Raw genomic sequence first — 288,358 nt, 5'->3', positions numbered from 1 at the left:
AACAATTCACCTGATATGAAATAGGTAATTTTAATAGTCCTGTAACTCTTAAAGAAATTAAATGCATAATTTAAAAACTCTCAATAAAGAAATCTCCAGACCCATATTATTTCACTGGAGCAATCTACGCCAATTCTGAAATAACACCAATTCTGTAATATCTACACAATCTCTTCCAGAAAATAAAATGAGAGGAAACACTATGATTTCTTAAAAAACAGAAACTACCTTATAACTTAGCAGTTGTACTCTTGGGCATACTTTTAAGATTAATGAAAACTTACGCTGACAAAATTCCTGTGCCTGAATGTTCATATCAGCTTTATTTGAAATAGCTCCAAACTGGAAACAATCTAAATGTACTTCAGTGATACATGGTTAAATTAACTACAGTAAATCTATTTCATGGAATACTGCTCAGCGACATAAAAGTACAAACTATTGATGCATATGACATTTAGATGAATCTCCAGATAATTATGCTATGTGCAAAAAGCCAATCAGAAAATGTTATATACTGTATAATTTATTCTTAAAGTGATGGCATTATATAAATGGAAAACAGATTAGTGGCTTCCAGGGATTAAGCAGGGTATATATGGGGTGAGGGTGGAAGTGGAAAGGAAATGTATGTGGCTATAAAAAGAAATCATGAGGGATCCTGTGGTGATAGAAATGTACAGTATCTTGATTATATCAATATCCTGGTTGTGATAGTGTACTGTAGTTCTGCAAGATATTATATTTGGGGACACTGGGCAAAAGGCACACAAAATATCCTTTGATTATTCCTTATAACTGTCTGTGAATCTACAATTATCACAAAATAGAAAGTTTAATAAAAAAGGAAGTATCTCTTTATTACTGCACAATTTATAATAGAGAAAATTGAAGTAATCCAAATGCCCAAAAATGAGGAATGTTAAAGTAAATTAAACTATAATAATAACACAGAACATTATGTAACTTCTTAAAATGATTTCAATATTTTACAGAATATTTCTGCTATAATGTGAAGTGAAAAAGCAGTATACAAAATTGCTTATATCTTATGATCTCAATCATGTTTAACAATTGCATTAGTAAAACTGGAAGACATAGTACTAGTGTATGAATAGAAAAAATAGATTAGTATAATAAAATAGAAAGTAAAAGATCTGTCCCATATACAAAAGGAAATTTAGAATATGATAAAGATGTGATCTCAAATTACTGGGGCAAAGATGAACTTTTAAATAAATGATGCTAGGACTACCTGTAGCCACTGTGAAAAAGATAACGTTAGGCCCATACCTCACAATGTACATAAGAACAAACTCCAAATGGATTAGGGATTTGTGATGATCAATTTTGGGTGTCAATTTGACTAGATTAAAGGATATTTACATAGCTGGTAAAGCACTGATTATTCTCAATGCTTCAGTAGGCACTGAACTCATCCCTCTCCTGCTGGATGGAAACCCAGGTGATTTGGCACTTGACAGAAAGATTGGTCTGCTCTATATGTGTGTTTATGAGGGTGTTTCTGAAGGAGATTGGCATTTGTGCCAGTGGAGTGAATGGGGGAAAATCTAACCTCAGTGTGGACAGTAACCATCCAATCAGCTGTGGACCCAGATGGAAAAACAAGGAGAAAGGACTAATTCTTGCTCTCTGTTCCAGAGCCAGGACGCCCGCTCCTCCTGCCCTTTTACATGTCAACTCCACATTCTCTGACTTATGGACTCTGGGGCTTGCACCAGGCCTTTGACATCAGACTCAGAATTATACTAGTGGCTTCCCTGGTTCCAATGCTTTTGAACATGGACTAAGCCACACTACTGGCTTCCCTGGTTCTCCAGCTTGCAGATGACATGTTATGGACTTCTCAGCCTCCGTAATCAAATGATCCAATTCCCCTAATAAATCCCTTCTCATATGTATCTCTTTCTCTAAATGTATCCTATCAGTTCTGCCTCTCTGGGGAACTCTGACTAAAACAGAATCTAAACACATGCACAAAAAAACCATGCAAGTATTAGAAGAAAATATAGACAAATTCCTTTATAATCTTAGTGTGCAAAAGGGATTTCTAATTATCTCTCAAAATCCAGAGGCAAGAAAATAAGACTGATCAATTTGACTACATAAAAATGTAAAAATGCATGGCAAAACACTATAAACAAAGCTCAAAGACACATGGCATGCCTGTATCAAAACATCTCATGTATCTCGTAAATACACACGTCTACTACGTACCCACAAAAATTAGAAATGATAAAAGTGGAACAATCAAAGTTAAAAGACAACTGATTGGGTAAAAACTTTTACAACACAAACCACGGACATAAGCTAATATTCCCAGTGTATGAAGATCTTTTAAAACTTGACAGACAAAGGGGAAAAAACAGAAAAATGGGAAAATGCATAAACAGATAATTCACCAAAAAGTATATATATCTCCTAATCATATAAATATAAATATGTTCAAACTCATTAATAGAGAAATGCAAATTAAAACAATAGAGATTTATTATTCTTGGATATGTATGTCTATATACACATACATATACACATATACACATGCATATATCTATGTGTGTGGGTGTATGTATGTGTATCTATCTATCTATCTACACACACACATAATAAAATCCTTTGTCTCTAATCTATGGGCCTCATGTCCTCTATCAGCAGCCATTAAACTGTGGTACCTAAATGCCTATATATAGGATAATGGTTAAATAAATTATGATACATCTGTCAAGAACTGTGAAGAGTCTGAAATTTTACCCTATCTGCAAGTCAAAACACTGCCACAGTTTTGTAGAATCTAACAGAAGGCATGAGACTCCTAGATCAGAGATGAAGGATAGTTTATTACCTAGAGTAAATGTAGCCAAAGTATGCCATTTTTGGCACCAGTTTTATGAGCCCCAATTCCCACAGGATAAAGCAAAAAGTGGCAGATAACGCCTTCATATATTCTGTCTGTACAATGATTGACTTCCTGTACGATTGAGGAATTCTGAGATTAGAGAGTGTGTATCTTTGATATTAGACGGTAAACATGCCTGCCCTTTGTTCTGAGGAAGATGCTCTCTCTATATTTCAAGATTGTTGGCTATACAGACATGCCTGAAAAGATAGTCTGGAACAAAGGGCAGTCAGTGTCTTACTCAAAAGATGTGAAGAAATGCAAGCATCCCCAACAGTATCCATACAATGAAGCACTATATAGCAGTTTAAAAAAGGTAAATTATCTATACATTGATTTTGTAGAACATACCACTAGTTGAACACAGCAAAGTGAAAAAAACCCCAAAGTAACAATAACATCCAAACAAAACAAAACAAATCAATACAAATACACATAAGAAACAAAAACACAAAAACAAAAACCAGCCAGATTGCTACTTTTAATATTAAGAAGAAGAAGACTTAACAAAATACTAAGATACCTGTGCATTTGCGCACACACACACACACACACACCCCTACACACACACTCTGAAACAAACAAACAAAACCATTGGAAAGTGGAGGTAGAAATTATTAATAGTTACCTACAGGGAGTGGGTTGGAAAAGGGTTATAAAGAAAGGACTAATGGAAATGAGACAGTAGGGATAAAGAGCGAAAAGCACTTTCCTGAATATACCTTTTTGTTTAGCTTTGACGCACCATAGTAATATTTCACATTTCCACTCACCCTCCCTCCCAAATAATTAAAATCAACCAGGATGTGGGAAAATTACAAAATAAATACATTGACAAATGAACTTAGCTGTATTACAAACAAATAATATAACCACAATGGGTAGGATGGGAAGGAAAATAAGTAACTTTGGAAAGTAATATTTTGACTGGATACTATAAGGCTAAAGACAAAAAATTGTACACAGATACTACACTCTAGTTAGTAAATCTGTTTTTCATGTGGAGGAGGAGATATATGTTAGCAATTTCGTAACTATGTCATATGTGTCCTAAGACTGAACAAATTAGTGACTATATTGTAGTTAATGAGAGCAGGTATCATCTTACTATTGGAGAAAGAAGTAACAAATAAGGAAGGGGCAGGAGCCTGAAGCTAGAACAGAATGAACATTATGGTGTTACATTAGAGTATGTAGCTCACACATATGGTATGCTTAACATATGTGGAGACAGATATAAAAATAAATATTCATAGGTGGGTATATACAAGTTATTACACATTCATGCATTTCCAAGCTCTGTCTGCTGAGAGGGTCTCAGATTAATCTGCTCTATACCCACTGCAAACTTTCATAGGCACAGCACAACCAACACTGTAATGCTACTTTTCTAAATGCCATTTTTCAATAACAGAAGCCAGAGTTCAGTAAATGAGCATTTGATTCCAGGGAAGGGTCCGGGAAAATCGATGAGCATTATAGTACCAGAACTGTTTGAAAAGTGATGGAAAGCATGTCTGAAGAACACAGGTGCCAACCTCAAGGAACTCCCACTGGCCAAAGCTGAAAAAATTTGGCTGATAAAATAAATAATGATAATATGGAATTATAACTCACAGAATAAAATAGGGCATCATATTGATATAAATCTATAATTCAATACATAAATAAATGTGAGATAAGTGGCAGCCCTTCCTTACAGAAGAATTCCAATTAATAAATACAGAAGGTATGAGGAAATTTTAAAATGAAGTGACCATTAGGCACATATCACAGTAATAATTGTTAAAAACGAAATCTACTGATAGTTGTCAACATCAGTGGGTGAGGTTTGAGAGGAAACATGATGTTAGTAGAGTCTTAAAGTATCTTATCCAAGATATTTACCAATTGTAAAGATGGGGATATTAATTTTACAGGGAAAACGGGTATCACCTGAACCTAAGTGATCAAGGTTGCCATTACCAGTAATAAGATTATTAATATCATGTATCCCTTGAAATGATGCACTGAGCAGGATCTAGCATCTTTTCTGTGGTATTATCATCAAAAAAGGCATAATTTCAATCTAATCATTAGAAAAGGCTAGAGAATCAAATTGAGAAGCCTTCTGATGAAACGTATAAGGCCAAGAAAGTTAAATAAAGACTGAAGGACTGTCACAGAATGGATGAGACTAAGGAGATACAATAACTAAATGAAGCGTAGCATCCTGGAATAGTAAAACAGCAATAGAGAAAAAACTGGACAAATTCAAATAAGGTCTACAGTTGTATTGATGATATTGTTCCAATGTTAACTTCCTGATTTTGATAATTGCACTAAGGTTATGTAAATTTTTGACATTAGGGAAAACTGGGTGAAGGGTATACATAAACACTACTATTTTTGCAGCTCTTATGTAAGATGATAGTTATTTCAAAACAAAATGTAAAAAAAACTGGATCAAAATAAAACAATGTTGACAATATTATCCTTTATATAATAATTCATTTATTTATTACACTTTTAAACTAGTTTCCAAATTTTACATTGAGCAATTTATAGTTTATCTGTTTGAAAATGTGAAATATTTTTAAAGAATCTAAAAGTTAAGACTACAACAGACAACCATACCATCCAAATTCAATGATATTAATATTTTGCCATGTTTACATCAGTAGTTTTTATGGGTATAAAATGTTACAGAGACATTAGAATACTTTTTTCTTGATCTTGTTCATCTTCCTCCTCCTCCTTTCTAGAGGCAAAGATTACTCTAAAATAGGGTGTATACAGATATATATCCTACATAGACACACATTTGACTGCAAGTAATGCTTAAAATTGTTTAGTGTGTTTCAAAATATATAAATATTATAGTATACATATTCATCTACAACTTTTTTCACTCAATATTATGTTTTCGGGATTTATTCATGTTCTGTTCATTTTAAATGCTACATAGGATTTCTCTGCATAGGTATAACAATGCATTTAACCCTTTGCCATTGAAAGAACTTTCCTGTCTCCCCTTTTTGCAATTACAATGTTGTAATTACATCATGGGCATAACTTCCTGTGAGCATGTGTGAGTTTCTGTAATAAACTTTGTAGAAGTATAAATTCTGGATTTTAGGGTGTGTGCATCTTCAATATTATATGTTGCCAAATTTCTTTCCAAAGTGGTTAAACCAATTTGTACTTCTACTGGCAGTATATGCATTCCTATTTTTCCACATGCTTGCCAATACTTCTATCATTAGACTTTTAAAATTTGCCAATCTGATGAGTGTGAAATGATATTTCATTTTTGTTTTAATTTGCATTTTCCTGCTTAGTAATGAGGTTGAACATCTAATTTTGTGTGATTCATGGTCATTGGTGTTTCTCATTCTGAAAATTACTTTTTTGTTACCAACTAACTTTTTATGATAACTTTATATGTACTTGTTAAAAAAGAAATGGAGCTAAGCATAGAAAATTCACTGTATCACAAATGATACAGTGTTTGATTGTATTGACTGACATATAATGTCTATGGTCTTGGAGTACTGTATTTTATTCCAGATATCTGTCTAAAGAATACTAAATGGAATAATGAAGAATCTTGAAATAATGAAATATGAGAAATGATTGCAGCACTAGGGGATGATTTTCCAAAAGTGTCTTATAAGGGATGTGACATCTGTTTTTTTAAGATTTGACAAGCTCTCTGGAGTCAGAGGATATGTATGTATTAATTTTGTTTCAGAAGTGCCAAGGCCCGTGGTAGAAATTTTGAGGAAAAATATTTGAACTCAAGATCACAGAGATTTTTATTTTTGATCATTAAATTTATTCTGGGATGGAATTAGTTACCTGATCCCTGAACTTGTTCAAGCTGAGGTTTACAGGCCTGTGTATCGGGAATGTAGTTAGAGAGATTCATCTGTAGGTGAGGACCCTAAATGAAATAATCTCTGTTCTGATTCCAAAGTCTATGTTTTTTATGTAGTAAACAATTCATAGAATGAAGTTCTAGGAAATCCAGAAATGAGTCATTTTTAATATTCATAATTACGGTGGCTCAGTTAAAACATTGCTTGAGGTAATGGTGAGTCAGTCTTTGATTTTTCTAAAATTTCTCAGCAAAACAAATACGCCTTAATTGGCTAAACCAAACTGGAATGTTAACTCTAAATTCAAACTTGATTTTCATCATGGCACTTTAACTTCATCCCACCCTCACTCCTACTCCAAGTGGCCCTCTGCCTTTCTGGTCCTGTGATTCCTGTAGCAAGATAATGTCTGTATGATTATGGGCATACCCACTAATACCATTATATCTTTTGCACCAAGAAATGTGCAAAAGGATATAGTTGTGCCCAGGATATAGTTGGTAAATAAAAGACCCTTTAGGGAAAGAAGAACATTTCTATCATCAGGCAGACTGTAATGGAGTTGTTTTTGAGCAACCAAGGGGCCCTTTATACATGGATTTGGGGGCAACAGAAGGAATTTTAATTAGTTAGAGGGAGAATTTACTGTTAGATTTTCAGAAGATCTTAATGAGTGTTAAGGGGAGTTGAGGAATCTTTTATGAAGACATTTAGTGGGAGAAACTTACTCTGTGTGATGGTGATGGCTTAGATATTGTTCTCCCTGAAATCTGCTCTTTGGTGAAATGATCTCTGAGATGTCTCATCAAGGCCTCATCATTCTAAGTGGCCTCTAACACTTGAAGCTCCTAATTTTCTAAGGATCACAAGTGCTTTCCCTCTAGGCCACCCCATTTGGAATTTTAACTAAAAGGCCCAAGTTCAGTGCACTGACTCTTTGTGTATTTATTGTTTATGAAGTTGACCATGAAGTCCCATATGCCCCCAAATGTCCTGCTGCACTACTAGATCATGTCTTCTCCTGTTATTTTCTCTTCCGGACCAGATGGAGGCTGGTGCAAGTTGTTTATTGGACTGCTAGAATTATCTTATGCACTGCGCTTTGGCAATGATGCCTGGTACCCTTGTCTCAGATAGATATTTGAAAGCCACTTCTTATTCATTTTTCCTCTCTGGCCAGGATCCTGAGAAGAAAAGCCAGGTCAGAAGAAAGTGCCAAGCAATTTCTATCCCTTTCCCAATTGTGACTCACAAAATTGCTCCACCCTTCATATTTCTATGTCTCTGAGAAAGCAGTGCACTTGTTTACAAAACACACAAGTCTAGTCCAACCTCTTTATTTTATGGCTGAGGAAATGAAAGCCCAAAGAGGCTGAGTGACTTGCCCAAGACCACACAGTACAACAGCAGTGCAGCCAAAACTAGAATTTAGTTTGGATGCCACTCTTCCATTAGAAAAATCTTTCCCAAAGATTCCTGAGGGGAAACTCTCTCCTTAGCCTTTTAGATAGGCCTAGATAAATTAGGATGCTGCTGTGAGCAAGGTTTAGCCTAATGAGGTCAGTGCCCACTGCCAGGGGGCTCCTGAAAATGAGTAGATGTTAAGGATTTTGTAGACATATTCTGGGTTTAGGGCACATAGTAGTTGAAGGGAAAATCCCAGAAAAAAGAAAAGAAATATGAACCAGCTGGTAAGAAATGTGGATGATCAGGAATGCCATCATCACCAGGAGGACTGGTAAATTAAAAGGACTGAGTGAGGAAAACAATAACTTGAAAATTTATGTAAATACAGTGAATCAAAAGATGGCTTTGAGAAAAAACATTAACATAATTATGATTCTGAGAGTGTAAGATTTTGGCTAGATCATTCATTTGGTTTCACTGGCGGCAGTAATTGAAGAAGCTAGGAGGAAGTTTGCTGAATAAATGTGCCTGGAGTTGATTGGAAAGTAGGTATATGCTATGCCTTGTGCTGTAGCACACATATGCTCTCTTTCTTTCTTTCCTGTAAGGGGACACTTGTCATGTCAGGCACTGTGAGCTCAGAAAGACCTAGAGGGCACCAAAACTTGAGGATCTGCCTGTTTTCTCCTGAAAAACCCAGAAGACATTTTTTTTTCTTTTGCCACTTATAATGATTGCAAATGTTTGAAGAAAGCAGTTAATAAACATGAAAGAATCTTCAGAAAGGAGACTAGGAAACAGAAGAGTCAGAGAGATAACTGCAGAGAATAAAGTTAAGCAGTGGTAGTGGTGGCTATCTGGAAAAGGATTACCTTCTGGATTTCTGAGATGATTGTGTCCTGGATATATATTGGACCAGAGTCTGATTTTAAATATTCTGTCTTGATTTTAGACCATAGCAAACAATAGAAAACCTTGCCTTTTGGATGCCACCTGATAAGATTGGGAGGAGTATAAGAAAGACACTGCTAAGGCCGGGCGCGGTGGCTCAAGCCTGTAATCCCAGCACTTTGGGAGGCCGAGACGGGTGGATCACAAGGTCAGGAGATCGAGACCATCCTGGCTAGCATGGTGAAACCCCGTCTCTACTAAAAAAATACAAAAAACTAGCCGGGCGCTGTGGTGGGCGCCTGTAGTCCCAGCTACTCGGGAGGCTGAGGCAGGAGAATGGCGTGAACCCGGGAGGCGGAGCTTGCAGTGAGCTGAGATCCGGCCACTGTACTCCAGCCTGGGCGACAGAGCGAGACTCCGTCTCAAAAAAAAAAAAAAAAAAAAAAAAAAAAAAAAAAAAAAAAAAAAAAAGAAAGACACTGCTATCCAACAGTCCTTCCCAAGGTGGATCAAAGAATATCAGAACACAGAGGGAATTAAAGAGGATCCTGACCTGTGTTCCTCAACAGGGGTCATGTGCATTTGAGGCAGGGCAGTTTTTCCCTACTTATCGTAACGACCCAAAATTGTTCCACCCTTCATATTTCTATATGTCCCTGAGAGAGCAGTGAACCTGTTTACAAAACACACAATTCTAGTCCAAACTTTTTCTTTTATGGCTGAGGAAATGAATGCCCAGAGAGGCTGAGTGACTTGCCCAAGACCACACAGTACAACAGCAACACAGCCAAAACTAGAATTTATGTCCACTGCTTCTCCTACATGTGGAGCTGTACCCACAAGTATGCTCATCGTTTCACTAACAGAGATTCATTCTTTTGGGATTAGTTTTTTTAATTTCTAGCAATCTTCACCAATGTCAAATCGTTCTAGGAAGTATGAAACTTGAAAAGATCAGGACAAAGAAATGTTGGAAGGAAAGGAGAGAATGGAACAAAAGGTGAGTTGAGTTCTTCTCAGGTAGGACAACAGAGAATGGAAGGCCTGGAATGGGTGCTGGGGTGACTGGGGGTATTCAGATGCAGGCTGCATTCATAAGTGATGTACCATAGCCTGGTGAACATGTGGCTATAATACATTGAACCTGGCTATCAGACGCAGCTCGTGAAGTCAGTCTCTTGACTTCAGTTTATAGTCATACCTCACAGAATTTATATCACGAATTCATCTTTGAGGCAGCATTTTTCTAGTACTCTTGTTCAGTCTGAATGTATTTCTAGCTTCTCAAACTCAGCCCACTTACGTTCAGGATTCCAGCCTGACTCTTCAATAAATCCCTTCTCCACAGTTTGACAGTTTGGAGCAAGCACTTGGAGGAGCAAGGCTTGACATTCAGCCAGAGCTGTGACTGAGTTTCAGCCCTGCTGCTTCCTAAGTTGCTATGACTTTGGGCATATCTTAACCTTTCTGGGGTCTGTTTCCTTCTCTGTAGAACGAGGTGGTGGGAGGGTTTCCAAAAGTGAATGTGGAGTGTAGTTGGCACCTGGTCAGCCCCAAATGTTGTCATGTACTCCTCCCTGCCTAATCAATGATCTTCTTGAATAAAATTCATTTTCCATTTTAAAAATCCTATAGCTTTTCCAGCCTTCTCCTCAGCCAGTTTTCCTGTTGTTCTTTAAGTGCATGCAAAGAGCCATTTTGTTTCATATTACAGAATCTTCAGCAGCTTACATACATATTCAAGTACATTCAAAGGAGCTCAGTTTGTCACTGAGCATCATGGTTTCTCAATTGCCACTAATTCTACAAGATACATTTGCACAGGGTGCTCCGAGACCATTAAAGCTCCTTAAAGCCCTGCAATCACATGTAGTAACTGTTTGGTTATACCTTCCCAAAGTTAAGGACACTGCAACCAAATTACTCAGCCCGTCCTTTCTTTATGCCCCTTTCCTCACAGAAGTCATAGTCCATTATGGGGCAGCCAGGAGGGATCTATTACTTTCAGTGAAAGGGTGTTTTCCACAAGGTTTTCCATAAGGCCTTGAGTTTTCGATATACACCTCTGCTTGTGAGACGGGCCGCTGATGAGCGTCTGTGTTGTGACAGCATGATTATGCATGTTGTGAATAAACATGCTTGTGTACGTGTGTGCTGTCACAGCAATGAACAGCATCCAATAAATACCGGGTTAAGAGTATGCCAGCATCTTCCTAACAGCTGGCACTGCTGAAAAACGCGCCTGCCTTATTAACACTCCACTTATCTGGAATCTGCTCACTGAGCAGAAACAACTTTATAAATTTTTGCAATTTGCATTCCACCTTGCTGTTGCTCATTACCGTTGACCTCATCCCTTCTCTGCTAGAAAGGACCGACCTCTCATGGCCCCGCCTGCTAGAAGTCCCTTACCTCTGCCTGTCGACATCAAAGGCAGAATCAGGGTTAAGGCTTGTTGATGCTTCCAGGGCTGTGAAAGAACAATGCCATTTCCCCCACTTCTTTCGGGAGAAAGTGGCATTTCCAGAGTCCCTTCTTCCTCTTGTGCATTTGTAACCTCTCCTTTCTGAGAAGGATTAAAATGGAGAAGTCCAAACCTTCCAAATGGGAGGAAAAGAAAAAGGCAGGCAGCAATTTGGTTGTCCAAGAAAATATTCTAATCCCCTCTCAGTGTCTTTCAGAGATTAGTCTATTGTGTTCACAATGCATGCCATTTTCTCACTTAATCATTCTAATCTAGTTCCCCAGCCTTTTAACCTTTCTCTCCTTTGCCCTGGCTCTTTTATTCCATGTGGCGTTTTCAGCTGTTTCATTAGCCACAGTTCACAACTCATAGCATCCAGTTAAATATATTTTCAGGCCAGGTACCTTTTCTTATTGGCCTGTGTAGTAGCGGGAAGCTGATTCCTTTTCCCTGCTTCCATCCGCTCCTCCCTTCTCAGTAAAACGTCCTTATTATCCTTGATTGAAAACGGTGGTTTGCCTGCTATCTCAGGTCTCTCTGAAACAGCCCCCATCCCAGGGTGCCAGATCCTGAACCCCCATGGACTACAGAGGCAACTCCTGAATGCAGTAGAATCTCTGAGCAATGGCTTCATTAAAAATCGTATCACGGGCTCAGTTTTATATTTTCCCCTCCCTGACTTGATGAAAACAAAACAAGAAGAGGTGGGGAGGGAGGAAGGAGGAGAGGTAGAAGTGAATTGCTTAATAGAGACAGTCTGAATATTTAATATGCTGATTTTATTGACTAAAAGGTGAAAAAGTGGTTCTTGTTTGTTGCTTGCCTGTCAAACCATGGCAAACAAGCATTCTTTTCCCTGACTGGAGCTTTTTATTACTGTATGGATTCTGGAGTGTAATTATGCCCTATATCTGAGCTGCATTATACACACAATTACAATTCCCCAGCTGAACTATTTATTTATTACCATTTATTATCAGAGGAGATATTTGTTTAGTTTCCTTGGAGGCTTTTTCTTGGGTGATGACTCTCATTGTCTTACTCTTCATCGAGATGGAATGTCCAGGAACAGCCCCTTGCTTTAAGCTCCTAACTCATCTGTTGATAGCTTGGATGAACTTCCTAGCCACATTTATTCATGCTGTTGAAGAAAAATGTCGGGCAAAAGAAATTTTGGGGCTATAAATGTTTAAGAATGTTTGCACTGTTTTCAGAGCTTTCATGGGAAGGACTTTTTATTCTAGCTATTATCATCTTATGAAATCTGATTTGAAATCATTTAAGAAAATAGTTTTCCCTAGATACAGCCTGCCTGCCTAGCAGTTCATAAAGAAAGAGCCTACAGCTAAATAGAACTCACGTCAATAAACATTTGTTGAAAACCTTACCATAAGCCAGGCACTGTATGGACAAGAGGGCACAGAGATGAAGAAGACTCAGTCTTTATCCAGGAAGATCTTATAGTTCATCCTGAGAAACAGGTCTGTAATTAATTCTGAGAAATGTAATAAGTGCTGCAATATTGGTTCATTCATTCATTTTAATTTTTGCTGATATCATATAATGTCCAAACACTAAGTGGGGGATATAGACATATTGGGGAAAACAGGTAAGGTCTTCACCTCTCAAGTGTGGTGTCATTATAGAAGGGTGTTGGAGGGCCAGACAGATAATATTGAAGTAAGCAGAAAATATTTAAGACAGTTTTTGGTACTTATGATTGCCATGAAAAACAAAACAGGAAAATGTGACTGAATGTGTGGAGGTGGAAAAGGAAGAGATGGGGGTGCTTACCTCAGAATAAGTGTACAGTAAATGTTAGCTCTTTTCTCTCTGAGCAGGTGTCATTTGAGCTGAGACCTAAGTAATGAGAGAGAGTTTGTCATGGGATAAACTAGAGAATGTCTTGAGGAAAGAGCTCTCTGGATAGACAGAACAGTATGTGCAAGAGCTCTGAGACAGACACTGCAAGAAGAATATGTGGTGGGCCAATAGTGAGGGAGAGAGCAGAGGGAGATGAGGATGAGGAGGTAGCTGGGACTGGGTCAGTTACATCCTGCCCGCTGTGGAAAAGAGTTTTGGGTTTTTTTTTAATTTGAGAGAGAAGTCACTGGATACATCTGGTGGGATTGTGGTAAAGAGCTCCATGCTTCCTTAGCCTACACTCAGACAACTTTCCAAACCAGACCAGTCAGATATTTTCTTCCTGGAGCAAAAGGAGGAGAAAGTGAATAAAAATGCCTGCGATCCCTCACTTTTCCTAGCACAATTCTTATGAGAGTCTCTGCTTAGCATCAGGTGTCTTCTCTATCATCTTGCACTATCTTGGGTCCTACCCATTTTCAAGGCTGATTTTCCAGTCTTCTGTTGATTCTGTGAACCTCAGAATTACTTCTAACAAATTCTGTTTGGATTGAGTTAACCAGGTTTTGTTGAAACTAAGGGACTCAAACTGAGACAAGGAGATGTGTAGTGCCTTCCTACCTCTTATGTGGGCTGGCAAGGCAAGACACGTAGATCCCTCTCAAGCTCACTCCATCAGCCTTGAAAGTGATCACAAAGCATCCCAGATTCTGGCTCTAGCATATCCAAAGGCATTGTTTTCCAGTGTTTCATGCTTTAGTCTTTTTCTGTGTCTTTATTATTATTTTAGTGGAGATTTGGGAAAAGCTAGATGAAGAATTTTAAACTTGGGTCAAATTTAGCTGCATGTAGGGATCAAATTAGCCAGGAAATTATTTAATTTCACTTATTTCTGCACTATTTGGGATCAAGTTGTCTCAGGTAAAATTTTGGTCTACCTCCCAAAACTTGCTTTACCCAATAGAGTTGGGCTACAAAATTGAATCTTTGAGACATTTTAGAGAATCCTGACTGAAGACAATTCTGATGTGGCTAGAAAAGAAAAGAAACATCTTCAAAGATCAAATTTTCTTTTTCTGTGTCTTGTCTCTAAACAACTTTTATCTCCACCCCGTTCCTTTGTTAGGTTTCTGGATTCAAACATTGATGGCTGCTTCCTAATGATTTTCTAATTCTTTTATATATTTTTCATTTTTGTAAAAATATGTCCAGATGGTTCCAGAATGTTTTTATTGCTCTATCTTTAAAGCTCAATACTTATTTGTAAAGAATTTAATTTACTCTTTCTATGTCTGGATACCCACTCTTCTCTTTCTTGGAGTCTCTCAAATATTCCTTTCTTTCTTCTTAGTCTCAAATTGATAACAACCTTTTTGAAATATGATTACTTTAAAAATCATTAAATTAGGATTTGAGTACATTTTTCCACTTGAATATTATCCCTAATATTTTTCTTTAATTAAGATGACATGACATACATTTGCAAATAGGTTCTTATTATTTGTCTTATTAATTTTCATATTTAGTTTGTCAATAAATGCACACCGTGGAGTCCAAAGACAAATACTCCATGAATCTTTGATGCTCTAAGTGTCTTTTTTCTTGGAGATTATTTTTAGTCAAATTTGTATCAAAATAATAGGCAAGAAGGAAAAAATGAATATAATTAGCTGTGGGAGTATGTCTACTATGAAGGTCATGACATTAATGAGAATTTTAGAAGTGTTGTAGAGACAGGTAAGGGCTTTTGGGGGTGTTTTTTTTTTTTCTTCCACTCCTTTAAAACCTTTATTTTGAAGGCTGAATTTTTATTTATTTATTTTTTAACCAAAGGTAATTAACTTGTTCAAAAATCGTAAACCACAAAGAAATAATCTAAAGCCATGCAAATGATGTTTAGACCAGCAACAAAAAACTATGTCAATGGGTGGGGCTAGGTAAGAAGACAGGAGTTAGAATACAGGTTGATAAGTGATATTATAATGGGTTAAGCACAAGATGCATTGGTATAGAAGGAATTTCTACTCCAGTCTTGTACAGGGAGTGGTTCTCAAAGAAAGGGGATTTAAAGGAGAGCTGAAGGAAAAGTAAGAGCCAAGCAGAAGCAGAGTGGAAATTTCTAGGCAGAGGTAACTGTTTACCTATGAAGGCCTGCAGAAGAGTTCATGATGCTTTTCAGTACCCCTGGTATGGCTGGAGTAGGGCCCAGTGAGGCATGGTGATGGGGAGGGAACTGGTGCTATGATATGCATAAGGCTATCATCATGTGAAATGTAGATTTCTTGCTTTCTCTCCCCCAGCCATCATTCTGGCTGTAATTCCTGGTTTCTCATCATTCTAGAGTAAATGCTCGTTTCTTGACAAAGCTGGCGACAAGACTAAATGAGAGAGCAGATATGTGGTACAGAGGACAGTATGGGTGTGGTAGGGAAAATTACATGATTCTTTCTTTCACCCAAGATTTTTTCTCCTGTTCTCCTGAACTGTAAATAGGATGAACTATCACACCTATGATTATGTCACATTATACCACAAGGGAATTTTGCAGATGTAATTAAGGCTACCACCAGTTAACTTTGAGTTAATCAAAAGGAAAATTTTTTGAGTGAGCCATGTATAATCATAGCAATCATTTAAAAGCAGAATATTTTCACTGGCTAGTAGCAGAGGAAGTCACAAAGAGTCTGGGAGAAAGAGTCAGTGTACCATTGGTGGCTTGATGATGGAGGTCCCCAAGTGCCAAGGAATGGAGGGAGGTCTCTAGAAGCTGAGAACAGACTGTGACTGATGGCTAGAGAAGAAATGGAGACCTTCATCTCCCAATCTCTAAGAATGGAATTCTGTCAACAACCTGAATTAGCTTAGAAGTGGATTCTTCCCCAAGGTCTCCAGATAAAAACCCAGCGTGGCCAACGTCTTGATTTTAGTAGAGGACTTAAGCAGAAAACCAAGGTGAGCCCACCTAGATTTCTGACCTACAGAACTGTAAGACAATAAATGAGTGTGTGTTTGTGGTAATTTTTTAAGTAAACTAATATAATGGAATTAAATTTTTGGCCCACTTTGGGATTAGGCCCAAATTCAAGTCTTTAGTTTTCCACTCACCATTTCTATGATTTTGGGAAAGTTCCTTAACTTCTCTGAGTTTCAGATTCCTCATCCATAAAAAGAAATATAATAGCAATAGTATTTGCCTTATAGAAGTAGTAGGAAGACTAACTGAGGAAATATACAGAAAGTACTTACCTCAGAATAAGTGTACAGTAAATGTTAGCTCTTTTAATTATAGTTTTTATTACTACCATTTCTATTGTGTAAAATACTTAGCAGAGTGTTGGGCACATAGTAGGTACTTAAGCAGTGCTTTAGTAGCCTTTCAGCTTTGCCTCATCGTCCCTCAGTTTCTTGGCAGCCTCCAGTTCTAACTGACTTCTTCCTGCCTATCTCCTCCACTTTGTGAGTATTGATTTTGAGACTGGAAGGGAAACATTTATCATTCTTAATTGCAATAAAATCATTACAATGGTGTTAAACATTCAAAGAGAAATTAAGTTCCACCACGTAATGCAAAGACAACTATTAATCTGTGCCGGTAGCCAAACCCAGGAAAAGTGATATGGATAAAATGGATGTGATGTATTAATAACATCATGATGCTAGGGAAGGAACTTCGATCTGAGCAAAATAGTTATACTTTATAGGCAAGTCTTTCTGTTTCTAAATGGAGAATCAGCAGATAAATTCCTGAAGCAAAATAGTAGAGTAAAAAGAAAACTTAAAAAAAAATAAAGAAGTCATTTAATTCCCAAGTAATTATCAACATTGCCTGTGGAAGATACAATTGCAACACTGTTATATAAAGATTTATGTTCATTCTCATACAAATTAGCAAGGAAACTGATTAGTTGACATCTTCTCTGCTCCTCTATTCCTGATCGAATATGATCTTAGCCCTCAGGACTGGCAGGCCAGGCTTTCAACCAGGGTCAGATGTAAGTTTTGTGGGGCCTGCAGCTGAGACCATTTTTGGAGCCCTCCTTAAAAAGAAGACAAAATTACAAATTCAAAAGTTAGATAGAAAAGTAAAGACTTACTCATCCAAAACAAGAATAGAAAACACACTGATGGTAAATTGTTTAAAAGATAATAAGTATCACAATCATCACAAAGTTCACAAAATGCCTTATTATAAATACTACTACATCCCTATAATATTCCATCCCTACATATTTGGTTACATGCTCTTTGATCATCTCTTTATATGATAATAATTTTGTAATAAAGTTTTCTATAGAGAAAATTCCATTTTTCTCCAGCATGATTGACAGAAATCCATTTCTAATTGCTTAAAAAAGAGTTTTCTGCTTCAGAACTTTTGTTGGGAAGGCAACATCTATAACTGCCTCTGCAGGAACTCACTTGGAAAGAGCTCCTTGCCCTAGGGCGAGCCTTAGAGAATCCCATTCTTTTAATCTCTCTTGGCATAGCTTCCAGGGCTGCTGATAGAGCAGCTGGTTTGCTTCTAAGGTACTCAGTGTCCCATCCTTTTGCCAACACCTCTCTTCTAGGTTTCAAAGAGCAGCACCTCTTTTATTTATTATTATTATTTTATTTTCCATAAGTTATGGAAAAACTTATGGAAAAATACCATCTGTATGGGGTACAGGTGGTATTTGGTATTTCTTTAGTGGTAATTTGTGGGATTTTGGTGCACCCATCACCTGAGCAGTATGCAGTATACCCTGCACCATATTTGTAGTCTTTTATCCCTTGCCCCCTTCCTACTCTTCCCCACAAGTCCCCAAAGTTTATTGGATTGTTCTTATGCCTTTGCCTCCTCATAGCTTAGCTCCCACATGTCGGTGAGAACATACAATATTTGGTTTTCCATTTCTGAGTTATATCACTTAGAATAATAGTCTCCAATCTCATCTAGGTCACTGCAAATGCTGTTAATTCATTCCTTTTTATGGCTGCACAGTATTCTATCATATATACACCACAGTTTCTTTATCTACTCATTGATTGATAGACATTTGGGTTGGTTCCACGATTTTGCAATTGCGAATTGTGCTGCTATAAACATGTGTATGCAAGTATCTTTTTAGTATAATGACTTATTTTCCTCTGGGTAGATACCCAGTAGTGGAATTGCTGGATCAAATGGTAGTTCTACTTTTAGTTCTTTAAGGACTCTCCACACTGTTTTCCACAGTGGCTGTACTAGCTTACGTTCCCACCAGCAGTGTAGAAGTGTTCCCTGTTCACCGCATCTATGCCAAAATCTACTGTTTTTTTTTTGTTTGTTTTTGTTTTTTTTTTAAAATTTTTTGATTATGGCTATTGTTGCAGGAGGAAGGCGGTATCACACTGTGGTTTTGATTTGTATTTCCCTGATCATTAATGACGCTGAGCATTTTTTCATATGTTTATTGGCCATGTGTATATCTTCTTTTGAGAACTATCTATTCATGTCCTTAGCCCACTTTTGGATGGAATTGTTTGTTTTTCTGTTACCGATTAGTTTGAGTTCATTGTAGATTCTGGATATTAGTCTATTGTCAGATGTATAGATTGTGAAGACTTTCTCCCACTCTGTGGATTGTCTTTATACTCTGCTGACTGTTCCTTTTGCCATGCAAAAGCTCTTTAGTTTAATTAGGTCCCAGATATTTTCTTTGTTTTTATTGCATTTGCTTTTGGGTTCATGGTCATGAAATCCTTGCCAACCCAATGTCTAGAAGGGTTTTTTCCAATGTTATTTCAAGAATTTTTATAGTTTCAGGTCTTAGGTTTAAGTCCTTAATCCATCTTGAGTTGATTTTTGTATAAGGTGAGAGATGAGGATCCAGTTTCGTTCTCTTACATGTGGCTAGCCAATTATCCTCGCACCATTTGTTGAAAAGGGTGTCCTTTCCCCACTTTATGTTTTTGTTTACTTTGCTGAAGATCAGTTGGCTGTAACTATTTGGCTTTATTTCTGGGTTCTCTATTCTGTTCCACTGGTCTATGTACCAACTTTTATACCAGTACCACACTGTTTTGGTGACTAAGACCTTATAGTATAGTTTGAAATCAGGTAGTGGGATGCCTACAGATTTATTCCTTTTGCTTAGTCTTTCTTTGGCTATGCAGGCTCCTTTAGGGTTCCATATGAATTTTCAAATTGTGTTTTCTAATTCTGTGAAGAATGATGGTAGTATTCTCATGGGGATTTCATTGAATTTGTACATTGCTCTTGGCAGTATGGTCATTTTCACAATATTGATTCTACCCATCAATGAACGTGGGATGTGTTTCCATTTGTTTGTTTCATCTATGATGTGTTTCAGCAGTGTTTTGTAGTTTACCTTGTGGAGGTATTTTGACTCCTTTGTTAAGTATATTCCTAAGTATTTTATTTTATTGCAACTATTGTATAAGGGGTTGAGTTCTTGATTTGATTCTGTGCTTGATTGCTGTTGGTGGATAGAAGAGCTATTGATTTGTGTACATTAGTCTTGTATCCGGAAACTGTGCTGAATTCTCTTATTAGTTCTAGGAGCTTTCTGAAGGAGTCTTTAGGATTTTTGAGGTAAAGGATCATATTGTCAGCAAACAGTGACAGTTCGACTTCCTCTTTACTGATTTGGGTGCCCTTTATTTCTTTCTCTTGTCTGGTTGCTCTGGCTGGGACTTCCAGTCCTGTGTTGAAGAAGAGTGGTGAGAGTGGGCATCCTTATCTTGTTCCAGTTCTTAGAGGGAATACTTTCAACTTTTCCCCATTCAGTATTATGTTGGCTATGGGTTTGTCATAGATGGCTTTTATTACATTAAGGTATGTCCCTTGTATGCCAATTTTGCTAAGAGTTTTAATCACAAAGCAATGCTGAGTTTTGTCAAATGCTTCTTCTGCATCTATTGAGATAATCCTGTGAATTTCTTTTTAATTCCGTTTATGTGGTGCATCACATTTATTGACTTGTGTATGTTAAACCATCCCTGCATCCCTGGTATGAAACCCACTTGGTCATGGTGGATTATCTTTTTGATATGTTGTTGGATTTGGTTAGCTAGTATTTTGTTAAGGATTTTAGCATCTATTTTTATCAGGGATATCTATCTGGATTTTTTCTTTCTTGGTTACGTCCTTTCCTGGTCTTGGTAATGGCTGATGCTAGTTTCATAGAATGAATTAGGGTGGGTTCCTTCTTTCTCTATCTTGTGCAATAGTACCAATAGCATTTGTCCTAATTCTTCTTTGAATGTCTGGTAGAATTCTGCTGTGAATCCGCCTGGTCCTGCACTTTTTTGTTGTTGTTGATAATTTTCAAATTACCATTTCAATCTCGCTGCTTGTTATTGGTCTGTTCAGGGTATCTAATTCTTCCTGATTTAAGCTAGGAGGGTTGTATTTTTCCAGGAATTTATGCATCTCTTCTAGGTTTTCTAGTTTATGTGCATAAAAGTGTTCATAGTAGCCTTGAATGACCTTTTGTATTTCTGTGGTGTCAGTTGTAATATTTCCTGTTTCGTTTCTTAGTGAGGTTATTTGGATTTTCTCTCTTCTTTTCTTAATCTTGCTAATGTTCTATCACTTTTATTTATCTTTTCAATGAACCGGTTTTTTTGTTTCATTTATCTTTTGTATTTTTTTTTCGTTCGTTTCAATTTCATTTAGTTCTGCTCTGATCTTGGTTATTTCCTTTCTTCTGCTGGGTTTGGGTTTGGTTTGTTCTTGTTTCTCTAGTTCCTTGAGATGTGACCTTAGATTGTCAGTTTGTGCTCCTTCAGTCTTTTTGATGTAGGCATTTAGGGCTATGAACTTTCCTCTTTCCACTCCTGATGGATCCCTGTGGTGCCAGGCAGGGGGATGCTGCTTGGGGACCCAGCGAGTTCCCAGGGTCTTTCTGCTGCTTCCTCTACCCCTGTATTTTGCTTGGCTCTCTAACTTGCCTCAGCTCCAGGTAAAGTCAGGAACGTCTCCTGCAAACAGACCTTCACCTTCTCCAGTCAGGGTGTGAGTTTGCAGTTGGGGAACTCACAGTATTTGGGGTGTCTCACCAGTCCTGCTTCCACAGTTGGGGCACTCACAGTATTTGGGGTGTCTCACCAGTCCTGCAGGAACGGTCTGCTTCCTTCAGAGGGTCTGTGGGTCCTCTCAGGATTGCTGACTTGTTCTTGCAGTAGATCTGGAGCTAAAGTTCACAATGCAAGCCTCTGCATGGAGCTCTGTCTAGAGCTGCAGTGTAATTCTGCCTCCTGTCTGCCATGATCCTCTGAATCAGTTCCACCAGAGGAGGAGCTCGAACTCAGTAGGGCTTCCAGCATCTCTTTTAGATCCTTCTTCTTGGAAGCAATTTTTGCTGAGGGCTTGGTGGATATGGAGGTACCGCTGGAAGTGAGCCCCAGGTGACCATAAGAGGTGGCCTTGAGGCTGGAGCAGGGCTGCTAAGGCTCCTACTTCTTCCTTGTGTCTCTAGAGCAGAACCTCAACAGCCTTGGAAGGGACCAGGCAAACTAAGGGTCTTAAGCATTATTAATTTGATGGTAAATTCATCTCTTATCTCAGTCTATCCTCAATCGCCCTTTCCAACTTACCAAACTTTACTAACAGCTGTTCCCCAAAGATTCCTGTATCTTTTCCACTTCTGGCCCTGAACCATTCCAGTATCTCTACCTGGATTTTCTTTCCTCAGCATTTATCTACTGAGATCCTGCAAAGTCTAGCTCAAATGTTACTTCTCCATGAAACCTTTTCTGATTCTCCTTACCAGGTAAAATCTTACCTATGTCTGAGCCCCTTTAGCACCTATTGTCCTCAGAGTTTACAGGGACTTTTCCAAAATTGCTTGTATATAGCTAACATATATATTTATGGAAAATATGTGAGAAATTTCTCCAGCTAAATGAAAAGACACCCCCCCCCAAAAAAAAATAAACAACATCAGTTTCAGCTATAGTGAGAATAAGAGTTTCGAGAGAAAAGAGCTGTGTTTGGTAGAAACTGCCAACCGGCTCCTGTGTGGGTCCCTATGGAAATTAGATCAAAGCAGTTGAATGATGAGTAGCACTTAGCCAGATAAAGCAGAGGAAGCATCCCTGGCAGAGGAATAGCATATACAAAGGTCCTGAGGTAGAAAAGATCTTGCTGCATTCCAGAACCTTAAAGAAAGCTTATTAGATCATGAGCATCTTTATGGCAGTTATTTGTTTCTATGACTGTCTCCTCTATTTCTGTAAATTCTTAGAAGACAAGGATGATTTCCTAAGCATTTCTGCATCTCATACGCCTATTACAGTGCCTATCACATACTCATGAAATGTTTGCTTAACTGCCTCAAACCTCATTTGTTTAATGAAAGAAAGTAGAGGGCCTATGTTGAAACACACAGAATGATCAAACTAATTTTTTATATCTCATTGATTCTAAGGTGCTCATATCTTCACAATTTAACACCTTGGAAATTGTTACACTTGGTAACACCTTACATCTGGATTTGGCATTTTTTTCTTTCTTAGTAGTACATAAAACAACGGTGTGTTTTATAATCAATGGTGTGTTACATTCAATGAAATGTGGTAGATGTCTTCATATGGCTAAATCATTGTTTATTTGAAGAAATAAGTGAGTGATTTTTATAAGTTTTAATGTTTCAGACTGATTTTTCAAATCATTAATTTGAAAAAATCTTACTCTGGGCTAATAGAATTGTAAGAGTAGAAGAAAGTTACAGGAAGCTGGCTCCACTTTCCATCCACTCTAGGGTGTAGTGGAGACTTATTATTTTGTCTGTCCTGAAGTACCTCATGTCCTTCCCACTTCTGAGAACTTCTGCCTTCTCTGTGGCACTGTCTCTCCACCCTCTATTGCCTTCAGTAGTTACTGTGGGAGGCGGTGTTAATACAGTGGGACCCTGCTCCCTGGCCTTATATGATTGGTCCAGATTGTAGCTAACACAAGCATAATTTCTTCCAAAGGAATCTGAATTTTTGACAACTCCAAAAACATTGCACCAGTTAACATATTGGGTACCTGTCATGTAAGGTATACAATCTGTAAAGCTTTGGTGTTCACATTCTGCCATGGAAACCGAGAAGCACAGGAGGCCCCTCTGTGGCCAAACAGAGAAGAGAGGCAGACATGCAGTAATGGGAGAAACACACACAGGAAGGCACTGGGGTCCTGTCTGTATTCCTATCACTGGACTTCATAAGACAGCAAGTAACCTTAAGGTATAATAAATTATCACTTGGCTTAAGTGCCTTGTAATTGCAACCATGTGGCAACAAACTACCACCAAATGAGGCTCAACTGGTATATACAGCATTCCCAGAAAGTGATCACTCAGTACCTGCTTGAATGTCTCCAGTGGCAGATAACTTATTGTCTCCCAAGGACTCTATTCCAGTGTGGGAAAGTGATGAATTCTTGGCAATTCTATTCATATTGAGATGAAATAGCTTCATATGAACTCTACAAATTGTTACAAGTCATTCAATTGCCTGTACAAATTGAATGACTCTATTCTGCCTCCTACTTTATAGCTCCTCAACCTTAATAATGACTATCCCATCCTCTAACCTTCTTTATCTAGGACAGACATCCCAGGTTTATCAAATTAGGTCTGTTTTGCTGTTGTTGTTGCTCATTTATAAGAGCAGAAGAATGAAACTGTTAAAACAAGAAAAATAACAATAACAACAAAAAATATAACTGTCAAAAAGCATTTACTTTGTGCCAGGCACTGTGCAAAACTCCATGCTTTATGTATATTAGTTCACGGAATCCTCACAACAAACTTATGAGATAAAAATAGTTACTTTTCCAAATATGCGGATAAAGAAACAGAGGCTTAGGAAGATTAATTTACCCAATGTCACCCAGTTAGTAAGCAGCACAGCTTGCATTTGAACTTGAGATTTATCATGTCATAAGGGACATAGCATTGCCTAGGTCTGCTTTGGTAAAAGAAAAAAAATCTTCAAAGAGCTCAGTAGTGTTTCTTTGAAATTCTGTAACATGAGACTGAAAAGTGGTCTCAGCAAAACGGCACATTATATAATGAATTTACCCCTTCGAATCACCCATTCCCTGGGGGAAAATGTCCTCAAGATGTGACAGAATCTGCCAGTCCCAGAATAGACCCATCTGTTATCTTGGGTCCCCCGGACAAGATTTTCATGGAAGACATCCTTCTCATCTCTGTGAGACATTGCTGAACAGAATTTTTACATTTGTTAATCACCCTCAAGATGCTAAGCGTTGAGCAAAGCAACTATAAAGAGGCAGCTACTAAGTTAACAACATGAACACACATATGTTTTGTCAAAAGAAAAAAATGTTATGCTGATTCTCCTTTCTTATTTTAGTCCATTTAGTGTTGCTATAAAGGAATACCTGAGCCTGGGTAATTTATAGAGAAAATAAAGCTTATTGACTAATTATTTGATTTTTAGAAAGTCTATGGACTTGAGACTGGGTGTCTGAATCTGGTGAGGGCCTCAGGCTGCTTCTACTCATGGTGGAAGTTGACGGGGAGCTGGTGTGTACAGAGGTCCTGATCATATGGTGGTGGTAGGAGGGGTTGGTGGTGAGTGTGGAGAGGTGCCAATTGAATTTTCACTTCAATTCAGTTGCCAGCTCTTTCAGGAACTAAGAATGAGAGAACTCACTCAACACCAAAGGAGGGCACTAATCTATTAATGAGGGATCCACCCCCATGACCCAAACACCTCCCATTGGGTCTCACATCCAACACTTGGGAGCACATTTCAACATACAATCTGGAAGGGGCAAGCATCCAAACCACAGCACCTAGGATAAAGGTGTTTAGGAGGTAAAGTATAGTGAAGATCAGACAGAAAAATATATGGAGAGGATTACCACAGAGAAAGGGCATCACAATTTTTTATTCATTTATATATATATATATATATATATAGTATTTTACATATATAGTATTTTTTATATATATATATATGTATATTTTTTTTTTCCCAGACAGAGTTTCACTCTTGTTGCCCAGGCTGGAGTGCAATGGTGCAATCTTGGCTCACTGCAACCTCTGCCTCTGGGTTCAAGCAATTCTCCTGCCTCAGCCTCACAAGTAGCTGGGATTACAGGCACCTGCCACCACACCTGGCTAATTTTTTATATTTTTAGTAGACATGGGGTTTCAACATGTTTGCCAGGCCGGTCTCGAACTCCTGACCTCAGGTGATCTGCCTCGGTTTCCCAAAGTGCTGGGATTACAGACGTGAACCACCACGCCCAGCCGGCAATTTTTAACATTTATCTTTATGTCACTCTGGGTTATAACAACAGTTGCAGTTTTGGGAGTGTTCATATCCTAGGTCAGGTTTACAAAAGCAAACCCTAAGATAAGGATTCATGTCAAATATGTTATTAAGTCAGCAATCTCAGGAAAAGACAGAAGAGAGTAGGGGAAGAGTGCAGGGAGCTCAGGAGCACGCATTCCCCTTAGGAGTTAGTCTTACCCATAGGCAAAGGGAGCTGGGCTTGCACTCTTCCAGTCAGGCATTGACTACAGCCATCTCTATGAGGACTTACATCTCTGGACTGTCTATGCTTAGGCCAATGCAACTCCAGTAGCCCAAAGGCGGTTCTCAGAGAGAGATTGTTGGTGTCAGCCTTTAAGGCTGAAGCACACAGAAGGTGGGAGACAGGTGTGCAGAACAAGTAAGAGGTGTCCAACGGCATCTGGGTGGAGTAACTACCATGGTCACGGCAACTCATCATGTATCATACCCTGTCCAGTCTTCTTAGTTAATTTATACTACAATCTAGTGAGGTGGGGTAATTGTCTCCATTTAATAGGTACAAACAGTTTTTAAGCAGTTAGGTAACATTGTCTAAGCTTGTATAGTTAGTAAGTGGCAGAGTTGAGATGTGACCTTGGGTTTCTCCTATGCCAAAGCTCTTTCCCTTCCCACTGTATCCCACATTCTCTCTCTGTAGGTAGCTTTCTGCTATTCTCAGTGCTGACCCTCAACTAACTTTCAATTCAGTCAGCAACACTCCTTGAGCACTTACTATGTGTCTGATGATCTGTCTGGCATCATAGATGTAAAGATGAACCAGATTTAATCCTGCCCTTCGGAGATTACTCTCTTGCAGAGAACAGAACTAAACAGTATAACTTGTAAAAATGCTACTATTAGTTTATGAATTAAGTACTTTAAGATTGTGGAAGGAGGAATAATTAATATTGCTACAGGCAGATGCAGGAGACAAAGAATCCTTCCAAGAGAAACTGGTGTTTGAGTCATGCTTTTCCATGTAAGAAGGATTTAAGCAAGTCAAATTGCCATTCTGAGGACCTGTTAGGAAGCAACTTACAACCTGGATATGGAGGGTAACAACTTGGAGTGATGATGCCACTTTTACGTAAGTTCTAAGGTACCTAAAATTTGACTCTGACCTCGTTCAAATTTATATCTTAACTCGTCTTCATCAAACACTCAGCAAGCAGGTTTTTTTCACCTTGAGTCATAGTCTTACCTGTTTATTGCAATTCACGGTGGTGCCTTTTCTGATGAGGACGTCTACAAGCACTGAATATGAGGCCTGAAAAAATTGAATGAGTAATTAAGCAAGATCAGAGTCAAGTTCAAGGATCAACGTCGAGAGCAATGGTGGTATACGAAGCTAACTGTAAGTGGGATTGGGATTGATCAAAGGATAAATGAAGGAGGTACTTCAAGAAAGAGGAAAAGATGGTAAATATCTTTTCTGAGCCCTCTTTCTCCTATTTCGAGGAGAATAGAGTATCTTTAGGACACACATTCCAGTTTATCTCTTTCTTTAATCAATTGGTCAATCAGCCAACTCTGTTACCTGTCCTCTCCTTAGTCAACACTTATGGAAGGAAATACGATGTATCATTGAAGCTTAGAATTAATTAAAATTGTGTAGTGTTAAAGGCTATTTTCTGGGATTCTAAGAATAGGGAGAAAGGCTCAGCTCTCTGGAATTCCTAGGTGCCTTTATTATAATAATTCCAGTGGCTGAGAGAAGGGGTTCTGTTGGGTAGTAGAAAAGATGAAAAAAAAAAAAAAAAAAGAATTACAAGGATAAAGGGACATTAAGAACACTTTTATTTCTTCCTCCTGTCTCCAGGTAATATCATGCTGAAATGGCATGATAAATGTTGTTTTTGAGAACTTCAACTTGAAGCCATTTACGGGAAATCCTTGTCTGAGGGCTGTTGCTTCCTCTCAGCGGTAGTTAAGCAGATCCACGATACATTCTGTCCTTCACACTAGGAGGATGGGGCACATACACACAAGTGTTTCTGATTAGATTTATAACAACGTAAGTGGCATACATTTCATTATCTTTACCAAGCAAATTAAAGCTCACATCATGGAAAAATAATTAGCAAATTTCTTACTGATGCTTCTGTTGTCAAATCTATGCTTTCTATTCTAAAGTTAAGTACTGGGGCTAAGGAGGCATTTGTCCTTATTAAAAGCATTATTGCAGAGTAGTGTTTAAAGATCTGCCTGCTTGGTAGGAAATGGAAAATGTGTAAAATTCACATATGCAGATGTCCCACCCAACCTCATTCAGACTCTTAAGTATGATGTTAGTTTTTGCAATAGAAATACAAGAAAAAACAAAGTAATTAATTTGATTGTTGCTCCTTCCCATTAAGGACTTTAGCAGACAACCTGAATACTAAAATATCATGAATATACACAGTCACAGTTGAAATTTAAGATATCCTTATATAAGGGATGCTGCTGACTACAAAACAGTAAAATACTGGCTACCTTATGCCAATAGTTATTTATAAAAAATATCTGGAGGTTTTTTATTTGAGATTTTACAAAGCAATTTTATTCCAGAAACACTGGCATACAGAGTCAAAATTACACAATTTACTATATACAGTTACCTTGAAGATACTGTTGTAGATTACATGACTCATATTCAGAGACTCCTTTGCGGGGAGGTATACATTCCCACTGTGCTGAACACAGGTGTGGTCATGTGACTTGCCAGGACTGTCAAGATGAATGATGTATGTCACTTCTGAGTAGAAGCTTTACAAGCTGGAAAATGTGGTTTACCATATTTTTTTTTTCCTCGATATGACTCCCAGCAATGTTGCAGATGGAGTCTACTCTGTTGGCCTGAGACTGGGAGCAGCACGATGGTCAATCTGTGATGGACAGTTAACATAAACAATAGATAAACCTTCGTCGTGAGATTTGCGATAACTTGTTATCATAGCATAAAGTAGCCTATCTTGACTAACACCTTAGTCAATTAGACAAAGTACAAATACTTCTATCATGTCATAGGGCAATCTGAATTGTTCAAAGCTTTCACACCCAGGAAATGGGAATGGGAACCCCCTTAGCCCAGGAGTATACAGGGAGAATCTCTACTAAACTGATTATGGCTAAGATAACTGTCGTGGGCTTAACATATTTTTTCTTTGTTTTTAATTTATTGATCCTCTTCTTCTGTGTCCTCTGCTTTTTTTTTTCTCTAGTGGTCTGACCACTCTTGAGTGATCACTCAAGACACTTGATATTAATTGCGTTGAACACTAATATAACATTTCATTGTTATAGCTCTCAGCTTATATTTTAAGTGGGGTCTTTTTCAAGTCTTCCTATAGCCCTGGCTAACTCTTTTTATACGCATAACGTTTCTTTGCACAAGTTTTTGTCTTTCTTGCCTCTAAAGACACTATAAAATGGCCAGCTTCAATCATGTAATTATTCCTCCAGAAATAATTTTCCTCTTTATTTGTATGGATATGCAACTTTCTTCTTTATCTTTCTGTATTTTGTCACAGAGAGGTAGTATAATATTCTTCTCTTTTTGACTAGAACAAAGGGTACTAGGTTAAGGTTGACCTACAGAAGGATTTTTGAACTGGTCAGAGGGTGCTATATTGCACCCCGAATAAGCTTTCTCTCAGGTTTGGTCTTTTAGTCCTGTTACTATTTAAATGTTTTATGCTCAGACTCTGATGAATTGCACTTAAAGCACTAAATGACATGTGTAATTGAGATATTTCTTAAGTCAGTTAAAGAAAACATAGTCACTTAGCAAATACTACAGCAGCTGCTACTTCTCAGATCTTTCTATCTTCAACTTTGTTTTTTTCTTCAAAGTTTAAATTTTATTAAGATTTTATAAAATTAGTGTGTCCAGTTTTTCAAAACATCAGCTCAGAAAAGTGTGGTTTGTGAAACAAAGACTTTGAAAGTTCAAAATCCAGTTCTTTCACTTTATTTAGCAAGAATATTTGGAACTAGGGTATACAGGGTGACTGCAGGAGAATCTCTACTGAACCGACTTTTGATTAAGTGTTGAATGGTGCTGAGTCAAGAATATTATTATTCACCAAAAGGCATTCTAGAAAACATCAAAGGCAGGCATAAACTTCAGGTTTTAATACTAATTAGAGGCATCTGTTTCCCAGGTGTGAGGTGTCTATCTGTGAAAAGAGGGAGATAGTAAAGCAGAGAAAAAAATGCGCTAGAGCACCGATGAGCCAATAAATGATTGAGTGGATTTGAGGAGGAGAACAAAACAAGCGAGATAAAATAAGATGTTGTGGTGAATATGAAGAGCTTGGAGAACAGCTCTAGCTTGCCTCTGTGTATGGGGCTGAAAATAATACAGATGTGCCTGCTGTGCTGCCTAATTTTTTATTCAAATTCTTTTTTTTTCTTGTTTTTTTTTTGGTTAGGTCTATAAAATGATCTTTAGTTTGAAAAATGTACTTTTCTCTGAAATTTATGCACCTCAGGAGGGCTGATGAATCTATGCACTTATCTGTGCTTTGCTAAGTCTATGTCTTCATTATTCATTCAGCACTTATGAAGAACCTTAAAAACAGGAAGCACACATCTCATACTTTTCCTTCCCAAAAGTTGAAGCAGATCAAAGTGGCTTTTGACATACTGCAAAATAGCACTTGATTTGGGAGAGAACTCAAGCATCTGAATATTTTCCCAGGTTTACTGAAGTGTTTTGTTCTAGTGTGCATAGACATAATAAGGTGGCATAATAAGCAGGTGATTTGGGATCTACAGACCTGGGTTCTAGTCTTCATCCTGCCTCTTCTAGCTGTGTGACTTTAGGAAATTCACCTCGTCTCTCCAGTCCTTGATATCATTATAATATGAAAAATAAAGCTTTACTAATATTACCTTTAAGGTTTTTCCCATGTCAGTGGTTTTATTACAAAACTCATAATTCAATTCAATTCTCTAAAGCTTTTTTTTTTTTTTTGGCACTATGTATTAGGCACTAGAGATAAGACAAGTATAAAATATCATGTTCTCAAATAGCTCACAGTGGGAAAAGTACAAGAGATAAATGTCCCAGATACTGTGTTACTGTGGCAGAGGGGCTGATTAATCCTATCCAGGAGGGTTAGGGAAGATCTGTCAATAAAGGTGACACTAGAGCACAATTCTGAAGGATAGATAAGAGTCACTATGCAGACCAGGACAAGGACATGTGATATCATTATGCGGCTCAGCAGTCTTCAGCTTGGATGTTTCTAAGTCTTTCATACTCTGGCATTCTGGTATTACCTTTCCTATAACACTGAGCCCCTACTTCCATTTTCTGTAGAGGTCCATCAGGCTTTGGACAGAAATCAATCTCTCTCTCTCTCTCTCTCTCTCTCTCTCTCTCTCTCTCTCTCATGCTCTCTCTCTCTCTCTCTCTCTCTCTCTCTCTCTCTCTGTGTGTGTGTGTGTGTGTGTGTTAGGTAGGGGGCATTTATTCTTTTCTGAGTTATTCCACACTGAGGGATGCTTAGACGTTTTTGCAAAAGCGATAATCTTAGCTCTCAGCTACTGAAGTTACTACCTTTGCCTACTTAACCTCATCTTTCCCCTTCTTCCATTTACCTGAACATCACTAATACAAGGTCATTACACAGAGACAACTGTTACCGAAGGCTTAGGAAAAGTAGAAGACAATTATAGATCGAGAGAGAAGGCAACTTTAGAGTCATTGTCTTCATAGAAATACGCGTCGCGAGGAATTTTTCACTGGCCTTTGCTTCCAATTACAAGAACTTCTCTAATCTCTCTTTATGTCTCCACCATTCTCCGTTATAAATCCCCAAATTTCTAACACTTGTTTTGGCAGAGCCATTCAGCCTCTTTTTGCATTCTCACCTGCGTGCTATGTTCAGATAGCCTGACTTTCCTTACTAAAGCACCCACTTTTAAGACTTGCTAGGTGCTTTCTTTAACTAACTGGCAAAACAAAAACCAGTTTGGAAGGGCACATGTACCTCTGCAAGTCATTAGTTAAAACTAAAATCTAAAATAAGATTTACTTAAGCCAAACAGATATTTTCCCTCTTATGTTAAAGAGTTGTAGTGAGATAGTTCACAGCTCTGTGGTGGTCCTGTCCCACAAAGCCTTCAGAGACCCAGGCTATTTCTGTCTTATTGCTTCATTGAAAATGACCTATATTCTCAGGGTCAATCCAGGGTCCAATGCAGCACCTGAATTCCAGCTGTTACATCTGAATTCCAACATGAAAATGAAAGAAGGGGCAATAAGTAAGACACAGCTTTCTCTGAAGGAAGGTTCACAGAAGTTGCCAAGCCATTGGGTGGAATTCCCTACTTATATCTCCTTTGCCAGAATTTAGTCCCATGTTACACAATCACACATAGCCATAAAGGAGGCTGGGAAATGGAGCCTTTATTTGGCTCACTTGCCCAGCTAAAACAAGAGTATTCTACTGATACAGAAGAGGGGAGGAATGCATATTAAGACACATTCAGACATCTCAGTCACAATTTATTTTCTAGTAGAGACGGGGTTTTGCCATGTTGGCCAGGCTGGTCTCAAACTCCTGACCTCAAGTGACCCACCTGCCTTGGTCTCCCAAAGTGCTGGCATTACAGGCATGAGCCACCGTGCCCGACCCAGATTCCTTTCAAAAGATGGATATCAAAAGTAGGCATAGAGTTGTAAAAAGGGCCTCACCAAAGCTTTAGTCTGTATTTATTCACTTGTCAAATATGAGCCTTCTCTGTTGCCATCATTGGGATTAGAATCCAGTTTTGTAAAGAACATGAATGAATCATCTTTTTTTTGTGTCATTTTGACAGTCTAATTTTTTTCTGCTGTTATTTTTGTGTTGTGTGACTCTAATAATCTATTCTTTCTTTAAAAATCTTTGTTTTGTACTGTTTCCCTTCAAGCTCTTTTTAATGAGAGCATTGAATCTGAACAAGAGCTTAATTGTAAGGAGTTTAACAGAGTATGTATCATAACAGCATTAATAAGGCCATTCTATGAGAACCTGCTGTATGTATTTGGTATTTGCTTAGATATAATCGTTCATTCATTCTTTTATTCATTCAGGAGATGTATACTGAGTACCTACATTTTGTCTTACTGATTACAGTATCTGTCAGGGCTTGAAAACTTAAAAGTGCCAAGAGAGACATGGCTTCTGAGCTCGTGGAGCTTACTTTCTAGTGAAAGAGAGATAACCACAAACAAAAATAAATTATTTACCTGTTTGAAAAGAACCTCTGAAGAAATGAAAAAAGGATTCTGAAATAGAAAGCAATGGAGGTGGAGGCCTGCCCTAGTGTGGGTGATCTTGGGATAGGGCTCTCTGAAAAGGTGACATTGAGACAAGCTCAAAGGATGACACAAAGCCAAGCCCATGAGGAACTTGAGGAAGAGGGCAATCCAGGCAGAGGGAACAGCAAATACAAAGGCCTTGAGGTGTGGCAGAAATTGACATGGTGGAGATGCTGAAGAGAGGATAGTAATGATAGTTTGCTGACTTGGTCAGTAGGCTCTCCTATAAAGCTTGCTTTTAAAATGCAAATTAGTTCTAACAGGATTGATGGGCAACAGTTTGAGTATAACACGATTTTGTTTATGTGTGATTTTTTCTGAGAAGAGCACCAGGTGGATGAAAAATACTGCACCCAGCTGAACTGAGTAGGAATATACCAAATGCACATATGCATGCCTCCGACATCCACCAGCTACCTCGGTTCACTGCGTGCATGAGTCACACCCACCCATCCACCTAGCATCATGACTTTCCTTCTGATTTCAGATAATCCTCTTTCCATAACTTGATAATGCACAAACTGCAAATCTTCTGGTACTCACTTCTGCTAGCAAACTTGAAGTCTTTCCGAGGTAAAGTGCCATATTTATTGTAGTATCTTTACATTTCTTAACCATTTAAAACAGTGCCACCATTTCTATTAGGTTATTACTTCTTTTGAAACATGCCACTGATGAAGTTTTTGAGTGCTGCTCCCCTAATCCCATTCTTCCCATAGTGCTGTGGTTTTAATTACATGATTTTGCATAGTGCAGTGATTTTTAGGAATGCACATGTTGCATTATAGCAGAACTGACTGTACTGGTGAGGTTATCTGTACACGTAGCCTTATCATCTATGTAAAAACTTAGATTTTTTTTTTTTTCCCTAGCTGTCATGGGAAGCCCCCAAACAATTTTAAGCAGGGAACTAACCTGACCTGATCTGTGTGGTGCTGTGGTTTATAGTAAGGGCTAGGGGTTGAAGCAGTGAGACTAGTTGAGAGATTATTATAATAGCCGGGGTGAAAGGCTATATTGATTTGGATTAGGATGGAAGCATTGAAGTTGGAGAGGGATGTTTAGAATTAAGCTACATACAGTTTGGCTTGCTGTCTGGATGTTTACCAACTCTTACTTAAAGACCAACAAAAATTTCTAACAGCTGGACAATCTCTGGCTCAAACCGCTAAAATCTCTGGCTCAAACCACCCAAATCCCTGGTTAATGTGGCCCCATATAAAAAAGAGACCGTCTCTATTTATGAGGGAATCTAGGCCTTTAGCCTTTTTCTGCTTCAGCACTACTATACAATGCAAGATCACTTTCAAGAAATGAGAGTGCCCTTGAAGGTATCTTTTGTAATCAAAAATGCTAATTTATTTTCATTAATTTCTATTCCTTTCTTTTAAGATACACTCAGGATTAATAAAATAAATTACAAGATACAATGACTTGAATCCTAGGATGCTTAAGGAATTAACTGAAACAAAACCCTCTGAAAACTCTGTGAGGCTTGCTGAGGGGCCCATCATACCCAGATGCCATAAACCACGCGGCATATGTTTCTATCTAGAAATACAGGAATAATAGGAAGATTAATTTTCAAAGTCTGAGAGGGATTACAGGGTAATGGGGGAAAATCAAAATGACTCTTAAAAGAACTAATCTTGTCAAACCAATCTAACTTTTTTCAACAACAGCATGAAAGTTATAATGTGGCTTGGTGCTATAGTGCTTTTGATTAGACATTTGAATGGCATTTTCCTCAACAGTCTGGGCAAAGTGATTTTGAACATTTTCTCCCTCAGGGGTACCTGGATCAGAAGGAGGCCTAGACGCCTAGAGTTACTGATGAGTGCAATCACCAGATGGGAGGGTTTGGTCCTGAATAAATAGAGAGCAAAATGTAGGTATTGAGGATCCATTTCGTGAGTGAGAGTGGGGCAAGCCAGTCTGAACTGTGAACATCCACGATTGTTGAATATTATTAAGTCAATGAGGAACAGAGATAGAGGTCACCACTGGGTCCTACAGCACACCAGTCACTCCACTTACTTTACTGAAAGTCGAAGGCTCGTCTGGGTTGTGAGGAGAGTGGGGAACAGGAAGTCAAGGCTGGAAGACTCAGTGCTCCTTGGGATTGGCATGTTACCCTCTGTCCAAAGGAGCAGAGAACATGTCCTGGAGAATCAGAGGAATAGGAGGTAGGCTAGAACTTGTAGTGATCTTGACAGACATATAAGCTTTCTTAGTCTGTTCAGGCTGTGTTTTAGTCGGTTTGTGTTACTAATATAGGAGTTAAGAAGAAATTACTTAGAGAGATAGTAAGGGCATGGGAGTCCTTGGTAAGGCTTTACTTTTAAACAAAAAGCAGTCCCAAATCATTTTCTCAAAAAAAGCAGCCTGTAAAGTTGAGCTGTAGACATAGATGAGCAAGCTGGGAGCTCACACAGGTGAATGCTGGCAGAAACTAGAGACTAGACATATTCAAGATGGTGGCTAAGCCTTCCCTTCCCTGCTAGCCATGTGTACAGTAAGAAGCAGACAAGATGGCGCTGGCCAAGGGTAAAGTTCATCTGCATAATAAGATTAGGGTGGGGCAACCAGCATTCCCCACATGCTATGTAAACCTCATACCTGATTGAACCAATCTGTGAGCCCTATGTAAATCAGACACCACCTCCTGAAGCTGGACTATAAAATCTGGTGCATCCAACACCCGCCAGTCTTTTCTACTCAGAAGACCCCCCTCTCTCTCTAGAGAGAGCTGTTTTTCTTTCCCTTTTTTCTGTCTATTAATCCTCCACTCCTAAACTCCTTGTAGGTGTCCATGTCCTAAATTTTTCTATTGTGAGATGACAAACCCCAGGTATTTACCCCAGACAACATAGCTGCTTCATTACTACAAAGGAATGCTTGAGACTAGGTAATTTATAAAGAAAAAGAGATTTATTTGGCTTGTAGTTCTGTAGACTGTACAAGAAGCATGGTGCCAGCATCTACATCTGTTGAGGGCCTCAGGCTGCTTCCACTCATGGGAGAAGGGGAAGGGGAGCAGGCATCGCATGTGAGAGAAGAAGGGAGGTGCCAGGCATTTTAACAAATAGTTCCCCAGAAACTAAGGATGAGGACTCCCTCCCTCCCATGAGAATGGCCCCAAGTCATACAGGAGGGACCCACTTCCGTGATCCAAATACCTCTTACCAGGTGAACCTCCAACACTCTGGATCAAATTTCAACATGAGACTTGGTGGGGCCAAAAAAACCATATCTAAACCACAGCAGACTACTATAACAAAGTACCTTGGACTGAACAAGTTTTAAACAACAGAAATGCATTGCTCATAGTTCTGGGGGCTGGAAAGTGCCAGATTTAGGGTGCTGGAAGATTCCAAGTCTAGTGATGATGTGTTCCTAATGAAGAGCATCTTCTACATGTCCTCACACTGTGGAAGGGCAAGACAGCTCTCTGGAACCTCTTTTATAAGGGGATTAGTCACATTCATGAAGGTGGAGCTGTCCATCAAATACCATCCAAAGCTCCACCATCTAATACCATCCCCTTGATGATTAGGTTTTAACATATGAATTTTAGAGAGACACAAACCATTCAGACCATAGCATATGGTAAAATCCTTCTGCCAACTCCCACAATGTAGTAGAAATTAATCAATCACAAACAAAGTCAGAAAGGATAATCAGCTACCCTAATGCATAATTAATTTTTGTACAAATTTAGATATTGTTAATTTAATTTCATGTGACTCTTAATGAACAAAAGATGTTTAAAAGTTTGCAATATCCCAGTTGAACATCAATGCAAATATTCTCAATAAAATACTGGCAAACCGAATCTAGCAGTACATCAAAAAACTTATCCACCATAATCACGTCAGCTTCATCCCTGGGATGCAAGGCTGGTTCAACATATGCAAATCAACAAATGTAATCCATCATATAGACAGAACCAAAGACAAAAACCACATCATTATCTCAATAGATGCAGAAAAGGCCTTTGATAAAATTCAATATCCCTTCATGTTAAAAACTCTCAATAAACTACGTATTGATGGAACTTATTTCAAATTAATAAGAGCTATTTATGACAAACCCACAGCCAATATCATATAGAATGGGTAAAAGCTGGAATCTTTCCCTTTGAAAACCGGTACACAACAAGGATGCCCTCTCTCACCACTCCTATTTAACATAGTATTGGAAGTTCTGGCCAGGGCAATCAGGCAAGGGAGAGAAATAAAGCGTATTCAAATAGGAAGAGAGGAAGTCAAGCTGTTTCTGTTTGCAGATGACATGATTTTATATTTAGAAAACCCCATCATCTTAGTCCAAAAACTCCTTAAACTGATAAGCAACTTCAGCAAAGTCTCAGGATACAAAATCAATGTGCAAAAATCACAAGCATTCCTATGCACCAACAATAGGCAAGCAGAGAGCCAAATCATGAATGAATTCCCATTCACAATTGCTACAAAGAGAATAAAATAGCCAGGAATACAGCTAACAAAAGATGTGAAGGACCTCTTCAAGGAGAACTACCAACCACTGCTCAAGGAAATAAGAGAGGACACAAACAAATGGAAAAACATTCAATCCTCAGAGACAGGAAGAATCAATATTGTGACAATGGCCATACTGCTCAAAGTAATTTATAGATTCAATGCTATTTCCATCAAACTACCATTGCCATTGTTCACAGATTTAGAAAAAATATTTTAAACTTCATATGGAATCAAAGAAGACCCCATATAGCCAAGACAATCTAAAGCAAAAGAACACACCTGGAGGCATCATGCTACCTGGCTTCAAACTATACTACAAGGCTACAGTAACCAAAACAGCATAGTACCGGTACCAAAACAGACATATAGACCAACGGAGCAGAACAGAGACCTCAGAAATAACACCACTCATCTACAACCATCTGATCTTTGGCAAACCTGACAGAAACAAGCAATGGGGAAAAGATCTCCTATTCAGTAAATGGTGCTGGGGAAACTGGGTAGCCATATGCAGAAAACTGAAACTGGACCCCTTCCTTATACCTTATTAAAAAATTAAGATGGATTAACGACCTAGATGTAAAACCCCAAACCATAAAAACCTTAGAAGAAAACCTAGGCAATACCATCAGGACATAGACATGGGCAAAGATTTCATGACAAAAAAGCGAAAAGCAATTGCAACAACAGCCAAAATTGACAAATGGGATCTAACTAAATGAAAGAGCTTCTGCACAGCAAAGCAACTAGCATCAGAGTGAACAGAAGAAAATTTCTGCAACCTACCCATCTGACAAAGATCTAATATCCAGAATTTAGAAGGAGCTTAAACATATTCACAAGAAAAAAGAACCCCATCAAAAAGTGGGCAAAGGATATGAACAGAAACTTCTCAAAAGAAGACATACTGTGGCCAAAAAGCATATGAAAAACAGCTCAACATCACAGATCATCAAAGAAATGCAAATCAAAACCACCATGAGATACCATCTCATGCCAGTCAGAATGGCAATGAAAATTCAGGAAACAGTAATTGCTGGTGAGGCTGTGGAGAAATATGAATACTTTTATACTTTTGGTGGGAATGTAAATTAGTTCAACCATTGTGGAAGATAGTATGGTGATTCCTCAAGGATCTAGAAACAGAAATATCATTTGACCCAGCAATCCCATTACTGAGTATATACCCAAAGGAATAGAAAATACATGCGTTTGTATTTTACAAATATTTATGCACATAAATATTTATTATTTATGTATTATTTACAATAGCAAAGACATGGAACCAGCCCAAATGCCCATCAATGATAGAGTGCATAAAGAAAATATGGTACATATACACCATGGAATACTATGCAGTCATAAAAAGGAACAAGATCATGTCCTTTGCAGGGACAAGGATGAAGCTGGAAGCCATCACCCTCGGCAAACAAATACAGGAACAGAAAACCAAACACCACATGTTCTCACTTATAAGTGGGAGTTGAACATTGAGAACACATGGACACAGAGCAGGAATATGCCAGGGCCTTTTGGCATTTGGAGGGTGAAGGGAGGGTACTTAGAGGACAGGTCAATAGGTGCAGCCAACCACCATGGCACACGTATACCTGTGTAATAAACCTGCACGTTCTGCGCATGTATCCCGTTTTTGTTTTTGTTTTTGAAGAAATAAAGTTAAAAAAAAAAAAAAGAAAAAAGATTAAAAAGAAGAGTTTGTATTCTCTAGCAGGGTAAAATAAGGAAAACACCTTCATTTGTTCATCTCATCTTCTTTATGGTTTAAGTTTAAGTTTGTAATTTTGATTATAATACCTGGTTTAAATCATCCTTAGCAACAATATTATATCATCTGCAAGATAAATATGCTTTTCATAAAAAAGTCTTTGGTTGAGTAAATTTAGTAATAAGGACTACAATTTATTGAACACTTACTAGGTCCTGGGCTCTATATCAAGTCTGTTTTATTCATTATCTAATTTAATATTCTTTTTTTGATTAAGAACATGGAAACTGAGGCTCAGAGAGGGTCTGTTTCATACCTAAATTCCCAGAGTTAGAAAATGCCTATTGTTGAGTGATTCTTCCACTAGTTTACACAAGCACTAAAAGAAAAAAAAGAAAAGACCATCCGTCTAAATACTGAGAACAGTTTTGAAAGTGGTACTATTCAAATGCTACAGGTACTCTCTACCATTTTTTCAAGGAAAGGATACATTCAGTGTCAGAGTTTGTGGGGGTTTTTTTTTCCTTCTTTTTCTTGAGGACAGATGTAGCTTCGGGTAGATGTGATATTGTCAGCGCTTTTTGAAATATTGTTTGGCTATTCTCATTCTAAATTTTTCAGGGGAATCAGAGGCTTGCTGGTTTGGTCTCAGGAGTGGTCTGAACTGTGAAAATGTGTAAGGACACTCCTGCAGGACAGTGCTCAAGGTGACCTTGAAACAACCCAGTTCTCTCCCTTCTCACTTGTAGTTCTCAAGAATAACTGTTGAATGTGCTGGAAATGTCACATCCTGCGATAAGGAGGGGCCAGCTGGGACAGCCTGATCCCTCATAGAAACGAGATGGCTTTCTGTGCTCTAACTCAGTGAATTATGATGTCCCTGGATATAAAACCTAGAGCAGACTGTTTTCTGGAGGTCCTCAGCTATAATGCAATTGGGGTACTTGTAGGCAAACTTTTATCCACTCTGGGTAGCTTTTCTGAGGCATGGGGAACTGGTTTTCCCTGAATCCTAAGTTTCTGTTGTCACTCTCATGCTTATCTGTAAGTGATAAACTCACTTCACGTAACTTGTGTGTGGGTGTTCTATCTCATTAGATTTAGATTTAGACACATTAGTAACCAGCAAACAGTGAGCCTGTTTCATAAATCCCTGTAGCCTGTGTCTCTAATCAGGTTCAGATCAGTCTTAGTAGGCACCACACTTGCATCTCCATCACTGCACTCACCAGCTCCTGTCTATTCCACCAGAGCAGCCCTCGTTTGTCCATCCCCAGCAAGGCTGTTAAGAGAAAGCATTGACAGATTACTTGTATCCCTATTTCATGCTAAGATGCAGTAGAAAAAAATGGGAACAATTATTATTTGCTTGACTCTTTTACCTTTTTGATAGAGACAAGGTTTGTTACCCCTTAGGAAACCAAATAGTCCTTCAAGCAGGTCTTGATGAATAATGCAGAATTGTTTTTCATTTTAAAGCTATCAACTATCTTTTACCTTAAAAACCGTTTATTTTAAAGCAATTTATTCTTAGTTTAAAAATATATCAAAACCAGATATTAGCTCTAAATATGGTCCCTGTGATCTTAGTTCCTGCAATACATGATCAACCACTTCCTGCCGTCAAACATGGAGAGATGATCCTAACAAATTTTTCCAAAACAGGAACCCCTCTGCTTTCATTTTTCACCATTCTATCCTTATTAAGTGGTTATAGTTACAAAGAGCTCCAAGAATTCTCTTTCAAGCAGCAGAGCTGGGGTTTGAACTTGGGTGTGGCCAATGTCAAATCCTATGTTCTCAACTATTATCCTCTTCTGCCTGTCAGGGTGATGCCTATTTTCTAGGCTCCTTAGATTTTAAATTTTAGAACTAAAAGTTAAAGCTTTTACTCCTTAATAAAAGTAGAAAAAATTTTTTTAAACATTATATGGATGTCTACTTCTATAAAACCTTTATGTAAATTTATGATAATATTTGCACACACACACATATATATGTATCTATATTCAAATGTAGAGGTTCTTTCCCACTGCCCCCAGGAAAGGAAAAAATTATATATATGTGCGAGTGTGTATGTGTGTGTGTAAGTTAATTAATAAACTCTTTACCTGGCAGGACTTTGAAAAACAACATTTTTTTATTTTGTAAAAGAGCGGTTAGAAAGATTTGTTTAATGAATCAGAGATTTGTTCAAAGTTGACAATATCTTTTAAGAATTTTTTTTCTAAATATCCTTGATGTGAAAGCAAGGGAATCTCAAGATTTGGGTTCTTGCCTGGCTATGCCAGCAACTAGCTGGAAGACTTTAGGTGAATCACTTTACCTTTAAATAGGACAGGAAATTTTGAGAGTTACATTACAATACTTTGAAGGTAACTTTGATCTCTAAGCATCCACAGATTTGTGAAAATAATTATCCCTACCCTAAAACATATAAAGAAAGTCTTCTCTTTAAAGAAACCTGTTATGATAGAAGCAAACTGAAATTCATTGACGTACTGTAACAAAAGAGAGTACCGCATGGAACAACTTTGAAATGGTGAAATGTTAGGGAAGTAATGTTTTTTGTGGTTTATGGGTTGAGGGCTGAAAGTTCTTAGGGTAGAATATGAGAAGTGAGTGAGTCTTTGAATTGATTTCTAAAGCCAAGTGTCTATGTCAGCGAGGTAAGGTTCTGGACAAACAAATAAGTATTATGTGAATTACAAGATGTTCTGTGGTGGCAACTATAAAACCCATGGGTGCCTTTGTTCCCATTTTCACCTATCATACAGTATTAGTGCGACTTCTCCAGAGAAACAGAAACAGTAACATATTATACATTTCTATATATAAAGAGACTGATTGTAGGGAATTGTCTTACATGATTATGGAGGCTGAGAAGTCCCAAGATTTGCAGTTGGCAAACTGGGGACCCAGGAGAGAGTCCGAAGACAGGAGAAGACTGATGTCTCTGCTTGAAGACAGTCAGGCAGAGAAAGAGAATTCTCTCTTACTCTACCTTTTTGTTCCATTTGGGCCTTCAACAGACTGGATGAAGCCCACTCACACGGGAAGTGGAGCGGCAGGGCAATCTGTTTTACTCATTTTATGGATTCAAATGTTAATCTCATCCAGAAACACTCTCATAGAGGCACCCAGAATGCTTACTTAGATGTCTGGGGATTTTGTGACCCAGTCAAGTTGACACATAAAATTAACCACCATATATACCATTTTGTAATTAACTGCACTTTTCTCTGTGACTTCTTGAAGACATAAATTGTGACTTGCTAATTACTAGGATTCTAAAACAGAGCAAAGGACCCGGCCTATGTGTACTGTGTGTTTAATGCATGTTTAGAAAAGAGTTAATGAGCGCATGAATGGAAGAAATGGGAAAAAGTGGTCTGGTATAGATTAGGTTGGGGATAGGTGAGTATGGGAGTTGGGTGGTTTTCCACCTCATAGCAATTTGATTTTATTATCTTTTAAGAGAGAGAAAACCTTTCAAAACGGCTTCATTTACTGTTGCTTATTTGAATAGATGTGACATTCCAAAGCTGATATTTCTTAATAGCTGTGATTAACATACCTAAATACCTCTCCAATGACTTCTGAAGCATTTTTCCTTTGTTTGAAGTTTTATTACAATTTAGACTGGTACTTTGGAAGAGCCAGGCTGGTAGTTTTATTCTTATTCTTCTTTCTGATTGAAATATCATTTGTAAATGGATATCCCAGGAATGGGGGTACCCTCTCCCTCAAGGATGAGAATCTGCTCAATATTCCTCCAATTGAGAAAACACATTTTGAAATACAATTATAATTTTAAAAATCTTTGTATGTCCTATTAGAAAAAATCAAAGTCTGCTCAGGGTCTACTATTAAGCATAAATTAACTTTAATTTGCTTGCCCAAACTTTTACTCATGCATCCAGCTGAGGAAAACTTCAGATCAGCCCAGACCTTGTCACAAGAGCTCAATTAAAACTCTGAGTTAATAAAGCTGTCTTAATTGGCCTGACAGAAGTAGCAAGATGACCTTTTCACCCAGCTACACCTCTCTGATCCTGGATTTAAATTCCCGTGAAGGACAGACAGTAACTAGCAAATTTTTGTTTTCTTAAAAACATACCACATGCACGGTTATAACATTCAACGCCTCAGCTCACAACTTTGTCCACCAATCTAGATATGTTCTGGAGCTAGTTAAATTAACTTAGCTATCAAAATGCTAAGTTTGATAGCTCATTTATCTTTCTGTCTCACAACTCGACATTCCAATACAGTGGTGATTGATCTTGCATCTTCTAGGTACCATATAGTATAAAAACTAAGAGAAGATTAATTAAAAGCTGTCTTACCCAGACAGGTTTTTAAATAAGTTTTAGATTTACACTATATATCAGCTGAAGCAGAAAGAGATTCTAAGACCAGGAGCTCTGTAACACCAATTGGATTTTTCTTTTATGTAGAATATGTATGCAGTGATCCTGATGACCATTATTATTCTTTCACATGCGTTGAATACCAACATGAGACGGAAAGGCCCTGCGACAAGTGTCCTCACGTTGTCTCTAGTCTCACGCAGCATAACATACAGCGCACAGAAAGCATGTTGTTCCATTTATGCGCAACCATCACTACTGATGATTTCTTTGAATTAAGAAGTTTGAGGCGGGGCGCGGTGGCTCACGCCTGTAATCCCAACACTTTGGGAGACCAAGACGGGCGGATCACGAGGTCAGGAGATCGAGACCACCCTGGCTAACACGGTGAAACCCCGTCTCTACTAAAAACACAAAAACGTAATTAACCGGGCGTGGTGGCAGGCGCCTGTAGTCCCAGCTACTCGGGAGGTTGAGGCAGGAGAATGGCGTGAACCCGGGAGGCGGAGCTTGCAGTGAGCCGAGATGGCGCCACTGCACTCCAGCCTGGGGGACAGAGCAAGACTCTGCCTCAAAAAAAAAAAAAAAAAGAAATAAAAAAGGAGTTTGAGGGATTTTAAGTGGATGTGGAGGAAAATGATGTCTAAACCCAGGACTTGGAAAGAGAAAACTCACAAATATTTGTATTTAACATTTATGGAGCATTATTTTATGAATTGGGGAGAGGTATCTGACTTTGCAAATAAAAATTGCAGCTACTATTTAGTGAAGTACTGTGTCACATGACTTATTTTCATTATCTTTAAATTTTACAATTTTAAAGCATTAGGTGTTATTATACCCATTTTGTAGCTGATGAAACCAATGTCCTCAAGTCTTAAGTTCCATGGCTAAAGCCTGCTGGCTAGTAATCAGCAGAGTGGGGATTTATGTGCTAGGCTGGCTTACTTGGTTCCGAGGCCACTGCACCATGTTGCTTTCCAGCTCCCTGCAGAACAGCAAGTACACTCTCATACACACTACAGAGAATTTTTGAAAGCCTAATAAACTATTCAACTTACGACAGGATGCTAGAGTTTGCATTTATGAGACTTTAGTCACAAGAAATTGTTGCTCCCATGAGATTTGCCACATCTCCAATCAGTTTTCATCTCTAATATCCAGGGGGTTCTTTGTGGATGTTAGACCCCCAAATTATTGAATAGGCTTAATGGGTAGAATTTTGTGGTTTTCATCTAAATGATTTAAGTTCCTTGACAAGAAAATTGCTAAGTTCTATTTTTTCTGCATTTAAGACAAATAATTGAGCTGTCCTTTCAAAGCTTTAAACTTATAATCCTAAAGATTGTTATAGATTAACTGTAAAGAAAACACTATTATATGGCCATCTCTTTCCTTTACAGTTACAAAGCACTCATCATATGCCATAAATGACTGTACTTACAATATCTATATGTTTTGATTTTTTAGAAGGGAAGACATTTCTTTTTTAAAGAAGGATGTAAAGGATGTAAATGAAAGGAAAATAAAATGTATTGAACTCCTAATGAGTAGTAAGCAATGTTGCTGACAATCTAATTAATGTCAAATAACTAACTCAATTTATCAAGCATGTACCGAATATCTTCTGAATTTCAGGAATTGTGCTAGGCACTTTTGTGAACACAAAGTTGTTTAAGATACAGCTCTTTTCATGAAGGATCTCCCCATGTAGTATGAGATAAGATTATATCCACACACAAAGCAAGTAGGTAAAATGGACACTCAGGAAATGATCTATGAGAAAATAATTTTCTTCAATAGCCTGAACATTTGCTTTATTGGCTGATTCTGAAGTTAGAATCTGGATAGAGTCCATGAGAGATAGTGAATCCTGGGCTCTCCTCAGACAAAGATTTTCCTCAGGAGCAACACTTGCCAAGGGCTGAGATGCACGGAGGGAGCAGGGACACCTCAAGATGTTCTCTGAGATGGGAAAACCGTCCTTGAGTTCCTGTTTAGATAGGAGGGTGTGCCTATATGTATAGCAGTTCCTCCCTATGAGATTCCTCTCCCCAATTATTCAATCAAATATTAATGTAATCAAGCACTAACCTAGGTACTGCTATAAAGGAACTTTGCACATGTGATTAGCGTCCCAAGTCAGTTGACCTTAGGGTACAGAGATTATCTGGGTGGGCCTGACCCGAACAAGTAACACCTGTAAAAGGAGAGGGTGTTTTCTGGCTAGGAGCAAAACAGCAAGTCAGAGAGATATAAGCACAAGAAGGATTTGATGCACTGTTGCTGGGTGGAAGATGGAGGGAGCCATGTGACAAGAAACGGAGATGGCCCCAGAAGCTGTGAATGGCCTCCAGCTGACAACCAGCAAGGAAATGGGGAGCTCAATACTGCAATCCCAAGGAACTTGGATTCTGCCCACAGCATAAATGAGCTTGAAAGCAATTGTTTCTGAGTGTCCAGACAGCCCAGTCCAGCCGATACTTTGATTTTAGTCCTGTGATACCTAGAGCAGAGGACCCAGTAGATCCTGCCTGGATTTCTGGTGTATAGAACTGTGAGCTAATAAATGAGTATTGCTTTAATCTCTAGGTTTACTGTAATTTGTTATGCAGCAATAGAAAACTGATGCACCATCAAAACCCGTGGAGAGGTGAACAACAAAGAGACCACTTTAGTCTGCACTCAGGAACTATTTATTCTCCAATAAATGGGAAAACTGAAGCCTTATTTTATATGCTGGTTAACATGGAGTGAAAAAAGATCCTATGCTCTAGGGTCTCACAACCTGGATTTAAATCCTGGCCCTGCCATTTATGAACTGTGCTACCTGGGATAACTCTATTCAGTCTTTTTGGTTGCATTTGCAAAATAGACTTAATCCTATTTATGGAGCAGGGGTATCATGCAGATGAAGTGAGATAATATATGAAATATAGTAAGTACTCAATAAACATGACACTTGTTTGGTTTAATAATAGATTTACAGCATTTCTTTTTCAATTGTATAGCTTTGTGGAAATTCTCCTCATTAGAGTACTGATAGCTAAAGTAGTGACCTCAATATCTTAACGCTCTTAAACTTAATGGGAATAGGTTGCCCAATGTAACCACTTTAAAATTTCCGAAAACAACAGGAAAAGCTACTCATTTCCCTGGTATCGAGGATACTTCTTGTAACTATTTTAATCTTCATATTTACTAGGTGCTAGTAGTCCAGCTTTGCTATTGTTCCTGAATTCATGTCTGAGTTGATCTCCTGTTGGGTGGTGATAAGGGCTTATCAAGTATGTATTTGTAGAAAGAACTGTGTCTTGAATCATCATAATCAGCAGGTATCAGTAGAATATATCTTAACACAGCTTGAAAATTGAGGAGGACTCTTGCAGAAAAATGTTTGTTCATGTCTACCCTGGAACTTCCTTAAATAGTGGTCCTAAAAGTGAGATCCATCACACTCATTCATAATATAAAATCTTGGGTCCACCCCAGACCTACTGAATTAGAAATCCTGGGGGTATGGCACAGCAATCTGTGTTTAAAAAATTCCTTTCTGTGATACATTTTAGTCTTCAGAACCCTGCCCTAAGAGATTGCGGTGACTCTTAGCATCTCCTGGAAATTTGAAGTGGAATTTTCATTTTTGCAAAATGACAAACATAACCACAGAGAATTAATGAGAAAGATTATGAATGATCCAATTCTTTAAAAGACTGAACACAATTTTAGTTGATATGCCTCCTAAATTTTTCAGGTATATTAAAATTTTGTGAAATGAATCACTGTGCAAATGTATCAAGAGACTAGTTTTTTGAAGGAAAAAAATTAGGTGGCAAATTCTTTTGTAGAGTTAAAACTCTGATTTATCTGTTATGTAAGCAGGTTTTTATATATTGAATTTTCTTAGGAGAAGGCAGATTGTATCTGGTAGTTTTATGCATTGGAAATACTTCTGAAGAAATATTTGATTAGTTGATATGGGAGTCAAAATATGCTAGGTTGTAGAAAGCTGAGAAAAATTGCCATTTTTACTACAAATGCTTTTAAAATGGAATTTGATACTCTTTCCATAGTGTAATTTTCAAGGCCTTGTTTTTTCTAATGGTGGTATACAGAAGGGTGAAGCGGCATGGTGTACTGGGAAGAATGGGTCAGTGCACTCGGCTCTCCCACTTTTCACCTCTCTGACCTTGGACAAGTTCCTTACTCGTGGAGATTAGGAATCAGGTTGTGGTCTAGCTTCTGTGGGTCAGTGTCTCTTAAACTCAAGTGTGTGGAAAAATCACTTGGAGGACTGATCCAAATACAGATTGTCTGGGAACAGGGCCTGGTAACAGATGCAGCAGCCCTTTGCTAGTGACCCTGCTTTAGCTAATAGTCCAGTTTTAAGTTGGGCTGGAAAAAATGGCTGGTTCCTGTGTTTCATGACCCACCTATAGGAATATTGCGGAAGGCTAACTCACAGACTGGTTAAAAAAGCCACTTAAGGAGGTCATCCCTATGTTTAAGGAAGAGACTGCCTTCCTTCTGAATGAAAGCAGGTGATGCTAGGAAGACATCCTTTGTAATACTTTGTTTTTCAAGATCCACTGACTAAATGCACCCACTGTAACATTTAAAACAAATTTTAGTGCAAAAGATTTGTGTCTTTAAAATAGATATGTAATTGTTTCAAAAATAAATCGATAATACTGCATATATTTTCTAAAGCTTGACTTATACATTGAAATTTAACATTCAGAAATTATTTTGAATTGAGAGATCCTAGTTTATTAAAATAAAATTCCCAAGAAAAAGGTGGAGAAGTAGAATATCTGCTCCAAGACAGAAAGCAAGAAAAGGGTTTTAGCCATTGTAATATAAAAGAGTAGCTTCTGTGGATAGGAGCTTCTTCTTTTCTATCTTTCACAAAATAGTATCAAGTATATTAATAAGCAATTATAATAGCTAATATTGATTGCTCACTATGTACTAGGCACTATTCTAAGTACTTTACATTTACTAACTAATTTAATATTTTTGGTATAATTCTGCTTTACTTATTTTAATTGACAAATAAAAATTGCATATATATATACGGTATACAACATGATGTTTTAAAAATGTATAAATTGTAGAATGACTAAATCAAGTTAATTAAAATATTCGTTACCTTATATATTATCATTTATTTGTGCAATTCATTTAATCTTCACAAGAACCCATCTATGTAAGGATTACTATTATCACTTGGACAAGGAGACTTGAGTTACTTACCCAAGATCACAGAGCTGCAAATGTCAGATCCAGGTTTCAAATGCAAACGTCTTTCCTGAGAGCGGGGGTTGTAAGCCCCTGTGCAACACTGGCTCCGGTGTGGCTTCTGCTCTGGTGTTCAGTGCTGAGTCTCTCTGTAGCTTGGCCAGGTGGGAGATCCTCTATCTCCTGACGACCAGGACAACTCACACAGAGCCCAATCTTCCTGGCCTGTACTCTCACATCAGACCTTTCCCACTGCACTCCCACCCACCTACTAATAATACCTAACTTCTGCACTGTGCTTACCACATCATCTTATTTAACTGACTTCTTTCTCCTTGGGACATTCTTCCCTGCTGGGAAACTTTACCCCAAATCTGTGTGTACGCCAGGCCGCCTGCCCCATGGGGTCCAGGTCAAATGAAAAGGAACCTTTACACCTGTCCTTGTTCTGCTACTCCTGAGCCTTCTCACGTGACTCCTGCTGTTACCCACTCCACCATTCCAGTGTTCGCCAGCTTCTCTTTCTGGATCTTATCTGTTTCCAACTTTCAGGTGGGCCTTCTGGACACGAAGATACAAGTCAGTATTCCTCATTTGCCTATTGATCCTTGGTAAAGCCTTTGGATTTATCTACTGACTCCTTTTATTCTGGGCCATTTCAGGTAAATATACACACTGGACACAATTCTGGCCTATTATGGTGCCAAGCAGTGGTGGCAGAAGGGGTCAGGTGGGGAGATGAGATGGAAAGTTAGAGTCTCATGCAAACAAAGTTGTTAATAATTTCACATCACCTCTTTACTGCCCAAGTACTTGAGCATTTTATTGGTGGCTTTGCCGTGGTCTATGGGTATATTTTACACAGAACATGAACTTTAGAAAGATCAAGTTAGAAACATGTTTCCCAGTGCCCTTCAATTCACATGTATTCTAGCATGCATACGGTGTGGCTGAGGCTGCCTCTTATTTTATATATATATATTTTAATTAATATATATTTTTTAATTAGTGGAAAGTAAAACCAATCTAACATCACAATGGAAATCATGTTTTATTGAATAAATTTTTCCTGTAGGCATTCTCTGGCGATGGAACAAAGCTGGCCTAGCAGAGACACGGCAGCATTTTCTAAAACCCTTTAATTCAGGAGCTCACGAAATGTGGAAGAGGAAATGATCGACAAATTACTTCCAAAGTCCCAGTCTCCTTTGTTTGTTCAGGTCATTCAGAATATCATTATCACATTAATGGAATTTTCTTATTTCTATTTGCAGGTCCTTTTGTATGCACGTTGTTATCTGATTTGAAAGGAAGAAGGAAGAAACTCTTCTTCATTTTCATGTTTTCTGAAAGCCTAGTTCACTTGCCAGATGTGTTGAGTGAACAGTTTTATAGGCTATCATGACAGAGATGTCCTTCACACTTTCATTTATCTTGTCCCTGATTTTCTGACTTCTATTTCTTTAATTCTTATGTTATCATTTAGCTGTTACTTATCCATGTTATGATTTAAGCTTAGGCTGGAAAAATCTATAGGTCCCTGTAGTCATAGCGGAGTAGGAAGTAAAAGCTAAACCCCAGTTGCTGAGTATTTGCAGATAACTCAGGCAAAAGATAGCTTTAATTTTAACTGTATTTAAGTGTGTGCCTTCTCACTCCATCCAGGTAGTTAAATTGACTGGAAGGATAGTCCCAGGTTCACTGCAAAAGAACTTAATTCTTCATTTGATTTTACCCAGAGAGAACATTTTTATAGCGTTGTGATTCAGGGATGATAATTTCATTCGCAAATGGTGTGTTTTAAGCAGTAAACAAATATTACTTTTCAGACCCCAAAGATAAGTTTAGTCAAGGCTCAAATCATATAGTGCTAAATCTAGAGCCTGATTTCAAACAGGTTGACTGTGTTTCTTTATGGTGCAATATGACCGTGTATTTCGTGCTAGCAATGATAAGAAGGTGCAACAACCTTAACAAGAGTTGAGCAAGGGTCCCATCAAATCCTGTGTCTGCAGTTTCAGAGAATTACCGTTCATATAACAGATCTTATAGAAAATCTTTTCATTTCTATGAATTTCACTGAATCAGAGAATTTCTTTGCTACTTTATTTGGTTTCCTTCCTCCCATAAGTAATTACTCTTTATTTTAAGTGACAGAATTCCTTTAATTTTGCATTTTTTCATCTTTATGTAGACCTCGGCCAAGATTAATCTGTCCAGAATATTCTGGGTACTTGGCTCTTCTGTTTCAGGATTGTAAATGGTATACAGCAGGCAGCTTGCCCTTCTCCTGCCTTCTAGGTTTATTTGAATGTAAATGTTATGTATATTTAAAAAAAGGTATCTCCTAGCACCTTTTCAATCTTTACCGAAGACGATGTTCAGGATTGCTACCTATACACAAACTCATATTGCCCTGTTGGAGCTTGGGAAATCTTTGATGCTGTGATTTTAAAAGTGCAATAAAAAATTCTTTCATCGTTAATTCCTCTTCTTGTCCATTTTCTCCATTTTCCACATCCCTCCTCTCATAATTTGTAATCTCTTCCCTCTTCTCATTAGTTTCTTATTTGACCACCTCTTTGCTCTTTCTTATTAAGAACCACTTTCTTTTCTGTATACTTTCCCTTTCTCTCAGGTTAGTGTTTCTTCTCTTTGGGCCCCAACTTCTAATTCCCACCTTCCCTCCAGTTTGTTTCTCTCTTTTGCTAAAAAAGAAACTGAGCTGGTTTTACTTTTATGGTTTAGAGTGAACTGATTTTAAGCCTTCACTTAAAATCAGTGCCCTGCCCCTACCCAGCAAGCAGACAAATTTGCCATTTGACCAGACTGTTGTTGTTTGTATGCATATCACATGTGAACTAAGGGTGTGTGTGTGTGTGTGTGTGTTGGGGGAATAGAAAGTAAGGAGAGAAAGTAGCATGAGGTTGATCACATCATATTCTCAGGGCACCAAGTAAAAGGGTCCGTGTTCTTGAGGTAGTTACTAGCCCTAGTCTTACATGTTTATTTTGCTTTTGGTGGTAAAATAACATTAAAAGAAAAACTTCAGATGACTTAAATTTAACAGTTTAATTGAGTAAAGAACAATTTGCAAATCAGTCAGCTCCCAGAACCATAAAAGGTTTTGAGTGACTCCAGGGTTGGATAACATTTATGGACAAAAACAAAACAAAACAAAACAAACAAAAAAACCCCAGAAACAGCTAGATTGGTTGGGGCAGGTGTTTGCCTTATTTGAACAAGATTTTAACGGTTGGCAGCCTGTGATTGGCTGAAACTTGGCTGCTGTGATGGGCTGAGGCTTGGTTACTTGTTATGAGAGTAGGTTACAGTCTATTTACATATCACATGATGTTATAGTTCATTATATACTGAGAAACCTTTAGGCCATACTGAAATATGCAGAGGTGCTGCTTTAGGCCAAATGTAATTCAATTTAATAATGGCAAAAGAAGGCACTTTAGCCTTTTCTTTGTATGTTCTCTGCTTTTCTTTTTTTTTTTTTTTTTTAATTTATTTATTATTATTAAACTTCAAGTTGTAGGGTACATGTGCACAACGTGCAGGTTTGCTACATATGTATACTTGTGCCATGTTGGTGTGCTGCACCCATCAACTCGTCATTTACATCAGGTATAACTCCCAATGCAATCCCTCCCCCCTCCCCCCTCCCCATGATAGGCCCCGGTGTGTGATGTTCCCCTTCCCGAGTCCAAGTGATCTCATTGTTCAGTTCCCACCTACGAGTGAGAACATGCGGTGTTTGGTTTTCTGTTCTTGTGATAGTTTGCTAAGAATGATGGTTTCCAGCTGCATCCATGTCCCTACAAAGGACACAAACTCATCCTTTTTTATGGCTGCATAGTATTCCATGGTGTATATGTGCCACATTTTCTTAATCCAATCTGTCACTGATGGACATTTGGGTTGATTCCAAGTCTTTGCTATTGTGAATAGTGCTGCAATAAACATACGTGTGCATGTGTCCTTATAGCAGCATAATTTATAATCCTTTGGGTATATACCCAGTAATGGGATGGCTGGGTCATATGGTACATCTAGTTCTAGATCCTTGAGGAATCGCCATACTGTTTTCCATAATGGTTGAACTAGTTTACAATCCCACCAACAGTGTAAAAGTGTTCCTATTTCTCCACATCCTCTCCAGCACCTGTTCTTTCCTGACTTTTTAATGATCGCCATTCTAACTGGTGTGAGATGGTATCTCATTGTGGTTTTGATTTGCATTTCTCTGATGGCCAGTGATGATGAGCATTTTTTCATGTGTCTGTTGGCTGTATGAATGTCTTCTTTTGAGAAATGTCTGTTCATATCCTTTGCCCACTTTTGGATGGGGTTGTTTGTTTTTTTCTTGTAAATTTGTTTGAGTTCTTTGTAGGTTCTGGATATTAGCCCTTTGTCAGATGAGTAGATTGCAAAAATTTTCTCCCATTCTGTAGGTTGCCTGCTCACTCTGATGGTAGTTTCTTTTGCTGTGCAGAAGCTCTTTAGTTTGATGAGATCCCATTTGTCAATTTTGGCTTTTGCTGCCGTTGCTTTTGGTGTTTTAGACATGAAGTCTTTGCCCATGCCTATGTCCTGAATGGTACTACCTAGGTTTTCCTCTAGGATTTTTATGGTATTAGGTCTAACATTTAAGTCTCTAATCCATCTTGAATTAATTTTCGTATAAGGAGTAAGGAAAGGATCCAGTTCCAGCTTTCTACTTATGGCTAGCCAGTTTTCCCAGCACCATTTATTAAATAGGGAATCCTTTCCCCATTTCTTGTTTCTCTCAGGTTTGTCAAAGATCAGATGGCTGTAGATGTGTGGTATTATTTCTGAGGACTCTGTTCTGTTCCATTGGTCTATATCTCTGTTTTGGTACCAGTACCATGCTGTTTTGGTTACTGTAGCCTTGTAGTATAGCTTGAAGTCAGGTAGCGTGATGCCTCCAGCTTTGTTCTTTTGACTTAGGATTGTCTTGGAGATGCGGGCTCTTTTTTGGTTCCATATGAACTTTAAAGCAGTTTTTTCCAATTCTGTGAAGAAGCTCATTGGTAGCTTGATGGGGATGGCATTGAATCTATAAATTACCTTGGGCAGTATGGCCATTTTCACGATATTGATTCTTCCTATCCATGAGCATGGTATGTTCTTCCATTTGTTTGTGTCCTCTTTGATTTCACTGAGCAGTGGTTTGTAGTTCTCCTTGAAGAGGTCCTTTACATCCCTTGTAAGTTGGATTCCTAGGTATTTTATTCTCTTTGAAGCAATTGTGAATGGAAGTTCATTCCTGATTTGGCTCTCTGTTTGACTGTCACTGGTGTATAAGAATGCTTGTGATTTTTGCACATTAATTTTGTATCCTGAGACTTTGCTGAAGTTGCTGATCAGCTTAAGGAGATTTTGGGCTGAGACAATGGGGTTTTCTAAATATACAATCATGTCGTCTGCAAACAGGGACAATTTGACTTCTTCTTTTCCTAACTGAATCCCCTTGATTTCTTTCTCTTGCCTGATTGCCCTAGCCAGAACTTCCAACACTATGTTGAATAGGAGTGGTGAGAGAGGGCATCCCTGTCTTGTGCCAGTTTTCAAAGGGAATTTTTCCAGTTTTTGCCCATTCAGTATGATATTGGCTGTGGGTTTGTCATAAATAGCTCTTATGATTTTGAGGTACGTTCCATCAATACCGAATTTATTGAGCGTTTTTAGCATGAAGGGCTGTTGAATTTTGTCAAAAGCCTTTTCTGCATCTATTGAGATAATGATGTGGTTCTTGTCTTTGGTTCTGTTTATATGCTGGATTATGTTTATTGATTTGCGAATGTTGAACCAGCCTTGCATCCCAGGGATGAAGCCCACTTGATCATGGTGGATAAGCTTTTTGATGTGCTGCTGAATCCGGTTTGCCAGTATTTTATTGAGGATTTTTGCATCGATGTTCATCAGGGATATTGGTCTAAAATTCTCTTTTTTTGTTGTGTCTCTGCCAGGCTTTGGTATCAGGATGATGTTGGCCTCATAAAATGAGTTAGGGAGGATTCCCTCTTTTTCTATTGATTGGAATAGTTTCAGAAGGAATGGTACCAGCTCCTCCTTGTACCTCTGGTAGAATTCAGCTGTGAATCCATCTGGTCCTGGACTTTTTTTGGTTGGTAGGCTATTAATTATTGCCTCAATTTCAGAGCCTACTATTGGTCTATTCAGGGATTCAACTTCTTCCTGGTTTAGTCTTGGAAGAGTGTAAGTGTCCAGGAAATTATCCATTTCTTCTAGATTTTCCAGTTTATTTGCGTAGAGGTGTTTATAGTATTCTCTGATGGTAGTTTGTATTTCTGTGGGGTCGGTGGTGATATCCCCTTTATCATTTTTAATTGCGTCGATTTGATTCTTCTCTCTTTTCTTCTTTATTAGTCTTGCTAGTGTTCTGTCAATTTTGTTGATCTTTTCAAAAAACCAACTCCTGGATTCATTGATTTTTTGGAGGGTTTTTTGTGTCTCTATCTCCTTCAGTTCTGCTCTGATCTTAGTTATTTCTTGCCTTCTGCTAGCTTTCGAATGTGTTTGCTCTTGCTTCTCTAGTTCTTTTAATTGCGATGTTAGAGTGTCAATTTTAGATCTTTCCTGCTTTCTCTTGTGGGCATTTAGTGCTATAAATTTCCCTCTACACACTGCTTTAAATGTGTCCCAGAGATTCTGGTATGTTGTATCTTTGTTCTCATTGGTTTCAAAGAACATCTTTATTTCTGCCTTCATTTCGTTATGTACCCAGTAGTCATTCAGGAGCAGGTTGTTCAGTTTCCATGTAGTTGAGCGGTTTTGATTGAGTTTCTTAGTCCTGAGTTCTAATTTGATTGCACTGTGGTCTGAGAGACAGTTTGTTATAATTTCTGTTCTTGTACATTTGCTGAGGAGTGCTTTACTTCCGATTACGTGGTCAATTTTGGAGTAAGTACGATGTGGTGCTGAGAAGAATGTATATTCTGTTGATTTGGGGTGGAGAGTTCTATAGATGTCTATTAGGTCTGCTTGCTGCAGAGATGAGTTCAATTCCTGGATATCCTTGTTAACTTTCTGTCTCGTTGATCTGTCTAATGTTGACAGTGGAGTGTTGAAGTCTCCCATTATTATTGTATGGGAGTCTAAGTCTCTTTGTAAGTCTCTAAGGACTTGCTTTATGAATCTGGGTGCTCCTGTATTGGGTGCATATATATTTAGGATAGTTAGCTCTTCCTGTTGAATTGATCCCTTTACCATTATGTAATGGCCTTCTTTGTCTCTTTTGATCTTTGATGGTTTAAAGTGTGTTTTATCAGAGACTAGTATTGCAACCCCCGCTTTTTTTTGTTCTCCATTTGCTTGGTAAATCTTCCTCCATCCCTTTATTTTGAGCCTATGTATGTCTCTGCGTGTGAGATGGGTCTCCTGAATACAGCAGACTGATGGGTCTTGACTCTTTATCCAGTTTGCCAGTCTGTGTCTTTTAATTGGAGCATTTAGTCCATTTACATTTAAGGTTAAGATTGTTATGTGTGAACTTGATCCTGCCATTATGATATTAACTGGTTATTTTGCTCGTTAGTTGATGCAGTTTCTTCCTAGCCTTGATGGTCTTTACATTTTGGCATGTTTTTGCAATGGCTGGTACCGGTTGTTCCTTTCCATGTTTAGTGCTTCCTTCAGGGTCTCTTGTAAGGCAGGCCTAGTGGTGACAAAATCTCTAAGCATTTGCTTATCTGTAAAGGATTTTATTTCTCCTTCACTTATGAAACTTAGTTTGGCTGGATATAAAATTCTGGGTTTAAAATTCTTTTCTTTAAGAATGTTGAATATTGGCCCCCACTCTCTTCTGGCTTGAAGAGTTTCTGCCGAGAGATCTGCTGTTAGTCTGATGGGCTTCCCTTTGTGGGTAACCCGACCTTTCTCTCTGGCTGCCCTTAAGATTTTTTCCTTCATTTCAACTTTGGTGAATCTGGCAATTATGTGTCTTGGAGTTGCTCTTCTCGAGGAGTATCTTTGTGGCGTTCTCTGTATTTCCTGGATTTGAATGTTGGCCTGCCCTACTAGGTTGGGGAAGTTCTCCTGGATGATATCCTGAAGAGTGTTTTCCAACTTGGTTCCATTTTCCCCCTCACTTTCAGGCACCCCAATCAGACGTAGATTTGGTCTTTTTACATAATCCCATACTTCTTGCAGGCTTTGTTCATTTCTTTTTCTTCTTTTTTCTTTTGGTTTCTCTTCTCGCTTCATTTCATTCATTTGATCCTCAATCGCTGACATTCTTTCTTCCAGTTGATCGAGATGGTTACTGAAGCTTGTGCATTTGTCACGTATTTCTCGTGCCATGGTTTTCGTCTCTTTCATTTCGTTTGTGAGCTTCTCTGCATTAATTACTCTAGCCATCAATTCTTCCACTTTTTTTTCAAGATTTTTAGTTTCTTTGCGCTGGGTACGTAATTCCTCCTTTAGCTCTGAGAAATTTGATGGACTGAAGCCTTCTTCTCTCATCTCGTCGAAGTCATTCTCCGTCCAGCTTTGATCCATTGCTGGCGATGAGCTGCGCTCCTTTGCCGGGGGAGATGCGCTCTTATTTTTTGAATTTCCAGCTTTTCTGCCCTGCTTTTTCCCCATCTTTGTGGTTTTATCTGCCTCTGGTCTTTGATGATGGTGATGTACTGATGGGGTTTTGGTGTAGGTGTCCTTCCTGTTTGATAGCTTTCCTTCTAACAGTCAGGATCCTCAGCTGTAGGTTGTAGCTGTAGGAGATTGCTTGAGGTCCACTCCAGACCCTGTTTGCCTGGGTATCAGCAGCAGAGGCTGCAGAAGATAGAATATTTCTGAACAGCGAGTGTACCTGTCTGATTCTTGCTTTGGAATCTTCCTCTCAGGGGTGTACTCCACCCTGTGAGGTGTGGGGTGTCAGACTGCCCCTAGTGGGGGATGTCTCCCAGTTAGGCTACTCAGGGGTCAGGGACCCACTTGAGCAGGGAGTCTGTCCCTTCTCAGATCTCAACCTCCGTGTTGGGAGATCCACTGCTCTCTTCAAAGCTGTCAGACGAGTCGTTTGCGTCTGCAGAGCTGCTGCGTTTGTTATTATTTACTGTGCCCTGTCCCCAGAGGTGGAGTCTACAGAGACAGGCAGGTTTCCTTGAGCTGCTGTGAGCTCCACCCAGTTCGAGCTTCCCAGCAGCTTTGTTTACCTACTTAAGCCTCAGCAATGGCGGGTGCCCCTCCCCCAGCCTCGCTGCTGCCTTGCCGGTAGATCACAGACTGCTGTGCTAGCAATGAGGGAGGCTCCGTGGGTGTGGGACACTCCCGGCCAGGTGTGGGATATGATCTCCTGGTGTGCCTGTCTGCTTAAAGCGCAGTATTGGGGTGGGAGTTACCCAATTTTCCAGGTGTTGTGTGTCTCAGTTCCCCTGGCTAGGAAAAGGGATTCCCTTCCCCCTTGCGCTTTCCAGGTGAGGCAATGCCTCGCCCTTCTTCAGCTCTCGCTGGTCGGGCTGCAGCAGCTGACCAGCACCGATCGTCTGGCACACCCCAGTGAGATGAACCCAGTACCTCAGTTGAAAATGCAGAAATCGCCGGTCTTCTGTGTCGCTCGCGCTGGGAGTTGGAGACTGGAGCTGTTCCTATTCGGCCATCTTGCTCCGCCCCCCTGTTCTCTGCTTTTCATTTCAACCTATTTTCTTTCTCCTAATGAAGCCATTGAGATACTCCATTAAAAGCAGGGGCTGAGGTCTGGCATAATGGCTCATGCCTGTAATCCCAGCACTTTGGGAGGCTAAGGTGGGAGGATAGTTTGAGGCTAGGAGTTTGAGACCAGTGAGACGTCATCTCTACAAAAATTAAAAAATTAGCCGGGTGCGGTTGCCCATGCATCTGTGGTCTCAGCTACTTGGGAGGCAGAGGAGGGAGAATTGCTTGAGTCTGGGTGGTCCAGGTTGCAGTGAGCCATGATCACGCCACTGCCCTCCAGCCTGGGTAGCAACAGAGTAAGACCTTGTCTCAAAAAGAAAGAAAGAAAGAAAAAAAAAATGGCCTGGGCTGAACTTTTGCATAAGGCTGTAGTTTGTGTACTTCTGAAGGTACTCGAGGCAGAGGCATTTTTGGACATCACCCTGGACGGCTTTACTTCCTGAGGGTTTGATTTTAGAGGTGGGTTGACCCTGCCATTTTCCCTCCCTTTTCCTCTGGACCCAAATCTGTCTCTCACATAGCTTCACTCTTATGTCTTCATAGGATTTGAAGGAAAAACACTATAGCGACTTTCCTTAGAACTTCATTTTAGAGTTGAGGATATTGACTTACACAAAAATCAGGTAATTTATTTAAGGTTATTCAGGAAATTGATAATAATTATGGGGACTGTATTTTTCAATCCCAAACTGAGACCCATAATCTGACAATAATACTCATCATAACAGCAGTAATGACAACAACAAACACAACAACAATCACTGCTGTTAGTTGAACATACACATTGCCAGGCATTATGTAAGGTACATATCATCTTATTTGATCCTCTCAACAACATTCTATGTGGTCATTTTTTATTCTAACTCTACATATAATGGAGGCACAGACAGAAATCCACTTTATGCGTAATAATGGAGCAAAGGTAAGTTGTAAACCGGAGTTTTACTATAACTTGTGCCTTACATAGTGGTGTGCTGGAGCCATCTTGTCCTGGCTCATGAGCGATGATTGTTAGCATCTCTTCCAAACTCAGTGTTCAGTGACATCAGGTTAGTTGCTTGAAATCTGCCACAATAGAAGTATTTATACCATGGAAATTGGCCAAGGCTAAATATTAGGGCATGGCTTTCTTTGCCAGAGAGCTGCTTGTTAAACATTTACTGACACATAACTGCTTACATGTGTTTTTACAATATTGTTCTTTTATCAATGAAAGAGATTTTTAAGTATCATGATTCTCCTAGAAAAGCTGGATCATATGATTACTATAGTGGTGTTAGGGGAAAAAGCTAAACTAAAATTTAGATGTCTGCACACTCCTGATTTAATGCTCTTTTTGACTTTTCTTGCTGGAATTTATTGTCTTTTATAATCTTAAGTCCACAGGTTATGTTTTAGACAAGGGCTATTTGGTAAAGGAACAGAAACTTACTCAATCCAATGTAAAGTGAAAAGAGAAAATACGTTGAGAAGGTCCAGTGGCACTGTGGATCTCATTCCCACAGAGTCCTGTAGCAGGAAGTGTGTCCTCCTGAGGGAGTGCAACATATAAACTGGAAAGTCAGTCCTGAGCACCTTGGCCTCATTGCTCTTGAACTTTCTAGTTTCATGTTGTTGCATCTCTCTGCATGTCCATGTTGGCAGATCAACCATTTTTGCCTCAGAGTGATATAGCCAACACCCTGATTCATTGGTATTCTCAGTCCAAGCAAGCGCCACAAGATTTACTGTTTTGAGCTCCCATTTTCCATTTTCCAGGAGAAAGACACTTGTAAGCCCAACAAGGGCCAGTTGTCCAATCAGCATGGATAGATGGTGAAAACAGAACGTCTTAAAAGGAAGTCTGTGGAAAGAGGTTTCTTCGAGAAGGCGGGAGTGGCTGGGAAATATTCCTCATTTTTAGTACAATGACTGGAAAGGGGGTGGTATGCAATACAGAAGAAGAAAAGCTAGATTGCAAGGAATTTAAGAGAAAAATCTGAGTCTTACTTATTTCTAAATATATGACACCTCACCCTGTGTTTGGCATTCCATAGACACTGAAAATAAAGTCCACAGGTAGCTCCTGTGGATGATTTTCCAAATAGTAAAATAAAAATTCAAAAAAAAGGTCTCCATAGTGAATTCTTATAATTTTATGTTGCCACAGCACCCTAATTTTCTCATATCAGAAGTAGGGCTCAATCACCCTGGACACAGCTTCCAGCTCTATACCACAGCCACTGGCTGGCTCAAGCCAGTGGCTGGAGAGAAAAACGTAGAGGCACCTTTCCTGCCTAGCAGGTAGGGCTGTCTTCTTTCCTGCTTCCTTTAAATGAACCACTAGGCATCTGCCCTCCAACTTAAAGTGACCCACAGTCTAATCCCTTATAAATACTGCTAGTCATTGCATGCTTCACTCTCTCTCTTCTTCTTTCTCCTCTCTCAGCCGTACTCTTCATTCCTGCCTTGTGTGACCCAGGGATGGAGGACTATACTTCCAACTCATTATCCTCTTTGCCCAGGAGCTGTAAGTAAAAATCTTTGAACTTGTTTTGTATTCTAGTGGTGTATTGAATTTGTATTTTCCATCTGAAGAAATAGGGGCTACCCTAGACCAGGCTTTCTTCAGGATACAGGCAAGAACACTGTTGGGCTCCCAGCACTGGAGCAATAGCCAGGCAGGCATAAACTGGACATGGGTCAGACGAGAGCCACAGGGATGTCTGCCAGTATAAACAAGTTTCCTGTGTGAGAAACTATCTGATCACAGGTTGAACAACTAGTCATTAGACTGTCTGCCAGGCAAAAGAAGGATCCTGTGAAAGGCACACTGTAAACGCCCAAGTTCAGCTCCCCTTCATTTCCCCTCAGGGCAGCGTTGATCATAGCTCTAATACTGGAACCCCTATTTAGCTGAGGGCTCTCAAAACTGTTTCTTCAAAAGAGAAAATAGAAGGCTAGTAGATAATTCTATAAACAAAACCATTCTAGTGGTCAATACAGATTATTACCAATGAGATCCATATGGGTCATCAAAGGGATTATGATGTCATTTTCAACACCCAGCTGTAACCTTCAGTTGGAAGTCCAGTTCAACATAAAAGTTTACCATTTTCAAATCCCCTCCCACACTGCTTTACCCCCTTACAAGGTTATGACTAAAAGCACAACCATTTAAAATAATCATTTTATGAAATTACATGCAAATAGAAGAAATCATGTTCAAATTGAAGAAAATGACCATGTTTTTGATATTCAATCTTTAGAAAATAGCTTTTAAAATAAGTGGTATACCATCCTTACTTTTTTCTGGTTAATGAGGAGCAAAATATGTGCCCTCAGGATCAGGAGCCCTAGAGTTCAAATGATCAGTGCAATTGTAAAAAATTCTTACCCTGCATGTTGAACTTAAAATCTCATAAGAAAAGATTTTATTTGTGCTATTAGAAGGTTACTGCCTAAAGCCTTCACTTTTCCAGAAAGTATTGTTAAGATTTAAAATAATTGCAATTAAAACCAGTCTACATTTTTCAAAGTTTGAAGAATGGTGGCTTGGTCTGAGAATTTGAATTTAGTTTTTACTCTTTTCATCATATGAATATATTAATACTTTACCTTTAAAATGCAATGAATATAATTCAACTGTTAATTTTGCAAGAACTGATTTTTTACACCGAGCACATCTACTCACAGCACATCTTGCTTTTAACTTCCATGTAAAATAACCTTTTCTGCTTAAGCAACTCTTGTAGTGACATTATCACCATCTCACTAAGTTTATTCTTATATGGAATTGTAGCCTGCTAGGAACTGGAGGAGGTACATTCTGGTTGACTTGTTTTAAGATCAAATAAAACAATCAATTACTCTATTCTTTCTAACTTATCTTCTTCTTTTTCTTTCTCTTGTTTCCACCTTTCCCTTGCCAGGTGTGAGACAGATGGTCATGCAGTGGAGAATAAACAAGGACCCTTTAATCCAGCTGGTGCTCTGCTTGTCTCACTTGTGGTGTTGGATGCATTCGGCTAACAGTGGGAATCCAGGGGACTGTGTGGTAAGGATGAGTGGGGTCATATACTGGGCTGCCTTTTTTCCCAGTACATAGTGGAATGGCCATGCAAGTTGTTAAAACACTAAAATATTTTTGCACTCGTTGATAAATAGCAACTGGTTAGGTCCCCTTAACACTAAGCTGTTCCCGTCACCCACCACCCTGGATTCCTGTGTCCCAGCTCTGGGGTATTTGGACCTGCCTTCCCACATCCAGTTGGATTGATACCTGGTACAAAAAGAAGCCTTAGGACTTCTGTTACTGCTTTTTAAAACCACTTGTGTCTATTTGTTTTTATCCTATATGCAACCCAACTAATTCTTATATATATTAGAATAGTAGTTGTTTTAGTCCACTTTGCATTCCCATAAAGGAATACCTGAGACTGGGTAATTTATAAAGAAAAGAGGTTTGTTTGGTTCACAGTTCTGGAGGCTGTACAAGCATGGCATCAACATCTGCTCAGCTTCTGGGGAGGCCTCAGGAAGCTTTTACTCTTGGCAGAAGGCGAGGGTGGGGCAGGCATGTCACATGGTGAGAGAGGAAAAAAGAGAAGGGGGGGTGCCAAGCTCTTTTAACAACCAGCTCTTGCCTGAACTAATAGAGTGAAAACTCATTGATTATCACAGGGAAAGCACCAAGCCATTCATAAAGGATCCACCCCATGACACTAACACTTCCTACTAGGCCCCACCTCCAAAATTGAGGATCACATTTCAACAAGAGATTTAGAAGGGACAAATATCCATATTATATCAGTAGTCAAAAGCACAATTTCTGGTGTTACAAAATCTCTCTCTCTATATGTGTGTGTGTCTGTGTACACACACACAGTATATATATATATATATATGTGTGTGTATATATATATATATGCAAATCTCAGCCTAGCTAGGACCGAGTTCCTTAATTTTCTTGAACCTCAATATCTTCAACTATAAAATGTAGAATATAATAATATTTATCTTGCACAGTTGTTGAGACGATTAAGTGAAATAATGTATGTAAAATGTTAGCAATGTTCCTGGCAATAAGTAAATTTAACATTAATTATAACTAACATTGTTTTCATGCTGCTTCATGCTTGAAGGTAGTCCTGTGAAATGTGTTCATCTCTATCCACCTGCCCAGAAATCAAGGTTGAGATTGTCAACATTAAGCATTCTTCCTTACTCTGAAATCTGATTCAAAACTTACTAGAGTCTAGTTCAATATTTAATATATTTTACTTATTGAAATTGTTTTCTTATTTTATAAAGGTTTAATTGCAACAATTCCTGAAACTTCTGTGTGTCAATGCCTGATTACACATACACAACTCCTCTTCACAGATTCTCTTTTCTTCTGTGTGCTTATTGCGAGCCATGCCCACTCCCACTTCCCTCTTATTGTTTACCTATTTTTTCCCACCTAGAATTCTCTTTCCATTAATTCTAATCTTTATGATTTAAGGCCACTGTAAATTCCTGTCTACTCTGGAAAAACCTCCCCAAATATCCAGTCTCAATAATGCCTTCTCCTTTGGCCTTTAGCAGAATTTATAACTTTGGATCCCCACTTTAAAACCAATTCACTCTATTGTTTCCAGTGAGTCTTTTCTTTACAACTAGATTGTACATGTCTTGAAGGCACAGACCTGAGTTTAGACAGTCATAGGAAGTATCATAACGGGGCTTTAATGGCCAAGCAGTTTTTTGAGAGGTCACAAGGAATATGGGCTTTCTAAAATATAAAAACACTTTAGACAGAGAAAGGAAAAATATATTTTGAAAGTTGATAAGTATAGCAGAGCATGTTAAAACAAGACAAAACAAAAACCCTTTCTTGGAATTAGAGAGGATGGAGCAAGATGGCTGAATAGAAGGCTTCACCAATTGTCCCCAGCCCGGTCCCCGCAAGGACACCAAGTAAACAACTATCTACACGGAAAAAACACTTTCATAAAAACAGAAAACCTAGTGAGCATTCACAGGACCTGATTTTAACTTTTTAACTTCATACTACTGAAAGATGCACTGAAAAGGTGGAAAGAACAGTTCGGAGTCTTCATGGATACCACTCCTTCCTACCCTCTGCAATGGGGACCTTGGTGGAGAGAACATCTCTGAGCACTGAGGTAGGAAGAACACAGCAATTGTGAAGCATTGAAGTCAGTGCTATCCTGTTAGAGCAGAAGCAAAAATGCGAACAAACTCAGCTGGTGCCTGCCCACAGAGGGAGCTTTTAAACCAGCCCTAGCCAGAGGGGAATTGTAAATCTCAGTGATAGGTTGGAGCTTGAATGCCTGCAAACCTAGCCACAGAGGGCTCTAGTGCACTGTGTCTCCAAGTAAATGTGAAAGGCTAACCCGTAAGGACTGCAACTCTTAGGCAAGTCCTAGTACTGAACCGGGCTCGTAGGCAGTGGACAGTGGACAGTGGACAGTGGGGCAGAAGGGGATGCAACCTACTGAGACACCAGCTGGGAAAACCAAGAGAGTGCTGGCACCTCTAACCTAGGCTGTAGAGCTTGAGGGTCCAAAAGAGACCATTTTTTTCTGCTTCAGGAGAGGAGGGGGAAGAGTGGGAAGGACTTTGTCTTGCATCCTGGATGCCAACTCAGCCACAGCAGGATAGAGCACCAGGTAGAGTTGTGAGGCCCCCATTCTAGGCCCTAGATTCCAGATGAGATTTTTAGACACACCCTGGGCCAGAAGGGAACCCACTGCCTTGAAGGAAAGGACCCAGTCCTGGTAGCATTCATTCATCACTTGCTAACTGAAGCACCCTTGAGTCCTGAATAACCAGTACTGATACCCAGGTACTATGTTGAGGGCCTTGGGTGAGTCTCTGAGACTTGCTGGCTTCAGGTGAAACTCAGTACATTACCCATATGTATAAAATATTATTAGAGCTGAAGAAGGAGATAGGACCACATACAATAATAGTGGGAGACTTTAAGACCCCACTTTCAGCATTAGATGGATTTCCCAGACAGAAAATCAACAAACATCAGACTGCACTAAAGACCACATGGATCTAATAGATATTTACAGAACGTTTCACCCAAGAGCTGCAGAATACACATTATTTTTCTCAGCATGTAAATCATTCTGAAGGATAGACCATATGTTAGGTCACAAAACAAGTCTTTAAACATTAAAAAAAATTGAAATAATATCAAACATCTTCTCTGACCACAATGAAATAAAAGTAGAAATTAATAAGAAGAGGAATTTTGGAAATTGTACAAATACATGGAAATTAAAGAGTATGCTCTTGAATGACCAGTGTGTCAATGAAGAAATTAAGATGGAAATTAAAAAATTTCTTGAAACAATTGATAATGGAAACACAACATACCAAAACCTATGGGATACAGCAAAAGCAGTACTAAGAGATAAGTTTATAGCTATAAGTGTCTACATTTTCTGAAGAAAAACTCCGAATGAACAATCTAACAGTACATCTTAAAGAACTAGAAAAGAAAGAATAAACCAAATTCAGAATGAGCAGAAGTAACGAAAGAAAAAAATCAGGGCAGAAATAAATGAAATTGAAATAAAAAAATCCAAAGGACCAATGAAACAAAAAGTTGGTTTGTAGAAAAGTTAAACAAAAGTGACAAACCTTTAGCCAGACTAACTAAGAAAAAAGAGAGAAGATACAAATAAATAAAATCAGATATCAAAACGGAGACATTACAATTCATAGTGGCTACTATGAGCAACTGTATGACAATAAGTTGGAAAATCTAGAAGGAATGAACAAACTTCTAGATATATACAACTTTCTAAGGTTGAAGTTGGAAGAAATCCAAAAGCTGAACAGACCAATTACAAATAATGAGATTGAAGCCATCATAAAAAGTCTCCCAGTAAGAAAAAAAGCCTGGGACCTCATGGTTTTGCTGCTGAATTCTACCAAACATTTAAAGAACTAATAGCAATTCAAATCAAACTACTCTGAAAAATAGAGGAGGGAATACTTCTAAACTCATTCTACGAAGCTAATATTACTTTGATACGAAACCAGACAAAGACACATCAACAAAAGAAAATGATAGCCCAATATCTGCATGAATATTGATGTAAAAAATATCAACAAAATACCAGCAAACCAAGTTCAACAATGTATTAGAAAGATTAGTCATCAAGACCGAGGAGGATTTCTCCCAGGGATGCAAGGATGGCTCAACTTATGCAAATCAATGAATGTGATACATCATATCAACAGAATGAAGGATAAAAATAATATGATCATTTCAATTGATGCTAGAAAAGCATTTGATAAAACTAGACATCCCTTCATGATAAAATTCCTCAAAAAACTGGGGATAAAAGGAAATATCTCAACATAATAAAAGCCGTATATAGTAGAACCATAGTTAGAATCATGCTGAATGGGGAAAAAGTGAAAACCTTTCCTCTAAAATCTGGAACATTACAAGGATGCCCACTGTCAGCACTGTTATTCAAAATAGTACTGAAAGTCCTTGCTAGAGCAATCAGACAAGAGAAAGAAACAAACGGCATCCAAACTGGAAAGGAAGAAGTCAAATTATCCTTGTTTGCAGATGATATTATCTTATTTGGAAAAATGTAAGGACTCCATAAGAAAACTATTAGAATTGATAAACAAATTTAGTAAAGTTGCAGGATGCAATATCAACATACAAAAATCAGTAGCATTTCTATATGCCAAGAGTGAACTATGTGAAAAAGAAATTTTAAAAGTAATTCCATTTACAATAGTCACAAATGAAATTAAATACCTGGGAACTAACTAGAAAAGCTAAATATCTCTATAATGAAAACAATGAAACACTGATGAAAGAAATTAAAAAGGGCACAGAAAAATGGAAAAATATTCTGTGTTCTTGGATTGGAAGAATAAATATTGTTAAAATGTCCATAATACCCAAAGTAATATACAGATTCAATGTAATCTCTATGAAAATCCAATAACATTCTTCACAGATATAGAAAAAAAAAAATCTTAAAATGTATGTGGAACCACAGAAGACCCAGAATAGCCAAAACTATCCTAAGCCAAAACAAAAAATAGAGTAATCCCATTACCTGACTTCAAATTATACTACAGAGCTGTAGTAACCAAAATAGCATGGTACTGACATAAAAACAGACACATAAAACAGTGGGACAGGATAGAGAATGCAGAAACAAATCCGCACACCTATAGTGAACTCGTTTTTAACAAAGGTGCCAAGAACATACACTAGGGAAAAGACAGCCTTTTCAATAAATGGGGGAACTGAATCAATATGCAAAAGAATGAAATTAGACCCCTATTGCTTGCCATGTACAGAAACCAAATCAAATCAAAATGGACTAAAGACTTAAATCTGGCCAGGTGTGGTGGCTCACGCCTGTCATCCCAGCACTTTGGGAGGCCAAGGCAGGTGGATCACCTGAGGTCAGGAGTTTGAGACCAGCCTGGCCAATATAGTGAAGCCCCATCTCTACTAAAAATACAAAAAATTAGCCAGGCATGGTGGTGGATGCCTGTAATCCCAGCTACTCGGGAAGCTGAGGCTAGAGAATCACTTGAACCCAGGAGGCAGAGGTTGCAGTGAGCCAAGGTTGTGCCTTTGCACTCCAGCCTAGGCAACATGTGTGAAACTGTGTCTCGGAAAAAAAAAAAAAAAAAAAAAGAAAAAAGAAAAAAATGATTTAAATCTAAGACCTCAGTGTCTCTTTAGGTCATCTCCAGAGGGAAAGAAATCAGAAATATTCCCTGAATATTCCCAAATACATGTCTTAGAATTAAGTCTTCTCAGACTTAATGGACTTGATATGGGTCTAGTGTCCATCCCTGAACCAGTCACTGTGGCCAGGGGGATGGAGTGTGCTCATTGGCTTAATCTAATGCATGTGCTACCCTCTGATATCTTGGGTTGGTGTCAGGTTCACTGAAAATACACAGGCTGGGATTGGGGACTACAGATCCTTAAGCAAAGGAAACTCTTGTTAACATAAGAAAGGAGTATATGCTGGCCGGAATGTGTCCTACAGCTATTGATTCCTTCTTTATTCCATATTATTTACATCCCACCTCAGAATGGACCAGTCTTTGTATTGGTGCTTTTACTCTAACAGTGGAGAATTTTCATTGTTTCATGACCACCCAGAATTTGGACTTTAGTTGCAAAATTTCATAAACTTTGTTTCTGTGTTCTTAATCTGCTACTATGTAGATTGCACAGCATCAACATGAAGGGTGCTCCAGCAAAAGGCAGAGACCTTGTCTATCTGCTTCTCTGTTTTGTCCCCAGTACTTAGTACTTTTTCAATAAGTACCTATAGACAAAATAGAGATTTCCTCTCCTTCAGTGCACTTCCTGCAAAAGGTGTGGTTCTTATCACCCAGGAATCTGTCCTTTGTTTCTCAGCCTTTCTGGGAGTAGGTGGTAGTAGTAGAAGCTTTGTAGACATCCTTGATCTTTGTTGGAAAGAATACACTTCTAGGGAATGCTACTTGAAGAGTGCCTGCTTTATGTGAAAGTTACTGACTGTAGGTTACTTCATGTGTCTCACACATAACAGATATTTCCCTTTCTTGTAGCTTCTCTGGGGTTTCATTATTTAACTTGCTCACGCCCATTGACTGCGAGCTACTATTAGATGGGCCCTAATATCCATTGGTACAAAGAATAGTTTTATAGTGGCACTAATGGTTTTTCTAGATTTGAGGGAAGGAAGAAAATGAGACTTTGCACTTCTGAACCTATTGCCAGTAGATACCACTGTTTATATACAGATTTTTTTTTGTGTGTGTCATTCTTACTGTTTTATATAATTTTCTTCCAGGTAACAATCATAGGGCAATAAAAGAGTATTGGAAGAGGGTTGCAGTTTTTATCCAAAGGCTAGAAATTGATGAATGTTTCTTCAATTTTTGATTGTGTAGACCCTACAACTGGCAAACCCAGAATGAGCCACAAAGTGGCAAACTGAGGTCTCTTTTCTTGATGAGTAGTATTCTTTACCTGGATATGGCACATCATGGTTCACAGGACTCTCATACACCAGTGAACTTGTTCCTTCAATCCTTATGAACAGTCGTGTGAGGCAGCCAGGGCAGGGATTGTTATACTCATTTTACCCAATGAGGTAACTGAGATTTAGACAGAAGTTACATGATTTGCTGAAACTTCACAGTTAATGGTATACAGAACTGGATCCAATTCAGGCTTCTAGCCAGGTTTCCTAGCCTAGAAGCTTTTCCAGGGTAGATGTCTCATTTTTAGAGTTAATTGTAAGCCCCCGAAAAAGGGCCTTGTTGACATTCACTCTGCAGTTCCTATGAAATCACCCTTAGCTGTCTGTGCATCCACACTGGAGTCTCAGCTTCCACACTGAATTTGAAGCAACTGGAATTTTCACTAGGAGGGTCTACATAGTGCCAGGGAAGAGCCACTTTTTCTTCATCATGATCACCAGCAGTGTAACATTTTTGAACTGACTGTCTTCTATATCTGTTCATAAGCCCTGTGCACTCTTCCTTTCTTTGTGGGACCCTTAGGCCTCCTTTTATCAGGAGGCTGATTTGAGTGAAAGACGTGAGTAGCAATACATATCTACACTCTGCAGTCTAAGGGGTTTCCCAGCTTACCAAAATCCAGGGAAATAGCTTGATTTGTTTAGTTTCATATTTTTTTAATCGGGATGAAAATATTAAAAAATACATTACTGAAAATGTAGAAAATTGACTATATTTTTCCTTATACATATTGTCAGAGTATTAGTAAGCATACATGCATATTGTATTTTACTTTCCATTTAATTTTTTGTAAGTAATTTTACACATTTCAACCTAGTTGAGTACCTACTATGTGTGAGGTGCTGATCTAGGCTATTTTCTAATGGTCCTTTTAGTTGATAAACTATAATTTACTCAACCGTTCATCTATACATGCACATTGTTTCTGATTTTTCCACTATTGTGAATGGAAGGGCAATGCACATATTTGGAGATACAACTTTTTCTATACTTTTATTAGGATAGATTTTAGTAACTGGAATTACCGGGTCAAAGAGCATGAATATTTTCATAGCCATTAGTACTTATTGTAAATTGCTTTCCAGAACAAGTTTTCAAATTTACAGTGCTATCAGTATTGTATAAAAATATCAATTTCACTGGACCCTCAAAGCATCTGATTTTATCATTTTAAAAAATGCTAAGAGGCAAATAATGGTGTCATGTTTTTTCTTTTTTCTTTTTTTTAACTTGCATTTTGTTGCTTAACTTGGGAGGGCTGAACATGTTTGCTTATTGTGTTTTTTAGTTTATATGTGAATTGCCTATTTTCATTTTAGGGTACTAGATTTATAAAAGGCATCATTGCAGGTTAAATTAAATAGCCACAGCAGCCAAGTTCTTGAAAATGACCAGCCCTCTCATGTGACAATTTTGTTTCCTTCCCTTGTCCCCACCCTATTGCAGGCTAATAGAACAGTGGCATTGTTGCACCTATTTCCACAAAGATGTTAATGGTTCCTTTTCCCTTTGCTTTGACAAGGCAGCTGTGAAGGAGCCAGGATGCCAGCATGCAGGAACTGTTGCAGGAAAAAAACCCACGGTGGTAGGAAATTACCCTAATAGGGTGAAAATTAAGAAACGACCCATGGCACAGCCTGTTTCCAGGATACGGGCGGTATTTTCACGCCTTAGCAATTATTCTCTTAGAATCAATTTGGTGGTTCTTGAAAAAAAATTAGATTTGAACTTGAAGAGGGTTAAAGAGAAAAGGATAAAAGCTTGGAAAATATTTAATTTTATTTAATAAAGAAATCATTCTTGTCTTCGCTATTCAGTAGAAAATGTAGCTCTTTTAAACTTTTCCTTGGTATTTCTTATTTTGTGCAAAAACAAATAGTATCATTTTAGCTTATACATGTTGGAGCTCAGGTAGAGGTAGACACCTGCAGAAGGAAAGAATCAAAGCCTTTTTATTGTTCATTTGCAGAAAAAGTACAAGGGCTGTCAGGCCACTGATTGGTGGTGATGTTTTGGTGCCCAAGAAGTAGCTGTCCTGGGGCTGGAGAAGTAGAGTGGAGGATGCTAAATAGCCACTGCTTCAGCAATTGAGGAGCAGGCGTGTGTGCAGCCACCTGCTTCTGTATCAGGAGTGCAGAGCCTGAGTCTCTTAATGCTTTTTCCTCCTCATGCCCCAGTCACTTTCTTACACATCTACCCTTAAAACTTCTGTAGAAAGGGCCATTCAGTTGTCTCTATTTCAGCAATCCTCTTTTTTTGCTTTGAGTTATAAGTCTTGGATTGACAAAGGAATCTGGCAAGCACTGAAAAACTATTTTTTATGGAGAAAATTCATTATTTATTTGTTTGCTATCTCATTTTCATTCCATGCATTTTTTTTTTTTTTTTAGCACTTGATAAATCTGAGTTAAACATGGAAACAATTTTCATGTAAAGGTATGGCCTGTGTTTGGTTGGCTAAATGTATAGCTATGTAGCAGAGGAAAGCAGAGGAAAGCAACAACTAGTACTATGTGGCAAACTCTCGGAGGCAAGATCATGACTTTGCTCAACTCTGGACTCGGCATTCTTGGCACAGAGGAGACACTCAGCACCTGGTTATTGAGCTGAAGTAAGTACCACGAAAAGCAGCTTCCCTTTTATTCTCTGAAGCTTCCCTCTGAGGACAAGTAGACTGCCATTAGGGTATTCAATAGACTCAATTTAATTTTAAAGAATTCGTAGAAATTCTGCCCATTGATAGCATCATCAGTTTCAGAGTTTGGAGAGATCTTGGAGCTCAGTGTCTCTACACTTCCCTCTATAATTGTGAGGACTCAGCTACCAAAGAGACTAAAAATCTAGAAACAATGGGTAGAACTAACAAGCTGGGATTTAATAGAGATTCAGTCAGCACTCTGTAAACATTTTTTGAGCATATTCTGTGTGAAAAGCTAGTTGAGAATGAGGTTTCAAAAGCCCTTGATCTCAGTTTCTTAAACATAAATAATAGGGGTAGATTTAAAGTCTGTCTTCAGTTTTACAAAGGAAAACAATCAATAGCATGTATTCATTCATTTATTCATGTTCTCAATTATATTTATTATTCATTCATTGGCAAAGCCAATATAGGCACTGTAGAAAAAACGTAAGTGGAAAAGACCCAAGGGTTTTTGTCAACCAACCCAGCTTAAATGCTTCCAGGGTGGGTCATATATTTTAAAATAGCTCCCTAAAAACTTCTTGTTTTTTTATTTTTATTTTTAATAAAAAATTAATAAATAAAAAATAAAAAACATTTTAATTTTTTTAATTTTTAATTTTTGTAGGTACATAGTAGGTGTACATATTTATGGGGTACATAAGATGTTTTGGTATAGACATGCCATGTGAAATAAGTACATCATGGAGAATAGGGTATCCATCCCCTTGAGCATTTTTTTTAGTTACAAACAAGTTACATTCTTTAAGTTATTTTAAAACATACAATTAAGTTATTATTGACTGTAGTCACTCTGTTGTGCTAGCAAATGTTAGCTTTTATTCAATCTTTCTAATCGTTTTTTGGTACCCATTAATCATCCTCACCTCCCATATACTGGTCCTGGTTCTACCATGTGAAAACTATAGAGAAATTATAATTTCTTTCCACATTGTAACTTTGTGAATACTTGTCTGAAATTCCTGCTTATCTTTAAAAACTTAGTTGAGTATCGCCTTCTCTATGAAGCTCTGCAAAGCTCCTCAGAGAGATGTTTCTTCTACTATTTTAGATCAAACTGGAGTCCTAAAACTTACTGTGTGTTAGAACATCCTAGGGAACAATAAAAATAAAGATTTCGGAGCTGCACTCCAGTATATAAATAAAGCTCCCCAGAAAGTCCTGAGACAGTTGGTTTGCAAGCTATCATTTGTTAACTACTACACAGGGGAGATAAACTTGCATTTATTGAGCACTTACTAAGTGCTTTAGTGTTTTCTTGTTTAGTTATCACATCTACACATTTTTATTTTTCCTTAAGTATCTTCATTACCACTTACTGAATTATAATTTAATAATATTACCTATTGATATTCCCCATCATTCTGAAAAGTATTAATTTATTTTTGATGTTCCTAAAGCCTTACCACAATGCATGGCACACAGTAGGATCTCCATCAATGATTGCACAATGAATGAGTGAATGAAAAATAAAATACAAAAATAAAATAATAAAATAAAATAGCTTAAGTGTCAGGGAAAAGCTTAACATTTGTACCACAGTGAGGTAGGAAAATTAAACTAAGCTTTTTAGAAAGGCTCTAGGGTATGTCTTCATTACTACATCTAGGTTTGTGGGCCAGAGGAATTGGAGCATCACCCTAGGAGTTGAAACACTTGGCTAAGAGTTGTAGATTGGCCACCAAATAATTGCTGAAGCCCAGAGTCCTCATGTGTGAAGAGAAAGGATTGGCCTATAGAATCTTGTAACTTGTTGGCTTCCTTCCAGTGCCACAATTTACTTAGAGTCTCTGTTATTAGCCTCTGGACCAGGCTAAAGAGGAGGATGATTTATATCTATATCTATATCTGTATCTATAGCATCTATATTGATATCTATATCTATATTCATCTATCTATCTATCTATCTATCTATCTATCTATCTATCTATCATCAGCTGTATATCTATCTCCCTGTCTAGAGATAGAGGCTCTTGGTGGGGAATTAGTGTATTAGTAAGGTGTTGCCAATGTGTCTAATAGGCTCATACCATAGCTGGAGAAGTGAAGGGTATTCAAAAACTCTTCTTTCTTCTCTTATTCAAGTAGAAGAAGTAGGAATAAAGAAGTGGATTGGTCAACTGAATTAGAGCTTTTTGAGATCTTTCAAGTTCTTTAGTTGACCAATCCACTCTTTTTTTTTTTTTTTTTGAAACAGAGTCTCACTGTGTTGCCCAGGCTATAGTACAGTGGTGTGATCATGGCTCTTTGTAACCTCAAACTCTTGGGCTCAAGTGATCCTCCCACCTTAACCTCCCAAGTAGCTACCATGTCTAGCTAAGTTTAATTTTTTTTTTTTTTTTTAAGAAATGGGGTCTCTCTATCTTGCCCAGGCTGGTCTCAAACTCCTAGCCTCATGTGATCCTCCCAACTTAGCCTCCAAAGCACTGGGATTACAGGCTAGATCTTGTTTATCATCTGTCAGCTATCAGTTCAATAAATATTCACCAAAGTGATTTTATTGAAGGGACACTGAAGCCCTTAATTTCTAAGACTTGTTTTGAACAGTTTGAAACAGTTACCATCTAATGACTCTGCTATTTTCCCTGAGCCCTGAGTGGCTGTTTAACATTCAAGCCATGTAGAACCAGTGAGAGCTCCCAACAGAAAAGGGAATTAACTGTTTGGTGTGTTTTAATAAATGAGTGAGCAAAGATCATGTGAATCGATTATCAATTTGGCTAACTTTCTGGCAGGGTTCGTGTGGAAGAATTAAATGCAAACAGACTGCATGTTTACCCAAGAAGACTGCACTTTGGAGTGAACGTTAGGATTCTCAAATGCAGTTTTTGTAATGCACTGGTACCTTTTCTTCTCCTTTTCTTACTTTTATCAAGATTATGTGTTGGAAATGAAGGTGAAAATCATAGAATAGAATAGAACAGAACAGAACAGAACAGAACAGAACAGAACAGAATAGAATAGAATAGAATAGAATAGAATAGAATAGAATAGAATAGAATAGAATCAGACATAGCACACAGAGGACCTATTCCCTTAATAAGTACATTTGAGACCATTACAGGATCTTTCTGTTGGTTCAAAAGCCACTACCAGAGCCTCAGTTTCCAAGGACACTTGAGTGAAAAAGATATGGCACCAAAAAGCTAAATGTGTCTTGTTTTACCTCTAGGATGTTCACTGTTTGAGAATAACTAGAAAAGGGGATGTAGAATAAGCTTGGATTCTGGTTCTTCCCCCTTTCTTCCTCTTCCACCTTCCTTATCCTCATTTTTTTGCTTTCTGGCAGGGAAGCAAAACTATGTATAAGTTCATGACTGATAAGCATTGTTTCTTCAAGAAGGCAGTGTTGGGAGAGAGCCCCCTGTATCTGTGATAAAGAAAGGACACAAACACCTGGCCAGCTGCATTTCCAGAACCAACATCTTCCTCTGTTCCCCTTTCTACCTTGGGGCATCTCCATGATGGCACCCAACACAGACATGTATTCTTATGTCTATTACTGCTATTCTTTGAGCACAGGATTGGGCACATAATAGCAACTCAATTATTGCTGTTGAATGACTGAATAAATAGCCTCTTATGAGCTTGGTTCTGGAAATGTAGCTGGACAGGGGTTTCTGCCCTTACTTTATCACAGGATCATACATGTCTCTCCCAACCCCGCCTTCTTAGAGAAACAATGCCCTTCAGCCCTGGACCTATAGACAATTATGCATCCCTGTAAGAAAACAAAGAATGAGGATAAGGAAAATAGAAGAGGAAGAAAGAGGGAAGAACCAGAATTCAAGCTGATAATGAAAGTGATAAACATTCATTTATTTAAAAAAATTTAACTGTTGCACCTTTTCTGGTACTCATAAATTTCTGGGCTTTGTTGTCAAGCACAGGCTTTCAATGGACTGTCCAGCTGAATTTTAAAAGTCCAAAGAACTAGTGGTTTATTTTGTTATTATTGGGTCAAATAAACTGAAAGGCCAGAAGTTTACTGGGCCCAAAGAGGACAAGCTGATCCTAATAAAATGTAAGAATTGAAGCGTTGGGGATATGTCACATTCTTTATATATATATATATTTTTTTTTTATTTTTATTTTTGAGACAGAGTCTGGCTCTGTCGCCCAGGCTGGAGTGCAGTGGTACTATCTTGGCTCACTGCAACCTCCACCTCCCAGGTTCATGCCATTGTCCTGCCTCAGCCTCCTGAGTAGCTGGGACTACAGGTGCCCGCCACTATGTCTGGCTAATTTTTTTTTGTATTTTTAGTAGAGATGGGGTTTTACGTGTTAGCCAGGATGATCTCGATCTCCAGACCTTGTGATCCGTCCGTCTCAGCCTCCCAAAGTGCTGGGATTACAGACGTGACTCACTGTGCCCGGCCCACATTCTTTATATCTTGAAGAAGTAAGTACAGATAACCCAAACTCGCAAAGTCATAGTAAACAGTGGAGATGCTGGGTAGGGCTGGCTCTGGACAGTGGGAAGAGTTGAGGTTTGTCAATCTCTGTCCTCTTGTCAGCATCCTCTTTGCTTCAGATGACCCTTCCTCCAGGTCTCCAAGGTCATCACACTAATGCATAGGTGGCCCAAGGCTTCTGTTTCCCAGATCTTTCCCATCCTGCCTACCAACACCTGTATCTGTCTTTCTAGGGCCTGCTGAGTTGACCAATTTGCTTGTGTTTGATGAATGAAAATGCAGTAAGAATTGAAGTTTTGGTATTTCACTTCCTAGGTTTATTTGCATCTTAACTAGGTATGCATGGACTCTTAGTTTGTCTCAAAAAAAGTATATCACTGATACTTGAATTTCCAACGATACAGGTAAGTGAGGTAGACATTTTTCTCAGGTTTACATTCCAAATATCAGCCTTCAAATCATGTGACTCTCCCTTTTATGGACATAGACATTTCTTCCTCTTCTCCCTCTCCTGCTGCTGCTTCTTTTCCTTCCACCTCCTCTTCAGCTTTCTCCTTGCATTCCTTTTTCTTCAAATTCTTCTTTTTAAAGATCTAAACTATAAGTAGACCCCAGAGTCAGAAGTTGTGTTCACTACAGCATTGTGGTTAAAGGAAAGCTTTCACAGTGTTTGTGGCCTTCAAACTATGCTGGAAAATGGATCATGAGTGAGTTGGCAGAGGGAAACTGAGTCTAAGTGCTTTGAGATTTAGATTTGGATCTTCTAAATCCCTACCACCTTTGCACCTTAGTAAACTGAGAATGTCCCTGGAGTTCTGTGCTTCCTAATGCGGAAGGTAATTATGTGGGGATTATGGGTTACTGTGTCTCTTCTCTGTGGAAGACAGAACCAGAATAGGGCTAAATGCAGCAATAGACATAAAGTTAGCACAAGAGAAGAATCTCATCATCAGTGAGATCTGAATGATTGTGAGTTGTAATAAAGGCATAACCATTTTGGTAGCTATTTACAAACAGTAACCTTCATTTTTTATCATTAGTTACAGTTGTGACAAGAAGGCAGGAGCCTTGGTTGGGCTTGGGAAACTTTAGAGGCTCAAGGCATTCAAAGATGTTATTATTCTACTAAACAATAAATGGCATACTCCAGATCTGTACTGTTCAGTATGCTAGCCACAAGCCACAGCGGTTGCTGAACATCTATCTGAAGTGTGGCTAGCTTAAATTGAAATATACTGTAAGTGTAAAATATATACTGGGTTTTGAAGCCTTTGTACCAAAAAAGAAAATTTCAAGCACATTGGTATTTTATATGGATTATATTAGTAGCATGTATAATATTTTTGATATATTGGGTTAAATAAAGTATATTATTAAAATTATATTAAGTTGTTTATTTTTGATTTTTAAAAGTGTGGTTACTAGAAAACTTAGAATAGCATCTATGGCTTGCATTTGTGGCTGGCGTTATATTTCTATCAGACAGCAGTGGTGTGGATCATATGAATTTTCAGTATACACATTTCTTTTAAACATTGAAAAGCTATTAAGTCACATATTATAGTCATTCATTTTATTAGATGAGTTTCACCAGTAGCCCCTAGGTTTGCTTTATCAGCACAAGGGCTGTGGTGACAACACCCCTTGGATGTCACTTCTTGGAAACAACACCTCTTGGGTGTGCATTTTTGGGTGTATGCTCATGAGGATCTGATGGGGCTCTCTCATCTAGGGAGCAGCAAGTAAATGTTAAAAGACAAGTTTTTGCCTGTGGATAAAATATCTTCTTCTTTTTGAAGAGAACCTCTTATTCTGTATACTATGAAAACAATTATATCCTTAAGGAAAATGACAGGAGATCTTTAGATTACCAGTTAAAAATGAGAGAGTCTTGTCTCGAGACAATTCAGATCCTCATTTCTATTCAGGATTTCTTTTCTGCTATAGATGATTTTATTTGGTTTGGATCTGTGTCCCCACACAAATCTCATGTTGAAATGTAATCCCCAATGCTGAAAGTGGGGCCTGGTGGGAGGTGATTGAATCATGGGGGTGATTTCTAGTGGTTTAGTGCCATTCCCCAGTGCTGTTCTCATAATAGAGTTCTCACAAGATCTTGTTTAAAAGTGTGTAACCCCTCCCAACCTCTCTCTTCCTCCTGCTCCTCGCAAGGTGAAATGCCAGCTCTCCCTTCGCCTTCTGCCATGAGTGTAAGTTTCCTGAGACTTCCCTAGAAGCCCAAGAGATGCTCCATGCTTCCTCTACAACCCACAGAACTGTGAGCCAATTAAACCTCTTTTCTTTATAAATTACCCATCTCAGGTATCTCTTCGCAGCAGTGCAAGAACAGACTAATACATCATTCAAATTATTTTACTAGCCTGGATAGCCATTAGGCTACAAAAACCGTGGTATAATCTTTATATATTCCTTAAGATTGGATATGGCTGTAAGTAACAATACAATTCAGCAAATAGGGGCTTTAAAAAAGATAGAAGTCTACTTCTCTTCTATATAAAGCAGCGCTGCACAGAGTCCTGAGGTAGTATAGTGGCTTTGTTCCACTGTGTCTCAGGGACCTGGGCTCCTTCAGGCTCCATACTCTGTCACTCCACGTTGTGGCTCTCTCTCTGTTCTAATCCAAGATGATATCTTCTACATTGCACTAGGTGGGGAAAAGGAAGGAACAAAAAAAGAGGGGCAAAGTTTGTATGATAGCTGTTTCTTAGAGAGTTACAAAAACTGCCACAAGACAATTGCACATAAATCTTATTGGCCAGACTTTAGAGTGAGTGGCCATGGGCCTCGCTAAAAATTCTGTGGCTACACAAGAAAGATGGAATAGATATTGTGGGACAATAGTCTTTGCCCATTGTGTTTTTACACATTGTGGGCATTACTTTATGAATTCTATTTTATATTATTTAGAGCTCTGCAACATAGTTACTTCATATAGCTTTGTGTAGAAAACCTGGAATGCCTGCTTTATGTTTCTACTCTGGTTTATGCTCTTCACAGGAAAGTATTTGGTCCCAATCCTTAAGGAAAGACAAGTTATTTCTGGAGAATAGCTGTCATATGGTATAATGATAACAATGCTTTAAATTTGGGAAGGGATGAAGCCATTACCTGTTAACCTGAGTTTTTGCATTCTGGACACCAGAATCTTGACTCTAATAGTCAGATATGGTCTGCCTTATCCCTATTAATATTTAGAGGGGGCCCATTACCTTGGGAATTAATGAATATGACAAAAGGATTTTCTAAGTATGCCTGAACTCACCCTTTAGAATAAGGAATAAATGTAGCTGGTAAAATTACTGGTTTAAGCCTAGGTCAGGCAAACTTAGGCACATCTTTTTGAATGATGAGACTGGCATGCCATATGTCTTCTGTAGGCACGGAGGTCTGAGGATATGAGAAAGGGGCACTGAATATGTATGTATCCACCCCTGCTCTCAGCACTCACTACATGTTCGCTGACCAGGGGGTCTTTGTGCTGCTGCCAGGAAGGAGTTCTGTATTAGAAGCCACCAAGGTTTCAGAGGAACCTTGTATTTTTCTTATATTTGATTTCCTGGAGCAATTGTTTTTCTATATATATCTGATGCTGTATCCAATTTCCCATAATTTCATAAACATCTCTAAAATTTGTACTTTCTTTTCAATGGGAGTAACTCTGGAGTTTCTTTCTACAGCTTCTTCAACAGGACTCTAAACTTTTTTACTGAATCCTTTGTTAAAGCACCAGCTTTTACTTTCCCACTTGGCAAGATGATTTTCTTTTATAAGTTATTGCATTAAAGCTTTGAAGAAAAAAACGTTTGTTTAATGATATATAAGGCATATTTATAGCTTCTTTAAAAGGTCCCCAATTTAACAAATTTGTATGACTTCACAAACTTTACACATATTTTCTCAGATATTTATCATAATACATGTTAAGAAAGTGAGTGGATTTTGAGTCAAACTAATTTTGGTTTGAATGCTACCTATTTTTTTTAGCTTTGCCACAATTACTAGCTGTGTGGTCTTGGTCAAGTCACTTAATTGTTCTGAGTCTAAGCTGCAAAATTACTTTCCTGACCTTTATCATGGAGGGTTATTGTGAAGATGGGAATAATCTATGTAAAGTCCTTAATGTAAAGTCCTATATTAAAAGAACCTCAATAATCTCTATTGTTATTATTTTAGGAATCAGATCCTAGTCTACATAACATTGCAGATTTTTCCTGTTTACACACTATCAGGTTCCAAAGGGATACTATTTATTGTGAGTTAAAAGCCTTTCCTTTCTTTCCTGCTCTTTTCTCTTCTTTATTTCTTTCTCCTTAATTTCTTTTCTCCCCTTCCCTTTCTTCCTTTTATCCCCCAGATATCCGATTTCCTGTTATCTCATTCCCAGGGTAAAATATTTCTATTAATCTTGCCTCAGTAGTTCAGTATTTTCCTTATCATCATATCCCTTTGGTGATTACAGGGTAGGACTCCATAACCAGATTTCAAATATTAAGAATGTTGAATAATCATTTCATTTCCAGTCAGCTGTAATGGTCAGTTTACATTTTATAACTTCATAGTGTAGGGGTTAACCCAAGTGAAGCCAGGCTAGGGTTTTCTCCTGCTGTTGACAAGATCAGATCCTGAGCCTCTTGCACTCTCCTGCTTCTTGTTTCTTTGCCTTGGGGGTGGGGAAAGCAACTGGAAAGTCAAGGCAATGGATGGAGCAGGGTAGGTGTAAAGAGCCAGAGCTCAGGCTCTGCTGAGTCCTGTTGCTAGGCAACCGCATACAGGAAGCCGACACATGCATATGCCTGCTAGCATCCTGTTGTCTTAGCAACAGAACATTTGGGTGAAGGGTTTGGGGAGGAGGGGGACTGGGTTCAAAATATTCAAAGTTCGCAGCATCTTAGGATATCCCTTCACTTGAACCCGCCCCCCATCTTCACTGTCTTAATTTTTCCCACATTCACTGAAGCAGAAGTTTCCATCTTTTTAAAAATTTAGTTCATCACCCAAAATTTGTATGAGGTCTTTCCTCAGAGCTCTACATTACCCAAGTCACATTGCGGTTCATTAGAGCCCATCCACCTCCAAGTCCTCTGGTGCTCTGCGTGGCAGGCTTATTCTATGGAATTTTAAAATGATCCCCTGCTCTAAGCACAGCCCTGTGGGACAGAAATTAAACGTTCACTTGTATGGAAATTTAAATTCTCGGGTTTTGGTATGTGAAATGATTCTAAGTCATTATCATCAGCTCCAAGGCTGTCACTTCTGAGCTTTTCAGTCAGTTACAAAGACGAAGGAAAATGAAAGAGAGCAGGATGGCCTCCCTTCTCTCACTGGTCTGTGTGTGATGTTCAGGAATTAAGGCATTCTGTTCTGTCTGTTTGCCTATCAGTCTTTCCCACTTGACCATTCTCCTCCAAGTGTTGGGGCTATGGCTTTTTCATCTCTGGATTCTTATTTTCTGCCACGGTTCCTGGCACATAGTAGGCGAATTCGTTTAATAGATTACCTGGGAACCCATGCAATGTAAAAGTACTTCAAAACGATGCAGTGTGGTGCATAGATATTAGTCACTATTTCTGCATGCCTGGCTCCAATATTGTGCTCTTTGATCACTAGATTAGACTGTCTTATTCCTGAGACCACCTCCTGCCTTTGGACTCCAAGGTTAATTACCAAGTACCTGTCTTATTTTCCAAAATCTTATGCCCTGTTTTGAATACCTGTAGTGCCCAATTTCTTATGGTTGAAACCTTAGGTATTTTTTTCCTTTCTGTATTCCCCAGAGACCTTATAAACCAGCCCTACAGCTGAGGTGCTGTCTCTAGCCTTCAGATTTTCCCAATACTGCTTATTAGCTATTCTGCATTTGCTTTATTCTAAAACCTCCGCCATTTTATTTCACCATCCCACTGGTATATCTGTAATCACAGAATCTCTCTCAGGTGATTTTCTTGTCTTGGCTCCCACCTGTTGTCTATTACTGCATCTTCCATGAATGCTTACTACCCACCTGGGGAAGCACTTAATTTTAGATCTTTCTTCACTGAAGCTAATTCTTCTATTTTGGGATGTGTCTGGTGTGATCAGAGTACTTTCTAGTCACCTTCTCTAATATGATCACAGTAAACTTGGCTGTGAAACCTGCCTGTTACCCCGTGTTATTTCTATTGCACTTCACAGGGTATTGCACACTGACTATGGGGGAAAAGAAAAAAAAAAACTACCAAACTGTCCTACAAAATGATCTAATTAAGAACTAAATTATTTACTGACTTTTGCTATCATTTAATTTTTAATAGGAAACATATATGCACTGAAGTAGGAAAAAACCAAAATTTTTAAAACCCTATTCAATGTCCAGTGCAGGGCTAAGCACACAGTAGCCAATTAGAAAATGTTTAAAATTAAGTTGAATTAGATTTTAATATTTACCAGGGAGTTACAACTTTCTTTTGCTAAGCCTTTGAATTTCTTCCAATGAAGAAGTTAGTAGGCTCTGAAATAGCAGAGGAGAGACCAGTTCTCTTTAAGTGGTGTATTGACTTTACACCAGCTTTACATTTGATTCTATATGCCCTGAATTAGAGGGCATCTTCCCATCTTTGCAATGGAGCCTTACTGATATTCTAGCCCACTGCTGCAGATTTCTGCATGTAAGGATAAGACAATGTATTTGGAATTTGTAAATCTGGCAGGTAAGAAATCCAATGGCCCATTTAAGGAAAATTTTAATCCAGAAAACTGAAATTTGTGTAAAACCATAATCAGATAAACCAAATAACAGAGATCTTCTGATTCAACCTTTAAAAGATATCCCTATCTTATCTATCTATCTATCTATCTATCTATCAATCATCTATCTAGTGGTAAGGAATTTATTTCTTCACTGGAGTCAATAAAAAAAAAGACACCCTATGTGCCAGCATGCCATTGACCCACTGATAACTGAAGCCTCTAAGACAGGGAGACAAAGTCTGACACAACCTCGGCCAGGAAATCCTGTCACTCACTTCTGCACTTCCTTCTCTCTTCTCCTTATTCCACTGGGATAGATTGTCACTGCAGGTTCTCGTAATCCTCCTTCTAGTGATTCAGCAGCTACGGCCCCTTCCACCAACCTTGTTTGTAGCACACATTAGCTCAGAGGTAAGTGCAAACTTTGCATCTTGTACCTAATCACATCCCCCAAAGGTGGCAAGAGGTGGGGCAATGCAGAGTCAGAGCAGGAGAGACATCAGTGCTGCCTACGTAAGCATTGTGGTATCATTGGTCTGGGGACAATCAGAGGGAGGGAGTTTTTCCTTCCTTAACATTCTGCCAACCTTAATTCTCTGTCTGGAGGACTTTATTTTGCAGAAATTCACTTGAAAGAAGGAGGTAGAATAGCTCTGATATTGCTGGTCATGAACCTCACTCTATTGAAATATAACAACGGCTCTTCTCATCTAGACGCTCAGGTACATACAAAGGTGGTGATTCCAAAGAATTAGAACAAACAAGCTGGAGTTGGAATCTGCCCTGTTATAAAAAATCCGTTCTGCCCAGTCATGAGAACATACGGGTCAAGGTTACAGCCAACGCCTGCAAATCACCACCATGTGTTTCATTGAAGAAAGTGCCCTGCTCAACCTCAAATTCTTATCTTTCAAATGATGAAGAAAATGTCACCTGATGGACAACATCAAAATTTTCCTTCTGTAATTGAAATGGGATTAAAAGTGATTTCCTTGGTTTACAGCAATAGCTGTAAAATAAACCAAGCTGTCTCTTTGTTTCTTCTTCAGAGAAGTGAAACTCTTGAGTTACAAGAAATAATCAGACACTAATGCCAAGACACCCCTAAGAGTCCTCCAGAATGATGGAGAGCCACATTCCATCTCCCTAAATTGGGAGCATATTGTAGCTTTGCAGCATAGCAATAGGAGGTATCTTTCTGGGGCATGGCTTGAAGTTGCAGAAGTGGCAGTGGAGTCTCCAAAATCCCTTGCCTTCCTCATCTCTTCCAGCTCCACAGGGCTCTGGAGAGGCAGACAAGGTTCTGCAATGCTCACCTCCAAAACAGTGCTCTAGGAAGCACTTGGCGGGATAGTACAGTCATAAACACTCTGGGATTTGAAGATCCTGACAGATGCCTGTGTCACCAAAACTCAAATTTTATATTTGGCTTCATTTAATACTCTTTTTTATGATGCATATATGATATGGAACAACTGCTGCTATGGAATCACCCAGAATAAAAGTGACCCTCTTGGAAATGCCTCCATGTATGTGTGAGTGAGTGAGCGACAAGCTGTGACTTGTACTCTCTACTTCATGCAGCACCTGGGAAATGTGTCCACCTTGCTCCTTCCTTGTCACAGTCTGATTATGGCTACACTACGTGTCGGTGGTCACTGTCCATCGGGCAGAAACTCTCTCCTGATTTTTGTATTAAAAAAATCACTAGTTCATTCATCACTCATCAATCATTTTCTTCAGTGACTCGTCATCTTAAAGTTTCATTCCTCAGTCCCCCTTTCTGAGGCTGGTAAATAGCATGTCATTCCAGCAAAAGGCGGAGGGGGCGGCAGCCCATCTGGACCCTCAAGTTTGATTTCATATTTATGAAACAGCTTAAATGTCAGTTTGAGTGAAAAACGACACCTTCTCCAGCTTTTCACATTAGTGCCTCTGGCTGCTGCTGAACGTTTTTTTTTGTTTTTTTTTTGTTTTTTTTTTTTTTTTTTTAAGGCAGCTCGTGGCTTCCCTACTTGTCTCTTCTAAGGCAGGAATGGAAAGAGAAGGCATGAATGGATGGATGGATAGATGGACGGATGGATGGTTGGATGGATGGATGCAAAGATAGATGGATAAGACCACAATTAAATATTCTCACCAGAGAGGAGAAAGACAGAAATTGGAGAAAATGAAACAAAAATCAAATAGAAGAAATATTTTGGTTTTATAGGGAGTTTTGATCAATTGGGAGGATCTTGAAACATTCTTGTGTTACTTGCCCTCTATGTTTTAGGTTGAAAAAGTAAACATAAACATTTGGAAAATAAAGATTTCAAGAGATAAGACATCTATGATTTCACCACTCTAACAATTGGTATGACCATTTAGATACGTGGCTCCCACTCATTTTTTAATGCACATGTGGTTTCTAAACTTCAAAATAAAATGTGTATATGTGGAACCTGGGATTCTGTAACAGGTCAGGATTTTAGGAAAATTTTATTTTGGACCCAAGGAAGAAGGCTGCCTTCCCTGGGAAAAATGCAAGTAAGGTAACCTGTGAATGCCTTCAAGGCAGTTTCTATATGCCCCCCTGGGAGTTTAAGACAGCCCCCTTAATGAGGAGTTTTCCTGTTGCTGGAAGGCTGGGGAATGTTTGCAGCATAGAAAATGACCTTGTGATGATGCATGTGGATTTGCTTGTTCAGGTGCACACCTCTCACAGGGGGCTTTTGTGTCCCCCAAACACACTGACAAAAAAGGGATAAGAGGACTCACCTCACTGCCATAGCCTCAGGAGTTCTATCAGGATGAACCAACTGCCTTTCTTCAGCCATCCACTTGGGGGAAGCCTCAACAGGAAAGAGAAGTACTCCTGTCTTTTCCTAGACACACGCAACTTGAGAAATAGAAAAAGGGTTAGCTGCATTCATGGGAGATTTTAAGAACTTCCTAATGGAAGGGAGAATAGAGCAACAAAGTTAAGGAGCAAGTGGAGCACAGAGAAGGCAGTGGGTCTGGCAGCAGTGATATGAGTGACTAGAAGAATACAGGGACCCCTCTGGTAGTAGAGAGAACACAGCCTTGGTCAAAGTGAGTGCAGCCTTACTCAGCCCTCTCCCCTCTCTAGTGGTGGCTTCTGGAAGAGCCAGACAAGAGGTACTAGCTCTGAGAGGTAGTGGGAGGCCCCTCCCTGCAGGGCTGCCCTACTGGGACTCGGAGGTCTGTGCTGTCTTGCCAGCTCCATTGTACCAGACATAGCCATGGAGGGTAGGAACAGTGCCGGGGTGCAGGCAGATCCAGTGATAGGCACTGGGTCACAGATTGTTGATGGAACAGTACTAAATTTTGGTCTTCAGAGGTTTTTTGTTTAGAGGCATTTAGATGGGAAGGAAGGAGATACTTCACCATGTTTAGACATAGAACTGGCTTTGTCTTTACTAGAAGGAAGTCACCATTGTCCTGCAGGGACAAGGTGAGTGGGAAGGAAGGAAACTTCACCTCAGGTTGTGGGCTGCTAGTAAGATCCTTCAATACCCGAACTTTTAGAATTGTTCATATGTACCTTTAGATTGGGGTTCCAAACTACATAAAGTAACTGACTAGAGGGAAAAATGCTTTCCTTTATAATCTCTGTTTATCTTTGCAGGTTTTGTTTTACCCTTTTACTTGGATTTGAAGTTAAGTACTGGGTTTTTTTTTTTTTCATTAAAATTATGTTTAAATATTTACCCAATTGCCACGTAGTCTCAGTCATTAATTTTAATGGCTATTATTTTGAAAAAAAATTACTTTATGGCTATGACTAGTTTTACTTGATTACTTCCCAATTGTGGGTCACTTGGGTTGCTTCTAATTTTTGCTATGGTAAATATTTCATAGTTGATCCTACTCTCCCACCACCATTATGAAGTTTTTCTTTGGGCTGTATTCTCAGATATTTGAGTCAAAGAGTATGAATGAATGTTCTTGGCATCTTGGTATATATAAGATGAGGGGCCACACACACAATGAACCCAGGAAGAAAATTGACTCCTGGAAGTTTCATGGTGGAAAGAGAAAAAGCATTACTAGAGGCAGAATGTTTGCTTGGGAAAGGTCCGCACAGAGGGAGAGAGAGAGAAGAGAAAGTGCACCTGGCTTATAAAACCCAAGGACAAGCAGAAAATAGAGTGTAGCAGTTTTGATGAATGAGACAAAGCCTTGCCCTTCTGCTGTTCTGCACTGGGACACAGAAGGATCCAGTCTCCAGGAGCAGGCAGCACTGAGGCAGAAGTGCTGAAGGAAAAATAAATATAAAACTAAAGGCCGGGCGCGGTGACTCAGGCCTGTAATCCCAGCACTTTGGGAGGCCGAGGCGGGTGGATCACGAGGTCAGGAGATCGAGACCATCCTGGTTTACACGGTGAAACCCCGTCTCTACTAAAAAATACAAAAAATTAGCCGAGTGTGGTGGCGGGCGCCTGTAGTCCCAGCTGCTCTGGAGGCTGAGGCAGGAGAGTGGCATGCACCCCGGAGGCGGAACTTGCAGTGAGCCTAGATCTCGCCACTGCACTCCAGCCTGGGAGACAGAGCGAGACTCTGTTTAAAAAAACAAACAAACAAATAAAAAAACAGCAACCAAACTAGAAGAAATCAGTAAATTCAGGGTCAGCTTTCAGAAGTAATTCAGAGACTCCTGTATTTTACTTGATTTGTTAGGGCATGAGTGGACAACTTATTTATGTATCATTTTTTCTGATTATAAAAATACAATCTGTTCTGCAGAAAACTTAGAAAGTATTGAAAAATGTAAGCAAGAAAATAGAAATATCATAATTTTTGTGCCAGAAATAACTGCTGTTAAGAATTTTACTTATTTTTTTTCTGATCTATGTGCACACACACACACACAACACAAACACACAAATGGAATTATACTGTATATAGAGTGTTGTGGGTTATTATAACATAGATATAGTAGAATGTATTTAAACTTCTCATATTGGTGGGATTTATGTTATTTTTATAAATCATATTATACCTAGCAATAAGAATGTGTTTTACATTTTTAAAAACATTTTTAAAAATAATTTGTTCAGACCACATTCCTTGATTTTAAATGATTGGGTCAAAGGATAAAGACAACTTTAAAGCTCTGTCACATTTAGGCTGATAGTAGTATGAGTACAGGCGTGGGTATTATCTCACTCTTGCCAACAAAAGGTTTTGTTTTGTTTTTAAATCTTTGACAGGGGCTTCCTTTGAAGGCAGGTGATACCAATTTCCTCCTTACCATCTACTTCTCTCCCCTGGCCTTGATGCTGAAATTAATTTTTTTTTCGGGTAACAAAAAAGAACTTTCAAGGATATCCAGGGCTAGAAAAAAGCTAGCTATAGCACGAATATGTGCTAGAATAGGACTGAAGAAAAGTGGATTATGAAGCTCAGAGGAGGTTGGTTTTGTCAGTACCTTGAATTATTCAAGAGCATCAAGTGACAAAGAAAAGAAGCTATCAAGACTTCTTGATCTTGTTATATTATTAGAAAGAGAGAGAGAGAGAGTCAACTTTGGTCTAGAAAAGGAGTGTACCTCAAATTCAATTTGGAAATGGATGGAATATAAAACAAAAAATGTCAATAAGTAATTATCATTGTATTTTATGCAAACTCAAAATCCTCTGGCTAACTAGCATTTTTATTAAGAGGTCCAGATGTTGGACAATTCAACCATCGTAATCTACCATGGCAATTACATTTAAGTTTATATATTAGATTTGTAACACTAGTCAGAGTTATGCCTTCTGTTTTCATTTTATAATTTTTGTTTATAAGTCTAATATCAAGAGAGTGCTTTTTTTCTGAAATTGGCTAACTTTTTCATATATAGATGATAGGTTATTTTATTTATATAGTTTTGTTTGAGAAATAGTTCTCTAGACTTTGATGTAGAACACACACACACACACACACACACACACACACACACACACACACACACTCTCTCTCTCTCTCTCTCTTACACTTTCTCAAAGCAGCCAAGCATGACAGAGCTGGGGTTACTGATATGAGTCCCTTCTCACTTTTCTTAATTGTTCTCAATCAGCCTGGTTTCATCTCTAGACTTTGAATATAATTTTTATTTTATATTTATGCAATCTAATCTTACAATCACACTTCTCTTTGGACCACCACATGGTTTTATGTCTTCAGGCTAAATCTGGCTTTTTTCAGCTGCCTTAGGACCAGGATAGTAAGCCATTCAGACGTGAGATGTTAAGTTGCTGATTACTGTTCTTCCTGTCCTGTTGTAAAGGCATGACAGATATTCAGAGCAGGGACAGCACAAAGTGAGGCTTCCCACCCTGTTAAAAAATATCCCCTCTTATATTCCACTAATGACAGATTCATTTAAGTTAGTGGTTCTTAATCTTGTTCAGTTGGCAAAACACCTGGAGGAAGTAGTGTTCTCAGAAGAACTCCATGAAATATTGATACACTTAATTCCATTTGCAAACTAAGAACACTTAACCAGCAGAAAATATGACTGTATCATAAACTACAGTATGAAATCACTTCCATAATCACATAGGCCAAAGAACTAAGGATGATTCTAAGTTTTTCTGTTAATATTAACATAGTACTTAATAATTTGTCTTGTCATTTGCTAAGACTCACCAACAGCAAAACTGTAACAGTAATAACAAATTTAAGAAAACTGTTTTTCCATGGAACAAAGAAATCGAGAAAATTCTCTTCATTGAAATGCTGTTTTTCATTGTGAATTCGGATATAAGCAGCTACCATAATTTGCTTTCAGCAACAAAATACCTCAGATTAGCATTGCTTGAGAACTACTAACTTGTTCTATTAACCTCTTCTTTTTAAAACGGGAACATCCCTTTGGAGGTTAAGCTGGGCTCCAGTAACATGTTAGAGTGAATTACTTTAATCAGATAATCACCTAATGTCTGTTATCTATTTACTTTTCTTTAATCTACAATTGTGGTTTTCAAACTTATACATTTTAGCTGCAGGTTCCTTAGCTTCAAATATATAACTGCTTTTCCAATCTTTCAGAAAACCCCAGGTTCATCTCAGAGACTTTCTCTACTTCACCTCCTACACCTTTATTTATTTAAATTAGTATTTCATGACTTAAAACAAATTATTCCAACACTTGGTAGTTTATAATGACAACAATCATTTATTTTTCTCATAAACCTAAAATTTGAGCACGGCTTGGAAGAGAAGACATATCTCTGCTCCATGTGGAGTCAGTTGTGGCAGCTCAACTGAGGGCTGGAGTATCCACTTTGGACTTGATTCATTCACATAGCTGGTAAGCCAGTGAAGGCTGTTGGCTGTGAGCAGTGCTGTGCTGGATCCGGCATGTATGTATTGGTTTGCAAAGCCGACTGTTGTGCATCTATTTCTCAAATTCATTTCCAGTGGTATCATGTTTGTAGTTTGAAATTGGTCATAGTGAAGGTATTTATTTATCTATTTGTTGAGGCAGAGTCTCGCTCTGTCGCCCAGGCTGGAGTGCAGTGGTGGGATCTCGGCTCACTGCAACCTCCATCTCACGGGTTCCAGCCCTTCTCCTGCCTCCGCCTCTGGAGTAGCTGGGACTACAGGCACCTGCCACCATGCCTGGCTAATTTTTGTATTTTTAGTAAAGACAGAGTTTCACCATATTGGCCAGGTTGGTCTTGAACTCCTGACCTCGTGATCTGCCTGCCTCAGCCTCCCAAAGTGCTGGGATTACAGGTGTGAGCCACCATGCCCAGCCGGAGGTATTTGTTTACACTATGGAAACTGACAAATGCTATCAATCAGAGTTTCCAGCCCCACTCTACCTCCTAACACCCACGATCTCACCAACAAGAGTTGGCGGTTCAACATTTAATAGTATATCACTAGCGGGATCTTGGCTAGGGTTGAGGGCCGGGGCCTCAGAATTGCTCCTTGTCTCCTTTCCTTCCTTCCTTCCTTCCTTCCTTCCTTCCTTCCTTCCTTCCTTCCTTCCTTCCTTCCTTCCTTCCTTCCTTCCTTCCTCTCTCTCTCTCTTTCTTTCTTTCTTTTTCTCTCTCTTCTTCTTTCTTTCTTTCTTTCTTTCTTTCTTTCTTTCTTTCTTTCTTTCTTTCTTTCTTTCTTTCTTTCTTTCTTTCTTTCTTTCTTTCTTTCTGTCCTTCTTTCTCTCTCTCTCTCTCCCCCTGTCCCTCCCTCCCTCCTTCCTTCCTTCCTTCCTCTTTTCCCTCCCTCCCTCCCTTCCTTCCTTCCCTCATCTCTTTCTTTCTCCCTTTCTCCCTTTCTCTCTTTCTCTCTTTCTCTCTCTCTTTCTTTCTTTCTTTCTTTCTTTCTTTCTTTTTCTTTCCTTCCTTCCTTCCTTCCTCCCTTCCTTCCTTCCTTCTTTCCTTCCTTCCTTCCTTCCTTCCTTCCTTCCTTCCTTCCTTCCTACCTTCCTTCTTTCTTTCCTTTCTTCCTTTCTTCCTTTCTTTTTTTCTTTTTCTTTTTTTGATGGGGTATTACTATGTTGGCCAGGCTAGTCTTGAACTCCTGACCTCAAGTGATCCACCCACTTTGGCCTCCCAAATTTTTGGGATTACAGGCATGAGCCTCTGCATCCGGTCCTTCTGGGCCTTTCTATGTGGCCTAGGCCTCTCCAAAGCAAGATGACTGGGTTCCAAGGATGACCATCCTTGACAGAGGGCTTTTTGGGCAGAAGCTGTATCATCTTGTATGGCCCAGTCTTAGAAGTCATAGAGAGTCCTATATGTTGCACTCTATTAGTTCAGATAGCCATAGACCTTTCCAGGTTCAAGGAAGAGGACATAAACTCTACCTCTTGATGGGAGAATGGTAAATTATGGATAGGCATATGAAACCAAAAATTTTGTGTGGCCATTTTTGGAAAATACATACAATCTGCTACACCATTTTATCTAATCAGTCAGGCATGAGTTTTTTTGCTCAACATGCCTTAGAAATCTGTAAGGATAATTTGTGTAAGTGAAGAAAGGGCATGGGATAATAAAAACTGTCATGAGCTGTATGAGTAAAGTGGAGGAGGTGGCCAGGGACAAATATTCACACATGGGGGAAAGACTGCTCAGTTTGGAGTAATTAATTTGTCTTAGTAATTACAGAGTACTAAAGCTAGCTAGGTATGTTATGGCAAAATTATAGGTGGCCTCTGTATTTGTTTCCTATTACTGTGTAATAAGTTACTACAAACTCAATACTTTAAAACAACACAAATTTATTATCTCATGGTTTCTGTAGGTAACGGTCCAGCATGTTTTAACTGGGTCCTCTGTTCAGTATCTCTCAAGGGTAAATCAAAGTCCTTATCTGGAGACAATGACCTGTTTCTAAGCTCCCTCCCACTTTTGGCTTTCTTTCTGGTTGTAGGACTAAGGTCCCCATTGTCTTGCTAGCTGCTGGTTGGGGCCGTTCTCAGCTCCTGAGGCTGCTCTGAAGTCCTTGCCATTTGTCTCTGTGCATCTCAGCAACAGGAAACCTCCCTCAAGTTGACACTGTCTGACCTCCCGTGCTGAGACCAGCTGAGGAGGCCTCCCTCTCTTTAAAGGCTCATGTGATTAGGTCAGGTCCACCGGGAAAATCTCTTTTTTAAAGTCAACGGTGCCATCTAACATAATCCAATCAAGGAGCAAAAATCCATCAAGTCCACAGTCCTGAGGATTATTCTGGGAGTGTGGATGAGAAACCTTGTGGACCATTTTAGAATTCTGCCTACCCCAACCTGGAATGATACACTGAAGATCCTGCCTTCCTGAGTGGTTAATGAAACTTGTTTGGCAGTGTGCTGCCCTGGTGACTTTTAGTGTGTCATTTAAATTATCCAAGGCTCAGTTTCTTCATGTGCAAAAAAAAAAAAAAAAAAAAAAAGATAACAATATTACTAATGTTTCTACCCTACAGGGTTGTCATGGAGCTCCAGTGAGTTAGTGAATGTGATAGGGTTTTGGAAAATGTAGTGCTTTGCTGATTTTTGTGTTGAAGAATCTTGACTTGTCAGAATCCTATTCTTCCATTTGGTCTCAGTTAAAATTCTATATACTCCAGTTTTTTTCATCTTTTTAGAAATCCCACCATTCCTTGATCTCATCTAACATTTTATCTGACTGTCGTTTCTTATGCCATTTTTGTGTATTTTTCAATTAGTGTAGACGTATTTTCTTTTTTGGCCCATGAGTTCATTGAGGGACTTTGTATTACTCACAGAACATGTGAAAAGCCTAGCATAATGCCTATATAATGACAGGGTCTCTTTAAATATTAGATTGACGAATGAATGAAGATGAAATTGCTGGGATAGCAAGTAGCTACAACACGTTCTTTGGCCTAACACATTGTTTTGGGAGCTCCGTGAAGGTAGCACACAAGCCTCTCTCTAGCCTTGGCATTATGTTTGTCTATTGTAGCCTAATAAATAGGCAATAAATGAGTGAACAACTACTGGCTCTCTTATGGCTATAATGGAAAAAGGCTCTTTCTGATCCAATTCCATGGCCTTGTACTGCCATATCCTGTTCCCTGTCACCGATGTAAATAGAAATTGAAACTCTTATATGAAAGATATAGTAGACACTCAAATCATAGCTCTAGTGGCTGACCACACCTCCATATTTTGACCTCAAAAGATCAAAAAGCCTGGGTTCCAGTGGCAATGCCATCAAACCCACAACTGTCCCCATTCCTGAATACTGACATAGTCTTTATTCATAGGAGCTGAGTCTTTCAGCAGGCAGCAACCTCTGACAGCTTTACAGTAAGCTTCACTTCCCAGAGACTCGGGGCTAGCTTTTTGTCCCGGACAATCTGGATAAAAATGCCATAACGAGCCAGTGTCAAAAAGGAAACTGAAAAATCACAGTCCTGCATTGTCTATAGTAAGTGTAAATCCAGTAAAGGTGGCGGTGAAGTGATAAAAATAGCAGGGTTATTATGTTCATCTTTAATGCATTTAATATAACAATAGATTATTTCATTGTCATTAAATGAAGGGGAAGTAGGAGGATCTAATTCTATCTCTAGATTCCTTAATAAGTACTTCATTGTCAGTGAAATAATTTGCATTGTTCAATCCCCAAATAAAAGAAGAGAATATACAGTGGCACATACATTCACAGGGAATGGAGAACTGTGAGTGGACTTTAGGCCCCAGTGCATAGTTAAACTGCATCCAGGAAGAAGGTTGGAGATGAACTGCTATTTGTTCTGAAATGAAGTGCTTCACTGTGGTGGAATCAGGGAGATAGTGTTTTGGTGAGATGGAATTGACAAACGCTTCACTTTATCCACCTCCTCACACCCCCATGAACGTGTGATTTTGTGGCAGGATTTGGAGATGAGATTTTCTACTGTATAGGCTTCTTGTCAGGATGAATGAAGACCCTGTGTTAGCAAGACTGCATTAACTTCTATGGCCTGTAGGAGGAGCGTTTGCTCTAGATGAATCACCTCCAGGCTTAAGGCAGGACTGCTTTCAGGGCTGACGTCTGCTCTGGGCAGAGCAGAGTGCTGTCCTGTAAAATCTGCACTCAGGGATGCTTAATCGAAGAGCCCCGACACAGATCTTCTCATGCCAGATCCACAAATCCTCAGTATTTGCTAATCAGCCATTAATGTTCTATTGATAGGCAGAGACAAAACACTCACAGGAATGGTTACATTGCTGCTCAAGTTTATAGCCTGAAATGTTTTTTTTTCCTTGCTTCATTTTCCCTTTTTCTTCCTTGAAGTCCTTAGAGATTATAACTTAAGGGGTTTAAGAAATCATCAGGGATTATGGGTTTGTCAAAGGGTTGAAATAAATGAATTATTTGAGATCCACATAAATTTAATTTCTTATTTTTGAGAGATAAAGATTGTACATATCATGATTAAAAATGTTATATTAATTCTATGAAACAGAATTCTGCACTGTCCAATATGGTAACTGCCAGCCACATGTGACTATTTGAAGTTAACGTTAAATGAATTAAAATTAAATAAAATTAAAAATTCCCTTTCTTGGTTACACTAGGCATATTTCAAGGGCCCAAAGACTACATGTAACTAGTGGCTACCATGTTGGAAAATGCAGATGGAGAACATTTCCATCACTATAGAAAGTTTCATTGGACAGCTCTGGGATAGATAAAAAGAAAGATAAGTAGGGGCTGAAAAGAAAAGGAGGGACATTTAATTGTGGAGAGATAGAGGTCCAGACAATGGTCTAGGTCAGCTGAGAGAGAAGAGTGAAAGAGACAGTGAGAATTTCTCAGTCAGATGGACACACACAGAAGGATAATAAAAGTCGTATAGACTGGCATGACTACAGATTGCAGTACACAGACAGATTAAGAAGGAGGCTTTCAGAAAGATGTTCTAATATGTGGAACCCTGTGATTCTATAGAAAATGGTTTGTAAAACCATGCTTCATGTTTTTGTTTGTTTCAGAGAGAGGGCTCCAGCCCAGGCTGGAGTGCAGTGGTGTGATCATAACTCACTGCAGCCTTGAACTCCTGGGCTCAAGAAATCCTCCCATCTCTGCCTCCCGAGCAGCTGGGACTACAGGGACAAACCACCATGCCTGGCTAACTTTGAAATTTTTGGTAGAGATGGGGTTTCACTATGTTGCTCAGGCTGGTCTCCAACTTCTGGCCTCAAGTAATCCTCTTACCTCAGCCTCTGAAAGCACTGGGATGAGCCACCATGCTCAGCTCTAGGCTGCATTTTTACAATTATAGCAAAGTATGTATGGGTAATATTACCTCTTGGTACTTTTCATGTTGTCAAGATGAAAATAAATTAGAGTTTCTCTTGGCTCATAGACTACAGATTATCTGTACCTAATCTATGCAATGCCAACTCAATTCATTGGAAATTTGGAAGTCTTTAGATAGTTATTTTGTTCATACAGGATGAAACCATTAGTTTGACTTATGCCTGCTGAGTTAACAAATTATCTTTGTGCCATGTAAGTGCATTTGAAGAGTCAGAAGACTAGAAGTGACTTAGAGGGTAGGTTTGAATATGAACTGTATTAGGTTAATATTTATCTTATATTTAAAAATATTAGGAATTTAGATTTTATAGATCCACTTGATGATAATTCTAACATCGATTGCTCTGTCAAACTTTTTTCCTAGCTAACTAATAGTTGTTGTTGTTTTTGCAATACTATATGCCCATTACTTTTGATCTATTGTTTGGTGTCTATTGAGAAAAAGAAAATTGTTGGCTATTGTCGTTTATATCATGTTTCTTTGAACTCTAAAGACCGCAACGGGAATAATAACATTGAGGGTTGGGGCTTCCATCTAGCCCTTAGCTTTTCCTTGTAATCTTTGTTATACTTACTGAAGTCATATGACAGGTAAGGCCAGCAGACCTGAACCTTTTAACTTTTACTTCCTTTTTAATGCCCAGTCCACAATTTTATAGCACTAGCAATGTGATTTTATCATTATTTTTCCTGGCATGATTAGGCACTGAATAATTGATTCATGATAACGTAACTCCCAACCCCAATTCCGATAATGCTAGTTAAAATGCAGGTTTATTAGTTTACAGCTGGGGGAAAACCTGGCCTGAGATCGTGAGCTTACTCAGAAAAATGCATGACAGTTCAGAAGTTTTCTTGGTGAATATAGAATCAGAGCTGATGTCCTCAAGGGACAATGCTGTCAAGCCTTGGTAGCTTGATGAATTGTCTCTCTCCTCCCAAGAGATGCTGCTGTCTGAAGAGCCAGAACATTTCCAGCCTGAGCACCCTCATGTCGGAGCAGAGCAGGAGAGAGACAAACCCCGGCTCCTCAGCTCTCCTCTCTGATGGCCATTGTCACTTGCCTTTGTTGTTGCATCAGCCTTCCCTTTTTCATTTAGCATCCTTTTGTAACAGTTTACAGTTGACAAGTTTATGGGTTACTTTTAATTAATTACAGTTTAGGTTGGCTACCTTCTAGTGACATTTAAGGAAACATTATAAAGTCATTTGGCAGTACATCTCCAAATCAACTTGTAGAATACATTTTTTTTTCTGGGGAAGTTTTTGTTTTTGTTTTTGAGTTTTTTTTTTCTTTTGACAGCTTTTTCATTCATTCACTTATTTTCTCATTTAGTATTTATTAATTCCTACTCTTGCTAGACATCAAGAGAAGCTCTTAGATTATAAAGATGAATACTCTTCCTGATTTTTCAGTGTTCACACTCCGGTTTAGAAATCGGCTCATAAACAATTCCACTGTTACAAGTTTTATAGCAGAGATAGTTACCAATTGTTTGGGGAACATGAGGGAGGAATTGGCTGAGTGTCTTGGGGAGTACATGCTTGTAAACTTCATGTGCTATGAAATGTCTTCTTTGATCTTGCGTTTATTCCTCTATTTTGGGATTAACAACAATGAAAGTGATATTGTATCTTGAGCACTTACCACATGATTGACGCTATCTCTGGCAATAAATAAATGTTATCTAATTTAATCTTCAGAACAGTCCCCTGGAAGAATATATGATATCTATTTTATGGAGGAGAAAACCAGTATTCAGAGTGGATAGGTACTTGCCCATGGTCACCCAGCTAGAAATGTGTAGAGTGGGGCTTGTATCCTGATTCTGATGACGACGCCCATGTTCATCTCATCATATCACATGACACTCACCAGCCATTAGCCTTCTGATTGTGAACTCTACCAGCTGGAATTGTAGGATAAGGTGTATGTGATTGGCTGGTGGATCCCCATCCATTTGGCTTGAATAAGTAGATTACCTAAAGCTGAAACCCTCCATTTTTACACACTGTGTAGAGAGGCAGACACATTTGAATTGTGTTGTGAAAAATCAGATGATGAAAATTGAAATACATATGTTGAAATGATGGGGAATGGCAATTTTAAGAGATATAAGAAACACGATAGGTTTAATAAATGTCGAAAGCATTTGTGAGGTCCTCAGAAGGACAGTGTGTTTGTTGGGTGTGTAGAGGCAGGACTGGAGACAAATTTACCTGCCACAAATGTGTCTGTCCTGGCTGAGACCATCATGGCCCCAGTTCTCTCATCTCAATTAGGCTTACTCTGTCTGCTTTCTTAATTCATAACCAACTAGTTTGTCTGCTTTCTCAAATTCATAACCAAGTAGTTTGATTTGATCACTGAAGCTAACACAGTGGGTTTGGGCTTCCTGCAAAGCAATTGAGATGCCTAATGTGAGGAACTTTTAGTTGCATTTAAAGGACATATCTTAGAAGAATATTGTAGGCCTTTGTAGGACTCACCAGAGAATCTCTTATTTCCTCTGAGCCTGGATTTCCTCATCAGTAAATATTTGCTGTTTTGTATCCCTTCCATGGTAATTCCTGCTTGCTGCCTCCAGAAGCTAATGCCTTATTCCATTCTCTTTATCCTTTTGGATCTGGCTCTGTTGCCCAGACTGGAGTGCAGTAGCACAATCACAGCTCATGGCAGCTGCAACCTCCTGGGCTCAAGCCATCCTCCCACCTCAGCCTCCTGGGTAGCTGGGACTGCAGGTACATACTACCATGCCCAGGTAATTTATTATTTTTTGTAGAGACAGGGTTTCATCATGTTGCCCAGGCTGGTCTTGAACTCCTGGGCTCAAGTGATTTGCCCACACTGGCCTCCCAAAGTGATGAGATTGCAGGTATGAGCCACTGCACTTAACCTTTAAAAAATATGTTATTCTTATTGTTATTATTATTATTATTATTTTTGATACAGGTTCTCTCTCTGTTGCTCAGGCTGGAGTGCAATGGCACAATTATAGCTCACTGCAGCCTTGAACTCCTGGGCTCAAGCTATCCTGTCACCTCAGCAGCCCGAGTAGCTAGGACTACAAGCACCACCATACCTGAGTAGTTTTTATTTTTATTTTTTTATGTAGACACGATCTCACTCTGTTGCCCAGGCTGGTCTCAAACTCCTGGCCTCAAGTGATTCTTCCACTTTGTCCTTCCAAAATGTTGGGATGACAGGTGTGAGCCACAATTCCTGGCCTCCTTTGTCTTTCTTTAATGTCCTCTTCTATCCTCTCTACTCCCTGACTGCCTCTTGGCCATCTTCTGCCACAAATGGGAAGTGAAACACATTGGTAAGGGCTTCTCTGGTGCTGCCTCCAAGGAAAGATTCCACTCTCTGCAGGGCAAGATTGGAAAAGTAATAGAAGGCACCCAGCATTTCTTTCCCTTCTACCTTCCACTGCAGGCTTTGGGGGACTAGGGGAAATGGAAGGGACCTCATTCACAGGAATACTTGCCAGGAAGGCATGGAGCAGGGAGTTCCTATTCTTTGACAGGTGCACATACACACCCCTGCCACCCTCAACATACACACACAGGGACTGGAGGCACTATATCTGTATTTCAGAGTTCGCTAGGAAGATCAGTGCCCTATGTTCAACACAGAGGGGAGAGACACAACACAGCAGTCTGACTGTCCCACCATGCCTTCTGTTCCTCACAAAAGAAAAACATGAGCATAGGGACTAACGAATTCCACTATATTACTCCCTCACTATGCTGCGTCTCAGTGAGAGTTTGGTGAAAACTTGGATGGGTTTGTGGGTGGAGCCTAGTGTGTAGATTCAAGAAAATGTGAGTTTTACTCCCCACGTTGCCTTTTACTAGCTATGAAACCTCAGCCATATGTATCATTTCTTCCCACCTTAACTTCCTCTTCTGTCAAATGAAAATGGTATTTTTTTTTTTTTTTTTTTTTGCCTAGACCTGGTGAAGCTAGCTTTAGATAACAGGTTGAAAACCACATTGCAAATTCTAATGCAAGAAACAAATACAACACAGCAAATTAAAGAATTTTCAGTCCTCTATCCATTCCTGTTAAGGAGGAACCACTCCTGTGGGAAGGATGCAAAGAAAGTTTGCTTCTCCTTTTCTGGGCACGAACTGCAAAGAAAGTAGAAAATATGTGTTTGAGAAATGTTTGCCTAACATTGAGCCTCAGTGAGAGTTTGCTAATTCTAATAATTCCTTACATTTGGGAGGTGGCACAGTGGTTAAGAGCATGAGCCTCCAAATCAAACATCCTAAGTTCAAATCTTGGCTCTTATGTGGCCTTAGGCACATCTCATGATTACTCCATGCCTCAGCTTTTCCATCTGTAAAGTGTGAAGATTACAGTAATAATAGCCCCTCATAGAATTGTTGTAAGGGTTAGGTGAATTAATATATGTAAATTAGTTAAAAGGCTGCCTGTTACGTATTAGCTTTCAAAATTATTACTATTATGTCACTTGCACCTTTCCCAAGAATGTTTGTGTGTTATATGTTGTATTGTCATCATCTCAGCAACCTTGAGCTGCAGCAGCCACATTTTACGGGTAAGAACACTGACTGTTGTAGCCATAGGCTTCAAGTTTACACAACTAATAAATGACAGCAGTGAAGCTAGTGTCCAGGGTGCTTTCCAATACTCTTTGACTGTAGTCCTCTTGGATCCTGAAGCTAGGAAAAAATTGAAGACTTAAATGACAGTCAACCTATTTAGCAAGTAATCATGACAAACTTATCGCCTAGCTAAGAATCGAGAGGTTGTATTTGTAATCAAAATTTTTAAGTGGTCTTAAGAGCTCTATTAAGTCATTAAATATTTGAAATTATCTTTTATACTAGGTTACAGTTTTAGATATAATGGTAACAATCCTATTTTTTTTTTTTACAAAAAGCAATATTCTTACTGTTTAAAATTTGTACCCCACCTATTTCCAAGATGCAAAGTCCAATTGAAATATGAGTTTCCAAAGATATTTAGAGATTAAAAAAGAGAAAAGTTCCCATAAATCAATGCTAAGCAACCCTCTTTTTGCTGTGGAAGCTAATCCAAGACAAGTACACATATTTACGTGTAATTTTTATTTCATTCAGAATGAAAATAGGTTTATTAGCTCCCTCAGAGGAAAATGTATATTTTTATAACTTAGATTACCTATATTATTGAATGTGAAAATGTCAATGAAATAAATGGCACTGAGTTTTAGCCATTAAAATATTAATTTAGGGGCATATCTAAGTTCATTCTGAAATGAGCTAAAGAGTGGGAACTTAAACTCGATGGTCTGCATATGGCTAAGGAATAGGGGAGGGGTCACTCATTAGATTTAAATAAAATGTGATAGGTAGACCCTTCCAAGGCAGCAGGAAACAGCTGGTAAGTCTCAAGGGACACTGAGTCTGGCCAAAAGTTTCCATTGTTTCCTAATATAAGAGTAGACATTTGTACATTATTTCATTTTTACTTTCTGACAAAATATATATACATTCACCCAAAGAGACCTTTTTTAAAAAAATTCTAAAATCAAACCTAAGCAGACATTTATGGAATGAGAATTTATATAGAGAACTTTAACACAGTGGACAGTATCTTCAATGACAGCCCTTACAAAAAGACATTAAAATCCTTGTTAAACAGAGAATTCTTATTTCAACTTTCTATAGAGGCAGAGGCATAATATTGAATTCTAACTCAGTAAGGACTTTTTCTTCTTTCTTTTTTGAGAAAGCCATGAGAATGAGCTAAGCTGGTACATAGTTACTATGGTTTCTGATAATTTAGCTTGAGGTACAGTGGCACCAGAGAATCTAGAATAGGGTCAAAAACTCCCATGCCTGTTGGGGCCTGATCAATAACAGTGGTGGGTGAGCGAGGCCGGGCAGTAGCAATGGCAATCAGGAAATTGTGAGCCCTGTCTGAACAACCCAGCGACTTCTTAGCTCCAGCACCAGGGGAGAATGGGGGCCAGTTTCCTCAGATCTGCTCTTTCGACAAAAGTAACAAATCCAGGTTATACACAAAATCTCCTCACTTTTGAAAATTGGCAACTAATTCCTATTTTTAAAAATTCCTAAGTGGCATGTGAAAAAATCATATATTCATGAGGGTTATTTATTGGAGTGTTGTTTGTGCTGGCAAGTTGAAAATAGCTTAAATGTTTGTTAATAGGGGACAAGTGAAATAAATCATGGCATATCCATTCAATGAACTATTATGCTGGTATCAAAAACAAAATGAAAACTTTATGTCCTTATATGGAAATCGCAAAGACATTGTCAACTGGAAAAATCAAAGTGCAGGGGTGTGTGCTGTAAGCTTCATTGTGTTTAAAAAAAAAAAAAAAAAAAGGAAAAGATAATATGGTGTGTAGGTAGGTGTGTGTGATATGTCTGCTCAGGCTGCCATAACAGAATACCATGGACTGAGTGGCTTTTACAAGATAAATTTATTTTCTCACAATTATGGAACTGGAAGTTCCATGATTAAAGTGCCAGCCAATTCTGTTTCTGGTGAGGGCTCTCTTCTGGGCTTGCAGATGGTCACCTTCTCCCTGTGTCCTCACATGGCCTTCCCTCTGCGGTCCTGCAGAGTGAGTGAGCTCTGGTGTCTCTTTCTCTTTTCATAGGAACCCAGTCTTATCTATTTAGGGCCCCATCTTTGTGACTTCGTTTAACTTTAATTACAGGTACCTCCCTGCATGCCCTATTTCTGAATACCATCACGCATCACATTGTGGGTTAGGGCTTCAATATATAAATTTAGGGGGGCAGGATGCAATTCAGGCCATAACTATATATACATACACACATATATATACACACACACACATATTACGTATATATATCTATATTATAGATATTACATATATAAACAAATATATGTGCATATATATATACACACACATATATATTTGCTTTGTTTAGAATGGTAAACTAAAGTTAATAACATTTCTGACTAGTGGTGTGGAACTGGGATACACGTAACAATGAATTCCTTTTTGTGCTCCTCCTCTTAGAGGAGCCAGCACCACTTTTTCATTGTTTAAGTTTAAGAACTGGACTCGCCATCTTACCCAGAGAGAAGGCCAACCGCCTCCTTCACATGCAGTTGCTACAGGCATACCTGCTTCTACAGACAATATTATTTTTCAGAAAAGAGCTTTGGATCTTTAAGTGCTTGTGTAACTGCTTGCTTGAGACCCCAAAGTTCTGCCTCATATAACATGTAACATAAAAGAATATCAAACACTAAAAACAAAGGGATTGTGACTTACTGAATTCATCATCCAGATTCAGTTCCATATCATTTATCAGTGAAGAAACAGACATATTTGTGCAGCATATTAAACATGCAGCTTGAGTCTCTCCCTCCACCTAGGCAGAAAACTCATTCCTCGAATGAAAGGAATTCCATTTTCTCTTCCACCTCATCCTCCACCCCCTCCCCTGTCCACCATGATACCACCAAATTCAAGGAAACGCTAGAAATGTTTCCTAATGACTTTAGCATATGCTTTCTCTGATTCATAGGTTGGGAAATCCAACTTGTTAAGCAGCTTCTACCCCCATAGGTGTGGGGTGGAAGTGGTGGTTGAAACAGTTACTATTAATGTACTTCCTGCAAAACACTCTGATGCTCTTTTAGGTGCATGTCTCCAGATTTCATGGAAGCCAGAAAAGTGTTGATAATTGCTTATCCACCCACATGCCTGAATACAGGTATCCAGTAGGATAATGAACTCCCAGTAACAATAACAACAATCTGTCTTTTTGGCCAGTCTCAGCCAGGATAATTTATTGCAAGTTTCACTGTCTTCTTTTTTCCTTCACTTTATTCACTTCTGCCCCCAAATGCTTCCTGTTGCTCCCAAATGCTGTTAAACATGACACATACCATGCTGGTGCCAGGGCTGGCTCCCATCCTGTGTGATTGTGTAGTCTGGGCACTGGTGAATTAAAGAGGCACTTTTTATGTGGACTCTAAAAGTGTCTTGAGCAGCAGAGACCGCTGAAGAGGAGGCATCTCTATCTGGAAAAGCTGCATCTGGATCCCCCGAATCGAGGCAGCCAAGGGCCTGGGTTCTCAACTGAAGGTGAGCACTGGGGCCATTTCTTTGTCTCTACTTTTTGGGAGCTCAAGGTAACCCTTTCCCCTTGAAGAAGGGAAGCAGCTGCTGTCTTTCTTCCCCTACTCTATCCAGTCACATAGAAGGTAAGCTTCTTCCCTCCTCCTTTCTATGGTAGCTCAACTTTCCATGGTATTTCAACTCTCTTGAAATATCCTTGTCCCCAGATGGGTTCCACTACACCTTACCTCCCTCTATTCCTGTTGGCTCTGGTGAGGAGTGGGCATTTAGTTTTAACCAGTTCCAGTTTGGAAGCTAATGAAAAACTGGGGAAATCAAAACAATATTTATAGTTTAATCTATGGTATGTTCATTTATTAGTTTTGATCATTGTACCATGTTTATGTAAGATACTAACATTAGGGAAAACCGGATGAAGGGTATAGAAGAACTCTGCTTTCTCACGATTATTCTGTAAGTCAGAAGTTATTTCAAAATAAAAGGTTTTTAAAAATGGTATCTGGTGAAGTGAATGTACAGGCATGTTCTAAAAATCTTTCCCAACCCAGGCCTCACTTTGTCAGCTGCCTCCATATTTAGGTGGTTCTTTAAGCAACACCCTGTGCATGTTGGTAGGTGGCACACATTCTCTCCTCACCACCCACCAATAGGCTGGTCATACTTATGCTAATTCTCGCCCGCCTATACAGAAAGGGCCCTGGGATGAATCAAGGTAAGATGGATTCTGAAATCCGAAGTGGAACTGGTTGCAGGGAAGTAAGAACAATTGCATATTGAGTTACAACTTCAGTGCATTTGAATTGAGAATATGAATAGAATATAAGAAATCGAGCCATTTTTATACTATTTTCCTATTGTTACCTTAAAGTAGATTTTTAATTCTAATAAGACAGGTCTCCTGGGTGTCCTTGGGAATGTGTCCACTGGCAGCAAGACGGCAAAGGAGACTCTTCTAGATTTCTCTTCAAGGGCATGGATCAAAGGAATCCATAAGGGAACAATTGTTACTTTATCTGGTCACTGTCCATGCCACATGCCAGGACTTCTCTCAGAAATTCCAAGAGTAGGGTGTTACTTAACTGCAGTCTCTTCATAGTTTACAAAGGCCCAAGTGATTTGGCTTATTCCTATGTTTTCAGCCACCTGTGATATTCCCAGTTACCATGCTCCAGGCACATTGGATTTCTTCTGTTCTTAAAACAGTAGGCTTTTCCCTTCTATGAATTTTTTTACTTGGCCTTTTTTGGAAAACTATTATCTTAGGTCTTCTCATGCTACCTTCCTATTCTACAGGTTTTGCTTACATTTCACCTCAATAGGAGGTACTTTCTAACCAACTAGCTAAAGTAATCATCCTGTTACTTTATCGCATTATCTTCCTTTCTCCTTACTAATGCTTATCATTGTCTATAATTATTGTTTACCCATTTGTGCACTTGTTCATCATCTGGCTAGCATATAAATTTTACGAGAGCAAGAACTTTGCTTATTCACTTCTGTACTTCAAACATCTGGAGCAGAGCCTAGAAAAGAAGCATTTACTGAATTAAAGAATGGAGAAAAATGTCTTTCCATTGCCTCTGCAACATGCTAGGTAAAGAAGAGGAGCTCTGGCCACCCCTGAAGTTGTGGAGGGACCTCTTGTGGGGCCCAAGGAGTCTGACTGCACATTCAGTCCACAAAGGAGACTCCATAGCCCTTTGGTCAGTGGCAGGAAGAAGGGCATTGTGCAGACCACCCTGAACCCCTGGGGCTGTTATCTTCTCTTTGAAAGGCAAGGCTGGGGAACATTTGTTCTCTCAGAGTAAAGGGACATAGTTACTTCCTCCTTCCCTTTCTCTCTCTTCCACAAATATTTCTCATGCATTTGAACTTAGCTCAGTTCTCAGCCCACAGTTTAAACCATGAACAGGGCAGACACAATCCCCAGTCCTTCTGTACTTACAGACCAACAAAGCTGACAGACAAGAGGCAATTATGATTTGGTGAAAGGCGCTCTGAGAGAAGCCGTACTAGAAGGGGATTCTCCTGATTACCTGGATTCACATCAGATAAAGAAAAGGGTGAGGAAACGTGCAGAGCACAAAAGCTGGATACTCAAAGGACGCAAATAATCCAGAATGTATTATGTTTCACCAGGCAACTCTCATGCTGGGTTCAGTTACAAATAATGAACTTAACACCGACTATGTCTGCCACCTCCACATATTTATTTTACTTACCTGGCACCTGAAGGAAATTTTAGGGTATCACTAGAGCAACTGGGCTTTGAATCCAGGGACTAGGGTTCAGATTGTCACTTTGATATGTACCAGCCTTCAGACTGTGTTTCTATTCCCAGGCTCCTGGTAATACGGACTCAGCAATCCACCTGAAAACTTAGGTCATCAGGCAACTCTTACGTATGACAAAGTTTAAAACAATCTCATAAGACTTCCAGCAACATAATTTAGTAATGAAGCTTTTCCTGTTTACTGTTTATTCCCAACAAGCCCGGCACATAGTAGGTATTCAAGAAGTACCTGTTGACTGTGAAGTTGTGAGACGATCAATGGGACTAAAAACTCATTAAATTTCAATTTCCTCATGTATAAAATGAGGGCAGTAATAGATGCCTTAAAAGGTTGGTAAGAATATAAGTAAAATAACACTGCAGGGATCATATATTATAATCCCTGGCTCATGTAACCTTTATTAAGTAAAGGTTAGTTGAATCTGGATCCATATGAGGAGTTAGGAGTAGACACATTGGTGTATGCTGTGATGAATGTGGATTCTAACCTTTCTATTTGTGCTCTTCTGGCTATATAGACTGGAAAGCAAAAACCTACCTCCCCAGTCTCCTTTGCAGGTTGGTTTTGTGATTCAGTTCCCTGAATCTGATACCCTTGTTAGAGATGTAAGTTAGGAACTGAGTTAAGTAGCCAGAGAAGCAGGATGTGAGGCATCCACTTTTACTAGTGTCCTTAGTGGCAGATACAGCATGGTTATAGAGCTGGCAGATACAGTGGCATCATCCCCGTGGCCTTCCGTGTAAGTCAGGAGCAGCAGTGTCCTTGGCTAACTGCATCCATGGTGTGGCTTTGGGATTATTCCAAATCAAACCCATGGTCTTTATTTCAGCATCGTCTCCACAGAACATAATTCTCTGAACCACTTAATGCAGTATGTATTTGTTTTGTAGGACTGCCTTAAAAAAGTCGCCACAAATTGTACCACTTAAAACAATAAAAATTTTCCTTTCACAGTACTAGAAGCAAGAAGTTAAAATCAAGATGTCACTAGGGCCATGCTCCTTTTGAAGGCTCTAGCAAGAATTTTCTCTTGCCCCTTCCTGGCTTTTGGTGCTTGCTAGCAATCCCTGGTATTCCTTGGCTTGCAGCTGCATCGCTCCAAGCTTTGCCTCTCCTGTCACATAACCTTCTTTCCCATGTGTGCTTCTGTGTCTTCACCTTTTGTCTTTAAAAGGACCCCAGTCACTGAATTCAGGGCCCATTCTAATATAGTCTGATCTTTTATAAACAACTAGATACATATTCAAAGACCTTATTTCTAAATCAAGTCACATTCTGAGGTTCTGAGTGGATGTGAATTTTTGAAGGACACTAGTTAACCCAGCATACAGTGTCATAATTTCATGTTACTCAAGCTATCTGGAGTGAATTCTCTTCTCTGACACCAAGCCTTGCTGATTTGGGTGAAATCTGAGGCTGCTGGCCATCTCTGACATTGTAGGATTCACCTCTTAATGTGAGATGTTTGATCTGTGCTGTGATTGACAACGTCAGTCTTGGACACCAGCAGCCATGCAGAAAACTTCACTGAAGGAGGGTTTCACTTATTTACAGTCATTTATAATCATTCACTTTTGCATGGGAGAAGCAGCAAACTTCTTCTCTGGAAGCCTACAGAACCGTTTGCTTAGGCTTACTTGTCACTTTGTCCTTTTTCTCAACCCTCCTTGTGCACAATTGTGGCAGCCTGCTTTTTAAACAAATTTGTTTATTTCCATAGGTTATTGGGGAAGAGATGGTGTGTGGTTACATGAGTGAGTTCTTTAGTGCTGATGTGTAAGATTTTGGTGCACCCATCACCTGAGCAGTATACACTGCACTCAGTTTGTAGTCTTTTTTCCCTCACTCCCTTCCCACCCTTTCCTCCTGAGTCCCCAAAGCCCATTGTGTCTTTCTTATGCCTTTGCATCCTCATAACTTAGCTTCCACTTCTGTGTGAGAATATACAATGTTTGGTTTTCCACTCCTGAGTTACTTCACTTAGAATAATAGTCTGCAGTCTTATCCAGGTTGCTGAGAATGCCGTTAATTCATTCCTTTATATGGCTGAGTAGTATTCCATCATATATATATATATATATATATATATGCACATATATATATCACAGTTTCTTTATCACTCATTGATTAATGGGCATTTCTGTTGGTTTCACATTTCCTCAATTGTGAATTGTGCTGCAATGAACATGTGTGTGCAAGTATCTTTTTCATATAATGACTTCTTTTCCTCTGGGTAGATACCTAGTAGCGGGATTGCAGGAACAAATGGTAGTTCCACTTTTACTACTTTAAGGAATCTCCACACTGTTTCTAATAGTGGTTGCACAAGTTTACATTCCCATCAGCAGTGTAGAAGTGTTCCCTGTTCACCACATCCATGCCAGTAACTATGATTTCTGGATTTTTTGATTATGGCCATTCTTGTAGTAGTAGGGTGGTGTCACATTGTGGTTTTTATTTGCATTTCCCTAATCATTAGTGATGTTGAGTGTTTTTTCATATGTTCATTGGCCATTTGTATATCTTCTTTTGAGAATTGTCTATTCACATCCTTTGCCCACTTTTTGATGGGATTATTTGCTTTTTTGTTGCTAATTTGTTTTAGTTCCTTGTAGATTCTGGATATTAGTCCTTTGTCAGATATATAGATTGTAAAGATTTTCTCCCACTCTGGGTTGTCTGTCAACTCTGCTGACTGTTCCTTTTGCCATGCAAAAGCTCTTTAGTTTAATTAAGTCTCAGCTATTCATCTTTGTTTTTATTGCAATTGCTTTTGGGTCCTTGGTCATGAAATCCTTACCTAAGCCAATGTCTAGAAGGGTTTTTCTGATGTTATCTTCTAGAATTTTTATAGTTTCACGTCTTAAATTTAAGTCCTTAATCCATCTTGAGTTGATTTTTGTATAAGGTGAGAAATAAGGATCCAGTTTTATTCTCCTACATGTGGCTAGCCAATTACCCAGCACCATTTGTTGAATAGAGTGTCTTTGCCTCACTTTATGTTTTTGTTTGCTTTGTCAAAGATCAGTTGGCTGTAAGTATTTGGGTTTCTTTCTGGGTTTGTATTCTTGGTCTATGTCCCATTGATCTATGTGCCTATTTTATACAAGTACCATGCTGTTTTGGTGACTATGGCCTTATAATATAGTTTGAAATCAAGTAGTGTGATGCCTCCAGATTTGTTCTTTTTGCTTAGTCTTGCTTTGGATATGTGGGCTCTTTTTTGGTTCAATATGAATTTTAGGATTGTTTTTTATAATTCTATGAAGAATGATGATGGTATTTTGATGGGGATTGCATTGAATTTGTAGATTGCTTTTGGCAGTATGGTCATTTTCACAATATTGATTCCACCTATCCAAGAGCATGGTATGTGTTTCCCTTTGTGTCATCTGTTCTTTCTTTCGGTATTTTTTTGTAGTTTTCCTTATAGGGGTCTTTCATCTCCTTGGTTAGGTATATTCCTAGTTTTTTTTTTTTTCAGCTACTGTGAAAGGGGTTGAGTTCTTAATTTAATTCTCAGCTTGATTGCTGTTAGTGTATAGGAGAGCTACTAATTTGCCTACTTTTTTTTTTTTTTTTGAAATTGGAGTTTTGCCCTGTTGCCCAAGTATAGTGGCATGATCTTGGCTCACTGCAACTTCCACCTCCTGGGTGCAAGTGATTCTCTTACCTCAGCCTCCTGAGTAGCTGGGACTGCAGGCACATGCCACCACACCCAGCTAGTTTTTGTATTTTTAGTAGACATGGGGTTTCACCAGGCTGGTCTTGAACTCCTGACCTCAGGTGATCCATCCACCTTGGACTCCCAAAGTGCTGGGATTACAGGCATGAGCCACTGCACTTGGCCAGTGTACATTAATTTTGTGTCAGGAAACTTTGTTGACTTCTTTTATCATATCTAGGAGCTTTTTGGAGGAGTTTTTAGGATTTTCTAGGTAATAAAATCATCTCACGAGCAAACAGCGACAGTATGACTTCCTCTTTAATGATTTGGATGCCCTTTCTTTCCTTCTCTTGTCTGATTGCTATGGCTAGGAATTCCAGTACTATGTTGAATAGAAGTGGTGAGAGTGGGCATCATTGTCTTGTTCTGGTTCTCAGAGGCAATGCTATCAACTTTTCCCCATTCAGTATTATGTTGGCTGTGGGTTTGTCATAGATGGCTTTTATTACATTGAGGTATGACTCTTGTATGCCAATTTTGCTGAGAGTTTTAATCACAAAGCAGTGCTGGGTTTCATCAAATGCTTTTTCTGCATCTATTGAAATGATCATGTGATTTTTGTTTTTAATTATGTTTCTGTGGTGCATCATATTTATTGACTTGCATATGTTAAACCATCCCTGCATCCCTGGTATGAAACCCACTTGATCATATTGGATCTTTTTTTTTTTTTTTTGGATACGTTGTTGGTTTCAGTTAGCTAGTATTTTGTTAAGAATTTTTGCGTCTATGATTATCAGACACATTGGTCTGTAGTTTTCTTTTTTGGCTGTGTCCTTTCCTAGTTTTTGTATTAGGGTGATACTGGCTTTGTAGAATGATTTAGGGAGGATTCCTTCTTTCTGTATCTTGTGGAATAGTGTCAGTAGGATTGGTTCCATCTCTTCTTTGAATGTCCGGTAGAGTTTAGCTGTGAATTCATCTGGTCCTGGACTTCTTTTGTTGTTGTTGGCATTTTTGTTATTACCATTTCAATCTCGCTGCTTGTTACTGATCTGTTCAGGGTATCTAATTCTTCCTGATTTAAGCTAGGAGGGTTGTATTTTTCAGGAATTTATCCATCTTCTCTAGGTTTTCTAGTTTGTGCAAGTAAACTGGCCAAAGTAGTCTTGAATGATCTTTTGTATTTCTGTGGTATCAGTTGTAATATCTCTTGGTTCGTTTCTAATTGAGCTTATTTGGATTTTCTCTCTTCTTGGTTAATCTTGCTAATAGTCAATTTTATTTACCTTTTCAAAGAATGAGCTTTTTGTTTCATTTATCTTTTTGTTTTTGTTTGTTTGTTTGTTTGTTTGTTTTGTTTCAATTTCACTTAGTTCTGCTCTGATTTTGGTTATTTCCTTTCTTCTGCTTGGTTTGGGTTTGACTTGTTCTTGTTTCTCCAGTTCCCTGAGGCATGATGTTAGATTGTCTGTTTGTGCTCTTTCAGACTTTTCAATATATTGGTTTCGGGTTATGAACTTTCCTCTTAACTTCACCTTTGCTGTATCCCAGATGTTTTGATGTGTTGTGTCACTATTGTTCAGTTCGAAGAATTTCTTAATTTCCATCTTGATTTCATTGTTGACCCAATCATCATTCAGGAGCAAGTTGTTTAATTTTCATGTATTTGCATGGTTTTGAAACTTCCTTTTGGAGTTGATTTCCAGTTTTATTCCACTGTGCTCTGAGAGAGGGCTTGATAATATTTCAATTTTCTTAAGTGTATTGATGCTTGTTTTGTGGGCTATCATATGGTCTATCTTGAAGAAAGTTCCATGCACTGATGAATAGAATGTGTATTCTGCAGTTTTTGGGTAGAATGTTTTGTAAATATCTGTTAAGTCCATCTATTCCAGGGTACAGTTTAAATCCATTGTTTCTTTGTTGACTTTCTGTCTTAATGACTTATCTAGTGTTGTTGGTGGAGTATTGAAGTCCCCCACTATTAATGTCTTGCTGTCTATCTCGTTTCTTAAGTCTAGTAGTAATTATTTTATAAATTTGGGAGCTCCAATGTTAGGTGCATGTATATTTAGGATTGTGATGTTTTCCTGTTGCACAGGCCTTTTATCATTATGTAATGCCCCTTTTTGTCTTTTGTAACCACTGCTGCTTTAAAGTTTGTTTTGTCTGATATAGGAATGACTGCTCCTGCTGCTTTTGGTGTCCATTTGCATAAAATGTCTTTTTCCACTCCCTTACCTTAAGTTTATGTGAGTCCTTATGTGTTAGGTGAGTCTCTTGAAGGTGGCAGGTAGTTAATTGGTAAATTCTTATCCATTCTGCACTTCTGTACCTTTTAAGTAGACCATTTAGGCCATTTATATTCAACATTAGTATTGAGATGTGAGGTACTATTCCATTCATTGTGCTATTTGTTGCCAGTAATCTTGACTTTTTTTTATTTGTATTTTTGTCCTGTGAGATTTATGCTTTAAAGAGGTTGTGTTTTGATGTGTTTCCAGGATTTGTTTCAAGATTTAGAGCTCCTTTTAGCAGTTATTGTAGTGCTGGCTTAGTAGCAAATTCTCTCAGTATTTGTCTGAAAAAGACTCTATCTTTCCTTCGTTTATGAAGTTTAGTTTTGCTGGATACAGAATTCTTGGCTGATAATTGCTTTGTTTAAGGAAGCCAAAGATAGAAATCCGATCCTTCTACCTTGTAAGGTTTCTGCTGAGAAATCTGCTGTTAATCTCATAGGTTTTCATTTATAGGTTATCAGGTGCTTTTCCTCCCAGCTCTTAAGATTCCTTCCTTCATCTTAATTTTAGATAACCTGATGACAATGTGTGTAGGCGACGATTGTTTTGTGATGAAATTCCTAGGTGTTTTTTGAGCTTCATGGATTCGGATATCTAGGTCTCTAGCAAGGCTGGGGAAGTTTTCCTCAGTTATTCCCCCAAAACTTTTCCAAACATTAGATTTCTCTTCCTCGAGAACACCAATTATTCTTAGGTTTGGTAATTTAACATAATCCTAGATTTTTGGAGGCTTTGTTCATATTTGCTTATTCCTTTTTCTTTGTCTTTGTTTAGTTGGGTTAATTAGAAAACCTTGTCTTCAAGCTCTGAAGTTCTTTCTTCTGCTTGTTCAATTCTATTGCTGAGATTTTTCAGAGCATTTTGCTTTTCTATAAGCGTGTCCTTTGTTTCCTGAAGTTTTGATTGGTTTTTTTTTATGCTATCTATTTCACTGAAGATTTCTTCCCTCATTTACAGTATCGTTTTTTTTATTCCCTCATATTGGGCTTTGCCTTTCTCTGGTGCCTCCTTGATTAGCTTAATATCTGACCTTCTGAATTCTTTTTCATGTAAATCAGAGATTTCATGTTGGTTTGGATCCATTGCTGGTGAGCTAGTGTGATTTCTTGGGGGTGTTAAAAAACCTTGTTTTGTCATATTATCAGAGTTGGTTTTCTGTCTTTTTCTCATTTGGGTAGGCTCTGTCAGAGGGAAGGTCTAGGGCTCAAGGCTGTTGTTCAGATTTTTTTGTCCCATGGGGTGTTCCCTTGATGTAGTGCTCTCCCCCTTTTCCTAGGCATGAGACTCCCTGAGAGCTGAGCTGTAGTGATTATTATACCTCTTCAGGATCTAGCTGCCCAGCAGGTCTACCAGGCTCTGGGCTGATATTGGGGATTGTCTGCACCGAGTCCTGTGATCTGAACCATCTGTGGGTCTCTCGGCTGTGGATACCAACACCTGCTCTGGTGGAAGTGGCAGAGAGGTGAAATGGATTCTGTGAGGGCCCTTAGTTTTGGTTGTTTAATGCACTATTTTTGTGCTGTTTGGCCTCCTGCTGGGAGGTGGTACTTTAAATAGCATATCAGCTGTGTTAGTATGGGGAGGATCAGGTTGTAGGCAGGGCCCTAGAGCTCCCAAGAGCATATATGCTCTTTGTCTTCAGCTACTAGGGTGGGTAGGAAAGAACCATCAGATGGTGGCAGGGCTAGGCATGTTAAAGCTCAGACTCTTGGGTGGGTCTGCTGCAACTGCTGTGGGGGATGGGGGATGGTGTCCAGGTCAATAGAGTTATGTTCCTAAGAGGATTATGGCTGCCTTTACTGTGGCATGCAGGTTGTCAGGGAAGTGGAGGGAAGCCAGTAGTCACAGGCCTCACCCAGGTCCCACAAAACCCAGAAGGCCACTCTCACTCCCATCGTGCCTCCCCACAACAGCACTGCGTCTGTTTCCAGGCAGAGGGCGAGCAGGGTTGGGAACTTGCCCAAAGCTACAAGCCTCCCAGCTGCAAAAGCAAGTAGGGCTTTCATGATTCTTTGCCGTGGAGTCTGCACACTAGATTCACACCCTTCCCCAAGTCCTGGCCAGGAAACTTCTCTTTCAGTTGGAATTGTTACAAAGTTCAACTAGAGGTTTCCTTCTCCCTGTGGCCTTTTTCCCAGTTCCTCTAGCAGCCCTCCCCAGGTACCCCTGTGAAACAAGTCAGAAATGGCTTCCCTGGAAACCCAGAAAGCCCACAGGGCTTTTCCCACTGCTTCCTCTACCCCTCTACTGATTTAACTTGGCTCTCTAAATTGACTCAGCTCCAGGTAAGGTCAGAGTCTTCTCCCGTGGTTTAGACCTTCAGGTTTCCCAGTGAGGGTGTGTGTTCAGGGGCAGATGATCTCCCTTTCTCATTTCCACAGTTTGGGCATCCACAGTATTTAGGATGTCTCCTGGGTCCTACAGGAGCAATCCACTTCCTTCAGAGGGTCTGTGGGTTCTCTCAGCTTCCCTGAATTATTCCTGCAGTAGTTCTGGAGCAAAAGTTCACTATGCAAGACTCCAAATGCTTCTCTGTCTGCCCAAGTGGGTGCTGCATTCTAGTCCTCTCCCGAACTGCTCTGTTATGACATGTCTCTTCCAAACATAACAGGCACAGCCTGCTTTGACAGACTAAGTCTTTTCATACCCAAACAGTCCTTCACTGTTGATTCTAATCTCAGCAAAAGGAGCTTGTCTAAAGAACTAATACAAAATTAAGTCCATAGGGAGCATGTTATTACAAAATTAATGAAGTGATTAGGACTAGGAGATGGCTACTAAGAAAAGGTTGAGGAGGGAGCTGGAAATTTCTTTATAATACATACACACTATGAATATTATATATTTTTATATATTCTGAAATCTATTATCTATCTATCTATATCTATCTATCTATCTGTCTATCTATCTATCTATCCATCCATCCATCTATCTATTTTTCTGTGTTGCTTTTCTATTGCTGCCATGGCAAATTCCCACAAATTTGGTGGCTTAAAGCACACTCACTTATTCTACCACATTTCTGTAGGTCAGAAGCCTAAGTACAGAGTAACTCAATTGGACCTGCTGCTCAGAGACTCACAAGGCAGAAATCGGGGTGTTGGTTGGGCTCTGGGTAAGACTCCACTTCCAAACTTAGTCAAGTTCCTGGCAGACTTCACTTCCCTGTGGTTATAGAACTGAGGCCACCATTTCCTTGTCATGTGTCTTTATCTTCAAGCCAATAATGACACATCAAATCCTCCTTGTTCCTTAGCACCTCTGACTTCTCTTTCTGCTGTGAACTGGAGAAAGATCTATGCTTTTCAGGATACATGTGCTTAGATTAAGTCCATTCACATAATCCAACTTAATCTTCCTACCTTAAACTCAGTTCTTTGTAGCCTGCACTACAACTTCAAAGTCCCTTTCTGCCATGTAACATAATATATTAATGGAAGTAGCACCTGCAGATGAAGGTCACGAGGGCCAAAATCCTGCCTACAACAACACAAGGTGTAGAAAACCTAAATCTAGGAAAAACTGAAGCTAAATATTTTTCTCAGCGTTACACAGCTGGATAAAGGCAGAACTGTGGTTTCATTCATTCTTTCCATAAATGCTTATTGAGTGCCTGTGACCAGGAACTGTTACGGATGCAAAGGATCTAGCAACCCATTGAATAGACAAAAATTCCTGCCCTCATAAAGTCTATATCTAGTGAAATTTGTTTGTCACCTGCTTATTATGCTGTCCTGACTCTATGCTTTGTGTCTCTTCTCATGGAATTTTCCAGTTCCATATAGCCCCAAGCTCAGGACTATCCCTCTTCCTGAACCAGTAGTGTCTAGAATTGAGACAGAACACTAACCAGATAAACTTTCTGTGAGAGGGGCCAGTCCTGGGCACTCTAGCAGGCTGCCAGTTATAGCTATACCCTGTCCCAGTGCAGATCTAATCCAAAGTACTGGCTTCCATACATCTCTCATCCTACCTGGTATCCCAGACTTCCTGTAGGAGGTGATAATCTGCATAGCTCGTTTTCCTGGAGACTGGATATTTCCCTTGGATCTTGCCATCCCTCCCACAAGTATCATTTAGGGGTGCTGCTGTGAGTGATCATCCTCTTCCAGGAACCCCCAGCAAGAATGGATGTTCTTGACCCCTACTTTGCCTGATGGACCAGACCATACTTATCTCTCCTTCTTGTGTGACTTGCAAGATATGAGCTCTGCCTCTAAGCATTGATGTGGGACATTCAGCCAGATGTTCAGGCATAGCCTTTGATAGAATAACTCCCGTCTCTTTCAGCCCAAGCCTCAGGGACTAATAAGTACCACCCAAGCAAGCCCATTCTCATTATGACAGGTGCTTTTAGGGGAATGGCTTATGCAGAGGCATAGGTCTGGGAACATATGAAGGATGCTGTATTAGTCTGTTTGCACTGCTATAAAGTAATACCTGAGACTGGGTAATTTATTTTTAAAAAGATGTTTATTTTAGTTCTTGGTTCTGCAGGCTGTACAGGATGCCTGGCACCAGCATCTGCTCCTGATAAAGGCCACAGGAAGCTTTTAATCATGGTAAAAGGGAAGGGGAGTCAGCATGTCACATGGCAGGAGAGGGAGCAAGAGAGGAGGGGAGGCACCACACTCTTTTAAAAAAATCAACCTGCTAATGAACTACCAGTGCGAGAACTCACTCATTACCATAGGGATGGCACCAAGCCATTCATGAGGGATCAACCTCCATGATGCTAACACCTCCCACCAGGCCCCACCTCCACCATGGGAGGTTACATTTCAGCATGAGACTTGGAGGGACAAACATCCAAGCTATATCAGATGCTAAGTAAGCAAGTTTGTTTAGCTCACACAAAGCATAGTAAAACATGAAGAGAGGAGAAAATGAAAATGTGAAAGTTTGGGATAGAATCCATTTCTATTTTTCCATTATTTAGACATGGCCAATTTTGATAAGTTGCTTAATGATTTATTTAATTTTCTGAAACAAAACCTGCGGAGCAGAGAGGTTTTTGTAAAATTGGAGATAATGAATCCTGTTAATTTTACCTTCACGATATCTCTCATATTGCTTCCTTGCTGGTCCTCTTCCACTGCCATATCAGCATATCTGAACCCCATTGTGCAGGATAAAATGCTAAATATTACCCAACTGTATCTTGATCTGATCTCATTTTTTCTCCCCCAGTTTTTTTTCCTATTTGGTCAGCAATGTTTATCAATTGAGGGAAAAATGCTATCACAGAAGACAAACAAGAGTTGAGTAACCAAATCTGCAGAGAACATGAGTCAAATTATTGGCTTTTGATGATCAAAAGCCAGGCTTTGTGCATAAGTAAGAATATGTGTTCACTGGTCTTTCCTGCTCCACCACTTCTGCCCTTGCCTATGGAGAACTTCCCTAGACTGAGGAAGGCAACATGTTTCAAGGAAGCTAGGAAGGAGTAGGCCTTGTGGAATACTCAATGTTCCTCAATAGAAATACTAAGTTGCTTTTGGAGATCCGAGGTGGAAGTGACCTGCATCTCATGGTGCAGGCAGATCCTGAGAAGACGAAAGTTGTGTAGAGCTCCTGAGTCTCCTAGTCATGGGAGCAATACAGTGATGAGGCTGTGTCAGGTGTTTCGGCTAATGAGTCCGATGCAGTTTTGCTAAATTTCCCGGTTGTCTGAATGGTCAAGAGAATAGTCAAATACTTCCCAAATACCTCAGAGCACTGCAAGAACTGAATATGGGACCTGTGATGATTTAAACAATTAGTGATAATTAGTGTGCAATAGTACTGTGCAAGAATAATGAGTGGAGGGCACCTGCCAGGAATGTGAGTACCTCATATGCTAGTGGCCACATAGGTCATAAGGAATGATAACCAATTGTCTTCTCCTTCCCTCTCGTGGAGTTAAGTAACCCGAGGAACACAGACACCCTATCCGTGAAGGGTGAGAGAAGGCCCTGTGTGTTAATCTGAGTTCTCCAGAGAAGCAGAACCCAGATTAATAGATATTATATATTAAAAAAATATATATATAATATATATATTCCATGGTTCTTTGATATATAGATAAATACATATACATAATATAATATATAAAAATATAAAATCAAATGGGATTGTTGGGTCAATCAAATGGTATTTCTCATTCTAAATCTTTAAGGAATTGCCACACTCTGTTCCACAATGGTTGAACTAATTTACATTGACACCAACCGTGTAAAAGCATTCCTATTTCTCCACAGCCTTGCCAGCAGCTGTTGTTTCTTGACTTTTTAAAAATTTTTAATAATAATCTTGACTGGCATGAACTAACACAGGAACAGATAAGTAAACACCGCATGTTCTCACTTATAAGTGGGAACTGAACAATAAGAACACATGGACACAGGGAGGGGAACAACACACACTTGGGACTGTGGCAGTGTGGGGGAGGGAGGGAGAGCATCAGGATAAATAGCTAATGTATGTGGGGCTTAATACCTAGGCAATGGGTTGATAGGTGTAGCAAACCATGATGGCACACTTTACCTATATAACAAATCTGCATGTCCTTCACATGTATCCCCGAACTGAAAATTAAATTAAATTAAAAAAAGAAAGAAAAGTGGAAAATAGTAAATTACTTTATTTATATATATATATATATTAAATATATATACTTTTTTTGTGTGCTTTCATATCAAACTCTATTCTATATTCCATCTCCTTCAAAGTTCCCCAATACCTTTGAGATAGACGGGAAGGGTATTTGTACACCAACTGAAGAAGTATGCTCAGAAAGGCTGAGCAGCTGGCCAAAACCACATAGATGCATGTGTGTGTGTGTGTATATATATGTGTATATATATACACACACACATATATATATATATATATATATATATATATAGAGAGAGAGAGAGAGAGAGAGAGAGAGATTTACTCTATACAGAGAGATTTACTCCCCATGGTTGTGGAGTCAGAGAAGTCCAAGATCTGCAGCTGGCAAGTTAGAGACCTAGCAGAGCTGATAGTAAAGTTCCAGTCTCAGTCCAAAGGCTTGAGAACTAGAAGACTCAATGGTGTAAATTCCAGTCTGAGCCTGAGTCTGAAGGCAGGAGAAGACCAATGCCTCTGCTTGAAGATAGACAGAGAGAGAGAATTATTTCTTACACAGTCTTTTATTCTATTCAGGCTTTCAATGGATTACATAAAGACTGCCCACGTTGGGGAGGGCAATCTGCTTTACTCAGTCTACTGATTCTAATGTTAATCTCATCCAGATACACCCTCACGGACACACCTAAAATAACGTTTAATCAAGTATCTGGGCATGTCATGGCCCAGCCAAGTTGGCACATTAAAATTAACCATCATGCCCTGAATGGATTGAGATTATACAAACTGACAGAAAATAGATTACTGTCACCATGCGGAAAGGGTGCACAGAATAAAAAATTGAGTTAAAGTGTTAAAAAATTGAGCTGTATTTCTTGCAGATCTGAATCAATAACCTGAGTTCACTTACCTGCTCTTCAAACTACTCTTCTAAGGTCCACTTGAAAGCTATGTTTTTCCTGAAGACTTTCTAAACTTTCATAAAAGAAAATATTCTCCTCTTCCTCTCCCATGATACTGCCTCTCTCTACAGGTATTGTGGCTTCTTGTAGCCATCTCTGTATCCCACAAAGCACCCAGCACATAATCTTGCACAAGATAGGAACTCAGTAAATGCTTTTAAATAAACATATAATTTGAAGATCTCTTATTTTAAGATATTTTAAAGATGTTAAGAAAGAAGTTAGAGGGTGGGGGAAGGAAGCACAGGAAGATGAGTGTCTGTTGGGAAGAAGACTGGGGCCTCAGATCTTAGCCTGAGTGCTGCCACTAAGCACGTACGTCGTCTTGGCCACTTGCTCAGCCTTTCTGAGCATGTTTCCTCTGTTTTATGATTGACATACGAACACTTGTCCTGCCTATCTCAAAGACAATCAGAGCTTTGAAGGAGATAGAATAGAGTTTGATATGAAAGCTCACAAAAAATTATAAAAAAGCTCTAAAGTGTATGGATGATTTTTTTTGTTTTTGGTGTGGTTCCATAGGCATAGGCAGTGTCCATAGATTATCAGTTCCTTGAGATCAGGAACCCTGGGCCTTGAATATTCCTCTCAGTTCCAAAAACAAGACTGTGGCCAGGGTTTTGATGCCTATCTGCCCCACTGAGTATGCACTGCTTTGAGGGTTTGTTGAGTTTAAAAGAGACTAATGATCCACAAACCTCAAGAACTGTGTCTTGTCATTACATAAGTAAGAAAACTGCTGAGGATAACGGCCTCCAGCTTCATCCATGTCTCCGCAAAGGATATGACCTTGTTTCTTTTTATGGCTGCATTGTATACCATGGTGTGTATTACCACATTTTCTTTATCCAATCTCTCATTGATGAGCATTTGAGTTAATTCCATGTCTTTGCTATTGTAAATTATGCTGCAGTAAACATACACGTGCATGTATCTTTATAACAGAATGATTTATATTCCTTTGGGTACATACCCAGCAATGGGGTTGTTGAGTCAATCAAATGGTATTCCTTATTCTAGATCTTTGAGGAATTGCCACATTGTCTTCCACAGTGGTTTAACTAATTTACATTGACACCAACCATGTAAAAGCGTTCCTGTTTCTCCACAGCCTCACCAGCATCTGTTCTTTTTTGACTTTTCAGTAATCAGCATTCTGACTGACTTTCTAACACAGGAACAGAAAACCAAACACTACATATTATCACTTATAAGTGGGAGTTGAAAAATGAGAACACATGGACACAGGGAGGAGAACAACACACACTGGGGCCTGTGGCAGTATGGGGGAGGGAGGGCATCAGGATAAACAGCTAATGCATGGGGGGCTTAATACCTAGATGGTGGGTATTGATGGGTGCAGCAAACCACCATGGCACACGTTTACCTATGTAACAAACCTGCACATCCTGCACATGTATCCCGGAACTTAAAATAAAATTAAATAAAATTCAAAAAAGGAAAGAAAACTGCAAAACTAGTTTAGTGAAAGGAAGTAAAAGTGGAAACTACTCCACAGGGCCTCTGGAAAAGGCAAGGTATAGAACATTCACTATGTTCAAGGTCCTGTCCTGAGTGCTGGTGGGGGAAAAAGATGCTTTAAGAATCCAAACTTTGCCATTTCTGCAGCAGTTGATCACCTGAAACATGCTGGGCAGTGTGCTTTTCCTATGTTAGTATAAGTAGCTCTCACAACATCCCTGTGTAGTAAGGGTTGTTATCCCTGTTTTGCAAGTGAGGACACTTGGAAAGTGACAGAGTTGAAATAACTTACCCAGCAAATGTCTTGTAAAACTGGGATTCAAACTGTTGTCTCAGTTCAAAGTACTTGCTTTTTCCATTATATTATGTGAAGTATGAATCAGGTTTATAATTTAGAATTTTGCACAAGCCTCAATTTTTTTTCTTAAAATGAAGAATAATAAAAAGAAAAAAATAGAGAAGGCATTCTGAGAGATGAATTCTGTTAAATGACACTCTTAGAAATTACTGTGCTATGGAGTACTAGTTCATTGTCAGACTGTAGTTTTTAATTTTCCATGAAGATTGCTTTCATTTATAATCAATTTGTCCTAATATACTTTCCTCTTTCTTTAGTGAATATTGCCAAATATTTGCAACAATCCCCCAGATATTTTGCACTAACCAAGAACTTGGTTGTTCTTATCATTTTAAATGATTAAATTAAAATTACTCCCCAAAGGGTTAGGACTCTGAAAACGAAACATGCCATTTTGTTGGTTTGGGACACAGAAATGAATCTACATAGAAAAGAAGAGGTCAAATTAATATAATTGTCATGACCCCTGCTCTCCATGGACTTGGGCATGGGGGTTTGGGCAGCATGCAGCCTGCTTAAAAAAGGCTCCTTGCCTTTGGGTAAGAAGAAAGAATTAGGAACTGTGAAAAGAAAGTAATACAAAGGAAGGAAGAAAAAAATTGAGTTTTAGGAAAAGGAGGAAAGGTAATTGGTAATTATAACTTCAAATCGTCAAACATTTTGGGAACTACAGAATGTTTAAGAAAAATATGTTTCCTGAAATATAAAGTTTATATAACATCACATGAATATGTCATTCAAATTATAAGGATTTTATGAGCCTCTTGTCAGTGTCCAGTAATGTTTTTATTCTGGTAAACATTACTTATTTTCTTTTTCCTGGTGATCGCTCAAAATTAACTGATATTTACTTGAGCCAAACAGTCAACTCACAAACATTTAAGGAGCACACACACTGTATAAAACACTGTTTTGAGTGCTGAGGAGAGAAAAAGCTGCATTAAGAATCTCATCCTGGTCCTTATGGAGCTACCAGTTTTACAAAGGATCTAACAATTATGCAAAGTAGGTGCATACCAATCATATAAAATGTATTGGTGTCTCAAAGGAGAGATTATTACTTGTGGAATCTGGTGAAACTTCCTGTAGGAGGTGATATTAAATCATTATTTATGTGAACACTAGCAAGGGGGTACTTTCTGGGTAAAGATGATGTAGATCTAGAAAGTAAAGAACGTGAGTGAGAACCCAAGATTTGGTTGGCTGGAGTAAATGATAATTGAAGACAGTAGTCAGAGATAAACAGGGAAAGGCTGGCTGTGGTCTGATTGCAGATTTTTTTTAATGCCAGGGATAGCAGTCAGAGTTTGACCAGAGAAGCAGAACTATTACAAATATTATAGAATAATGATGTATTATAGGAAATAGACCTTACACAATTGTGGGAGGATCTGGAGAATTTTGGCATTCTATTGTTGTGTAACAAACCATCTCAAAAGTTAGTTGTTTAAAAAAACAACTATTTTACCTGCTTATGATTCTATGAGTTGTCTGGGGCTCAGCTGGGTGGTTCTTCTGTAGGTCTTACTGGGATCTCTTACATGGCTGTAGTCAGATTGTGGGTAGACGGCAATGTCTAAATGGTTTCACTCACTTATCTTTTGTTTAACAGGGATGTCTGGGAGGCTGTGACTCCATCCTTCCCCCCAACCCCTTTATCTCTCTACTTGGGTCTTTCATGTGACTAGTTTAGATACTTTACATAGTGGCTGGATGTCAAGAGCAAGCATTTCAACAGAATAAGCCTCCATGGTCAAATGCACATCAAGGCTTTGTATGTCCCATTAATTGGTCAGGCCTAGAGTCAGTGTAGAAGAAGATCACACAAGGATGTGAATACTGAGAGGTATGGTTCCCTGGGAGCTGTCATAGTAATCATCTACTACACTATGCTAAAGGATTAGAAAATTTTTCAGAAAGTAATAGAGAGCTATTAAAATTTTTGTAGAGGAAAGTGATGTAATGATATTAGTCTTTAGGAAGATTAATTTGTTAATATTGTTATAGGATGGTGTGAAGAAACACATGAGGCAAGGAGATCAATTAAAGATTATTACAAATAATCAAGGTGAAAGGAATGAGGGGTGGGACTGTGGTATATGTCAGTCAACTGCTTAAATGCTTTCAGATCCATACCTCTCTCTTCCCCTAATGACAAGGGAGCTAATTATTGCAGTCTGTTTCCCAGGCTCCACATTGGGTGTCAGCTGGCTTCCTGCTGGTATGGCCAGTGAGAGGCTCTGGTGGAAGAATGGAGGGAGGAGAAAGAAGCCAGGGTAATTCTCTTTCACTCCCTGTCCCTCGGGTGATGCTTCTGGCAGCAGTGATAAATTTGGCTCCAGCTTTGGTAATCCTATCTTCCATTTTTTTTCTCCAGGGTAGGACAGGTAGAATTTACTGTTGTACTAATTTCTTGTTTGCCTCTCTATCACTTGTTTGGTTTCTTGGTTCTTCTATCATCTGTGCAGTAAACTTCTATATTTAAGTTACTCCATTTTAAGTAATCAGTTTCTGTTTTTATTGTTTAAACCTGGCTGATATAATTCCTGGCTGAAATCTGGAATAGTAAAGAGGAAGCAAGAAAGAAACACACAGCACTTGGTAAATAATTGGAAGGTTGAGTGTTTTTTAATAGGCGATATTAAACGTAATTTGGAGTTTTGAAACCTGGGTAACTGAAAGAATGGTAGTATTAATACAGGAGGGGGACAGGGAAGTGCTGGGTAGAGAAAGGCAGGTTCATGGCTATGACTCCACCCTCAGCCCTGTGCCCATGGACCTAGGTGAGGACAGGCACTATTGCCTTTGTGCCCAAATGTTGTATTTCCCAAGACCACCTTGGCTTGCCCCATCCTGTGCCTTTAAAAACCCGGAGACCCTAGGGGGCACATACACAAGTGACTGGATGTTGAGAGGAACACACAAACAGAAGAAGATACAAGAGGCTGGATGTCAAGAGAAACGCACCAGTGTAAGAGCACACTGACAGGCACCAGCCAACCTTCAGGCCATCAACTGGTGGAACAACAAGGAGTTTTACCAGGGTGGCCAGAGGAGAGCCCAACCTCTGAGTGGCCTGATACCAGTGGAAAACCACCTTTCTGCTCCATCTTCCTTCTGCTGAGAGCTACTTCCACTCAATAAAACCTTGCACTCATTCTCCAAGCCCACATGTGATCCAATTCTTCTGGTATACCAAGGCAATAAACCACAGGATACAGAAAGTCCTCTGTCCTTGTGATAAGGCAGGGAGTCTAAATGAGCTGACTAACACAAGTGGCCTACAGGCAGCAAAACTGAAAGAGCACCCTGTAACACCCACCCACTGGGGCTTCAGGAGCTGTAAACATTCACCTCAAGACACTGCCATGGGGTTGGAACCCCACAGCCTGCCTGTCTATATGCTCTCCCTAGAGGTTTGAGCAGTGGGGCACGGAAGAAGTGAGCCACACCCCCATCACACACCCTGCACGGGGAACAAGGGAACTGTTCCCATTTCAGCATGAGTAAAGAAATAGAACAATGAGGAGGAGAAGCAACCTTTGAGGAGAAAGCAATGAGTTCAGCTTTGGACATATCAGATGTTTTGGATGGTGGGTTACTCAGATGATAATGAACACTAGGCAGTTGGGAGAGAGGTCAGGGGCACGAGTTTAGATTTTGGTACCATATGAATAGAAGTGGTTGTCGAGGTTATGAAAGCTTATGAGATTGCCAGGAGAATAGGTAGGAAAAACAGAATTTAGGAATTACTGATATACCGGACAATGAGCATGAATAAGAGCCAAAGAAGAAGAGTTTGGGGAGATAGAAGTAGAATAACAAAATGTATTATTACAAAGCCAATGAGAGAATTTGAGAAAGATGGAGGTGTTTTAGTTTCCTATGGCTGCTATAACAAATTATCACAAACTTAGTTACAAGAAAGGGGTCCTGATCCACATGTCAAGAGAGGGTTCTTGGATCTCATGCAAGAAAAAATTCAGGGCAAGTCCATACAGTGAAGTGAAAGCAAGTTTATTAGGAAAATAAAGGAATAAAATAATGGCTACTCCATAAACAGAGCAGCCCCAAGGACTGTTGGTTGCCCATTTTTATGACTATTTCTTGATGATAGGCTAAACAAGAGGTGGATTATTCATTCCTCCCCTTTTTAGACCATATAGGGTAACTTCCTGACATTGTCATGGCATTTGTAAACTGTCATGGTGCTGGTGAGAGTGTAGCAGTGAGGACGACTAGAGGTTATTCTCTTTGCCATTTTGGTTTTGGTGGGTTTTAGACAGCTTCTTTACTGCAACCTGTTTTATCAGCAAAGTCTTTATGACCTGTATCTTGTGCTGACCTCCTATCTCATCTTGTGACTTACAATACCTTAACCATCTGGGAAGGCAGCCCAGTAGGTCTCAGCCTCATTTTACCCAGCCCCTACTTAAGATAGAGTTGCTCTGGTTTACATACCTTTGACATTTCCCCACTCCCTTTTACAGGAGAACCCTTAATCCTAAGGGTTGCAGAGGGACAAAGATCCATCTTTTGTAAATTCTTCAGGCTGAATAGGGGCAATGATATTCCTGCTTAATTGTGAGGGTCTCTTGTGTTAAGGGTAGAAAGGAGATCAGTCAGAAAGCATCAGTATGGCGAGGGCCATTCATAACTCTGAGTTTAACAAAAGGTGATACCTGGAGGATTAATAAGTGTTTAGTTTAATAAAACATTGAGTAAGCTTATCCTCATTCCTACACAAAGTGTACAACAGCAATATATTCCACAACAGTAAAGCAAAATAAGTAAAATTATTCCAAGTAAACTAAATTAGAAGACAGTCCATGAACTGAGCAAATGTTGAAACCAATATTTGTTGGTTGCTAGATGATTCCAATGTGTGCCTGGGATTAGAATACTGATCCAGATTTTTACATTAATCACCCCTCTTTTTTTTTTTTTGAGTAGCACTCAGAGATCACTGGTTGGTTCACAGGAATAAGCAAGGTTAGCCTAAATTGCAGAAACAAACTTAAAAACAATTGATGAGACTAGCATTTAGTAACGAATGTACAACAGTTCTTGAAACATAACTTTTCTCTCTCTAGTTCCCCATTTTTATTAAAGACAAATAATGGTAAGACTGATTTGCTTTATTAAACTTGGCCTGATTATTTGTATAAAGTGCAGTAAGAAGACTTATTTTTTCACATAAACTCTTTTTAAATTGACTTTGATGGAACTCTGCTCCATAGAAAGAATCTTAGATAAGACTTTTTAGAGCTGAGCCTGCCATGGGTTTCTACCCTCAAATATCTATTGACTTGAGTAAATTCCTCTCTTCTTGGGGTCCCAAGACAACTTGGGGCTGCTGGGCCTATGAGAAACTAACATTCTTTACATACCACAGGTTAGAAACCCTGTACGAGGACTGTGCTGACAAGATATGAGGCATTTCGCCAAGGAGTTTTTATTGGCTTCACAAGTCAGGTGTGATTTCTTACAGGAAAACATGCCATTCCAGTCAAAGCCTTGGTAAAATAACCAATTTCTTCAATTATGTCCTGTTGCAAAAGAAAACAGATTTTTATTGCACTCATGCAAATAACTATATTGCCATACATTAAGAATACTCACAAATAGTTGCCCAATTCTGGAGCAATCAGAGAGAAACAAATATGCTCCAAATTTTGTTCACAGCAGTATACTTTACTCAATTGTTAAAATCTGTAAATAGCTCAAAAGAAAAAAAAAAGTTTTCTAGACCCTGAAAAAGTAAACAAAGGATTGGCAACGTTTTAAGCAAAAAGTTAAAAAGATTACCTTAGTCTTCTATTGGTTCAGTCAATTCAGTTAACTCCTGTTCTGCTTGATATTCATGAACATTCCAGCTCTCTATGAGAGGTCTGAAAGTTTTACCTCTATTCTGATGTCACAATCTCCAAAGTTATCAGAAAACCTGCATTTAAGTGCACCTCTTAAAGTCCTACAGTTGATTATAAAACCACCTTCTAAAGTGGACCGAAATGAGACAATATTTTATAAATGAAAAAATTTCTTAGGACAGCCACAATTAAAAACACAATTGGCCAATGAATTTGGTTACCTCTCTGGCATACAGCAATTTTATGTAACAATTATAATTATTAATAACGTACACTAAATCATATCAGGATTACAGGAGTTTTCCATAATTTTGGAACATATAATAACACATTTATACAAATATAGCCCAAAGAAAACCAAACAGCATTTCATATTTGACAATGCTTTTTGTATGATTTTTTATACCAAATAAGCCAGATTTCACCCTTTACGTTAGTGTACTATTAATGTTAAAACCAATTCTTAATAAAAGTTTATAGGTAAATGTATTCAATCTTAATCAGGTTGACCATAAGATAAGATTTTCATAAACCTTTTATAACCCTTTACAGATTTTGCTAAAGAGCAGTTCATAAGCAGATCTTTGTTCTAAGAAAAACCTGTTGTTATTCCAATGTTTAATTTACAGAAAGACTGAATAATACCCCTTTATCTTTAGCTAATATGTTCGCACACAGAATTTCTTTTACAATTATTTTTTTACAAACCTTCTGCTTTATTGCTGCTTTATTCTAATTTAAAACAATCCTTTAGCTCTTTAGGCAAAAAAAAGAAAAAAGAAAAAAGAAAAAAAGAAAAAAACATCCACATTCCCATGACTTTTTATGATCGTTTACCAAAAACACATTTCACTTTCTTTACACACCTTGCATGTAAAACTGTTTCTTCAGTAGTCTCAAATACATGTTACAATGTTAACTCTTAGCAACTTTTACTTTTGGTGACAAACCTGGCTAGTAAGGGATTTTAATTACATACTAGGTGTGGAGCCTAGGACCGAGACAGAAGGGCAGATAAGGTCTGACTTTCTAGCATAGCTAGGGGGCGTGACTAACTCAACATATCCCATATCCCTGGGCCTTATCTAGACTCTAATGCTCCAAATTAGGTAAATTGAACAATTTTCGAAAGTTGAGGAAGCAGTTTATGACCTTGAAGCATTTAACAAACCTAATATATGACCTCCATAATTTAGACCAAATATTTACATTTTTAAAGATATTTTTATTTCACCAGTAACCTTTAAAACTATCTTTATTTTCCAAAGATTACTTAACTCACATGAACTAAAAGGCAATACACTTTCTACTTTTCTAACAAAATATTTGATTTAAGCTTTTATTATTTTTAAGTCAATAGTTAAAGCTCTTTCATACACACACATCACACACACAACACATTATATAACACAGGCAGAAGAAGATAAAGGGCTCGTCCTCTAAGCTGGGAATTGAACACTGAACCCAGTCCACCATTATGAAAAGAGAAAGCATGGTCACATAGTTACAAGGTCAAGCTCTGAAGGACATACAAGACAAGAGTTAAACCACATCCAGTTTTTTCAGGGACCTGCAGTAAAGTTTATAACTGACCAGTTTGCTGGGCCATCTTAAAAATCAGGCTTACAGGTGTCCTAATTCTGTGTTCTATCCCAAGGTATCCCTCTTGATGACAGAACAATTCAGAAAGACCCACAAAACACACCAAATTCACTACAGCTTAAGAGTAGTCCCACAAATCCTTCTTTCCATGAATCAAAACTTTAGAGAGGAGATAAACAGTGATTTTTACAATTCATTCAACTGGTTTGCACAGAGGAAGAAAGGATGGGTTTGCCTGAGGCAGGGTGGGGAAGGCAAGTGCTCTGGGAGGCCAGAGAAAGACCCACCCATTGCGGTGACACTGAAAAGTTCAGGCAGACGCTTGTCTGCTGTGAAAGGATCTTTTCCAACAGTCCCATCAGCTCTCGTTTCCCCTGTTAGGGAAGAAAAAGCTCCCCATGTCCCATGATTCTGTACTTGCCTAATCCTGTCACCCACAGCCCCAGCAAAGAGTGTAAGACAGATTAATTCAAAGAGAATAGCAGTTAACATCTTGTAGTGTCAAACCCATTCTTAGACAAAAGGGACTTACCAAGAGGGGCCTTTAACTCCCTAAATCTTAGAAGGGACTTTCTAAGTTGGGTCTCTAACCCAAGGTCTGTCAAGTGTCCTTTGCTTTTTATTAAGAGGGGCCTGTAACCTACACTGTCTTAGGAGACACTAACTCCCCTAAATCAGGCCTGCAGCCCAGTCCCATCCTTTACCTGGGTATATGCACCCCACTTACCTGAAGTCATTCAATTAGTGCTGCAGCCTGTTTTCCTTGTGTCAGGGGTCTCCTCGGTATTGTCCCTTCCGTCATTTACCAGAAAGATGTTACTGAACCCCATCACTTACCCAAAGTTAGCCTTTGGGTTGGGGGTTTCCATACTGTAGTCCCTTCTGTGGTCACCAGAAAGATGTTACAAGAAAGGGGTCCCAATCCAGACTCCAAGAAAGGGTTCTTATATCTCACGCAAGAAAGAATTCAGGGCAAGTTCACAGAATAAAGTGAAAGCAAGTTTGTTAGGAAAGTACAGGAATAAAATAATGGCTTTCCCATAGACAGAGCAGCCCCAAGGGCTGCTGGTTGCCCAATTTTCACGTCTATTTCTTGATGATATGCTAAACAAGGGGTGGATTATTCATTACTCCCTTTTTTAGACCATATAGGGTAACTTCCTGATGTTGCCATGGCATTTGTAAACTGTCATGGCGCTGGTGGGAGTGTAGCAGTGAGGATGACCAGAGGTTATTCTCATTGCCATTTTGGTTTCAGTGGGTTTTAGCCAGCTTCTTTACTGCAACCTGTTTTATCAGCAAGGTCTTTAGAATGTCTTAACCATCTGGGAATGCAGACTAGTAGGTCTCAGCCTCATTTTACCCAGCCCCTACTTAAGACAGAGTTCCTCTGGTTTACATGCCTCTGACAACTTGGTGGCTTAAACAACAGGCATTTATTATCGTCAGTTAAGTCATAAATCTGGCATGGGTCTCATCTGCCTAAAATCAAGATATCACCAAGCTGCATTTTTTTTTTTTTTTTTTTTTTTTGAGGCTCTGGAGAAGGGTCTTCTTCCTTCCTCCTTTGAGTTGGCACAATTCACTTCCTTGTGGTTGTGGGGCCAAGGTCCCATTTGCTCCCTGGCTGTTGCCAGAGAATCCTTCCCAGATTCTACAGGTTGACTGCATTTTTTGCTTGTGGTTTCTTCTCCATTTTCAAAGCCAGCAACTCTGGGTTTAGTTTGTGTCACATTTCAAATGTCTCTTTTTTCTTCTATCATATCTCTGTTACTGATGCTTGACTTCAAAGGGCTCATGTGATTACCTTGTACCCACCTGGATAATCCACAAAATGCTCTAACTCATGAACTATAACCTCAATCACATCTGCCAAGTCCCTTTTTCCATGTAATGTAACATATTCACAGGACCCAGGGATTAAGACTTGGGCATATTTGGGGAGTTGTTATTCTTCCTACCACAGAAGATAAATCCTTACTGTCATGTAATTCAAAGGCCAAATAGAATGAGAAATAAAATAATTTAGGATTTGGTGATTTGGAGTCCATAGGTGCTCTCTGGAATAAATACTTCTATGAATTGACAAGAAAAGAGGACAGCTTTGTTTTGGTACCAGTACCATGCTGTTTTGGTTACTGTAGCCTTGTAGTATAGTTTGAAGTCTGGTAGCATGATGCCTCCAGCTTTGTTCTTTTGACTTAGGATTGTCTTGGAGATGCGGGCTCTTTTTTGGTTCCATATGAACTTTAAAGCAGTTTTTTCCAATTCTGTGAAGAAACTCATTGATAGCTTGATGGGGATGACATTGAATCTATAAATTACCTTGGGCAGTATGGCCATTTTCACGATATTGATTCTTCCTATCCATGAGCATGGTATGTTCTTCCACTTGTTTGTGTCCTCTTTTATTTCACTGAGCAGTGGCTTGTAGTTCTCCTTGAAGAGGTCCCTTACATCCCTTGTAAGTTGGATTCCTAGGTATTTTATTCTCTTTGAAGCAATTGTGAATGGAAGTTCATTCATGATTTGGCTCTCTGTTTGTCTGTTACGGGTGTATAAGAATGCTTGTGATTTTTGCACATTAATTTTGTATACTGAGACTTTGCTGAAGTTGCTTATCAGCTTAAGGAGATTTTGGGCTGAGACAATGGGGTTTTCTAAATATAAAATCATGTCATCTGCAAAGAGGGATAATTTGACTTCTTCTTTTCAGAACAGAGTCCTCAGAAATAATACCACACATCTACAGCCATCTGATCTTTGACAAACCTGAGAGAAACAAGAAATGGGGAAAGGATTCCCTATTTAATAAATGGTGCTGGGAAAACTGGCTAGCCATAAGTAGAAAGCTGAAACTGGATCCTTTCCTTACTCCTTATACGAAAATTAATTCAAGATGGATTAGAGACTTAAATGTTAGACCTAATACCATAAAAATCCTAGAGGAAAACCTAGGTAGTACCATTCAGGACATAGGCATGGGCAAAGACTTCATGTCTAAAACACCAAAAGCAACGGCAGCAAAAGCCAAAATTGACAAACGGGATCTAATTAAACTAAAGAGCTTCTGCACAGCAAAAGAAACTACCATCAGAGTGAGCAGGCAACCTACAGAATGGGAGAAAATTTTTGCAATCTACTCATCTGACAAAGGGCTAATATCCAGAACCTACAAAGAATTCAGACAAATTTACAAGAAAAAAACAAACAACTCCATCAAAAAGTGGGCAAAGGATATGAACAGACATTTCTCAAAAGAAGACATTCATACAGCCAACAGACACATGAAAAAATGCTCATCATCACTGGCCATCAGAGAAATGCAAATCAAAACCACAATGAGATACCATCTCACACCAGTTAGAATGGCAATCATTAAAAAGTCAGGAAACAACAGGTGCTGGAGAGGATGTGGAGAAATAGGAACACTTTTACACTGTTGGTGGGACTGTAAACTAGTTCAACCATTATGGAAAACAGTATGGCGATTCCTCAAGGATCTAGAACTAGATGTACCATATGACCCAGCCATCCCATTACTGGGTATATACCCAAAGGATTATAAATCATGCTGCTATAAAGACACATGCACACGTATGTTTATTGCGGCACTATTCACAATAACAAAGACTTGGAATCAACCCAAATGTCCATCAGTGACAGACTGGATTAAGAAAATGTGGCACATATACACCATGGAATACTATGCAGCCATAAAAAAGGATGAGTTTGTGTCCTTTGTAGGGACATGGATGCAGCTGGAAACCATCATTCTTAGCAAACTATCACAAGAACAGAAAACCAAACACCACATGTTCTCACTCATAGGTGGGAACTGAACAATGAGATCACTTGGACTCGGGAAGGGGAACATCACATACCGGGGCCTATCATGGGGAGGGGGGAGGAGGGAGGGATGGCATTGGGAGTTATACCTGATGTAAATGACGAGTTGATGGGTGCTGACAAGTTGATGGGTGCAGCACACCAACATGGCACAAGTATACATATGTAACAAACCTGCATGTTATGCACATGTACCCTAGAACTTAAAGTATAATAATAAAAAAAAAAAAAAAAAGAAAAGAGGACAGCTTGCTGGGCTTAATGTTGCATGAGGGTAGACAGGAGGTGAAATGCAGTAGGCAGAGTTGTGGGATAATTGTTAAGTGAGGTAATATATATAATTATGCTCAGCACAGTGACTTGCAGGTAGCCAGAACTCAGTCCTTGTTTACCAAGTTCATACTTCTCTCCCTAGTAGTTTGGTGACAAAGTGAAGGAACAGAGGTGTATACTTAGAGACTAAAGGAAATCCCTAGAGAAATAGAAATAAAAGCATGGGCAGAGGAGGGGGCAATTGAACAATAGCAATTGGGGTTATTTAGGAGGTAGAAATATATGGGCCCAAGTCAAGTTGAAGGATTAATCTTAAAAAAGAGATGAAATCTTTATACTGAATGCAAGAAGGAAGAAGAGGATATACAAAAACAAGCATTTAAAAGTAAAAAGGAGAGGAAGTGGTGTCTTAGGCTACCTGAGTTGCTAAAAGGGAATACCTGAGGCTTGATAATGTATAAGAAAGGGGGTTTATTTGGATCACGGTTCTGTAGGCTGTACAAGAAGCAAGGGCACTAGCATTTGCTTCTGGTGAGAGCTTCAGGCTGCTTCCACTCATGGTAGAGGGGGAAGGGGAACCAGTGTGCAGAGAACACATGGCAAGAGAGAAAAAGTGAAAGAGAGCAGAGGAAGGTGCTAGGCTCTTTTAAACAACAAGCTCTTGCTTTGGGGAGAGGGTGATCTCTCATGGGAATTAATAGAGCAAGAACTTGCTCATTACCTGGAGGAAGACAAGTTATTCGTAAGAGATATTTCCCCATGACCCAAACACTTCCCACATCAGGGATCAGATTTCAACATGAGACTTGGTAGGGCCAAAGAAACCAAATCCAAACCATAGCAGATGGAGATGACTATGTCAGAGACCCCTCAATCTTTGAAGGAGGATATGTGCTTCTTTGCATGTGTCCACGAGGTTTGTGATTGGTGGGACTGAGGAGATAGTAGCTTGAACTGAAAAACTACCAGAACTTTATTTTTTTCTCCTGCAAACTGACTTCATTTTTTTCCTACTCCTCCATCACATGGCTGGCAGAAGGTCACCAACTCACACCTCTCAAGTTTTCAACTTTTTCACTCAAAAACCAGGTCAGACTAACTCCTAATTCTATATTTTTCAGAAGAATTAATTTGACAGACTTATTTTGTTGCAGATGTCCTTTTTACATTCAATTACCCATGACTGAGAGGAGCCCAACACTGACAGTAGAGAAGGAAGTGACAGGTACTTCAGTGGGGCGAGGTACTGACAGGATAGCTTTACTGATTACAGTGAAACCACAAGCATAGCAGCAGGAATGGATGAATGGCTCATGCTTACAATAACAACATGGATTGTGGTTAGATTATTACTAGAGCTGAGGTTCAGGGGTTTATTCTAAGGGTTACTGTGGATCAGTGAACAGAAGAAAGTATGAAAGGCTGTTATTAAAAGGACTGTTTCTATGTCGAACTTTTTTTTTTTTTTAAAAAAAAGAAAGGATAACAAAACAAACAAACAAAAAACACAAAAAATACCGGGAAAAGGAGGAGCTTGAATGAAGAATATGGAAAAAGGAAGGCAGTCATTTGGAGCTAGGCATTGTGCCAGTCTTTTGCTAACCTCCATGACCAGAACAGACATCTTCTTTCTTGTAGTGGGTAGTATTCACCCAGGATATTCCAATTGGGCCTAGAATAGAATGTTCCAGAAGCTTAAAGCCTTCCTGACGTGAAGTTTTCTTCCAGGAATTTAGTGAAAGTATAATGCTGAATAGAAGTGGTGGAAGTGGGAATCTTTGTTTTATACCAGTTCTTAGAGGAAAAGCTTTCATCTGTTCACCATTGAGCATGATATTTGCCAGGGACTTTTGATATATCGTCTTTATTATGATGAGGTAGTTTTCTTCAGTTTTTACCATAAAAGGGGGTGTTAAATCCAAAAGTTCCGAACAGATTAAAACAATGCCAGGACTTAGTGTGGTTTTGCTTAATTATTTTATTTCCTTCAATTAACATGATTATCATTGTTATTAAATCAATTGTATCATGTGTGAAGAAGCCAATTTTCATAAACTAAATTGCCCCGTTGTGTGTTTTCCACATCAAAATCACTGAAGACCAAAGTTCTGAAGGTGGTATCAAAAAGGCAGTTTTAAATATATAAACCGTTCATTTAGATGTGTACACAAGATAATTGAAGGCACATACACTCTGCACAATTACTATGTTCCATTTTCATGGGGCAAGTGTCAGATCTACATGAATATTGAGGGCATATCATTGTGGGTACACTTGTTACATTCATCGTTAGAAACATAGTCACAAATGGGTTGAAGCTCTTTCATGAATGAAGGGCAAGGAAGAAGCTCTTATTTTAGAAGTAATACCACTTAAATATTTATGATGAGTTTCAAATCACTGAGAATATTAGTTCTTAATGAGAACATCAATAGGCCCACAGCTAGAATGAGGTGAAAGCTGCTGCTAGTCTTCTAATGCATCAGTTTAAATGGTCCCACTGATACAAGCCCACACTCGACTTTCTTTGTTATGCATTACCTAGAAGATGAAATAAATCTCAGCATGAAATTTGCTGGAGCAATATAATTCACCTCAATGGTATCTCTGCTATCCTGCATTTCATTTTTTTCCTAAGAGTCTGCTACATCAACCCACACTGATCGTCTTTGACCAGAAAGTCAAGAATTTAATGGATTTAGCTTCTTCTCATAGAAAATTGTTCTACTGGAAACTTTTTTGAGCCTAACATTTTACTCTCAATTGCTAAAGACATTGCTTACCAGTGTTATAATCATATATGAATTCAAAGCCAATTTAAGATCAAGTATCCATCTGTTTATAGGTATGTTGTTAAGTATATATAGTTTGCCTTAAGTTGATAAGATTTCTCCTTAAATAGAGTCCTGCCTATCATTTTTTTCTTGTCATAATAACTTAAAGTTTTATTTACTGAAGCCCATACAATTGACATTTAAAAGAAATAAGGACATTACACTTTCCTCCTTTTCTGACATTATCTAGAGCAGTGCTGTTCATTAGTACTTTCTGTGGTGAGAGAAATGTTCTATATTTGTACTGTCTAACATCTAACATGGTAGCCATGAGCCACATGTGGCCTCTAAGCACTTGAAATGTGGCTAGCATGCATGCCTAAGGAACTGAGTTTCTAATTTTATTTAATTTTAATTCGTTTAAATTTAAATTTAAATTGCTACATGTGACTCTTATCTCACATATTGGCCAGAACAGATGCAGAATATTTTCATCATTGCAGAAAGTTCTATTGGACAGTTCTGTTTAAGAGATATAAATTTTTTCCTGAGTAGGGAGTAGGTAGTCTTCTCTGTAACTCTCAGCTCCTAATGTACTATGGAGAATGCAACTGCACTTGATAAACACTTACTGCTTGATCAACTTCTTTATAGGAAAGCCTACTTTTCATTTCTGGCCTTTGAATTATTATAAAATCTACCTTTAGTTCTTACAGTTACTTGTTCCTTTAGGATTTCTATATTTTTCTTTCTCAATTCTTAGCCAGCAATTAGAGCTAGCTCCAACCACACAGTATGATGCCTTTGCTGGTTTTCTCTACCACACTCCTGATAGATGTAGGTAACTAAAAAACCAAAACCAAAACAACAGGTTGTGTTTCTCTGCTATATTTATCAAATAAGATATAATATTTTAATCAGAGTACATAAATGAGAGTAAGATTTAAAGAAAATTTATTATAGGTATAGTCAAGTACCTATCAGTAAACTTTATATGTGATGGATCATGGCATAATCTTAGTTTTTTTTTTTTTTCAGGGCATGGTAATTGGAATGAAATTCCCCTGAATTGGTATGGGTTTCACAATGTCTGTGTGCTTCAGTTATTCAAGAAAACTTGGTACTTAAAATCTCTGAAGACAGTTTGACTAGCCTGTTATTTGTTCAGCACACATGGTTTTCTCTCTGGAGATGGTTGAAATGTACTTTTCTCCACACAGAAAAGGGAGTTTGAAGGATATGAAAGCAAATCATGGTCTTCTGCTATGGTTATGTGGACCTATAGACAAGATTCAGTCATTGTTCTACTTTATAACTGTACTATGTACTGTAAAGCAGTGTTGAAAAATTAACATTTTTGCTTCCCACACACATATCTTTTGAAAAGATATGGGTCTTTAAAAAGAGGTCATTCTAGATCAGAGATCACCCTCAGAAACTACAAATTTATCAAAGGTAGATGAAAATCAATGAGAATAACTTGGTATATCCAGTGGTTTAGAGCAAGAACTCTAAAAAGTCTGAACTTGAATCCCATATTACTAAAAGTGTAACCTTGGGAAAATTATTTATTGCCTCTGTGCCTCAGTTTAGTCGCCATTAAAATGAGGCTATTAATAATACATAATAATAGCTCACATGACAAAAGGCTTATAGTTAGTGCTCAAAAACCCATTATTATTACTGCTATATTATTATTATTACCTTACTGGCTACACTTGAAAAGGCTATCCTTAGAAAGCATTAATTAGACAGAGTCAGAGAAATTGCCAACTAAGAGTGGACCGTTAGGCTGTTTAACACAGACTAGAGAAGTAACATTACTGCAATAAGCAAGGAGAGAGAATCAGTGAAATCCTTTTTATGAAAGAAATATTTCTGTGTGTCCAGGTCATGTCTTCCAATGCCTTCTCAGTGTAATTCTTTGTTGTGGAAAACTTTTCCATTGTGCATTCTATTTGTGGGTGCTCAGTTCTACCTTTTCTCCCAACTGTATTTCCTTAATCAAGGATTGAGCTGAAAGATTTGCACTAGGAAATCTGAGGTGGAAGGACAAAGATGACCTGTGATATTGAGGGAGAACAAAGGCCAAGACAAAGATGCAGGTTATTTCAGGTCTGGCCCTCCAGCTTCTGCATTTCTTTATTTTTCATATCCAGGGTTACATGAACACATCAGGCATCTTAGACTTATCCCTAGTTCTGGGTGAAGGAGAAATGAAAATCTCTCCAAACTCAACTTGTAAGGCCTTGACAGGAGGTACTAACCATCTTGCTAATCTAAGCCTCATGATATGCCTCCAATTTGGAACGTAAATTTCTGGTTAGTTGCTTTTACCATGGAGCCTCTTCTTCCTTTCTCTCTTAATTAGAGTTTTGGCCTTGATTTCTTGAATGCCTTGCTGACATGAAGCTTTCTTCCAGGAATTTAGTGACAGTATAATGTTGAATAGAAGTGGTAGAAGTGGGAATTCTGGCCTTGTTCCAGTTCTTAGAGGAAAAGCTTTCATCTGTTCACCATTGAGCATGATATTTGGCATGGACTTTTCATATATGTTCTTTATTATAATGAGATAGTTTTCTTCAGATTTTACCATAAAAGGGGGTGTTGAGTTTTGTAAAAACCCTTTCTTTTGCATCAATTGAGATGCTCATGTGTTTTTTTTTCCTTTTTTTTCCCTTTATTCTGTTTGTGTGGGATATTATACTGATTAATATTTGTGTGTGAACCATCCTTGCATTGCAGGAATAAATCATACTTTGTGATGGCATATAATCCTTTTAGCATATTGTTGAGACCTGTTTGCTAGTACTTTGTGGAAGAATCATACCATTTTCGATATGGGAAAGACTGTTCTCCTATTACATATGAGGAAACTAAAACTTTTAGGAGAGAAAGTAGTCTGCCCAAAGTTGTGTATCTGGATGTTATTGTCAAGGTAGAGTATAAAACTTAAGATTCCCGAATTCCCTCAGGTGCTTTTTTTAAATATCGGTTTGAGTTTTGAGTGATCCACAGGCTGCTTTTTATTTTCTAATTTAATTGGCTTTGGGGTGGGGATGAGTACCTAGGCAATGAGTTTTCTTGTGTAACCAATATTAATCACCTCTGACACAGACATGATAACTGTGGAGAAAGCCTTGAGTACTATATAAGTCAGCTGTAGATCAATAACATGGAGACACGCCACCCTCAGTTATGAAGTGCAGCCTTGAGGTGTAGCATTGTGGAGGGGTTACATGGAGATGGCTGTGAGCATCATAGACTTTCAGGCTGTCAAATTGGAAGAAACCTAGGCCAAATGTTTTCTTCAATGAGAAAAATAAGACACCATCATGAGGGTATAAATGAATGGATTCATTTTAATGACAGGGCAGTGTTCCTGGCCAAGTATGTTATTATCAGGTAGCAGGGGAAATTACTAGTGCTGATGAGACAACTATTCAAAAGTCAGCACACTTTCCACTTTCATGCTGAGGGAAATCTAAGCTTGCTGGCTAATAGCTATGCTCACTGTAGGGAAATTGTCAGGGGCAAATCAGTGCAACAAAACCTACATTTTTGCATTAGTTTATCTAAAGGTCACTGTAGTCTTTAATCCTCTACAAAGTTTTCCAAAGATGTCTCACAAAATTTCCTTAAAGAAATTTTTCTGAAATCATGACCCTGTCAAAGAAGAGTATCTTTACCTGCTGCTTACTTTATCATAATTTTTTTTTTTTTGAGGTGGAGTCTTGCTGTGTCACCCAGGCTGGAGTGCAGTGGTGCGATATCGGCTCACTGCAACCTCTGCCTCCCGGATTCAAGCCATTCTCCTGCCTCAGCCTCCCAAGTAGCTGAGTAGCTCGGACTACAGGTGTGCGCCACCACCCTCAGCTAATTTCTGTATTTTTCATAGAGACGGGATTTTACCATGTTGGCCAGATTGGTCTTGATCTCTTGATCTTGTGATCCACCCACCTCGACCTCCCAAAGTGCTGGGATTACAGGCGTGAGCCACCACACCCAGCCTATTTTATCAGAAATTTTAAAGGAGATGAAAACTTCATACAGTAGAACTTTATGATGGACTTTATTAAATAAAATTTTATTTTATAGGCTGCCATGTTGCCTTGTTCAATTGATTTACGTATATAGAAGGCTTTATACAATATAGTGTACAGGTGTACCATTTATAATTGATTAAATAGCATGCTTCTGATCATTTATACAAAGAAGTTGGATACTAGGCCTCAGTTAAGAACAGAAACCAATTTTATAAGATTGCTTTTATGGGAAAAGTAAAATGAACATACTTCTCTTAGACTTACAGGATCTGATTCAGTCAACAATCTGGTAATCAACCTAGTGAAACTACTATACAATGCCTCTTCTAGTTTTTATTAAGAAGTAGGAAAATATATATGTGTATACATTTCCTCCCCACTCCCCATAATATTTTCTGCTTATGTTTGAGATCCTTAGGAAGGCAAGCCTCAAGTCTTGCATTTGACCAGTTAATCCAGTGACACATATTAACTGAACATGTATTATGAATTCTATTTTGAGAGGAAGAAGACAGGTTAGAGATAAAGGTGCTTCCATTCTATAAAGGCAGAAAAGACAATTTTTTAAAATACAAGGGAGAATATGATTAACATGAAAGGAATACAGTTGGAATCCAGAGATTAAGGAACTTCAGAGTACCATTTTTGACTGCCTTTCTAGAATAAATAGTATATAAATAAGGCTTTGAAATACTTCAGTGGGCAGATACAGGGCAGGACATTCCAGATTGAGGAAACAGCACTAAAAAGAAGGCAGTAGGAAAGGGTGAGATGAGTTTGGGGAATAGTGAGGAAGCCCATTTGCTGGAACATAGGGTTCACGTAGGTCAGTAAAAGATATCAGTGTAAAAAAATAGGACTTTGAAAACTAAAGTCAAGCTATAGGAAGATTAAGGAGGGCCCAGTGTGTGAGGTGAATTTGTAGGAAGAGAGTAGGTAGTGGCAGGGAGGCAGCAATTATTTAGAAAGTCACGAATAGGAGGAGAAGAGAGAGAACGATGGATAGGGAGAGAAGGATGGATAGGAGATACCTTGCAAAGCCAGAGCATGAGTTAGTCAGACTGGTTCAGTCATCTGGGAGATGTGTGTTGCCAGTGGTAGGATCCTGGCAAAGTGAATTCTTCACCCAGCACTCTGGCTTTCTGGGAGGCAGTTCCTCAGCACATCTACATACAGAGCTGAACTCTTCCCTTCGAACATGAACTCTTTGAAACTGGCCTGCACTACAATGGATTGCTTCTCAGAGCAATCTCTTAAAACTGGGTATCTGCCAACTTTAAATGGAGCTCAGACCTTAAAAGGCTCCAGGTTACAGCAAAGGTTGTACCCATGTTGTCTGCATTGAGTTTAATGTACCCTGAGAGCCCTTCCAGCTCTGTGGATGAGATGGCACAAAATCAATACAGGGTTCTGCCTGTATTCTAAACTATAAACCAAGTGGGGAGATATGAGCTTCGTAACCCCAAATGTCCTAATTACCTGCATTGACTTGTTAGGCAGTTGCAGGTTATTTACTTATTGAAACCTTCATTTCAGATGGAGAAGACCATTCAAAGACAGTGAAATATTTCACAGTAGGTCTGTTTAGGGATCCTGACTCAGCCTGATTCCTATGGAAAATTCTGCGTGTTAGGCTTTTAGTGAAACAAATGAGTTGTGCCAGCCTCTGTCATCTTTTCAACAGCTGTTTTTGCTTCCAAAGTAGATTTTTCAGAATGCCTAATGAAGAGCTCAGGTAAAAATTGTGGGGTTGTGTGACTATTCTTGATTTTCCCCCAGCTTATTTTTCATTTTGTTTTCACCTTCAAGGTAGGCCTACTGATCTCCCAGAGCATAGAAGTAAGAGAACTTCCCCTACCTTTGTCTCCCAAGAGTGCTGGCTGAGCTAGGCTTCTACCTGATCATAATGGAGAATAGCTCAGCTGTCACTGCCAACTGCTCTGGCTGACAGGGAATGAAAATTCAAAGACAATTCTGAAAACAGCAAAGAGGGTTGTAGAAGGTTCTCAGTGGCAGGAGCTCTTTCTTCAGGAGAAATGAAGGGACTACTCCTTTAACAAGGGCTGTAAAATATGTCCCAACTCCCATATTTTTGTTTTTCCTGCTGTCTCTGCAAAATAGGATTGCACAGGAGCTTATAATGTGAAAGGAGGAAGTCAGTGACTTTCCAGTGGCCCTGGGGAAATGGCAAAAGTTTTCTTTCTCTTCTCAAATCTGGGCAATCCTCAAATAACCTTAGCTTTATGAAGTACTTATAATGCACAAGTTATCTGGTATGTAACAAACTATTCCCCATGCAAAACAAAGGAACATGGACTTCAGTGCAGAGTGAGGAACTTTACAATATGATACATCTTTTAATAGTGATGGTTGTTATGATGAGTTAATGAGGGAGGTAGGGAATCCTGAAAACGTCTTTACTCAAGCATCTTAGATAGATAAAAAGCCATCTTAATATCCATTTCCTGAAATTCAAGGATATATACCATGGTTGGCAAACTATGGCATAAAAAGGCAGCCTTGGGCCAGCCGCCTTTTATCATGTGTGTATAGTAAAAAGTTGTAATAGAACATAGCCATGCCCATATCTGCATATAGTCCATAGCTGCTTTTGTGCTACAATGGCAGCATTGGACAGTTGCAACAGAGAACTTATGGTTCACAAGTCCAGTATGTACAAAAGTATGGTCCTCCGGTAATAACTGTAATAATAACTTGCTATGTATAATACTTTATCACTATCTAAGGACTTTCTTGTCCATTATCTCACTTGGCATCTACACCAACTCTATGAGATAGGCAGAGAAAATATCATTCTTATTTCACAGATAAGGAAACTAAGCCCCTAAGGGATACCTTCACACTATCTGGGTACTAACTGGTGAAGAACCAGTGATGTCTAGAGAAGACCTTTAGGGGCCGTAAAAATTGAAGAGATAATGGTCCATTATGATAGGTGGGACTATTCAGCCCCATTCTTCACTCCTTCCTATATCTACAGCCTTTGTCATGTAACTTGACAGTTTGTCTCTCAAAAGGTGAAGTGTACTGTCCTATCTCTTGAGTTTGGGCTTGGCATTTTGACTTGCTTTGTCCAATGAGATGTTAGTAGGGACAATTCTAGCAAGGACTTGAACTGTGCTTGTGCACTGCAGCATGCCCTCTCTTCCATGTCTGTCAGTGCCAAGAGTAGAACATTCAGTATAGGAAGCTGCAGTACAGTTCTCTGGGTAGCCTTGAATCAACTCATATCTCTTCCCTGAGCTAGACTGATGGCCTAAACCAGAGAAAAGTGTAGCACCTGGCTGTCTCTCAGTCCTATTCTAAGAAGTAGAGCTGTTCCACCTACCCTAACCTGAAGCAGAGCTTCTTGAGTCCAGCCTAGATGAGACAAATCCCGATGGACCTATAGGTCACTGATGTTTTAAATCACTGAATTTTGAGCTGGTTTGTTACACAGTATTTTTGTAGCAATGCTAACTGTTCCAGAGCACACTGAACTGTAGCACAAGTATAAGAAAATTTATTCTAGTTTCTGTAAAGCAGCTTCACTGTGCACTGATTACCAACTTGTCTGAGCCCAGTGAGACAGAGCACACTCATGCAGTAAGTAGATGAGGTGGATTTCCGCTTACAGATAGGCAACAAGGGGCAACAGAAGCCCAGGATTCATTGTGAGCCAGTCCCCCAAGGTTCAGAAAGCTTCCTGGGGTGGATAGAGTCTCATCTGCACATGCCTCACTTGCACCACAGATGAGGGGCCCCTTGTATGTAGGGGCCCTACATACAAGGTATGTAGCCTGCCCCGGGTTACATACCTTGGGGACACATGACACACCTGGCTAAAGCTTGAAGGACATCCCGTTATTGAGGGGGGAGGGGTGACTGGAACAGAGCCCAACCTGTTCCAGCCAGTTTCCCCTGCTGATTTTATCTTTTTTAAAATAGCAAATATTATTAATCAGTCTACCAAACACATTCTCGTTTGTTTCCCTGTTTTGCTGGGTACTTGTTGCTCACTGAAGTCTGCCATTTGGATCATATAGTATTGCTCCATTATCCACTCTCCTAGCATGAATGAGAGATTTAACAGCTCTGATTACACATAGTCATGAGAAAAGGCTCCTATGGCAACCACAAGCCCCTCAAAAGCTGTATTATGGCTGCTCCAGCCTCCAGTTGATTTTCAGGAAACATCCACTCACTTGTCCTCTTATTAAGGACTTGCTATTTTTTCAGAACAGAGGCAGAAAGACTACTTGGACACCTCCCTTCTAAAAGCAAATTCCTTTCTGGACTGGACATTTTGTATTAGTGTTATCCCTTTTATTTGTTTCAATGGAGCCTAGCAGACCAGAGGATACAGAAATCCCCCAGCTTGCAAATATACTCATTTCCTCAGCTTTCTTTTTTGTTTCCCTCCCTACCCTTCACCCCTTTCTGTTCTTGTTTACTTTTTATCCCACAACTTATAACTATCCAAGGCTTAAAAGAAGGGTTTTCTTGGCATGAAGTCAATTCAGACAGTAAGTGCAACATCTTGGAGAGTAATCAGGAAGGACTGGAGGCTTTGGAACCTCTGAGAAGCAGAAGAAAAAGCCGCTCACCCCTCCCTCTCCCGCAAGCCCCTCCTTCCTCTCCTGGGATCCTGTAGAGCCAGACTTATTCATCAACATGTCTTCCTCTCTTTAAAAAACAACTCAACAAAACAGGAGAGGACTTTAGAAAGCCTTTGTAAAAGGCTTAAAGAAACAGGCTCTTTTTATTCCAGTCTACGCTCTTGAAACCAAGAACCTGTCTACACACTTAATTATCTAGATAATTGAGGTCCAAACCACATTCTGACCTGACATATTCAAATAACTTTAAGTCAAAATATTTGGGAGTGAAGAAATTTTAAAAAGTCTTCTTTTCTTTGAGGGGACCACAGTAGCCTACTAGTGGTGCCCCCAAGACTCAACTGTGGAAACTTACCTAGCTTTAGTTATCCAAGGTAGGAGGGTAACGGTTTTACTCTTGAATAAAGTAAAGTGGTTAAGGAGAGAAAGTCTTCTCTTGGCTGTTTGTAAACCAAAGCCAGTTCAGAAGATTCTGGCAAGTGATTCCCATCAGTCCCAACTCTGACCCATTTCTTACCTGCTAGCTTCTGTATAATCCACAGAATTTAGAATCAGGACAACAATCTTTGGATATACCTGATTTTTCATTTTCTTCTTCCTCCAAAAGTAGGGGATCATGCAGGCTTTTTTCTCTTGTCCTTTGTGTTTATCCATGTTGAGTCCTTTTAACATGGAACCTCTGAAACTGCATGCATTCTGGAAACAGTGATTTCTTTGCCACTGATAGCAAGGAAAGTTGTGTGGCTATCATCTTTATCAGTTATGTGGCTGCTGCTGCTGGTGGTGGTGGTAAGGTAGAGCAGGTTTCTCATTTTTGATTAAGGGGAGCTTTGCAGGTCACAATGGGGGGCCTAGAGGAAGGGATTAGATGTGGCATAATAGGTAATCTGTGCAGTCACCAAAACTTCTACAGCTGAGGACTAGCTCAAGGAAAATGAGGTTTCAGATAATTCCCCAAAGTGGTACTCAGGATGGATTGGAAGAAGAGAGACTAAGGCAGACAGGATGGCTGGGGGCAGTTACTACAATTTAGGCCAATGTTTCTCAGGGTGAATTTCAGGTAATGCTACAATCACAGGGGTTCCATGATCAAACCTTTTATCTCACGCTTGGAAATTCATGATGCACAGGAGCACATTAAAATCTCTGGGAGGTTCTGCAGCAAAGACTTTAACACAATGTTCCCCAAACATATTTGACTATAGAAACATTCCTGTATGTAGCACCCATTACCTATGTGTGGTGTTAGGTCTTCACAGAGAAATGGGAGAAAGAGATGGCCGCCAAGGGGTGAAGATGCATAGTTCCGAGGTCGAAATACCTCCATGGTAAACTATAGCTACTCTTGCCACGGGGGATAAAATGAGTAATAATGTGAGATAATGATGTTAATTTATTCCACTATTGTAGCCATTTTACTATATATATGTATCTTGTAACATGCTGTGTACCTTAAATGTATGCGATACAAGTTATTAAAAATAAATTAATAAATACCTCTCTGGTTTCAAGTCTGGGAAGGAAGGGTGCGGGTCACATACTGGCAGTAATAAGGGAAATCGAGATGGTGAAGGTATTGTCAATTTTTGACACACTAGAGTTTGATCGGGTTGCGAGTGACTGAATATGCTCCACATTTCAGTCTTTTATATCCACTCCATTAGTCCAAATTAAAAATAACAAACCAGGGCCCAGGCCCAATTTATTCAGAGGTTCATAATGTTGCTTGGACAGGAAAGACTCCCTATGGAATATTTTAATTGGCTCAGCCAAAATTTCTACTCTACTATATTTTATTCCATTTCCAATTTAGTAGTCTGACAGAATCATAGTAAGTCAAATATTATAATTAAAAAAGAGAGAGAGGATTGCCAGTTTTCTCCTCAGCTGGGACAGATAAGATACTCGATTTTTTTTACTTCAACTAGGAAAGCTTTACTAACCCACTCCCAGAGGCCTTTGGGTCATGCCTGCCTGGGGCAGATTCACACACTGGCACCTAGCGTGTGCCCCCGCATTATTCTCATCACTGCTGTTCGTAGTTAGCAGAACCTGCCAGAAAACATGGCAGAGTTGTACAGACATTGTCCACTTCGCGCTTAATTTTTTCCCACCCCAGGGAGGGTCCTTCTTGCTGCCCCACAATTCTTTATTATTTCTGTTTGGGCCATTCCAGATTTCCCCTCACACTCCAGCCCTCCTCTAACAGGTGGTCTCACCATCTCCTCCACCGAGAAGACCAAGCAAATCAAACATAAAGTCCCCATAACTACTTGGATCCCTTTCTTCACATTTACTTGCCTCTACAAACACATTTTAATTTTTCCCTCTAAGCCTCTCTCTAGTAACTTGAGTTTCTGCCTCTTCATGCAGTCCTTCCCTGGTGCTGTGTTATAGGCCAGCTTCCTCCTGTGTGACCTTGGGTAAGTCACTTCACCACTCTCAATCTCAGTTTTCAAAATAATACCTCTCTTGAAGGATGCTCTAAGAATTGAGTGGTGATAAAAACAAACATTCTGCCCTGTGTCTGACCCGTACATTATACTTAAGAAATAGCATTGCTATGCTTACTACTTACTACAGTTCCCTTTAACACAGTCAACTTAATTATCAACTTAATTGGGGCATAATTTACATAAAATGAATGTACAATTTTGAGCGTAACATTTGATGAGGTTTTGTAATCTATGTACCCTGGCAACCACCACCCCAACCCAATCAAACAGAATATTTCCATCACTCAAGAGAAAACTTTCCTGTCCATTTACAGTCGATTCCCTCCACTCCCTGCTCAAATATACACCTGATCTGATCCGATCATTTTAGATTTACATTACATGTTCTAGAACTTCATATAATTGAAATTATTCAGTATGTACTTTTCATGTCTAGTTTCTTTCGTCCAGCATAATTAAAAAAAAAATTCTTCCAGGCTGAATGTCACAGTAGTTCATTCTTTTTGTTGCTGAGAAGCATTTTATTGTATGAATGCATAGAATCTTTTTTTGTGTAAATACATACAATGTATTTATGCTTTCACCTTTGATGGACATTTGAGGTTTTTCTGCTTTTTGGCAATTGTCAATAAAGCTGTTATAAACAGTCATCTAAAAGAGTTTCCATGGACATATATACACATACAATACATATTTTTTTCTCTTGGAAAAATACTTAAGAATAGAATTACTGGGTCATATATTTTATATATGTTTAACTTTTTAAGAAGTTGCTAAGCTGGTTTTCAAAGTGGCTGTGCCACTTTATACTCCAAACAGTAATGTATGAAAGTCCCGATTGTTCCACAACCATGTTACATTTAGCATTATCAGTTGTTAATTTTCTCCATTCAAATGACACAGTATTTCGCTGGGCTCTTAATTTGCATTTCCCTGGTGACCAGTGATGTTGAGCCTCTCTTCGTGTGCTTACTGGTCATTTGCATATCTTCTATTGAGAAGTGCCTGGTAATTTTTTTCTCCCATTTTTATAAATTGGCTTGCTTATCTTATTATTGAGTTAGAAGAATTTTCTTTAATATGTTGTGACACATATTTTTTGGTAGATATTTGTATTGCAAATATTTTTCCCCAGTCTATGACTTACCTTTTCATCTCTTTTTTCAAGCCTTATTGAGGCATAACTGACAGATAAAAATTATACATATTTAAGGTGTACAACTTGACGTTTTGAAAATTGTAAACCTTGTGAAATGATTATCACAATCAAACTAATTCACATGTTCATCATCTCACATAGTTAACATTTTCTTTATATCTTTTTTTTTATTGAAGAGAGGACACTTAAGTTCTACCCTCTTAGCAAATTTCAAGTGTGCCATCTATTATTGTTAACTACAGTCATGATGTTGTACATTAACTTTTCATTTCTTTGCGGTATCTTTGGTAAAACAGTTTTAAATTTTGATGCAGTCCAATTTAACTTTTTTTTTCTTTTCTGGTTGGTGATTTTAAGTATCCTATCTAAGAAATCTTTACCCGCCCCACAGTGTGAAGATTTGCTCATATATTTTCTTCTAGAAATTATCTATTTTTATGTCTATGATCTGTTTCAATTTTAATTTAATATTTATTGAAAGGTAGGAGTTGAGTTTCACTTTTTCCCCATTTGGCTCTATTTGTTTGCATTTATTCCAACATCATTTGTTGAAAACACTGGCTTTTCCTTTGGTAACTTTATCAGAAATCAATTGATATGTGTGTGTGTCTGTGCGTGCATGTGCATGTGTGCTATAGGTTCTACTGATGTTCCATGCTGGTACTATTCTATTTTGAAAACTGTAGTTTTACAGTAAGTTTCAGAATTAGATAGTATATGTTCTCTAATTTTGTTCTTTTTTTTTTTTTTTTTCGATATTATCTAGTCTATTCTAGGTCCTGTTTCTATACAAATTTTCAAATCAGCTTGCTATTTTCTGCCAAAATGCCTAACAGGACTTTGACTGGAATTGAATCTACCAATTTGGAAACAGTGGACATCTTATTATTGAGTCGCCTAATCCATGAATGTAGTATATATAAATCTCTATTTCAATTTTCTTTAATTTTTTTCTCAGAAATATTCTGTAATTTTCAGAATCAAGATTTTGTACATCTGTTGTTAAATGTATTCCTAAGAATTTCATTTTTTAGAGGCAGGACTAGATTGCAACTCCAGACAGAACACTACGTGGAGACCACCACGCGGAGAACACCACGCGGAGGTTTGCATTGTGAGCTTTAGCCCCAGATTGACTCTAAGAACAAACCAGCAATCGGGAAAGGAACCGCAGACCCTCTGAAGGAGGTGGACTGCTCCTGCAGGAACTGGGAGAGACCTCAAATACTGTGAGTGCCCCAACTGCGGAAGTGGGAAAGGGAGACCCTCCTCTCCTGAACACACACCCCAACTGGAGAAACTGAAGGTCTGTTTGCGGGAGAAGTTTTCGACTTTACCTGCAGCTGAGTCAATTTAGAGAGCCGAACAAAAGACAGGGGTAGGGGAGGCAGCAGAAAGGCCCTGGGTGCTCTCTTGGTCCCCAAGCACCCTATTCCTACCTGACACCACAGGGATCCATCGGGAGGGCGGCAAGAGGAGCATGGGGTAAAACTCCACAGGGAGAAGGAAATCGCTAGTTGTAACAATTTGAACCTGTTGAGAAATCGCCTGGCTAGGACTGGGTGATGGGGCAGGGGTGGAGGCGGGGCGGGGCGGGGAGGGGCGCGGGTAGGGCGGGAATGCAAATCAGCTGTGCAGACTCCACAGGCCGATGGGAAGAACGCGCTCTTTTCTTTTGCAGCTGGGAGACCGGTAGCCTGGGGTAAGTTTTTAAGCCTGTTTCACCCTCCACTTGGAAACAGATTCAGGGCTGTCGGGTTACGGTTTGGTTGGAGTGATATTGACCCTTCACTTTGCATAGGAGCTGGGTGAGGCCTGTGACTGCTGGCTTTCCCCCACTTCCCTGTCAACCTGCATGACTCAGCAGAGGGAGCCATAATGCTCCTAGGCACACAACTGCAGTGACCTGGGCATTTCACCCCCATCACCCGTAACAGCTGCAGCAAGACCCACCCAAGGAGAGTCTGAGATCAGACAGCCTAGCCCTGCCCCTACCTAATGGTCCTTCCCTACCCATCCTGGTAGCAGAAGACAAAAGACATATAATCTTGGGAGTTCTAGGGCCCGGCCCACTGCCAGTCCCTCTCCATATTACTACAACTGATGCTCTCTGGAAAGTGCCATCTCCTGGCAGGAGACCAACCTGCACAAAAATAGAACATTAAACCACCAAAGCTAAGGACCTTCATGGAGTCCATTGCACCCCCTGCCACCTCCACCAGAACAGGTGCTGGTATCCACTGCTGAGAGACCATAGATGATTCACATCACAGGACCAGCCCAGAGCTGGGTGAACTCGCTGGTGGCTAGACCCAGAGGAGAGACAAAAATCACTGTAGTTCAGCTCCCAGGAAGCCACATCCACAGGAAAAGGGGGAGAGTACTACATCAAGGGAACGTACTGTGAGACAAAAGAATCTGAACAGTAGCCTTCAGCCCTAGATCTTCCCTCTGACAGAACCTACACAAACGAGAAGGAACCAGAAAACCATCCCTGGTAATATGACAAAACCATCCCTGATAATATGACAATACCATCCCTGGTAATATGATTCCTGAAAAATCACACTAATTTACCAGCAATGGATCCAAACCAAGAAAAAAATCCCTGATTTACCTGAAAAAGAATTCAGGAGGTTAGTTATTAAGCTAATCAGGGAGACACTGGAGAAAGGTGAAGCCCAGTACTAGGAAATCCAAATAATGGTACAAGAAGTGAAGGGAGAAATAGTCAAGAAAATAGATAGCTTAAGGAAAAAACAATCAAAAATTCAAGAAACTCTGGATACACTTTTAGAAATGTGAAATGTTCCCAAAAGTCTCAGCAATAGAATTGAAAAGGTAGAAGAAAGAAATTCAGAGCTCGAAGACAGGTCTTCAAATTAACCCAACCTAACAAAGACAAAGAAAAAAGAATAAGAACGTATGAACAAAGCCTCCAAGAAGTCTGGGATTATGTTAAATGCCCAAACCTAAGAATAATCAGTGTTCTTGAGGAAGAAGAGAATTCTAAGTTTGGAAAGCATATTTGGGGGAATAATCAATGAAAACTTCCCTGGCCTTGCTAGAGACCTAGACATCCAAATACAAGAAACACAAAGAACACCTGGGAAATTCATTGCAAAAAGATCATCACCTACACACGTTGTCATCAGGTTATCCAAAGTTAAGACAAAGGAAAGAATCTTAAGAGCTGTGAGACAGAACAGTAAAACCTATCAGATTAACAGCAGATTTCTCAGCAGAAACCCTACAAGCCAGAAGGGATCGGTGACTTATCTTCACCTTCCTCAAACAAAACAGTTATCAGCCAAGAATTTTGTATCCAGCGAAACTAAGCATTATGAAGGAAAGATGCAGTATTTTTCAGACAAAGAAATGCTGAGAGAATTCACCATTACCAACCACCACTACAAGAACTGTTAAAAGGAACTCTATAGCTCAAAACAAATCCTGGAAATACATCACAACAGAACCTCTTTAAAGCATATCACACAGGACTTATAAAACAAAAATACAAGTTAAAAAGCAAAAACAGAAAACAAAAAAATCAAAGTGCACAGGCAACAAAGAGCATGGTGAATCCAATGGTACCTCACATTTCAATACTAACATTGAATGTAAATGGCCTAAATGCTCTCTCTTACAGAATCACAGAATGGATAAGAACTCACCAACCAACTACCTGCTGCCTTCGGGAGACTCACCTAACACATAAGAACACATAAAGTAAAGTGGTGGAAAAAGACGTTTCATGCAAAGGGACACCAAAAGCGAGTAGGAGTAGCTATTCTTATATCAGACAAAACAAACTTTAAAGCAACAGCAGTTAAAAGAGATAAAAAGTGATATTATATACTGATAAAAGGCCTTGTCCAATAGGAAAATGTTACAGTCCTAAACATATATGCACCTAACACTGGAGCTCCCAAGTGTATAAAACAATTGTTAATGGACCTAAGAAATGAGATAGAGAGCAACACATTACTGGCGGGGGACTTTAATACTCCACTGATAGCACTAGACAGGTCATCAAGACAGAAAGTCAACAAAGAAAAAATGGATTTAAACTATACCCTGGAACAAATGGACTTAACAGATATATACCAAACATTTCATCCAACAATCACATAATACATATTCTATTCAACAGCACATGGAACTTTCTCCAGGATAGACCATATGATAAATCACAAAACAAGCCTTAATAAATTTAAGAAAATTGAAATTATAGCAAGTACTGTCTCAGAGCACAGTGGAAAAAAACTGGAAATCAACTCCAGTAGGAACCTTCAAAACCACGCAAATACATGGACATTAAATAACCTGCTTATGAATGAACATTGGGTCAAAAATAAAATGAAGATGGAAATTTAAAAATTATTTGAACTTAATGACAATAATGACATAACATATCCAAACCTCTGGGATACAGCAAAGGCGGTGCTGAGAGGAAAGTTCATAGCCCTGAACAACGACATCAAAAAGTCTGAAAGAGTGCAAACTGACATTCTAAGGTCGCACCTCAAGCGATTAGAGAAACAAGAACAAACTAAACTCAAACCCAGTGGAAGAAAGGGAATAACCAAGATCGGAGTAGAACTAAGTGAAATTAAAACAAACAAAAAAAATACAAAAGATAAATGAAACCAAAAACTGATTCCTTGAAAAGATAAATAAAATTGATAGACCATTTGGAAGATTAATCAAGAAAAGAAGAGAGAAAATCCAAATAACCTCACTAAGAAATGAAACAGGAGATATTACAACTGACACCACTGAAATACGAACGATCATTCAAGGCTACTGTGAACACCTTTATGCATATAAACTAGAAAACCTAGAAGAAGTGGATAAATTCCTGGAAAAACACAACCCTCCTAGCTTAAATCAGGAAGAATTAGATATCCTGAATAGACCAATAACAAGCAGTGACATTGAAATGGTAATTTAAAAATTACCAACAAATGGCTGGGTGTGGTGGCTCATGCCTGTAATCCCACCACTTTGGGAGGCTGAGGCGGGCAGATCACAAGGTCAGGAGATCGAGACCATGGTGAAACCCCGTCTCTATTAAAAAATACAAAAAATTAGCCAGGTGCGGTGGCGGGCGCCTGTAGTCCAAGCTACTTGGGAGGCTGAGGCAGGAGAATGGCATGCACCAGGGAGGCGGAGCTTGCAGTGAGCCAAGATCACGCCACTGCACTCCAGCCTGGGTGACGGAGCGAGACTCCATCTCAAAAAACAAAAACAAAAACAAATTACCAACAAATAAAAGTCAAGGACCAGATGAATTCACAGCAGAATTTTACTAGACATTCAAGGAAGAATTGGTACCAATCCTTTTGACACTATTCCAAAACCCTGAGAAGGAAGGAACTCTCCCTAAATTGTTCCATGAAGCCAGTATTGCCCTAATACCAAAACTAGGGCAGGACATAACCAAAAAAGAAAACTGTACACCAAAATCTCTCATAAATTAGTTGCAAAACCTTAACAAAATGCTAGCTAACCGAATCCAATAACATATCAAAAAGATAATCCACCATGATAAGGTGGGTTTCAGTGATGGTTTAACATACACAAGTTAATGAATATGATACACCACATAAACAGAATTAAAAACAAAAAATTATATGATCATCTCAATAGATGCAGAAAAAGCATTAGACAAAATCCAGCATCTCTTCCTCTTAGCGAAATCGGCACACAAGGGACATACCTTAATGTAATAAAAGCCATCTATGACAAACCCACAGCCAACATAATACTGAATGGGGAAAAGTTGAAAGCATTCCCTCTAAGAACTGGAACAAGACAAGGATGCCCACTCTCACTACTCCTCTTCAACATAGTACTGGAAGTCCTAGCCAGAGCAATCAGACAAGAGAAGAAAATAAAGGGCATCCAAATTGTTAAAGAGAAATTCAAACTCTTACTGTTGGCTGACAATATGATCATTTACCTTGAAAACCCTAAAGACTCCTCCAGAAAGCTCATAGAACTGATAAAAGAATTCAGTAAAGTTTCCAGATACAAGACTGACAAGCACAAATCAGTAGCTCTTCTATACACCAGCAGCAACCAAGCAGAGAATCACATCAAGAACTCAACCCCTTTTACAATAGCTGCCAAAAAACAAACAAACAAACAAAAACTTAGATTATACCTAACCAGGGAGTCAAAAGACCTCTACAAGGAAAACTGCAAAACAATGCTGAAAGAAATCACAGATGACACAAACAAATGGAAACACATCCCATGCTCCTGGATGAGTAGAATCATTATTGTGAAAATGACCATACTTCCAAAAGCAATCTACAAATTCAATACAATCTCCATCAAAATACCACCATCATTCTTCACAGAATTAGAAAAAACAATCATAAAATTCATATGGAACCAAAAAAGAGCCCACATAGCCAAAGCAAGACTAAGCAAAAAGAACAAATCTGGAGGCATCAAGCTACCTGATTTCAAACTATACTATAAGGCCATAGTCACCAAAACAGCATGGTATGGGTATAAAAATACACACATAGACCAATGGAACAGAATAGAGAACCCAGAAAGAAACCCAAATACTTACAGCCAACCGATCTTTGACAAAGCAAACAAAAACACAAAGTGAGGAAAGAACACCCTTTTCAACAAATGGTGCTGGGATAATTGGCTAGCCACATGTAGGAGAATGAAACTGGATCCTCATCTCTCACCTTACACAAAAAGCAACTCCAGATGGATTAAGGACTTACACGTAAGACCTGAAACTATAAAAATTCTAGAAGATAACATCAGAAAAACCTGCTAGACATTGGCTTAGGTAAGGATTTCATGACCAAGAACTCAAAAGCAAATGCAGTAAAAACAAAGATAAATAGCAGGGACCTAATTAAAGTAAAGAGGTTTTGCATGGCAAAGGAACAGTTAGAAGAGTAAATAGAAAGCCCACAGAGTGCGAGACAATCTTCACAATCTATACATCTAACAAAGGACTAATATCCAGAATCTACAATGAACTCAAACAAATCAATAAGAAAAAAACAAGCAATCCCATCAAAAAGTGGACTAAGGACAGTTCTCAAAAGAAGATATGCAAGTGGCCAAGAAACACATGAAAAAATTTTCAAGATCACTAATGATCAGGGAAATGCAAATCAAATCCACAATATGATACCACCTTACTCATGCAAGAATGGCCATAAAAAAAAAAAAAAAAAAAAAAAAAAAAAACATAGAACAGTAGATACTGGTATAGATGCTGTGAACAGGGAACACTTCTACACTGCTGGTGGGAATGTAAACTAGTACAGCCACAGTGGAAAAAAGTGTGAAGGTTCCTTAAAAAACTGTAAGTAGAACTACTATTTGATTCAACATTCCCACTACTGGATATCTACCCAGAGGAAAAGAAATCATTATTCAAAAAAGATACTTGCACACGCATGTTTATAGCAGCACAATTCACAGTTGCAAAAATGTGGAACCAACCCAAATGCCTATCAATCAACGAGTGGATAAAGAAACCGTGAGATATATATATATATATATACACATATATATGTATGTATATATATATACATATATATGTATGTGTGTATATATATATTCCTTCATATATATGTATATGAAGGAATACTACTCAGCCATAAAAAGGAATGAATTAACAGCATTTGCAGTGACCTGTATGAGGTTGGAGACTATTATTCTAAGTGAAGTAACTCAGGAATGGAAAACCAAACATTGTACATTTTCACTGATATGTGGGAGCTAAGCTATGAGGACACAAAGGCATAAGAATGATGGACTAGACTTTGGGGACATGAGGGGAAGAGTGGGAGAGGGGCGAGGGATAAAAGACTACAAATGTGGTGTAGTGTATGCAACTCAGGTGATGGGTGCACCAAAATCTCACAAATTACCACTAAAGAACTTACTCATGTAACCAAATACCACTTGTACCCCAATAGCTTATGGAGAAAAAAGAATTTCATATTTTATGATGCTATTACACATACTACCTTTTGAAATTTTTAATTTCCAGTTGTTTTTTCTAGTATATAGAAATGAAATTAATTTTTGTTCATTGACTTTGTATCCTGTGACCATGCAAATTTTATTTATTGAGTCTAGGTATTTTTATGTGTAGAGTTCTTATGATTTCCCATGTAACTAGTCATGCTGTCTACAAATAAAAACAGATTTACTCCTTTTTCTTCCAATATTTACTCCTTTTAATTTTTTCTTGCATGTTACTGCTTCAGCCCCTGGAAGGATATTAAATAGAAGTTGTTAGAATGAATATACACCCCTTGCCCTAATATTTTAGTTGTATGTGTGTTAGAGCTACACCCTTATAAAACTGTTGCTTTTGCTTTAATCAGTAAGTTGTTTTAAAAAAATTAAGAAAATAAAATTTTCTCACATTTACTCACATACTTATCTTCATTTCTTCATTTTTCTGTAGGTATGGGTTCTCATCTAGTATCACTTCCATTTAATCTGTAGACTATTCTTTAGCATTTCTTGAATGCTAGTCTGTAAGCAACAGATTATCTCAGAGTTTCATTTAAAATAAAATGTCTTCATTTTATTCCCATCTTGAAAGGAAATATTTGCTGGCTGGATACAGAATTCTGGGCTGATTATTGTTTTTTATCTTTTTCTTTTAGCATTTGAAAGACATCATTCCGTATGGCTAATGGCTAGTGTATGTCCTTTCTGAAGTGTCAGCTGTCTGCTGAGTACTAATGAGGTGTTAACAGAATGCCAAGTCAGTCTAGATCTGGCTGGTCTAGAACTCTAATATTAGTTTCCTACTTCTGCTTGACTTCGAAGATATCTGTTCCGCTCTCAGCCCCATAGCAATTACTTTCTTGTAAGACTCCTGTAGTCTTTTCTTGCACAATAGCAGTTCAGTTCTTAGCCAAGGACTCACGGGTGGGGAGGCATTAGGTTCTAGATCTCCCTTCTGCACAGGTACCTCCTATTGACTTTGGTGCCCTTCAGATTCCATCCTCTTCTGCATCTCCAAATTGATGTGTAACTCAGCTCAGGCAGAGTGCTGTATATACTGGACACCAGCTCCAGCTCCACCTGTTTTGGAAATTGTCCACAGGTGGAAAGCAGGGTGAGGTAGTAGGTGGTACACATGGTTCTTCTCACCTTGTGAGCTTCCCTTTTTTCCAAGGGCTAAAAATAATTTCTTTTAATATTTTCCTTAGTTTTGTAGCAATTTATGATGTGCTGGAGCCAGCTCATTTCAGCTTGTGAGAAGCAACTTTAAAAATTTTAGGAATATTGCCAGACAGGTTTTAAATCATTGGTAGATCGAAATCAACCGAACGGGGAATATGTATATCATGAAAAAAGGCAAATGTTACAAATCAAGACCTTTTTTTTTTAATTGAAGAACTGATTGTTAAACATTACCAGCACACCACTGTTTAATGATGGTAGGGCTGATCAGGTACTAATTGTTCCATCATTGCTGGAAGATGAAGTTCCATTTTCTCTTAATTTACTTATTTCTTAATCTCTTTTCAATTTGACTTTAATTGCCTCCGATCTGCTATAAAAGACTATTTTATCCCTGAACCTTTCTGCAATTTTTTTGATGCTTCTTATAACTAGACCTATATTTGGTGATCTTTCTTTTGACCTTGGCTACTGTAAATATACATTAAAAATGGTATTTTTTTTTTCTGTCTCACTAACTGTGCCTTCTGTGTTGTACTTAATGACTTCTTTTTTTCTATTTTTTAAGTGTGGGTTCTATAATTCAGTTTCTCCTTCAGATAGTTGGATGGTGAAGGAAGGGGTTCTGCCATGTAATGAAATTTGAGGTATGCTTTCTTGCCTCTTCACACACTTTTGTTGGTTTGGTGCACCCTTTCGTGATTTTCTATTTTCAATTTTCTCTGTCTACCTTTGTTCCACCCTACTCTACCTGCTGAAAAGATTTATGTCAATGACTCCTCTGATCCTCCAGTGGAGATGAAAGACCTTAAGCTGAGAAATCAATGGAAATAGAGATGAGAACAAGAAGGGAAAGGGTTCTAAATATATTTGTGTACCTGTCAATTTTGTCATCTCCATTCTCCTTTTGATCACTTGTGTCTTCTACAAATTCTAGTTTATGCACAATATATTCATATTGGATTTTGTCAATTGAAACCAAATTCTCAATTCTACTTTTAACACATCCTCTATAAGCCTTCTCTGACTACCCTTGCTCTGTAATATTCCATTTCTTCTGTATAACTAGTAATTTTCTAGTCTTTCCCAAACCAGACATGAAGTTATGTTATTCAATATCTTCAGTTCAACTAACGGCTACTTAAGTGCAGGTATCATTTTCTCTTTCTTTCTTTAGGTTTTTTTTTTTTTTTTTTTTCCCCAGTGTCTAGTAATTTTTAGAAACTCAACCTATCCTGTTGACTTGACACTACATCCTCAACACAATTCATCACTTCTTTTGGAAGAAAAAAGTTTAACTACTTAAATATCAATTCATGGATTTAGTAAAATGCTGAATCCAATACATTTATCTTAAGCAAAATAATTTGATGTGCTGTAGTTATTTATTATAGTTAATCAAATGTGTTTCATCTACCATGATGTGATTGGATGATTGTCATTAACCTTGAAGAACCTCTAGTATTTCTCTTCTAACTTGTTGTGGAGACTATAGGGTATCTAATAAAGCATCTGTGACTGTATTTCCTCTGTTTAGGATATTCCCCTTGCTCTGTATTCACTCTCTCTTCTTGGAACTTTCTCATGCTGGCTTGATTTATCTTCTTTATAACTTGTTTTCACATAACTGAGATTCTCACTCTCAATACAGCTGCCTGTGTAGAGTAATCAAGTACACTTGGCCTTCCATTGTAATACTGCTTACATGATGCAAGTAAGCTACTCAAGTAACAGACACAGTCAATAAAACAAAATTACCATAAATTTTAAGTCACAAGAATGACACATTAAAGACTGGTTTCATTATGAGACTTGTCAGAGAAGTCACAGAAGTTGAGGAATATTTATACTACCTTTTAAAATATCTAGTCTGAAAGACATCAATTTACACATAAGGAAACAAAAGCTCAGGGAACTGGAAATGACCTGCCGTGGTTCATATAGTTAGTTATTTTTAAAGCTGGAAACAGAATCCTGGTCTGATCCCTATTCAATAGCTGTCTCCACTATCACAAATATTTCAGGTTAATTTCTCCTCCTTCTCTTTTGTCCTATTTACCTGCCTTGGAAACCAAACAAATATTCCTTTTTCATTGTTTCTTGACTTCTCATCTTCTCTAGCTACTGCCCTATTTATCTGCTACTCTTCACAGAAAAGAAATGCTACAGTAAATTGACTATACTAGCCCCCTTATTTTCCTCATTTCCGGTTCTCTCTCCAATCTACTCTAATCTACCTTCATTGTACCCCATCTCTACCCCCAAGTTTCATATTAGTGTCACCAATTACCTCCACGTTGCCAAATTCATTGTCACTTCTCTCTTCACATTTTACTGAACTGCCAGCAGTATTCAATATGAAAGACTGTTGTCTTTTGGATTCCTTGAATCAATAAGCTCTGATTTTCTTTCTCCCCTTACAGAATGCCCTTTCTCATTTTTTTCTTGTCTTCTTTGTCCCTTAACTGATCTCTATATGTTAAAGTGTAATTCAACCAGTTGCCAAAATTTCAAAAAAGAAGCTATAAAAAGCACTGATTTGAAAATCTGACAAATATATTACAAAAAAAATAGAATTACAGTCAAATGGACCTCATGAACATAGAAGAAAACGTTCTTAACAAAATGTTAGGAAATAAAATACAAAAGCACATGAAATGGATAACACCAAATAGAGCTTGTCTCTAGAATGTAAGTTTGGTTTAATATTAAAAATTTAATGTAGTTCATCATACTAATAGAATGAAGGAGAAAAGACATATGATCATCTTGACAGAAAAAGTTATTTTACAAAAATTCACATCCATTTATTTATTTATTTATTTATTTATTTATTTATTTATTTTGAGACGGAGTCTCGCTCTGTCTCCCAGGCTGGACTGCAGTGGCCTGATCTCAGCTCACTGCAAGCTCCACCTCCTGGGTCTGCGCTATTCTCCTGCCTCAGCCTCCCAAGTAGCTGGGACTGCAGGCGCCCACCGCCTCGCCCGGCTAGTGTTTTGTATTTTTTTTAGTAGAGACGGGGTTTCACCGTGTTAGCCAGGATGGTCTCGATATCCTGACCTCGTGATCCGCCCGTCTCAGCGTCCCAAAGTGCTGCCATTACAGGCTTAAGCCACCGCGCCCGGCCCACATCCATTTATTGATAAAAGCTCTTAGCACGCTAGGAATAGTAGGGTTTTCCTTATTTTGATAAAAGTCATCTATAGGCCAGGTGCAGTGGCTCATGCCTGTAATCCCAGCACTTTGAGAGGTGGATCACCAGTCCAGGAGATCAAGACCATCCTGGACAACATGGTGAAACCCCGTCTCTACTAAAATACAAAAAATTCCCCGGGTGTGGTGGTGCACGCCTGTAGTCTCAGCTACTCAGCAGGCTGAGGCAGGGGAATCACTTGAACCCGGGAGGCAGAGATTGAAGTGAACTGAGACAGCACCACAGCATTCCAGCCTGGTGACAGAGTGAGAACCCGTCTAGAAAAAAAAAAAAAAAGTCATCTATGAAGAACAAGTAGCCAGTAGTTGACATCATTCCTAATGGTGAAATATTGAATGCTTTTCCCCAAAACCACAAGCAAGGCAAGGACGTCCACTTTCACTACTTCTATCAACATTTTATCAGAACTCTTAGCCAGTGCAATAATAAAAGACAAGTAAATAAAATACATACATATAAAAATGAAGTAAATATGTCTTTATTCAGATGACATGATTGTCAAGATAGAAAAGTATGATCGACCTTCAAAAAAACACAGCTAGAGCTAATATGTGAATTTAGCAATGTCTTAAAATACAAGTTCAATATATAAGAATCAACTGCATTTCCCATCTTTAACTGCACAAAAAAGAAAACAATTAAAAATAAATTCAAATTTTAATAGAGCAAAAAAGCATAACATAGGAATAAGTTTAGCAAAACCATGTAGGATTTCTACATCAAAAATCACTAAAAGAAAAATTAGAGAAATGGATTGAAAGATATACCATATATATTTATTAGAATATATACCACTGTTAATATGCTAATTCTCTTCCAAATAATTTATAGATTCAATGCTATCTCAATAACAGTGCTACCAGGAATTCTAAAAAGAAATTAATAGGCTGATCTAACATTCTTATGGAAATGCACAAGAGCTAGAATGTCAAAAACAATCTTTAAGTAGAACAAATTTTGGGGACCAACCAGGCTTTAAGATTTGCTATTGAGCTACAGTAATCAAGAAAACATGGTATTAGCAAGAGTAGGTCAATGGAAGAGATTAAGAAGTCTAGAATTAGACCCATATTGATACAATTTTGTTTGATTTTCTACAGTCACCAATGCCATATAGTAGGGAAAAGAAAATATTTTCAACAAAATGTGCTACAAAAACTGGATGTCTATACAGAAAATAAAATAAACCTTTATCTGCACCTCACAACAATAACTTGATATAAATCTTAGACCTAAAGATAAAGACTAAAAGACTAAAGATTCTAGGAGACAGCACAGTAGAATGTCCTTAGGACTTTGAGACAAAGCAAAAGTTTTCTAGAAAGGACACAGAAAATTGTAACCATAAAGAGATCATTGGCAATTTGGTATTATCAAAATTAAGTATTTCTGCTCATCAAAAGACACTATTAGTAAAATTGATAGGCAAACCATAGATCTGCATAAAATGTTCATAAAACATATATCTGACAAAGGATTGATATTCAGTATATATAAAGAAATTAGGCTACTCAATAATAAAACTACAACCCCATGTTACAAATAGGTAGTTAAATGTATACTTCACAAGGAAAATTATATAGATGACCAATAAATACATGATAAAACACTCAACATTAGAATCATCAGGGAATGCAAATTAAAATCACAATGAGATACGCTAAATACCAAACAAAATGGCTAAAATTAAAATTATTGACAACACCAAGTGTTGGCAAGGATATGGAACAACTGTAAAGCTCATACATTGTTGGTTGGAATGTAACATGGTATTATTACCTTGTAAAAATGTCTGGCAATTTTCTAACAACAGATACCTATACTATGACTCAGGAATTCTGCTTCTACCAAAGAGAAATAAAAACATGTCCATGAAATAATTATATAAGAATGTTCATATCAAGTTTATTCATAATAGGTAAAAGTGGAAACAGCTAAATTAATCCATCAGCAACCAAATGGCTAAACAAACCCAAGTATAATCACATATGTAATGCTGCTTAACACAGAAAGGAAAAACCACTCATATACAAAACATGGGTAAATCTCAAAAATGTAGTAAAATTTAGTAAGAAATGCCTACCACAAAAGAGCATATACAGTATGACTACACTTATATAAACTTCTAGAATATGCAAAACTAATCAATGTGGCAAAGAATTTAGAATACTGGTAGCCTCAGGAAAGAGGTGTGGGGATTTGCTGGGAAAGCACATGAGAAAACTTTCTAGATGATGATAACGTTTTATATCTTGATTAGAGTTAGGGCAGTGGTTATCAATTTTGCCCACCCCCTCCCTCCACCCAGGTTATTTTTGATAAAGTATAGAGACAATTTAGAGGCCAGGAATGCTGCTAAACATTCTACTTCCCCCAAAGATAGCCCTTCACAACAAAGAATTATTTAGGGTTCAGATAATGTTGAGGTTATAAAACCCTGAGTTAGGGTTACATATTTGCATGCATTTCTCAAAACTCTTTAACTTGAGTGTTTTTTGTTTTTGTTTTTGTGTTTAAGTCTATGAAAAGTTTCCTATAGAAAAAAAAGAACCAAAACAAAACACTGATTCTAGTGAATAATATGCATACTGTAGTAGGGAAATGGGGGTAATGTGGTCTTTCTTTCACTCAAAGGGCATCAAAAAATAACATGGATTGACACATGGATAGTGGGATGAATAAATGAATAGCTATTTGATAAAATATATATAGTAAAATTTTAATTGTACAGTCAACATGATGAGTATATAAGTATTCATTATTCAATTCTCTCTTTTCTGTAAGTTTGAAAATTTTCATGAGATGTCATCCTTGATTTCTTCTTTTAACTCACCCATCCATATTGTCTCCATCAGTATGTCCTGCCTACACTATCATCAAAACATATTTTTAACCAGTTCCCTTTTATCTATTTCAACTCAGTCTAAACTACCAACAAAACTACCAACAACCCTCTCAACAAGGCAATAGCAGTACCCTGCTAACTAGTCTCACTCTTTCTGCTGCCTCTCATGTTTCTTTGCAATGCATGCTTCACCCCAAAGGCAGAGCAATCTTCTTAAAACAGAGCTGATATGTAACACCCCCTGATTAAAATCTGAACTAGCAGTTTGCTGTCTTACTGCCTTACCATGCCCTGCAAGGGTCTCCTGGATCCAACATTTGCCGCCTTCTTGAACTCTTCTCTCTGTCACCTACTGTGTCACAATTATCTAGATAATCTAATCAACTTCTATTGACTGGACATATCACACTTTTTCCCACATCATGCATTTACTCTATCTGTTTCCACTGCATGTGATTGATATCTTTTTCCTGGCTCTTGACATGGCCAGCTCTTTTTCAGGTTTCAATTAACATACTACTTCTTCTTTTTCTATCTAAAATATATGCCTGTAATCCCTTTCCCACTGCCTGTTTTACTTCTTTCATAACAGCTATTTGATTTTATCTTGTTTATTTGTGTGTTCCAGTTAGATTTTAAAGTTCAGGGTGGCAGGGACCTTATTTTGTCATTACAATATCACTAGGCCCAGAGTAGTGTCTGATATGTTAAGTACAAAATAAATGTTTGCTTAATGAATGAATGGATGATATGTTTAGAAACTTGATAGGGTGACAGAGATTTTCATTTGTTCAGTGTCCTAAAAACAACCACATGCTGGAGAATGGAATTCCATAAGGCGCTCTCTTAGATAAAGGAAGTGCCATGTAAGAGACTTACAGAAGAATATGAAACAGATGATCGATCATACAGCTCGTTCCGCAGGCATACATGCCTCTGGGCTCAGCACACTATTTTGATTTTCCATTGACTTGGCTCAGAAATAGAGGATTAGTTAAATGAATTATGGAATGTCTTTCTGAAGATGGAATCTTTGCACATTAGTAAAAATCATCTTGTAGAGAAATATTTACTGACACAAACAAAAGTTTATGATATATTGTCAACTGAAAAAAGTGGGCTTCAGGAAAATGTGCTCAATAGTATCTCCAGACCACTAAGCACCTTGAACCACCTCTTACCTTTCTTAACAACACTCTTCCAAGATTGTTAAGAGATTATTTTCCTGAGATCTTTGAAGGCAGGTACCTTTGGTAACTCTTGGAATCAGAGGAACTGGGTGTTTTTGTAAGTGCTAAATATAGAAAGGCCTTGAAGTAGGTATAACTCTTAGGATATTTACTTAATATTAACTGCCAGTAGTCTTCAAGGTACTAAGGAGATGGTGAAACTGACCAAGGCATTTATGTTGTGTTGTATTGTATTCTGTGCTGTGAAGGAGTTTAATTCTAGCTGGTTTCCAGAATGGACTCCTGTGATATAATGAGGGAGCTGGAGTGCTCCACCCTGAAAGCGATGTGGATGGAGTCATCTGCTATCTGAGTGTTCCTAAGTTTTTCACCCTTACCTTTAATATGTAAATTATGATAATCTGAGAATTCCTCCTGTGTGACTGCAAGAATCCATTCTGTGCTCAGCTCTCTCTGAGGTTCACTGGAGGAATACTACATCAGTTTCCTGAGGCTGCCATAACAAAGTACTACACTCTGTGTGGCTTAAAGCACAAGGAATATTTATTGTCTTACAGGTCTGGAGGCCACAAGTCCAAAATCAAGATGTTGGGCAGATTGGCTTTTTCTGAGGGCTGCGAGGGAGAATCTTTTCCGTGCCTCTCACGTAGCTTCTGACAGTCTCAGGTGTTCATTGATTTGTATATGTCATTCTCCCTGTATCCTCACATCGTCTTCCTTCGGTGAATGTCTGTCACTGGGTCCAAATTTCCCTTTTTATAGGAACATGACTCACATTGTATTAAGGCTCAGTAGGAGGTACTAATTGTATTAGGACTTAATTCTAATGTATTCACCTGTAAAGACACTGTTTTGGAATAAGGTTGCATTCATAGTATAGATTAAGACTTCCACTTTCTTTTTTGGGGGCAACACAATTCAACCCATAATAAATGCCATCCTGGGTGTGGCTGTGCTCTGCTCATGCCAGCCCTCTGTCTGGCTTCATCCCAGTTGTCTCCACATCACAGCTTCTTGATGCGGTGACAACTCACTCCTATCTATCAGTGAAAGGCTGTCATTTAACAGAATCTTAATGAAGATGTGAGGATGATATAAGTAAAATATATGGCAGAGAAAGGAAACTTGAAACTGGATATTAGATACATCAGCTCTTCAAGCCTGGTGTTCACAATCTCTTACTGGGTTCTGGCCATCTCTATCTTATCCTTTGATCCACTGCCAGATTGTAGGATCTTATCTTTCTTAGTGTGGTTTTCCACATTTCAGCAATTTTTTCACCCCCATCTGGGGCTTTCACCAGAGGAAACACAAAATAAATAAACATTAAAATAAACATCCCAGAAATATACTTTTTTCACAGTTAAAACACTATGATATTATTTAAAAGATGGCTTAAAAACAGATTTGCAGCATCTTCATCTGGCTACAGGCCTTTCTGGTTAAGAGTGGGGAGGTATTTGCCTTAGAGCTGCTTAATTAAAAATTATCACCAAAATGATCTTGCCCACAACAAAGAGAGGGCATTCTATATCAACCTATTTAGAGCAGAAATCATTACAGTGTTTTGTGAAAGCATCATCATTTTTTTCTTACTATAACTGTGTCACGGAGTGGGTAGGGTCTCCTAGAGGAATTTGGATGGATCTACACATTAAAATATTATGTTTATTATATGAAGTGGTAATTTTTTTAAAAAAAAATACATCCTTATAAACAGTGTGTTAGGCATATAAGTTACTAGAAAAAGAATTGTTCAACCAAAGGATATGGGGTACAGGGCACCGAAGCACAGGCTACAGTCCACATTTTGCCTCACTGATATATGATTGTGCTCCACATTAAGTCCACCTTGTCACTGACACTTCAAGATAGTGGCAGATTAAAATCTCTTAATCATCACGTGAATGAGAGTAGGGGAGTCACTCTACGGGCTAAGGGAGTAAGAGAAGCCATTGCAAAGAATCCAATACTTGAACAAGGTCATGAGGCTGAGATTTACAAATTTGTACACTTGGGATGGATATAGCCGACAACACGTTGATCCAACCTTCTCAGGAGATTTCACAGAGCAATACAGATGACTTCTCTAAAAAATGGAAAGCTCTGTTAACGCATTAAACCTGCTTACTTGAAAGCAACAGTAGTCTAGATCTCAGTCCCTTTAGAAAGGATATGGAATCTTCAGGTCTCTGAAGTCCCCGCCCATCCCTTTTGTGTTCTCAGCATGTAGGCACAATTAGTTACTCCTTGTCATTCATTAATCTTGATCTGATTTCTTTTTAGAATAGATAAATATTTCTTTGTCACTTGGTTCTACCAGAGGTGGAAATGTAAAAGATAAGCTTGGATAGTAATATGATTTTTCTTATAAAATCAGTTTTACTTAATCATATTGTTACCTGTCAGGGCCCAATAAAAATTTCATTTTTTGAAATCTCTGTTATTAAAAAAAAAAGACTTAGTAGGACTTAGTAGGCAGAGGAGGGCAATGGGGTGGATTAGCAGAAAATGTATTCCAGCAGAAGAAACTAAATGAGCATAGTCCCAGAGTTATAAAAATGTAAATGAAGTCCAAGAAGCTGTGACTATTCCTTGTCATGTCCAGGAATTATGCCAAAACTAAGATGTTGACCTTTTAATCGGGGTGGTGGAGAGGGATGAACGGGTGGGGTTAGAGATAGTGCCAGCGTGTAGGAAGACTGTAAGGTGGCCTGAATGACTTGCCGAGCAGTTGGGGATCTGTGAGGTTCCTAGTAATAGAATTGATGAAACTAGGTGATCAGTTGTATGATAGTTGTTCAGAAAGAGAATGGGCAAATGAGTATGGGCTTTTTGTAGTCCTTCATGACATAGCATATATTGAGGATTGAGAACTGAGACAAAACTTTGTCAGTTCAGTGTAGGTCAACAAAATTTTTCATGTCATGCAGGTCACCACAGCAACCACGTGAAATGTGAAGTGTGGTAATTTGGAAGGGAAAGTTAATTAGATTGGTTTTATTTTGTTTACTCGCTGGTTTTTTGGGGACCTCTTTGGGGTCAAAGTAGATACTAGATATAGCTTTCTAGCATTTTATTTCTTGGCCCAAATGAGTGTCAACATAATGCCAATTAACATGAAATGTGTTAGCATGGGCACGGCACATTTTAAAGCTTAGCTGGCTCCTGACCTGGGGTAATGCTGACTTCCATTTAGCTTTAGGAACCTTATGCTTTTTAGCATGTCCTGGTTAGATATCAACATCTTTAGACCTATTTTAGACTACTGGGAAAAACAGAACTGATTCCTAATACAAAATCAACATCTTTGAGCGTTTATTAAAAAAAAAATGTTAATACTTTAGTAGCCATTTCATTCATTTAACAGTTTGGATTTGGTGACTTTTTAAAAATAATTTTATTTCATTTTCATCTCAAGCAAGGCTGTGATATAGAAAGGAAGTTAGAATTATTATCTGTATTCTGTATTTTACATGTAGAAAAGTTGAGGGTAAAAAAGATGAAGTGCTTTGCCCAAAACTATAGTAATTTGATAAATCTAACCTAGAATACAGGCTTTATGGATTCTGATCCATTAGTCTTCACCTGTTCAATATTTAGTATATTCTATCCCTTAAGACACTATGTTTTTAAAAAGGCAATTTTTGAAAAAGAATTTTAGCATTATAACAGTACAGATATATCAGTACAGTACATTATATCAGTGTCAAATAACAGAAAATATAACTCAAAGTGGCTTTAATAAAATGTGAATTTTCTTGACATACATTTCTAGGGCAATCTGGGATTCAGTTGTGGCTTCATCCAGGATGCTTCATTTTTCTTTATCCCCTGGCATTTTTTATTTTATTTTATTTATTTATTTATTCATTTATTTATTTATTTTGAGATGGAGTCTTGCTCTGTCACCCAGGCTGGAGTGCAGTGGCACCATCTTGGCTCACTGCAACCTCTGCCTCCTGGGTTCAAGTGATTCTTCTGCCTCAGTCTCCCAAGTAGCTGGGAATACAGGCACCCACCACCACACCCGGCAAATTTTTGTATTTTTAGTAGAGACAGGGTTTCACCATGTTGGCCAGGCTGGTCTCAAACTCCTGACCTCAAGTGATTTGCCCATCTCAGCCTCCCAAAGTGCTGGGATTACAGGGCGTGAACCATCATGCCTGGTGCTGGTTTGTCTTTCTATTGTGTTGACTTTATTTCAAATTTCCCAAAGTAAGTAGATAGCTGGCAGTAACTCTGACCCTTCAATGTTGCCGTGTTTGGGTCCACTGGACCTGAGAGAACAAATCTTCCTGGCAGCTCTTGAATAAGCCCTAGGATTCATCCTGATTGGACCAGCTCGAGCCATGTGCCTATCTCAGAACCAGTCACTGACCAGTCCCTGTGGTGTGCTGAGGTACTAAACTGAGTAACAGACTTCACCTCTGGAAGTAGGAATGGGACCACACATGCACTCGAAGTGGGTGTAGGGTAGTTCTCCAAAAAAAGTCTAAGGTGATAGTTCCAGAGAAGACGGGAAATAGATGCTGGGTGGCCAAAGCAACAAACGCCTTCCACAAGGAGCCACCCAAATCCCTGGGTTTGTTCTCTAGTTGATTGAGGAAATGAAACATTTTATTGAAAACTAAGCCCCTTGTCTACCACATAGCAGTCGTCATCACACTGTGTCACTATAATGCAGGGAGACACACAGCTAGATTGTGGGGAAGGTAAAGTTAGCTTCATTGCACCATAGTGTCCCATTCTGAATACAAGTTTTCTAAACTAAGACCACTGAGTAAATTGGACTTGGGTGGTAGTTTCTGTGCTGGCTCTCAATTAGTTTCTAGTTTAGTCCTAACTTTCAGCCTTTCTCTCTTTCTCCACATTTATGCTTGCCACACTGCACCTGTATCCACAGATTTCCTACCTACCTGGTGCTCTTATATTCCTGTGGTTTTCTAGGGGCTTCATCTTCTCCACGGTTTGCTCTTCCTATTTTTGGATCCCTGATGAGATCATTCCTAATTATTCTTCATGTCTCTGTTTGTTACCTGCTCTATGAGCTTTTCTGATCCTAACCCTTCAGGCTGAAACAGTGGTCTCACAAGACCCTATACATTTTTAAAATAATGTACTTACTATATTGCATTGTACTACCTTTTCTAAAATTTACTTTTAAGTGAGAAATAGTAACTATATATATATTTATGAGATATAATGTGATGTTTTGATCTATGTATAGAACTTAGAAAAATTTAATCAAGATAATTAAAATATCTGTCACCTCACCAACTTATCATAGTAATTATTGACTTCCTTATCTATCTTCTTCCACCTGAGTTCCTTTACGGCCAGACCTTGATCTAGTTGCCTTGTAACTAGTAACCATCCCAAGATTGACTCACAGTAGGTTCTTATATATTTACTAAATTGATGATACACAAATGAAAATGTGAGCGAATCATCTGAATAATAATTAAAGGGCATCAACTTCACTCACAGGCCTGTATCATTTACTACGCTTTCTAATATCAAAGTGCAGAGACAGAGGAAATGCTCTGAGGACACTCACCCAAAGCCAGGGTAGGAAAAAGCAGCAGATATCAATCATTGAGGATTGACTTCCCAGGATCAGACCTGTGGGAGACAATATTTTGCAGAGAACTTGCCACTTGCCATCTTTTCAATGTCAGTAAGAGCTGAAGAAATAGGATTGGAAGACTCACAGATCTGTGGCTCAATTAATGATCGTGGCTGCTCATTATGGTGAAAAACCTGTGCCTACGCTATGTCAGAAACTACCTACATCAGAGTGCTTTATTAACTACCTCCTTTTTTTGGATAAGACTGCCAAGAGATGTGGTGTTGTCATCTAACTGGAGATCACTAGTGAATGCAGCTGCTACCTAGCAAGCCATTTTCAGAATATTGTGACCAACTTGTAGTATCTCAGAATCACAGGATGAGCAGAATGTATATAGCTAGAAGTCAAACACCAAAAATAATTGCACAGAGCTGGAAAAAAAATGGCCTATGAGAAGAAGTTAGAGTAATTAGCTTATTTCACTTGGAGAAGAAAAATACGGGGAAATGTATTGCATTCACAAGCTTCAAGTCCACAACGGGTAACTCTAGAAGATGGTGAATTTAAAGTTGTAGATGTTGAAGGATTTTTCTTCCTGTCCTCTCTCCATTTCCCACTTTATTTCTCCTCTGCAATATGTTGATGAAAGGTAATAATGTAGTGATTTCAGAAAATGTATAAGAATAAATATTTTGGACATTGCAGCATTATTGCATTGTCTTGCAACTATTTCTCTCACTTTCCCCTCCCAAAAGAAAAAAAAAAAACAAAACACAGAAAGGAGTAACTATACCATCTGCAAGAGCTCTTTTCTCTTTTACAGCCATCCTATTGCCATCTGCTAAAATCCTCAGCCCACCTGCATAGTGAACAGCATTCATTGTTTTCCAGAAATGTGCAAGAACCACAGTCTCCCCCAAGACTGAAGGTAAGAGGAAGGAAACATTTTACAGCAGCTTCAAGTGAGCTTTGCACCCTGCACCCTACCTGGATTCCTTTGTTAATCTACTGTGTGTTCAACCAAGTTTATTGTCTGAGCAGGGGATGGTTCTTGGATAAAACGGAATTGTAGTGTTTGTTTCTTTTGAAATTTCTGAAGCCTGCAGGGACTCAGAGGTGCTGTTCCTAATGTTGAGAAGAGTTTAGAGGTTATTGTTGGAATAACAATAAGGACTTTTCATTTCTTTTTCTTTTTTTTTTTGCCATAAAGAATCTTCTTTGCTTCCAATTAGAGAATGTTTTTCAGCCAAATTCTGGCATATTCTTTGAAATCATGGCTGAAGTTTAGTTTTCCTTGATATTAAGCAAGTGGCTTGTGATGTTCTGAAAGGGAATTGGCTAACATTTCTCAGTGCTATTGTTATTTTGTGCGAGTAATTCTTCTTTTTGGAAAGCTGTGACGTATGTTGCAGGAATGTTTTCCTTCCCTGGTGACTATTCTTTCAATGTCATTGGTGTTTTCTACCATTGTAGCAACTCCACGGCCCTCATATACTTCCAAACAGCCCCAAGAGGGCTATTCCACCCACAGTTGAGAACTATTGAACCTTTCTCTTTTCTTCACCTTTTTCTATTCAGGAAGAGAGAAGAGGTCTAGCTACTGCTTCCTGCTATGGTGAAAAGATTCTGGTTTGTGTAGCCCCAAACTATGTAATCAGGGCCATAAAATACCAGGAAGGGCCTGAGAGCATGAAACATTGAGAGGGCATCTGTACAAACACGTCTTCAGGTTACCATTTCTCTCTCGCTGTCATCCATCTTTACATACTGGTTCTTAAGTCTGAAACTAAAGTTTATAACAATTTAAGTGAAGCAGAAGGCAGTTCAGAGGAAAAAGAAGGTTTAATTTAAACAACCAGTTATCATTAACTGATTTGAAATACTAGTAGTTATTGTTTGCAATTGACCTATGTGTACATATTTTCCTGACAAGTTCATTTGGCAATTGTATTATTGGATGTCGGTTGACAATGCCTATGACTAGTTTAGGATACTATTTTCATTATTTATTTATATATTGGTTATTCAGTCATTCATTTATTTATTTAGCTTTTGTGAGTGTCATCCTGTGTTAATAACACTACACAATTCAAGTGGGATTGTTTTTAAATCAGTCTTATACATCAGCATATTCTATGCATAGATTCATCAGATTCAACCTGCCTCTCTCAACTAGTTTATTGCTTTCCTTATGAGAAAGAGCTTATGCTGACTTCTATTTCCCCTTCCTGAAACAACATTGCCTTCATAAAAAGGAAAATAATGACTTGGTACAGCAGGTCATTTTAAGGCTGCATCTACATAGGAGATGGGTTTTGTCATTCAATGGCTGATTGCTAGGCAATCAGTCATACAGCACAGACTTAAGCCAGTTCAGTTGGCTTAGCACCTAGAATGATTGCTTGTTTAGTAACTTATCTATTGTGTGGCAATCAACAAACATGGATTGACCATCATAGTGATCAACCTAATAAACCATATTGTTTCCTTTCCATCCAGAACTGTTAATGTGTGATTAACAGTTTGTGATTTGTGATTCAAAGCTATTTGTAATCAATAACTATAAACTCATTTGACTATCTGCTTATATACTATATACTGTGTTGAATAGTGAGTATACAAAGATAAAGGGATCAGGTGCTGTGGAAAGACAAGTTTAGGAGTCAGAGAGATAAGGCTTAAAAATATACCAGCTCTATGGACAAGCCATTTAACCTCTTTGAACTTCAGTTGGGGGACTGCTGTAAGAATTAACTGCATAGCATATACTGCGCAGGGCCCAAGAGTATGCATAATTGTCATATCCTTTATTGTAAATGAGATGTAGCTTCCATCCTTGATGAGATTTAATTATTCATTGTAATTATGTAATAAAATAAATTCTAGGTACACAGAATGTCTTATCATAATTTTAAATTCTTACAAAAATCTAAATTTTGGAATTTAGTATACATATTCTATGTGAGCTATGGCATACACACATTTTTGTATCTAGACTTTTTCCTTGATTATGAAGATAAACTAAAAGTGCCAAGCAGACCAAACATGACCCTGCCACAGCTCTGTTCAGAACATTATCTCACAATTGTTCCAAATACTCTGGGACTGAGTCATCTAATGTAGCTTACAGGAAAACAAGCTGTGTGTTACTGTAGGCAACCTCAATGATGTGGAGTTATTTAAGAATCCGGTGTTGACCACTTCCAGTTGAAAGTGCATGAGCAAATTAGGAAGACAATATAATTACATATACTAAAATTAGGCTAACATAGACACTCTTAATGGCTCAGTATGACCACAGACCAGGGCTTCAATATCAGAGTGCTGTCCCTCTATGTATGTACACATAATTTTACACACATACATATATTCAGGGTGTACCTCACAAGTAAAACTTTATAGTAGATTTTATAAGGGTCTGATGTCAAATGGTGATTAATTGGTTATATAGTTCCTTTCTACCCTGAAAGGGAAAAACCATCTCTTGAAGTCAGGAACACTTCTTATTATGTAATGTTTTAAAACAAACCATCTTAATGACTTATAAAAACAATGATATCTATTCAGCTTGAAATTCTCCATCTTGAGTAGGGCTCAGTAGGGATAGCTTGCTTATTGCCCACTCCAGCTTAGCTGTGGCAGCTCAAGGATTTGTGCTGGAATCATCTAAAGCTAGAGTGGATCTCAAGTGGGTGTGATTTTTGTCTCATCTCCAGGGAATATTTGGCAATGTCTGGAATAACTTTTGGTTGTCACAATCTGGAGAAAGGGTGCTACTGACATCTGGTAAGTAAAGGCCAGGGATACTGCTAAATATCCTAAAACGCACAGTGACCACCCCACTCCACCACCACACACCCCCTCCTCCACCCAAAGAATTGCCCCTCCCAGAATGTCAATCATGCCAAGGTAGAAAAGCCCTGATATAAAGGCTTATTCACTTAGCTATCTGATGGTTGCATCTGTCCATTCACTGAGAACCTCAGCTCCTCTTCATATGGACCTCTCTAATGTGGCCTCTCCACTGTCCACATGAACAGGCTTTCCCACAGCATGGCAGCCGGCTTCCAAGTGCGGGAATGTCCTGATTGAGAGAGCCAGACAGAAGCTGAATTCCTTATGTAATCTAGCTTCAGAAGTCACAAAGCATGTTGTATAGAGTAGCCACAAACTCTTGCTCATATTTGCACCTGTGTAGGGGGATGGGCACATGGACCCTGCCACTCCACAGAAAGAATGTCAGTAAACCATGTTATAAAAGGCAGGCAGGGTGCAGTGGCTCATACCTGTAAGCCCAGCACTTTGGGAGGGCAAGGTGGGAGGACTGCTTGAGACCAAGAGTTCAAGACTAGCCTGGGCAACATAGCAAGACCCCATCTCTACAGAAAGAAAAATAATAGACAGGCTTGGTGTTGTGCGCTTGTAGTCCCAGCTACTCAAGAGACTGAGGCAGAAGGATTGCTTGAGCCCAGGAATTGGAAGCTGCAGTGAACCATGATCATACCACTGCATTCCAGCCTGGGTGACAGACCAAGATTCTGTCACAAAAGTCAAAAAAATGAAAGAGCAGAAAATAAAATTTACCAGAGGGACCATATCTCATTCTTCTTTGTATTTCAGTACCTTAGCAATCAATGAAAGGTAACAGATGCTCAATCTGTGCATTTTTTATTGTATTATATTAAGTAAACTTAATATCTGAAATATATGATAAACAATGAGAAGATTTGGCATTACATATAACAATTTTCCACAGAGTACCTTTAAATAGTGACTTGCTCCACTTCATTATAAAGTATGATTTAATTATGAAAATTTTAATGGCACATTTATTCATCTGGTTGTTCATTAATTCAGTATTCACCGAGCACACACTGTAGGCAAAAAAGTGCTAGGTGCTGGAATACAAAGATGAATCAGACATGCAATTGTCTTCAAGTTGCTCATAGTCTAGTGGGGAAGGTAAGCAACATATATAAATCATTTTAATTTAGGACAGACCTCATTAGAGGTACAAATAAAGTGTTCTGGTGCTATAAGAAAACATGTAGCTCTTTTTTTTTTAAACGGAAAGTGAAGATTTTATTAAGGATGTTCACTCTAATGAATACTAAATCTTTTTACTTCCTCACTCCACACTTCTATAATTGTGAGAGGAAATTGGCAGAATTTCATCCAATTTTATAATACTCGATAGAAGCAGTCACCTAAAACACAACGGAGAGCCATCTGCTGTGCAGCTGTTAAGTTTGTCTGTCTCAGTCACAGTCACTTATTGCTATGGGAAGGCATATCTCTTCACAAGAATATGGTGAATCTTCTTGATGCAATCCTAGGACATTCCAGTCTAGGTGATAGAGAAAAGCAGAAAAGTCACAGACATCCATAGGCTGCCTCAGAAAAATGGACCTGTTTTATAACTTAGTAGCAGCGCTGCTTACCTACGTTATGGAATTATGAGGATCCTCAAGGTTACTCCTGGAAGTGTGTGAATTGGTGCCTCTCATACTTCGAATTCCAAAAGGCAGAATTTGGGCCTCGTGTCAAAGTCACTAGCTCTTGGCAAATTGTTAATCAGGTTTATCCCATCTAAAACATTCATATACTTAAAATACCATTCTAAAATATATGTGGCATTTAGAGAAACAATTAATGGTATTTCAGAGGATGCTTGTGACACTTTATTAGATTCTACATTTGTAATTCAGAGAGAAGAGGAAGTTTCAGAGCAAGGAGACTAATTAGGAAACTGATATAATCGAGGAAAGAGAGAGTGATCTGGCTTAGAGTAATAGCAGAAAGAATCATAATAGCTAATATTTATTGATTATTTGCCACGTGATGGGGCTATATATGGCTTCTTGAGAATCGTCTGTATTTATAGACACAACAATCATTTGAGATAGGTACTATTATTTTACCATTTTACAGATAAAGAAATAGAGGCTTACTAAGCAGTAACCAGTAAAACTGGAATTTAAGTCTACATAAGCCTTTTTCTTCAGTCCATGGTTTTAGTCACTATGCTATTGTATGTGATATAAGGAAAAAGGTGAATAGACCCAAGAAGGAAGAATTTAGATGATTTAGTAATAGGATTGGGTTTAGGAAAAAAAGAAGAGTGAGGCCTCCAGGATAACACTCAGGTCATAGCTTGGATTTGGCCAGCTAGATGGATGCATGTGCAGTTCTCCTGAGTTGGAAACACGAGAACACTGATATTGGCTACTGACAAGCTTAGTTTTGGACATGTTAATAAAAATGAGGTTCCTGAGGGACATCTATATGTAGACGACTGGCAGGCAATTGGATTTGTGAATTGAAATTCAGGGAATAGATTAGTATAGAAGATAGATGTCTGAAAGTCATCAGCTTTGATATGAAACATTGGGAGCGAAAGCGAAAGTCCAGGAAGAATGTGAAGCCTGGGAAGAGAAGGTTGTTCATTACAAACTGTAACGAATATAATATAGCTGAAAGTTGCTCATAATCTAGATATGGAGACAAACAAAGATATGTGAAACAGCTTGAGAATAATTACCAGACAGAATGCAAAGGAGGGCAGCATGCCTCTCAGAATTAGAAAAGACAGAACAGAATTGGAATAGGGTTCATCTGGAAGGCTTCCTGGAGCTTGGATTTGAGCTGAGTTTCCATGAGCATGCAATAATGTGGAGGAGAAATTGAGGAATAAATGGGGGCAGAGGCCTGTGGTGGGGAGCAAAGGAACCACTCCCTATGCCTCTGCCCTTCACTTTTTGTGCATGGGAGGAGACATCTACCTCACCTGCAGCTCAGGCTGTAAGGCTGTTGTCTTTGCATCTGATGTGGAGATTGGAGTCCATGGGACATTCAGTGGGGAAGAGAATACGGGTATAAAGTAGAGAGAACAAAGACAAGTTGGGACCCATAAAAGCTTGTGGTTCTCACTGCCTGTGACCTTGAGTATCCACAGGAGAAGATGGTGCCTTGTTATGATGCTGAATGTCTGCCTGGCCCAGGGGTCAGATAAGGTAAAGGAGAGTTTAGAGGATTGTAGAACAGCGGCAAACCCAGCTTCTGCTCCATACCCAGGATGTGAGTCAGCAGGTAAGTGACACCATGTGTGAGCTACGAAATAAATGACTGCTGCGGCACTTCCACTCTCCCAATCTTGTACTACAAACTCTCATGGCCCAATCTATGCAGAAACCTACAGGTTAGGAAATTCTGGGAAATGGAGTTAGTCCTACCCAAGTGGACATATTACAAGCCTCCAAACCATGAATAAAGACAACCAGGTGTAAATGAAGAAACAAGATTTGAAGAAATCCAGCAGTTTGGTTTAACTCAGAGCTCCTCCAACATTCACGTGTACCAGAAATACCTGGATGTTAAAACATGGAGTTTCTGATTGAGTAGGTCTAGGGTGGCACTCAAGCCTAGGCATTTCTAACAAGTTCCCAAGTGATACTTACACTGTTGGTCTGGAGACTGCACTTTGAGAAGCACTGAAACACAGAGGCCTCATTAAGTTTTAGTGAGAAGTAGGAGTGGAGAAGAAAATATTGCAAAGGAATAGTTAAGAAAAGCTACTGAATACTAGACAACTTCTGAGTGAAATCTGATGTGACAGGACATCATTACAAGTGACTAAAGAGGAGATTGACAGGCAAAGATGGTGTTTGCAGCAGGATGTGCTGTTTCTGTGTGGGAGAGGCTGTCTTGAGTAAAGTTTGGAAGTGAGGAAATAAATTGCAAGATTGTTTACAATAATCTAGTAATACAAATCCAGAACAGGGAGATAAGTGACTGTGGAAACAGAGAGAAAGGATACAATGAAAAAACTACTTTGGGTGCAGCTTCAAATTTCCTCATCCGTACTTTCCCCAAATAGTACAGATTCATGTCTCTTCTCTTTATAACATCAGAGTCAGCCTTTAAATTTTGTCTTTTATAACTTTTTTTTTATTATCTCACCAACACCAGTGCATTGCAGGACATTTGGGAATCAGAAAAATATAAAGAGTAAAATAAAAATTTTCCCTAAGCCGTATATAATCATTACCAAATTTAGGGTTTAATTCTCTTAATTCTTTTCTCTTCTGCATGTGTGAATTTGTACATTTTGTTTTATTAATACTTGAACCTGGCAGACTTTCCTCTTGGCCACACTGAGTTGATCTTAACTGGACAGCTAGGAGGGTATGTTACCAGAGTCCAGCTGAGGTAGCCGGACGGCCCTCAGTGTTTCTGTCACTTTCATCTCCCTTGGATGAGCACCACCTTCTCTTTTCAGAAAATTCACTGGCGTAACATCAATGTTGGGCTGCCAGCAGCTTATCATGGGTTTCAGATTGATGTTTCCTCAGACATCAAGTGAGGGATGAGGGTGATTAGATCAGGTGGTTAAGATAAACTTCTAGAAAGGTGAGATATCACCAGTGGAGCCACGCCCCAGCTTATACATATTATCTCATCTGATGGGACTGCACAGAATCTCTATGAGATAGAAACAATAAGATGAGTGACAACAGGAATAACAGTCAATATTTATTGAATGCTTGCTGTGTGCCATTTAATTCTTAAAACATTCTAATGAGAAAGGTTCTGTTATTTCATCCATTTTACAGATGAAGACTTTCTGGCTTGGAGAAGTTAAGAACTTGAGAGAAAGACAGAAAGAAAGACAGAGAGAGAAAGAGAGAGAGAGAAAGAGAGAGAGAGGAGAAAGAGAGAGAGAAACTTAAAAACGAAGTGACTTCTTCAAGATCAAACACGCAGCCCATAGTACAGTCTAGGTTGAAAGCTAGGTCTTCAGATTCCCAGTTCCTTGCTTTCTCTACTTTATTCTATTGCTCTCCTAAACAAATTTCATGGCTCTTTCTAATGCTGACCACAGCTTAAATACTCTCACTTTCCTGTCATGTTCTTTATTTTGGATTTACAACCTTTGTTGATCTCACTGTCTGGTTGCTGTTCTACTTACACTCAGATTTAAATGTTGGCACTTCTGACCTCTCCCTTCCCCCCAGTCTGGAAACCAGAATCCAGAGTATGTCTTAGCTCTGACTAAATCTTCCCCTGGGCATCAGCAGGAAGGTCCCAAACCTCTTACCCAGCGAATGAGAACTTTGTAGGGTGGGGATAATTGATTCTGAAGCCACTGTCTAAGTGCTCAGCAGGACGTGACAAGAGCAGTTTGCCTCCAGTTCCCTCACTCAGAACCCACCCAGAACCATCTGTCTCCTCCACACTCCACCTCTTTCTGCCTCCTTTTTCCTCTCCCTGAACCTCCCCTTTTCCCCAGGCTTCCTTCCCTTTCCATAAGGCACAGTGCAGAAATCCATTACCCCTTTGCTTCAAACATAGAGGACATAAGGGGCCTCCATCCCCATGAAGTCCATAGCTATTTCTATGCAGGTAGCAATGAGCTATTTTTACATCTATTTCCCAGATAAAATAGAATGTGAAGGCATGACACAAGTTTTCAAAACAAATAACTCAACTTGAATTATTTTTACATAAAAATAAATTTAAAATATAATACTGAAAATCTGACATTTCTAACTTGAACTTTCTTTGTCAAGAACCTCTATTTTTCAATTTCAACTTTTAAATCAATCACCTATTTTATTCTCTTTCTTAAATCATGTGTCCAAGGCAAATTTTATTTCAGTTTGTATTTTTGTTTGGTTTGCATTTGTTTTGATTCATGCTCTATAATTATTACTCATTTATAGAATTTTCTATCAGTCCTCCTATCAAGGATTGGACCATTTTTCTTATAGGCAGCCCAAGATCTCGGATCTCTGTATCAGTTTGTTAAACTGGACATGAAATACATGTATATCCTCAGAGTAGACAACAAGCACTCAGCGAGATATTAAACCAAACAGAGGATTTTGTTCCCGGTGATTTGTCTTCATGTCAAGGCATATCTTGTAATGTATGTGTGCGTGCTGTGTGTGTGTGATACCAAGAGAAAAAGCCATCCTTTTTTGGCAGTGAAGTTTCAGAACAGGGAAAGGAGTTCCCAAAGAGAGGTTTCAGAACAGGAAAAGGAGTAAACACTTGATAGTAGGCAATGAAAAGGCAAGAGGGTGGTAAGGAAATAAGAGTATAGAAAATTCATTTGAAAAGCTGGAAATGTGACAGAGGAGGATGGCAGAGAGAGAGAGAGAGAGAGAGAAAGAAAATTAGGAGGGAAAAGGGAGAGAGAGAGAGAGACAGACACAAAGAGAAAGAAGGGAGAGAAAAGTAGGAGAGAAGAGGGAAAGAGAGAGTTAAATGTAGAGAGAGAAAGACAGAAAAGAGAAAAGGAGGTGGACATTAGACTGAGATATTTTTGAGACTGGAGAAGCATGTGTGTGTGTGTGGTTAAAGGACAAGACACAATAGGGAGTAAAATGTGAATGGTGGGTAATTTAGGGATCCAAGTCCCAGGGGAGAGGAAACACTGGAGAGCCCAGGCAGAAATATGAGGCATAGAAGGGAAACTCTTTGCCATATACAGAAAGAAAACAAACCAGCATTAATTAAATACTTACTACATGCCACGCCCTTTGCATATCTCTCTCATTTAAAATGCTAACTCCTGAATAAGCATTATCCTGATTTTGCAAGTCAGGAAACCAGGGCTCAGATTAAGTCAGTCATGCATGCCCACATAGCCAATGAGTGGCAAAACTGGTATTAGAATTCAGCCTTGTCAGATTCAAAATGGAGGCTCTTTTCCCTATGCCAGGCTATCCTTTAAAACTATGTCCAATGCAGGACAAAGAGAGGTGGGTATCTCTGCCAGCACAGAGAGAAAGGATTTGTCATGCAGTGGTGTCACCATTTCAGGGGAAGCTGAGGAAACCCCTGGGAGTGGTTACAGGTACAGCACTTCAACAGATAAGCTGCTATGGGGAGCTGGCCAGCCCCTGGACTGAGTGAATTAGTCCAACTCTAGCAATGGTTCTCATGGTTCTCATGCTACTCTTCAGTATTAACAGGGAAACAAATGGAGTAGGTGAGGACAGTGACCCAAGCAGAGGGACATGTCCAAGGGTAGGTGTCCAGGTGTTAAAGGAGGTAGACCCTGAGGTTGAAGCTGAGCACTGCTTCCGGTGAGTGGGAAAAGATAAAGGCTGAGTGATAGAACTTTCTGATGAAAGAAGAGAGCAAGTTCAGGAGGCGTGAGGACAGTTGAGCAGGCCTTTCATGATTTAGCTGCTTGTCTGTCTCACCTCACCTCCTACCACCTATCTTCTGGGATTGAGCCTCTGGCCAGGACAGACATCTTTTGGCAGTTTTTCCAATGAGCAAATTCTCTGTGTTCCATTCTTTACATGTTCTATTTCCTCTACCTGGAATGCTTCCCCCGCACCTCCTGCCTTTTTGTTTGTTTGTTTTTTTTTTCTGTTAAATCTTTAGGTTTCAAGTTCAGCAAAAATTCATCCAACACTTTTAAAGACACCCTTGGATGGGGGTGAGTGCTTTCTGTTGCACGTTGGTCTTTCTTCATCACGCATTTATCATTGCACTACAATTGTTCAGTGAGTTGTCTATCTTGCTGCTCTAGATGGAAAGTGTCATGAAGACAAAGGCCATGTCAATTGTTGTTTCTTTTGGCACTGGGTACTTGGTGTAGTTCTTGGTACATGTTAGGAATACCATAAACATTTGTTGAAGGAGTGAATGGGCAAATTGCATAATAAATTACTTAAAGTATATTTTATTCTGCCTCTTATTTTTCTCTTAATAAAATTGTTGCTCTTGGTATTGTTTAATCTCTAAATTTTTCCTCTGGAAAAGTACTTAATTAGCATGTCCACGAAGGATACTCTCAGCATTACATTACCATTTGGCATCTTCTCAGATGTTTTGTGCATTTTCACTTGGGCAACACGAACTCACGTGTCCAAAATCAGGCTCATCTTATTCTAAAAACTTCTTCCTCCCTGACTTTCCTATTCATATTAATGGCGGTCACACTACTTAACTTGTTACCTGGTCATACACATCTCCTGCCTCACCATTGCCTGACCACTAATCTTTATTCTTTATAAAGCTTTCCTAGTGGTTCCCATTACGATTGTCAGGATCTTATTATTACACACTTAGATTGTATGTGCAAATCTACTATTTTAACAAATGGTGATAGGGCAACTGGATATCCACATGTGAAAACAGAAAGTTGTATCCCTACCTTATACCATATATGTAACAAAGTTAACTCAAAAAGGATTGTAGACCCAAATGTAAGAGCTAAAATTATAAAACTCCTAGAAGAGAGGTAAGCATAGATGCTTGAGATAGACAGTAAAAGCAAAAGAAACAAGAAAAAATAGTTAAAATTTTACTTTTCACTTCAAGAAAGTAAAAATGCAATCCACAGAATGAGAGTAAATATTTGCAAATCAGATACCTGATAAGGGACTTACATCTAGAATACATAACTAAGTTGTAAATAACTCTTACAATTCAGTAATAAAAAGACAACAAAAGGATCTGGAATGGACATTTCTCCAAAGAAGATGTACAGAGGGACAATAAGCACATTAATGGATGCTCAACATTATTAGTCATTAGGGAAATGCAATGAGATATCACTTCACACCTACTTGCGAGGATGGCTATATTCAGAAAAGCAGACAATTGCAAGTGTTTTCAAGGATGTGGAGAAATTAAAACCCTCATACTTTGCTGGTAGAAATTCAATATGGTGTAGCTACTTTGGAACACAGTTTCACCATTCCTCAGAATGCTAAAGAAAGTTATCATATGACCCAGCAATATCCTATGTATATACTCAAAGGAAATAAAAACATATATCCATATGAAAACTTGAGCAAAAATATTCATGGCAGCATTATTTATAGTTGTCTAAAAGTGGAATCAAAATGTCAATCAATTGATGAATAGATAAATTGTGGTATATGCATGTTATGGGTTATTATTAGGAAATAAAAAGAAATAAAATATTGATACATGCTACAACATAGATGACTCTCAGAAACATTATGCTAAGTGAAAGAAACCAGTCATAAGGGACTATATGTCATGTGATTCCATTTATATGAAATGTCTAGCATATGCAAATTTATAGAGACATTAAGTCTCTTGATTATTGGTTGCAAGGGCTGATGAGGTAGTGAAAAGTGAGATTGGCTGCTAATGAGTACAAGATTTCTTTCAAGGAGAAACAAAAATATTCTAAATTTAGATTGTGATGATGGTTGTACAATATGTGAATATACTAAAAATCATCAAATTATAGACTTTAAGTTGGTGAATTTTACGTTATGTGAATTATATCGAATAAAGCTGTTTTTTTAAAGTATCCTAAGTCATTTTCTTTATCTTTTTCACTTCAAATTAATCTAGTTTATTGCTACAAGTTAGTCCATCATTTTGTTCATTCACGTTTTTGCTCAACACCCATTGTTGCTGTCTATTGACTTGAAAGTCTGAATTTCTTCACTTAGCATTCTAGGCCTCTCACATTCCAATCTCAGTGTACCTTTTCAACACCCAAGACTGCCTTTCTATAAAAATGCTGCTTCAGCGAGGTTGGCTTACTCTCTTGTCTCTGTCCATTTGTACATACTAGTACCCTTAACTATAATGCTCCGTTTTTCTTTTTTTAATCTAAATCTTACTCTTCTGTCAAGTTCTGTCCCTTTGGTGACAATTTCCTTGGCTTGTGCAATTCTCAGCAATTTCTCTCTCCTGTGATTCAGTACTACTCATTTTGCACTTAACATTATACCTCTGTGATGCATAGGGAGAAAAGTTATATTCTAAATTATTTAGTAACAAAGGTGAGAGAGTCAACATACACTTATTCAGAACCCTTCCCAGAAATAATCCATTTATGTTTTGATTTGGAGATAATTTGCTAACAGCTTTAAGGTGCCAGGAAGTGACAATCCTAAAGTAAAATGTATTTAAGCATAATTTAAAACAGACTGCATTCTTGAAAACTGAACAATATCATATAATAATATTCTAATTGACAAGAGCACTTATGACTGATAATAGATATGGGAAAAGATGAGTTAGAAAAAAAAAAGCTGGTAGTCTAATTTCTGGGCAGTCTAACCCTAATCCTTTATTCTTTATACAAAATTCTGTTAGTATGGAGAAAGAAATAGCCTTGGCCATGAAGACTGCAGCAATTTGATAAGACCATTTACATCTTTTCTAATAATGTCTTAGTCTGAGGAAATGCCTCAAAAATCATAATTCCTAGACAAGGCCTGACAAGAAAATTGTCTTCAATAGGCAAGAAGTACAGTCATAATATTAACAATAATGATTACCATTTAATTCTTATTATCCAGGGTTTGTATTTGCACACATTTTCTCATGTGATCCTCAAAATAAACCTCTGAGCTATATACATACTATTATTATTATTTTATATAGCTTGACTGCGTTAGTTCAGATTAGGTTTGAATGCAAATAGAAGAAAACCTTAACATAACAAGCAATTTGGAAGCTTATTTCTCTATCATGTAAATATGCAGAGATATTAGTCCAGGATTTGGATGGCAGAGTGTGGCTCTGTTCCAAGTCCACAGAGACCAAGATCCTTACTAGTTCACCATTCTGACATCTACTGGGTGTGACCATTAGTCTCATTGTTTCTGGAGGGATCTGTGTTTTAGGCAACAGGATTGAGGAAAGGATGAGTAACAAGGGGTGAAGAGTATACCTGGAAGGTGTACTCTTCAGGAAGTTATGAGAAATTGCTCATAAGACATTTTCATTTAAACTGGGCAGAATTAGTCATATAGGACATATAAAGGAATTAGTTGCAAGGAAAGCTGGGAATATTACATTATCCGTATTCCGGGTGGCAATGTGTCAAACTAAAAATTCTACTTTTGTAGAAAAAGGTGAGACTGGATACCAAGGGATGACCTGAAGTTCTTACTATATTCTCTAATGTCATAAACAACTAAGTGGTAGGGATGGAATCAAATCTTACCTGTCTCTTTTAAAGCCCATGTGTCTGAAGGTACCTCCTAAGTTCTTAGGTTTTTCACGGTGAGATGTTTAATTTGGGAAGAGAGGTCAAGGTGCTTAGTAGACACTCGCGATCTTAGCTAAATATACTTAGTAACCCATGAGGCTGCTTTCTTTGAACAAAAGCTTTAGGCAGCTCATGAACTTGAAAGGGACGGAGCAGGGGTGGGACTGAAAGCCCCCAAGTTCCTATGCAGGTCAGAGAATGAGATTCATCATGGCTTATATCTTTCTCTTGTTACTAATCTGATTTGGAGCTAGAGACTAAATAATGGATATTTATTTTTCATGTTCCATTATCATTTGTGGTAAATTACATAACTATTGGTTTTTCCCTTTTTTTTTCTTTTCTTTTTTTTTTTTTTAAATGGAGTCTCGCTCTGTTGCCAGGCTGGAGTGCAGTGGTGTGATCTCTGCTCACTGTAACCTCCACCTGCAGGATTCAAGCTATCCTTCCTCAGCCTCCAGAGTAGCCGGGACTACAGGCGTGCACCACCACGCCCAGCTAATTTTTGTATTTTTAGCAGAGACTGGTTTTCACCATGTTGGCCAGGATGGTCTCAATCTGTTGACCTCGTGATTTGCCCACCTTGGCCTCACAAAATGCTGGGATTATAAGCATGAGCCATGTGCCCATCCTGGTTTTCTAATTATTAGTACTAAACGCAATCGTACTGCTCAATTTCATGCCAAACAAACTGTTCTGCATAGAGACAAACAATGTAATTTTTTATAACTGGAAACTTATATATTATTAAGTCTCACAACAAGAAAGAAAATTCCAACTTTAGCTTTGTAGAAGGTGTTTTAAAGACTAGTTTTTTTGAAACTAGTCTTTAATAATAACGATTCCTCTTTAAGTAAAAACTGCAAATTTTAACATGGTGTTCACCTTATCCTGTTACATGTCCAATTGCCTGGTACTCTCTTTTGTTTCTCTGTTCCTTTCCATTTTAAGGTGATTTTTAACCTCCAGGTTAAGAAAGTTGGCTTGGAAATAAGACTCACTATTTCCTAGCTGTGTCTTTAAGTAAGTCACTAAGTCTAAAAGCCTCCTATTGTTTACTTTTAACTACAATGAATATGGTACACACTTCTTAGTGCTATTGTAAGAATTAAACAAGAATATACTTTGTAAAGCGATTGTACAAGTTATCAATTATTTTTAATTATGATTTTTTTCTGATGCTCTTTCATCTGCTTTTATACCCCTCCCCTATCTACGAAAGAGTGATTTTCTAACCGTAGATTTCTCCCACAAAGGATCCTCTTACTGTCTAGCAAACCAGAACACTTACTGCCCAGCTAGGTGATAGTATGTGCTGATTAGGATGCATCATTCTGCTCCGTCAGTCTTTTTGCACTGTGTGGCAAGAACAAAGACTTTGACATCACCAGGACTTGGGTTTGATATCTGGCCCTATATCTTATCAGTTGTGTCACTTCAGGTGTGTTCTTGTACATTCTGAATTATTTTTTTTTACCTTCATCTTTTAAACAAGAATGATAATTGCATCTAATTTTCAAGGTCATAGGGAAAATTAAAGATAATGAATATTATTTCATATTACTGGTACCTAGTTGTAAATATTGCACAAATATAAAGTCAAATAATATGGCAATAGGTTGCCATAGAAGAATATTCCAAATTAGAATCCATCCAGGCTAAAGAGAAAGTCTCAGCTTCTCTTGCAAATACTACGGAAATTTGGCATTCATTGGAACTGTCAGCAAGGCTAACAGGAGAGAAACATGTTTTCAGCTTGTTCTTGAAGCTTCCTAGATCCCTGCTTATTTGACTTTACCATTCTTCTCTCTAGAGACTGGGAAGACATTAATCCTGCCTGCAGAAATCCCTTTTTAGTCTACATGTCATAAAATGTGTGAGATTATCTATGATTGGATATACATAGAGACTATGTGTTGTAAAGGAGTGAGTATTGGACTGGGAATTAGTGTATTTGGATTTCTGTTAACAGCAAACTGTGTAACATTAGATAGGGCCATTATCTCTCTGAGTCTCCATTTCTTTGTGTTGAAACTGAAAGGCAGAATCAAGGTTTCTTTAGCATTCAAAATTCTAAAGGCATTCAAATAAAATAGTGATATTTAGTTAAGTAATTAAGATTTTTAGTTCATGAAAATTATTTCCTAAATCATTGTGTTTTCTTGTGCAGACACTTTTTCTACAATGTTTGTTGAGAGGTCATAGATAGGATGCAGGGCTTACCAGACTGTTCTTTAACTGGTACTGACAGATTTCATTTCTACATGGGCAACTTCTTTGACTAACTCCCTTGCAGTCCAGACTTTAACTTTTTATAAGCCATCACAAAACACTACAAAAAACCTTACAGAAATATGCATCACCATTTACCAAACCCAAACCTAAATGCCTCAACCTGTTTAACATTTATTTTCCTCTTTTTTCATCCATTCATTCATTTGTTCATACATTCACTCACTTTCAAAAAAATCTATTGGATGGCTACCTTATAATTATGTTCAAGGTGCTCTGTGAGCACTGACATTTCTGTCTTTGTGGGGTTTATAGGCCAGCAAAGAGCAGATAAGGCATGAATATAATTATCTGATTAAATCTCCAGTGCTCCAGAGGAGGTGCAACTTAACAGTCAGTGAGTCAGATCTGGCATCAAATCAAGAGTGGAGTGTGTGATCTTGGGCAAATTTATGTCACCTTTCTGAGTCTGAGTGTCTTAATCTGTTAAACAGAAAGGAATCATAGAACTTTTCTCACTGGTTGTTGTGAGGATTAAATTAAATAATGTAGAAAAAAGGTTGGTACAGTCCCCAGAACACAGTATTTGCTCAATAAATAGCACTTATCAGTATACTCTAGTATATTGTAAACTTGATGAAACACTCATTTGAATTTTGTGCAGAATAAGATGAATGCATGAAAGCCACAGAGTGAGTTAATGAGATAATAGATTTTTTTACTCATTACATGTACAGGCACTTTAATTAAATATGTGAAGTAGCCACTTAAATACTTATTCTGCATTTGACTGAATTTTTCATACAAACTGACAAGCTGACATGAAATTTAATAGAGAAATATACAAGACTTGGAGTGGCCAAAACACTCCAAAAAAGAACAAGCTTGGAGGGCTAAATTCAGATTTATTATAGAGCTACAGTAATCAAAACAATGCAGTGTTGGCATCAAAAGAGACAAAACGATCAATGGAAAACAATACTGAATCTATAAATAGACCCACACATGTATGGACAACTCATTTTTGACAAAGACTTAGGTAAAAAGGCAATTCACTGGAGGAAGGATAGTTTTTTCAACTGATGGTGCCGGAACAATTGGATATTCATGTCCAAAACTATAAACTTATTGTAAATAATCATAGACATAAGCAGAAAATCAAAAGCATAAATGTTTTAAGAGAAAATATAAAATCTTTGTGACCTTGTGTTAAGCAAGAATTTCTTAGATTTGATACCAATGCACAATCACTAAAAAAAAAAAAAAGAGTAACTTAAACTTCATCAAAATTAAAAATTTATACTCTTTAAAGTATACAAGTAAGCAAATTAAAAGACAAGCACAGACTGGTATAAAATGTTTGCACATCATTGATCTGACAAAGGAATGGTACCCAGACTATATATTTTTAAAACCTCTCAAAACTCAGTAATAAGATATGAAAAACCAAATTTTAAAATGTACACAGATTTAAAGTTGTTGTACCAAATAAATTAAAAGAGTGGCAAATAAGTGCATATAAAATTTTTTTACATTTTTAGTCATTAGGGAAATTAAAACCACAACATACCTATTAGAAAGGCTAAAATAAAAAAAATTAAAATAATCTAAGTGTTGGTAAAAATGTGAAGAAAATGGAATTCTCATACACTGCTGGTGAGAATGTAAAATGGTGGAACTACTTCAGAAAAACAGTTTGGCAATTTCATAAAAAGTTAAACATTATTTACCATATGGCCCAGACATTTTACTCTTAGGTATATACCCAAGAGAAATAAAAGGCTATATTTTTACAAAGGCTTGCACACAAATGTTCATAGTGGTTTTATTTGTAATCAGCCAAACTGGAAACAATCTAAAGGTCCATCATCAAGTGAATACACAAATGAATATGGTATACCCATAGAGTAGAATACCACTCAGCAGTTAAAAGGAATGAACTGTTGATACATTGCAGGGTTCATCCCGCAGACCCTGACCCAACAACAGATGAATAATGTACACTGACATAGATATTCTGCTTGTCAGTTCGGCTAAGGGTCTGGGCACCTCACAGACACCAAAGAAGGTGCTGTAAAGAGTAGCAGCATGGCCCTGTTTAGCCAGAGAAGATTGCATTTATTCAGTATAGATTAAGTGACAAAGGTCTTGAGTAAACACCACTAGAGGGTAATTGACGTGGTTGCCGACCCCCCTGCCCTGAGTAGAGTGCAATTATGCACCTGCCTCAAAGGTTGGTCTTAGGACCACATGACTAAACAAGCTATTTAGATAAACTACTCTACATTCCTTTGTATCTGCACCCTTAGCTATTAAGTTGATTCAGCTGCCTTCAGCCAAACACTATATGCAAACCTCCAGGCCTTCCAAGGGGGTTTGTGTTTATTTCCTATAATTTTACAATTTCTCCCACCACAATATATAAAACATTATGAATGACCCTCAAAATAATTAGGCTGAGTGAAACAAGCCAGACAAAAAAATAGTACAGTCTATATGATTCCATTTGTATAATTCTAAAAAATGCAAACAAAATGATAATAACCAAAAGCAAAACAATATTTTACTGGGGTTTGGGGTGGATCTGAGATGGGGCAGAAAAGAGGAATTACAAAGGAACTCAAGGAGTTTCTTGGTGATGATGGATATGCATATAATCTGAATTGTGGTGATAGTTTCACAGGGATATACACATGTTAAAACTTATAAAATCATTGGCTTCCAAAATGTGTATGTTTATTTTACTTCAACAAAACTTTTTTAAAAAGTTCTTTCTATTTCCAGTGTGAAAAGAAAATAAATCTTAGGACCCCAGACTCACAGAGCCAAAGTGTCAGAGACTTTTAAACAAGAGCAACTCTACCTTGTATAGAGGTTGGGTAAAATAGGGCTGAGACCTACTGAGCTGCATTCCCAAGAGATTAGGCATTCTAAGTCACAGGATGAAATAGGAGGTCAGCACAAGATACAGGTCATAAAGACCTTGCTGATAAAGCAGGCTGCAGAAAAGAAGCTGGCTGAAACCCAAAACCAAGATAGCCACAAGAGCAACCTCTGGTTGTCCTCACTGTTCATCATATGCTAATTATAATGCATTAGCATACTAAACGACACTCCCACCAGCACCTTGACAGTTTACAAACGCCATGGCAATGTCAAGAATTTACCCTATATGGTTTAAAAAGGGGAGAAACCCCCAGTTCCAGGAATTGCTCACCCCCTTCCCAGAAAGCTCATGAATAATCCACCCCTTATTTGGCATATAATCAAGAAATAACCATAAAAATGGCAACCGGCAACCCTTGGGGCTGCTCTATCTGTGGAGTAACCATTCTTTTATTCGTTTACTTTCATGATAAACTTACTTTCACTTTAGTCTCTGGACTTGCCTCAAATTCTTGCGCGAGATCCAAGAACCCTGTCTTGGGGCTGGATCGGGACCGCTTTCCAGTAACAAAAGGGAAAAGGCAAGCCGGGAACTGGGTCATGCAAACCTGCCTCCCATTTTGCTTCCTAAATAAGATGGCTACAAAGATGAAAAACTACGTACCTCCCTCATGTTTTGCCCAAAAGGAAATTCCTTGTGGGCCCCAAGATCTTTACCCTAAAGCATTTCTGTTAAAGTTCACCATGGCAAGGTAAATTGATAGCTTATCTTCATAGAACTCAAAGTCATCCCTCTGCCTACCTGAGCCAAATGCATATCTGATTGTTTCTTCTGGCCTATTGTCTAGTTATCTTGTGTAAAAATGCAGATTCACTGAGCCAGATAAAGGCATGAATATTTTCCCCTGCTCCCTTCTCACATGAAAATTGTGTATTTCTCAGTATTACACCCTTTTCCCTTTAAGTACTGAAGCCCTCAAAATCATCTTTGGAGAAATGCATAGACCTGTCTCCTGGGCATGCAACCTTAACTTTGGCAAGGAAACCTCCTAAAATGATTGAGACTTGCCTTGATATTTTCCTTGACTGACACCAGGTGGATGAGGTTTTTTTCCTGATAAATCGATACTAAAAGCTATCAAACACTTTTTGCCAAGTTTTTTGAGATGATTGTATGCTTTATCTCCTTTATTTTGTTTACATGATGAATGACAAAAAAAAGTCCCTTTTGAACTGATTATTTTTATTATTGAATTTTATCTCATTTAGTAGGTGATATGTACTTTCTTACCATTTTTTAGTGGTTATCTTACATATTACACATTTTCTCAATTTATTGATGTCTAATGCAAATCAGGACTTTCGTCTCTTTCTGCAAAATGCAAGAACTTATAAGCTCTGTTTTACCTTTGTTCTCCTTTCCAACCTATATGCTTTGGTTTCAAGTATTTTCATTCTCTATGAGTAAAGCTCACAGGCATTACTCATATTTTGGCCAATAAGCAGATTTGTCCATATATTTAATATTCCTTTCTTTTAGTATTTCCTTTAGTGAAGAAGTAACGTTGACAATTCTCTTAGTTTTTACTTATGTGAACATGTCTGATATGCTTTGTCTGTGTCCCCACCCAAAGTCTCATCTTGAATTGTAATCCCCATAAATCCCACACGTAAAGGGAGAAACTAGGCAAAGGTAGTTGAATCATGAGGGCAGTTTCCCCCATACTGTTCTTATAATAGTGAGTGAGTTCTCACAAGATCTGATGGTTTTAGAAGTGTTTGGTAGTTCTTCCTGCATTCATTCACCCCCACTGTTGCCTTGTGAAGAAGGTGCCTTGCTTCCCCTTTGCCATCTGCCCTGATTGTAAGTTTCCTGAGACCTTCCCAGCCATGCAGAACTGCCTTTCCTTTCTAAATTACCTAGTCTCAGGCAGTTCTTTATAGCAGTGTGAGAATGGACTAATGCATGTCTTTATTTCATTTTCTTTTTACTTGTTATGTAATTCTTTCTTTGCAATTTTTTTTCAGAAATTTGAAGACACATTTGTTTTTTCCATTGAGGAGTCAGATTTTATATTATTGTTACTTTTTGAAAGTATTTTGTCATTTTTCTCTAGCTACTTTTAAGAATTTATCTTTATCTTTGGGTTTTAGCAATTTTCCCATGCTGTGTGTAGGTGTAATTTTCTTCTTATTTATTCTACTTACTATTTATATTGCTTCATGCATCTGTGGTTTAATATTTCTCGTTTGTTTTGGAAAATTCTTAGCCATTGTCATTTCAAATATTGCTTTTGCATATTCTCTCTCTCGTTTCTTTTGGGATTTTAATTATACTTAATATTTTCTCTCTGTATTTCCTCTATTTTACATAATTTCTCCTATATTTCCCATCTTCTTCTGTCTCTTACTTCATTCAGGATATTTTCTTCTGAGCTAACTTCCAGTTGATTAATTCTCTAATCAATTGTATCAGATTTGCTATTAAACAAATCTATTAATTTTTACAATTTCAATTCGTTTTTGTTTGTTTAAGAATTTACCTTTGACTCTTTAAAAAATAATTTCTGGTTATCTCCCAATGTTTTCAATATTTTCTTGAATACATTGAGCATAGTTAAATTTTCTATGATACCTTTGCTCTCTAGAGCTCAGTGGATTGGTTTTTATCACCCACTGTTCTTGCTTATCAATCATATTGCTGTGCCTCTTCATACATTTAGATATTTTCCGGGCCAGTAGGTGAAAATATAAAAAGTTATAAATTTTTAAAATTTGTAAAAATTAAATATATTGAGTAATTAGTGGCTAAAGTTACATTATCTTCCTTTAAAAAATATTAGTATTTGTTTCTGTCATATCGTACGGATACTAGTCCCAGGTGTCCTTACTGAAGTTTGAAGGAATAAGGTGATTTGAAGACCTCAAGAAGTCAGGTTATTTCTAATTTACTCTTTACTCCTAGGGCCTTGCCCTTCACATTACCAATCCAAAGGTGTTGATTTTACCAGGATCCTCATGGAAGTTTCTAAACTTCAAATCTGCGTCTGCCTAGTTTCTGAGTCTTTCAGCTACTTATTTCCAATTGGCAGACATTTCTAAAGTACAGTTGTCCTAACTGCTAGCTTTGTCTCTTTTAGTTATCTTTTGCTTCTTATGATGGTTAATTTCATGTATAAACTTGACTGGGCCATGAGACACCCAGACATTTGGTCAAATATTATTTTGCATGAGGGTGTTTTGAGATGAGATTAACATTTGAATTGGTAGATTGAATAAAGCAATTTGCTTTTCCTAATGTGGGAGGCTCTCACTGAATCAGTTGAGGGCCTGAATATGAAAAGGCTGACCCCCTACCACTGGCAATAAGGGAAACTCTTACTGCCTGACTGCCTTTGAACTAAAACATTGTATTTTTTTTTTTTCCCTGCTTTCTGACTTGAACTGAAATATCTGGGTTTCCAGCCTCCTGGCATTCAGACTGGAACTATACCATCAGTGCTCCTAGTTTTCAGGCCTTCAGACTTAGACTGGAACTACACTATCAATGATATGGTTTGTCTCTGTGTCCCACCCAAATCTCATCTCGAATTGTAATCCCCATGTGTCAGAGAAGGGACCAGATGGGAAATGATTGGGTTATGGGGGTGGTTTTCCCCATGCTGTTCTCATGATAGCGAGTGAGTTCTCACAAGATCTGATGGTTTTATTAGTGATAGTTTTTCCTGCATTCCCAAACACTCTCTCTTTCATCTGCTGCCACGTAAGATGTGCCTGCTTCCCCTTTCTCCATGATTATAAGTTTCCTGATGCTTCCCCAGCCATGTGGAACTGTGAGTCAATTAAACCTCCCTCCTTTTGAAATTACCCAGTCTTGGGAAGTTCTTTATAACAGTGTAAAAATGGACTAATACAATCAGCTCTCCAGGGTCTTCATCCTGTTGACTGAAGGATTTGGGACTTGTCAGCCTCCATAATAGTATAAGCCAGTTTCTTAAATACATGTCTGTATTTATGTCTCCTATTGGTTCTGTTTCGCTGAAGAGCCCTGACTCGTAAGCTTCTAGTTTGTGGCCTTATAATTGATTATTGTTTTGCTAGATCTCAGAGAGTTTGAAACAGATGATTTAAATAATTTGTTCAGTTTTTAAAGTTGCTATTTCTCTTGGGTGTTTCATCTCAACGACTAGGCCATCTTACCAGCGATAGAAGTTTTAATTCATTCTATTTTTTTTTCTTAGACATCTGAGTCTCAGTTCTTCAAATTTTTCCTCCTGTAAAAGATTTTACTTCCTAGAAGTAATTTTTAAGATACACTGTGGGGAAATGTGAGCAACTAAATGTAGGAGACACTCTTGGTTTTCTACCCAACAAATACACTCTTTTTCTTGCCAATAAGACCTCAATTTTATTATTGCAGCAATGTACTTACCCCAAGGGGATGAGATCTTGATTAACGTAAGTCAAATAGAACAATCCGATTTCCTCTCACAGATAACCCAGATTTAGTCAATAGGATACATGAAGAAGTCTTCCGGGAAACTGAAATTATCCCTCCTTCTTTACTACCACCACCAAAATACAGAGCCATGTGAGCTTATACCCTTTATGCTCCGATCCACTTTCTTTCTTTTTGAGATACTGTTTTGTGAGGTTGGGGTACAAGAGTTGCTGAAGCTAGCTTGTAATAAGGAGGTGAGAAATCAACAACACATGAATGTCAATAGAGCAGAAAAGCCACTTAAACCAAGGTTCTCGTTGACATTGTGAATCTGCTGTACCAACCCTTAAATCCCCCTAACCCTGGATTTCTTGATTTTTAAGATATTGAATCCTTATTACTGTCACTTTTAATCAGAAATTCTGTTACTTGCAGCAAAACATAATGCAATGGATAACAGTAAACTTCAAATTTCAATCTGAATGTTTCTAAGGTACACATATTACCTCTCCGTCTGGGCCAATCACCCGCATTCTGTGCAGACATCCTACGGCAGAGCTCTGAAGGTTTCTATTCTCAAGAAACAAGCCTCTCTTTGTTCCTTCAGCACTTACTGAACTTTCCTTTCTCTTCTGTCCATTCTCTCTCTGTCTTCAATTCTAAAACTGTCAACTTAGTTCTCTCCTGGGTTGAGTACCATTATACTTCTGTCAAACTCTGGGCAAATGTCTCCCTTGTATGTCAAGGAGGTTTTATTCCCCCCACTCCAGATGAATACACTGTCCCTCTTCAAATATTTCAGAGGCATCCAATCTTTTGACTGAAACAGAGCTTCACTGTAGTAACTAGCCACACTGATCTCCTTTAACCTTGAGACCCGAGAGAGGAAAGGATTCTGCATGTAGGAACGATTTCCAGTGTTATTCCTGCTGCTTCTATGTGAGAAATACTGAAGATATGTATAAAAATGCTTAAGATTGCATAACAGAGTGAAATTAGGTGTATGTTCACTCTTTTGTTTACAAATACGAGGCAGGGCTTTGCTTTTGCTTAAAAAAGGACAGTAAAGCTGCCTTTTATTCTGAGTTTTTTCAGCTAGTGGGGTATGAGAGCTGGTGCTGAAGGGAGCACAGCTGTAGGGTTGTGATTCTTTCACTTTCAGAGTGAGAAACCTTCATTCCCTGAATGAGCTTTGTACATTGATTTTTAAACAGTGCATGAGGACTCCGCAGTTGACCCTGTGAAGAAGCCTGGGGGAGAATTCAAGATGTGGACAGTGACTGCTGGCACCAGTCCAGATACAAGAGGGACAATTTACTTCAATATGTTTGGGGAATGTTCCTCAAATTATCTTGTTAAAAATCTGTCATTCTCGCTCTTGGGCTGACAGTTGATAAAGAGTTTAATGAATATGCATTTTGATAGACAGACAACCTCTTCTTCATTTGCTGGATTTGTCCTTCATCAGATGAAGTCTGGACAAAGGACCCTTGTCATCATTCTGTGTCTATCTGGCCGGAGAAGCAATCTGAATTAATGTTCCAGCTGACCCATCTACAGAGGCCATGGGCCAGACTCTGTAGATAGGAGAGGAGGATGCTGGCTATTAGCATTTAGAGTTTCCTGATACACACTTCTGGGCTGCAGGGCTGGCCTTAGGCAGCTTTGTTAAGTAGATAGCTTGTTATCCTCAACACATGCATGGAGTACCCAGTTAAAATTCTGATGCAGAACTCCTGATCTGTCCTTAAATCTGTTCCTCTCTCAGTGTTCTACTTTCACTTAGTGCCTACTTCATTCTTCTAGTGGCTCAGACTAAACACTTTACTATGGTCCTTGACTCCACTCTTTCTCTCCCACACCACATCTAACCTACCAGAAAATTCTTTTGGCCCTATGTTCAAATGTATTCAGAATGTGACTGCTATTGCTCTGGTCTGAGCAATCATGTCTGCCTTGATTAGTTTAAAGTCATCCTGAATTACCTTCCTGTATCCACCCTTGCCCTAGTTCAAACTATTCCCAGGGCAACAGGTTTGCATTTAAAAATACAAGTCGCCACAGGTTGCTCCTTTGTTCAGTCCTCCAGTTACCTCTCCAAGCTCATCTCTTACCATCCTCCTCGCTCGCTCTGCCTCAGCACTGTAGCCTTCTTACTGTTCCTCCAACCATCCCAAAGTTCTCTCTTCCCAGGATATTTGCATGTGCTCTCTTTGCCTGGAATGCTCTTCTCATAGATATCACCAGATATCACCACCCCCTTGATCTTTTCTTTTATGGCACCTTCCAGTTGATGCCTTTCCTGACCTGTTATCTAAAATTTACTTCCCTCAGTATCATCCTCCTTTTCTGCTTAATTTTTCCCCAGAGCACTTATCATCTTATGATGTTTTATTAATTTATTTTTTCTTGCTGTGTTCTTCCAGTAGAATATATGGTCGATGAGGTGGTTTTGATATAGACAGGAGACAGGGAAATACTCGGTATAAGAGGGTGGTTCCCTGGCAAAGGCCCCAACCTCAAGCCTGGAAACCTGTGGCCCTACATGGGAACAGGCATTTCTGTTTTTGTGCCCAAAAGTTGCATTATGGCCTGCAACACACCCCTATCCTGTACCCATGTAAATACCAAACCCCAGGCTACATGAGTAGATGAACAGAGGAGCAGAAGAGCAGCAGAATGTCTCGGCAGAGAAGGAGAGAAGAGGCTGGGGATGGTGGGAGAGGAGACCAGCCACTGGATGGCAAAACTCCAGGGGAAGAGTATCTTCCCACTCCATCCTCTTTCCAGTTCCCCATCCATCCTGCTGAGAGCCATCTCCACCCCTCAATAAAACTCCCACATTCATCCTTCAAGTCTGCATGCAACCTGATTCTTCCTGGACTCCGGATAAGAACCCAGGTACCAAGAGGGCACTGAGCTGGTTAACACTTAAGCCGTCTGCAGATGGCAGAGCTAAAAGAGCACTGTAGCATGCCCACTGGGGCTTAGGGAGTCACAGGCACCCACCCCTAGACTCAACCTGGCTCTTGCACTTGCCCGTCTGCATGCGCCCCCTCTTGTAAGGGGTCTGAGCATGCACAGTGGTGGAACAGACGAGCCACACCCCATTGCACTTCCTGCCAGTGGGGTCAGGGAACTCTCCAGTTTCAGTTTCATCTGTTTTATTCACTGAGTTATCTTCTGCATCTACAATAGTGTGTGGCACATACATCAGATCTGTTCTGATGTTCTTAAGCAGGGGTCAATATACAATGACCCATGGGCCAGCCTCCTGTTTTTGTAACTAAAGGTGTATTGGAATGTAGTCACACTCGTTACTTTACAATTGTTTATGGCTTCTTTTGAGATACAATGGCAGAAACTGTGTAGTCTACAGGCATAAAGCATTTGCCATTTGGCTCTTTAATAAAATGTTTGCCAAATCCTGTTCTTAAAGATTTTACAATGTAGTTAGGGCAAGAGGACTAGTAACTTTTGGAAAATAGTTCTCCACGGGTATCAAATTTCTGCGTATCTCTTGAGCAGAGGCACTGATTGTCTTTTTTCAGATATATCTTTTTAAGGAAGTTTGTATGGCCAACAGCCTTGGAAGAGAAAGATAATATGTCCCTCCAAAGGAAAGGGCAAGGATGCTTACTGACCATTATAAAACCTTCGGGTTCCTTAGGCTCAGGGTTTCTCTCGTGTCGTGTAGCCCACTGTGTGTGCAGGTCTCACATGACCTTGTGCATCATCTTACAGGAACTAGGGCTTTGGGAACCAGTATAAGAAAATACTGATGTTCTGGTTACTGCTTTTGTGGTGATGGAATAGAATACTTTGTCTCTAACCTGTGAATCTCTTGCCTTTTGCCAATATTTGTGAAACTGTGGCAGGCTAACTTCCTGGCTTACAAGCTGGGTAAAATCTTGGACTATTCACCATTCTTGACAGTGCCTAAAAAATATAGGGAAAATGCACACTGGTGGATGTTCAACCCTCAGGTTTGACTGGGGATGAAAGACTTGATAAAGAGGGTTTTATAGGAGACAAAGGAGTGCAGAAGACAAAGCAAGTTAAAAGAAAGCAGGCAAATTGATAGAACATGTTCCCTGAGGATATAGGAGGAAAGAGGCCCAAGAATATATGTAGGGGAATAGCTGTAGTTACAAAACAGGGCCATTTATTCCACCCTCGATGGAGGCTTGAAGAGAAAAAGATGAGTGAGGCTGGGCATGGCGGCTCCCCCGTGTAATCCCAGCACTTTGGGAGGCTGAGGTGGGTGGGTCACCAGAGGTCGGGAGTTCAAGACTAGCCTCATCAACATAGAGAAACCCTGCCTCTACTAAAAATACAAAATTATCTGGGTGTGGTGGCGCATGCCTGTAATCCCAGCTATTCGGGAGGCTGAGGCAGGAGAATCACCTGAACCCAGGAGGCAGAGGTTGTGGTGAGCCGAGATCTCACCAGTGCCCTGTGGCCTGGGCAACAAGAGCGAAACTCCATCTTTAAAAAAAAAAAAAAAAAAAGAATGGGTGGACCAGATACTAAAGGGAAGATTAAGACTTAAGTAAGCAGGCAGGAAAAGAGGATATTTCAGGGAAAGAACTAAGAAAGATGGAGACAGGGATGATTCCAAGTTATTTGGGGCTTTGAATGACACACTAAAACATGTGAAGTTTATTTTATAGGTGACATAGAATTGCCAGAGACTTGAAAATAGAATACAAAGCAAAATGGTATTTTAGAAAGATTAGTCTAGCCAATGTGCAAGATGGTTTGAGGTGAGCAGAGTTTAGAATGGAGAGATTAGGTAGGAGACATTTTAAAAATATATAGTATACAGCCAAGTATTTTTGGCAGGTTAAAATCATAAAGAATACAAAATAAACACATGAAAAATTGTGTATCCACAACCCACCTGAAGAAATAAAACATTATAAATACAGTTGAAATACTCTGTGTACCCCTCTCTAGGCGTAGTGTCCTTCTTTCCCCCCACTGCTTGTCCCCTGCTGAGTAACTATTATCACAATTATGGTATTTATGAATTACACACTTTTCAAAAATACTTTTACAGTCTGGATGCAGTGGCTCATGCCTGTAATCTGAGCACTTTGGAAGACTGAAACAGGAGGACTGCTTGAGCCCAAAAGTTTGAGACCAGCCTGGGCAACATAGTGAGACCTCCTCTCTACAAAAAATACAAAACATAGCCAGGTATGGTGGCATGCACCTGTAGTCCTAGCTACTTGGGAGGCTGAGATGGGAGGATCACCTGAGCCTGGGGAGGTGGAGGCTGCAGTGAGCTGTGATCATGCCATTGTACTCTAACTTGAGTAACAGACTGAGATCGTATCTCAATAAATAAATAAATAAATAAAAACTTTTTACTAAATTGTTTTACTAAACAATGATATTATCATTTGCATGTTTAAAAATATTTGTCAAAAGAATATCGTGTTAAATATAGTAATGTTGCTGGGGTTTTTGGACAAGTTTTTTCTTTTATTATTATACTTCAAGTTATAGGGTACATGTGCACAACCTGCAGGTTTGTTACATATGTATACATGTGCCATGTCATCTTGCTGTACCCATGAACTCATCATTTATATTAGGTATTTCTCCTAATGCTATCCCTCCCCCAGTTCCTGACCCCCAACGAGGCCCTGGTGTATGACGTTCCCCACTCTGTGGGCAAGTGTTCTCATTGTGCAATTCCCACTTATGGGTGAGGACGTGCGGTGTTTGGTTTTCTGTCCTTGTGATAGTTTGCTGGAGAATGATGGTTTCCAGTTTCATCCATGTCCCTGCAAAGGACATAAACTCATCCTTTTTTATGGCTGCATAGTATTCCATGGTGTTTATGTGCCACGTTTTCTTTATCCATTCTATCATTGATGGACATTTGGGTTGGTTCCAAGTCTTTGCTATTGTGAATAGTGCCTCAATAATAATACGTGTGCACGTGTCCTTATAGTAGCATGATTTATAATCCTTTGGGTATATACCCAGTAATGGGATCGCTGGGTCAAATGGTATTTCTACTTCTACATGCTTAAGGAATCACCACACTGTCTTCTGCAATGGTTGAATTAACTTACACTCCCACCAACAGTGTAAAAGCATTCCTATTTCTCCACATCCTCTCTAGCATTTTCCGTTTCCTGACTTTTTAATGATCGCCATCCTAACTGGTGTGAGATAGTATCTCATTGTGGTTTTGATTTGCATTTCTCTGATGACCAGTGATGATAAGCATTTTTTCATATGTCTCTTGGCTGCATAAATGTCTTCTTTTGCAAACTGTCTGTTCATACCCTTTGCCCACTTTTTGATGGGGTTGTTTGTTTTTTTCTTGTAAATGTGTTTAAGTTATTCGTAGATTCTGGATATTACCCCTTTTCTCTTGTAAATTTGTTTAAGTTCTTTGTAGATTCTGGATATTAGTCAGATGGGTAGACTGCAAAAATTTTCTCCCATTCTGTAGGTTGCCTGTTCACTCTGACGGTAGTTTCTTTTGCCTTGCAGAAGCTCTTTAGTTTAATTAGATCCCATTTGTCTATTTTGGCTTTTGTTGCCATTGATTTTGGTATTTTAGTCACGAAGCCCTTGCCCATGCCTATGTCCTGAATGGTATTACCTAGGTTATCTTCTAGGGTTTTTATGGTTTTTGGTCCAACATTTATGTCTTTAATCCATCTTGAATTAATTTTTATATAAGGTGTAAGGAAGGGATCCAGTTTCAGCTTTCTACATATGGCTAGCCAGTTTTCCCAACACCATTTAGCAAATAGGGAGTCCTTTTCCCATCTCTTGTTTTTGTCAGGTTTGTCAGAGATCAGATTGTTGTAGATGTGTAGTATTATTTCTGAGGCCTCTGTTCTGTTCCATTGGTCTATATCTCTGTTATGGTACAAGTACCATGCTGTTTTGGTTACTGTAGCCTTGTAATATAGTTTGAAGTCAGGTAGCGTGATGCCTCCAGCTTTGTTCTTTTGTCTTAGGACTGTCTTGGCTATGTGAGCTCTTTTTTGGTTCCATATGAACTTTGAATTAGTTTTTTCCAATTCTGTGAAGAAAGTCATCAGTAGCTTGATGGGGATGGCATTAAATCTATAAATTACCTTGGACAATATGGCCATTTTCACAATATTGATTCTTCCTATCCATGAGCATGGAATGTTCTTCCATTTGTTTGTGTCCTCTTTTATTTCATTGAGCAGTGGTTTGCAGTTCTCCTTGAAGAGGTCCTTCACATCCCTTGTAAGTTGAATTCCTAGGTATTTATTCTCTTGGTAGCTATTGTGAATGGGAGTTCCCTCATGATTTGGCTCTCTGTCTGTTATTTGTCTATAGGAATGCTTGTGATTTTTGCACATTAATTTTGTATCCTGAGACTTTGCTGAAGTTGCTTATCAGCTTAAGGAGATTTTGGGCTGAGACGATGGGGTTTTCTAAATAGACAATCATGTCATCCGCAAACAGGGACAATTTGACTTCCTCTTTTTCTAATTGAATACCCTTTATTTCCTTCTCTTGCCTGATTTCCCTGGCCAGAACTTCCAACACTATGTGGAATAGGAGTAGTGAGAGAGGGCATCCTTGTCTTGTGTCAGTTTTTAAAGGAAATACTTCCAGTTTTTGTCCATTCAGTATGATACTGGCTGTAGATTTCTCATAAAGAGTTCTTATTATTTTGAGATACATTTCATCAATACCTAGTTTATTGTGAGTTTTTAGCATGAAGGGGTGTTGAATTTTGTTGAAATTTGCCTTTTCTGCACCTATTGAGATAATCATGTGGTTTTGTAGTTGGTTCTGTTTATGTGATAGATTATATTTATTTATTTGCGTATGTTGAACCAGCCTAGCATCCTAGGGATGAAGCTAACTTCATCGTAGTGAATAAGCTTTTTGATGTGCTGCTGGATTCGGTTTGCCAGTAGTTTACTGAAGATTTTTGCATCGATATTCATCAGGGGTATCGGTCCAAAATTCTCTTTTTTCGTTGTGTCTCTGCCAGGCTTTGGTATTGGAATGATGTTGGGCTCATAAAACGAATTAGGGAGGATTCCCTCTTTTTCTATCTATTGGAATAGTTTCAGAAGGAATGGTACCAGCTCCTTTTTGTACCTCTGGTAGAATTCGGCTGTGAATCCATCTGGGCCTGGACTTTTTTTGGTAGGTAGGCTATTAATTGTTGCCTCAATATCAGAGCCTGTTATTTGTATAATCAGAGATTCAAGTTCTTCCTGGTTTAGTCTTGGGAGGGTGTATGTGTCCAGGAATTTATCCATTTCTTCTAGATTTTCTAGTTTATTTGCATAGAAGTGTTTGTAGTATTGTCTGATGGTAGTTTGTGTTTCTGTGGGATCAGTGGTGATATCCCCTTTATCATTTTTTATTGTGTCTCTTTGACTCTTCTTTCTTTTCTTCCTTATTAGTCTTGCCAGCAATCTATCAATTTGTTGATCTTTTCAAACAACTAGCTCCTGGATTCATTGGTTTTTTGAAAGGTTTTTTTGTGTCTCTATCTCTTTTAGATTGGCTCCGATCTTAGTTATTTCTTGCCTTCTGCTAGCTTTTGAATTTGTTTGCTCTTGCTTCTCTAGTTCCTTTAATTGGGATGTTAGGGTGTTGATTTTAGGTCTTTCCTGCTTTCTCTTGTGGGCAGTTAGTGCTATAAATTTCCCTCTACACACTGCTTTAAATGTGTCCCAGAGATTCTGATATGTTGTGTCTTTGTTCTCATTGGTTTCAAAGGATATCTTTTTTTTTTTTTTAAATTTATTTATTATTATTATACTTTAAGTTGCAGGGTACATGTGCATAAGGTGCAGGTTTGTTACATATGTATACTTGTGCCATGTTGGTGTGCTGCACCCATCAACTCGTCATTTACATCAGGTATAACTCCCAGTGCAATCCCTCCCCCCTCCCCCCTCCCCATGATAGGCCCCGGTGTGTGATGTTCCCCTTCCCGAGTCCAAGTGATCTCATTGTTCAGTTCCCACATATCAGTGAGAACATGCGGTGTTTGGTTTTCTGTTCTTGTGATAGTTTGCTAAGAATGATGGTTTCCAGCTGCATCCATGTCCCTACAAAGGACACAAACTCATCCTTTTTTATGGCTGCATAGTATTCCATGGTGTATATGTGCCACATTTTCTTAATCCAATCTGTCACTGATGGACATTTGGGTTGATTCCAAGTCTTTGCTATTGTGAATAGTGCTGCAATAAACATACGTGTGCATGTGTCTTTATAGCAGCATAATTTATAATCCTTTGGGTATATACCCAGTAATGGGATGGCTGGGTCATATGGTACATCTAGTTCTAGATCCTTGAGGAATCGCCATACTGTTTTCCATAATGGTTGAACTAGTTTACAATCCCACCAACAGTGTAAAAGTGTTCCTATTTCTCCACATCCTCTCCAGCACCTGTTGTTTCCTGACTTTTGAATGATCGCCATTCTAACTGGTGTGAGATGGTATCTCATTGTGGTTTTGATTTGCATTTCTCTGATGGCCAGTGATGATGAGCATTTTTTCATGTGTCTGTTGGCTGTATGAATGTCTTCTTTTGAGAAATGTCTGTTCATATCCTTTGCCCACTTTTTGATGGGGTTGTTTGTTTTTTTCTTGTAAATTTGTTTGAGTTCTTTGTAGGTTCTGGATATTAGCCCTTTGTCAGATGAGTAGATTGCAAAAATTTTCTCCCATTCTGTAGGTTGCCTGTTCACTCTGATGGTAGTTTCTTTTGCTGTGCAGAAGCTCTTTAGTTTAATGAGATCCCATTTGTCAATTTTGGCTTTTGCTGCTGTTGCTTTTGGTGTTTTAGACATGAAGTCTTTGCCCATGCCTATGTCCTGAATGGTACTACCTAGGTTTTCCTCTAGGATTTTTATGGTATTAGGTCTAACATTTAAGTCTCTAATCCATCTTGAATTAATTTCGTATAAGGAGTAAGGAAAGGATCCAGTTTCAGCTTTCTACTTATGGCTAGCCAATTATCCCAGCACCATTTATTAAATAGGGAATCCTTTCCCCATTTCTTGTTTCTCTCAGGTTTGTCAAAGATCAGATGGCTGTAGATGTGTGGTATTATTTCTGAGGACTCTGTTCTGTTCCATTGGTCTATATCTCTGTTTTGGTACCAGTACCATGCTGTTTTGGTTACTGTAGCCTTGTAGTATAGTTTGAAGTCAGGTAGCGTGATGCCTCCAGCTTTGTTCTTTTGACTTAGGATTGTCTTGGAGATGCGGGCTCTTTTTTGGTTCCATATGAACTTTAAAGCAGTTTTTTCCAATTCTGTGAAGAAGCTCATTGGTAGCTTGATGGGGATGGCATTGAATCTATAAATTACCTTGGGCAGTATGGCCATTTTCGCAATATTGATTCTTCCTATCCATGAGCATGGTATGTTCTTCCATTTGTTCGTGTCCTCTTTTATTTCACTGAGCAGTGGTTTGTAGTTCTCCTTGAAGAGGTCCTTTACATCCCTTGTAAGTTGGATTCCTAGGTATTTTATTCTCTTTGAAGCAATTGTGAATGGAAGTTCATTCCTGATTTGGCTCTCTGTTTGTCTGTTACGGGTGTATAAGAATGCTTGTGATTTTTGCACATTAATTTTGTATCCTGAGACTTTGCTGAAGTTGCTTATCAGCTTAAGGAGATTTTGGGCTGAGACAATGGGGTTTTCTAAATATACAATTATGTCATCTGCAAACAGGGACAATTTGACTTCTTCTTTTCCTAACTGAATCCCCTTGATTTCTTTCTCTTGCCTGATTGCCCTAGCCAGAACTTCCAACACTATGTTGAATAGGAGTGGTGAGAGAGGGCATCCCTGTCTTGTGCCAGTTTTCAAAGGGAATTTTTCCAGTTTTTGCCCATTCAGTATGATATTGGCTGTGGGTTTGTCATAAATAGCTCTTATTATTTTGAGGTACATTCCGTCAATACCGAATTTATTGAGCGTTTTTAGCATGAAGGGCTGTTGAATTTTGTCAAAAGCCTTTTCTGCATCTACTGAGTTAATGATGTGGTTCTTGTCTTTGGTTCTGTTTATATGCTGGATTATGTTTATTGATTTGCAAATGTTGAACCAGCCTTGCATCCCAGGGATGAAGCCCACTTGATCATGGTGGATAAGCTTTTTGATGTGTTGCTGAATCCGGTTTGCCAGTATTTTATTGAGGATTTTTGCATCGATGTTCATCAGGGATATTGGTCTAAAATTCTCTTTTTTTGTTGTGTCTCTGCCAGGCTTTGGTATCAGGATGATGTTGGCCTCATAAAATGAGTTAGGATGTAATCCCTCTTTTTCTATTGATTGGAATAGCTTCAGAAGGAATGGTACCAACTCCTCCTTGTACCTCTGGTAGAATTCAGCTGTGAATCCATCTGGTCCTGGACTTTTTTTGTTGGTAGGCTATTAATTATTGCCTCAATTTCAGAGCCTGCTATTGGTCTATTCAGGGATTCAACTTCTTCCTGGTTTAGTCTTGGGAGAGTGTAAGTGTCCAGGAAATTATCCATTTCTTCTAGATTTTCCAGTTTATTTGCGTAGAGGTGTTTATAGTATTCTGTGATGGTAGTTTGTATTTCTGTGGGGTCGGTGGTGATATCCCCTTTATCATTTTTAATTGCGTCGATTTGATTCTTCTCTTTTTCTTCTTTATTAGTCTTGCTAGTGGTCTGTCAATTTTGTTGATCTTTTCAAAAAACCAACTCCTGGATTCATTGATTTTTTGGAGGGTTTTTTGTGTCTCTATCTCCTTCAGTTCTGCTCTGATCTTAGTTATTTCTTGCCTTCTGCTAGCTTTCGAATGTGTTTGCTCTTGCTTCTCTAGTTCTTTTAATTGCGATGTTAGAGTGTCAATTTTAGATCTCAAAGGATATCTTTATTTCTGCCTTCATGTCTTTATTTACCCAGTAGTCATTCAGGAGCAGGTTGTTCAGTTTCCATGTAGTTGTGCAGTTTTGAGTGAGTTTATGAGTCCTGAGTTCGAATTTGATTGCACTGTGGTCTAAGAGACAGTTTGTTGTGATTTCTCTTGTTTTACATTTGCTGAGGAGTGCTTTACTTCCAATTACATAGTCAATTTTAGAATAAGTGCAATGTGGTGCTGAGAAGAATATATATTCTGATGATTTCGGGTGGAGAGTTCTGTAGATGTCTATTAAGTCTGCTTGGTGCAGAGTTGAGTTCAAGTCCTGGATATCCTTGTTAACCTTCTGTCTCGTTGATCTGTCTAATATTTACAGTGGGGTGTTAAAGTCTCCCATTATTAATATGTGGGAGTCTAATTCTCTTTGTAGTTCTCTAACACCTTGCTTTATGAATCTGGGTGCTCCTGTATTGGCTGCATATATATTTAGGATAGTTAGTTTTTCTTTTTTCATTGATCCCTTTACCATTATATAATGCCCTTCTTTGTCTTTTTTGATCTTGGTTGTTTTAAAGTGTGCGTTATCAGAGACTAGGATTGCAATCCCTACTTTTTTTTCCTTCCCGTTTGCTTGGTAAATATTCCTCTATCACTTATTTTGAGACTATGTGTGTCTCTGCACGTAAGATGGGTTTCCTGAATACAGCGCACTGATGGGTCTTGACTCTATCCAATCTGTCAGTCTGTGTTTTTTAATTGAGGCATTTAGCCCATTTGCATTTAAAGTTAATATTGTTATGTGTGAATTTGATCCTGTCATTATGATGTTAGCTGGTTATTTTGCCCATTAATTGATGCAGTTTTTTTCATAGCAATTGGCATTTGCAATTTGGCATGTTTTTGCAGTGGCTGGTACTGCTTGTTCCTTTCCATGTTTAGTGCTTCCTTCAGGAGTTTTGTAAGGCAGGCCTGGTGGTGAGAAAATCTCTCAGCTTTTGCTTGTCTGTAAAGGATTTTATTTCTCCTTCACTTACAAAGCTTAGTTTGGCTGGATATGAGATTCTGGGTTGAAAATTATTTTCTTTAAGATTGTTGAATATTGGCCCCCACTCTCTTCTGGCTTGTGGGGTTTCTCCAAAGAGATCCGCTGTTAGTCTGATGGGCTTCCCTTTGTGGGTAGCCTGACCTTTCTCTCTGGCTGCCCTTAACATTTTTTCCTTCATTTCAACCTTGATGAATCTGACAATTATGTGTCTTCGGGTAGCTCTTCTCAAGAAGTATCTTTGTGGTGTTCTCTGTATTTCCTGAATTTGAATGTTGGCATGCCTTGCTAGGTTGGGGAAGTTCTCCTGTATAATATCCTGAAGAGTGTTTTCCAACTTGGTTCCATTCTCCCCGTCACTTTCAGGTACACCAATCAAATGTAGTTTTGGCTTTCTCATGTGGTTCCATATTTCTTGGAGGCTTTGTTCATTTCTTTTACTCTTTTTTCTCTAAACTTGTCTTCTTACTTTATTTCATTAATATGATCTTCGATCACTGATACCCTTCTTCCACATGATCGAATCGGCTACTGAAGCTTGTGCATGCATCACAAAGTTCTCGTGCCATGGTTTTCAGCTCCATCAGGCCATTTAAGGTCTTCTCTACACTGTTTATTCTAGCTAGCCATTCATCTAACCTTTTTTCAAGGGTTTTAGCTTCCTTGTGATAGGTTAGAACATGCTCCTTTAGCTTGAAGAAGTTTGTTATTATCGACCTTCTGAAGCCTACTTCTGTCAACTCATCAAAGTCATTCTCCATTCAGCTTTGTTCCATTGCTGGTGAGGAGCTGCAATTCTTTGGAGGAGACGAAGTGCTCTGGCTTTTAGAATTTACAACTTTTCTGCTCTGGTTTCTCCCCATCTTTGTGGTTTTATCTACCTTTGGTCTTTGATGTTGGTGACCTACAGATGGGGTTTTGGTGTGGATGTCCTCTTTGTTGATGTTGATGCTATTCCTTTATGTTTGTTAGTTTTCCTTCTAACAGTCGGGACCCTCAGCTGCAGGTCTGTTGGAGTTTGCTGGAGGTCCATTACAGACCCTGTTTGCCTGGGTATCACCAGCGGAGGCTGCAGAACATCAAATGTTGCAGAACAGGAAATATTGCTGCCTGGTCTTTCCTCTGGAAGCTTCATCCCAGAGGGGCAGCCGCCTATATGAGGTATCTGTTGGCCCCCTCTGGGAGGTGTCTCCCAGTTAGGCTACATGGGGATCATGGACCAACTTGAGGAGGCAGTCTCTCTGTTCTCAGAGGTCAAACACCATGCCGGGAGAACCACTGCTCTCTTTAGAGCTGTCAGGCAGGGACATTTAAGTCTGCAGAAGTTTCTGCTGCCTTTCGTTCAGCTAGGCCCTGCCCACAGAAGTGTAGTCTATAGAGGCAGTAGGTCTTGCTGAGCTGCAGTGGGCTCTGCCCAGTTCAAGCTTCCTGGCCACTTAGTTTACCTACTCAAGCCTCAGCAGTGGTGGATGTCTCTCCTCCTGCCAGGTTGCGGCCTTGCAGGTCAATCTCAGACTGCTGTGCTAGCAGTGAGCAAGGCTCTGTGGGCATTGAACCCACAGAGCCAGGCATGGGAGAAAATCTTCTGGTCTGCCAGTTGCTAAGACTGTGGGAAAAGTGCAGTATTTGGGCGGAAGTGTCCTGATTTTCCAAGTACAATCTGTCTTGGCTTCCGTTGGCTATGAAAGGGAAATCCTCCAACCCCTTGTGCTTCCCGGCTGAGGCAACACCCCGCCCTGCTTCGGCTCACCCTCTGTGGGCTGCACCCACTGTCCAACCAGTCTCAATGAGATGAAACAGGTACCTCAGTTGGAAATGCAGAAATCACCCATCTTCTGAGTCAATCACACTGGGAGTGGCAGACCACAGCTGTCCCTATTCAACCATCTTGTAATGGGATCAATGCCTATTCAGCCATCTTGTAACAGGATCAATGCCTATTCAGCCATCTTGTAACGGGATCAATGTTGCTGTTTTAACTATTTTTTTTTTTTTAAATTGGGATGGAGCCTTGCTTTGTTGCCTAGGCTGGAGTGCAGTGGCACTGGTGTGAACTTAGCTCAGTACAGCCTCTACCTCCTGGTTTCAAGTGATTCTCCTGCCTCAACCTCCCAAGTTGCTGGAATTACAGGTGCCTGCCATCATGTGCAGCTAATTTTTGTATTTTAAGTAGAGGTGAGGTTTTGCCATGTTGGCCAGGCTGGTCTCAAACTCCTGACCTCAGGTGATCTGCCCACCTTGGCCTCCCCAAATGCTGGAATTAAAGGCTTGAGCCACTGCATCTGGTCTTAGCTCATATTTCATTGTGAGAATCATCCAAGTTAATATATAGATATTTAGTTTATTCATTTTTTAATGTTGTATACTATTTCACTCTATACATATACCAGAATGCATTATCAGTTCTCTCGTTGATGCACACACATATGTTTTCCTGTTTTTGGCTCTTCCAATCAATGCTTAAGTGGAAATTCTTGTCTTTTTTTTTTTTTTTTTTGGCATGTGTGTGAGAATTCTTAAGGGTATATACTTAGGAGTGAAATTTTTGGGTTATAAGTTATCTAAATAGGAAGAATACTGGAATAATCTAAGTGATAAGTACCTGGGTCATCTAGTAGATCTAGGTAACAGGGAAGGACAAAACATTAGTAAGAAATATTGGATAACACTTGAGGATTCACAAGATGCAGGGAGAGATAAAGAAGTAAGATTTAAGAGTGACACTGAGGTTATATGGCAAGGAATGGCTCAGGAAAATAATGCTACATCAGACAGAAATGAGAATTTATTGTAGGGGCAAAAAGGTTCTTCACCCATCGCAAGGGTCATGCCTGATATTCCCATAACAAAAAACAGGCTAGCAAGTGAAAAACATAACAAATTCATTTTACAAAGTTTTGTATGACATGGGAGCCTTCAGAAATGAAGACCCAAAAACCCAGGAAAAACTGTGTTTTGTCTGATGAAAGCTATTATCTAGTGATAATAAAACTGGGGTGAACTTAGCAAAGCCTGTTTGTTTAGATTTCTTTTGGCCTTTCTGTGTGGCATTCCTTTTCCCTGGGTATGGGGTAGGAACTTTCTGGAATGAAGGTCTTATGACCCACTTTCAGGGGAGATAGAGTGACCTCCAGGTTTTGTGGCTTTCTTTGGGGGAGTAGAATTGCAGTTTCTATGACCTGCCTTGGGAAAGAGGATTTCTGGTTTCTGTGTTTCCCTTTGGAGGAGAGGCCAGGAGACAGAAGGGCAGGAGAAGGGCAGAATGACCTTGCTTCTGAGACCCTCCAATCGTCTTCAGTTCATAGTACTCAGTATGTTAAGGCGCCATACTTCAGGATATTATGTACTGAGCCCTGATATGATGGAAAAGTGTTTACCTGAGGAAATATATTTAAGGTATGTCTGTGGGATGGTGATGAGAATTGCAATTTAGACAATTTAGATTTCCAGCAAATTATTTAATATTTTAAATGAAATCTTGAGAGAAACAAATAGTATCAGAGATGTAAATTATATGTTGTTTTCGTGGATATTATGGTTGAGACAATTTAAAAGGATGGGCCCTAAATAAGAGAAGGTTGGCAGAACAATAAAGGGTCAAGAGAGGAGTGCCAGCAGAGTTCTGGGGCAGACAACATTATTGCCCACTATTATTCAAATCGGTTTCCTCCTAGGAGAGTCCTCAACAATTGCCATGTGACTTCATGGGCCTCCTGTGGGAGGAGTATGCTTCCCACCCTCAGAGATTTTGAGTTTGGACGCAAGATATAATTTGGCTAATTAAAGGCACGAGAGCAAAAGTGAGGAATGAAATATCTAAACAGAAATGTGGGAGCTGCTTCTTTAGCTTAGATCCCAGAGAAAAAGACACAAGGCCAGGGCCCCAGCTTTCAGCAGAGCTACAACCAACCTGCAGTCTAGTCAAGCAAATTTGCAAGGAGTTAAGAATTGAGTGGTTAAAGTTAACATTGATTATGGCCTAGTTGCTTAAGAATTCTAGTGGTAAAACAAAGAAGAGAGAAGTGTGGTAAAAACCTCCAAACCTCACCTATATCCAATTCTCTTCTTTTTCCCCAGAGGGAATCCTTGACCATGGAGGTGCTTTTGTCAGTAAAATTTCTGCAAATGTGACAGGTATCAGTGTTGGACAGAGCTTGTGTGCAAATCTCCATCCTTCTATTCCCCTCTTGTGCTAGCCATGGAGGATGTATGCATTAGATGTACAATTATAGTATGGTTGTGTAAAGAATATAAAGGGTACAATTATACATCTAATGCATACATCCTCCCCTAGCCGTGGAGGATGTATGCATTAGATGGGATTTTGAGTTACCACATAGAGATATTTGTTCTGGAGAGTTACCTGCCCTGTGGTACACTTAATATGAGCACTAAATGAAGCCTTGTTGTTTCCTCTGAGATGGTGATGTTATTGCAGCAAAGCCTAGCATGGCTTGACCAGGTGGCATGTTATGTTGAAGCATCAACATGATTCAATGAAACTAAGATTGTTTGAGGATAAAAATGAAAGCCCCTAAAGAAAAGAAAGAGATGTCAGAAGGAGTAAATAAATGAAGTAAGATAGCAGAAGAAAGGAGAGGGGATAGAAAAGTAGACTAATAGGAAAGATGAAAGTCATCTCTTCCTCAAGGTTATGAGTGAATTCTCATGGTATAGGGCAATCTATTTATTTTGGTGAGGCTTGTGAATTTTCCTAAAGAGTTGAGCTAAGAAGATGAAAATTTTACCAAAAGGAACTTTTTTCCTTAAAAACAACAAGAATGGTACTACCTAGGTTTTCCTCTAGGATTTTTATGGTATTAGGTCTAACATTTAAGTCTCTAATCCATCTTGAATTAATTTTCGTATAAGGAGTAAGGAAAGGATCCAGTTTCAGCTTTCTACTTATGGCTAGCCAGTTTTCCCAGCACCATTTATTAAATAGGGAATCCTTTCCCCATAGGCATGGGCAAAGACTTCATGTCTAAAACACCAAAAGCAACGGCAACAAAAGCCAAAATTGACAAATGGGATCTCATCAAACTAAAGAGCTTCTGCACAGCAAAAGAAACTACCATCAGAGTGAGCAGGCAACCTACAGAATGGGAGAAAATTTTTGCAATCTACTCATCTGACAAAGGGCTAATATCCAGAACCTACAAAGAACTCAAACAAATTTACAAGAAAAAAACAAACAACCCCATCAAAAAGTGGGCAAAGGATATGAACAGACATTTCTCAAAAGAAGACATTCATACAGCCAACAGACACATGAAAAAATGCTCATCATCACTGGCCATCAGAGAAATGCAAATCAAAACCACAATGAGATACCATCTCACACCAGTTAGAATGGCGATCATTCAAAAGTCAGGAAACAACAGGTGCTGGAGAGGATGTGGAGAAATAGGAACACTTTTACACTGTTGGTGGGATTGTAAACTAGTTCAACCATTATGGAAAACAGTATGGCGATTCCTCAAGGATCTAGAACTAGATGTACCATATGACCCAGCCATCCCATTACTGGGTATATACCCAAAGGATTATAAATTATGCTGCTATAAAGACACATGCACACGTATGTTTATTGCAGCACTATTCACAATAGCAAAGACTTGGAATCAACCCAAATGTCCATCAGTGACAGATTGGATTAAGAAAATGTGGCACATATACACCATGGAATACTATGCAGCCATAAAAAAGGATGAGTTTGTGTCTTTTGTAGGGACATGGATGCAGCTGGAAACCATCATTCTTAGCAAACTATCACAAGAACAGAAAACCAAACACCGCATGTTCTCACTGATATGTGGGAACTGAACAATGAGATCACTTGGACTCGGGAAGGGGAACATCACACACCGGGGCCTATCATGGGGAGGGGGGAGGGGGGAGGGATTGCACTGGGAGTTATACCTGATGTAAATGACGAGTTGATGGGTGCAGCACACCAACATGGCACAAGTATACATATGTAGCAAACCTGCACGTTGTGCACATGTACCCTACAACTTGAAGTTTAATAATAATAAATAAATTAAAAAAAAAAAAAAAAAACAAGATTCTCTTGAAGGTGAAGGAGAATTTATTGCTCATAGAGCATATCACAGAAAGGGTGACATAGGCCTCAAGGACAATTGGATCCATGGCCTGTGATGTTGTCAGGGCCCTGTCTCTACCTCTGTGTCACTTCTCAGCTTTTCTCACACATTGAGTTCATTTTTCCTTAATATAGACAAGGTTTTTTTCCACAAGTGACGGGAAACATGGCTACTTGCAGCCCTGAACTCATTGCCCAGCAATTCTGCCATCAGAGAGGAAAAATATGATTTCTGCTCCTTTAATCCAGAAATGTCCTGAAGCAGAAATCTGCATGGTTATGCATCTATCCCAGGCCAATCTCAGTTGTCAGACAGTTGGACAACATAGGGAAAAAAATTTCTTACCTATTGCAGAAGCTGTAATGCTCATGGCTAAGACTGGTGTAATAAAAGGTAGATGAACAAGAGAAGAACATACACATTTATTTGTTGTACATTACATGGGAAACTTCAGAAAAGAAGACCCAAAGAAACAGAGAAAACTGTTAATTTTTATTAGTGGACAAAAGCATTAGCTCTAGTGGTAATAAATTGGCAGGGATATAGCAAGGCCTTTCCAGTTTCTTCTTGGTGTCTCTGTGTCTTCAGAGATAAGGACCTTACTTTCCTTCAGGTACAGGGTGGGCACCTGTCACAAGACAGTGTTCAGGGGAGAAGGGAGAGAGAAAGTCAGAAAGTGACGTTTCTGGGTTTTATGGCCTGTTTCAGGAAGGAAGGATGAGAGGACATTGATAGTGGCCTTTCTGCTTCTGCTGTTTTCTCAATATCCAGGGTGCCATATTTTGGGGTAGAATTTTGTGCACCTCATCATTAATATTATTGGCTCAGCTTGGTTCACATACTCACTTTAATGCTGAAGAGAACAAAATCTATTGCCAGAAGAGATGGTATAGGTCCTAGGCAGGGAAATACAATGATTGCTACAGGAATATTAAAGTAATCAGTGTAGTAGATTTCTCTACATTTTGCAGTACAGCTTGATTGCTGAATGGATGGTCATCAATCAGACAGCCCCAAATTCTACATTTTGAAATATTTATTCAAATATCATATAATCAGAAACATTGACTTCAGTTAACGAAATGGCTGAAACTTATTGACCAACAATGACAGGAAATAACAGGGATAGTGGGAAAGAGTGGCCAGTCAAGTACTTAATAGCATAGCTATCTTCATGTCTTAGCTAGAATAATGTTATCTTTTTTTTCTTTTTTTTTTTTTGAGATGGAGTCTGGCTCTGTCGCCCAGGCTGGAGTGCAGTGGCCGGATCTCGGGTCACTGCAAGCTCCGCCTCCTGGGTTCACACCATTCTCCTGCCTCAGCCTCCCGAGTAGCTGGGACTACAGGCGCCTGCCACCTCGCCTGGCTAGTTTCTTTGTATTTTTTAGTAGAGACGGGGTTTCACCGTGTTAGCCAGGATGGTCTCGATCTCCTGACCTCGTGATCCACCCGTCTCGGCCTCCCAAAGTGCTGGGATTACAGGCTTGAGCCACCGCGCCCGGCCGCTAGAATAATGTTATCTATATGATATAATGTCAGAAACACTTGGCAAGGCCTTGTTGCAAAGTTTGTCCTCAAACAGCATCTTTCTGAAGCCTTCATAAACTCTTTGAGGAAGTCACCGTAACCCCTTAAAATGACACAAATACCCTGAAGATGAGAGATAGGACATAACATCTGTTGAATATCTACTGGATACATTATCAGTGTTATTGCTATTACTCCTGAGAGGTAAATAATACACATGCTCATTTAGTAGATGAATCTGAAGACGAGAATTTTCCTACCTTCCCCAAGTTTAAACAGAGTCCAAACCAAGTTTAGCTAATCCAAGATTGAAAGCCAGGTCTGTCTGCATATAAAATTCTTTCCAGCCTGTTTCGAGTTACTAACATTTTTTTATTAACTAATTCAACAGTGTTTTTTTGTTTGTTTGTTTTTTGTTTTTGTTTTTTTGAGACAGAGTTTCGCTTTTGTTGCCCAGGCTGGAGTGCAATGGTGTGATCTCAGCTCACTACAACCTCTGCCCCCGGCATTCATGCCATTCTCCTGCCTCAGCCTCCTGAGTAGCTGGGATTACAGGCATATACCACCACACCCAGCTACTTTTGTATTTTTAGCAGACAGGGTTTCTCTATATTGGTCAGGCTGTTCTGGAACTCCTGACTTCAGGTGATCTGCCTGCCTTAACCTCCCAAAGTGCTGGGAGTACAGGTGTGAGCCACCATACCTGGCCTCGTCAGATATTTTAAAAGATTATGCAAACTTCTTTTGGAATAACTTAGGTAAACAAATATCAATATTTCCCTAAGTCATTTGATTCCCCCTGGCCTTGGATTAGCTGAGACGAAATGTAAATGTGGGATTTTAAATGATACCTATTGCCAGGGAAAGGGATTCTAGGAAAAGGGGTAAAGATAATTTGTGCCTTGCCATGCTAATGCTTGTGGCAGTTCTCAGTTAAGTGGTATCCAGGTGGGCTACTGATGCCAGTTGGGTTATTGTGAAGGAACAGTGGGGGTCAGAGAGAACCTGGGGCTACCTAAAGAAAAGTGAGCCTCTGAGAAGCCAATTAAGAGGGGAGGACCTTTAGCTAGTCTATTGGAGGAGACATTTAGTGAAAGAACCAAGAGGAGAGAGAGCTCATCATAGAGATGCTAGGCAAACTCAGAGATTGGAGGCTGAGCTTAGTAGTGCCATTTAGGAGGCTGCGTCTCCGGGACAGAAAAAAATCTATTCAAATTTTCTCTGGGCAGATTCTGGGAAGTACCAGCTAATGATGGAATTTGGGAACCTGGGAATAAATCTGAGATGGCACAGAAAGAAGAGATCTGGTGGCCCATAGAGGGGAGATTGATGATTTCTTTGGTTCAAAAGGGATCTAAAGGAAACAGCCTGACTGAGCACAAAGTGTAGTGTCCTTGAGTAGGAGCCTACTGCTGGGAAGCAAATATCATGAAATAGAGAGGCTGGTTTGTGTTGAAATGAATGCCAAGATAAATTAGAAACATGACACCATCCACCTAAGGCATATAATCTCTACGTGGTTACCACAGAGATCCTGACTCAATGCTGTAAACATAATTTATGCACCTGAGCTGCTTATACTTTCGAACACTGCTGGGAAGGACGGAAGCTGTGAATCTCATGGTTATTGTCTTCAGAGGAGTAATCTGCACACCATGACTTCAATATTTCTGTGATCCAAAATGCCAACCGAGCCATGTTGAGGAAAACCTCTGTTGAGTTTGTTATATAACAAATAAATTTTGCAGGGAGGAAAGTAGACAGATGTCTTTAGACCGTAGTTACTGCCCTGGGAGGGAATGCAGACTTCCCTGACATCCTACAGAGAGGGACCTTGGTCAATCCAGTGCAACAGGAGGGTATTGTTTTGCCTGGATAGAAGGATAAATGCAAAGAGAAAAACGAATTTAAAAAGAGGGTTAAAGGACATAATATTCTCCAGGGTTTGACTTGGTAAGAAGTTCCATAGGGTCAGCACAGATCAGGTAGCTGTGAATATTTTCTTGGCCATGGCTATAAGATGACTCTTCAAATACTATAGTTCATGTAAGGCCCATCAGAGTAAAACCATGACTATTAAAATGAGGGGAGAGAAAGGCACAAGTGAGGAAGAATTTAAAAGGAAAGAACAGGTACAGCACGGCCCAGGGTCAGACTATTTCCTTAGAGCAGACAAAGAAACTTATGCAAAATTTATGATGGACTTAGATCTAGGACACTGCATGCTTTGAAACTCCAATCTATTTAAATGATGATAAATGTCACAGCTGTCCTCCTTTATGGAATGATTTGCCCAGTAGAAGAGAAAGATTTCAAACTGTCTTTTCCAAAGAGGGGATAAAAATCACTTAAAATTGGTCATTCAGACTGTCTCATGAGTCTTTTGAGCTGCAGGAAGTTATATTCCTTTAAAGAGAACCTACAGATACATGATTATATAAGTATAAATTAATGGTCCATTTAGTCCTGGTTTTGGTTATAATTAAAATAGGATATTCTCTTGTTATGCCAACCGCAAAAGTTTAGGGATAAACTCTCTAATTTGTATTTCAATAACCCATCATTTAGTTGTCCCTTTGTTAGTTTAGTAAAATGACTTGGAACCCAGCAGTCATACCTTATTCTATTTCACATGGTATTGAAATTCACAACTTGCATAAAGAAATACATTGCTTCAATTGTCTGGACACTCTCAAGAATGAAGGCTCACACCCCTAGGATCTAGTGAGCAGCTAGATATTTCACCCTTCTACAAAGTTCAATATTATATTTTTGCCCCCTTGAGCTTCCTCCTTTAGACCGACTGTTGTTGGTGTGAAGGCAAAACAAAGAAGCATGTCTAAAAGAGACCTCAGGAAGTGTTGTTCCCTGTTCAACTGTGGCTATTTATGTATTGCTCCCAGGTGGATGTAACCAGAAGATTTAGTTCTTTAGATTACATATGCGTCATTCCAAGTGGTAAGAACAGACATGTTTTTACATAAAAAAGCAAAGAACAAAATAGTATGCATTTTAATACTGGCATTTGTATGAAACTTTATATGTACACATATATTTATGAATGCACAGAAAGTCTCTGGAAACACATTCAAGGAACTGATAAAGAGCTGTGCTATTTGGGAGGCCAATTGGTGGCTAGAGGAAAAGGCAGGGATAGGGAGAAATTTACTTTTCACCATGAACACTTTTATAACCAGTACATGTGCATGTATTGTCTATCAAAATGATAACCAACCAAGAAGCAATGAGAAGAAAACAAAGTGGTGGGATTGACTTTTCTAGGACATTGGGGTTCCTATAGTTGGCTGATACAGAATTTGATTATTGAAGCCTTTGAAGTATTAATACTTCTTTCTTGCACTTTGGTGAGATTGGTGACCCATCATGTGCCTAGTTACTATTTTGTTCTCTTTATATCTGAGGGCGATTGGAAAAGGAGGGCATACTAAGTTCTTCTTATAATACCCAAAGTCTGTAGATCAAGAGTTTTCTGTCAAACTACAAAGATGCTCACACCACAGAAGCCCTATTAGCATGTAGGCATAAGTAGAGAGTATGATTGATGCATGCTGTACAGTGACAGGGAATTTAACTTTTCCTCAGTTGACAGGATTTGGGATAATCCTAGTGAAGGAAAGGGAAAAGGAGCTTAAAAACATAAAACAAGAGTACAGATCTGGCAGGGGGCAGGGGCTTGGAGAAACCTGAGTTATAGGGCTGTATTTTTTAGACATATTTTGGTTACAAGTGACAAAAATACTATTTGAATTATTCTGGGCAAAAAGTGAACTTTATTAGGACACTGAAGGGCATCCCCACATTCTGAGAAAGTAGGGGTACATCAGGGCCTGAGGCACAATATTGTTGAGAATCTCTCTCAAATCCCGTCTCTTCTGTCAATTTCTCACTGCATTCGTACTTCATTCTTTCAGATCTGCTTCATTGACGTGGTGGGGAACATGGCTCCACGTAGAGGACTCATTTTTGCAGCTTCCCCACCAGAGAGAGCCACCTTTTAACCTGGGTTCTGAGTTGAAATATCCTAGGAGAGAACTCTGATCGGCCTGGCTTGGGTCACATGCCCGTCCTTGAATGGATCACGTGTGATCAGTTATAAGTGTACTCTCTTTAGTAATTCCCTGAAACCTTAGATTTGATGTGGGGTAAGACTTCCAAAAACAAAACAAAATAAAACAAAAGAATGCTGTTTCTGGAAAAAAGAATCTGAGCAACAGATTAACAATATAAAGGCAGCACAAGTAGCAAAGAGTTAATAAGCTGTAATTTCGGGAGCACTCCCTTATCGTCTCATAATTCCTTGGACTACCTCCGATAGTTAAGAATCTTAGTAATAGCACTCCGAGAAAGGCAACTTCTTAAACTCATTTGAGTTTAAATGACTGATAGGCCATCTCTTTTCTGAGATCAGAACCTTTTGTGTGCAGAGGGAGAAAGAAATAGAATGCAGAAGGCAGACTTAGAGTGTCTGGAGGAAGTAGGAGGTAGGAATTCTTTGCCACTGACACTCCTTTGTCTTTTCTTGGTACCAATTTCTCCCTGTCAAGCTGTATCAATACCACCAATAGGGTCATAGAGATTGTATATCTCCATCACTCACATTATACCCTGTAGAGTTCTAGAGTGTTTTATAACTTCATTGTGTTGAGTTGGCAAACTAAAGTCTATAAGCCAAATCTAGCCTGCTACCTGTTATTATAAATAATGTTTTATTGGAACATAGCCACACTCATTTTTTTTTTAACCTATTGTCTATGGCTACTTTCATGCTACAATGACAAATATTGGTAGTTATGACAGAAACCATATGGTTCACTAAACCTAAAACACTTATTATCTGGCCCTTTACAGGAAACATTTGCTAATCTGTGGACTGGAGCCTATACTAAATAGAAGTTTTTCATTGATCTGGGAAACACAACCCTTCACAGTATTAGTAACTTTATTACAAATAAAATTATCTGCAAGTAAACCAAAGATGGCAATGATTCGGTTGGGATCGTGAACAATTGAAGATCATGGAAGGATGCTGAGAGATTATGGAGCCCAGTTCTTGTCTTTACAAGAAGGGAAACTGAGGCCCAGGAAAACTGATGACCTTGTTCAAAGTCACATATCAAGTCTGATTTAAGTCTTGACTGATGTTCTTCCAGGACAACGTTTGCAACAGCCCCACATTCTCTTCTGTGTGTACTTTATCATTTTTAAAACCAATTTTCCTCCGTTTTCAAGTTTTTAACTTGCACAAGTCCTCCAGTCAGTAGTATTGGTGTGTTCACCTTGATTTTAAGCACTTCATTATTGTGACTGTACCACAGTATCCATAATACACTCATATTAATTATTCTCAACTTACCCACTCTTTCTCTTCTTTTTCTTAATAACTCCATATGCCCTTTCCTTATGTGACGAGTTCTTTATGAATGGCAGTTTCGGATTGGCTGCTGGGTATTCCCTGTACTTTTTCTTTATTGAGCCATCCCCTACCAGATGTTCTCACATTGTTCTTTCATTCCAGAAAGTCACCTTGGTTGATGTTGATACCAGGATGCCTGGGCTTTTGAGGGATAAAGTTTAGAATACAGTAATTAAGCAACATTGTCCAGTGATTATGTCTTTTCTGCACCAGCAACCTTGATGTGGGCATTTACTGTCTCCTCCCTCATTTTGCCCAAACAAACACTCAGCTGAAATACATGGGCTGAGTTTGCCCCCAGGTACCTGGCAATTTAGGATATCAGAGATTCTATATAAATCAGAAAGGGAAAGGCTAGCAGTGGAGTATTTTGGCAGGGCAGCGTATCCTAGCACAGGAAAGGATGCAATAGTATGAGCAATATATCTGTTCAAATGCAAGCAGAAGGCTTTCGGGGAGTCACGTTAGGTTACAATATGAAATAACACAAAAATGACAATAGATTAGAAGTCTGGAGACCTAGATTTTGTGTAATTAATTTGCTGTGTGACCTTAGGTGAGCTGGTTAGTCTCTGTGGACTTAAGTTTCCTTATCTATAAAATGAGAAGGTTGAGCAAAAATAAATTCAATGCACCTTCTAGTTAGTGACTATATTTTCTCAGCCCCAAATTAGGACATATGCTCTGACAAGTGCAATTACACTTATGGGGACAATGAGACAGGAGATTTGAAATACGGATTATCCTAGAAAATGTGGAACATATGGCTGCTATATTTCTAGTTATAAAATTCTTTGAGATTTAAGGCCCTCTTATTGCTTTTGTGTATTTAAGAACTTTCTAAAATTTATGGGTTGTTAATGATGCTGGCCACAAATTCTATTAATTTTTATGTCTCATAGTTTCTCAGCCTTTACATTGTCACTATATTCTTTACATTCCAAAGCAAATTCCTTTATGCTCTATTCACTCATTCAAAAAATACTTAAAATTCCTCTTATGTGCTCCACTAGGATGGCTGGATACAGTTATCCCAGTTGTTCCACACACTAGGTGTCCAGACCATAGGACAAGGGGAGGTAAAATGTGGTCCACACTCTGCCCACCAAGCCCAGGCCAAGTTCACCTTGAGGAAGTGGCATAACAACACCATATGCGCTAGTGGTCTTCCTGTGTTAGGCACTGGACATGTAATAGGGCTACAAGATAAACACAAACTCTACCTTCTTAAAAATAATAGTTAAGTGGGAAAAATAGATATTAAATAAATAATTATAGAAAATTGGTAAGTACTTTGTACTGAGAGGGATGAACAAATTATTAAGAGAACACATGTGAAGGAACAAGTAATTCTTATTGGGCAGAAGGTGCAGGTGGGGAATGGAGAAAGGAAAAAAGTTTCAGGGGGAGTTATTATTTGGTATCTTCTTGGCATATCACTTGATCCCAAGAAGAAGGAGAACTGGTATAGATTAATTACGTTCAGGGATATTTATTAGAACAGGTTTTCTAGAGGATGGAGCTTTGGTTTCCGGTATAAAAAAATTAAACCTGTAGTAAATTAAATAGCCCTATTTCTCTTCTTCCATAGGTTGTGGAGACAAGTCAGGTCCTGCAGCCTTCCTGCTTAAGAAAAGCGTTCTTTCACCCTAACTCTTACTCTTCCTTTTCTCTTGGACTTTTAGAAAGGCATCTAGAAATTAGAATGAAGTCTCACCAAAAAGTTCGTTACTGTGTCCAGGGGAAATAATTGAATTCAAGGCAGTCCTTCTCAAGTTAGCTAACACAGGGCTTCAGCTTGGGGTTCAAACTCAAAACCAAGTTATAAACTGTTCTTTTGCTTGACCTTAACTTATGTAGTAATAGTTCCCTTAGCAACCATGCAAAGTAATAGATGACTAATAAGAGCAGAACTCTAGGGTTCAGGAACCTATCCTCAGTATCATCCTGTTACTAATAGTTACATTTAAGCTGAATTTTAAAGGATGAGGGATGAGAAGGAGTTTGCCTGGCAAACAAGTTGTGGAAGGATATTATATGTGAAGGGAACAATATGTGCAATTACTTGAATTAGTAAATGATATTACATATTTGGGAAACAGGAACAAGGGATGGGCTGAACAGCTAGATTGAGAACATAAAGAGCCACACTCAACTAGAAAGTGTAGATTTTATCCTGTGGGCAATTGACAGAGCTAATGGAAGTTAGCAAGTGACAGAATGCTGTCTTTAGATCTCTTACAGTGTGATGGGCAGATTGGAATACAGAAAAGACTAGAAACCAGTTAGAGGTAGAGGGTCTTGAACAGGGCAACAGAATGAGAGTAGTGAGAAGAAATCTGATTCAAGAGACAGGACATTTTGGATGTGACCAGGAGGAAAAGGAGGCAACATGGATATTAGGATGCTCCATGCTGATATCAACAATATTGGGTGTGAGGGGTAAATGTGGTTGGTGAAAGTGGGGGTTGGGGATGAGGGATAATGGTTACATAAAAGGATTTAGAAATACTTCTGTGGGAGGTTGATTTGATTATCTGAGGTAGAGCAGGGTGAGATTTGATGGACAATTGCTGTTTGATGTAAAAACAAAGAACCATTCTGCTTTGCCTCTCAGTTCAACTGTTCCCATCTATTCCTCTAATGAAAACTGTATAAGCATGCATTTGTAGTGGAGAATTACTGCTAGGTGGACAGGGTCAGGGACTAGCACTGCAGAGAATGTGTTATAATCAGACCAACAAAGCTCTGTTACTAGAGACAATTTGCTAGGATGTGCAAATAGTTTACTCATTTAGATACCTAGTAACAGAGCTTGACCCAAAGCAGGGAAAGAGGTGTTAGACTATCAAATTTAAAAATATAATAATAAGTGTATTGTTTCAGGCACTTGATGCACATTAATTTTATTTAATCCTTACAATAACACCATGAAGGGAATATTATTTTCCTTGTTTTATAGAGAAGGAAACTGGAACACAGAGATATAGAGTAACTTACCCAAGGACTATTATTACTATGTGGCAGAGTAATTACAAAACCAGGTCTCCCTGGTTCCTTGCTGTCTTCAGCATAAGATACCTCCTCTTTAGCCTACTTAAGAGTGAAGACAATTAGCAGCATCATTTGCATTTAAATAATATATTTGCTAAGCACAACTGATTCTTATCTATTTGTTAATGAATTGCTGGATTCTATAAAACCTTTGTGGCTTCCAGGACCTTTTTCTCTTCACTCTTTCCCCAGTTAGTTTTTTCTTTCACAAAGTCTAGGACACGTTAAGGTGGTTTCAATTCTGGTGAAATCAATTTACCCATGGTAGGTATTTGTCAACTTTTCAGGCTCAACTCAAGATACACCTTTTGCTTTTTTGGCTGCTGAAATTTTAACATCAATATCCTATTATTTAGGGTCATGCTTCACCTCATTGGCATATAGTTAGTAGGTGCTTAATAAATACTTGCTGACTAAAAAGGAAGTAACGTGCTTTCAGCTCCTGGGCTTATACAATTTTGCCCCAAAATGTATTCAAATGATCTCTCATCTTCTATGCTTTCTCTCCACTATTGCTGCTATATTCACCAATATCCAAAACTGAGTATGAATAAAATCAATTATATTCATTTCTCTCCTAAACAGTCATCCTTTGTCATCCCCCTCTTGGTTACTGGTATCATCCAGTAACCAGGATAATGCCTAGCTAATCCATTTCATTTCCAATTCCTCCTCTTCTTCCTCAAGAGATTCTACCGTAGATATATTGCTTGAATCAAATCCCCTCTTTTCACTGCCATCATACTTATTAAAAGATGTCTCTGTCATGACTTGATGAGTGATTGCAGTAGCTTCCTAGTTGGTCTTTCTTCATCCAATATATTCCCGCTTCAATAGATTTGGCACGGAGTTGGTTCTATCTTCCCCTGCTTAAAAATCTTGAATATTTGACTCCTATACATGATGTTCAAAGGCCTCCACAATATGGCACCTGCTGACTTTTCTAATCTCACCTTGGTCGCCTCCCTTCACAACCTGTTCAACAGCCACACTAGCCACTCTTCTGCCCCCTTAATGTCCCCATCACTTTCCTACCTCTGAACCCGTGCTCATGCGTGCAGAGCTTTCTCCCTAGCACAAGAGTCACAAGTGGGACATGCGTGATTCTACTGTCCCACTTGGGTCCAAGGGTGAGACTGCTAATGAGTCACAGCATCACAGCACGGTACCCCAGCAGGCCTGGACTTAGCCTCAGACTCCTCAGACAATGGATCCCAATTCTCTCACAATGAACAGAAACTGGCATTAAGTTTATCTGGCCCTTGTAGGGCTTTTACCTTTTACTAACTACCAAATCCAAATCATCTGTCAAGATGCAGGTGAAATGGCATCTCTGCCATGACACCATCCCTATATTCCTGCTTAAATTAATTATGTTCCCCTGGATCTTCTCTTGACCTTTACTATATGGATTTTATTTGTTTGTTTGTTGTGGTTTTTGATTTGCGTAGTAATTATTTATGTATAAATTGATCCTCTATTATAATCTATGTGTCCTGAGGGTGAAGTTGATGTCAGATTTACATTTGAGTGTTCTACAGCTCTAACTACAGTGTGTGGGATTAATGTTTGCCAAATGAAGTGGCTTCTTACACACTGTGCCTTTATTAAGGTCATACGCAAGAGTGCTTTATTATCTGTACTATAATTTACTCTCCTCGAGAGAAGGGATCAAGCCCACTCATCTCTGAATCGCCCACAGCCCTGATAACTTAGTAACTTGTTATTGGTAGTTCTGTGAATAGCTTTCTTTATTCTCTGTCAACAATCATGTTGTATTCACTTAATATCCTTCAACTGGCAGATTTCTGTAAAATATTCTGTTTCTTGGGCTTATTCTGATTGACCTTCTCTCCAAATTAGGGCAATCAAGGATTTACTGAATTCAAAACCTTGAAAGTAGCACCTCAGCAAAAAGTCAGCAGAGAGGAAAACAGCAGCATGGTAGGGACTGGAGAGAATGCAAAGGGGTGACTGTCTCAGAGGGGAGCGACATAAAAAGGAAAGAGAGAGATGAGGAAATGAAAGGGCAAAGAGAAAGGCAACCTTGACAGGAGGCAAGGAGACAGAGAGAAGGAGGAGGTGGGGAATATCGAATGAGGGGGACAGACAGGACAGAAGAAAACAAAACTGGAACTTGATAACATATGCCACTACTAAAAACAAACTTGGCTGCCCAAAATAAGAACTTCTATGAGATTTAAAAAAATGTTGGTATAATTTTTTTTTCAACTATGAGGATGATGAAACGGCAGTAAAAGCAATTTTATTATTTTAACCTACAATAGAATATGAGTGAGAAAACGGAGAGGTTTTAAAGAGAAATGAAAATGAAAAGGTCACAACAAGAGAGGAGAAAGAAAGAGTAAATAGCAGGAGGGGGCAAGGAGAGTGAATGAATATACTGGGAAATGTAGGAGAGAGCAAGGGAAGGGAGCTGCCTGCCGGCGGGAAGACAATAAATTAACATGTTTGTTTCAATACAGGAGCTCCTTTGTGAAGCTGAGAGCTCACATCTGCCTTTGATCAGCCACATGGCAGCCTGGGATCAGATCAGAAAGCAAATGAGATGATAAAGTGGATGAAACCACAGTGAGTTTCATATCCAGGAGGGAGTGAGGAAGTCAGAGAACAAGGGAAGTAGAGAGGGCTGCCTCATCAGGCCAAAAGCCTGCCTGAGTTTTATGCCAAGGAGGGGAGGGCCTGGCAGTGGTCCCATTGCCCTCTGTGGCCTTCAGAAGTACAGCAAGGCAGTGGCACCAGTGTGCAGAATGCTTCAGGAAGACTCTTGGGCTCGCATTTCCTGAAAGCAGACCTCGCTTCGCTGACGCAGCCCAGGCCCTGATGTTAGAGAATTCGCTTAGCTCCAGGGACTTTCTGAATTGGCATTTCTTTACCCCGAGACAGGCCAGAACAAAAGATGAAATCGTTATGTCAAAGGGATTTTTTTTCTTTTCATATTTCCCTTCCCCTTTTTAGAGCACTTTTTTTAATTGCTGAATTGCCAAAAAGGCTGCTTAATATGTAAACATGACCATATTCTACTCAGGAGTTTCTTTGCAGATTTCTAGATTGTTTGGAATAAAAGCCCTATAATCATAAAGCAACTGTTGGGAAGATTTCTTAACTATATTTAGGGCACTGGAGAGTGGCAAAAGGATCCATAAACTTGGGTATACATAAATTTAAAAAATAGATAACATGCTTTGAGAGCCTAGCATGGCCATGCACTGGCTTACATTATCTTATTTAACTCCTGAGGGAACCGGGGCTCAGAGATGTGGAATAACCTGCTCAAGGATATAGGGCTAGGAAGGGGTAGAAGCAGGATTACAGTCTAGATTTTCCTACTGTCTGCCTGCATTTCTGAGTATGATTCTATGGGTGAATTTTTTTAAAAAAAATTCTAGAGAAGAGATGTGTCTGAGGTAGGTGACAGTTTAAGGCACTTAAATCTGAGAAAACCCACTAGCTCAAATTATTCTTTCTTTCTTTCTTTCTTTCTTTCTTTCTTTCTTTCTTTCTTTCTTTCTTTCTTTCTTTCTTTCTTTCTTTCTTTCTTTCTTTCTCTCTCTCTCTCTCTCTCTCTCTCTCTCTCTCTCTTTCTTTCTTTCTTTTTTTGAGACAGAGTTTTGCTCTGTCACCCAGGCTGGAGTGCAGTGGCACAATGTTGGCTCACTGCAACCTCTGCCTCCCTGGCTCAAGCGATTCTCCTGCCTCAGCCTCCCAAGTAGCTGGGACTGCAGGTGCACACCACCATGCTCAGCTAATTTTTTATATTTTTAGTAGAGATGGAGTTTCACCATGTTGGCCAGGCTGGTTTCCAACTCTTGATCTCAGGAGATCCACCCACTTTGGCCTCCCAAAGCGTTGAGATTACAGGTGTGAGACACCGCTCCCAGCCCTCAAAGTATTTCTTCTTCCAAGGAGGATGCTTGTTGTTTGAACCGTCCCATTCCTTTTAGTTGTATGCACAGCCTGGAGGTGAGGCTCACCATTTCATCTGATTTTAAAGTCAGTTGGGCGGGAGAGTTCAGTGTGCAGAGAGCCGCATCTTGGGAAATAGAAAGAAGCTCCAACAGAAATCATAGACACTGTTCGTATCTCAATGATTGTTTAATTTAATGGGGGTATTTAAAGTGCACATGAATAAAAGACGTAAATGCACAGAGGAATCAAGATATAAGCACATTCAAATGAATATCAAAGAGAACTTGTCCTTCATGCCCATTTCAAAGAGGTTAGAGTCTGGGGAGGAAGGCTGGGGAAGGGTACCTTTCCAAGCCTTTGCCACATTGGGGGAGTGGACACGTGTGCACCTGCACCTTGAGAGAGAGAAGAGAATAGAAAAACAACAAATCTAATTCAGAAAACAAACATAAGAAAAAAGGGGGGAAAGTGTTTATCAATCACCTCAGTGTAAGAGCCACAGATTATTCCTCTGGAGGTTAAGTGTTGCACCTGATTTTAGTTTTAAGCTCTGAAAGTCACAAAGAGTCAGGGGGATGGAAGCCAGGCCCAGAGTGTAGGGGCGCTCGGTAAGATTCCATGCCAAATGGTTCCAAGGACAGCTCAGAATATCATTCTGTGGGACATTAGTGATTAGTGTGTCCTACGCACAAGATAGGAGAGACTATCTTTAGAGGAAGGCAGTGAACTGGTAAAAGACAAACCCACCTATAGTCATAAAGCTTTATGATGGCGATGGAAAAGAACTCTGGCCAACCTCATGTGATGTCACTGTGCCATTCAATGACCAGAAATAAAGTGAAACAAACCCAATGAAACACTAGAGCAGCCTCTGTTCTAAGTAACATTTACTGTATGAATTGTGAAAGGTAATAAAATGAAATAAAGAATGGAAATTGGGACAGGTAGGTGATTGCAGAGAACTCTCTGGATGTGAATATGAAAGGGGTGTTAAAGGGAATTGGGAAAAGGAGTCTTGGAAGAAGGAAAATCCAGAGAGGCAATGATTATGGGAGAAAGAATAGCCAGGTTGCACTTCATAGACAGTATTGCTCCAAGTAGAAAACCATGATAAATGAGATTATTGAGGAAAGGGACTTTAGCCCACTATTCTTGGAAGCTCTAGCAGAACCGGAAACTCAGCAGTGAAGTTCCAAATGTAGTCATGGAGCAGGAATTGAGTCCTGGTTCTTAGAGGAAAATCAGAGATACAGGACAGGTGGAGTGAAGGGATGGGAGAATTTTAGGGTCCAAATGCAAATAAAGGCTCAATAAGTAACTAGGCTTGAACATTCCTTTGTAGAGTGAATATCTAGTTTTCTCACTACTTTTTTTTTTTTTTTTTGGTAATAAAAGAGGAGAAATCATGCTTAAAGAACAAAGCCAGGGTCTCAAGATATTATAAATCAAATTTAATACATCAGCCCTTTAAAATTGCACATGAAATAAAAGTGTTTTTTAAAATAAAAATGACAAACATTAGGCAAATATGTTGTTCTCATGTCAGTGAAGACATTTCTCTCCAACTTCCAGGGTGGACCAGTGTTGAGGGGTGTGAGTTCTGAAATTAGAAAACCTGAGTCTAAATTCAGATTGTTTTTCTGATTGACTAATGATTAGAAAGCTACTTAACCACTTTAAATCTACATACCTTATCTGTAACATGTAGATAGTAAATATGAACCTCATTGTATTATTGTGATAATTATATAAAATAATTCATTTGCTAGCATTGTTTCAGCCTATAGTAAAATAATTAAAAGTATTAAGTATTTTTATCATTATTCTAATCTGGTGTTGGCTCAACATGCAGCTCTTTTTAATTATTGTCTTGGATTCCATATTTAGATGTTTCATGGAAATATCTGAAGAAATGTTTTGTAAAGTTTGTCATATAGTAATAAACATGAACTTGTGTTTGACAACTCCTCAAAGAGCAATTTATTTCAAAATGGGTTGCTAAATAAAAATATATACTTGAACACATTTACATTGTGTAATTCAGTGATCAACCATTTATAAATGTGTAACAGCCCCATATTTTAACCTACTAGAAATCAAATATTAATGAAGACCAAACCCTCTACCCCATCTAGTTAGGCCATGTTCCATATTTAAAAACTGCATACCTGATAGACTTATACACTTTTCAGAATGACCTTGAAAACACGGAAGCTTGAACTGAATGTGCTTTTCAAAATAAATGGACTCAAATGCAGGTTTGGGCATCTGTGTCACTCTGCTTTAGGGATCAACACGCAGGCCGGTCAATTGATCCTCTACCATCTCTTATTTTTGATCCTTCTGCCATTATTTAAATCTGGCCAGAGCTCCTCTCCAGTTCTAAATCTTTACTCTCAGCAGCAAATTGCCCTTTCAGCACTTGGTCTATTATATTATTTGTGACTGCTTCGGGACTTTTAGGGATAAAGTTTTTAATCCTTGTAGCATCACATGTTTGTTTTTTCAGAGAGATTTATTTTTTGCTTAAGTTTGTGGGTTTCCTGCTGATGTCAGGTTGAGCATTCATACATATTCAGCACTTTGTCCCTATCCCAGTTGGTACCAAGAGTCCTGGGTGTTTGCACTTTCCATTATGATGGCTATTGTGATCCGGATCACTGACATCAGCACATTATGCACTGATGCTTCATGGTCATTCATTCAGAATCAGGCACAGGCTATCGCTGTGGGAAAGACCCAGACACATAGGCTATAGTCCCTGTTTTAAAAGATACTATAGCTTAACTGAAGAAATAGGACACATAAATGTCAAAATTTAAGTAACAGCCCACGATATTACAAGCATTTGGGGGCTGAGTTTGCAAGGCCCACATAGGTGGAAAAACTTCTTTCAGGCTTATCATTCGCAGAGCTGATACGGGATAGTAGTGTCAACTATGTAAGCTACATAACTGAGGCAGGATTGAGTGACAATCGCTTCTCTCCTTCTGACTGAGAAACATAAAGCTAGTCCTCTGGTGTGTGCATAGTATATTTCTGAGAATATGTTTAGAGATCTGATGAGCAGAAGTACTGCATATCTCATGGTTGATCTTTGGTTCTCAGAGGGTTGCAAAATATTATAAAATTGTTAATGTGACCTTGTCTTCTAGGCATAATTTTCATTGAAATATTTTCAGTATTTTGTACAAAAAAACCCACACACTTTTCTTCTTTCATTGGCTTTACTCTCCACTGATGACATTTAATCTAATAAGCATCCAGTTGAAACTAAAGAGACACTGCTTTCACCATATCTTATGATTTATATATATGTCTCAGTATTTTAATTAATTTTATGAGAATAAAGATTATGTGCATTTTTGAATAAAGATTCAATATGTATATAGAAAAAAGATTCAATGTGAGTATTTTCATATTTTCCATGCATTTTTGTAAATTGCACATTTTTAAACCCCTTTTCAGGTAACATCAGGAAGTATACTATGTAAGACAGATACAAAGGGGAGCTGCTGTATGGGTGAGTATGAGTTGGGGGTACCTGGAACTCTGGTGCTAGGATGCCTTCTCTGTTCTTCACCTTAATGATGACTCCCAAGAAACCTAGACCTTTGTGGAATGGAGTACAAGTATTAGAATATATCATTGCAGTTGTTTCCAAACTTTATTTTGTAGACATAGACATGACACTGCCGAAACAGGACTGTTGGTGGATAAGCATCACTTCTATGTTGATATTTTAAAATGCTTATTTCTCAACTAATTTAGAGAAGTCCGTAATTAATATACAAAGAGGATTAAAAGTCAATATAAAGTTTTAAAGTACATGTGGCCAACATAATTTTATTTTTTTCCTATTAGAAAGTGTCATTAGAATAGTATAAATTTCAGTAAGCACTGATCTGATCATCTCCATTTGCATATTACCTTACAGAAGGCCAGATATGTTATGAGAGAAACAGAAATGCCACGCTTAGGTATCATTGATTGTCATTTCTCTGATTTTAATTATTCTTTATTTCTATTTTCATTCTATTTGTGAGTATATTTTTTAGACTCATACTGGAACTTCTATGATTCTCTTAATCTTGGTTCTTCTTGGACTTTGCATGTACTGAATCATGCTTATGCTAAGAAAAAGGAGTGTAAAAATTTGCTATGTTTTGCAACAATATAGGCCTAAATGCTTATCACAATTTCTCTTGGTGTTCATCATGGAGAAGACAGTGTTATGTGTTACAAAACACATAACATAAAATTGACCATCTTAAACAATTCAGTGACATTTTGTACATTCACAGTGTTATCCAACCACCACAGCTACCTAGTGTCAAAACATTTTCATGACCCCCAAAAGAAATCTTGTATTCATTAAGCAGTTGCTTCCCATATTCTTCTCCCTCTGGTCTCCGGTAACCACTAGTCTGCTTTCTATTTCTCTGAATTTACCTATTCTAGATAATTCATATACATGACATTCTACAATGTGTGGTCTTTCATGATTGGCTTTTTATTTACTTCAAATATTTTTGAGGTTCATCCATGTTGTAGCATGTATCAGTATTTCATTTCTTATAAATGAATAGTATTTGATTGTATGTATATGCCACAATTTGTTTATCTATTTGTCCACTGATGAACATTTGGGTGGTTTTCACTTTCTGGTCATTTTGAATAGTGCTGCTATGAATATGAGTATATATGTATTTGTTTGAGTATCAGTTTTCCATTCTTTTGAATATATACCTAGAAGTAGAATTGCTAGATCTATGCTAAATTTATGGTAATTTGAGAAACTGTCAAACTGTTTTCCATAGTGGCTGAAACATTTTACATTCCCACCAGCAGTGTACATGGTTTCCATATTCTCCACATCCTTGCCAATATTTAATTTCCATTAAAAAATTTATAACCATCATAGAAGGTATAAAGTGATACTCACTTTGGTGTTATCAGCTCAGCTTCTTTTGTTTTTCCCCAAAGTATTCTACACTATTTTTAAACACACTTGTATTGATGTTTCTTCAAAATATGTACCAAGTAAATATTGTCATGCCTGTGAGTGGCCATTCTACAGAATGGAGCTAGCTAGGAAGGGATCAGAGATAGAAGTTGATGTAAACATCATGAGTGAGTGGTTTGGATGATCCTAAATGTTTAGGCAGGCAAGGAATCAAAGCAAGCAATATAGTAGAGGGTGTGGTAGGTAGAATTCTAAGATGTCCTCCAAGATTCCTTTTCACTGTTGTATGTGCCTTGTACAATCACCTTCCCTTGAATGTGGATGGGAACTGTGAATGTGATAAGAGTCATTCCTGTGATTATATTACCTTGTAAGATGACACAGAAATTATCTATATAGTCTTCTTACTAGAGATAGAGATATATTCTGACTAGAGAGTCTCTACTGGCTTTGAAGAAGGAAGCTGCCATGTTGTGGGAGGTCCATATGGGTAGGACCTGAAGGTGACCTCTAGGAGCTGAGAGCAACTCCCATCAGATGGTCAGCAAGAAAGTGGGAACCACAGTCCTACACCACAAGGGACTGAATTCTGCTAACAATCTGAATGAGCTTGGCAGAGAACCCAGAGCTCCAAATGAGAGCTGAATCTGGCTGATACCTTGATTTAAACCTTATGAGACTTTGAGCAGAGAACCTATTTAAGCCTACCCGAACTTCACCTATAGACATATTGGGTACTATTTTCAACTGTTAAGTTTGTGTTAATTTGTTATATAATAATGGAAAATTAATACAAGGAGCTATCTAAAATACTTAATTATTAGAATAATGTGGGCACTGGCCTCTCTCAACAGATGCTGGTCACAAGCAATGGTGACATAGCACTGTGACTAGCTATGTCACTAGTCACTAGGTGACTAGCTGTCACCCCAGGACTGATAACACAGGCTTCATCAGCAGAGCCCACCAGAGGAGAAAGCTCTGGCTAGGCGATCAATTCACACACTGTGTTCACTTTGCTTCTGAATAAGTCTAGCCTGGTGTGGCCCTCTTTGCAGGGGGATGGTCTGTATTTTTTCTAGCACAGTAAGGCAGGGCCTCTAGAAGCATGGTATGTATGTATGTTTTTCAGGGCATGATATGAAATGTCCCCAGAGCCCTGCCACTTAATCTAATCTTTAACCTGAGCTTTATCTTCCCCAAACCTTGGAACACCTACAAACACAGTGGCAAAAATATTAGACTTAAATTGTTTGTCTCTCAACCATGTCCTGCTTTTGGAATCATGTGACTGTAATAGAGCAAAACTGCCCAAATGACAGAACACAGGAAAGAAAAACAAAAGTATTTGTAGATGTAGCTCACTTCACCACTTACTCCTTGAGCTATGCTGTCTTCTAAATTGGGTTCTTGAGCAGTCTCTTTTCATCCACTTTTAAATCTTTGATCACTGTGATATATTTGAATAGTTTCCATTCAAATTATTTCCATCTTGCTCGTGCTTCACATGGGAAGCTGTGTCTTTACTTCCCGCTTGCTCTAACACAGTGCCCATCAATTCTCAGAGTCCTTTGATGATAAAGAAAAATTTCCTCAGGCATAAAGATGAAAAAAAGGGCAAGTTCAGACTTCTCTAAAGCAACACTAAATGCAAAGAAAGAGAAAAAGAAAGAAAGAAAGAGAGAGAAAGAGAAAAGAAAGAAAAAAATCTATGAGATTCTAAGAGAGAAAAGCGATCTGTGAATTTCATAAATTTCAAGTTGTTGTTTACATATGAAGAGACTAGGCAGATATCCCTAACCATGCAGGAACTTGAGGACTCTATTATTATTTTGTAAAATGTAGTTGATGAAAGAGAGCCAATTGAAATGTAATTTTTTTTAAACTTAGAAATGGGAGAGTTATGGTAAAGGTATTGGTATGAATGCTAAATCCATACTAATACAAAACTAAGAGAAAACTGGTAAATATTTCAGAACAGAAGGCAAATGATATATAACTTGATATTATTAAAATAACATAATAAAATCTGGAGATGGGGCAGGAGAGGTGGGTGGGTGGAAGTGCTAATTTCCTCATTTTTCAGAACAAGCAATCAATCACTATTGACTAAATTTGACACATTTAGTTAAAAAAGAACCATTATGACTCCAACTTCTTAATACTTCTCTAATTACTTCTTTGTTAAATTTTATTTTATCTTTTTAGAAAAAAATATTTCCGATCTTAAGAATATTTATAGAAAATCCAGCAGTTTTTCCTATATCTTTTTAAAGTTTATTTTAAAATACAAATGAAAAAGCAACATATTGTGGTATGATACAATTTTTGTAAAATTATTTCTGTGTTAATTTATTTATCTATATATCCATCCCTCACCCGTCTTTCCGTTCACTTTTCTCTCTGTGTCTGAAATGATGTTTACCTAATATTAAAAATGATGATTACTGGATGATGTGATAAGTGTAAATCTTAAAATTCTTATCTGAACTGTGCTTAACTTCTTTAAAAGTTGTGTGTATCATTTTATGAAAAAATATTATCAATGTAAACAAAGAAGAGAAGGAAACTTGCAAAATGCTATCTCAGCTGTAATACAGCTATTTACTCAATTAAAGGACACAACTTGACATAACATTCTAGAGCAGTCTTTACTTTTAAGTCACAAAATTTTTTTAAGAGATAGGAAATTAAGCTTAATTCTTACCTTCAGCAAAAGAGAGAGACAATTTTGCTATGAAAGGCAAATCTGTGATGCAAATGTTGTCCCTGCCCTTAGAATTTACTACTTTCAATTTCTGGGATAGACACTCATACTTTAATGCATGGGGATTCAGAGTTCGGCTTATAGAGAACTTTGACTTTATAATTCACCTGCATAACTGATGCAATAGTGCCTAAGATATTGTGGGCACTTCATGCATATTTGTTACTTGCAATTGAGATAAATTAATGACTAGCATAAAGTCTCCCATATTTAAAACTGCCAACATGCCAGGCATGGTGGCTCATGCCTATAATCCCAGCACTTTGGTGAGGCTAAGGAAGGTGGATCACTTGAGGCCAGCTGAAGACCAGCCTGGCCAACATGGCAAAACCCTGTCTCTACTAAAAATACAAAAATTAGCCAGGTGTGATGATATGTGCCTGTAGTCCTAGCTACTTGGGAGGCTGAGTCAGGAGTATCACTTCAGCCGGGGAGGCAGAGGTTGCATTGGGCCCAGATTGTGCCACTGCACTCCAGCCCATAGAGCCAGACCTAGTCTCCAAAAAACAAAACAAACAAACAAACAAACAACAACAAAAAAGTAAACATATCAAATCGACTCCTCTTCTCTCAAGTTAATATTCTTTCAGTTTTTGTCTACCTTCATTCTATTCATAAATATACCTGTGTTATGTGTCTACTGCTGAGTAGTAAATTGCCCCAAAATTTAGCGGCTTAAAATAATAACATTTATTATCTCACACATTTTCTGAGAGTCAGGAATCTGGGAATGACTTTGCTGCATGGTTCTGCCTCAGCATCTTTCATGACATTGCAGTCAGGCTGTCTGCCATAGCCGCAGCCTCTGAAGGGGCTGTTGTGTCCACTCTGAGTTCACTCATGTGGCTGCTGTCAGTAGTCTTCAGTACTGCCTCATATTAGTCTCTCTATGAAAAAGATCAAGAAATGGCTTTCCTCAGAATGAGTGATAAGAGGAAGAGTGGGGAAGAGAGAGAGAGAGAAAGACAGAGTATAGGCAAGTCAGAAAGTGCACCCAAGCCAGCAACTGCAGTCTTTTTATAACCTAGTCTCAGATTTTTCCTCCATCACATCGTCTATATTCTATCTGCTAGAAGTGAATCATTAAATCCAATTCAAGAAATAGATTAAGAATCACTTTTTAAAAACTATTTTATTCTTTTGTGAGTACATAGTAGGTGTATATATTTATGGGGTAATGAGATGTTTTGATACAGGCACTCGGTGTGAAATAAGCACATCATGGAGAATGGGGTATCCATCCCCTCAAGCATTTATCCTTTGAGTTACGAACAATCCAATTACACTCTTTAAGTTGTTTTAAAATGTACAATTATGTTATTATTGACTATAGTCACCATATTGTGCTATCAAGTAATACATCTTATTCATTCTTTCTATTTTTTTTTTTTTTTGTGCCTGTTAGCCGTCTCTACCTCCCCTCAGCTTGCCCACTGCCTTCCCAGCCTATGGCAACCATTCTTCTACTCTCTATTTCCATAATTTCAATTGCTTTGATTTTTAGATCCCACAAATAAGTGAGAACATGTGATGTTTGTCTTTCTGTGCCTGCCTTATTTCATTTAACATAATGATCTCCAGTTTCAACCATGTTGTTGCAAATGACTGGATCTCTTTCTTTTTTATGGCTGAATAGTATCCTAACTCTATTGTGTGTATGTACCACATTTTCTTTATCCATTCATCTGTTGATGGACACTTAGGTTGCTTCTAAATCTTAGCTATTGTAAACAGTGCTGCAACAAATGTAGGAGTACAGATATATCTTCAATATACTGATGTCCCTTCTTTTGCATATGTATCCAGCAGAGGGGTTGCTGGATCATATGGTAGCTCAATTTTTTGTTTGTTGAGGACCCTCCAAACTGACTTCCATAGTGGTTATACTAATTTACATTTCCACCAACAGTGTAAGGGTTCCTTTTTCTCCACATCCTCACCAGCATTTGTTACTGCCTATCTTTCGATTATAAGTCAAGATTCACTTTTTGAAGAGAGGAATATCAGATAATTTGTGGGCATATCATTAAAATAACAATATTTGCCTAATCCTTCAAAACTCCTCCCTCAGTTTTTCATTTCTTTGTTTCTGTCCCTTCCTCTCTATGAAATAATTCTGGAAGATTCCTATTAATGTTCTTCTTAATGGTTCAAAGTCCTTTACCTACAATCATAATTTTTCTTCTGTCTGAAGCACTAATTGCTTTCCAAATATTTGGCTCATCTCTTCTAGGAGATTGCCAACTCCCTGAAAAAGCGGATACTTTCCTAAATGATGTTGTCTCCCATACAGTATCTAGTACAAAGAATATTCTAAAACTCTTTAATATGAATAAATATGCTCAATTGACCTTGAGAATATTCTTAATTTATATTAGCTCTGTTCAAACATAAGTCAAATTATGTCACATCTGTACTTGAAATATGCAATGGTTCCCATCTCGCTCAGAGTAAAAGCCAAAAAAGTTCTTATAGTGGCTCCGGAGTGAAACCATGCCCTAAAGAGTTAAATAAACTGAGTAATAGAAATTCCTGATTTGCAGGATGCCCTATAAGAAAACAACAACAGTAACAACAGGGTCAGGAGTTTGAGACCAGCCTGGCCAACATGGCGAAACCCCGTTTCTACTAAAAATACAAAAGAAAGTAGCCAGGTGTGGTAGTGGGCACCTATAATCCCAGCTATTCGGGAGGCTGAGGCAGGAGAATCAGTGGAGCCTGGGAGGCAGAGATTGCAGTGAGCCAAGATCGTGCCACTGCTCTCCAGCCTGGGTGACAGAGCAAGACTCCATCTCAAAAAACAAAGGAAACAAAAAGCAAAAACAAAAAAAAGCAAAGCAAAGCAAACCAAAAAAAAAAAAAAAAAGACTTGCTGAAACACCGAATTTCCCTCTGCTTATCAGATTAAAAAAAGTGGCTGAAATCCTTTGGAACCAACGTGGCCTACTGGAGTCTGTGCAGAGCAAGCTTGCTGATGTCACAGCCCAAATTTACACCACGTTTTCTACTAACTCCCCCTGAATTTGCACATGCGATCCAGAAGTAGCATGAGGAGAGAACTGTATGTGCCCAAGGCCTTTCCAGAGCGCTCCTTTCCTTCCACCAACCACTTACTAATCTCAAAATCCACTCCCTGAACCTTTTCTATTTAAATTTACTGCTTTGAAGCCAGCACAGGGAGATTTGAGCTTGGCTCCTATCTCCTTGAGAGTTGACTTTCAATACATAGTGTTTCTTTTCTCAAAACCCGGTGTCATAGCATTGGCTTCTAGTGCATGTGGCAGTAAGCTCCTTTTGCTCAACAACAAGAGACCCTGTCTTATCTGCACCCCACCCCCTCATCTCACACACCTTGTATCCAACTGCCTTACTCACTCTCAATTCCATTCACTCTGAATCTCCTGTTATTCCCGAACACTTCAAACATTCTCTTGCTTCAGGGCTTATGTAGAAGCTGTTTCCTCTGCCTAGGGCACTCTCCCTATGTAGCCCCTGACTCGTTCCCTCCCTTGCTTTACATCTTTGCTCAAATGATATCTTCTAAATGAGATACTCCTATACAGCATTTAAGATTGACCTTCCAATAGAATTGGGAGAAAATTGGAAACTCACTCTCCTTCTAGAGCCCATAAAATCGAGGAGATTCTCTTACAGAATAAAGCTTGCACTGTGACACTGCCTGACACCCACGGCATAGGAGACATGTTACAAACACTCTTATTAAAAGGCCTATCAAACAAACAACGAAAAAAGAATTGACCTTACCATTCCATTATTCTCTTCCTCCTTTCATCCTTTATTTTTCTATATAGCACTTATCACCAAAGAACATACTATATGTTTTACTTATTAACTCTGCTTTTTTAATTTCCTCACTGGAAGGTTACTCTCTGCTATATCCTCAGTGCCTGGAAGAGTGCCTAGCATGTGGTTAACATTCAGTAAATATTCGCTGAATTAGTTAAGTCGAGTTACAGACATAATTAAAGCTGCTTTTTAGTTGGTGAGGGAAACAGCTCCATGTCACCCAAGCCCATTGCCATCCATCAAATCCCACCGGGGCTTTTGTCGGAGAGGATGGAGAAGCTTAGGTGGGTAAGGGATGACTCCCACTCTCTTCCAGGAAGGAGTTCACCCCTCCCCACATATACCTGTTTGTTAAAGAATAGAAGAGAATTCCAGAAAGATTAAAAGGTAGAACAAGAAGAGTAGGAAATCAGTGAGAAATATCACAGCTGGGAACTTCAGAGAACACATACATAAGCTAAGGAGAGAGTGCAGAGCAATTTCTATTTCTATTTATGCACCATCATCTCCTTACTCATTGACAGATGCTGAGTGTTCTGGATCACCCCAATTAAACCAGAAGTTCCATGATCTCCCTTGGAAGTGGCTCCCCATAAATTAGATTATACACGAATTCCCCAGAGCACGATTGTGTTTGAGCCTTGATGAGAATGTATTATTGCCTTGCTGTGCCCCGCCTCAGACTAGGGAGGAGTGAACCAGTACAGATGGGACTTGGTTTCCTCATAAGGGGAAAAATGATGGAGAAATGGCCCTACATCTTTCCTTATTTGTGGGGTAATTGTGTCAGTGATAAGCAAGCTCTCAGAGGTTTCACCTGGGGAGGACTCCTGGGAATACGTGGCTCTGGTTGAGAACAGTTAGGGGAGAAAAGGAATATTCAGCAAGGAAATAAATACATAAGTATATAGACATGATTTGTAAGTGAAACAAGCTTTGAAAAATATCTGCTAGAAGGATTAGAACCTGTTTTTATGTTATTTTTTTCTCTATGTGACACGACCAACCATATTTGACATCAAGAGATCTTTTCAAGTGAGACTTTAGGGAAGGAATAGAAAAGAAATCAATCATTGAAAGCCTGAATTCTGAAGTTCTTATTTAAAACTTTCTAAAAATTTTCAAAATTACTGTAAAAGCTGACTACAAATTACGTTAAAAAAAAAAACCCAAATGTATTTTATTAAATAATATCTATTTACTTACTTATCTTTGGTCTGTAATTTTCCTTGTGCCCAATCTAACCTATTCCCATCTCCTACCTGACCAGGTTATTCTTACTGATTTCCTTCCCCTTGACACCTCTCTTGGAGGTCAAGCCTGGACCAATTAACTTGCATTTAATTATATTCAGGAACAGTAAATAGTATAATGGTGAAGACTGTGTTCCCTGCAGTCAGACAAATCATCATGCCCAACTGTGTGACTCTGAGCAAGTTATTTTTGTCCCTCAGTTGCAATGTTTCATCTGTATAATGGGGGTAATCATGTTGCTTACCTTACAGTGGTGGAATTTCCTTGGGGAGGGAAATGGGATGGTGAGGCTTAAATGGTATAGTGCGCTTACCATGAGAATTTATGAAATCAAGAGTTCTGTGCAACTGAGGTCCAGGAAAGATAAATGAAAAAAAAATTAGTAGGCTCTTTGGCTCTTAATAAGTATTCAAGAATGTATTCTTTATCTTAAGGAATGTCCCATTAGCCATCCAATTTTTATAAGCCTCAAAACTAGTCTCCTTTGACATGGCCTTTTCTTTTCACCACACCGTTTTAGCTAGACATCAAATTCTACTGAGTTTTTCTTCTCAGTGTCTCTGAAATCTGTCCTTTCTTTCCCTTTCAGTCAGCATAGGTATCGCTCTGGTCCTGGCTGCTGTCACCTCTCACCTGCGTTCTTCAGTAGCCACCCCCGTGATTCCTACACTCAGGCCCTCCTCCTGTCGTTTCTCTATATTAAAGGAGCACAGATCTTTTTGATACTTAAGTTTGAATACATTGTTTTGATGAAAATTTTTCAATCACTTTCCATTGCTTTTAGAATAAAAAGTGAATTCCTTAATATGGTCTCCAAGGCCTTGTATCATCTACTGTCCAGCTGCATCTCATATGGCTCTCCCCTTCCTTTGAGCACCAGCTACAAGGCGGCCTTTTCTTCCTTAAACCTGCTGTGCTTCTGACCCGGGATTTCTGCATGCCATTTCACTGCTTGTATTGAACAAAACTTCTCAAAGCTCTGCTTGAGAAGTTGTTTAGTTTTGACTTCTCATATATCAGGGGCCCAAAGGGGAATATTTATCCTAGATTTTGGGGATAGTTACACTTTCAAATATTCTGCCCAGACATTCCCATTGGTACTTTTGTATTTGTCAGAATGAATGTCTCCTTCTTAGATGAGCATTGTATTTTCACTAGAACCATGAAATCTTTAATCTGTTTGTTCTTACTCATCCCTTTGACCAGGACTTTAATGGCCTCCTGGAAAGTCGTCCTGCCTCATCTTTAAGACTTTTCATGAATTTCTCCTAAAATCACTTAAAAACTGTATAATTTGGGTCCATCCATATCTTGCTCAAAGTTTTACAGTGGCACACCATTTATCATCATTACAAATAGCAGCTCCTGACCACGTTTCATAGTGAGGTATGCTATGCTTCATCTACTACCCCTGTTCCTCCAGAGAGACAAGGCTGCCAGCTTCCCCTCCTGACTCAGAACAGTCTTCATCGCCCTGAGTTTGGGTCATGTTATTCTTGGATTTTCATCTTCCCCTCCATGCTCACTCCTTCTTCATTAAAGAAAGTCCTCAACAATCCACAAAATAATTCTTTAAGCCCTTCTCCTGAAATAAATGTCATTTTGAAAACAAACAAAAAATGGAAAAGCTCCTGTAAAAACTAATCAGAACAAAAATAAACAAATTTGACACGAGAAAGAAAATTTAAAAAGAGGAGATAATTTTGTTTAAATTAGCAAATAATACCATTTCTAATAAATGCAAGTAAATTTAAAAATACAAATGTAATGAGCAATATCCAAAAGTGTTAATTATCAAAATGGCCCAGGAGAAATCTAAGACCCTTTAAAGTAATTGGGAAATAAATTAATTATAGAAATGTATTTTTAAAATTTCGAGTTTCCATGTTTATATAGAGACAAGTTTTTTCAAAGATTTAGTGAATAGCATTTAGAAAAAGGTGTAACATTATTGACTTAATGTAGTAAAATTACTAGATTCAGATACGAAAACCTCATAACGGCAGCAGAAATAAAATATATCGAAACCAAATTGCTATCTGTATTTTTGTCTTTAAATAAAATCTCATTTAAATAGAGAGATAAAACATAAATAACAAAAAAGTAAATTGAATCCTGTTATACTTTTAATATAATAAAAAATACAATATGGAATTTGTCAAGAGAATATAATGGTGAATTAATATTAAGAAATGTACTAATTAGGTCAAATGACCAAAAGAGAAAAATGATTACTCATGAAATATTAAACAGGCTTCTGATTACGTTCAACACCCATTCTATCACAAGTCTTATAGAACATTGCTAAGCATGATAAGATACATTATGCAAGAATACCTCATTTTATTGCACTTTACATGATTATGCTTATAGACATTGGATTTTTTACAAATTGAAGATTTGTGGCAAGTGTGTTATAAGCAAGTGTATTGGCACCATTTTTCCAAACCAACTGTGCTCACTTCATGTCTCGGTGTCACTAATGTTTAGCAATAAAGTATTTTTTAAACAAGGTATATACATTTTTAAAGACAGGCTGTTGTACACTTAATAGACCACAGTATAGACACAATTTTCACATGTACCAGAAAAACCAAAAATTTTTATGGCTCACTTTATTGCTAGATTAACTTTATTGTGATGATCTTGAACTAAACCTACCTCTGCAAGGTATGCTTGAACTTAGTGGCAAAACAGTCCCACTTTAATCAAGAATGAGATAAAGTTGTTTGCTATGAAAGTTCTTTCCAATAGAACAAGATGATATCTAAGAACAAGAGGCAAAACTATTGGAACAAAAATTACAATTAGAATTATTTTGCCTAATATTTGATTTTGTTCTGAGGAAAAACATCGACTTACCATAAGTTTTGCAAAATGACTAGATAAAAATAGTTTTATAAAAACCAATGCCTTTTCTATAAACCAACAATAACCACGAGAAGATACAAGAGAAAAATAAGTCCATTCACAACAGCAAATAAGAAAAATACAGTGCCTGGGAATGAGCATAATAAAATCAGTAGACTATTATGGAATAAAACAACCATGAAACATATTTCTGGATTAAGGAGTCTTTATTTTGAAAAAGTGAATCCTTCTCAAGGAGCATTAGACAGCACTTCAGCACTATACTTGGGGCCATTTTAAACAGTAATATCCACAGAAAGCACAGAAATGCGGGAAAAAAAAAAAAAAAGGCACTAAATTGAGACCCAAAGGGACACTTGTTCGTAGAATGAGAACTGAAGCAAGAAAACCTAGTTCAATATGCATTTGTGGTGGCAAACTTTTCGCTGCTCTGCTCAGGTTTGTAAATGACAAAGAAAGCTCCACAAGTATTGATTTGGGGTCACAAATGTATTTTAGAGAATAGGCAAATTTGCAAATATAGAATTGCAAGTAATGAGGATCAACTATATCTATTAATTTTTCTTTATGTAGAAAGACATAACAGAATACTTTTAAAATTCATCTGGAAAACAAACTGAAGGGAATATAGCTAAGAAAAATAGGAAGATGAAGAGGGGGATTTGTCTCCTACTGGACATTAAAATTGATTTTACAGCTACAGCAATTTTATATCCTTTGATGTAAATATCTCCAGACAGATCCATAAAACTTATAATCTTGGGATAAATTCTAGTATACTCAAAAACTTATTATTTGTCAAATAATGCATCATAAAATAATGAAGAAGCTATGCGTGAGTCAGGAGTAGTTATTTTAACTTTGTTTGAAAGACTAATTTATTTTTTCTCTTATTTACATAAAAATAACTTTCACATGAATTAAAAAGTCAAATATAGAAATGTAGCAACAACAACAAAAACAGAAGAAAATATAGGTGAATAGTTAGCAGATCTTCAGGCAAAAACACTATTTTCTTAGATAAAAGCCATGGAAGAGAAATGCCAAAAAAAAATCAAAAGATTATGATAAGCATATCAAAAGATCAATAAAAATAGTGCTCTTGTTTACACAAAAATGCAATTTAAAACAAATATCAAGATGAGAAAAAAATGCTGTAGCTATTGTAACAGACAGTGTTGTAGCCTTAATGTGAAAAGAGCTTTTAAAAACAAATAATAGTGTTGGTATTCCAGTGGAAAAGAGAATCAAGAGATTTGGAACTCATGGAATAACTGAAATTGAAAAAGTGACAAAGTGTTTAATTCTACTACTAAGTACACAAACACATTTGAACAAAAGGATGACATTATTTACTTTTAAAATAATAAGAATAAGGAGGATAATACAGAATGTTGATGAGAGCATTAGAAGCAATAATGCCTAATCAATTACAGATAGAGCTCTGGAGCTGGTCCAACTGGCTTCAAATCTTGGCACTATTATTTGCTACTGTGTGGTCTTAGACAAACTACTCTGTGTCCCAGAATCTTCAGCAATAAGTGGGGTTAGTAATACAATATACATACTTTATAGGGGAGAGCTAAATGAGTGAATCCAGGTAATGAACTTAGAACAGGATCTGGGGGCACAGTCAATATGCTTTGAATATTAGCTGTTACCAGGAGGACATTCAGTTGGGAGCACAGGTTAGTAAATTTTCTCGAAAACAATTTATCAATTTGCATCAAGAGCCTTTGAAAAGCTCATACCTTTCAACCTAGTGATTCTGCTTCTTAGAAGCTATTTACTCAAACTATGAGAAATGTTGGCAAACATGTATGCAATAGATGGTCCTTGTTATTATTTACAAATGTGAATAATTGGAAACAATTCAAATACCCCAAAATTAAAAAAAAATAGAATTCATAAATTGATAAATTAAGGTTTATTAAAAAGACAGACTATCCAGCCATTAAAAATGTTTTTCCAGAATATTTAATGACATAAGCTCATTCCCACCACTTTTAAGTGAACAAAGTACGATGCAGAGTGGCATATGCTATAATTCTGATTTCTCTGAAGACTTTGTAAAGTTGTTCTGGCGTAATATTTGCTTGCTAGCAGGCATCACAAACTGCATGTATTTGATTTATTGTCTGATTCTCCTAATAGAATATTAACTCCAGGAGGATATTCACCGTATCTATTATGTTCACTAGATGTCTTCATTTCATATTGAGCAGAACAGTGCTCATTGCATAGTAGATACTCAGTGAATAATTGTTCAGTAAATGAATGAATGAATAAATAGATAGTTTTGTCAATACATTAGATAGAATCATTAAAAGATATAGAAATAACTGAAGTGATAACAGAGGTAGTTTTATATTTATGTGAAATGTTTGAATATTCTCCAGTAAGTCCAAATTATATCTACAACAAGAAAAAAATAATTATTAACCACACATGGACAGTTATCTTTCTTTAGTATGTATCTTTCCCAACCACAGTTGGTTTAAAATTTTCTGTATTTTCCAGTTTTCTGTGCATGTTGCCGTGTTTTATATTGTCCTTTTTATTTTAGGCTTACACTGTCGCTTTGATTCAAGGAAAGTTAGATTAGCCATGTATACTATTTATTTTAGATACTGAACACATTTCTCCTTGATTAAATAAGAGACACTTCTGACTGAATGTATTTGTTTTAACTAACCAAAGTTAAAGGGCCGTTGGATGCACCAACCAACCACATCCTCACCTTTCTTACTCTATTTCATGGGCTCAACACCTGCAAACCACAAATCCTCAAAGCATAGGTCATCATCTGGCTGTGGCTGCTCGTTTTTGCCACTTCTTCTTTTTAAAAGAACCAATCATGCCAAAGAAAAACATCTACATATGCTTTTCCCCTATATGAAAAAAAAAAAAAAGTGGAAATTATAATTAGCTAAATTCCAAAGTAGGTGAAAAATGGAGTAAGGGTTTGGAAAGATTTTTGTAGGGGGAGCCACCCTCCCATTCACAATTGAAAATATCCATAACAAGGCCATTTAGCCAATACATATTTTCCTCTTTAGAACATAAGGGGTAACCCGAATAAAAGGTTTGAATTACAAAGCAGCCTAATCCTGCGCATTCTCTGAGCAATGACTGCTATTTGTGTCAAGAAAATAAAGAGGCAGAGAAAATGAGGGAGAGGGAATGGGAGGGAGGGTGAGAGCACATGTAAGTTATCTTTCTTGCAGGAAACAGGGAAACACTAGAAATTAGATTTTTTTAAATTAAAAAGTTAGTGTTTTATATCTTTGGTAAGATCATTACTCATAGAAAAATCCAAGACATTTCTATGGTTTTTATAGGATTTTTTTTGCCTCTTTTCTAAATGCAGAAAACAAACTCCAGTATGCACCATACCTGTAGCCCCTTCCTGCCTTCAGCCTCCTTCCCCGACACTGAGCATGTGATATTGCTAATGTGCAGTAATGGTACAGTTGGAAAGGCATTTATGGTCCATTTTCTCCCGATATTATTAAAACTGCTCCATCACCGCCTGTAACAGGGGCGTCCGTATTTTCTCTCGCCTGTATCCCTGACATGACATAATGCCTGCCCTCACCAGTATGCTATAGCATAGAGGTAATTGAAACATAACTCACCCTAAATTACAGGCAATGTTCAGGCAAGGCCCCAGTGAGCTTCCTAAGGCTCATTACAAGTATAAGCTAAATATTTCTTTAAGGGGGTGGGAGGAAGACAGAGGAAGAGGGAGGGAGGGAAGTGGGGAAGAGAGAGAGAAAGAAAGAACACTTAAGAATAACTGAGGATGAGGCAGTTCTCTTTCTAAAAAGAGAGATTTCTAAAAAAGGAGATTTCTCTTTCCCCCTACTGTTTTAGGTGAGTCCCCTATTCGACTGAGATCAGTAGCAACCTGTTATCATTATTAGTTGAATGGCTATTTCGTAGACTACTTGAAATTGTAGGTTTCCATTCAATTCCTAGGAAACTTGGGTTCACACAATTATATTTTCTGGTCTAATTGTTACTGGAAAGGGGTCCCAATCTAGACCCCAAGAGAGGGTTCTTAGATCTTGGACAAGAAATAATTCAAGGTGAATCCACAGAGTAAAATGAAAGCAAAATTATTAAGAAAGTAAAGGAATAAAAAATGGCTACTCCATAGGCAGAGCAGCCCTGAGGGCTGCTGGTTGGCTATTTTCATGGTTATTTCTTGATGACGTGTTAAACAAGGGGTGGATTAATCATGAGGTTTTTGGGAAATGGATGGGCAATTCCCTGAACTGAGGGTTCCTCTTCCTTTTAGACCATATAAAGTAACTTTCCGATGTTATCATGGCATTTGTAAACTGCCATGGCTCTGGTGTGAGTGTCTTTAAGCACCCTAAAGTGTTATAGTTAGTGTACAATGAGCAGTGAGGACAATCAGAAGTTTCTTTCATCACTACCTTGATTTTAATGGGTTTTGACTGACTTCTTTACCACAACTTGTTTTATCACCAAGGTCTTTGTGACCTGTATCTCGTGCAGACCTATGCCATCCTGTGACTTAGAATGCCTAACCTCCTGGGAATGCAGCCCAGTAGGCCTCAGTCTCATTTTACCCAGCTCCTATTCAAGGTGGAGTTGCTCTGGTTCAAACACCTCTAAGACAATAACTCGTGAGTTATTTACTCCTGGAAAGGGTCATACAAAATAAAGTAGTGGCTAACTTGCTAATGTTGTTGGACTTTCTCCTTAGTTCAGCTAAAAGCCAGGTTTTTGTCACATGGTCATGAGTGACTAGGTTCGCAGACACCTTGAAGGATGAGAAAAATAGAATTTACTGGGAGAAAAGGGAAAAAAGGGAAACAGGGACTCTCAGCAAAGTGATAATCCTGCTAGCCAGTTTCCTGCCTCCCAGACTGAATCCCAGGTACCACCCAGGAAGAGGAGGGACCAGGCTCCTCCCCAGTGCAAATGGCACAAACTTCCCAAGGCTCCACCTCAGTGCACATTCCTCTCAGTGCGCAGATCTGTTGGAGGTTCTGCCAGGGATTCCTTCCCTTCTGGTGTCTCACTCAGACTGAAAGGTACAATGGGAAAGATAGGGTGTTCTCTATAATTCTTTCAGTTATCAAAACCGGAAATTTCAGCCATTGTCTTGAGATTGTGTATTTGGAGTAAAGAAGTCAACACACCGAATTTTACATCAGCTCCTTATTAGAAACATGGTTTACCCCAGTCTCATTAGGAAAATGGGAATGATAGTGTTCTTTGAATGAAAAGTTCATCTGCTTCTGAATTGAAGGGCTTTCATTTGACTGCGTTTCATTTTCCCTTTCTCACATGAAAGGGTCCCTGTGACTCTCACACATTTGTCCTTCCTCTCAAATTTTTCCCTCCAATGTTACTTTTAGGTAGCCATCTGATTCCCCTTAGTTGAGCTGCTGTCTTACCCCTGAAGCCCTAGAAGCTTATATTCAGTGCCACAAGCCTCCCCCAGGCCATGTGAAAGCCTGGCTTCTCCATGCTGGTCCTAGTCCCAGGACTCCTTGTGGAGGGAACTGAGCAGTGTTGGGTAAGGGGAAGAGGACAGCAGAGTGCAGTCCTTACACGTGCTTCTGGAGTCTGGTCAGTGGGTTCTGCCCTCTGCACTTTTATAGCACTTTATAAGTACAACTTGTATTTATATCATATGTAAATATAACATGGCGTGTCCTAAGGAACACAGCCAGTGTATTTCTCTTCCCCTGAGACAGCCAGTATATTCTAAGTGGCAAACACTTTGAGCAGCATAAGCACAAAGGTGATGTTATTGGTTATTGTCCCTACTCTCACCCAAGGGCTCAAACTGACTTTAAAGAAAAACAAACAAACTGATTTCAGTGTTCTCCATCAGCTTCCTGCCACTGTTCCTAGTTGTTGTGACTGTCTTTCTCAAAATTACAGAATGGCAGTGCCTTCACTTGAGAACTCAAGATTGCCTTTCACTTTCCCCATATTAGGATTGAAAAAGATTCAGAGAATCATGTAGCAGTCTTCATGACACTTAAGAGATGATGTATTCCAGTCTTCACATTTCACTCATGGTTGATCAGAGGGGAGAAAGGACCTATTCAAAGACATACAGTGAATTAGGGGCATACATGTACATAGAAATAATTAGTGGTATAAGTGTAAGCAGAAAGCAGATTCTTCTTTCTCAGTTCTATGTTCTTTCTGCTATATACCAAACTACATTTTTGTGTAGTTTGATTCTACATACTGTCCTTAAAGGGTAGAATTTTAGTGACTATGAAATTGAAGATGGTCTATTGTCACATCCATAAAGAAGTATTCATGATTGATATTAGCTTAATGTGTTATCATCTTTTAAGAATTTGCCTAAGCACAATATGGAAGAATGAATTTCTAAAGATAGTGTGTAAAACACACTTAGAGTGAAAGAACTTTTGGGTAGCCGTAATTGAAATTAGACCACGTTAGTCAACCACCTACTTCCCTTGGGTTTTAATGCTGGGCTTATTGCGTGCATTGGCTGATTGATATGGATTTCTGTCATAAGATTTACACCATTAGCGTTGGAAGGAGCCAGAGAGCTCATCTAGTTTAGACACCTCTTTTTATGACTACATTACCCAAGGTTACACAGCTTGTTATTTGCAGAGCCAGAACTTTTACTCACGAGGGCTGACTCTTTGTACAGTTCTTGAATTCCCTGAGTCTAGGGATAAAGTGATTTGAAAACAAGGATGTGTACCAAAATCACATGGATCACCTGGGAAACTTTTAAAAAATATATATACTTGTGTATATTTATTCTTCAGCTCTGCTTCTGATTCTATAGACCTAAGAGAGATATCCAGCAATTATACTTAAAGAATACAGTATAATTTACATATAGTAAATACATAAATCCTATGTGTAAATGTCATGATTTTTTATGCACACACATAAGCATATATAAACATATACATCCACACATCTGTGTGACCTGTGTGCTAAAGTAAAAATAAATTAAGATATCCAGATTCTGGGAAACTCGTGTTATCCTTTTCAGTCAGCAAACCCCCGTCCTCCAAGGATAACCACACTTCCCTTTTTCCCCATAAATTATTTTGCCTGTTTTTGAAATTTATGTACATGAATTTATATAATGAATACTCTTTTGTGTTTGATTTCTTCCACTCAATGTTATATTTGTGAGATTTGACCATGGTTTATTTTTCAGTAGTTGTTCTTTTGCATTGCTATCTAGTATTCTGTTGTGTGAATGTATCATTTATTTATCCACTGTTGGATAAATAAATCCAACTGTTGATAAACACCTTGGTTATGTATAGTTTTTAGTTTTTATGAATAAAGCTGCTATGAGCATCCTTATCTATTTTTTTAAAAATATATAAAGCATTTACATCTGTTTGGTATATATCCATGAGTGGAATTGCTATGTCATTAGGATATAGGGATGTTTATCTCTCAAAGTTACTGAGATATAGTTTTTCAAAGTGATCTAACATTTAACATCTCACATCTCACTAGCAATTTAAGGGAGTCCTTGTGTTGTTCTACAATATCGCCAAACTTTGGTATTGTCAGACCTTTACATTTTTGTCATTTGGGTAAGTGTATAGTGGCTTTAACTTGCTTTCCTCTGGTGATTAAAGTTGAGCACTTTATGAAATGTTTATTTTCTGAATCAAAATTTTAAAAATAAATGTATTGCTGGGCACGGTGACTCACGCTTGTGATCCTAGCACTTTGGAAGGCTGAGGCGGGTGGATCATGAGGTCAGGAGATAGAGACCATTCTGGCCAAAGTGGTGAAACCCTAAAAAACAAAAACTAGCTGGGTGTGGTGGCACGCACCTGTAGTCACAGCTACTCAGGAGACTTGAGCAGGAGAATCGCTTCAACCCGGGAGGCAGAGGTTGTGGTGAGCTGAGATCGCGCCACTGCACTCCAATCTGGGTGACAGAGCAAGACTCCATCTCAAAATAAATAAATAAAAATAAAATAAAATAAATAAAATAAATGTATTGATTTTTTTTTCAGTCTGTATCTTTTCTTTTTACTCTCTTCATGGTGACTTTTGATTAAAAGATCTTAATTTTAGTAAAGTCCAATCTGTTATTTTTTTATTTAAGGATCAGTAACTTTTGAATCTTGTTTAAAAAAATCTGCCTAGCCAATGGTAATGATAATAGTTGTTTTATTCTAGAATCTTGATTCTTTTTAGCTTTGTTATTTAAGTCCATGATATATCTAAAAATATTCTTGAGTGTTCATATAGCAGAACCTACAACTTTTAAAAGCTCTCCAATAAATTTAAATGGTCATTCCTGGTTGAGAATCATTGGAAGTAAAAATATTTAGATTCAGATTTGGGATCAAATCTCATTCATGTTATTTATTAGCTCAATCGTATTTTCCAAATCCCTTTTCTCATATTAAAAACATCAAGAATAGAAGTATCTGTTTTCCAGGGTTTTTTGGAGTATGGCCTGTGATAATTACTTAAAGAGACTGACATATATTAGAAGCTCATTAAATCATAGCTATTTTTATTTCATTTAAGTCCATTGCAAGAATGGGATATGCTAAGTTCATTGATGATGAAATGCAACTATTATGATTATTTATTTAGGTTTTAGTTTGTTTGCTTTTATATTCATTAGCTGAGATACACACATAAGTCACTCATAGTAGATAGTAGGTTATTTTAAAAGGTCAACTTGGGTAAGCTTTTTAGAGGTAAGATGGCCACTTTTAGACTAACAGCTTACAGGATTCAAATAAAGAAACGAGGAACTCACGGCAGCATGAAGGGCAATGAGAAAGAAATCCACAGCATTTCAACTGAGAACATGTCTATCATTCTAAAATTCAAATGAGAAGAATTCAAAGTAAAGAGAAAAGTATTCTGGACCCAAGAGGTGATGAATCCTACTTTTCCCTTTTGGGAAAATGCACACAAATGCCTGGATGACTCAATGCTCAGTTTTGCAGGCACTTTGCTGTGCCCCACAGGGGAGTATCACAGCCATGTGCTGCTAAATACACTCACCCTACCCTTTTGAGAAGACATTTAAATGTCTCTTTACATTTTGCACCAAACTTAATTTTGCTGACAGGGTTGAGGCAGACAGGTGGATTTGTGTGCATGCGTTTACCTTATCTGGTTCTTGGAGTTTCCCAAATTTAGATCAAAGTACCTACAATATTGGGTTTGAAGAGATAGGCACACACTGATGACAAATCACAAGCAAGACCTGTCTATGCTCACCCTATTCCTAACTCCCCCATGGAGCAGTTAATTCTGTTGGTCAGAGTTTAAGATAGTTGATTGGGTTCCTCTGAAAACAGACCTTGAGACAAAGATAGATTTTTGTAGTTTATTTGGGAAGTGATCCGCAGTAGCATACGTGTGGGAGGGGAAAAGCCAGACAAAGAAAGAAAGATGAAATGCCAATACAGCATACATTTAGTTACTGGGATGTTATGAGCTGAATTATATAAATGAGGTCAAAGAGGTGGGCCTTAATATGATGTAACTGATGTCTTTATAAGAAGAGGAGATTAAAACACAGGCATGTGCATACATAGACGAAAATAACAAGAATGCAGCCATCTGTAAACCAAGGAGAGTAGCCTCAGAAGAAACCAACCCTGCCAACACGTTGATTTTGGACTTCTAGCATCCAGAACTGTGAAAGAATAAATTTCTGTTATTTATGGCATCTAGTTTGTAGTATTTTGTTATGGCAGCCCTAGGAAACTAATACATGAGGGTAATAAGGGCTCAGCTCTTACAAATTGCTATTTGACAAGTTCTATACTCTTGCAGAACTTGCTTTAGAATTATCCTACCAGGAGATGGAAAGGCTAGACCATTTATCTACCAGCTCCTATTCTCTACTTAGAATGAAGTTCCCCTATACTTGTAAGTTGCAATTGCTTGTGGTTGGGTAGTTTGTGCTTGATGTGGGATATTGTCAATGAGCATGAGCCTCAGCAGGGCTGGCCTGAAATCAGGTGGGCCCAGGGGATTGTTGCATCATGAGTATCTGGACACCCCTGGTTTTTATACGTGACAATATAGCTCACTAATTACTGGGCTTGAAGCTGGGCCCCTCAGGGAAGCTTGGACAACTTATCTTTTTTCCATCTTCTCTTTTGCTTTTTCATCCCTGTTGCCCTTGTTGCATAGTAGTAAATTAAAAACAAAAATTTAGATTAGAGTTGAGTAGGGCAATTATGGCCTAGAACCCCATGCTTCAGCTCAGATTTGATCTGATCAGTGGTCTGAATTAGAATTATTGGACACTGGTGCAGCTAGTAAGAAAGCAATGCTGTAATATCTCTTAGTGTCCCTTGTTAAACTTATGGTGGTGGTAGTAGAGGGTATGGTGATCAACAGGGTAGAACTGGATTATTTGAGGTTCAGGTTCTTCAAAGTTCACTACTACATTGACTTTATTGACCCCCTAGTTTCTAACATATCTTGCTCTTCTCTAAAACAGAAGCTGTAGATAGATTCTACCCATCTAGGCCAATATGTAAAATAATTATATTAAAATCAACCTCATTTTTCTACACTGCCTCTTTATTTTATTCAGGCAACCTCCCATTTGCCATCCTGAGACACAGCCTGTCTCTGTAACTTGGGAGGCAATTTCTTTGGGTGGCCTGATTGTGATGATTCATACTAAACATGCTTCCCTTGCTTAACTTCAGCAGTTTGTATCAGCCACAGATCTCATATCACATTTAGTTTCTGTCTCTATAAACAAAACCAACAATACCCTAAATAAATGAGTGTTAAAATCCAGATCCCAGCCAGAGGGGATATTTGCAAGCTAGCACGCTTCTTACCTCCCTGGACTTCTGATTGAACCCAGGAGGATATTCATGTTGTTTAACCATGTGCCTCTACTTTTGGTCCAGAAAGTCTATATATTAAAAAATATTGCTTTATATGCCTCATGCCAGATTCATGTGACTATTGATTTTTTAAGTTGACCACAATATTTGCTTGGTCTCACTTGAGTGGAAATATGAAGAAACGTTTCTAGGTCCAGATACAGATAAAAATGTCTCAAAGCCAAAATTTGAGCTTTACAATTTGGGAATGATTTTATTTTTCTTTAATTGAAACACTCTACTTTCAGGGTGCTGCTCTCTCCCATGAGTCCCCTGAGACTGCCCCAATCAGGTCCTCTGTGGCAATTGTATACCAACCCATCAAGTCCTCTGCAAGGAATTGGCCTTAAGGCAAAGCAAGTGTCTGACTCAGACAACAGCAAGGAGGAAAGGGGTGCTATGGTTTGTATGTGTCCTCTTTAAGATTCATAGGGGGAAATTTGTCAATATGATAATATTGAAAGATGGAGCCTTTAGTAGTGATCAGGCCCTGAGACTTTCTCCTTCACAAATGGGATCAACACCCTTATAAAAGAGGCTTCCCTCGGTGTTTGGCTAGCTTGCTCTTCCATCTTCTGCCATGTGCCTCCTTTCTGGAGGATGCAGCAATCAGCAGACAACTGAATTTGCTGGTGACTTCATTCTGAACTCAGCCTCTAGAACTGTGAGAAAATATATCTCCTGATTTTTATAAATTACTCAGTCCCAGGTATTCTGTTATACTAGCACAAAGAAAACTAAGAAAGAAATCAGTACCAAGAGAGGAGTACGGCTATAACAAATATCTAAAAATGTGGAAATGGTTTTGGAACTGGATAATGAGTAGAGGATGGAACAGCTTTGAAATTAATGCTGGAAAAAACCTAGATTGTTGTAAATGAAACGTTAAATACAAATTTAAAGGTGAGGGTCAGAAGAAGAAGAAGACTGTAGGGAGAACCTCAGTTTTCTTGGTGATTATCTAACTGGTTGTAATCAGGATGCTGATAGAAATAAGGACAGTAAAGACTATTTGATGTGGTCTCAGATGGAAATTAGGAACAAAGGATTGGGAACCAGAGGAAAGGTGATTATTATAAATTGGCAAAGAAGTTGGCTGAATTTTGTCTGGGTCTTAAGACTTTGTGAAAGGTAGATATTAAGAACAATGAACTAGGATATTTGGTGATAGAAATCTCTAAGTAGCAAAGTGTTCAGGATGCTGCATAACTTATCTTAATGGCTTATAGTAAAATGCAAAAAGAGAGAAATGATTTGAAGACAGAATTCATAATTAAAAGGAAAGCAGAACATAAAGATTTGGAAATTTTTTAGCCTGGTCATATAAAGAATGAAAGGAATGTTCAGGAGAAAAAACCAAAGGTGTGACTAAACAACTCTTTGGTAAGGAGATTTAATATATAGAAGGAAGCCAGGTGTTTTTCATCAAGAAAATGGGAGAATGGCATATCAGAGATTTTTGGTTCTGCCATACCCATCACAGGCCCAGAGTGTGAGGCCCTGGGGGTAGAGGTGTTTCGGGATAGCAGATCGAGATGCCTGTGGGATATCTGGGCTCACTTCCCAGGGACATGTCAGGTCTTTCCTCCCCATATTCTGACACAATGCTCCTTAGTTGCCCCGGTTGTGGCTCAGGCAGGTCTAGATACAGGTCAGGCCACAGCTCCGGAGGGTACAAGCAGTGAACCCTGGCAGTGTCCACATGCTGCTGATTCTTCAAAAGTTCAGAGTGCAAGAGCTGTGGAGGCATGACTTCCTCTACCTAGATTCAAAGAATGCCCTAGATAGCCCTAGGACAGACCTGCCACAGGGTAGAATCACTGTAGAGAGTCCTTAGTAGGGGCCATATCCAGTATAATTATGGGGTTTGGGTATAGGAGAAAACCTTCACTAAGGTAGTGCTCAGCGGAGCCATGTATCAGGGTCTCTGCTAAGACCCCAGATATCTAAAGCCACCAGTGTAGCAACTCCAGCCAGGGAAAGCTGCAGGCATTCACTCCAACCCATGAGAGTTGTGGTATGAGCTGTGCCTGTCAAAGCCATGGGGACTTTGGAGATCCAAATCCCACCTCAGTGTGTCCAGATGATGGAACATATAGTCAAAAAATATTATTTTTGCCTCGTTGGGTTTTGGACGTACTTAGGACCTTTCTCTTTACTATTCCTCCCTTTTGGTATCCTATGTCTGTCCCATTGTATTTTGGAAGCACATAACTTGTTTGATTTTACAAACTCACAGCTGGAGGGAAATTTGCCTCAGGATGAATCATGCCTTGAATTTTACCCATATCTAATTTAGATGAGACTCTTGACTTTAAACTTTTGAGTTGATACTGAAACAAGTTAAGATTTTGGAGCTATTTGTATGGAATTAATATTTTTTGGTATGTGAGAAGAACATATATTTGGGGGTCCAAGGGCAGAATGCTATGGTTTGATTACGTGCACTCTAAAATTCAGGTGTTGCTAACGTGATAGTATTAAGAAGAGGACCCTTTAGGCCACGAGGGATCCTCCCTCATGAATGGGATTAACACTTTTATAAACAAGGCCTCATACAGCATTTGACTTGCTTGCCCTTTTACCTTTTGTCACATGAAGACACAGCAGTCCTCCTTTCTGGAGGATGCAGCAATCACCAGACCACAGAGCCTGCTGATGCCTTGATCTTGGATTTCCCAGCTTCCAGCACTGTGAGAAAATACGTTTCTGTTCTTTATAAATTACTCAGTCTCAAGTATTCTGTTATAGCAACACAGACAGACTAAGACTGGGAGTTTAATAATGAGAAATTAGAGACCACATTTTGGAATAAAGACAACAAAGTTTATGTTTGATGACATAATAGTAAAACTATCCTACACAATAGCAAGAAGCTGCTGCCTCACTGGTTCCTGAATGAGATTAAATTTAGCAGACCAGCCTGAGAGGGAAACAGATTGAAGGAGGCAATGATGAAGACAATCTAGTGAGGAAATCATCTAAACCCTCAAATTGTTATCTGAGATGTAGGGTATGTTTTGCTTTTGCACTTGCACGTGGCCTGGCTCAACAGCACCATGGGTTTCATTAACAAAGGCCACACAATTTGGTTCATAGTAGTAGGCCAAGCTAATTGAACCCTGGGGTCAGTGTGAGCCAACATTTTCTAGATATTTGGAAGCTGCTGATATAGAGCCATCAGCATGGTATGACTTGGAAACAGAACATTCTGTGATAGGCTTTATAATAAAACAGAAACAAGACTGTTTCCTTTGAAATAAAGATAAAATGTGTAACATCTGAAGCATTCAACAAGAAACACAACAGCACGGATAATAACCCCTAATGTGCCTTTTGTCATGGCAAAGTTTCACTGAGTAACTTCTACAAGCCAAAAACCTACAGTGGTGCTTCTGATGGGAACCTAAGGAAATAGATGACTGAGTCCCAGCTCCCCAAGCACCCCCGCTCTATAGACAAAGAGAGCAAACAAGTGAAGTATACAGATTTATGATTCAAGAAATGTATAGATGAGATAAGCAAAGGAAGGAACTGTAATGAGATCCATTATATACATTAATGCTTAGTCACGAGAATTAAATCCCTGGATGCTAGAAGGGCATTTGGGGATAATCCATTCTAACTCTCTCATTTTAGGTACATTGCTCAGGGTCAAACAGCTAGTCATTCTGATAGATAAGATTGGAGTCAAAAGGGCTAACCGTAGCTCAGTGTATTGTTCTAGCAGATTAAATGGTGAATACATAAATTGGATGAGTGAATCCTAGGCAAAAACATAAGGCAATAATAAAAAGATAAATAATTGGAAACCTCTCCTGTTCCTTACAAAAATACATTTTAGCCAGAGGAGAAGAAAACCCTCACTAAAAAATCTCTCCTAATAAATGGAGTAGGACATAAAAATTTAATGTCAATTAAAATAGTTTGTTAGGCTAAACTAATTTTTAAATCTGTCCTCAAGAAGAAAACTATAGCCTATATATCTAAACATTGAGAAATAATAAAGCAACTATTGACCTAAGAAATGCAAGAGTATGTAGAAAATTTGAACATGTGCACATCATCAAGTCAAAGCATTATTTATCTGCAACTACTGTAATTAGCAAATATATATTAGCAAAGCAGATATTTTTGAAGAATGATTGGAAAAATTGAATATCTCAATATTAGAAAGGATATCATTAAATTATGCTCAGACATAAAATCTCTTGGCTGAACATTACACATTAACTTCCATATGTCTAATATGATATAAACAAGAGGGAAAACTCAGTTATATAGAAACATTAAAGAAAAAGTATCTTCTAGATAAAAAACAAATACTTAGCATGGCATATATGCCTCCATAATGTGTTGTCTGCTTATGTGACCAACCTATCTCCTTCCACATCTTTCCTTTGCCCTACACTCTAGCCACACTGAACTACATTTCCCTGAATCTGATTGGTTCCACATTTTCTCCCACTCTCGGGTTATTCTTAGGTTCCTTACAATTCTCCCCCTTTTCATCTCCTTTTCCTTCTCAGCCCATTGCCAAGTTCAACTTGTCCTGAAGTATTCCATTTCTATTTCCTTTGTCTTGTCCCCTTGCCCTGGCCTATCATTTGGGTTGTTTTTTCTTTTTTCTCCATGACTTCCAGGTTACATAAATTCTCTCATTCTCTTTTTAATGCTGATCTTTAATGCTGTTCCTTTTTATGTAGTTGCCCAAGAGTAGATATCAGGGTTGAGATTGCTTCTTATTCTTGTCATCATCAGGTTTGGAGCATGATATAAGTTGGATATTCGTCCCCACCCAAATCCCATGTTGAATTGTTACCCTCAGTTCTGGAGCTGGGGCCTGGTGGGAGGTGTTTGGATCATGGAGGTGGATACCTCATGGCTTGGTGCTGTTTTCATGATAGTGAGCTATTGCAAGATCTGGCTATTTAAACATCTGTGGCACTCCCTCCCTACTCTCCTTTCTTTCTTGCTCTTGCTTTTACCATGTGAAATGCCTGCTCCCACTTTGCCTTCTGCCATGAGTAAAAGCTCTCTGAGGCCTCCCCAGAGGCAGATTATGCTGTGCTTCCTGTACAACCTGCAGAACTGTCAGCCAATAAACTTCTTTTTTAAAATAAATGACCCAGTCTCAGGTATTTCCTTTTAGTAATGAAAGAGTGGCCTAATACAGGGCTCTTAATTGAATTCAATAAAAGTTTGTTGAATAAACAACCAGACATTCTCGTTCTTGTCCCCAAAAAGGGGATTGTGATGGTTTGGTTTCACAATGAGAATGGATGGATATAGTCAACAGTCTAGATTATTTGGCACTAGAGTAGAGAGGCTAAATGTTCAGGTTTGTTTGTTTTTCTGAACAAAGCAGCCTTTGTTGCGATTGGACTTACAAAGAAAGTGGTCAGAATTGAAAAAATGGAAACATCAGCATTCTAATCAGATGATTGAAATATATCCTCACATGCCCAAGGGCTCATTCTTTTTATCATCTGAAATGGAAAGGAGCAATTCTTTCCCCTGTCATCAAGCTTATTACTAAATCATATGTGGAGTGATATCTGAGGCACCTGCCTGGGGACCTGTCATAAGCTCTGGAGAGCTCACTGCAGTGCGAGGGATTCAAGCAGCTTTTGATAATGTTAAGTTATATGGTCTTCGTTATCCTTCCAGTGGTACTGATGACACTTAAGAGATGAAAAGGAACAAGATGAAATGAAAAATAAAGCTAAGAGAACAGCATACTTAACTCACTTTTCCAGGAGCAACATGTGAATATTTGGCGGCTAGAATGGGTCCACGAATCACATCTAAAAGAGGACAGAGGCTGGGCATGGTGGCTTATGTCATTAATCCCAGCACTTTGGGAGGCTGAGACAGGCAGATCATTTGAGGTCAGGAGTTCGAGACCGGCCTGATCAACATGGTGAGAACCCGTCTCTACTAAAATTATAAAAATTAGCTGGGTGGCGGATGCCTATAATCTCAGCTATTCAGAAGGCTGAGGATAAGAATCACTTGAACCCAGGAGGCGGAGGTTGCAGTGAACCGAGTATGCCACTGCACTCCAGCCTGGGAGACAGAGCAAGACTTCATTCCCCAATCCCCACCAAAAATGGACAGCAAAATTCTGGTGGGGAGAAGCCCATCCCAGTCTACCAAAGAAGGAGCTGGAAACCTTACCAAAAGCCATAAAACCTGAAAAGAAAAACTAAAGAACAATACAATAACTGGCCAGCCAGAAGCTTATGCAAAAGGGCTCTATGTAGCACAAACAAGCCTCAGTATGACCATATAAAACCTGAATAATTTGTCAGAAACTTGAAATGATCATAGACTGTAAAGTGTCTTTAGTAACTTTTTATTGTATATGGACATAAATAAGCAAAAACGGTGCTTGCTGATATTTTGAGAGTTTGAATTATTCCAAATGTTTGGAATATATATTTTATTTTGTTAATTATAAACTTATCATTTTCCTATTCTGGATGTGTTCTTCTTAATGATTTGAATAAGTTATTTATTTAATAAAGATATTATTCAGTGCTTTACATTTTCTATTTGAGAAAATTGAATATGTATCAAAAGAATTAATTTTTAAATAATTTATTCATTTTTTAAAGAAAATATTAACTAAGCATCATATGCTGGGCACTTGGAATATATCAGTAAATGAGACGTACCAAATCCCTGTGCTTATGGAGCTTATATTCCTCTGTGTGTGTGTGTGTGTGTGTGTGTATGGAGGTGGAACATTCACAGCAAATAAACAGCAAACAAATAAGTAAATCAAATAGTTAGAAGGTGTTGTAGGTATTGTAAAAAACAGAAAAACAAAACCTGAGTAGAGTTCTGGGGAAAGGTAGGTAGTCCAGATTGCATTATTAGGTATGGTAGCTGAGGTAGTTTTATTGGTGGATGATATTCGAATGAAGATCTGAAGAAGACAGGAAAGAGTCATATGTCTGGGATAAGATATTCTAGGCAGAAGAAGCTACTTGTGCAAAGTTCCTATGGCAGAAGCATCCCTGGTAATCTTGAGAAGCACCAAGGAGGCCGGAATACCTGGAATAGACGAGGTGAGAATTTTAAGGAATGAAATCAAAGAGAAAAGGAGATCAATTATGTGGGACCTCACAGGTCACTGTAAGGATTTCTGTTTTTCTTTCTTCTGAGTGAAACAGAAAGTAGTAGAATGATATGACTTAGGTTTTACCAGGGTCACTCTGGCTGCTAGATTGAGAACAGATCATAGAGAAGCATGGTTTAGAGCAAGGAAACCAACTTGGGGCTACTATTAGTTTCCTATTGTTGCTATAACAAATGACCACCAACATCGTGGTTTCAAACGACACAAATGTATGACTTCACAATTCTGGATGTCAGCAGTCTGAAATGGTTCTCATTGGGCTGGAATCAAGAAGTTGACAGGGCTGCATTCATTGTAGAGGCTCTGGGGAGAATCCGTTCCCTCATATTTTATAGCTCCTCCTGGAGGCTTTCTGCATTCCTTTGCTAGTGGCTCAATTCCAGAAATTGTATCACTCCAACTTCTGCTCCTGATATAGTTTGGATGTAGGTCCTTTCCAAACCTCATGTGAAAATGTGACCTGCGATGTTGGAGGTAGGCCTAGTGGGAGGTGTTGGGGATCAGCGGAGTGGATCCCTTATGAATGACTCGGTACCATCCCCATGGTCATGAATGAGTTCTTGCTGTGGTAGTTCATGGGAGAGCCGGTTGTTTAAAAGAGTGTGGCACTTACCCACCCAACTTGCTCCTCTTCTTGTCATGTGACATGCCTGTTTCCCCTTTATCTTCTGAAATGAGGCCATCATCAGAAGTTAATGCTGGTGCGATGCTTTTCATACAGCCTGCAGAGCCATGAGCCAAAATAAATCTCTTTTCTTTATATATCACCCAGTTGCAGGTGTTCCTTTATAGCAAAGCAAAGCAAAGCAGACTAACACAGCTTCCTTCATTGAATCTGCTCTAAGTTTGATCCTGCTGCCTCTCTTTTATAAGAACCCTTGTAACTACATTGGGCCCACCCAGATAATCTCCAGGATAATCTCCCCCATCTTAAGATCCTTAACTTAATCACATCTGCCAAGTCATATCAGGTAACATAGTCACAGGTTCTGAGAATTAGGACACGGACATCTTTTGCGGGGGGTGGAGGGGGGCATCATTCTACCATAAGGCTGTTCTTGTAACCAGGAAGGAGATGATGGTGATTTGTACTAGGATGTTACAATGAAGACAGTGGAGAATGATAGGGTTTTAGATATTGTTTTGAAAGTAAAGGCAAAGGCATTTCCTAATGGATTAGATTTGAGTATGGAAGAGAGATGACTCAAGGATGATTCCAAGTATCCAAATCCTGGTGATCCTGTGTTCTGTGAGGGCAGCCGCCATAGCTGTCTTTCTTACCTCTCTGTTTCCAAGGCCTAGCATAGAGCCCAACACATAGGGAATGCCCTGTAAGTATTCACACACTTAAAATTTTCTTATTACAAATAAGCATGAATAAGGATATTAGAACATAGAGAAAAAAACATCAAAAAGCATCATCCCCAAACCTCCAAACTTACTTTAACATTTTTTATTATTTGTTTCAAGATTTTGTTTTATAAGTACGTTTTTCTTTTTAGATTTTTGTGGTAGCACTAAACCTGTCATATTGAGCTCTTAAAATACATTTTAAATTAACATTTTCCCATGTTTATAGTCTTCATTGACATTCATTTTGATACCTTTTATACTATTCCTTTCAGTGGATGCTTTATAATTTATGTAATCATTCCTGTACTGTTGGATATTCTGGTACTTTTAGAATTTTCACTAATATAAATAAAGTATATAATTCAAATAGTCTTTGAATATATCTCCCACTTTATATTTGTAGCATAGAGTCCCAGAAGTGGAATGAATCACTGACAAAAGTATGACATTTTTCATAAATTTTGATACAGAGTATCAAGTTGTTTATAAAACACTCATTCTAATTGTTATTGTCAAAACCAGTATCTGAGTAAACCAGCATCTATGAATTCTTCCTAGTAATAAGTATTGTCAATTACAATAAATATTCTCCTATATTAAGTAAAAAATAGTCTCATATTTTTTAAAACTGTGGATTCCTTTTCCTTTGTAATTCCTCTTTTGTGAGTTATCTTTTCATATTCTTTTCATTTGTTCATTTTATTGTCTTTTCTTATTGGTGTATCTGAACTCTTCAGTTAATGTAATCATAAAGCCTAGATCCATAAGATATATTTTTAATAAAATAGATTATAAATCAGGAAAAAGAATGAAAATATCTAAAGGACAACAAAACAAAATATAGTAAGAGGTACAGACACAGGGCCATGCTGTGTTCGTCAATTTCAAGCAGGTCCGTAAGTCCCTTGGTGAACAAGTTAGTCGTCTTACAGAGACTTTCTTACTGCATGTCTATTTGTAACATCTACTGGGAACAATAAAGAACATCCAAGAGAGAAAGAGATTTTGGAATCTTTTCTAATAGCACTTTCCAACAAATAATTAGAAACCTTATTTTTAAATGAATGTAAGCCACATTTTATTTTTTATTTATTTTATTTTATTTTTTATGCTTTAAGTTTGGGGCTACGTGTGCAGAACGTGCAGGTTTGCTACATAGGTATATATGTGCCATGGTGGTTTGCTGCACACATCAACCCATCATTTACATTAGGTATTTCTTCTAATACCATCCCTCCCCTATCCCACCAACCTCCACAGGCTCCAGTGTGTGATATTCCCCTCCCTGTGTCCATGTGTTCTCATTGTTCAACTCCCACTTATGAGTGAGAACTTGTGGTGGTGTTTGGTTCTCTGGTCTTGTGTTAGTTTGCTGAGAATGATGGTTTCCAACTATATCCATGTCCCTGCAAAGGACATGAACTCATCGTTTTTTATGGCTGCATGGTATTCCATGGTGTATATGTGCCACATTTTCTTTTTCCAGTCTATCATTGATGGGCATTTGGGCGGTTCCAAGTTTTTGCTATTGGAAATAGTGCTGCAATCAACATACGGTGCATGTGCCTTTGTAGTAGCATGATTCATAATCCTTTGGGTATATACCCAGTAATGGGATTGCTGGGTCAAATCATATTTCTGGTTGTAGATCCTTGAGGAATCACCACACTGTCTTCCACAATGGTTGAACTAATTTACACTCCCACTAACAGTGTAAAAGTGTTCCTATATCTCCACATCCTCTCCAGCATCTGTTGTTTCATGACATTTTAATGATCACCATTCTAACTGGGGTGAGATGGTATCTCATTGTGGTTTGATTTGCATCTCTCTAATGACCAGTGCTGATGAGCTTTTTTTCATGATTTTTGGCCACATAAATGTCTTCTTTTGAGAAGTCTCTGTTCGTATCCTTTGCCACTTTTTGATGGGGTTGTTTTCTCCTTGTAAATTTCTTTAAGTTCCTTGTGGATTCTGATTATTATCCCTTTGTCAAATGGATAGATTGCAAAACTTTTCTGCCATTCTGTAGGTTGCCTGTTCACTTTGCTGATAGTTTCTTTTGCTGTGCTCTTTAGTTTAATTAGATCCCATTATCAATTTTGGCTTTTGTTGCCATTGCTTTAGGTGTTTTAGTCATGAAGGCTTTGCCCATGACTATGTCCTGAATGGTATTGCCTAGGTTTTCTTGTAGGGGTTTTATGGTTTTACATTTTAGATTTAAGTGTTCAATTCATCTTGAGTTAATTTTTGTATAAGGTGTAAGGAAGGGGTCCAGTTTCAGTCTTCTGCATACGGCTAGACAGTTTTCCCAACACCATTTACTGAATAGGAGATTTTTCCCCATTGCTTGTTTTTGTCAGCTTTGTCAAAGATCAGATGGTTGCCGGGCGCGGTGGCTCACGCCTGTAATCCCAGCACTTTGGGAGGCCGAGGCGGGCGGATCACAAGGTCAGGAGATCGAGACCATGGTGAAACCCTGTCTCTACTAAAAAATAGAAAAAAATTAGCCAGGCGCAGTGGCGGGCGCCTGTAGTCCCAGCTACCCGGGAGGCTGAGGCAGGAGAATGGCGTGAACCTGGGAGGCGGAGCTTGCAGTGAGCCGAGATTGCACCACTGCACTCCAGCCTGGGCGACAGAGCGAGACTCCGTCTCAAAAAAAAAAAAAAAAAAAAAAAAAAAAAAAAAAAAAAAAAAAAGATCAGATGGTTGCAGATGTGTTGTGTTATTTCTGAGGCCTCTGTTCTGTTCCATTGCTCTATATATCCATTTTGGTACAAGTACCATGCTGTTTTGGTTACTGTGGCTTGTAATATAGTTTGAAGTCAGGTAGCGTGATGCCTCCAGCTTTCTCCTTTTTGCTTAGCATTGTCTCTGCTATATGAGCTCTTTTGTGGTTCCATATGAAATTTAAAGTCGGTTTTTTTTTCTAATTCTATGAAGAAAGGCAATGGTAGCTTGATGGGGATAGCATAGAATCTACAAATTACTTTGGGCAGTGTGGCCATTTTCACAATATTGATTCTTCTTGTCTATGAGCATAGAATGTTTTTCCATTTGTTTGTCTTCTCTTATTTCTTTGAGCAACGGTTTGTAGTTCTCCTTGAAGAGTTCCATCACATCCCTTGTAAGTTGTATTCCTAGGTATTTTATTCTCTAGGTAGCAATTGTGAATGGAAGTTCACTCATGATTTGGCTTTCTGTTTGTCTATTTATCAGTCTATTTGAATGCTTGTGATTTCTGCATATTAACTTTGTATCCTGAGACTTTGCTGAAGTTGCTTATCAGCTTATGGAATTTTGGGGCTGAGACAATGGGGTTTTCTAAACAGACAATCATGTCATCTGCAAACAGGGACAATTTGACTTCCTCTTTTTCTAATTGAATACGCTTTATTTCTTTCTCTTACCTGATTGCCCTGGCCAGAACTTCCAATACTATGTTAAACAGGAGTGGTGAGAGAGGGCAGTCTTGTCTTGTGCCAGTTTTCAAAGGAAATACTTCCAGCTTTTGCTTATTCAATATGATATTGGCTGTGAGTTTGTCATAAATAGCTCTTATTATTTTGAGATATGTTCCATCAATACCTAGTTTATTGAAAGTTTTTAGCATAGAGTGTTGTTGAATTTTATGGAAAGCTTTTTCTGCATCTATTGAGATAATCATGTGTTTTTTGTCATTGGTTCTGTTTATGTGATGGATTACGTTTATTGATTTGCATATGTTGAACCAGTCTATCATCTCAGGGATGAAGCTGACTTGATTGTGGTGGTCAAGCTTTTTGATATGCTGTTGGATTCAGTTTGCCAGAATTTTATTGAGGATTTTTGCATCAATGTTCATCAAGGATATTGGCCTGAAATTTTGTATTTTTGTTGTTGTTGTTGTTGTTGTGTCTCTGCCAGGTTTTGGTATCAGGATGATGCTGGCCTCATAAAATGAGTTAGGAAAGAGTCCCTCTTTTTCTATTGTTTGCAATAGTTTCAGAAGGAATGGTACCAGCTCTTCTTTGTACCTCTGGTAGAATTCGACTGTCAATCCTTCTACTCCTGGACTTTAGTTGGTAGGCTATTAATTACTCCCTCAATTTCAGAACTTGTTATTGATCTATTCAGGGAGTTGAGTTCTCCCTGGTTTAGGATTGGGGGGATGTATGTGTCCAGGAATGTATCCATTTCTTCTAGATTTTCTAGTTTATTTGCATAGAGGTGATTATAGTATTCTCTGATGGGGTAGTTTGTATTTCTGTGGGATCATTGGTGATATCCCCTTTATCATTTTTTATTGTATTTATTTGATTCTTCTCTCATTTCTTCTTTGTTAGTCTGGCTAGCAGTCTATCTATTTTGTTAATCTTTTCAAAAAACCAGCTCCTGGATTCATTGATTTTTTTGAAGGGTTTTTAGTGTGTCTATCTCTTTCAGTTCTGCTCTGATCTTATTTCTTGACTTCTGCTATCTTTTGAATTTGTTTGCTCTTCCTTCTGTAGTTCTTTTGACTGTGATGTCAGGGTGTTGATTTTAGATATTTCCCACTTTGTCCTGCGGGCATTTGGTGCTATAAATTTCCTACTAAACACTGTTTAACTGTGTCCCAGAGATTCTGGTACATTGTGTCATCATTCTTGTTGGTTTCAAAGAACATTTTTATCTCCGCTTTAATTTTGTTATTTACCCAGTAGTCATTCAGGAGCAGGTTGTTCAGTTTCCATGTAGTTGTGCAGTTTTGGGTGAATTTCTTAATCCTGAGTTCTAGTGTGATTGCACTGTGGTTTGAGAGACTGTTTGTTATGATTTCAGTTCTTTTGCATTTGCTGAGGAGTGTTTTACTTCCAATTATGTGGTTAATTTTAGAATAAGTGTGACGTGGTGCTAAGAAGAATGTATATTCTGTTGACTTCAGTTGGAGAATTCTGTAGATGTCTATTAGGTCTGCTTGTTCCAGAGCTGAGTCCAAGTCCTGAATATCCTTGTTAATTTTCTGTCTCATTGATCTGTCTAATATTGACAGTGGGGTGTTAAAGTCTCCCACTATTAATGTGTGGGAGTCTAATTCTCTTTGTAGGTCTCTAAGAACTTGCTTTATGAATCTGGGTGCTTCTGTATTGGGTGCATATATATTTAGGATAGTTAACTCTTCTTTTTGCATTGATCCCTTTACCATTACGTAATGCCCTTCTTTGTCTTTTTTGATCTTGGTTGGTTTAAAGCGTGTTTTATCAGAGACTGGGATTGCAACCCCTGCTTTTATTTTTCTTTCCATTTGCTTGGTAAATATTCCTCCATCCTTTTATTTTGAGACTATGTATGCCTTGCACATGAGATTGGTCTCCTGAAAAGAGCACACTGATAGGTCTTGATTCTTTATTCACTTTGCCAGTGAATTAATTGGGGCATTTAGCCCATTTACATTTAAGGTTAATATTGTCACGTGTACATTTGATCCTGTCATTATGATGTTAACTGGTTATTTTGCCCGTTAGTTGATGCAGTTTCTTCATAGTGTCAATGGTCTTTACAATTTGGTATGTTTTTGCAGTGGCTGGTACCAGTTTTTCATCTCCGTAGGTAGTGTTTCCTTCAGGAGCTCTTGTAATGCAGGTCTAGTGGTGACAAAATCTCTCAGCTTTTGCTTGTCTGTAAAGGATTTTATTTCTCTTTCACTAATGAAGCTTAGCTTGACTGCATATAAAATTCTGGGTTGTAACTTCTTTAAAACTGTTGAATTTTGGCCCCCACTCTCTTCTGACTTGTAGGGTTTCTGCAGAGAGATCTGCTGTTAGTCTGATGAGCTTCCCTTTGTGGGTAATCCAAGCTTTCTTTCTGGCTGCCTTTACATTTTTTCCTCATTTCAACCTTGGTGAATCTGATGATTATGTGTCTTGGGGTTGCTCTTCTCAAGGAGTATCTTTGTGATGTTGTTTATATTTCCTGAATTTGAATGTTGGTCTGTCTTGTTAGATTGGGGAAGTTCTCCTGAATAATATTCTGATAAGTGTTTTCCAGCTTGGTTCCATTCTCTCTGTCACTTTCAGGTACACCAATCAGACGTAGGTTTGGTCTTTTCACATAGTCCCATATTTCTTCGAGATATAAGCCACCTTTTAAAACATTTTTTCTTGGAATGTAGTTCAAAGGAGACTGGATAAAGAAATCATAAATAATAACAGTTATCAACAGAATAGTAGACTATACAATTTGATAAACTGCAAAGGGGATAGAGGGTATTATGGATGCTATGGAACAAAATACTGTTTCTACTTCTCTTTTTCAACTCAATTAATATCTGCAGAATGAGCAGTACATTCATATATCTTGAAATGATGCTATATTAGGCAATGTCGTAAATATGGATAATGACTTAGGAAATACTTATCTGGAATTTGAAAAGGTTGTAAATGTGGACTCAAATCAAAATGAGATTAAATTGGGAGAATGTAAACTAGTACATCTGGAAAGAAATTGACTCAGATTCATAGTCCTCCTGAGAAATCTGGTATGTGAGATGGCACTGAGCAAGAGGGTAGCTAAATAAAAATAAATTTATAATGCAATATTGGAACAAAAAGGTCAATGTGATTTGAGCTGCAAAAATTTTTATTTAAAGCAAAGAAGAAGTCCGGGCGCGGTGGCTCAAGCCTGTAATCCCAGCACTTTGGGAGGCCGAGACGGGCGGATCACTAGGTCAGGAGATCGAGACCATCCTGACTAACACGGTGAAACCCCGTCTCTACCAAAAAATACAAAAAACTAGCCGGGCGAGGTGGCGGGCGCCTGTAGTCCCAGCTACTCCAGAGGCTGAGGCAGGAGAATGGCGTAAACCCGGGAGACGGAGCTTGCAGTGAGCTGAGATCCGGCCACTGCACCCCAGCCTGGGCGACAGAGCCAGACTCTGTCTCAAAAAAAAAAAAAAAAAAAAGCAAAGAAGAAAATGAAATGGGAAGTGGTAATAAAGTTTATTCTTAAAATTTTGTGAGTAGCTAGTGTATGAAACATATTTAGACAATAAAGCCAACTAGTCAGAAAATGAAGGAAGTTTTTGGAAAGAAAATGGTGTTAATAGACAAAATAGATCTATGTAAAAACCCAGAGCACTCACAGATGTCACTGCAAAGCATGTTGCTGGTGTCTTCAGCGTGTCTTATTTTTTAATTATTTGGTTTAAACTCTGAAACTGTTCCCCACACTCCCTTTCTTATTCTCATTTCCATCACCACTTAGTTGGTTTACCAGGGTTTGCTCATGCTATTGCTTTTGATATGGTTTGGATATTTGTCCCATCCAAGTCTCATGTTGAAATATGGTCTCAGTGTTAGAAACGGGGCCTGGTGGGTTGAGTCATGGGTTGGATCCCCCATGGCTTGGTTCTAGCCTTGTGACAGTGAGTGAGTCCTCATGGAATATGGTTGTTTAAAAGTGTGTGGCACTTTCCTACTCTCTCTACTGCTTCTGCTGTCACCACGTAAACTGTCTGTTCCCACTTTGCCTTTGTCCGTGAGTAAAATCTCCCTGAGGCCTCCCCAGAAGCTGAGTGTGCTTCCTATACAGTTTGCAGAACCATGAGCCAATTTAACCTCTTTTCTTTATAAATTACTCAGCCTCAGATATTTATTTGTAGCAATGCAAGAGTGTCCTAACACAGCTTTAGACCAGAAATCCCTTGCTACTATCTCAACCTGAAAAACCCATGCTAATCCTACAACCATCGTTCAAATACTATCTTTTTGCTAGCTTTTGTAGACTGCTCCCCCGCACATTAGATTTAATTAAATTTAATTACTTCTCTGTTGTAGCTATACTATTTGTATTTATTGTGTTTCAGAATTAATTATATCCCCCTTTTCCCAGTGAATTTGAAGCTCTTCAGGGCAGAAAACAATTTTCATTCATATTATTTATTTTCTCCATTTTCTATAACAACTAACCACAGTAGTTTGTATACAACAGGCACTTACTACATGTTTATTGAATTCCACTGAATGTCAAAACTGCACCATTATTTTTAGAAATGAGGTTCAGCCTCATGAACAAGTGACTTTCAAGTGAGCTTATCCCTAAGCCAGATCATAAGACCTATAGGCCAGACACACCCACTTGCAGATGGAGGAGTTCACTTTTACAGGGAACAATTGCTGTTTTTCTATAGTAGTTTCTTTGCATATATTAGCATATTGAATCTTCACATCTACCCTGTGATGTAGACACATACATCTTAGCCCCATGTTGCAGATTAGAAATTTGACTAGAAAATGGTGGACAAGATTTGAACCTTGATCTGCCTTATTCCAATACCCGTGGAAATAAATTTTTGCTTGTTTCTTTATTTTTTTTTCCATTCTATTATACAAAGTTTCCTCTTTGATGTCACTCTTTTTAAATACAAATATCACCACAAAATATGATAGTAGTTCAGGTAATTTTGCGTTATAATATTATAAACAGGATGAAGCTTTCTTACTATCTTTTACATTTATTTTATGCTTTACAGTGTGTGTGGGGGGCAGGAAACTGGAAATTCCTCAAAGAACAACAAAGTACAAATTAGCATTTCTTTCATTAGCTATATCTCTCTAAGTTTACTTGCTACATAGCTATAGCTCCCAGTGAAACTGAAAGATTTAACTGAGCTACACTGAACTGATTGGTAAAATTTTAAGTATGTTAAAAATCTATGAGAATGGGAATTCTTATCCTCTTTAGTCATCATTAGAGAAATGCTCGAGTATCGATAACAAAAATGTCTACAATACCAAATGTAATGATTTATACAAGGAAAACTTGAATTAAGGATAACAACAAGGTGGGGGAGGGGAGCCATGATGGCTGTGTAAAAGCAGCTATGGTGTGTGCCACTCACAGTGAGGAACACAAGTGGTGAGTAAATACAGCCCCTTCAACAGAGACATCCATGTCTTCGCACTGGGACCGATTAGGGAAACAACTCAACCCAAGGGAGAGAACAGAGAAAAACAGGGCAAGGTGATGGCCCACCTGGGAATGATATGAAGCCACCCCCAACCCCAGCCAAGGGAAGTGGTGAGGGAATGTGTGACCCTGGGAAACCACTCTTCTCTCATGAATCTTTACAACCCTTGGATCAGGAGATCACCTCGTGAGCCCACTCCACCAGGGCCTTGGGTCTGACACACAGAGCTGTGTGGAGTCTTGCAGAGTACCTGCTCAGGCATGCAGAGAGACCCAGGAGTTTACATACTGTGGCCTCAGGATTCCTGGCAAAGGTGACTGCAACTCAGGCAAGGCAGGAGGAGGTCTGTACATACCCTAGGAAGGGGGTTGAATCCAGGGGGCCAAGCAGAATTAGTCTACAGGCCCCACTTCCATGGCACCCAACAAGGTAAGATTGACTGGCTTGGAATTCCATCCAGCAGGGTGCAGTCTGCCTGAGATGGGACAGAGCCCCTGGGGGGAAGGGATGGGCCACTACTTTTGCAGTTGGATAACTCAGTTGTTCGAGCCTGTGAGCCTGTGGGCTTTGGAGAGTCCAAAGAGTCAAGACAAGGAAGGGTTCCCTCAGCGTGGCACAGGTGCTTTACCAAAATGTAGACAGAGTCCTTCTTTAAATGGGACCCAAATACATTTATCCTCACTGGGCAGGACCTCCAAGCTGGGTCCTCCAGCCACCCTTATCTGTATTCTATGGATAGAGTTCTGATTTCTCCCTCCTGGGATGGAGTGCCCAGGAGGAGGGGTGGGTCAACACCTTTGCTGTTTGGGCAACTCGACCATTCCAGCAGGTGGGCTTTGGAGAGTCCAAGCCAACTGGCACAGACGCAGTTCTCCAGTATAGCTCAGCTATTTTGTTGAGGTATGGCCAGATTGCTTTTTAAAATGGGACCTCAATCCATTTCTCCTCACTGGGTGAGTCCTCCCAGCTGGGGCCTCTGGCCACCCCGCCTGTGTTCTATAACCAACAGAGTTCTAATGTCTCCCTGGAACAGAGTGCTCAGCGGGCAGGAAAGGCTGCCACCTTTGTTGTTTGGGCATCTCAGCTGGTCCAGCCTGTGAGCCTTGGAGAGCCCAAACTGATCGGGAGCTGAAAGGATCCCCCAACATAGCACATCTGCTCTACCAACATGCAGCCAGGCTGCTTCTTTAAGAGGAACCCTGATCTCATTCTTCCTGACTGCTAAGACCTCCCAACTGGGGTCTTTATCCACCACCTTTAGGTGCATTTGGGCCAGCAACAGGTTAGGATCCCCCTGGGACTAACCTGGAGCTCCCAGAGGAAGGGGCAGGCTGCCATCTTTGCTGTTTTACAGCCTTCACTGATGATACCTCCAACTACTAAAGAAACCTAGGCAACAAGGGTCTGGCGCAGACCCCCAGCAAACAGCAGTAGCGCTACGGATGAGTGGCCAGACTGTTAAAAGAAAAGCAAATGAACAACAACAGTAACAAAAAACCCCACCAAACCCTATCCAAAGTTTAATAACCTCAAAGATAGAAGGTAGATAAGCCCACAAAGATGAGAAAGAATCAGTGCAAAAACACTGAAAACTCAAAAAGCCAGAGTGTACCTTTTCCTCCAAATGACTGCAACACCTCTCCAGCAAGGGTTTAGAACTGTGCTGAGGCTGAGATGGCTGAAATGACAGGGGTAGGCTTCAGAATGCAGATAAAAACAAACTTTGCTGAAATAAGAAGCATGTTGTAACCCAATGCAAGGAAGCTAACAACCATGATTAAACAATGCAGTAGCTGACAGACAAAATATTAATAGCAAGTATAGAGAGGATCATAATCAACCTGATATGCTGAAAAGCATGCTACAAGAACTTCACAATATAATCACAAGTATTAATAGCAGAATAGACCAGCAACAGAGAAAACAGACAACCTATAGAATGGGAAAAAAGTTTTGCAATCTCTCCATCTAACAAAGGTCTAATATATAGCATCTATAAGAAACTTAAATTTATAAGAAAAATACAAATAACCCTGTTAAAAAGTGGGCAAAGGACATGAACAGACACATCTCAAAAGAAGACATCCATGGGGCCAAAAAAAAAAAATCGAGAAAAGCTCAACATCACTGATCATTAGAAAAATGCAAATCAAAACCACAGTGAGATACCATCTCCCACTGTGGGAGTATGTTAGAATAGCCATTATTCTATTTAATCATCATTATTTAATAATGCCTATTCTAACAGAATATTCTAACAGAATAGCCATTATTAAAACGTCAAAAATTAACAGATGCTCAGGAGGTTGTGGAGAAAAAGCAACATTTATACACTGTTGGGTGGGAGTGTAAATTAGTTCAACCATGATGGAAGACAGTGTGGCAATTTCTCAAAGATCTAGAGGCAGAAAAACTATTCAACCCAGCAATCCCGTTACTGGGTATATACCCAGTGAAATAAAACTATTTTTTTATAAAAATATATGCATGCATATGTTCATTGCAGCACTCTTCACTATAGCAAAGACGTGGAATCAACCTAAATGACCATCAATTACAGACTTGATAAAGAAAATGTGGTACATATACACCATGGAATACTATGCAGCCATATACAGGAATGAGATCATATCTATTCCAGGGGCATGGATGGAGTTGGAGGCCACTATGCTCAGCAAACTAACACAGGAACAGAAAGCCACATATCACGTGTTCTCACTTATAAGTGGAAGCTAAATGATGAGAAAACATGGACACATGGTGGAGGGACACACACTTGGGTCTGTCAGAGGGCAGGGGTTGGGAGGAGGGAGAGGAGCAGAAAGAATAACTAGTGGATGCTGGTAATGGTATCATCTGTGCAGCAAACCACCATGGCACATGTTTACTGATGTAACAAACCAAAACATCCTGAACATGTACCCCTGAACTTAAAGTACAAGTTGGAAATGAAACACACGCACACATGCACACACACACACACACACAGACAGACACGATAACAACAAAATTATGACAAGAATTTCCATCTCTTCAAGAAAATAAAAAAATTAATGATCCAGACAAGATTTTGTCTGCCATGTTAACACTGGGACCTGATTCTATTGTGATAAACCTCTATAATGCTTTATGTTTTTTATGATTTTCTGGACATTTTCTAACAATTTCAGCAAATAATGAGTAGAAAAGATTCTTTCACAGCTTCAGACATCAACAGCAGAAGAGGTCAAGTAAATTCTTATTTCTAGACTAACTGATAATAAAAGATGACTCAATTATCCAACACATATAAATAAGCACCTATTATGCGCCAAGCCTTGTTCCAGGAAGTCACAGATACAATGTTGAACAAAACAGGTATGGCGGCCGGGTGCAGTGGCTCATGCCTGTAATCCTAGCACTTTGGGAGGCCAAGGCGGGCGGATCACAAGGTCAGGAGATCGAGACCATCCTGGCTAACATGGTGAAACTCCGTCTCTACTAAAAATACAAAAAATTAGCCAGGCGTGGTGGCGGGTCCCTGTGGTCCCAGCTACTCGGGAGGCTGAGGCAGGAGAACGGCATGAACCCGGGAGGCAGAGCTTTCAGTGAGCTAAGATCGCGCCACTGCACTCCAACCTGGGCAACAGAGTGAGACTCTGCCTCAAAACAAAAACAAAAACAAAAACAAAACAGGTATGGCAACTTTCTTCATAAAATTTCAGTCTAGTATAGTGTTTTACAAACTGTGTGTTAACCCCAATAATGGACTATAAAATCAATTTCATGAATTTTGACCCATCATTCTTAAAAAGATAAAATAAAATGGATAAAACAATACTAGAACACATTGCATATAGTAATGGTAGTATTTGTGAGTCTTTTACTTCAGTGATATGAGTATGTCTGATATGGCTTGGCTGTGTTCCCACCCAAATCTCATCTTAGATTGCTGTTCCCATAATCCCCATGTGTCATGGGAGGGACCTGGCGAGAGGTAACTTAATAATTGCAGAGGTTACCTTTCTCGTGATGGTGAGTGAATTCTCATGATTTCTGATGGTTTTATAGGGGGCTTTTCCCTCTTTTGCTTGACACTTTTCCTTGCTGCAGCCATGTGAAGAAGGTCATATTTACTTCCCCTTCCACCATGATTGTAAGTTTCCCGAGGCTTCCCCAGTTATGCTGAACTGAATCAATTAAAACTCTTTCCTTCACAAGTTACCCAGTCTTTATTAGCAGCATGAGAATGGACTAATACAATGCTTATGTATTTGTGTACCGTATTTCTTTCTATAGGTTACAGTATAAAATATGACATCTATTTTTTTCTGGCGAAATGTAAAGCTTACAATTTAAATTATAATAGCTGGCACTTACATGATGCTTTCAATAAGATAGAGAGTTCTATTTGTATTACATAAAAAATAAACAATCTTCACCACAATTCAGTGAGTTATGTACTATTATTCCAATTTTAAAGTAAAGGCAACTGAGAAACAAACAATTTTAAATCTCAAGGCCATAGCCAAATAGAGGGAGAAATGGGATTTGAACCTGACTTCAGAGACCATCCTCTTAATTACTTCCTTGCACTCATTTGCTGATGTAATGAAGCACTTAAAAGCAATAGTAAGAGGCATGACCTGTCTCAAGAGGAGAATATCTTACATTGCAGGCTGAATGGGTTAGATAATCTATTCTGTATTTGTATATGTGTATGTCAGGGATATTGTGTGACAAGAGTGCATGTGGGCTGGTGTGCAGACTGATAGAGCAAGATAGGAGTATCCCAGCTTGAAACTAAGCCAAGAGCAACCCTGGGATACAGAAAAGGTGAGACACATGTATAAGACCAAGGGAAGCTCTTGAGAGTCAGGAGTGAAGTCTCATAATTAGGCATGACTTAATGGAGACACAGGAGTCTGGACCAGTTGCAATGCCCTGTCATTATAAAGGAGAGTTGTGAGTAAAACTTACTATTGTTTTACTCAGGTTTGACCTGCCTGCCCAATCTTTATCTCAAAAGTGGTACTAGTCCTTATATCATCAGTTACTAGATATGTTACTTCAAGCAACGTAACTAATGCCTATGCCTCAGAGTTATGTTGTTATTGTAATAATCATCATCAACTACATAATTATTAGAACTGAGTCTGAAGGAGAGAGTCCTACAAATACAGATCGGGAAATGACTTTATTAAAAAGTCTGTAAGGTGTTGGAGCACATGTTCTTAAACTTTAATGCACTAAGTATCATCCGGGAAGCATGAAAAAAATGCAGAGTTTTGACCATTTCCCCAGAGACTTTGAGTCAGTTGGTGTAGAAGAGGGCACAGGTAATAAATGAACATATGCTGTTTGGGAAAAACTAGTATAGCATAATAGAAAATAACCCTGAGGTGGATGAAAACATTCTTGCAGGAGATCCCACTTAGTCTTGCCACATGCAGGCCCAAGTCACCACAATGACTGTATTGCCAGGGGCAGGAATGGCCTGCTGCACTGTGACAGTTCTGTCATAGGGGAGCTGCTTTTCTGGGCAGTCCCTTGACTCAGGATAATACTGAGAGGTTGACAATAGTGAACATGCGCTCATGTGCAATGCTCCAGAGGATGCAATTATTGGGAGAGATTTTGAGAGGAGTCGACATTCTCAACAGCGACCTGAAAATAGAATGTTTGCATTTATCATGGCCTTATTCATCATTTACCTTGATGCAATCTACAGAATGACATGGCCTGGAAAACATGGGTCAAACATACCTATAATTTGTAGACAAGATACATTTTATGATTTCAAGTAGAAAAATAAAAAATTAAAGAATAAATGAAAAAAGGAAATGTAAACTTGAAGACAAATCTTATAAAACTGCCTTCATTTTAGGTTCTTTACTTAAATATCTTAAAATATGTTTGAGGTGATTGTGTCTTCTTAAAACTTGATAAATAATTGCCACATCAGACAGGCTATCTCCTGTCTATGATTAGAATGCCCACAGTGACCTCAGAATATCCTCAGATATCCATTGAGGTTTCCATACTGCAAAGCATTTTAACTAATATCTCAGGTATGTCTAATGTGGTCTTATAAGTTAGTGGTAGAAGAGGAGAGGGAGGGGTTGAGGAAAGGAAATGGAGAAAACATCAAAGAGCATAAACGAGGAAGGCTCTAGAATAAAAATTATATCAACCAATAGAAATCTAAAAATATAAAATACTTATTACCCATTTGCTTCCTTTATAGTCATAATACATTTGCAAGTGTCCATCTTTTCTCTCTCAAATGACGGCTTTGATTAGGGTAGATGATTGGTTGTTGTTGCTACCTGAGATTAGGCAGATAGGCTACTGGGTTGCTTTTCCATCCTTAACAGCATTATAGCAGGATGATGTGGTTTGACTGTGTCCCCACCCAAATATCATCTTTAATTGTACTCTCATAATTCCCACATGTTGTGGGAGAAACTTGGTGAGAGATAATTTGAATCATAGGAGTGGTTTCTTGCATACTGTATTTGTGATAGTGAATAAGTCCCATGAGGTCTGATGATTTTATCAGGGGTTTCTGCTTTTGCATCTTTCTCATTTTGTCTTGCCACTGCCATGTAAGAAGTGCCTTTCACCTCCTGCCATGATTCTGAGGCCTCCCCAGCCATGTGGAATTGTAAGTCCAATTAAACCTCTTTTTCTTCCCAGTCTCTGGTATGTCTTTATCAGACTAATAAACAGGATGTCTCAATTTTGGCACTATCGACATTATGGGCGAATTACTTCTTTGTTGGAGGAGGTTTCCTTGCAGGATGTGTAGTGGCATTGATATGGAAGTAGGGCAGGGAAATGCTGGGTAGAGAAGGGTGGGGTCTCTGGCAAAGGCTCCAACCTCAGGCTTGTGTCCATGGACCTAAATGAGGACAGGCATTTCTGTTTTCACACCCAAAAAGTTGCCTTTTGGCCTGGCACGCCCCCATCCTGTGCCCATAAAAACATGAGATCCTAGTGGGCATGGACATAGTAGCTAGACATCAAGAGGAGCAGAAGAGCACACTGACAGACACCAGCAGACACTGGCAGACCAGCAATGGCAAAACGACATAGACCCTGTGGGGAATTCGGCTGGGGGTGGTAGGAGGAGAGTCTGGCCTCTGGACAGCCTGACTCCAGGGGAAGACCACCTTCCCACTCTATCCCCCTTCTGGATCCCCATTCATCTCATTTAGAGCTACCTCTACCACTCAATAAAACCTTGCACTCATCCTCTAAGCCTATGTGAGATTCGATTTTTCTGGTGCACTAGGACAAGAACCTGGGATACATAAAGCCCTCTGTTCTTGCAATAAGGCAGAAGTCTAATCTAGCTGATTAACACAAACTGCCTGCAGACATCAAGGCTGAAAGGGCACGCTGTAACGCACACTCACTTGGGCTTCAGGAGTTGTAAACACTCACTCCTAGAGCTGCTGTGGGGTTGGAGCCCAAAAACATGCCCCACAACCTCTGCACCTGCCCATCTGCATGCTCCCCCTAGGGGTTTGAGCAAACCCTTTTGGGGTACCAAAGAAGCAAACCACACCCTCGTTGTATGTCCAGTGAGGGGGACAGAGAACTGTCTTGTTTCAGTATCACTGGCCACTACCTAGTAGATACTATTAGCACCCTTGTCCCGGTTGTTACAACCAAAAATGTCTCAGATATTGCCAGTGGTCTACTGGGGCAGAATTGCCTCCATTGAAGAACCACTTCATTATAGGGGCACTAGTGATCCAGGTACCCCTCTCCTTTCCACTGTGTGGCACCAGGCCAATAGTGCCCTGTGAAGCCTGCCACCATTCTCTTGGAGACATTTCCATAGTGCATCATAGCTGAGGTTTATGAATCTCAGTACCGTGCTACTTGACATTATTAGTTTATCTCTGACCTCCGGCAGAGTTCCCAAGCAATTTAAAAATAACTATTGTTTTTGGGTTGCTGAAAACATTGCCTCCAGATCTGAGAACTATTGATTATCCTACTAAGGTCCAACATTTCCAGTTTCTCATTTTTTATCTATGCATTTAACTGATTTGGGAGAAACTTTAGGGTTCATGAAATTCAAAATCTAATAAGGCTAGCCAGGCCTAGTAGCCGCTGCTTCCATGGGAAATGCCTTTCTTACCAGCAGCGTGTTGCTGCTCTCCAGGTCATGGGTTGTTTTGTTTTACCTAAAGTGTACCTTTGTTCTGACCAGCCCTCTGCATTTGGAACTCTCATCTTAATGTTGCTGAGTCTGAATCAGATAAATTATTTCTTCTCTTCCTTTTACACTTTGTAAGGGCTTGCATTAACCAAAGAAATTTTTGATTGTTTATTAGCATTACTTTGACTTTCCTGATTTGGTTATTGCTAAATTAGTGAAACTTCAGAATAGGATAATTATTGATTTATACGTGGATTTCACAGATAACCTGTTTAAAAATGTATTCTGTAACTCACCTAAGTAGGAATATACCTGGTTAAGGCAGTTCTTGGGAGCAGACTAGCTACTTATGAGGTTTCTCTTCTTAACCAAACTCTAGACAGGCTCCTAGGAGACTGCTGTGATTTCTTATAATTTTATTTTGTCTCACCATCCATTTTGAATACAAGTGAAACTTTCTCATACCAGAAGTCAGGCTCAGTGACCCTTGACACAGCTTCCAGTTCCCACAGCCAATTTAACTCAAGAATTTATAAGAAGCACAGAAAGGTTTATTGAGAAAAGTGAGAAGAGATAAATCTGTGAAACATATCGTGCTCTCTGGTGTTCATGGATAATGGAGGGAAGGAAAGTTTACTAAAATGTTCTGTGTCTTTTAGAGATCAAGCAGCTTCAAGAGAAGGAGCTTACTTCCGGGTTGAGGTAAGGAAACAGGGGCTGGCTCGCTTATCAGGAGGCCAGTGAGTCCTCACAAGTGAGGAGAGAAGAAGAATTTTGAAGAGAAGTGAAGGGAGCTCAGTTTGTTGTTTCACTGTTTCCCCTGAGACTTCTGTCAGGTGATAAGAAAGTAAAAAAAAAATTGTTCTAATCTCTGTAGGATGCTAGAATCTTAAGGATGGACAGTTTTGTGCCTTCTAAATGAATTAGAATAAAAGAAATGTGTTGAAGCAGTGTCTTAAACTTACACATATGAGAGAAGATTCTTTAAGAATACAAAATTAGGTACATGGCCCTGAAAGAGATAGAGCAAATGAGGGGCCTTAAAACTCAAGTTTTCTCAGCGTCATGGTAAATATGACTCTGGGTTGAAAGATCTTGGTCCTGACTCAAAAGTTCACTGGTGCAGGATTCAAAATCAAAGACGTAATGCAGGAAATGAAAGCTGCAGGGTCATGATTAGGGCCAGGAGCAGGAGACAACTCATGCTGAGGACAGAATAGAGTAACTGAGAAATAGCACAAGACCTTCACAATGATCTGGAACTCTCCCAGTTATTGTTGGAGGCAGTAGAGGAGAAGGATTGCGTGCAGGATCCAGGAAGACTGTACTTATGGGTAAGGAACCCAGGTAACCTTCTGGGAATCTCCAGAGTCAAGAGGAATTCACTGGGGCTTATCATCCAAAAATTCGGTTAGTGAGGCTAAACCAGAGAAAGCCCATTTTGTTACCTATATTGTAGGTTCAGTTTACTACCTTTCGCAGGTGGTGTGCCTTAGAATGCTTTGCATGAATAGGGGTACATTCTCATTAAAAAATGAAAGAAGATTTAAAATAAATTACTGTTTTTGGGGGTTGGGAGCACAGGGTCTCACTGTCAGCCAGGCTGAAATGCAATGGTTTGACCACTGCTCACTGAACCCTCGACCTCCCTGGCTCAAACAATGCTCCTGCTTCAACTTCCTGAGTAGCTGGGACCATAGGCGCATGCCAACATGTCCAGCTAATTTTTTAATTTTTTGTAGAGACGGGTTCTTGCCATGTTGCCTAGGCTAGTCTCAATCTCCTGTGCTCAAGCAATTGTCTCACCTTGGCCTCCCAAAATGTTGGAATATAAGCACGTAAATTAACCTCTTTTCTGTGAAGTTAGTGTAGGAAAATACATGTGAAACACAGTAGACACCAGCTCATATTCAATAAGCTCCAATTAGCTGCAATTCTTCATTCATTTGGTCAAACACCCTGAATAGTGTCCATGTCAGGCTTGATGTTATAGCTACTATGTCCTGTCTAATATGCTCAGACATGCTCGCTCCCACCAGTCAATTTGTGTGCCAGTAAAGGGTCTGTTGTGTTTATCCTTAAACTTTTATATTGCTTAATTTTTTAAATCTAATAGAGTAAAACATAAACTGATAACACACAGATGTGAAAAGAAAGAGATTATTGATTTTATAAAAACAGTGAAATGCTTAGCTAAGACTTGATAGAAGAGAGTTATTAAAAATGTATAGACACAGGGGTGAGTGGGACAACAGATAATAAAGAAATGTAAAACTAGTAGGATTTTATATTCAGGTTGCTTTACAAGTACCCATAATTACATTATTGTTTTACTTTAAGATGCTGAAATAGGAAACAACAATGCGTGTGGCTGTGGTTTATGAAAGAACTATGACCCAAAATGCAACTAATAGATCCTCAATAAAAACTCTGCTCCTATGTCAAAATATTATATTTTTTGTACATTTATATATTTTACATGAAATTAAGGTATACAAGACACATAAACATTATTATTTTAATACCTGCTGTTATAAATTACATTTTCTCATAACTGACTAATACCAGCCCCAATTGCAAAATGATATGAACCAGGGTTCTGGCATTAATTTCAACTTCTTCCTCATTAGGACCTTCCTCATTATTAAGACCTTTAGTTAGGTGTTGCCAACTGAATCCTTCCTTTTTGGGAACTTATGAATCTCCTCTCTTACCCACATGTTCTCATGCATGGCTTCTGCCCCGTTAATATTCTATATAGAAATGGTCACTTCCTTGTATCAGGAGCTTTAATAACAATTATGTGGGACTCTCTGTTTCTGCCTGAGTTTGCGTATGGAATAGCAATGTTCTTGTTAATTGATTTCTAATGTGGTTTTTTTTTGGTTTTTTTTTGTTTGTTTGTTTTCTTTTTGCTTTCTGTTAATATAGTCTGCCAATTGAGCTCAGACAAAACCATTTTTACCTTTAGTTACTATTGGAACTGAGAGATGATTCTTTAGGGCCTAAACAGTTCTGAAGTGATTTGGCTGAGTCACACTAAATATAGAAATAGAAAGAACAAACTGAAATAATATTATGGCTAAAAAAGTAAAATAATCTGTAAATGGTATTACACATAGAATCTCAACAATAAGACTTGTGATCACCACCACCCCCACCACAATCATGCTTTCTTTAGGTGCCTGCAACATGATCATTTACTGGAGAAGACTGTTCATTGAGCACTATTCTTTTTGTGCACTGTTCTAGAAAACTATTTTTCCTGATAAAAAGGCCAATTATTATATTGCTTATTACTCCAGATAATAAAGGCCCATTTTTCTCTGATACTGTTACTAATACAAGCATTATAGATTAAATTTACCACAAATGCCAGCAGACAAAAAGTCTGCATTTTCCTTTTCCCTTTCTTAATGACTACAAATATGAAATGTGACAAGATATAGGTTCTGAATGCAAAGAATCTGATCTGATCTGATCACCAACTTACTAAAACTTAGCGTTATATATCAACTGTAGAATCAGCTTGTAGGATACAAAGTGTCCAATGTTCAGAGATTTGAGTTATTTGCTGTTCTGGCCATAAAGCAAAGTCATTTGGGTAGAGGTAAAAGTCCACTAACCATATGATGGTAGTTAATGTCAGGGAAGTTTTTTGAGTTATTCTTTAAATTGTATGTCTTTTGACTTTGATTCAGCTACAGAGAAAGACTGACCTTCTATATCTTTATGTTTATATTCCTATAGCTAAGGGCATGCAGATTCTTTACATGTCTAATTTCGACTTGACAGTCCCTTGAACTTTATAGTCCCTGCTCCCATTATCTGACACAATAATTTTATGAGGTCTAAATGCTAGGACTGGCTACGGTACTAACGTTTTCACCTCTAGGACATCTAATTTGCAAGATTCTTTATGCGCCCACTCTTAGAGGGATAGCCGAATGCAAAGAAAATAAGAAAATACCTACTTCAATTGGTTCATCTGTGAGCATTCCCTAATAGAATTAAAAAGCACCTTAGGAGGAAATGCAAGGTGGAACATACTGTTCATCACAAGAAATGGTCAAGGATACCTACTGTTCATTGACTAACTGGCTTCATTTTGCTTATCATCATCTTTGAGAAGGAACTCTTATGTGAAGATATCTCTGTGTTATTATGAACTTCAGTGTAACTCTCTTTTTGCCTGCTTTTCTCATATTTAGAAGAGTGAGACTTAAGTACTAATGATATGGAGCTGGTGTCAACACTTTTCTATTTTATAAACAGCCTTGCTTTTTAAATTTTGTTTTCTAGGGACAATCATTATTGAGTCACATCACCTATTCTCTCTGTCTCCACCAACCAAGATTAATCATCAGACAATGGTTTCCAAAAGTTATCATCTAGGTTTGAGCATAATTGCTGCTGAGCAAAAGAGGTCTTAGAATATATTACACACACACACACACACACACACACACACACACACACACAAGTAATGAAATATTTGTTTGGGGTTAGGTTGCTTTTGAGATATAAGTTGTTGTAGATGAAAATCACCACTGAGGAACAACCCTAAGTTTGAAATAGAAAAGAGATGCTGTACCTTGATCTGGTGTGTGATATGATACCTTGAGATGGCCTTGTTGCTATGTACATGCTTTATTCCTATGGGACTAGATAGCATCTGCTTAGCTCTTTGGGGGAGAATTATTACTATGTGGTAATGGTACTGGTTGGTCCCTTATGTGTATCTTAGGAAGTAAGTTTGGGGAAGTTAGAAACAAAGGCTTTTGACTACTGATGGAAAGCTTAGTGAAGGCTAATGGGAATGCAGGTGGGTGTGACTTCCTCTGCTCCTGTAACATGGAGGATTCTAATGACTAATATAATTTTAAAATAATGATTCTTTAAAGCTAAGATTAGGTTTGCTAAACAATTGTCATTGTCCACATTGACTTGGATTCCAGGTACCATGACTAGAGGCTCAGCAGAAGTTTTCTTTCTTATAGTCATTAGAAAGCAGAAGGGGATGTGCCAGAAAGCTTACATTCTGTGCAGTCATCTATAATTATTTGCTATGGGACTGTTGCTCTCAAACATAAAGGTGCCTATTCCACCTTCAGAAATTGAAGAGTGTATACTTCTACTTTGGTCCAGCTTTCCTTTCATAGCAAGTTCTCCATTTAGGCTTAGGTCTAGGGCATCACAGAGTCAGGTTCCCACCTTAGCAGAACTTACTTCTAAGTTTTTTTGAGCACTAAGTTCTAAAAAGGGAGAGAGAAAGACAAAGAGAGAGAGAAAGAGGAGGAGGACAGAGAGAAGAGGCCCCAATAGTTCAAGGACAGTTGTCAAAATGGAAGGAAGATTCTGAATATAACAAATCTCTCACTCACTTTCTTTTTGCTGGCTCATGGCTGAGGAGACTGCAATAAATAAAAGACCGAAAACTAAGTTTGTTTTTTTCCATTATTGTCTCTGTAGCTTATTGATGGCACAGTGTTCCAAAGGAGATGTGCTAGGGACACCTACCATGATCGTAGGCAATGCTAAGACTAAGACCTGTAGTAGTGACACATGCCAGGGCCCTTCTTGCAGACCGCTTAGCCTCATCACTTTAACTGGCTGCCTGCAAACAGACAGAAAGGTGGCTGCAGCCAGGGTAGCTTTTGCATGGATCACTGTTAGCTGTGGCATTGCCTTCACTAGGCATTCTGAGAGACAGGACTAGCTGGATTTCCTAGGCCGACTAAGAATCCCTAAGCCTAGCTGGGAAGGTGACTGCATCCATCTTTAAACAGGGGCTTGCTACTTAGTTCACACAGCACCAATCAGAGAGCTCACTAAAATGCTAATTAGGCAAAAACAGGAGGTAAAGAAATAGCCAATCATCTATTGCCTGAGAGCACAGCGGGAGGGACAAGGATCAGGATATAAACCCAGGCATTCCAGCCAACAATGGCAACCCCCTTTGGGTCCCCTCCCCTTATATGGGAGCTTTGTTTTCACTCTATTTCACTCTATTAAATCTTGCAACTGCACTCTTCTGGGCCGTGTTTTGTTACCGCTGGAGCTGAGCTTTCGCCCCGTCCACCACTGCTGTTTGCCGCCATTGCAGACCCACCTCTGACTCCCATCCCTCTGGATCTGGCAGGGTGTCGGTGTGCTCCTGATCCAGCCAGGCGCCCGTTGCCACTCCTGATCGGGCTAAAGGCTCGCCATTGTTCCTGCACTGCTAAGCGCCTGGGTTCGTCCTAATGGAGCTGAACAATAGTCAGTGGGTTCCACAGTTCTCTTCCCTGACCCACGGCTTCTAATAGAGCTGGAACACTCACTGCATGGCCCAAGATTCTATTCCTTGAAATCCATGAGGTCAAGACCCCCAGGTCAGAGAACACGAGGCTTGCCACTACTTGGAAGTGGCTCACCGCCATTTTGGAAGTGGCCCGCCACCATCTTGGGAGCTCTGGGAGCAAGGACCCCCGGTAACAATTCCATCAGGAGGCCTTAAACAAACAGAAGTCCAGTAATATATGCCATGTTATAGCTTAGAGGACTAGTCCATAAAATGAGCATGTAAGACACTTGCTGAGGGTTCCACAGTTTGAATTTCTGCAGAGTGAGTGGGGATAAACCTAGAGATATTGAGCTTTGTGATAAATGTGATTATCTTTCTATATACTTATTATACTCATTTATACATGTATGTATTTATAAATTATAACATTCAAATCATATTTGTTGATTATGACTCCTTATATATTAAATTATTATGTATATTAAGAACTTTTTGCTGTCTGTTCTTAACCACCAATTTATGTTTATTCTTATACTTTCACTACATTTGAGATTATTTTGTCTTGAAAATATGAATTATCATTTCATAAGTCTAGTTTCTTGTACTCCTAGAATTACCTTTGACCTTCTTACCTATCTGTTCTTTCAGATGCTGTAGGTTTTTGTTCTTATAAGCCTCAGATTCTTTGCAGAGGTAAGATAGGGAATAAATGAAACACTAATGAAAACATTCACATGCATACCTGCAAACATCCATGAACAAATAACCAAGCAGGCATGTTCTTCCTTAAAGATTTAGTTGTTTTCCTGCATCTATCAGAATACGGTACAAATCCTTTAGATAGATATCCAAAGGCTTCCAGAATCTGAGTTGAATTTTCCTTTACATCACTGCTATGGGTCTTTCCTCACACCAGGCTGGTTTACTTCCTCCAAAAGCCAGCCCTTTATTTTTGAGTGTGTTTGCCCATGCTATGTCCTTTTTTTAAAAAAAATAACAGTTGCTCATTCTCCTTAACTCTATCTGTTAAACCATATCTATTTTCTTGGTCCACCACAAGGCTCAATCCCAGGGACCTTGAACTCTTTCTCCTTTGAACTCAGAGCCCACTCATCTCTGCTAGAACTCAACATATACCTGATGTTAATCTCCTGCCTTATTTGGCCCTTTAGTGTTTCTGCCTTGTGCCCTCAATAATGATGTAAGTTTTGTTATCAGAGAGAGTACCTCTCTATCTTCATGCCCTCAGGCCTCACACAGTTCCTGAAGCACAGTGGGACCTGAATATGCTCTTATTACTTGCTTGATTGATTGAAGTGCATAAAATAGGGGAAAGAGGCTAGTAACAAACTGGAATAGGGTTGAAAAAAAAGAGAAATGGCAGGAAGGCTAAAATTCCTTTAGTTTTAACTTCAAGGTTTACTGCTTGCCATAGATAAGCTGCTATTACAGATAAGCCTCTTCAGTCCCAGAACTCTCCCTCAGTTGCTGCTGCTTCACCAATGATAACACTGGGAGGGGAGGGGGAAGAATGAGAGGGAGGAGGAATTGGGACTTCACATCTGCCTCCCTCCCTGAATCTTGGCAGAAGACTTCTGTAATCCAGTGCACAGTCAAAACGTAAGCACCTTTGAAATGCTTCCCTGACCCCCATCTTCAGATATTCACAGCTATTGGGATTCACTCTGAGTACCTTTTTTTACAGTCACTTCATTACTTCAACCACTTACAAGCATA

General features: G+C 38.7%; 1 long non-coding RNA gene across 1 annotated transcript; it reads left to right on the top strand.

Annotated features, from left to right (window-relative positions):
• The first annotated feature begins 60,897 nt into the window (after nucleotides 1–60,897).
• On the top strand, nucleotides 60,898–220,131 carry LOC119625841 (uncharacterized). Its single transcript, XR_012090494.1, has 3 exons — nucleotides 60,898–61,061; nucleotides 171,466–171,570; nucleotides 219,703–220,131. It is a non-coding gene; the product is annotated as an uncharacterized lncRNA (long non-coding RNA).
• Nucleotides 220,132–288,358: the final 68,227 nt, after the last annotated feature.

Source organism: Chlorocebus sabaeus, chromosome 22 (assembly GCF_047675955.1).
Source record: "Chlorocebus sabaeus isolate Y175 chromosome 22, mChlSab1.0.hap1, whole genome shotgun sequence".
Classification (NCBI taxonomy): domain Eukaryota; kingdom Metazoa; phylum Chordata; class Mammalia; order Primates; family Cercopithecidae; genus Chlorocebus; species Chlorocebus sabaeus.
This window is presented reverse-complemented; position numbering and strand designations above follow the sequence as displayed.